General features: G+C 44.4%; 2 protein-coding genes, 1 long non-coding RNA gene and 1 pseudogene across 14 annotated transcripts; 2 read left to right on the top strand and 2 right to left on the bottom strand.

Annotated features, from left to right (window-relative positions):
- Positions 1-17,786: 17,786 nt before the first annotated feature.
- Positions 17,787-28,256, top strand: ADPRH (ADP-ribosylarginine hydrolase). 3 transcript variants are annotated; one of them, XM_077342298.1, is made up of 4 exons: positions 17,787-17,888; positions 22,449-22,786; positions 24,992-25,352; positions 25,925-28,256. In XM_077342298.1, exons 2-4 carry the CDS (start codon positions 22,474-22,476, stop codon positions 26,328-26,330), a joined length of 1,080 nt encoding a protein of 359 aa, XP_077198413.1. In that variant the 5' UTR covers positions 17,787-17,888; positions 22,449-22,473; the 3' UTR covers positions 26,331-28,256. The 3 variants fall into 3 exon arrangements, with proteins under 3 accessions (XP_077198413.1, XP_077198414.1, XP_077198415.1); XM_077342299.1 differs by lacking the exon at positions 17,787-17,888 and adding an exon at positions 17,908-18,252; XM_077342300.1 differs by lacking the exon at positions 17,787-17,888 and adding an exon at positions 18,266-18,413.
- A 2,534-nt stretch (positions 28,257-30,790) lies between these two features.
- IGSF3 (immunoglobulin superfamily member 3) lies at positions 30,791-164,370 on the bottom strand. 9 transcript variants are annotated; one of them, XM_077342292.1, is made up of 13 exons: positions 163,991-164,212; positions 163,152-163,333; positions 162,609-163,008; positions 128,276-128,653; positions 77,452-77,862; positions 76,577-76,597; positions 75,379-75,768; positions 68,717-69,118; positions 64,573-64,977; positions 44,640-45,050; positions 41,177-41,584; positions 34,866-35,294; positions 30,791-33,595 (listed from the first exon to the last, which is right to left on the bottom strand). In XM_077342292.1, exons 3-13 carry the CDS (start codon positions 162,649-162,651, stop codon positions 33,345-33,347), a joined length of 3,549 nt encoding a protein of 1,182 aa, XP_077198407.1. In that variant the 5' UTR covers positions 162,652-163,008; positions 163,152-163,333; positions 163,991-164,212; the 3' UTR covers positions 30,791-33,344. The 9 variants fall into 9 exon arrangements, with proteins under 9 accessions (XP_077198407.1, XP_077198408.1, XP_077198404.1 ...); XM_077342293.1 differs by lacking the exon at positions 163,991-164,212 and adding an exon at positions 163,625-163,834; XM_077342289.1 differs by lacking the exon at positions 163,991-164,212 and adding an exon at positions 164,220-164,370 and having other exon boundaries at positions 162,609-163,333.
- On the top strand, positions 113,143-114,863 carry LOC143840512 (small ribosomal subunit protein uS11 pseudogene; annotated as a pseudogene).
- A 4,556-nt stretch (positions 164,371-168,926) lies between the features above and the next one.
- On the bottom strand, positions 168,927-190,217 carry LOC143839798 (uncharacterized). 2 transcript variants are annotated; one of them, XR_013231868.1, is made up of 3 exons: positions 190,085-190,215; positions 170,579-170,808; positions 168,927-169,094 (listed from the first exon to the last, which is right to left on the bottom strand). It is a non-coding gene; the product is annotated as an uncharacterized LOC143839798 (long non-coding RNA). The 2 variants fall into 2 exon arrangements; XR_013231867.1 differs by lacking the exons at positions 168,927-169,094; positions 170,579-170,808 and adding exons at positions 185,813-186,083; positions 188,372-188,479 and having other exon boundaries at positions 190,085-190,217.
- Positions 190,218-230,412: the final 40,195 nt, after the last annotated feature.

Raw genomic sequence — 230,412 nt, 5'->3', positions numbered from 1 at the left:
GTTTCTTTAGTTGGGTAAGGCAGCACTACTTAATGTTGCTGCATCTTCTCATATAGGCAATTATCCTATCAGTGACATTCTAAGCAGAGTTACACTCTTCTAAGCCCCATTAGCTTTGGATATAGAAAGATATCACTCTGCTTAGGATGGCACTATATGTCTTCTAAGGAAGTTACCATTGATGTCTCCTGTGTAGAGCACATACATATATAGCTAAGTATTTATTGGTTTTGTTCCCTTTTCCCAGATCAAAGCAGTCTGGTAAGTTTTAGTCCATGTAACACTTGATAAAGTTCTTTTAAATGTAATCTCTTCCTTAATTATTTTACTTGTCTCAAAATCTCTGGCAGAGCAATTTATGCTTCATTTCTAACTACCTAATCCTTGACAATATATTATTGTATTGCATTTTTTTAAAGTACACAGCATTGCAAATTAATCAGATTTTTCTGATTTCCCGATGCGAAGGAAAAAAAGTGACATTAAGTAGGGAACAGGAATTTGGAGGTTGAAAAACTTAGAAAAGTCTTTTCCTAGAGACTTCTTTGACCTGACCTGAACCTCCCTGTCCAGGTGTGTGCAAACAGAGTTTTTCACTACTCAACAGCCTCTCCCTTCCCTTCCTTTCCCCCCACAACAGACACCATGTGCGGTAGGTGGGGCTGAGAGAGCTCTGACTGACCCAAGTCCCCCAACTGGATTCTTGTGGAGGAGTGGGGTATCAAACCTAGTTCTCCAGGTTAGCGCTTGCCACTCTTAAGCACTACACCACACTAACTCTCAGTGTCATTGGTGCTGACTCCACCTAGGAGGACAGAGCTCTTCTGCCTGAGGTTCTGCTGAAGGTGGCCATTGCCAAGTGGCTGGAATAAAGACTCCAAGCTAACAAGAACCTTTTAGAACCACTGAAACTGTTAAGGAGCTTGCCTTAGATTAGAACTATATCATCCATATGCAGAGGAATTGCATTTTTACATTTTTCTTTTGAATCTCTTGCTAAATATGGTGTTGTACCAAGAGTATGTGGGTAGCATTTATAAAAATAAATAAATAATTTATAACTTAGTATTGGCAGCTGTTCTCTGCACTATATGTTCCTCCACTGTTTTGGATAAACTATTTTAAAACAAACACCTGGGGAAAAGGAGGGGCAGTCAGTTCCACAGTGGTGAAGAAGGGCAGTAAGATGTACCAGTGTTAACCAGATGCTGAGTAGTGGGAGATACAGGCATGAAGTGAAACCTCAGTACAGCAACCCAGGGGAAGGGAAGATGGGAGCAGTCAGTTCCCACCAAGGCCAGGTGGTGGCAGTGGGTGATCTGAAAGAGGAAGACAAAAGCCTCTAGGAGGGCAAGATCAATGGGATTGTTCTGCCACACCCTAATAACTTGTGCAGTGTGCCAAGAGAGGAAGCTGTGAGATGAGGGCTCTCTCATTCAAACCTTGGTGTAGTGGTTAGGAGTGCGGACTTCTAATCTGGCATGCCGGGTTCGATTCTGCACTCCTCCACATGCTACCAGCTGGGTGACCTTGGGCTCGCCACGGCACTGATAAAACTGTTCTGACCGGGCAGTGATATCAGGGCTCTCTCAGCCTCACCCACCTCACAGGGTGTCTGTTGTGGGGAGAGGAATGGGAAGGCGACTGTAAGCCGCTTTGAGCCTCCTTCGGGTAGGGAAAAGCGGCATATAAGAACCAACTCTTCTTCTTCTTCTTCTTCTTCTTCTTTTTTTTGGGAGGGTGGGGGAGAACATAAGGCACAGCTCCAAACAAGGAAACAACAACAAAAAACAAAACAGAAGGAGCCCTCAGTGGGTAGCAGGAAACCCAGCCTGTTCATTTTGCCTTTTTGCTAAAAGTTTGGTTCAGGCTTTGTTCTGGCCTGCTCATGTAGGCCTATTCTATGATGTGCCTTTAAAAACCATTTCTCATAAATACTATGGTGCCTGTGTCCTTGGAAGGCACCTGCAGATGAGCTGGACATTGGCTGCCCCTGGAATAGATGTTTGACTTCTCTCAGCTTTTTCTAATTAACTCCAGCTTTTCTAGGCCTGAGAGTCTGACCTTATTACTACAGGTCAAGTGATGTCAGATTGAGAGTAACCTATTTGGTTATTAATTTCCAATTAGATTAATATAACATTTCAGTTGGGCCTTTGAGTGGACCCCATGTGGAGATTATCCATAAGCATTCTCTTATTTATTTGTTTGTTTGCTTATTTAAGATTTTTATAAGTCTTGGTCTTACCCCATGGTGTTACCTTGGCTTTATTTTGGAGTCTGATCATTCTGTACTAAATCTGCCCTTCCTTGATGCCAAAATCTTTGCTGGTCAGACTTCTTGTGCTTGGACTCTGTCAATGCTCTATGCTTTGCCAATGTTCCTCAAGTGATACCAGAACATCAGATGTTCTCCTATACCCCGAAGTGGGTTGTTGTCTGGGCTGGTTCCGGGTGGAGGAGTGGGGCTTGTTATTGCAACTATGCATTGTTTTTATGTATGGTTTTTTTTGGGGGGGGGATTGGGTTTTTATGAATGACGTTGTTACCTGCCACGAGCCGTGGGGGTGGTAAACTAGAAAAAAAGTAATAATAATATGGACTCTTGATTATTGATTCAAAATCTTCCTACTTGTAAGTATAGAGTATTATAGCCAGTTATATTACTTTTATTTTCTCACTGACCAGTGTAGTTTGTCTTGTGCACCTTAATATATAAAATAATGTTAAAGCTTTTGTCTTATTCTTGAACATATTACAAGACCACCCACACAAGTGACTTTCTTGGCTACAGCTACCCAAAAATTGGGTCTCTCTTCCCTGGATTGGGTTGAGACGGCCTGCTTTGTTCTCAAACAGACTTTGGGGTTGCCCCTGGACCCTCAGCTCTTGGGACAGACTCGGGGGGGGGCAGTCTACTAGAAGGATTACTGGGACAGCATAACTCCCTGCTTTGTAATCTGTGAACTGTTGATGGGTATTTTGGGGGACGGTGGAACAAGTTGAGGGGTGATCAGACCTGGGCCTAGCCCCTTGGGGATACTACAGAATTGTTGTTGTTGTTAGGTGCAAAGTCGTGTCCGACCAATCGCGACCCCATGGACAATGATCCTCCAGGCCTTCCTGTCCTCTACCATTCCCCGGAGTCCATTTAAGTTTGCACCGACTGCTTCAATGACTCCATCCAGCCACCTCATTCTCCATCGTCCCCTTCTTCTTTTGCCCTCGATCGCTCCCAGCATTAGGCTCTTCTCCAGGGAGTCCTTCCTTCTCATGAGGTGGCCAAAGTATTTGAGTTTCATCTTCACGATCTGGCCTTCAAAGGAGCAAGCAGGGCTGATCTCCTCTAGGACTGACCAGTTTGTTCGCCTTGCAGTCCAAGGGATTCGCAAGAGTCTTCTCCAACACCAGAGTTCAAAAGCCTCAATTCTTTGACGCTTGGCCTTCCTTATGGTCCAACTTTCGCAGCCATACATTGCAACGATCTTGGACCCCAGGAAAATAAAATCTGTCACTAGCTCCATTTCTTCCCCATCTATTTGCCAGGAATTGAGAGGGCTGGATGCCATGATCTTTGTTTTCTTGATGTTGAGTTTCAAGCCAACTTTTGCACTCTCCTCCTTCACCCGCATCAACAGGCTCTTTAGTTCCTCTTCACTTTCTGCCATTAGAGTGGTATCATCTGCATCTCTGAGGTTATTATTATTATTATTATTATTTCAATTTATTTCCCGCCACTCCCAGATGGCTCGCGGCGGGTTACAATGTCTTAAAAAACCCATTAAAACTCCCATTAAAAGACTTTAAAATGTCACAACATGGCAGCACAATAATAAGATCCCCTTCCTACCCCCATTCCTAAAAAAGGGGGGGGTGGAGGAGAAGGAGGTCAACGATGTTCAAGAAGCCCGGGGGAGAGCAGTCGATGTACCCCGGCAGCCCCAGCCTCAACCATAGACCTGGCGGAAGAGCTCCGTCTTGCAGGCCCTGCGGAACGTTAAAGGGTCCCGCAGGGCCCGCAGCTCACCCGGGAGCTCATTCCACCAGGTGGGGGCCAGGACCGAAAAGGCCCTGGCCCTGGTTGAGGCTAGGCGTGCTTCCCTAGGGCCGGGAACGACCAGAAGATTCTCACTCGCAGAGCGCAGACCCTGCGGGGGGCATAGGGCACTAGGCGGTCCCTCAGGTATGTGGGTCCCAGCCCGCGTAAAGCCTTAAAGGTTAGAACCAGAACCTTGAACCGGATCCGGAGAGCAATTGGTAACCAGTGCAGCTGCCTCAGCACAGGCTGGATGTGGGCCCTCCAAGGTGTGCCGGTGAGGACCCTAGCGGCTGCATTTTGTACCAGCTGGAGTTTCCGGATCAGAGACAGGGATAGGCCCGCGTAGAGCGAGTTACAGAAATCTAATCTGGAGGTGACCGTTGCATGGATCACAGTGGCCAGGTGTTCGGGGGACAGGTAGGGCGCTAGTAGCCGGGCTTGGCGAAGATGGAAAAATGCCTGGCCGGCTACTTTCCTGACCTGTGCCTCCATAGTCAGGGAGGCATCAATGGTCACACCCAAGTTTCTGGCCTGGGACGCAATGGTAAGATGCGCCCCTGCCAGGGTGGGTAAATGCGCTTCCTGTTCCCGCCCCCTACTTCCCAGCCACAGGACCTCCGTCTTGGAGGGGTTGAGTTTCAGGCGACTCTGCTCAACCCATTTTGTCACTGCTTCCAAACATCTGGCGAATGGTTCCGGGGGGGAGTCTGGGTGGCCGTCCATGAGGAGATAGAGCTGGGTGTCATCAGCGTACTGATGGCAGCCCAACCCAAAACTCCGTACCAGCTGGGCCAGAGGGCGCATGAAGATGTTAAATAGTGTGGGGGAGAGAACCGCGCCCTGTGGGACCCCACAAGGGAGTCCATAAGGGCGCGAGAGCTCATCCCCCACTGCAACCCTCTGGGTCCGGTTCTGGAGGAAGGAGCGTATCCAGCGCAAGGCTGTACCCCGTATCCCCGTACCGGCGAGGCGGTGGCCCAATATCTCATGGTCCACGGTGTCGAAAGCAGCCGACAAATCCAAAAGGACCAGCACGGCTGACCCGCCTCTATCCAGCTGGCGACGGAGATCATCCAGCAAAGCGACCAACACCGTCTCCACCCCGTGGCCAGGGCGGAAGCCAGACTGATATGGATCGAGTGCCGAAGTTTCATCCAAGAAAGCTAGGAGCTGGTCCGCCGCAGCCCTTTCCACTACCTTGCCCAGGAACGCTAGGTGCGACACCGGGCGGTAGTTGGCAGGGTCCTGCGGGTCCAGCGTTGATTTTTTCAGGAGAGGGCGAACCACTGCCTCCTTCAGCCGCTCGGGGAATTCCCTGGAACTCAGGGAAAGGTTGATAATATCCCTGAGTTGGCCTCCTATCCCCTCTCCGCTCCCCTTGAGAAGCCAAGAGGGACAGGGATCAAGGGGGCAGGTGGTCGCCCTGACCGACCCCAGCAACTTGTCCACTTCGGAAGAAGAGAGCCGTCTGAAGCCATCAAACCTCGCTGCCAAAGACGGCCAACAGGTCTCCAGTTCATTTACTGTATTAATTGTGACAGGAAGGTCATGGCGAAGCGACAAGACTTTATCCGCAAAAAAGCTCGCTAATGCCTCACAGCCAAGTGCCAATTGACTAATATTTTGGCGCCCCTGAAGGGCGGTAAGGGATCTAACTACCCTAAATAATTGGGCCGGGCGAGAGCTTGCGGACGCGATTTCCGTGGCGAAGAACTCTCGCTTCGCCACTTTCACCGCCATCTCATACGCCCTCATAAGCGTGCGATAAGATGTTCTTGCAGCTTCGTCGCGAGTCTTCCGCCACACTCGCTCTAGTCGTCTCACCTCCCTCTTCTTTTCCCGGAGCACCCCCGTGTACCAGGGGGCCCGTTTGAGTCGAGGGCAGAGAGGACGCTTAGGGGCAATCTCATCTATAGCGGCTGTCAGACGGGACTGCCAGTCCTCTACTAACGCCGCCAGTGAGTTGCCAGGAGGCATCGGGCCCCGCAGAGCATTCCGGAAACCAATTGGATCCATGAGTCTCCGCGGGCGGGCAAAAGTGCGCCCGCCGCCCAACTGGGGAGGGGGTGGCATCCCAAGCTGGGCCCGCAGGACATAGTGGTGTGACCATGGCACGGACAAAGCTGGCTCCAGAACCACCTCTATCCCGGCACCGAAAATCAAGTCAAGCGTGTGGCCGGCGTGATGAGTGGGACCGGCAACAAATTGCGAGAGCCCTAGTGTCGCCATGGATGACACCAGGTCCCCACCAAGTCCTGAAGTGGGCGAGTCCGCGTGGACATTGAAGTCACCCAGGATTAAGAGCCTAGGGAACTGCAACGCCAAGGCGGCCGCCGCCTCCAGCAGGCGGGGCAGGGCATCTGGTGGCGCGTTGGGCGGACGGTATACCAGCCAGATGGCCGCGCTCTCGACCGAGCCCCACCCAATACCGACACACTCCACTCCACTGATTTCCGGCACCGGGAGAGCCCTGCAGGCAAGAGTCTCCCGGGCCAGAATTGCCACCCCCCCTCCCCTCTTATGGGTCCGAGATTGGTGTAGGACCGAGAATCCTGGGGGGGCCAGTTCTTTCAAGGCCACCGACTCCCCCTCCCTCACCCAGGTCTCGGTCACGCAAGCAAGGTCCGCCCCCGACTCTGCAAAGAAGTGCTGCAGAGTGGAGGTCTTGTTCTTAATCGACCTTGCATTGCACAGGACCAAGATCGGACCCTCCCTAGCCTCCACCCTCACATCCCTGGGGATGGGACGGAGGTTAGAAGGGGATCGAGCACACCCAGGGCGCCGGCCGTGTCTCCACCGCCAGGTCCTATGCGGGACACCAGTGCTCCCACCCCTTCTCTTGTCCAACCTCCTCCCCCAGCCATAGCGCCCCTGGCCCATGATCGTTTGGATCCCGGCCCCAGCATCTGCCATCTCTCCCAGGCGACCCTCCCTCTCCATGTGCCCCCCTCGAGAGAGGACGTCAATCCTAACTCCTATGCTAAGTCCCACCTCCTCCCCAGCTGCACTAACCCTCCCTAACCCTCCCGACCCCACTAACTCTGTCACCACCCTCCCCCCCTCCCCCACCCTAATCTAACAGCTGGAGAGGTGGGCAGCACTGTAGGGGTGAGATCCCGCCTATCTCAGGGGTTCTCTCTGCCCCCCAGCTCGTCCCCACCTAATTCAGCTGAACCTAGCTCCCAATTATCATTCCTCTCTCAATGATGGTCACTAACACCTTCCTATCACCTCAGGAGAGGGCCTAGGCCACAACAGCAAGAAAAGAGCAAAAAAAAAGAATTTGAGATGAAATTCGGCCTTCTGCCACCAGATGGTGCAAGGGAGGCGAGCACTAAAACTCAGAATCCCTGCTCTGGCCAATATCTCAGTCGCCACTGGGTGGCGCCCAAGAGACACGATTCTCCACTCCTCCAGTTTCGGCTGAGTTCTTAAAGCAGCAGCACCCCAGTCCTCCTCGTCCTCGAGGTTACCATCCAACCGGGGAAGGAACCGCCCGGGACTCCAGCAGTCGAACCGCGCGCAGAGGGGCCGGCCCAAGTGGCCTCTCACTGTCCGCGGGATGAACCTCTGCCGCAACCACTGGACTCCAGCCCCAAGCGTTTGCCGCAGCCGTGATTTTTCAGCCCCACCAGCAAGCTTCAGCCTGGGGCCCGGGTAGGGGGATGATTCTGTTGCTGTGCTGCTATCTTCAACCTGGTAGGTGCTCGATCTTCTGCCCTTCCTCACCCTAAGCCAGGCGGGGGGGGGGACCCGCTGGGGAGCGCTGGGTCTGAAGCACGCTGAAAAATGCCGAGACACAGAGGAGGAGCAGGCAATCCAAAGGGGGGGCATAGGAACTCCCGCAGGGACCCTCGGCATTGCGGCCCCCGCCGCGGCCTGCGCAAATGCGCCCCCCGGCTCACGTTGGTCTCCTTCCCCTTGCAATGATGACTCTCGCCGGGGAGGCATCCAACGCAAGTCCGGTGCTGGAACTGGTGCGTGCGGCCGCCACAGCCCTTCTCGTTCAGGTCCCTTTTTCTTCCGTTCTGCTGCCGATAAGCATCAGGCTGCTCTCCCAAGAGAGGGGGGAAGGAAAAAACTAACCCCCAGCCCCCAAAAACAGCAAGGGGGAGAACGCTCCATAAGCCAGGAGCGCTCATAGTCCAATGACCAGGCGGAGCTCTAAGCCCCGGCGTCTGGTCGAGCCGCCATGTTTTACAAATGTTTGATGTTTACAAATGGTTGATGATATTTCTCCCGGCAATCTTGATTCCAATTTGTGACTCCTCTAATCCCGCCTTTCTCATGATGTGCTCCGCATACAAGTTAAATAGGCAAGGCGACAGTATACAGCCTTGCCAAATTCCTTTCTCAATTTTGAACCAATCAGTGATTCCATGTTCAGTTCTCACTGTTGCTTCTTGACCTGCATATAAATTTCTCACAAGACAAATAAGATGCTCTGGTATTCCCATCTCTTTAAGAACTTGCCATAATTTGTTGTGCTCCACACAATCAAAAGCTTTAGCATAGTAAATGAAGCAGAAGTAGATGTTCTTCTGGAACTCCCTAGCTTTCTCCATGATCCAGCGTATGTTGGCAACTTGATCTCTAGTTCCTCTGCCTCTTCAAAATCCTGCCTGTACTTCTGGAAGTTCTCGGTCCACATATTGCTGGAGCCTAGCTTGTAGGATTTTGAGCATAACTTTGCTAGCATGAGAAATGAGTGCAATGGTGTGGTAGTTTGAACATTCTTTGGCATTGCCCTTCTTTGGGATTGGAATGTAAACTGACCTTTTCCAATCCTGTGGCCATTGTTGAGTTTTCCAAATTTGCTGGCATATTGAGTGTAGCACTTTTACTGCATCGTCCTTTAAGATTTTGAATAGTTCAACTGGAATGCTGTCACCACCACTAGCTTTATTGTTGCTCAGACTTCCTAAGGCCCATTAGACTTCACATTCCAGGATGTCTGGCTCCAGGTCAGTAACTACCCCATTGTGGTCATCAGGGATGTTAAGCTCGCTCTTGTATAGTTCTTCTGTATAATTTTGCCACCTTTTTTAAATCTGCTTCTGTGAGGTCCTTACCATTTTGGTCTTTTATCATACCCAACTTTGCATGAAACGTTCTCTTCATATCTCCAATTTTCTTGAAAAGATCTCTGGTCCTCCCCACTCTATTGTTTTCTTCTATTTGTTTGCACTGTTCATTTAAGAAGGCATTCTTATCTCTTCTAGCTTTTCTCTGGAATTCTGCATTCAATTGAGTGTATCTTTCTCTTTCTCCCTTGCCTTTCACTTCCCTTCTCTCCTTAGCTATTTGTAAAGCTTCCTCAGACAGCCATTTTGATTTCTTGCATTTCTTTTTCTTTGGGATGGTTTTAGTTGCTACCTCTTGTACAATGTTGCGAACCTCCGTCCATAGTTCTTCAGGCACTCTGTCTATCAGATCTAATTCCTTAAATCTATTTGTCACCTCTACTGTATATTCGTCGGGGATATGATTTAGTTCATACCTGAGTGGCAGAGTGCTTTTCCCTACTTTCTTCAATTTAAGCCTAAATCTTGCAACAAGAAACTGATGATCTGAACCTCAATCAGCTCCTGGTCTTGTTTTTATTGGCTTTATAGAACTTCTCCATCTTTGGCTGCAGAGCACATAGTCAATCTAATTTCTGTATTGACCATCTGGTGATGTCCATGTGTAGAGTCGTCTCTTGGGTTGTTGGAAAAGAGTGTTTGCTATGACCATTGTATTCTCTTGACAAAATTCTACCAGCCTGTGCCCTGCTTCATTTTGTACTCCAAGGCCAAACTTGCCTGTTATCCCGGTTATCTTTTGGCTTCCTACTTTAGCATTCCAATCTCCCATGATGATAAGCACATCATTTTTTGGTGTTGCTTCTAGAAGGCGTTGTAAGGCTTCATAGAACTGATCAACTTTATCCTCTTCAGGAGCAGTGGTTGGGGCATAGACCTGGATTACTGTGATGTTGAATGGTTTACCTGGGATTCGAACTGAAATAATTCTGTCATTTTGGGGATTGTATCCCAAGACTGCTTTTTTTACTCTCTTATTGATTATGAAGGCTACTCCATTTCTTCTGAGAGATTCTTGCCCACAGTAGTATACCTGATGGTCATCTGAATTAAATTCACCCATTCCTGTCCACTTTAGTTCACTGATTCCTAAAATGTCGATGTTCAGTCTTGTCATTTCTTGTTTAACCACATCCAGCTTGCCTTGATTCATGGATCTGACGTTCCAGGTTCCTATGGAATAAAAATCTTTACAGCATTGGACTGTCTTTTCGCCATCAGTTACTTCCACAACTGAGCGTCCTTTCAGCTTTGGCCCAATCGCTTCATTCATTCTCACGCTACTCGTACTAGCCGTCTGCTCATCCCCAGTAGCATATTGGACACCTTCCGACCTGAGGGGCTCATCTTCCGGCGTCATATCGTTTTGCCTTTTGAACTTGTCCATTGGGTTTTCATGGCAAAGATACTGGAGTGGTTTGCCATTTCCTTCTCCCGTGGATCACCTTTTGTCAGAGCTCTCAGCTATGACTTGTCCGTCTTGGGTGGCCCTGCACGGCATAGCTCATAGCTTCACTGAGCTACGCAAGCCCCCTAGCCATGGCAAGGCAGCGATCCTTGAAGGGGGATACTACAGAATAGATCTGTTGAATTCATGTAGGTAATGAGTGGGGCAGGAGAGGTCAGTCCCAGTATCTCTACATATATTCAGTATACATACAATCCATGTCCAGAATATGGCTCTTTTCTCACCCACACAATTGCTGGCCCAGGTTCTCAGCATCAAGCCATGGAAGAATGAATAAAGGGAAGGGATAGACATATTGTTATACTGGCAAAATGTATAGGATTCCTGAAAGAATAACTGAGAATACACAAGATGTGCTTTGAACACTTCCTCTATACTATATTCTTATGCACATCCTGCCTTTCCTCTAAGAGTGGTGTATACTGGTGTTATATTATTTCATTTATCCCCGTGGTCATCGTAAGAATCTCATTTTATTTACTGTAGTATGTGACAGGGACAGCTTCTCTTGAATAAGAGAGATTTAGCAGCCACCATTTATGTTTTTGTAACCATTGGCTTGAGCAATGCCCTTATTTGAAGTTACAGCGGGTGCAGAGCTGGTAACTGAATACCTCTTGATAGGTGGAACTACATTTCTGCTGTTTTCTCTTGTTGCTATCTAGCTTTTTTCACAGCAGACTTTTACCCCACACATATGCATGAACCCATAGAGCTGCCTTATACTGAATCACACCATTGGCCCATCAAAATCAGTACTGTCTACTCAGACTGGTAGAGGCTCTCCAGGGTCTCAGGTAAAGGCTTGGTCCTTTTGATGGGAGATGCTGGGGACTGAACCTGGCAGGTGCTCTACTGCTGATCCAGCACTGTTTCTCTGTATCTATATCTATCCCTGCCCTAATTTCTCAGGAAGCTGAACTTGGCTATTTATTCCTTATTTGTTCTTATTTGTGAATTCAACCAAGATTATTGAAAAGAGCTCTCTGAACCCCCAAATAAGGCTTGGACCACCACATGTCATATACACACACATTCAAGGGACTCCTCCCCTTGAGATGACATGTGCTGTTTCCTGGGCTGAATCTTCAGAGGTTTTATTCCAATCCCAGGTCGATTCAGTCCCTGCCGTCTATACTGAATGCGATTTCCATTTTGATTTTCGGCTATTTAAATTTTTCATCCCCAACAAGCATGATTGATCCAGACATACCCTACCTTTCCCCCGCGATATCCTGGAGTGGACAGAACCCTCAATATTTGAAAAATTGGCATGAATAAAGGTGCAGCTATCTGCTTTCCCCGAAATAACTTGTTGCTGAGCCTCCAATGCTGTAGAAAAGCCCTGATCAGCCAGGGTGTCAGTTCCTGGTTCCCAGGTTACAAGGCTTCCCTTAAAGGGGAAGCCCTAACTTCTCTCAGCAGATATGTTCCTCTTGGATTTATTCGCCTTCCTCTGCTGTCTCCAATCCCCCCCCCTTCCCTAATCACATGCAGAACACTTTCTGTTTCAATGGGGAGGGGGAGGATAGAGGAAGACCCGAGTTCAAATCAATCTGAATTCAGCAGGATCCACACCGGAAAAAAACAAAGTTCAGAATCAGCCCTGGTTGAAAGCCTGGTTTTTGTGCCAGCTGCTCCAAAGTGGGGTGCCCTGTGAACCAATTTGAGTTGTTGTGTGGTCCCAGTAGTTTGGACTTGCTCAACCTTCTTACCATTGATAAACATTTTTCAGGCTTTGAGAAACCTCATGAGTGATGTCAGCAGGCCAAATCTCCCTGCGACAACTCCTGAAGTTGCATACACCAGAAGTGACATCACCCAGACACTTCCACCAGATGTGACATTGTTGCTATGCTCCCCCCCCCCAATGCTAGAAACATCTCCACTGGGCTGGGAGCAGGGCTGGGGCAGGCATCCAACGCCCCCCCCCCCATAGTTAAGTTAAAATGAAAGTACTTTTTATGGAACACCCACTCAATCAGTGAAACCTATCTGGGGCCATTGAGAAACACCAGGTTTTCAGGCAACCCCTGTTTAGAAATCCTGTCTTAGGCATACTAGGTAGTAGGTTGTCACAACTTGCAGCTACTTTCCCCACAGTTCAGAAACCAAGTTTTCTTGACTGATAACTGAATACCCCCATGAGTCATGCTCAGGTCATTTAAGGGATCTACTTGCATCACTTGCAGTCCAACTGTTCTTTGCATCCTTTAAATCAGTGGTCCCCAACCTTTTTATCACTGGGGACCAGTCAATGCTTGACAATTTTACTGAGGCCCGGGGGGGGGGTACTCTTTTGCCGAGGGACGTCACTGCCGCTGCCTGAGCCCCTGCTCCGCTTGCTTTCCCGCTGGCGCCCCTGACTTCCCGCCACCTGCTGGGGGGAACTGCCAGCAGCAGCTGCGCAGTGCCATGCCAAGGGGAAGCCCCAGCCATTGCGGCCGCTGAAGAGCACCAAACGTGAGCCGGCAGCAGAATGTCAGGGCAACCCTCGAGGCAGCAGCCAGGGAGGAGGAGGAGGAGGAGCCGCGGCCCAGTGCCGACTGATCCATGGCCCGGTACTGGCCCCCGGACCGGGGGTTGGGGACAGCTGCTTTAAATGATCAATTCAAGCTAGATTGTATTGCCTGCTTTCTGTGCCTGTGTGGTCAGGGCACCTGTTCAAGAAATGATGGCAAAAAATAAGCATGATTAGCTGTGTTCACGAGCAGTCGCCAGAAGCACACAGAGACACAAGTCAAAAGTCTGAATTCAAAAATTTCAAAATTTCAAGAATTCTTTTGTTTTAAAGTATGTGCCATTTACTGGGAGGAGGGACTGGAGCTGTGGGGAAAAGCCCTCTGATATTCTGGGAGCAGTATAATTATCCTAATTCATTTGGAGATGCCCAAGCAGTGCATCAAAGGTTCAGCTCCCTGCTCAAAACTAGTGAACAGGATCTGAGCCAAACTAGTGGGTGCTTGAGCAGACCTACTCCTTAGCGTCTCTCAAGCAATCTATCTCTGGATTTCCTCACCTCTTTGCATAACAGCTGCCTTCCTGCCTGTTCAGCCCTGGCAGCATCCACAGCATAAACATCATGTTCTTTATTCTGGTCTAGATGACTTAGAGGTTTCCTTACTTACTGCAATTCTAGAGCCCAAGGGTTCCACTTTTTAGAAACTTTAACTGACAGTTCTTAATGTATTTATAGCGATGTCAGTTAGTTTTCTTAAATGTCAGCTGCTTTTTTGTGATTAGTTGTATTTATCCTACTTCATTATATCCTCTAAGAATTCCCAAAACAATTCCCTCCTCAATACATCTGAAGAAGCAAGTTCTGACTCACTAAAGCGTGTGATGAAACAAACTGTTAGTCTTTATGGTACCAGTAGGCATCTATTTTATTTTATAGGAGGAAAAAAACTCAGATCACTGGACAGATATCCGGAAAAGGGTTTAAGGATGGTTGCTTATTGAAGGAAACTTTTTGGTAGAATTTTGTCAGATAAAATTTCTGTTAACTTTACTGAGCCTGTCTTTGTGTTACAACAAATACATTGAGAAATATTTCAACTGAAATATTTCAGCTGCCTCTTTCAACAGAAGCAACTCTGCAGAAAACTGCACATGACCCCACTGTTTTTGGTGTTGCAAGGCAACAACTGCGTGATGATGACCCATGTGCTCTCTTATCTTCTTGAGAACATTTGAGAGGTCTGTTCATCTCCTGGTCATCACAGCAGAGTCCCTAAAATGAAAACCCTTTGTCTATTTACTCAGAATTAAGCCCCCCTGAGCGGAGCGGGGCAGACTTCCTAGTGAGTTCTTAGCCCAAGCTCTTTTTCACCCAGGTTATCTGCTGTCTCAACAGTTCACATTGGTCTTGTGATGCAGCTTCAAAATTCCTTGTTCTTTCACAAAGTACTAAAAATGGCCTGTCTTTCCTCATGGCTGTTTTGGTATTTTTGCAGTGTGTTCCTAAATTGCGCTGAGTTACACATTTCTGTCCACTGAAGTCAATGGGCTGAGAATAGTGCAGGTGGGAGCTTGGCTAAAAGCTCAAGCAAACTGCTTGGTGAGATCTGGGCGTTTAGATCTGGATTAAGGCAAGCTCTGGCTAACCGTTAGGCTGTGCTAGTTCTGTAAGAGATGTGCAATTTGCTTAATAGCCATTTATGCCACAGAAATAATGTTGTAAGGGCTTCACCGGGAAATCTCTGGGTTGTTTTCCCTGCAAATGTGGGGTGACCCATTCTTGAGCTGTGCCACTATTCAAATCATGTGGCCAGTTCTGAAGACCTGCTTCTTAAACCTCAGTGTAGTGGAAAATGCTACAACTACTGAGCACCAAAAGAAGGGGCAAATCTGCACCGGTTAAATGTAGTGAAATGCTTACCTTAGGTAGTCATTAAAGACTGGCTGCTCCGCATGACGTTGCCAACATCCAGTGTCCAGGCAGCAAACTGCTCACATCCTCCATTTTAAAGCACTAGTTGGGGAATTGCATAAAGTGGGCTCCCCAATATAAAAAGAGCAAGCTACAGGAGAGCAACCAGCAGGCCACCAGCAAAAGAAATGTATGGAGGCGAAGAAGTGCTACCTCTGCCTCCAATGTCCCACCTTCACACCTGCATCCCTCTTCCTTCTTCCAGGAGATGGGAAGTACTTTTAAAAAATTGAGAATAGCCTGGAGCAATGACTAGGAAAAGCGTGCAGGCGATGCCAGAAATTATTTTCTCTCAAAGTTGTAACATAAAGCATGCCTCTCCTTTGTATACTCTAAGCAGATGCCTTTCCCAGGTAGAAAGCTCTGATATAGCAAAGCTGGAGAGCCTGTCTCAATGGCTTTACTTGGTCTGACAGATCCATGTTGTTGCCGTGGCTGTTTGGTATTAATTCATAGGGCCTGTGGTGTGGTTGGCCCCACATGCTGTAGTGAAGTCACATTGTCTCTTCTCTGAGCACATGCAGATGGCAGTGATGGGAACGTATGCTTCACACCTGAGGCCAGAGTCGCCTGTGCATTCTGGCTGTGCTTCAATGATCACTCAGGAATTCCCTGCCACTTAGGGTTATGCACGTGACCACAGTTCTCCACTTATGACTTTCTCCTCTTAGTTATGACCACATCCTCTCTAGCTAGTGTGGGAGAAAACTCTCTGTGCACCTGACTATCCCAGATGTTGACCTGTGTAGCCCAACCGCAGTCTCCCCAACTGTACCTGCCCAGACCTCCTGTCCTCCATCCTGCTCTATAATACAATTGGCCAGGCCAGGACACACCTTGCCAGGTTCAATGAGGACTCAAAGGTTTCTTTATTTAGGCCGAAGAAAGCATGCCAGCATGGATGGATGTAGGCAGTCTTAAATAAAAAACAACAGCACTCTTCTGGCTGCAAGGGCAGTGGCGGAAGGAAAAATGGGTTGACAGTTGCAGTTGCCTCAGCATTATGAAATCGAGGAGATTCTCCCTGGATGCTGCCATTTTCAAAGGGGGTGAGAATGTGGAAAACAAGTGAACTGACACACCTCCCGATCATATTAAAAAGCCATTCTCAAATGTACACAGTTCTGTGGGCAAAATGCTGGGTGGGGGGTTAAAAATGGCCTGTGGACATGAAGACTTCCTTACTCAATTCTCCCTTGAAATGCAGGCCTCTTGGGGGTAATCCAAAACAGAGCTCGTGGCACCAGAACCAGTGTTTGGACCAGGCACGTCCATAGGTCCACTTGCAGGGGACAGCTTCTGGAGTGTGGGGTGTGTTGTTTGGGGTGGTCCAAAGATTGATTTGGGGTGTGGCCTGGCTCCAGTGCCCAGCTGTGCAGTTGTCCTAGGGGCACCCCTCTTTGGAGCAGCTGACACAAGAACTGGGCTTTGGACCAGGAAACATTGCATGTTCTCTTGAAGGGCTATGAGGCTGTCTGACATGTGGTGGCTCAAACCTAATTAGGCATGGAGGCTTCCCAGTTCCTTATTCAAATTTCCCTTGCTATAAAGGCTTCTTGGGGATAAGGAGCTGGTGGCACCATGTTTGGACCGGGCACCACCCTATGTCTACCTGCAGGGGACAGTCTCTGGAGTGTGGGAATGTGTTGCTTGGGGTGGCCCAAAGATTGCTGGGGGGCAGCCTGGCCCCATTGTTCCAGAACAAGAAGACCCAGCAGCCATGAAAGCCAATCAAGGAGAAATGTATCAAGCTGATGATGGTAAATGTATTAATTAATAGTCCATAAAGGTGTCAAAACAAGCTCCTCGGTTTACACCTGTTTTCGTGTGCTTCTTCAGTGACACTGTGTCCATTTTTATACTTGTTCAACATCCAAATAGTTTTGACATAACAATCTTTTACAAATGAAAATGAAGTATATTCTCTAGTCTATATATTTCCCAAATATTCTCTCTCTACTAGGTCTACTAATATGCAGTTCACCTTAATGTCATCTATTTACCTATTTAAATGTGAAGCACACAGAAACCAAATGCCCAACATGAGTTTTGCCCTACATTGGGCTTCTTCAATGCTAGAAATCTGTATGAATAATAAAAAAGAGACTTTTAACATACCACTAATAAATCTTGAAGAACATGACCAGTTTTTCAAAGTTAAACAGGGAAAATGGCTTTTTTTGTGGGAAAAATCTCAGCATGGCCAAATTCCTCAGAAATGGTTGAAAAATACTCAAGATGTCCTACATGATTTAGTTTAGTTAAATTTTGGCTTCTGTTGGCTGTGCAGTTGTCCCGGGGGTATACCCCCCTTGGAGCAGCTGGTGCAAGAAGCGGGCTGGGGACCAGGAAAAAGCGCATGTCCTCTCAAAGGGGGGAGTCCCCTGAAGGCGAAGGTGTATGAGGCATGATGGTCCAAACCTTATTTGGGGGCTCAGAGAGCTCCTTTCAATGTTGGTTGAATTCACGGATAAGGAATAAGTAACCAACTTCAGCCTCCTTAGTTTCCCACAACTGAAGACGGTACGCTCTGCTCTCTTCTAACACTAGCTACGGAAAGCCAAATGCCCGCATGTAGGATTTCAACAAACCCAGTTCTTTTCCTTGCAGCGTCCAGAGCTGCAAAGGCTCAGGAAATGAAACTCTAGCGTAATTTCAAACGGCACACCCCTTCGCTAAGGTCCAATGGCATTTGACAGAAATCGACTCCCCCCCCCCGGTCCCCTCCTCCTCCTCCTCCTCCTCCTCCTCCTCCTCTACAGCTGTCACTCAAAGCAGCGCTTTGGGTCGCGTCCCCGGCTGCGCGGCGAGAGCCATTACAGACCCGCCCGCGCCTCTGGGAGCTACTTTGCCAGGAAGGCAGCGGTGCGTACTCCCCCCCCCCCCCCCGGCCCGCCTTGTATGGCGCGACCTTCCCACGGTCCCCCCGGTATTAGTTGCACAGGGATCACTCGTGTGAAGCCTCTACGTGTCGCCGCGCCACGAACCGAAGGCGAGACTCTTTGCCGGCTGCCTGGGAGCAGCTTGGGTCCCGCGGCGGGCAGGCAGGCGAAAGCGGTGCGGCGCGCCCAGTGCTCTCTGGCCGCCCAGGCTCTCTATGCCGCTCGGCCACTGGCGCCGCTGCCCTTTCCGCGCCCACCAGGAGCCCCGCAGTCAGTGGCTCGCGGCAGAGTGGCCGCCTTCCTAGTTCCACTCTTTCCGGGGGCTTCCCTGACGGAGGGCGCGAACGGCAAGTATTTCCTCCGCGAAACCGACGCCCTTCCCCTTTGGACGGCTCGTGCAGGGGCCAGCCCCGGGGGTTTGCCCCGACTGGCACGCCTCGGCTGAAGGGCCATTCTCCAGTCCGAAACACGGTCGCTCACTCAAAGAGGCCGGCCTTACTCCTAACAAGTAAAGGGGGGGGGGGGGGATGAACTCAAATTTAAATAGACGTAAAGAGGCAGATTTAACTTTCTCTCAACCTGTAATAAAGCGACAGTCAGAAAAATGCACTTTCGTACTAAATGTGACTTAAATAAATGTGCATCTTACTGCAGCTGAAAATGCCATTTCCTGTTTACAGCCTCATGAAGTTGACCTCCTGTTTAGCTGTCCTTTCTCTTAAGCTCTCACTCTACTAGCATTTGGAGGCTCTGAACACTTTGCTTCCTTGTCTGTTTTGACACCATATACTGTAAATATGTGTGTTGTTCTTCCTCTTTGGTAGCTTCAATTCCCATTCTATATGATTTTTTTTTAAATCTCATCAAAGTTTATTGGTGGATATTCAGTAATTTATATTGCATTTGTTCCTCTTTTTGTACAACTGTGCTGGTCAGCAATTTGGGCATGTATTATGATTGTCATTCTTCTTATTGAAGGAATAGTTTGCTCTCATTTTAAATCAGGAGGTGTCTGCTTTGGCCAGGAGGCTACTTCGGCATGGTTTAGTCACCCGGAGTTAGATACTGAGGGGAAGTGGGATATTTCTTCATTTATACAGACACGCTGTCCACACTGTAGGGGGAGGGAATTCATACACTGAATCTCACCATAATCTCGAGACTAGACACTTAATCATCATTGGTAGAAGGAAAGAAATTGAGGAGAATTCCCATAGTCGATGAAATCAAATCTCTACTTGTGAGCCAGTTGACATTTCTGGAGGTAGGTCTGATCCAAACATGCAGTAAGATGATGTGGTAAAATACTGAGGTGGTAAAACTGACTATAGCATCTCAGAATGAAAGTGAGGGATTACATTTTTAGAAACTCCTCTGAATTGATAATTTCTCCGAAACTAGCACAGCACACACAGGGCGGGCTAGAATGCCTCTCTCTGATGTGCTACTTTTTGTATTTGCAGAGAGCATTAATTAGAATTGAAATACCTCCTCCTCCAGTATTTTCAAGTGTCATATTTGACTAACTCAGAATTCTATTACCGTATTCTGCTGTATGCATAGACCAGGCTGTGTTTTATACTAAGCAAGGAAGAACTAGGACAGAGTTTACTCAGGACAGAAGAGGACTGGCAGAGAAACAAAAGGGCCCATATCCTCAGGCTGGGAGAGGCAGGGACAGAAGCTTTACTTCAAGCTTGCATCCCTCCAGTCTTTACCCCCCCCCCTCCCCAAATCTTTAAAATAAAACAAGAGTCTAGTGGAATTTTAGAGATTACAGAAATTACTCCAGCATAAGCTTTTAGTGTGCATCTGATGAAGGGAAGAGCATGAGCCAGTGTGGTGTAGTGGGTAAGAGCAGCAGTTTCTCATCTGGGAAAGCGGGCTACTCCCACATGGGTACAATGGCAATAAAGAATAAGGCAACCTTGTGTATTCTGATGACAGCAGAACATATAAACTAGACTATAAATAGATAAATAAAATAAATAAAATGTGCACAGAATGTCCCATTTGGTAGTGAGCCTCTTAGAAAAGGACCCACTGTCTTGAGGTCTGAGGGCTTTAATATGATACAAAACTATCAACAAATAAAGATCATAGAATCATAGAATCATAGAGTTGGAAGGGGCCATACAGGCCATCTAGTCCAACCCCCTGCTCAACGCAGGATTAGCCCTAAGCATCCTAAAGCATCAAAGAAAAGTGTGTATCCAACCTTTGCTTGAAGACTTCCAGTGAGGGGGAGCTCACCACCTCCTTAGGCAGCCTATTCCACTGCTGAACTACTCTGACTGTGAAAAACTTTTTCCTGATATCTAGCCTATATCGTTGTACTTGAAGTTTAAACCCATTACTGCGTGTCCTCTCCTCTGCAGCCAGCAGAAACAGCATCCTGCCCTCCTCCAAGTGACAACCTTTCAAATACTTAAAGAGGGCTATCATGTCCCCTCTCAACCTCCTTTTCTCCAGGCTGAACATTCCCAAGTCCCTCAACCTATCTTCATAGGGCTTGGTCCCTTGGCCCCAGATCATCTTCGTCGCTCTCCTCTGTACCCTTTCAATTTTATCTACATCCTTCTTGAAGTGAGGCCTCCAGAACTGCACACAGTACTCCAGGTGTGGTCTGACCAGTGCCGTATACAATGGGACTATGACATCTTGTGATTTTGATGTGATGCCTCTGTTGATACAGCCCAAAATGGCATTTGCCTTTTTTACCGCTGCATCACACTGCCTGCTCATGTTTAGTTTACAATCCACAAGTACCCCAAGGTCTCGTTCACACACAGTGCTACCTAGAAGCGTATCCCCCATCCAGTAGGCATGCTTTTCATTTTTCTGACCCAGATGCAGAACTTTACACTTATCTTTATTGAATTGCATCTTGTTCTCATTTGCCCATTTTTCCATTGTGTTCAGATCTCGTTGAACTCTGTCTCTATCTTCCGGAGTATTTGCCATTCCTCCCAATTTGGTGTCATCTGCAAACTTGATCTCTTGCTGTCTCTAATCCATGTTGTGATCCATACAATGGTCACCTTAAAACTAGATTACTGCAACTTGTTCTGTGCAGGGCTACCCTTGAAGCTATTTTGGAGATTCCAGCTGGTCCAGAATGCAGCTGCACGAGTTCTTCCCTGAGCTCTCCCAGCTGCACTGGCTCTTGTTTGGGGACAAATCAGATTCAAAGTTTTGATCACAACCTTTAAAGCTCCAGGCAGTCATACTTGTGATACTGCCTATCCCTGTACTTCTTCTGGGGAATTTTAAGATCTAGTGAGCAAAACTTAGTCAGGATCCCCAGCCCTAAGGTGATTAGATTTTTGGCCCTGGCAATGACATCAGAGCCCTGGAAGACCTTGAATGGTCCCACAAGACTAGTAAAACAGGACTGTTCTACCAAGACTGTGGTTAAAACCCAAATTAATACATGAATTATGCTGGCCTCCCCACCAAAGCCTTATTTTTATTTCTGCTGAGACTGGAAATATCCTCCCAACTTCTCTCTCCTTTCCTAATATAGGAACAATCCAATAGATGACTGAATTTGTTTGGATTTTAATATATTTAATCCAATAATTTATATTTTACTGCTATATTTAACCTTGACATGACATTATTATGATGGAATCTGCTCTGAGTTGCATGATCTAGGACCGAAAAAAAGCATCATCATCATCTGAGGTTTCTTGTATATATATTATCAGCCAGGCAGAGTCTTCAGGTATCCCTGAATGAAGTGAATCCCAAATTTAACTGTATTTGCTTATATGTATTCATCATTACTCTGCTGCCCCTCCACTCCCTTCTCCCTCTGATGATGGTATTGTAAGCTTTTCAGGGCAGGGGCCTTCTCTTTTTTGGCATGTGATGATGCCATATCAGTAATATATCATGTGATGTGATGGTGCCATATCAATAATAGCTGGGGTAAGGAGGAGAAGTGAATAGATGGAGAGGTGTCTGATACACAGGCCCAAGTGACCCGCCTCCCCGTTTTCAGTGTTGCAAGGTGCATAATTTGCCTGTGGATGTGCATGCTAGTATTCCACCGTACAGTATTTGCCCTTGAAAAATCTCCTTAAAATATGCAGTCTGATTCACAGTGCATTAGGAACAGTCAGCAAAGGAACTGTAAATTAGATGATGCAATGTAATTTTGCTTTTGACAGTTCCTAGAAGCTTTGCAGCCTCAGGAGAGTTCTTCCTCATGTTCTTCCAAATCTAGCCTATCATTTGATAAAGTTTTTTTACAAATAGATTACATACATAGGCTGATTGAGTTATAAAATGATTGTTTTTAATGTGTATCTGCTGCAGGCAGGCCACGGTGCTAGGTTACAGTGATATAAACCTCGTGAGATTCGTTTACCTTTTTTTGTAAGGTATAAAAGGTTTAACTAAAAACTTTAGATTCAGTTGAAACCAAGTATACAGTGATTGGCAGTTCAGACTGAAAGATGTATTTAATAAAATCACTGAACTTTGTGGGTCAAAGCTACAGTTTTAACCAATTTTAAAGGAAGACGTGTCTTTTCAGCTGTCATATTTGTAGGGGACTGATCATGTGTCCCAGCCTGCTTGAAAACTATGTGGCAGCCATGGTGTTGAGTGCCGCTGGAGATGCCCTGGGCTTCAGAAACAGACAGTGGGAATTCCTTACCTGTGGTGAAAAGATTCATGTGCAACTGGCAGAAATGGGAGGTGTGGACAAAATCAACATAGCAGGCTGGCGAGTCAGTGATGATACCGTCATGCACTTGGCTACAGCCGAAGCCCTGACAGCAGCTGGAACAGATCCAGATTTTACACGCCTGTATTCTCTCCTTGCAAGAAACTACAGGGACTGCATGGACGATATGAGTGGAAGAGCTCCAGGTAAGCTTTTCTAAAATTTTACATTTATAAGAAAACACATGGTTGTATTTTGCACTGTCACAGATCATCTGGGGTGTTTAGATTAGAACTTTTGGCCTTCACTACTCTTGAAAATGGTTCATTCCCAACAGTATCAAATTAGCAGAGCTCAGTTGCTTTCTCTAGTCCAGTTCTACAAGGAAGAATATCTGCCGGGGATTGAGAGCATCTATTTGCACCTTTTAGACATTTTATCTACTTCATGAAATGCTGCAACGCTCTTAACTACTAGAAATCTTAATGGTGAGTACACTAATGAGAAATATGAGAGATTTTAACTGACTGCTAAAAGAAGAGTACTATATCTTGTGACCTATTCTTTTGTCTTTCAAACTACCATGGTGCAGGTAGATGGTGACCACGACGTTGTGTCTCAGTTCCTTTGGTTAAAAAAATGTTTCCATGGCACAGAACCATACAACAGTAGGCTATCCCATCCAGCCCAACCTTGATAATAAAAAAAAATGTCATGGCCCTTCCTAAATTTGTCCTTCATGCTATTTGTTTAGATGTTTTTACAGTGTTTTATTTTATGCATTGTAGGTTTGATTCCCCCTGCCTTTATTCAGCATTTTCAACACTGGCAAAAGCTGTCTTCTAGGTCTATCACTGCAAACTATTTTGTTTCTAGTTGTTAAGGAGAGGGGCTGTTTGGTGATTTTTTTTTCTTTCAGTCCCCTGCGGTTGGGGAAATACTTTAAATTGAGGAAGGGATGTTTCCTCTTTTTCTATCTTCTTCCATCTTTTTCTATTTTCTGCTGTCCTTATATTGTTAGATTTTACACCCTGTGGAATTTCAGAAGGGCTGAAATAGGGAAATTTGGAGAAGGGTCACGAGGTCCAAATGTAACTTGTGATTTCTGGCTTAGGAAGCAACCTGAGAGTCAGATGTGGCAGCATTGAAAAGTAGCTCAAAATAAGATTTGCACTGGACACCTGTTCAAAAACGTTCTTTCAAAAATTGCTGTTGTATTTTCCTTGTAAAGTTGTCCCATGTACTTTACAGAAGACCATGAGTCAGAGTTCTCCTGTGACTGCATTTGCTGAAAGGAATGAGTCAGGACTGTGATGGCCATTCAGAATCCTGTCCACAGAAATCGGCAGGCAGGTGGCTTGCTCCTTTTGTCCTTGTCACCTTAACTACTCAAGGAGGTTATTTCACCAAGCAGTAGAATTGAGCACAAAAAGGACAGAAACTTAAAATCAAAGCAAGTGTAAAAGCGAAACTGCTGTAAATCACATGACTTAAGCAGATGCCACACTGGGGCTAGGCATGAACCACGGGAAATCCCCAGTCTCATCTCTACCAAAGATGCAATTTTAGCCACAAACACCATCTGTAATATGGGAACAAAGCCTCCCAGTCTTCATCAGTCCTGAGATTATTGGGATGACGTAGGGATAATGTTACTTATGCATGATAAAGCGAAGTGGTACAATTTGGGCAGTGCAGCTGCAACTCTTTTGGCAAAGCTCATATTTAGCACATCTAGCTGTTTGAACTCGCAATGGCCATTATTTTCTCTGTGCAGCAGACCAGGCCTTTGAGTTCCGGAGGCCACATCTTCCGCCCATAGAAAATAATAAGCCAATGCTTGGTGAATCAGTCAGGGGCTGGGGCACACACCCTCTCCCTCCTGCCTCTTGGCGAAGGAACTTCCAAAATTATCGTTTTAATTTCCTTTAGAAAAGGCATGATTACTGCATCCTCCGAGTTGGGAGCATTGTTCCTATATTTATTAAAACAGATTTTTTTTCCTGATGCAACTTTCTGGAATGATAATATTCTTGATTGTTAATTAAATTGATAATCTTGCTCTCCCACTTTTCTGATACAGAATTAAAGTAATTTTTGAATTGCATTCCCTTAGGGATGGCTGTTCTCCCCATTTGCACACACGTTTCTCTCTGGTAGTTTGGGATGCAGATTACAGGCTTATTCTGAGGCATGTTCATTTTAATCAGCCTTTGCTCTTTCCACTTATATACTGAATCAACAACTACAGATTGTGGGCAGAAAGGAAAATGTCCGCTCTTGTCTTAAAGTGTTAGGAAAAGCTCTGTAGATAAAGCTGAGTTCTCGTGTGGATGGAGAAACCTGTGCTGCGTGGCATTGACTGAAGCAGGAAATAAACATTCAGGTGGATTTCCTTCTGTCCTCTGCAGGTGGGACCTGCATGCACTATGCAACACTTCTGGAGCCAGATGAGCCAGAGGGGTGGAAAATCCCTTTCAGTAAAAGTGGCGGAGGCTGTGGAGCTGCCATGAGATCCATGTGTGTTGGACTACGGTTCTGCCACCCAGAACAACTCGAGAGCTTGATTCAAGTCAGCATAGAGAGTGGGCGAATGACTCACCACCACCCAACGGGCTACCTGGGATCCCTGGCTTCTGCTCTCTTCACTTCTTATGCTGTGAACCGCAAGCCGCCCCAGGAGTGGGGGAAAGGGCTGATGACGGTGCTGCCAAAGGCTAAAGCCTACATCCAGGAGTCAGCTTGCTTTGTGGAAGAAAACTTGCAGCACTGGTGAGTGAATGTATGATTGTGCCCCTGGCTGGGCGAAGGTCCCAGGGGGCTTTTGGTGAATGGGTATAGTGTGGATCTGGTTAGATATATATTGACTATGGCAGGGGTGGCCAAACTGCAGCTCTCGAGGTGTCCATGGACTACAATTACCATGAGCTTCTGCCAGTTGACCATGCTGGTGGGGGCACATGGGAATTGTAGCCCATGGACATCCAGAGAGCCAGTTTGGCGACCCCTGCTATATGGGAACAAAAATGGCATAACCCTGAACAGAGGGGAAGGAAGTGGAAGATACTAGTCGCTTACATTTTTAAAAATGTAATGCTGGCATATAACTATGCTGTCTACCAGGGGGCATTTTTAAAAACAGTTCTGAATAATATAGGATGTCTCTGCATTCATACAGGGTCCATCCTCTGTTCATACAGCATATATCTAATTCTAAATAAATAAATAAAACAAGCTCTTAAGAATTCCCCACATGCCTGCTACTACATATACTTTACTAAGGGTGCTTGAGAAAAACTCCCAATCTTCTTTTCTTTCTTTCTTCTTTTTTTTGCATTTCATAGGAACTACTTTGAAAGTAAGTGGGACCAGTACCTGAAAATCAGAGGCATTTCAGACGGGAAGTCTCCCCCTTCCTTTCCTGCAGAATATGGCGTGAAAGAGAGAGACGAATTCTATACGTCTCTCAGTTACTCCGGCTGGGGAGGCAGCAGTGGACACGATGCTCCCATGATAGCTTATGATGCCATTCTTGGTTCTGGGAACAACTGGACTGAGTTAGCTCATAGAGGTATCTTCCATGGTGGAGACAATGACTCTACAGGGGCCATTGCTGCGTGCTGGTGGGGAGCAATGTATGGCTTCCAGGGAGTCAGTAAAACGAACTATAGGGATATTGAGTACAGAGACCGACTGGAGAAAGTAGCTGGGGAACTTTATCACCTCAGCTTGGCAGCAAAGCGTGACTGAAGTAGGCATGCTGTGGTTCTGTCTCGAAGACTGGCCTCAAGCAATCATAGAATTAAAGAATTATAGAGTTGGAAGGGACCTCCTGCAGAATGCAGGAAATGGCCACAATAGCCAAGCACCTACACAATCCTTCTGTCTACCCACTTACAATCTGCCTAAGTTCACAGAATTAGCATTTTTGTCAGATGGCCATATAGCCTCTGCTTAAAAGCTTCCAAAGGAGAACTTACCACCTCCCAAGGAAGCCTGTTACACTGAAGAACCATTCTGTCAGAAACTTCTTCTGGGTGTTTAGCTGAAAATTCTTTTGAATTAATTTCATCCCATTGGCTCTTGTCCGACCCTCTGAGGCAACAGAAAACAACTCTTCTCTTTCACTGTGACAGTCCTCCAAGGACTTGAAGATGGCTATCATATCACCTCTTAGTCATCTTCTCTCTAGGCTAAACAGATCCCTCAACCTTTCTTCATACGTTTTGGTCTCCAAACCTCTCACCATTTTCGTTGCCCTCCTCGGGACATGTTCATTTGCCTACATCGTTCATCAACTGGGGTGCCCAAAACTGAACACAGTGTTCTAAGTGATGTCTAACCAGAGTAGAATAAAGCAGTACCATTGCCTCACGTGATCTAGACACGATACTCCTTTTGATACAGCTCAAAATCCCAATTGCCTTTTTAGCCAGAGTCACAGTGCTGACACATGTTCAATGTATGGTCTACTAAGACCCCCTAGATCCTTTTTGCACATACTACTGCCAAGACAGCTCTTCCCCATCCTATAATGATACATTTGATTTTTCCTACCTAAACGCAGAACTTTAGATTTTTCACTATTGAAATTCGTTTTAACTTAGTTTTCTAACCTGCCAAGATCATCCTGTATCCTGATTCTGTCTTCTGCCGTTTGCTACCTGTCCCAGTTTAATATCTGCAAATTTAATAAGCACCCCCTCTATTTCTTAATTCAAATCATTTATAAATATGTTGAACATATGTAAGTTAGTTGCTCATTGTGACCAGAACTCGGTTTTTATTAATTTTGATAAGACCAAAATTCTTATTTTCTCTAAATCATGGAAATCTCTTTCTTGGAAAATTGAGGGGAAAGAAATCAAACAGGTTAGAATCTTTAGATACCTGGGGATCTTTTTTCAGTATAACTTGAAATGATCCATAAACCATGACAGTGCTATAATGTTGGCTAAGAACATGTCCCAGGCCATAACTGCTTCCACCACCAGAAAGGGAATCAATATCTTCTGGTGGCTCTCTGAATTTTTCAAGCCACCATGATAGCCTTATTTTATGGGATCCCTTTGTGGATCCAGTCCTTCAACAGAGAGGCCGATTGTATGGCTACCTCCTCCTTACACTGGACTATGGGTATTCCCAACTCTGTAGTCTATTCTACTCTGTGCTGAGTTAGGTTACCATTCTATTGAATCTCATGCATGGATTTTCACTGTTAAATATTGGCTAGGTTTAGTTCACCACCAAATAGCCTTGTTACATTGATATTTGCTGACCTGCGTATTTTGAAATAGTCCCAATGAATAGTTTCTAAAATGAAATCTCTAGACATTGATCTGGACTCCTTGACCAATTCTGGTAATGATTACAGATTTCGGTCTATTCAAAGCATTTGGGACATTGAGGGCCAGTCAGTCTATGCTGGTGTGGGTGGGGCATCCTCCCCACACTCCCTGGCTCTTACTTATCCACAAAATGTTATGGCCCATTACTTTTCTAATTACTGAGCAGGTTGTGGAGTTTTTATCTACTGTTATGTTGCTTAGGTCTAAAAGAGAAAAGTTTCTAAGTTGTCTTCTTGTTACCTGCTGTAATTGTAAAATCTTCTGTCATGAAGGTTACTTGCTGTACGTTGCATTGTTCTTTTATTGCCATTAAAGGTATGTATATGTGTGACTGCCCTTTGGACGGGGTGGAGCAAGACAAAATTGCAGAAACCCAATGATAATATGAAGTCTACAAATACCACCGCATATTGGTGGAATTGGGCCCTACCTGTCTGAGGGACCACTTATCTGCTTGTGCCCCCCAGCATGGCCTTGTGCTCTGTGGGTACTAATCTGTTAGTGATCTCTGGCCCTAGACAGGTGTGCCTGGCCTCGACCCTCGCCAGGGCCTTTTCAGTCCTGGCTCTGACCTGGTGGAATGAGCTCCCATGAGAACTGAGGACCCTGACGAGTTCCACAAGGCCTGTAAAATGGAGCTCTTCCACCAGGTCTCTGGTTGAGGCCCAACTGTTTAAGAATGTCGCCCCCGCCCCCGGTTTTTGCTACACCATCCATCAAACCCTTTGTGGATGTTATGGATGGCCTCCTTTTCCTTATTTTTCTGCCATCTGGAAGTGGGTGGTTTTATGCATTGGGGATTTTATGGGCTTTTATGTAATCCACCTCAAGTCCCTTCAAGGAGGAAGGCGGACTATAAACTATAACTAATGAATAAATAAGTCAAGCCAAATTAAAGGTAAAGGTATCCCCTGTGCAAGCACCGAATCATGTCTGACCCTTGGGGTGACACCCTCTAGTGTTTTCTTGGCAGACTCAATACAGGGTGGTTTGCCATCCCCTTCCCAGTCATTACCGTTTTATAGAATCATAGAGTTGGAAGGGGCCATACAGGCCATCTAGTCCAACCCCCTGCTCAATGCAGGATCAGCCCAAAGCATCCTAAAGCATCCAAGAAAAGTGTATATCCAACCTTTGATTGAAGACTGCCAGTGAGGGGGAGCTTACCTCCTTAGGCAGCCTATTCCACTGCTGAACTACTCTGTGAAATTTTTTTCCTGATATCTAGCCTATATCATTGTACTTGTAGTTTAAACCCATTACTGCATGTCCTTTCCTCTGCAGCCAATTTTGATATGATGCCCCTGTTGATACAGCCCAAAATGGCATTTGCCTTTTTTACCACTGCATCACACTGCCTGCTCATGTTTAATTTACAATCCACAAGTACCCCAAGGTCTCGTTCACACACAGTGTTACCTAGAAGCATATCCCCCATCCAGTAGGCATGCTTTTCATTTTTCTGACCCAGATGCAGAACTTTACACTTATCTTTATTAAATTGCATCTTGTTCTCATTTGCCCATTTTCCAAGCTGGGAACTCTTTTTACCAACTTCGGAAGGATGGATGCTGAGTCAACCTTGAGCCTGCTGCTGGGATCAAACTCATGGTCAGAGCTTCAGACAGCATGTCAGCTGCCTTACCACCCTGCGCCACAAATTAAAGGCCATATTGTTTCAGGTGCACTGAAAGCCAAAAACCCACAAATTAAAATATTGAAATAAATTACTTGCTGCAGCCGTATAGAATAAATCTAAGCACTGGGCAGTGCAGACTACTTCTGTTTATCTGCATACATGGATCAATAGCTGACGCTGAATGTGGGAGACAACACAGAAAAACCATCATTTAAGACCCCGCCCCCCAAAATCAGACAAGCAAACTGGGTTTTACATTTAACTTACCAGTGTTTGGCTGCCTGCATAAGGCCTTCCACACAGAAAATCAGCATATAAGTAAAAAATAAGATTTAGCGTCAACTGCAACCATCCCACTGTCATGCTTAAGTGTGTGTGCCACCTTCCGCCTGGTGAGAATCTTACTACAACCTAATGCACTGCCCTTCCAACACAGAGTTAGCACACTGTGCAATGGACAGGCAGAGCTGGCTAGCTAAGGGCTCCTGCCCTCCTAGTGCTCTTGTTATTAAACTGAAGCAGGCTGCCCTCTAGCTGCAGATAGTTCTGAGACATCTGGCTTGGTCTGGGCTGCTGAGTTTCCAAGGCGGGACTATTCTCAGACGCTGCATTCCAAGACCAGTAGCCCTACAAGTTAAAGGGCTCCCTCACCAATGGCATTTTGCCTTGAATTTTCAACTGGCAACTTAGAGTGGTGCTGGGAGTTTCTCATAATACCAAACTGCTGACATCCTAACTTCCTCCTCATGAGGATCCACTGAGCTCATCGCTGTAGACTTTCCCTCTTCGCTAATAATTTGTTGTGCCTGGGGTAGAGGAGTCAGTATGGTGTCACATCTGAGCATTCACCAAAAGCTTCCAAATCTAGACTCAGGCAGGATGTTTGGCTGCAGTGTTTAGCACAGCCAGGAAAGAGGAGGTAAACAGCATCCATCCCTTCACAATTCTGGTGGCTTCTCCTGGCCCACTTGGCAGAGCCCAGGGCTAGGCAGGTGTCCAAGTGGCTCACTCCCAGTTGCTCAGTCACAGGCCCAGATGAGTCCTCCTCCTGCACAAGAGCTGTTCCAAGGGCATGGTGAGGGCAAGAACCTACAGCCAGACCTGCAACCTGACAGCACAGGCACTGGCAGGAACACCTTTTCAGCAGATGGTTTGTGTCAACAGGAGGACAAGGGAAATGTGAGTAGTGGAGTCCCCGAAGCCACCAAGCAGGAACATTAAACCACAATCTCAACACGTTTTACTACAGCTCTCTCATGTGTGTTGTATAAAACATTTAGTGCAACATGTTACAAAGTTATTTTTAAAAAAACCCACACAGTTTTCCCATATCATGCAAAGGTAGCCTGTTCTTTTTCCTCTGGGTTCATTACGGGAAGTTCAGACTTATCCAAATAGCTTTCTCAGAAGCATCTGACAGGCAAACGTCCATCTTAAAGAAAAAACTAAAATAAAAGAACCACAGCTCCAAACTGGGCAGGAGACTGACAGCACAATGAACAAGTCCTTTGCAGAAGTAACCTGTGCAATCATCGATGCTGAGTAAGGGACAGTCCTCCCGGTTCAGTCTGCACTTATATATTTTTCCAGAATGGCTGGTCAGCCACTGGAGGTCGCTGTGGGACAGCTTTCGATAGTTAGTAGGAACCAGGAGGGAAAGGGAAGGATTGCTGGTTATGCAGCCAGAAGCACTGAGATGCTACCGGGTCAGTACAACAGATTTCCAATGCAAAGATAAACAGCACTGTTCTCTAGGGCAGGAAAATATCGTGCTGACTCATTTCCTTTTAAAGAGCTGCATGGAATTCTTGTTCCTGCCCTGAAGCAGTATATGTACAGAACATTTTACATTTATAAAACAATAGACACAAGCTAGGGGGCTCCCCCCCCTTTGCTTCATTCCGATTGGCTTTTTGATTCCTCCCTTCTGAATACACTGCACAGGCAGGAGGATGAGGGGGCAAGTGCGTTTCAAGCACAGAGAAGTTTTTGTCTAGGAATAATAATTTGCAGAGGCTGGCGCACCTCAGGTCATGTTTGGGGTGCTTTTACTGGAATGCTACAGAAATGTTCGCTGTGGTGTGAGGGGATGGTTTTCAAAAACCTTAAAGGCTGGTAAATAACCTGAAGGTACACATCTCCCTTCCCCTGCCAGGGAGTATGGGTGGCACAAACCTCTGCACAGATCTTCCTTCACCACTGTCCCCTCGGGCTCACGTACCGTTCCCATGGAGGGTCCAGTGGGGCAATCTAAGACCACTCTTGCCAGGTTCTCATGCTTCAGAGAAGAGACTTGGCTCTAAGTCCAGATTCCACTCCCCGCCCCCAGCCCAGTTGGCAGAACCGTACCAAGAGGTGCCCTTCTCTAGGTGACTGCAAAGCATTACATCCTCACACATCGATTCAGTCATTCTATGAAAAAGCTAGTGGCCAGCTTTGCCAGGGAGTTGGGCAAAGGCCATGTGTGCCCTTGGGTCCCTGCTTCTGTTCTCAGGGTTACAACGAGGGGCATTAAGGGGAGCTGGGTCCATCCGTCATTGCAAGAATTCCCAGGATGCACAGAACGTAAGCCGCTGGCTTACTGTGGTGGAAAGCAGGCAATGAGCCCCCAGTTTTGCTAACACTTTGTCTTTCACAGAAAGAACAGCCGTTGTTTTCCTTTGCCCTTGCATGTCCTTACAGTCCACCTGTAGCTTTTGCAGGCTGTGTGGAATGGGGGTGGGGAGGGAGGGGTGTTGCACCTGGAGAAATAAGAGCTGAAGTAACGAAATGGCACACGCACATACAGGAGGAAGGGAGATTCCCTTCTTGCCTCTTGGCCTGTGTAAGTAGCACAATGGGCAATGAAACCTGGCCATCCTGTCCATGCTTTCTCGGTTGGGTGGTACAGAATCCCAAAGCTATTGCAAATCCATGCCCTGACCAATCTTCCCATTTCCTAAATCATTACTTTGGTCGATTTCAAGTGTCTTTATAGAGTTAGGAGTCCAGGTTTCTTGTCCCTGCAGTCTCCAAAGAAGTGGCAGTGTGGTTTAAACCCAAGGGTGCATTTCTAAGTAGACGGAATTAGTTATACAGGCAGCCGTACGGTGGGCAAAGAGGCCAGTCAGGGAATGTTGCAGCGCTGGCATTTTCAGGCTTTTGCTTGACTGCAACTGGCACAAGTGATTTCCTTAAGCCAATGAATGGCAAAGCCACCCTCTAGCTGTTTCCAGTCCTCCCAAAGGACGGCCTGGCACAGGCCCTGCTGGCTGCTGCTTGGCAGGGAGAAGTCTCAGCTCTGTTTTCTTAGAAGAAGCCAGTCCAGTTATCTGGGCCTCTTCAAATGAAGGCCCAAGGAAGGCAAACAAAGCCCAGATGATAAAACAAACAAACAAACTCTACGAGCCCCACTTGGGCACCAAAGATCCCCACCACAGTTAAGGACACACTGGGGATTCTCTTCTGCATAAATCAAGCATGTACCTTTGGGCAACAGAATTAAAGCCCAAAAGACAGGCTGCTGAAAACGGACTGGGGGTGGGGACACAAGAAGGAGATCCACTATATACAGTGAACACGTGGGCTTTCCACCCCCTTTAGCTGTTGCTTGGGTCGTGTCTCACATTCTGAGGGCTCGAGCTCCTCCAGTTCCAAAAAATGACAGGAACATCATTGTGGAGCCTTGTCAGGATCCAAAGTATAGATGCTGAAACAAAAAGACAACACAAACACGCTTCCTTTGGGTTCCAGGTGCGTCTTCACCTCTCTTTCCCTCTTTGCGGGCCTCTGCGTCTTTTAGTCTATAGTTCCCGGGTGGATGCTGAGCACGGGTGGCTCCAGGCAAGTGGGGGAGTAGTTGAGATGCGGCTCTTTGATCCACAGCAAGGGGACCCCGTTCTTGCCTTCGGAATTCTTGCTGGAGTTCCTGCTCTTGAACCGCACAAGGAGGATGGTGATGATGAGGATGCCGAAGATGGGGAAGGGGTAGAAAAAGACAAAGTAGAAGAGGGCATCGTTGGAGCAGGTGACAGACTGCAGCGAGGAGCCTGGGAGGGGGGCAAAGATAAAGGGGCAAAGATAAACAGAGGGCAACAAGATTCCATTCCCTTTGTGCCCCACTCTAGTAGCCACCAGGCAAGGCACCAACCCCCCCCCTTCCCCACACGGCTAGGGCTGGCCCCAGGAGCCAGGACCCCAGCTGATGTTGCCTGCCACTGAAAAATCCCCATCTGGAGGTCTGGGACTTCTACCACAGGGACTGAAACGTCATGGGCTGGTGGTGCATAAGGTTACCACATGTGGGAAAGGCTTTTCAGAGCTGTGACTTATCAACAGGGATCTCATCCATTAGCTCTCTCTTCTGCATATCCTGTTAAGCAACACAGATTCAAGTGGGTAGGTCACATGGGCCTGAAGCAACAGAACAATGTCTGAGTCCAATGGCACCCTTAAGACCAACAAAGTTGAATTCTGGGTACAAGTTTTTGCTGATAGGCTGGGCAGTTTATGACTGGACCTGAATGGGAACCCAGAGGCTTTGTATGTGGTGTCATGACTACAGGGATTTCCTGACGCCAGAGCCTGACTGCACTGCAAAACTGTGGAAAGAGACTTCAGGCCTCACTGTAAAGTATTAAGGGCTTCTGGCTGCCCTGACTTCTGATGCAATCAAAGTCAATTCTGGCTACCATCTGGATACCCGGGATTCCATCTTTGTGCCACTTCAAGTTTCTTCTAGCTAGTACAATGGAGGGAAGCCTCACTGGTGTTACTAGCAGTGGTCAAGTTGCCGCCCTCAAAAGATTGCTCCTATGTCACTCCCAGTAGTATCTTCGGCCGCATGCGTTCAGTATGGCTTGTATTGTTAGGCAACATGTTAGCAACACATATCCTACTCTGTACGTGCATTAAACACATGGAAGTAAGTTGCAGATAAGACCAGGGACGGTGCAGAAACAATCACAGGACAGAAACAACATTTTTTTTAAAGCCTTAACTCCAGGACTGACTCTGAAGTCCCAGAAAACTGCCTGCACAATTTTGCTTGCTAGAAAACCTCCTGGGATAAGAGTCCCAGCAAACCTCTGATGGGGGTCTGACCGAGTGGATGAATCTTCAGAGTGGCAAACCACTGTTCAGATAAGCCAATGAGGAAGGGGGAGTAAGTATGAATTATGAAAGGAGGAGTAAGTATGAACGGGAGTAGAAAATTGTATATAAGCTAGGCAATTCTACAATTAATCCCCCTGACTGCTATTCTTCAACACTAGCCAATTCTGCACCAATTGTCACCCCCCCCCCCCATGATTCTCTCACCTGTATCTTGTATGTAAACTGATATGGGGCCAGATTCCTCTTCATCCAGTTTGTACCACACCCCCCTAGGATCAGGCACCCACTCTTCCACACGACAGGAGTAATTGCCACCATCCGTAGCACCTGCCCGCAACACAGTCAAACGGTACAGCATGGCTGAGAGCCTCTGAAAGCGCATCCTGCCTTCCCAGGGACTGGCTTCTGGGCTGAAGATGGCATCCCAGCCTACTCGCAACAAGACCTCCTTCTCTTCTCCATCCTTGTTGCGGCTGGCACGTCCGCCTCTGCCTCTGGCCTTCAGGATGACCCACGACACAGCAAAGCGGGACTCTTGGCTGGAGACGGACAGGATGGGGCAATCCAAATGGAACTGCCCCTGCTCTGGCACCGTCAGGTTGGCTGGAGTTGTATCCACTTGCAAAGAGGCATCTGGAGAGCATGGAAACATGTGCAGAGAGCCATTAGCCTCCCTTCTTGCACAGGCACATATAGATGCAAACAGCCGGGTGTGGAATTTTTAACAGGACAACCAAGGCCAATATAGCAGAGGTTCTCAAACTCTGTTACAAGAAGCTGCCCTATGTTTTAAAAAACACCAACTATTTGAGTTAGAAAACAAAGGTTTGACAATGTTTCATTTTATCCCCAGCATGGAAAGTGGAGGAAGGCGGGAAATAGTTCATATGGATATTAAGCACATTTTCAGGTCACACAGAGAGAAGAACGCCAAGGATCAAAACATCAAAATAGCTTATAAGAAACAAGTTATCACCAGGTTAGTTGGTGCCGGCAGGAGAGATTTGGTTTCTGGGACCATGGGATAGGCTTTCTTGAGGAAGGCCTACTAGCACCTGATGGACTGCACTTATCGAAACTGGGGAAGAATGTGTTTGGCAGGAACCTGGGGAGATTCATCAGGAGAGCTTTAAACTAAAGCCACTAGGGGAAGGAGACGATCAACATAGGGAGTGTATGGAAGGAAAACTATCGGAGGCAGCCCAACCAGCAAGGCCAGCTCATAGGGAACCAAAAGTAAAAGGATTCAGATGTCTTTATACTAACACCCAAAGCATGGGCAATAAAAAGGAAGAGCTGGAACTTCTCATGCTGATGGAAAGGTATGATCTAGTAGGCATCACAGAAACTTGGTGGAATGATTCTCATGACTGGAATGTAATGGTGGATGGATATGAACTGTTCAGAAAAAACAGAATAGATCGAAGAGGTGGAGGAGTGGCACTGTATGTGAAGAAAGGGCTTACCTGTCAGGAAATTCTAGTGAAGGAGAGCATATCTACAGTGGAAAGCATCTGGGTGAAAATAAGCGAGGGGAAAACAAACAGTGTGGTGGTTGGTGTCTGCTACCGACCGCCTGACCAACGAGAGGATGTGGATGCTGCACTTTGTGAGCAGCTTGAGAAAATATCCAAATGGCAGGACCTTGTCATCATGGGTGACTTCAATTTCCCAGATATGTGCTGGGAAACAAACTCTGCGAAGCGTCCTCAGTCATGCAAGTTTCTGACCTGCCTGGCTGACAATTTCATTTATCAAATGGTAGATGAACCCACAAGAGGTTCAGCCATACTGGACTTAATACTGACCAACAGGCAAGAGTTGGTGGATGAGGTGAAGGAGGTGGGGACCTTAGGGGGAAGTGACCATGTCCTCATAGAATTCCTTTTGAGATGGGGAGCCAAGGAAGCTTGTAGCCAGACGCGGATGTTGGATTTTCGTAGGGCAAACTTTAATAAACTCAGAGACATGATGAGTGTCATACCATGGACGAGAATGCTGGAAGGGAAGGGAGCATGTGAAGGGTGGGCGCTACTCAAACAAGAGCTATTGCATGCTCAATCAATGACTATTCCAGAAATACGAAAACACTGCAGGAGCTCTAAGAAGCCTATTTGGATGAACAGAGAACTTCAAGAGGAACTAAGAAAGAAAAGGAAAATGTTCAGGAAATGGAGGAAAGGACAGAGCTCTAAAGAAGAGTACCTACAGGTTACTAGGCACTGTAGATCAATCCTCAGAAAGGCCAAAGCTGAGAGTGAGCTAAGATTGGCCAGGGAAGCCCATTGTAACAAAAAAAGATTTTTCAGTTACGTGAGGAGCAAACGTAAAGTAAAAGAGGCAATAGGCCCGCTGTTGGGTGCGGATGGACAAACTCTAACGAAAGATGCAGAGAAAGCAGAAAGGCTTAGTGCCTATTTTACATCTGTTTTTTCCCACAGGTCAAAGTGTTTAGGCACATCTAGAGATGGCTGTAGCCAAAGGATAGTGTCTGGGTGGCAGGTTAACATGGATAGAGAGGTTGTCGAGAGGCATTTAGCTGCACTGGATGAGTTCAAATCCCCTGGTCCGGATGAAATGCACCCGAGAGTACTCAAAGAACTTTCCAGAGAACTTGCACAGCCCTTGTCCATCATCTTCGGAACCTCTTTAAGGACTGGAGATGTCCCGGAGGACTGGAAAAGAGCAAACGTTATTCCGATCTTCAAAAAAGGGAGGAAGGATGACCCGGGAAACTACAGACCAGTGAGTCTGACCTCTGTTGTGGGGAAGATAATGGAGCAGATATTAAAGGGAGCGATTTGCAAACATCTGGAGGACAATTTGGTGATCCAAGGAAGTCAGCATGGATTTGTCTCCAACAGGTCCTGCCAGACCAACCTAGTTTCCTTTTTTGACCAAGTAACAGGTTTGCTGGACCGGGGAAATTTGGTTGATGTCATTTACTTGGATTTTAGTAAAGCTTTTGACAAGGTTCCCCATGATGTTCTGATGGATAAGTTGAAGGACTGCAATCTGGATTTTCAGATCGTTAGGTGGATAGGGAATTGGTTAGAGAACCGCACTCAAAGAGTTGTTCTCAATGGTGTTTCATCAGACTGGAGAGAGGTGAGTAGCGGGGTACCTCAGGGTTCGGTGCTCGGCCCGGTACTTTTTAACATATTTATTAATGATCTAGATGAGGGGGTGGAGGGACTACTCATCAAGTTTGCAGATGACACCAAATTGGGAGGACTGGCAAATACTCCGGAAGATAGAGACAGAGTTCAATGAGATCTGAACACAATGGAAAAATGGGCAAATGAGAACAAGATGCAATTTAATAAAGATAAGTGTAAAGTTCTGCATCTGGGTCAGAAAAATGAAAAGCATGCCTACTGGATGGGGGATACGCTTCTAGGTAGCACTGTGTGTGAACGAGACCTTGGGGTACTTGTGGATTGTAAACTAAACATGAGCAGGCAGTGTGATGCAGCGGTAAAAAAGGCAAATGCCATTTTGGGCTGTATCAACAGAGGCATCACATCAAAATCACAAGATGTCATAGTCCCATTGTATACGGCACTGGTCAGACCACACCTGGAGTACTGTGTGCAGTTCTGGAGGCCTCACTTCAAGAAGGACATCGATAAAATTGAAAGGGTACAGAGGAGAGCGACGAAGATGATCTGGGGCCAAGGGACCAAGCCCTATGAAGATAGGTTGAGGGACTTGGGAATGTTCAGCCTGGAGAAAAGGAGGTTGAGAGGGGACATGATAGCCCTCTTTAAGTATTTGAAAGGTTGTCACTTGGAGGAGGGCAGGATGCTGTTTCTGCTGGCTGCAGAGGAGAGGACACGCAGTAATGGGTTTAAACTTCCAGTACAACGATATAGGCTAGATATCAGGAAAAAGTTTTTCACAGTCAGAGTAGTTCAGCAGTGGAATAGGCTGCCTAAGGAGGTGGTGAGCGCCCCCTCACTGGAAGTCTTCAAGCAAAGGTTGGATACACACTTTTCTTGGATGCTTTAGGATGCTTAGGGCTAATCCTGCGTTGAGCAGGGGGTTGGACTAGATGGCCTGTATGGCCCCTTCCAACTCTATGATTCTATGATTCTATGATTCAGGTTGAGAATTCACAGGGCATTTGCCACAATACACTGCCTTCAGTCTCAAATCAGGACACAGAGGGAAAGGAAGGGGCTCTTGTCTCCCTGGCCAGCCCCATCTTGCAATCTGAGAATCACATATCTCTCCCCCCCCCCCCGCACAACCACACATACATCTAAGGGTCAGCTCTTGTATTACAGGAATGGGCTGCTGCTGCTGTCCCCTCACTTGCTACCCAAAGCTCTATGCTGGAACTCCATAAGCTGGTGGAAACCTTTCTAGAATGGGGGGCTTAGCTATAGGAAGGACTAAACCCAACTAAGACACACGTTCCATCCTGCAGCTCCAAAATCATCATGGCACTGCAGTCTTTGGAGAAGGAGCTAGTGGTTTCATCTGATCCTACTTGCTCACTGCCTGTCTCTTGAAGTCAAGGAAGTTATTGGCTCTGACAAAGGAAGGATGAGAATTAAAGCAGCAGGAAGGTTCCAATATCATTTATCCATCCACACGGCCTGTTAGGACATAAATGTAGTTGTTGCATAATTAAGAATCCAGCCAACTTTATAGTAAAGCCTTGAATTTTCTTCCCTCCATAGCATTTCCCTACAAAAGAAAATTTTAGTGGCCTGGAGATTGGTGAATTCGTTAAGGAGTCCCAAAGGATTGTGTGTGTGTGTGTGTGTGTGTGTGTGTGTGTGTGTGTGTGTGTGTGAGAGAAAAGCAGAAATAATTTGCAGAACAAACTGAATTGGTTGACGGATTGCCAAAGTACAAAGACATTCATTATATCTGAATTTTGTAACTGAATGAAAAAGCTTGTAGTATGTTTTTAAGCCTAAATTAATGATTTCTCACTCTGTCCTTCACAGCTCAGAAGCACTCTGTTTCTGTCTTATCTTGAGGCTGCTAACAGGCCGTTTGAGAACCTTCAGCCCAAAAGGAGAATTTGGAAGCTTTGCTCTAATGTGTGCAGCATTTATAATGATTATGGCCCGGAGGCCTCCCTTCCCCAGAGACATTGCCATCTTTTCTTCTTAGGCCTGAACACTTGGGGGCAGGGGGGGGGGGAGAGGAGTTTCTTTGGCAAATATGTCAGAGAGGAGATTTTCACATTTCCCCTGATGCTTGGCTTGTTCTTCAAGAGTGCAAATCCTGTCCGCAGGGATTACAGCTCTCCTAAACTTTATTCTGATATTGGCTAACTATATTATGGATACTTCATATAGATGAATTCTGCTGAAATGTATGGGATCTGTAGCGACCTCTGAAGGACCCAAGAGCAGATGAACCAGTTTTAATGGTTTTTCACATAGTAATCTCACCTCTTCATACCTTCAAAATCAGAAACTAAGACTTCAAAGGCAGTAACTTGCTAAATGTTTTAAAAAAAAATCTATAGTGTTCCTATAATGGAACATGGCTGTATCACTAGTTCATTGTCAAACTGCCATGGTTTGCAGCTTTCGATATAGACCTTTCACATGGACTTCATTGCCTTTAAGACGGGCATTTTCACCCTGGATTTCTTTTTTTAAACTTTCAGTTCAAGTACTTTGCTTAAGCGGTCAAGAAAGGACTGGAACCATAAGGATCTTCCATCAAATGCATAGACTAGACCAGGGGTAGTCAACCTGTGGTCCTTCAGATGTCCATGGATTACAATTCCCATGAACCCCTGCCAGCATTTGCTGGCAGGGGCTCATGGGAATTGTAGTCCATGAACATCTGGAGGACCATAGGCTGACTACCTCTGGACTAGACCACAGCACCTTTTAAAAAAACAGATAGACCAACGTCTTACACAGGAAGTTGTTTAACTGCCTCCAAGCCACTGAAATCTCTCAGGTAACAGGTCTTTATTTTCAAGACACATCCAAGCTTCCTTTACCTCTGCTGGCCTCTGAGGTCAGAGACAATTTTACAAGCCCTTCTATGGCACTGTGGAACGGGAGCAGAGAATTATGCCGGATGAACCCTGATGTCCACACATCCATTGCATTCTTGCTTCTTTCCATATTACAAACAGAGGCAGAAAAGGGACATAGAAGCACAGCTCAGCAACTGCTTGTGACCCTTAGCTGAGTAGCAAAGATGTGTGGACTTACAAAACTAAAAAGGGACCTCTGGTGACCATGTGAGTTTCCTGCTCTTTCCTGGTTCCTCCCCACTTCAAGTGAGGATCTGCTGGCTTAATGCTGCGAACCTGGGGGAGAGGACACATTTATTCACTTAACCTAACCGCTGCTTAATAAAAAGATAGCCAAGTAACTTGTTCCTTACTGAACAGCACATTCATTATCTCTCTCTCTCTCTCACTGCACACCACCCAAATGGAGTAAGGGGAGGGGAAAATATGTCCAATGCAGAGGGTGATCTCACAGCACCAGCTCAGCTTCCCTGCATCACAGCTCCCAGCATCTTACCTGGCTGCTTCACCACTAGGGTAGTCAGCCCGGAGAGGCTTTCTGCTCGTCTGTACCAGGTGTTAGTGGGATCCAGCAGCCACTCCTCCACACGGCAGCTGTAGATGCCGCTGTCCTGCACAGTCAGGTTCTGGATGGTCAGTAGGTACAGGCCTGGGGAGGGGCTTTCCAAGCGCAGCCTGCTCTTCAGGTCACTCACAGTTGCCAGCTCTCCATACAAAAAAGTGGCTTGGCGGCTCAGCTTGACAATTTCTTCTTTCTCTGGGCGGCCGGGCTTCCACACGTACCATTCCACAGACAAGTGGGAAGTGTGGCTGCTCCGGCTGGTGACCAGGCACTCCAAAGTCACCCACTCATTCTCCAGAATTGTGAGGTTCTTTGTGGTCTGGTTCACTTCCAGAAGGTTGTCTAGCAAAAGAAAGAAAGAAAGAAAGAATCTGACAAAACAACAACATGCAATTGCTAGCAACACAGCAGGCAGAATTGGCCACCTCTCTGTTTCACAGTTTCATCTCTGTAGAGTACTTGTTTTTCATTCTGTATCTAGAAGAGAAGTTTTTGTTTTAGAAGAACTGATCCTGTAGAAGAGCACTGGATTTCTGTTTCCCATATGCATTGTCTAGCATAGCTCTGAAATTTGAAAATCAGAAAGCAGGCTGAAAATGCTCAATTTACATCCCAATTCCAAAAAAAGAGATGTCAGAGACTGCAACACTATCAGACCTGTGCATTAATTTCTCATGCAAGTAAAGTGATGCTCAAAATTTTACAGTGAAGACTGTTACCATATATGGAACATGAAATGCCAGGTGTTCAGGCTTGCTTCAGAAAAAGGAAGAGGTACTAGAGAGCATATTGTACATTTACATTGGATACTGGAGCATATGAGAGCATTTCAGAAAAAAAAATCAGCTTGTGTTTCATAAGATTACAGTTTTTGACGCTCTGGATCACGAAAAGCTATGGTTGGCTTTTAAAAAAATGGATGTGCCACAGCATTTGATTGTTTGGCTTTAAAAGAAATGGATATGCCGTAGCATATGATTATTTTGATGTACAACCTATATGGCAGACAAGAGGCTATTGTAGGGACAGAATATGGATAAAACAGAATGGCTTTCAATTGGCGAAGGTGTCAGACAAGGATGCATTTTATCTCCCTGTTTCTTCCATTCGTATGCAGAACGTATCACAAGGAAAGTTGGATTAGACATAGATGAATGTGGAGTGAAAACTGGAAGAAGGAACATTAACAATTTGATAACATAGTAATAGCAGGAAACAATGAAAAAATTAAGTGACTACTGATGAAGGCTAGAAGTGCCAAAGCAGGATTACAGCTAAACATCAAGAAGACAGAAGCAATGACTGCTGGGGGATTACACAACTTTAAAACTGACAATGAAAAAATTGAAATTGTTCACGATTTCTTGGCTCCATCGCCAGCCAAAAGAGACTGGACCTAAGAAATCAGAAGGCAACTGAATCTGGGAAGGGAAGCCATAAAGCAGATAGAAAAAAGTTCTTAAGGGTAAAGATCCTGGTGAGCAAGTTAATTCGTGCCACATTACTATATATGGGTGTGAAAGTTAGCCAATGAAGAAAGCAGATTCCTTTGACATGTGCTGTTGGAGGACAGTTGTACAGAAATTGTGGACTGCCAAAAAGACAAATGAGTGGGTTCTAGATGAAATTTACTAGATGAAATTAACTACAGGACACCGTGGCACTTAACACACCCATGGGAAAGACACCATGGGAACTTACACAAGTCATTCAGCCACAACATTCACACAGAAGATTGGAAGGCTGCAAATGGAGCACGTTTTGGAGCAGCAGCCGGTCACCATGGGGAATGGGCAGTTCTCTTACATCACTAAAGCTTTTACTGGACACAGTATCCTACCCAAGTTACTGAAAGCATATGACTTTATTCTGCTCTGCAATGTTGTCAATGAGCTTGCTTGAATAGCCTGACTTAAGGCTCACATATATTATTGAGATCAACATTAAACAAAGACTGTGTCAATTAGTGGTAATGCTAGTCTACGACTTGAAGTTTCTGACTGCAGAATCTTCAGAGATTGGTACTGATGACTCCCCAATGACTCGGACCAATTACTTTACTTATAATTGTGCTGCCTACACAGAATCTCAGGCATTTTGCAGCCTAGCAGGTCAAGGGTCACCCAGGGCTTCATTTAGGAGACACTCTTTGTGCTACTGTAATCTTGAGGATAGTTGCTCATTCTCAAAAGGTCAGGAACAAAGCAGCCCTTGCTTTCTCCTCTTTCCCTTCTGTCTTAAGCCTAAATAATGCCATTCTTCCTTGCCAACCGTGCTAGTACTGATGGGAAAAGGCAGACTGTCCTTCAAGGACAAAACAGGTAGACATCACCGAGCTATCTGGAGTGATGCCTTGTTGGCGAAAACGGCTGACCCTCTTGAGCCTCTTCTAATAACACATTGCACACCTCTCCTGCCTGTTTCTATTTGCTGACTGGCAGTTCCTTGATTTATTCAATGCTTTCTTATTTCCTCTTTTTCCCACTCCTGCCAAGGAAAATTTGCCCCTTAGCAGCCAGCGTCTCTCCTCATTACATTTCCAAGGCACTGTGTATGAGCCCAGAAACATTGCTCCACACCCCCACTGGGACCGAGGCAATGTGTAAAAATAAAAAGCATAAAAAGGTGCAGGGGAACGAGAGGGATAAGGAGGAACTGTACATAGAGGTTGCCCAAGCAAACCAATTCCTTCTCATTAGGTCACCAGTCACAAGATGCTGTCTCCGAAATGAGGAACAGTTTGCCTAATCCTTCCTTCTGTCAGAGGCTCTCTGAGCTCCCCTGAAGAAAGGGCTTCCTCATTTAAGCAGCCTATAATAATCTGCAACTTAACGAAGGCACACAAAACAGTCTGCAAAAGAATGCTTTGGCATGAAAACCTAGGCATTCTGGAAGCCTTTCTGCATGGGCAATTTATGGGCTCTTGCATATGTCCATTTCATGAGCTACAGCTTGCCATGACTTGAAATTCTGCCCACCAGGAGTAAATTTCAAAGTGTGATTGCCCACCACAGCCTACAAACAGGAAAATGACGAGATACTAGGTGTAAGGAAAGTCAAAGTAACAGTATACTTCCATTTCCCCAAATATACTTTTCTGCATGTCTAGTTTTGTACCAAAAAAAGTGGTAAAAGAATATTGTCTGAAAGCAAAGAAGGTCTTGGGAGAACGTGTCATTAGAGTGTCCAGTAAGCCATGAGTATGACAGCAAACAGAAGCCAGGTGCATGGGTGTGGGGGGAGAAGTGAGGACAAGGCAAGGCATGCAGTAAGAGAGCTGTAGCTGTTGGTACTGGGAAAATGCAGAACATGACATAAAGACCTGGTTCCATAGAGGAACAAAGTGCCTTTAGATCACACTCTCGTATGGTTCTAATGCCTGCAATGGATACATTACCTGGCAACTTGACTGTGACTTCAGTCCGCCCGGAAACTTCCTCTGCCAGCTTATACCAGGCGTGGTTGGGGTTGAGAAGCCACTCTTCCACATGGCAGTAATAGCTGCCCGTATCGCTGACCTGTGCCCTCTGCACGGTGAGGCTGAAGAGCCCTCCAGATAAGGACCTCTCAAACTGCAGCCTTCCCTTCAGCCCTTCTCCTTCTGCATAGGTGCCGTACTCAAACACAGAGTTGTGGGTGGTCTTCAGGATGAGCCTGCCGTCTGTGTCAGCCGGCTTGTGGACGTACCACAGAACAGCAAAGTGAGAGTCTGGACTGGTCTGGGACTTCACGGAACAGTTTAGGGGAATGGCCCTGTTTTCCACAAGAGTGACGCTCCGCTTCGATTTGCTGACCTGCAACTTTGTCACTGGAGAAGGTGAGGGACAAAGAAAGAACGACCTGTTAACTAAGAAAATCAGGTTTCCTGAGCACAGATATATGGTATTTTAAATGCACTTATTTGTAACATTAAATGCTTCTGCACTTGAGTATTGTGCACCTGCATTAATAAAGAGAATCAACATAGGTCTAGGAATATTCTGACATATCTGTTCCAGCATTTTTATACAACACTTGTGTATCTCCATCTGTATCTAGGGCCTTGTTCGCCCCTATCACAAAACTGTGTGTGTCCCCCTCAGCCCCCGGCCGGTGTCCTGCCCAACTCTATCAGCACACAGGCCCATTCCAGCCCAGTCTTCTAAGTATTCATGTTGTCATTCTGACTTTGGATTCCAGAAAACGGAGACTCATCTAATCTTCTTCCCTCAGTTTGGTAGGGCTGTGTTGTTTTTACGAATATTCAGTACAATTTATCTATTGAAAACATTTTTATGCCTCCTCTTCAGAGCCAGGCTTGAGGTGACTCACAACATAAACAATAAAATTAGAAACCAGACAATAAAATCCCAAAGAATAAAACAAAAGTATAGGATCTGTAAGTGCTCGATCATTCACAGTTGACATGATTTAGCACACCAAGTCTTATGTCCACTGAAGAAAAGGTATCCCAATAACCCCGACCCCAAAGGCACTTAGCCTTGACCAGCGCTAGGGCCTTTTGGTCCTGCCTCCAGCCTGGTGGAATGAGCGGCTGGCAGAGACTTGGACCCTTACAGTACTCCCCAAGCTTGAAAGGGCCTGAAAAACAGCACTCTTCCACTAGGCATTTGGCTGAGCCAAGAATCACACTTACTGTCTGAACAGGTCCCCAGTCTGACCCCCACTCCCTGCCTTCCTGCGCCTGGTTGACACGGGTTTGTAACCTAGGTGTTCCTCAGGTGCAACGGGGGAAGATAGTCCAGAGAGTGTGATCTGATTGATGTGGTTTGTTTTCAAATTCTGGTTTGTGTAGTTTATTTTCAAATTTTATACATTTATTTTTTACATATTTTAGTAAAACTATTTATTGTATGGATGTTTAAATCCTCAAAATGTTGCAAAACACCCTGAGACTGTACGGAGGGGAGCAGCCTATAAGCCTCGAACCAACCAACCTAACAAACACATCAATATCTGCTGTATTCCTTATTCTACAACCAAGTCAAGTCTTAATATAATTCTACAACCAAGTTAAGTCTTAATAATGCCCTATTTTATCAGAGGTCTTCCCCACTTTCAACTTGCTCTTGCCTTTTATTAGCCCTTGCATATGCTCACAAACAAAATCTGATGTTAGGCAGGCACCATTATTCCAGAATAGCTGATCCTACAAGGAAGCCATCTTTTTTCCCCTTGTCAAGTCATAGCTGTCTTATGGTAGCCGGTGGAGTTTTCAAGGCAAGAGATGTTCAGGGGTGGTTTGCCATGGTCTACCTCTGCACTGTGGCCCTGGCATTCCTTGGTGGCCTCCGATCTAAATACTGACCCTGCTTACCTTTCAAGATCTGACAAGATCGGGCTACCCTGAGCTACCCAGGCTATTTTAGAAGATTTTACAACACACTGAGTCATGGAGGACAACTGAGAAAATTGGGAGGCATAACTTGAGCCCTAGTATATCCCATTAGATTTTTATAAGCTCTTCCCTATTGCTCATGGAAGTTATCCATTTTTGTAAGGATATATACAGTGGCAATGTGACACATAATATGCTGAAAGTACTGCTTAAGTTTTGATGTTTCTAAAAGCAAGAGACACTCTCTAAAGCAAGAGACGCTGCAAAAACAAAGACAAGTCACAATGTGGTTCTGACTGTTGTTCTGGTCCAAGTTTTATAACATCACAGTCTAAGTCAAAATTCTGACATCCTGCAGAAGACTCGGTATGCAGATCACACTGACTGGCTCCATAAACAATCAGGGGCACCCCCAGCATAGCCTCAAAAGCCACCCCTCCCTTAGTCAGGTAGGCTGCAGTGTCAGACGCACAGGAGGAAACGGAAAGGAGGTAATGTACAAATCATTCCTAAGGGGGGGAAGAGGCCGTTCTCATCACCATCGGGCTTTGCTATTCTGATACACGGCTTATGCATCCTGGCAACACATTAGAAAGTCCCCCTGGAGCATATATTGCTGTTGGCTTTAATCAGTATGCTAATAAAGATAAGATCGCTGTGCTATGCAATGACATGACATATAGAGGAAAGAAGCCCTCATCTCTGCTCTCTGGGGAGCTTGCTTAATAGGAAGGCATGGGCTCAGACTGCTGAGTAGATACTTTCCACCTTATTAATTTTAGGAGAATAACCTCAGCCACCAAGAGGTGGCAACATGACCTTCCTTGCTGGTTCCAAGAAGAAAAGGGTTATTTCCTCATCTCTGCCAGCGCTTGGGAGTCCTTGGAATTGAAAAAAAAAAACAATAAGGGAAGTGAGCTGATTCACAGAAATTCTACTCCTGCCCCCCTCCCCCTTGCCAACAGTTTATTTTTAATTGGTACTGGATTATTTTCTGGCACTGTTGCTACGGAAACCTCAGTTGCTATAGTAACTGTATATGTTAAATGGGCAGCCTATATCTGCTTACAAAGTACCACACACACTCAAGTGAGGGCACTGTGCATGTTCACTCTCACAGCCTAAATCCTGCCCCTCTTCCACCCAGGGATATGCGGCATCTGCACCTTGTGGCACCACAGATGGACTTTAGGGCTTTATTTTCTTTGAGCATGAAACTATAATGAGACAGGAAGATGGGGGCACCACTGACACCTGGCATTGCACTGTGGCAGATTCTTGTCCTGTACTTGCTGGGTTTTTGTTTCTTCAAACTGGATCAGCAGAAGCAAACTAAATTAATGGACTGTCATGCTGGTAAGAGACAGGAGCTACAATTCCCTAACTTGTGTGTGTCATGTGCCGTCAAATCACTTCTGACATATTGTGATCCTGTGAATTGATGACCTCCAAAACACCCTTGCTCAGGTCTTGCAAACTGAGGGCTGTGGGTTCCTTGACTGCATCAATTCATCTCATATTGGGCCTTCAAATTTCCCAGCATTACTGTCTTGTCCCTAACTTGTACCAAGCCACAATGGCTGTATAAAGTAAAAGCATTTCCTTCACAGCACCACACAGCCCAAGACGTCAAAGCTTTGACTTGCAGCTGCCAATGTTTGGTCAAAGAAGGAGAAAAACTAAAATGATTTTGCAAATGATTCCATTTGAAGACAAGGCTGGCTCCAGAAGGTGAAAAGTTCAGGAATGCTGCATTTTTCCCTGGTTAGTGGGCTTACAGAGGCTTCCCCCATTAGTTATGGAACTTATTTAGAGCAGTGGTCCCCAACCTTTTTATCACCGGGGACCACTCAACGCTTGACAATTTTACTGAGGCCCGGTGGGGGGGGGTGTAGTTTACTCCTCTACTCTCAACCACTGTCCTAACGCTCTCTGATCACTATGGTAATGTTTAAACATCCCTTCAAAATAAGATACAGACACGCCACAACAATGAACATAAGGAACATTTTATTTTCATGGAAATTTTAACTCATGACAATGACAAATCAATGGGAGCCCTGAGCTTGTTTCTCTGCAATGAGATAGTCCCATCTGGGAGTGATGGGAGACAATGACACCCGAAGTGTGTTGGGCCGGGGGGGATGAAGTAAAGGGCTGGGGGGGGGGGAGAAGGCGTCCTTCGCGGCCCACCTCCAATTAGTCGAAGGACCACATGTGGTCCGCAGCCCACTGGTTGGGGATCACTAATTTAGAGGGGCAGATTTCTGTCACCTACTCAGCGCACCAGTAACACTGATTCTTCCTTTCACTGACTCTCTCTTCCCTACCTTAATGTAGCTTTTCCAACGGTAGAGCAGAAGGAATCCAAATCATATGTTCAGTCAATGTTCTGCCACCTGTTAAATACAGTAGTCGCCCTGTGCTGGCTGCTTGCACAGCTCTGCTCTCTACATCTCTCTCCTAGCCTCACAAGGACACCAGTTTTAAGAGTGATCTACAGGCATCTGTCATATTCTTGCACCAGCACCGTGCAGCACAGTTGAATATGTTGAGAGAGCATGGCCTCCTCTGTGGGCAGGTGCAATTTCCCACTTGAGTGCTTGGCTGGGGGCAACTATTATTCACTCCAAGCATGCAGCATATTTGCGCAAAGCCATAAAGTGACACATACTGGCAGCAAGTTCAGCACTCCCTTCTTGCTCTGTCATTTTCAGTGAGAAATTTACCATGTACTTTTTGGTGTGCTGAATTTCCTGATTAGTTTGTTTCTCAAATTAGTTATATGCAACTTATAGTTGACATACAAAAATAATGTTGAAAAGTGTGCTCATTTTGATGGCAACATTCACACAAAGAACGAAAAGTGTGGCAAAAATCAAGACGCATGGATTGAATTCACACAAGGGCGAAGCCATTTCTTAGTCAAATCACCAGGGACGGGGACTGCACCCCCAATTTTGGCTCCATGATGGAATCATTATTTAACACTGGAGGTCCCCCATTCGTCAGAATACAGATGGTTTGATGGGAAAGTACTGGGGCAGGCACATGGGTCTGAACAGAAGGTGTCAGAACTCTTGCAACAGGAAGACAAAAGAACAGCAACTACACAGAGATTACAGAACCCAGCCTCAGCGCCCCCCCCCCCACGACCAGATACCCTCCTGATCCTAGTGTGCATGCGCATCCAGAATACACATGGGATAATGTGTAGACGAGTACCAAGTTCAAGACTCTGGTGGTAAAGTCAAACAAAACCCACACACTTTTGCCTGGGTACAAATTTCATGTAACGATTTTGGATTTTGAAGTGCATATTAGTAGCATTATACGATGCTTATGAACTTTAGTATGGAAGGATAGAAAAGTATCCCACATAGAGAAAGCAGGTTGGGTGGAAGTCCTATACATGCTAGCTGAACTAAACTCTAGTTTTTATGCCTTCCTATGCGCCCCACTTCATATGGATGAATTTAAATCCCTCTAAAATGGGTAGGTTTTCCCCTATCATTCTAGAGTTGTCAGGAAGTATTCCCTAAAACTTCCTCTCAAAGACTTAAGAAAGGCTGTTAATGATAGGACATTCTGGAAGTTGTTAATTTAAAGGGTTGTCATAAATTTGAAGCAACTTGATGGGTGTTTACAGGCAGCCACACACCAAACACCATGACTGCTTCCATATTCAAGACAACCCAGATTACTGCCATGTAAAAGAGCCAATCAGATGAAGTCCCTGCGGCATCAGAGTGAGAAGCAAGTGGAAGCAAAACATTATAAAGAGCGATTTCTCTTAAGATGTCCAATTAACACTGGGGGAACAGGCAAGCATCTGAAGGAAATCAACAGTGCCTTTTTATGTCTGCATCAAACATTAAAGGACCTTGAAAACAGTAAACAAGGACGAAGGTAACATCAAGTACGACTCAGTTAGTGAGACACTATGAGGCCACTGAATCCACTGGCTTTAATGAAATCTGGTTCACTCAGCAAGGTTCCTTCCCAGCTTGGTGTAGTGGTTAGGAGCATGGACTTCTAATCTGGCCAGCCAGGTTTGATTCCCTGCTCCTCCCCCACATGCAGCCAGCTGGGTGACCCTGGGCTTGCCACAGCACTGATAGAGCTGTTCTAACCGAGCAGTGGTATCAGGGCGCTCTGAGCCTCACTCACCTCACAGGGCGTCTGTTGTGGGAAGAGGAAAAGGAAGGTGAATGTAAGCCACTTTGAGACTCCTTCTGGCAACGAAGTGGCATATAAGAACCAACTCTTCTTCTTCTTCATGTAAAACTAAAGATGTGTTTGGGGGAGGGGCGGGATTGAATCCCCTGTGGACGAATTCCAGTGGGTGATTAATTTCTCCTTGCCAGCTCCCCTAGCAGACTCCCAAAAGGAATGGCCGTTCTTTAGTTCTTATCCCCAACTTGGTTGCCTGTTTTTCTTGTGTGCTGAGAGATAGCAATTGCATCCCACCCTTGAGCTAAAGGAACTAGGACTGGTAGAACACCAGTGCTGGAGGCGAACTCTGAACCTCAGATTTAACATGCTTTGGCTTGTTATGCCTTGTCAAGATTAAAAAACTATCATTACAAGTGCTTCACTTGGATCTCTTTGGAAACAGTTCCAAGTGGCAGAAATGAAAAGCCACGGCGGCGCAAAGGAGGCAGCGAGCTCCTGCTGGGCCTCATGGCCCTTGTCACGTGGAGGGGGCTGGGCGCAGGCCTTTACAAGGTCGAGCGCCAGGCTTCCCGGCCTCTCTGCGCCACAGCCTTCCGGAAAGCACCCTCCTTCCCGCCCTAGTTTTGGTTATTTCTATTGTTATATTTGTTATAATTTGTCGCAGCTGCGGTTTACGACCGGTAAGGGACCTGTTGGTAGGGAGTCCCTTCTGCGTACGGGACTTCCGACTAAAGGGGGTCTCCTTACTGAGGCCGGCCACTTGAAAGGCGTGGCCTACTCAGCTGGGAGGCTAGGCACCTGTGGCCAGGCAGCTGGGGAGGCCAATGGAGGCGGACACCCTTCTGTCCCCTAATAGCTACTTCCCTGTGGAAAACCCTGTGGCGCAGTGTGACCTGCTCTCCCGGCTGGGAGTGAAGCAGGGGCCCCGAGTGCCACAGAGGCACGAGAATTAAACAGCCGGACGGCTGGGGGCATTCAGGTTCCCTTACCCGGTCGTGGGGTGCAAATAATAAAAGGCTGCGGCCATTTTTACTGCCAGCAGTAGCGTCTTCCTTGATAGTCGCCGTCTGATAGTCAAAGCATAAGCTTTTGACTGGCTCCAACACCAGAGTTCACCAGAATAGACCATGACAGCATTCTGTGGGGTCTTTATAGGTGTTTCATGCTGGCAATAAAACTGATGGAACCACTGTATTACTTAAAATGTGTACTCTCTTCTACAAAACAAGCCAACAATTTCAAAGACAGGCACTGTTCCTATTTGTATGAAGATGGATCATTTCATGGCTTGCCTAGGGATGCTGATGTCTTAACTCTAGTACTGTGGACATCAGAGCAACCCAGAGTCTTTCACTGGTACAGCCACAGAACCCTACCTTGCTTCCCCAAATGGTATGTTTTACATGTTGGCTAATACCTTTCCTTTGTTCTTTTTTCCTCCTGCCTTGAAATGTCAGTCACCAAATCTTTACATAGGCAGACAATCTGATTTATAAAATTTTGAAAAATGCCTACATGCCTGTATGTGCATTAGAAATACCTGCACCTTTCATCCCAAGACAGTTTCTCCTGAGCAATGTACACTGCCCAGGCCAGCCACTGCATTCCCATCAGCCATGTGAACAAAAGGTCCCAGTGCATGAACAGCAGCAGTGACAGATGTGGTACCCAAGGGGCACCAATTCCTAAAACAACCAGTGCTACAGATACACTGCCAGGTCCCTTCCTTTCAAAAATGGGAACAAAGTCACTTTGCCTGGGTAAAGCATCTGGATGTGTGGGACAGAAATGCCATTTATGGAGCAGTTCATCAAAGATGTTCTTTTCTTAGGGTATCAAAACAATTTAATCTTTTATTGCATTGTAAAAAAAGGGGAAAGCACTGTACTGCGGAATAAATGGTAGATACAGGGTGTTTGTAGCTCTCCTGTAATTCATCAGATCAAGAAATTAACCAGGCTGAAGAAACCCCTGGGGCGAAATGCTCCATTTTGGTGTTTGTGTGTGTGTGTGGGAGGGGGGGAATAGAAGAAATTGGCTAAGAATGAGCATGTGTTGGGGGTGGGGTGCAGCATCCACACAGACCAGAGGCCAAGCCAGACACAGGGGATAGCACTCATCTGCGGAGGGAGAGAAGGGGAGTCAGAGGCAGCTGTGTCCCACTTTAAAGACTGCTAGCTTCTGCGGAAGAGCACCTGCAGAGACAGACTCCTCCTAGAGAGACCTTATGAAATATTACAAACTTTCCCTGCACTTGCCCTAGTTTTCAAAGCCTCCCAACAGAAAGTGGCCTCTTGATGTAACAGGAGCAAGGGCAACAGGATAAGCAACAGTGATCCCCGACAGGGTGCCCGTCAGCACATGTTGTTCGCAGTATGTTTTCTGGAATCCATTTGCTACTTACCTGATCCAAAGAGTCAGTCCTGGCTTTCATCTGATTCAGAGGAACAGGAGGAGCTTCTGAAGATCCCAGGGGGTACATGAGCCTTTGTGTCTGTCCATTTGGAAACACCTGCCTCTACCCCAGGAAGAGGCTCGTCCTAGCAACTCATACAATTTTGCTGAACCTTCTCATAGTTTGTGATTGGACCAAGCTTTCATGACAGCCATTCTGTGATTAGTCTCCCTTCCCATGGCAGATATTTTGCTGTAGAACCTACTATGTGTTCTCAGAATCCCCTCAAATTTTATGGCTCAGCAAGGTTGGGACTCTTGACAGAGGGGCTCTCAGTCACAGTCTTGCAAGTATGTGCATAATAACAGATGGAGGCTGCCAGTCCAATTAATCCCAGTACTGAGGCCAAGGGCTCTTTCATATTGCCTAAAACTGTAAGGCTGCACATTTCTGCCACATGTCTGTAACCTCTTGCAAGAAATTTGTGTGTATTAAAATAAACAGAACAATAAACAAAGCTGAGGTTTCCAAGCATCAACCATAAGCTTACTTACAAGCAAACATCTTTTATGTGTACAGAAAAGATTTGCCAGCCTGACATTTTGCTGTAAGGTTGCCACGGACAGTCTTGGGGCCTACAATACCTTGAGGATGCCCACTGAAGCAGAGGACAGATCTAATGTCTATGAGTCCTGAAGTTTAAACAGGGCCTCCATATTCAGATGTGATGCACCTTTGGTAGGGCTACCACCCAGAGAGGAGAAGATATTGCCTTATTCCCAAAAGCACCTGTTGGTCACTGTAGGATCATGGATCACTTAGGTTTTTGGTTTAATCCTGCAGTACTCTTATGCGCTCATGAAATTTCCTACTAGACAGAGAAAAGGAACCCTCTATGCTAGAAAAAAATATTATAGATTTCTGATTACACCCAAAAAGAGTGATAAGAATAAATACAATTATATAGAGTCGAGCCTTGATGGAGTGGAAGCCTTTCTAGCATCGTCCCAAGCAATGCAGAGGACAGGACTCCTAATAATGGGTTTAAATTATGGGCAGAAGGTACCAGGTTGATATTAAGGATTTTTTTTTTACAGTAAGAGCAGTTCAACAGTGGAATTGGCTGCCTAGGGTGGTCATGAGCTCCTCCTCATTGGCAGTCTTCAAGCAGTGGCTGGATGAATGAATGTTGGGGATGTTTTAGGTTGATCCTTCGTTAAGCAAAGGGTTGAACTAGATGTACTGTATGGCCCCTTTCAACTCTGATTCTATGGGAGGAAATCCTTACAATGTCACCCATTTTCCTGATGCCAGTTATCTACTTGTGAACTGGCAGAAGAATGGGGAAACAAAGCAGATTTAGTTGAAAGGGTCCTTCAAAACCATTACAAAAAAAGCACACAGCTGTCATAGAGAGGGCAGTCCTCAGACATCAGAATCATTCACAATGAGATTATTTGCACTCCTGGGAAATCAAGAGAAAATAAAATATTATAATAACTACAAATGAAGGACAGGAACAAAAATACAGTGTCTTCCTCCCTGAGGAATGTGGCAGTCCAGCTACTACATGTACTGCTACCTTGTTTAGCAGAACAGAATTCCTACTCAAACTGGATTAGCAATACCCGAATTGCATTAGGCAACATGGGCGGCTGGATGAGGCAATGGGAGCATGAGCAGTGGAAACAACATTAGAATCTGCTACTATTATTACTGCCGTTATTTCACTTGTCACTTTGCTGTAGCATTCCAGTAACAATGAATTATTGCCTGAAAGCAGGCTACCTTGATTGAATTACTAGGGAGGATATGGGAGAAAAGAGCCTTGGAAAAATATGACAAACTTTAACCCTTTCCTGAGAATTTTGCAACTGCTGCCTGCTCCCCCAAAGCCGTTTTAAGCAACAAACTGCAATCTACAACCAGAGCAGTTTTCCAATCAATTCAGTATCCCGAAGGCTTGTCACCTGAGGTTACTACAGGCCTACTACACAAAGCAAAATATTTCTCCATCTCAGTACAGTGGCTAGTTAGATTCTGGGATCCAATTTACCTGAAAATCCCCTCCCCCTGCCACATACGTACGTACATACATACATACATACATACATACATACTTATTCGATTTATATACTGCCACTTGCTGTAGCCTTGCGGCGGTTTACACATAAAATTCTAAAACAATAAAACCCCAATAAAATACCCATTAAAATAACAATGAGGATGGTGACCATACTCTCTTGTAATCCCTCCTTGTGCAGGGTGGGGCACTCGATAAAATCTAATGTAATGAGAGCCGGGGCCGAGATGAATTTGGGAACCAGTTGGAAAATCCCTCCCCCGGGACTCTGCCCGTGTGCCTGGCGGAAGAGCTCTGTCTTGCAGGCCCTGCGGAAAGCTGGTAACTCTGGCAGGGCCCTTAGCTCTTCCGGGAGCTCATTCTACCAGGTTGGGGCCAGGACCGAAAAGGCTCTGGCCCTGGTCGAGGCCAGGCGTACGTCCCGGGGGCCCGGGACAACCAGTAAATTCATACCCGCAGAGCGAAGAGCCCTGCAGGGGGCATAAGCAAGCAAGCGGTCCCACAGGTAGGCAGGACCCAGGCTGCGTATGGCCTTAAAGGTTAATACCAATACCTTGAACCTTACCCGGAAACAGACAGGTAACCAGTGCAGTTGACGAAGCACTGGCTGGATATGGGCCCTCCAAGATGTCCCAGTGAGGACCCTTGCAGCCACATTTTGTACCAGCTGTAACTTCTGGATCAAAGACAAGGAAACAGACAGGTAACCAGTGCAGTTGACGAAGCACTGGCTGGATATGGGCCCTCCAAGATGTCCCAGTGAGGACCCTTGCAGCCACATTTTGTACCAGCTGTAACTTCTGGATCAAAGACAAGGGTAGGCCGGTGTAGAGCGAGTTACAGTAGTCTAATCTGGAAGTGACCGTTGCATGGATTGCAGTGGCCAGGTGTTCTGAGGACAGGTACGGTGCTAGTAGCCAGGCTTGGCGAAGGTGGAAAAAAGCCGTCCTGGCTACTTTTGTGACCTGAGCCTCCACTGGAAGGGAGGCATCAAAAGTCACCCCCAAATTCCTGGCAACCAGTGCAGGTGTTAATTGCACCCCATCCAGGCATGGAAGGCTTGCTTCCTGGTCCTGCCCTCTTCTCCCTAGCCACAGGACCTCTGTCTTGGAGAGGTTGAATTTCAGACAACTCTGCCTGAGCCATCCAGCCACCGCTTCCAAACAACTGGCAAATGTATCTGGGGGGGGGGGGCGTCCGTCCGTCCATTAGGGGGTAAAGCTGGGTGTCACCTGCATATTGGTGACATCCCAGCCCGTAGCCCCGGACCAGCTGGGTTAGAGGGCGCATATATTATACTGGATGTGGCTAAGAGTTATTTCATTAGTTCTGCTAGCTGCCCAAAACCATTGAAAAGATGGGGTAGACTTTTTTTTCCATCTAGAAACAAGTATCTATTTGGGTTCAATTCAGAGTGGTACAGAACGGGTGTACCTCATAAACTGGAAAAGTGGACTGTTATATTTCCCAATCCAGTTGATGAAAAAATATGTTTCTGAACACTGTGGGTTAGCTCTCAATTTTTTAATTAAACTTCACAGGTCTTCTGTGAGTCAACTTGGTGTAGTGGTTAAGAGCTGTCGCCTCTAATCTGCAGGACTGGGTTTCATTCCCCATTTCTCCACATGCAGCCATCTGGGTGACCTTAGATCACGGCGTCTGTTGTGGGAAGAGGAAAGGTAGGTAATTGTAAGCCACCTTGAGACATCTTTGTGTGGTAAAAACTGGGGTACAAAAACCCAGCTTTCTTCTTCTTCTGCAAAAGATTTTTTAGTAAGTTCTTTTATTTCCTGTGATTTTGTCACAACTTCACACCAACACACCTTGCACATGTTCAAGTATTGATGTCAGAAACACCCTTCTCCTTGTAGTGTAAGAGAGAATACAATGTGTGGGCTGGAATGAGACCTCAGATTCACGGTTTCCCTAGCAAGAAGGGGAAAAGACCGTAGGAACCTACAAGTCATAATGATGTGGCTTAATGTCCTGAGTTCAAATTTTATATTTTAAAGTTATCATGGCAATTGATATAAACACAAATTTATCCACATACAATGGATGCCATTTTTCCTTTGGAGAAGGCAGCTATAAAATGTGAGCTCAAAAACACCCACGACATTTCCTTTTAAAAAACAGGTTAAAAATGGAAGCCTTCACAACCTGTCAAAATCTGAAACACACATAAATAAAAATGCTATGAGAGAAGAATTCCAGTGCAAAATTGATTTGCTATCAGAAAACATGAACGCTTCACTGATCTCTGGCGAATTAGAATATGTTGATGGTAAAGATGGAGAAATAGAACCTGTACCAAATAGCAGATTCAAAGAACAAAATTACAAATTGAGCTGTTTCATCAATGGCTCATCAAAAAGCCTTCAAACCTAAATGGCGCCACACAAACAGAAAACATTTAATTAAACTCCATTCAAAGCAGTCCTCCTCTACAGAAATACACTTATTTACTCTGCAGGTTGTTTGCGAAGAGCTAAGATTTGTACAGAGACTTTAAACATCTATGCACTCCTCAACTTTTCAAAATTATCTGTATACAAGTTCAAAATTGAAGAAAGTAGTTTTCACTTTTGTTTTGTAGGTCCCTCAAATATTTGTTTCTAATTGAAAAGTGCTCCCCAGACCCCCCCAAAAAACCTTAGGAACTTCCAATGTGCTAGCATATGAATCAGTCAATAAGACCACTTTCAGTAATACAATAGGAGAAATATCTTTGTGCTAAGGAATACCAGAAATCATGAACAAGAAGTGCTATTTTTTGTCTCCTCAATGGAAGATCCCAAAACTGCTCAATCAGTGTTTCACTTCAAAGTCCATAATGAACTTAGAAGCCCATTGAACTTAGACCTCTACCTCTTGATTCTCCCAAAAAAATTGGGACATAATGCTAGATCCAGGAGACCCTTGGCCTAAGGCAACCTGGGCTCTTCCCATTTTATACTGCTTTGTTCTCAGCTGCCAATTTTCCTTTCTTGGAATGGAGCCTTGGAAATTACTTCCCCCCAACAACCCTTTCTAGACCACAGAAACCAAGAAAATGATTTTTAAAGTTATTTTTAAGTATACTTATACGTATACTTATACTAACACACAACATGCCACAGAATGATTGCTGCAGGATACTGACTTATGCACCAGCAAGTGTAGGCAAGAATGCAACCCACAAGGCCTTGCAAATTAACAGGCCTAAGTGTAGAGCTAGCTGGGAAAATAAAACTGCTCTCTAAACCAGAAGTTCTAGGCTAAGACCACAGTGGAGCTGTTGATCTCCCCTGAATATCTAATAGTTTTGCTCTGTACTGCACTTTCAATCAATTTGCCTGTTTGCTGGCCCATAGTTTGCAAAGTCACCTTTATAGACTGAACAATCTTCACACTACCTACAATCTGCAACTGTGACACACAGAGGCTGATTTTACTGTGAGGTTAAGTACCACTATTAACTATTCTTCCATTATATTTGGTTTCCTTCACAGATAAGCCAGTTTTCTTCTTCACTAAACTTTTCATATACGCCAGCAGGCTTCGGTTCAATTAGAGGAGCTGCATCTGTATGAATCAACAGGGCTTCGTGGCATTTTTGTTACAATAATATAAAAAGCACTTAAGCTTTACAGTTAACAGCAATGTAAGGAAGCACACAATGCTAAAGGGATGGACAAGATGACAAAGCCCATAGTCTTTTCCTAATTCTGTACTTTAAAAACAACATCTTATGTAGGGTACTCCTGAGCCAAAAGAAGGATAAACTATTAGCTGCTTCTAAAGATAACACAATAAAATGTGTGGCATTCTGACAGAAAGGTGTTTTGGGAAGTAGTAGCACAATGGCAGTAATGATTAGAGGCCATCAGAGCATGTTGCCTCTACAAAGATGGTTGAACTTCAGTAACTTCCGAAAATTGGACATGGAAGATGTGCAGACCCCTGCTAATGAGCGTCTTAATGAAATCTCCGTCTTGTGTTGCTTGGCAGCACTCAGATCAACTTAAGCATCTGGGCCACATTTCCAAGAAGTAAAGTACTTGAGTCAGGGATTTCTGGAGGCAGCTTCCCCCTCACCTTTATTAATTCCTGTTAACATGTAAGCATGAACAAAGTGTATATAAGCAACCTCGGATATGCCTGCTTCCAGATTAGTTAGCATTAGCTCTGTGCTTACATGTATGGTATGCAGGAGACACAAAGATTCAAAGGAAGAAGAGATCAGTGGAATCTCAAGCTCTGTATAATTAACAGGTAACTGCACCCCCTCCCCCAGTTTCCCGTTCAAATACACAAGGGATTTTACTGACGGAGAAAACATGTCATAGCAGCCATGCAGTGTGTGCAGACAACAGTGATGTTCCAAGACCATGTTTCCAGTCCTTGTGGAGCGACTGCACTGAGAATCCTATGTCCCCTATGGTCCATATTGCTCATGATGTTACAAGGCAGGGGGAGAGTGGATTGGCATTTGGTTGCAGCTCTCTCACAAACTCCTCTTCCCATCAGCTGTATCCATTGGCCAATAAATTATTTAATGAGGCTAACCTGACGCATCTGCGCAGGAGGACTGAAGGCACTCAAGCCATAACTGGGCAGAGAGAAGCCAACGTCAAACATTACTTATCTTGCATTCTGGAAAGGCATGAAATCACTCCATGGGACAAAATACACAGATTTCATTCTTTGTCCTACGCAGAATACTTACAAGACATTCATAAGTCTGAAGCAATGTTACACATCCCCAAGGCTGGATTAGCCCTTTTCAGTTGAGGCAAGGTGACCGCCAGTTATGCTTCCCTATACATTTTTCTCAACCATCCATGTACAAAACAAGGCCAGCAAAAGTTACTGCCTATTCTAAGCAGGGCATTTCCTAGCTTGCATGTATGATAACATACTTCTACCCTTGGTACTTTCCTTGTACTAATGCATTTCATGTCTGAAAACCTAAGTGCACCAATGAAGATGATGTATGCAGTAATGTGATACAGGCACAAATCATCCGAGTCAATTCATTGCCAGAGGTCATATATAAGCACTCTTATAAAGTATTCTGCTGCTCGGCCATCTGCCATGTACTCATTTCCTGAAGTCTGGCTGCTGTCCTTGTCTGAGCTCCTCAGACTTTTCTTTTTAATATATGAACTGATCATGTCTGCGACTGTCTTGTAGAAGGGTGAGATCATCAACAAAAACAAGGAATGGAAGAGCACTTCCTTCTACTTGAACCTCTGAGTTTTAAGCTCATCCCTTGAATGGATAGAAATGTTTTTATTAACCTAACAACCCTGCCCCCAAATCTACATAAAGGTAAAGGTAAAGGTATCCCCTGTGCAAGCACCAGGTCATGTCTGACCCTTGGGGTGACGCCCTCTAGCGTTTTCATGGCAGACTCAATGCGGGGTGGTTTGCCAGTGCCTTCCCCAGTCATTACCGTTTACCCCCCAGCAAGCAAGCTGGGTACTCATTTTACCGACCTCGGAAGGATGGAAGGCTGAGTCAACCTTGAGCCGGCTGCTGGGATTGAACTCCCAGCCGCATGGGCAGACAGCTTCAGACAGCATTTCTGCTGCCTTACCAGCTTGCGCCACAAGAGGCTCTTACCAAATCTACATAGCTAACCTTATATCCACCCTTATTTCTGGATACAGGAGACACCATGGTCAATGAAGAAGGACCAGGTGTGGTTTTCCGCCCCCTGCCTACTTCATAACCATCACCTGAAATAAAGAAGAGTTGTTTTTTTCTGTACCAGGAGTCTCAAAGCAGCTTACGATAACCCCTTTCCTCTTCCCTCAACAGACACCCTATGAGGTAGGTAGGGCTGAGATAACTGCTTTGGCTATTATTTGTACAGAGATTTCAGTTGTCCAGAACTTCGTGGGAAATAATAGGAGCCAAACTGTACCAATTCATGTGGAAGCAAGCCTCTTAAAAACATGAGGACTAGTAGTATCACTATTGCTATTGCCACTACCAACTGATAAAGTTTAATACAGAATTAGAAACAGGCATTCTAGATAACCTGGTTGTGGGGCTTACACTACATTTCACACTAGCACCTTGTCTTCACTATTAGCAAAACAGAAGTAGGGTTGGGCGCTTAGGCACCCGAAGTGTCCGGTCACTCCTGACACAGCCAGCGCTGCAGCCGCAGGGGGGGAGGCGCGGGCGTCTGCCGGCGCTCTGATGCCCACACCTCCCCCCCCCCATGGCACAGCGCTGGGAGCGACTGGCTGCTTCAGGCACCAAAGCACCCAACCCTAAATGGAAGCCTAAGAATTGTTATCAACCTTTTAAGAAGAAGAGTTGGTTTTTATACCCCACTTTTCTCTAACCGAAGGAGTCTCAAAGCAGCTTATGATCACCTTCCCTTCCTCTCCCCACAACAGGCACCCTGTGCGATAGGTGGGGCTGAGCTAATTGCTTTGGCTATTATTTGTATAGAAATTTCTTCATTCAACATTAGGTGGGCATCCCTGAAGCATACTGAAAGTAATGCCTAACTGAGGGCAGGAAGTGTCAACCGCAAATATACTTTTAAGAAGGGCAAAAGAAAAGCATTCTGATAAATGAAAACTCCAAGAGTGTAGTTCAAGGGCAAATGAAACATGTCCCAGACACACGTACTAGTCTGATTGGTATAAAAGCCACAGAGTATAAAAATAGTATCTGTCTGAAATTAGAGGGAATGATTTAGATAAACAGAATTACTGATTGATGTTGGAACTTAGCCATCATATTGCGTCTGATGTCCTCTCTCCTCTCAGCATCATTCCTTGAATCTTTAATGAACAAAATCAATTAAAATTCTGCCTTATGATCCTGTCTGATCACTGGAGCACAGACCCCTCCTAAACTTCGACTGGAGCTCTGGTATCAGGTTGGAATGTTCAGCGGGCAAACTCCTTGTTCAGCAGGGCTCTTTGCTCCCCCCAAGAGCCACTCTACAGACTAAACTAGGGGCCCATGATCCGATTATGCAATTCTTTTGAACCTCAGAAAGCAGTTGAGGGATTTGGATTGGGACGTCCATATCGGGTCCTCCATGCCATTTATTTGAGCAAAATAATCTCTACTGAACAGCAATTATCCCAGTTGTTAGTTGTAAAGTCGTGTCTGACCTATCATGACCCCATGGACAATGATCCTCCAGGCCTTCCTGTCCTCTATCATTCCTCGAAGTCCATTTAAGTTTGCACCGACTGCTTCAGTGACTCCATCCAGCCACCTCATTCTCTGTCGTCCCCTTCTTCTTTTGCCCTCAATCGCTCCCAGCATTAGGCTCTTCTCCAGGGAGTCCTTCTTACTCATGAGGTGGCCAAAGTATTTGAGTTTCATCTTCAGGATCTGGCCTTCTAAGGAGCAGGCAGGGCTGATCTCCTCTAGGACTGACCGGTTTGTTCACCTTGCAGTCCAAGGGACTTGCAAGAGTCTTCTCCAGCCCAGTTATGGAAAGAAAACTAGTATGAGATGCACCTGTCTTTTTTCCTTACTGAAATGAGTAAGAGCTCAGGGAAGCAGAGAAAGGATCCTGTCTGAGAATGGCGTGGGAAAAAAGGATTAAATTTTCTCTTCCCTCAGCACCAAAGCCCTGATAGAAGTCAGGTACACCCCCTCCTCTTGTAGAGCCTCTTGTGGCGCAGAGTGGTAAGGCAGCAGACATGCAGTCTGAAGTTCTGCCCACGAGGCTGGGAGTTCAATGACTGGGGAAGGCACTGGCAAACCACCCCGTATTGAGTCTGTCATGAAGATGCTGGAGGACGTCAGCCCAAGGGCCAGATATGACCCGGTGCTTGCACAGGGGATACCTTTACCTTACACCCCCTCCTCCATGGCAACTCTTTAAAGCATGGGCCCCCAACATCTGTGATCTGTGGCTGCTATGGCCCTTCCTCTCCTGGGGCCCAAGTGTTTTTAGAAAGTAGGTTGGGCCACCCTTGGCTATGCAGATTAAAACAACGTTGTTTCAGCAGGAGCTGCCACTGCAGGCTCAGTTTTATTCCCTCTCTCCTCTTTCCCGGTGTATTTCACCCCCCTTGTCCCGTGCACAGGGCCTTCCTCGGTGTGTGTCACTATGCCTCCCAGGGCAGCCGTTTTCGGGTCATGCCCATCCCATCCTCCTGTGTCAGAATTTCAAACACATCCACAGGTACAGAAAGTTTGGGGATCCCTGCTGCACAGTTCCAGGCCAGGAGAACCAACATACCCATGCAGTTTAAATTTAAGGTCTTCCCTTCACATTTAGAATAAGAATGGCATTCTCACATCTTGAGAAAGTCACTTCAATGAATACACCGAAAACGAGGTGCCCGGGAGAGTTCATTGTGAGCCTTGCCCTCTCTCCAAACCGATAGTTTTCTATGAGCAGGGAGCATTTGGTTTACGAGGAGACCATTCAAACATGAGACTCCCCAACTACTCCTTAAACACATGTTAAATCACTACCATATACCAGGTGCTTTCTCTAAACATGTAGATTAGATACTAATCCTCTTGAGCTTTGCCAGTTAAGTCCAGGTATAAATTGGGGTGGCAGCAAAGTCTATTTCATAATGGTTATAGATTGTGTTTTGAAAGCCTCCTGCAATAATAAAAAAACATGACATAATCCAAACTGGATTCAAAGATAAGGCCTGCAGCCAGCAGAAAGTGTAACACTGAACCACTATCCAGAAATCAGGAACAAGATAGGTTCAAGATACCAATATCACATTGTGTTATGAAGCTGGTTATAAGACAGAATCTAGTAGCTGGATCTCAAAGCAGTACTTCAATAGGGTTTAATGCATCACCCCCCCCCCCCAAAAAAAAAAAAAAATCAGGCACAAATTTCTACTGATAATTCTGAGAGTGTGTATAGTTGTGTGTCTTCTTCACTCACAGACTTTTATACACCCCTGCATGATCATTCCTCAAGGCAATGATCACTGGACACTGCACTACCTTTGTATATTGATTTCCTCAAGGTAGCTCAGATAGGTATGTCTCTCTCATCACTGTAGGGCGGGACAACTCATGTCCTTGTCAAAAAACCATGTTCTTGCTTTTTTTTATACTTCCCAAAACAGTCTAACATGCAAACACTGAAAAGCAGGGGTAGTCAAACTGCGGCCCTCCAGATGTCCATGGACTACAATTCCCAGGAGCCCCTGCCAGCATTTGCTGACAGGGGCTCCTGGGAATTGTAGTCCATGGACATCTGGAGGGCCGCAGTTTGATTATCCCTGCTGTAAAGACATGAATAATTTCAGCCTCAACAAGCAGCAGGTACCCCTTATTGAAAAGCCCCTGTACTAAGCAATTCCTAGGTAGCGTGCCAACAGAATACTTACCAGGCCGCAAAACCCTGATTTCCAGGAGATTTGAGGTTCTGTCTGCCAGTCGTGTCCAGCTGCTGTTATAGTTCTTCCGCCAGAGCTCTGCCACACACTGGTATTTGCCTGCCTCTGTGTCACTGGCCCTGCTGATGCTGAGGCGTACGTTGTTACTGGACTCTGCTTTCTCAATGGCCGTTCGAGTTCGGAACCCGCTATACTTATCTCCCCACTGAACGCCTCCGTCCCGAGTAAAGGTGACCAGATCGTGAAATTCTGTGCTGCCTGCTGGCTGAAAACGCCACGTCACGGACACTGGGACCCAAGATGGGTAATGTGGTTTGATGATGCACTGCAAATCAAATGACTCGTTATAGGTCACTCCAGGGGTGCGGGAGATGGCTGTAACTGCAAAGCCGGCATCTACCAAAAAGCAAATGGACAGACAGACAAAAAACTAAGATTTTAATAATTGGAGTACATGAGCATGCAGAAAACTCTCAACTCTTGGTCTCATTGACTAAATGTAGACGTTTAAAGTAATCCTGAGTAGTTCCATCCTTCAAATGACTTGAGAAGGGTGTAACTTTGTTTAGGATTTTTTAGCATAGGGGTAAGCAACCCCCCCCCCCCCACAGAAACACACCCCTGTAGAATAGGTTTACACACATCTCATTTTGGGATTCAAGCATTCTGGGGGTGCAGCAGGGGCTCATCAAAATTCTTCTGACCAACCCTGAGATCCTCAGGTGAGTTCAAGTTTTGGCAGATTATAGGTCTACCTAAATTAAAACTTCCTTCGAGCTATCCGATTTTACCTCCAACTTTCCAGCAGACATGCATTCTACAGCATAGAGCAGCGGTGATGGGATGGTGAGGGGGAGGGGAATACTTTCATCTGCCCTGCCCTACAGTCTGCTTGGCCCCACTCTCAATACCCTCCACACTACAGGAACAGTTTCAGGAAAGGAGATGGAACACCTCTTATTTTATAAAGACAGAGTGATGAAGACATTTGCATGGAGAAAACAAGCATCTTAAAAGGCAATAACCTTCTCAGGAATCAGACCAAGATCGCAGAAACCATTTATCCCAATTCTCTTAGATAAACAAACTATGGAATATGACATATTTTGCTCCAGAGACCTTTTGCTTTATGAAAAAAAAGGAAAATTGCAAAAATTATTAAAATGCCATCTGACACCAAACATACTTTCAATGTAAACATTCACCAAACGGTACTACTTGTTAGTTTTCATCCACAAGACTGCCTGACATACAACACATGCAGATACTGCAAAACCATTAATGAGGCTTTCGGGACTGTGTGATAAAGCTTACACATATCATAAAAAACCCATTAATACAATCTCCTAGAATAAAAACATGAAAGTAGCTCAGAATAATTTCCTGGAGCAAACCTTCCATGCAATAGCAAGCCAGAGGACAATTCTTTTTGTTTGACCATGCAAGACAGCATTAAGTTGGTAGCCCTAGGCTGTGTAGCTCACGAAGACAGTACCTCCTGACCTGAAAGGCTATAAGATATTAATTAACAATGCCAGGCAACCAGGACATTAATTGTAGTGAGCAGATTAATTTTTGCCTGCCAGCCTTGCCTCAGAACTGCAACTGAGATCTCTGCACTTTTCCAGCAAGGGGCTCAGGGATTCTAATCATCAAAGGACGTCACCATGGCAGAGCTCTGGCCCATGTAATTACAGCAAAAAACAGGTCAATCTTTGGGATTAAAGCATTTTGGAAATGTGTTTAATGATTATATGGGAGAAGGGGAGGAAACTAGTAGAGGGAGAGGGAAGAACATTCTCCCTCTTTCACTACACTATTAGTAGAAACGATAAACAACGCAATCTTTTTTTCCCCACTCCCCCCCCCCCCCCCCCGACCTTCCAGAGGAACCACTGGGCACGGTCCAGGGCACATTTCAGACCCAGCACCTGAAGACGGAGATTGTAGAAGAGATCTTCATTTTTTCTGTTACAGAATTCAAATGCATGTGTCTTCTCAGGCAGCCCTGACCTTTGACAACTCTCACCTACATTAATTTCCAAAGAACTTTCTGCACTCAAAAATCAGGAATTCACAAGGGCAGCAAATGAATGAAACTGAGGGGTCAAGAGCATTCCTGGCAGGTCTCCATATAGAAAAGATTGCTGCCAAATGATGGCTAAAGGGGCAACCCCCTCTTAGAAATGGAGCTGTCACTCTCCACCCCTTGAAGGATTGCAAAAGTTCTAGAGCTCCCCAGAGTGGAAACTTTCCAACATCTCATTCCACACTTCTTACATCAGCTGACACAGTAAAAATGCTTCTCTCGGGGAATACCTAACAGAACTGAGTAAGAATAATTTAAGAAGGTGCTTGTTTTATTAATGATACTTAACATATTGTTCTCTTTCTCCAACATGCTCAGTGGGGCTTATGTAAAGGTTTGCAGGCACTGTAAAGTTTACAGGCCACAAGAACTTAAATTAAGCAGCATTTCCCAAAAAGTAGAGAGGGGAACCAGGGGCTCTGCTATTTTAGACTTGATTCTCATCAATAGGGAAGAACTGCTAGATGAAGTGGAAGTAGTGGGCACACTTGGTAGCAGTGACTATGTGCTTTTGGAATTTTCAATCGTGGGAAAGAGAAAACTTTTACATAGTCATACATATAGACTGGACTTCAGGAAAGCTGATTTTCACAGACTTAAAGGTATGTTGCGTAGAGTCCCGTGGTCAGAAAGACTTAAAGAGATGGGAGACCAAGACGTATGAAGAAAAGTTGGGAGAGCTTGGTCTGTTTAGCCTAGAGATGAGACAACTGAGAGGGGATCTGATAACCATCTTCAAGTATTTAAAAGGGTGTCATATAGAGGATGGAGCAGAATTGTTCTCTCTTGCTCGAGAGGGACAGACCAGAAAGAATGGGATGAAATTAGTTCAAAAGAAATTCCATCTAAACATCTGGAAGAAGTTCCTGACAGAGCGGTTTCTCAGTGGAACAGGCTTCCTCGGGAGGTGGTGGGTTCTCCATCTTTGGAATTTTTTAAACAGGGGCTAGATTGCCATCTGATGGAGAGGCTGATTCTGTGAAGGCAAAGGGGTGGCAGGTTACAGTAGATGAGCGATTGGGATGTGAGTGTCCTGCATAGTGGAGGGGGTTGGACTAGATGACCTATGAGGTCCCTTCCAACTCTATTATTTTATGATTCTATGTGTCTTTTCCCACACCCTTCTCTGGATGTGTTTTCTGGACTCTGCCTCTATTTCTGTTTCTTACATGTTAGTATAATGGTTCTATTAATTTATTGTCGTCCTTTGACTTCTACATGCCTGTAATGGTTTTACTAATTCTATTGACCCTGCCTCTAGCAGCCATCTGAGCTGGAACTTCAAAAGTTAGGGTAAACACAACCGCTCACTTGCTTCTTGTGCAAACGGTGGTGCTTTACCCCTTAGGAAAACAAGACAATAATTTTTTAATCATGCTTTTATTGCTTGTAGAAGAAGAAGACTTGATTCTTATATGCTGCTTTTCTCTACCTGAAGGAGGCTCAAAGCAGCTTAGTTGCCTTCCCTTTCCTCTCCCCACAACAGACACCCTGTGAGGTAGGTGAGGCTGAGAGAGCCCTGATATTACTGCTTGGTCAGAACAGCTTTATCAGTGCTGTGGCAAGCCCAAGCTCACCCAGCTGGCTGCATGTGGGGGAGAAGCAGGGAATCAAGCCCGGCTTGCCAGATTGCAAGTCAGCACTCCTAACCACTACACCAAGCTGGCTCTCTTGTCCAACATAACAGTTTCCCAACATCCTGGGGAATGGACAAGACCTTTTCTTGGATGTTAGACTGAGTGACTTTACAGTCATGAGATAACAAATGCCAGGCACACCATCATGGCATGCAAAAAGACAAGAAAGACCTTGAGCAGCAGCAGCAGCAGTTCTGTGTTGCCCCTAAGCATCCAAGACAATAAGAGAGGGCATGAGAAGAAAAGTGTGCACAAGAGACACACGTTATTTCCATAGTCACCAAAGTAGTTTTAATTCTTTCTCCAAGACAATAGTTATGTCTAAATGCGTGGAATTAAAGCATTCACAGAAGTTAAAGTATGTGAATATGCTACACATACCAGTGTTCTACATAAGTTTTTAACTCACCCAATGCATTGATGGATACTGCAGAGCCGTTGTGTCGCTCCCCAATCATCTGCCACTCCCCATCCAGCCGCCGTGTCCACTCTGTGACGCGACACTCATAATGGCCTTCATCTGCTTTGAGGCTGCTGAAGATTTCCAGTGTGAAGGATCCAGGCCGTATCTGCTCCATCTGGATCTCACCGTAGCTACTGCGCTCAATGTAAGAGGGGCCTGGATGAAGGGTACCATCCCGATCAAGCTGCACAATGTCACTGCGACGATTTTGTTTGTCAACCAATTGCCAAGTGACAGAAAGACGGTTTTGGGGTCTAAACCCTGTGCGCACATTACAACCAAATCGCAGGCTCTCTCCTTCTAGAACACTGGGAGCATTATTGGTCACCTCCACTGAAATATTGGTCTCTGCAATAGAGAAGAGACAGAGTGTGTGGTTATAGTTAAGGCTGTGCAAAGCAGTTCTCACATGTCTTCATTGGCCATTTCCCCTCACATAATGGTTCCAAAATTTGATCATGCTCTATGGAGAAGGAAAGGCACCTGGTCTGGAAGCAGATGGATATGCCCAGTAAGCAGTTTCCAATTATGGTAGCATCAAGAAGTGCCACAATAGTGGCAGGAGTAACTCACTGGCAATCCAACCCTATAGCATGTTACAATGATCAAAGCCCGCTGAGTCAACAGGCTTAGACTGGAGTAATTCTGCATCAGGCAGCACTGTAGGTGCACCTGTATATGTTGGATCTCAACTCATCCATAATCACTTACTAGAAATATTTAGGAGGAAATGTGTGGAAAACCTTGAACGATGAAATAGATGTGATTCTAGAGAACATCTGCTTCCACTTGCAATACAAGCGGGTTTCCAGAAATTATAGATATGTATTTCAAAGGATACAGAACTTCTGTGACTTATATAGTTGTACCCTTTTCCATTGCTCCAGTCATATATCTATCCCATACAGCCCTCCCGTTTCTGTTGCAGATCTTATCATTCCCGCAACTTAGCAGTTGACTTTTTCACTTTTACGAAAGTGATGTATCAACTTTATTAAATTTGTCATATTGTTTTTCAGAAGAAAATGAAATATATTCCTAACACAGCTACAACTCAAATAAAATTTTTACCACAGTGCTATGCACAGTAATCTAACTTTGGCTTAGCAACTGTTTTCTGACTTGATTTCAGATATAAATCTAGAATATACCAGAATTCAGGCAAGTTATCCTGTCAGTTTCTGGTCAATGGTAGCCCATGCTAATACACCATTTTTATCTTTCCTCCCATCCTGAAACACAAAGGTGGAGGGACTAGGAGTAAGGGCCTTCCTCTGACACGGGTCTTGCGAAATGCCGGGCCCATCAAGAATAAAAATGCTACTCTCTGACTAAAACGCGGTCCTGGCATGCGTGATTGAGGCTTGGATGTGAGAGGACAAAACTGTCACCCTGAAAGAACTGTTTCCGCTTGGTTTCTGAGTCCTGCACCAATCCCAGACAAAGGGCTGGGAGGAGGGAGATTTGTGGAACTGATCCAAGAATCTTTCTCCTTCAGTGCACTCCCCATCCCAATAATCATGAGTATGGAATTTGTGGGTCTAGTGTGGGATGCAGTGGAGAGTTTGACCATGTTTGGTGTATCAACCACCTAACGCACCAACATGCCCAACTTCCTGGAGCTGGTGGCTGAGAGGACCTTGCAGAGTCCTTGCAGAAAAGATTGGCTCCAAGCAGAACTCGAACCTGGCATCTGCCATGACAATACTAGGACTCTCCCGATTTGTTACTTGTCCCACACATCAAGCAGGCCACACCCAGAACTTGATCTTTGGGAAGAGGATATATATTAGCTAATGCAATCCACAAGAGTGCCATGATGAGATCATTTTGCCATAATGGTTCAAACTGATATCTTTCTCGCTCCCTGTATAGGTGGAGAGCAGATTTATGCTCACCCAAGAAGATTGATGGATCCAACAGATTTTCTAGAACGTTCTGTGGGATCCAATCCACTGCGCTCCCCCCCTCCCCTAGCAACTTGGTGGATGTGCTGGTGGAAGACAAAGCTTCAAGAACATCTCATAAGATGTTTTTGAATGCTTATGAGATGACAATGTCACCAAAAGGATTACTTTGCGGCCTCTATTGCCTCCCCTAGCTCATGCCCAACACAATTATTCAAAACAATTCAGTCTTTGACACCCTTAGTTACAGGACCAGCTGAAATTATACAACTAGACATCAGTTATGAGGATTTTGCAAGCTTTTTAGCAGAGAAAATCTTGTTGCTCTGCCATGACTTATTTGCTGATCTTGATACAGTTCCCTAACTGGAGGTCTCTTGGCCATCTCAGGGTCCTATTTTGGACTGTTTCCATCTGTTATCCTTGGCCAATGAGGCAGGACTCTGGCAGCTATTTAGTCTACCACGTGCCCCCATGACCTGTATCTCTTATGGCTGGTGAAGGCTGGAAGTGTTGGCAGGTAATCTGATTGAGGTCCCACTCTGGGAGATTTTTAACCTGTCCATAGTTTTGGGGACTTTCCTAAAGAGACTAAGGAGGCCATGGTTAGTCCACTTTTGAAGAAATTGGCCATGGATCCATCTGACCTAGCCAACTACTGCTCAGTGTTGCCATTTCTGGATAAAGTGGTTGAACATGTGGTTGCAGAACAGCTACAGTTTCCTGGATAAAACATCATCTCTGGATCCATTCCAGTCTGGCTTCCAACTCGGGCCTCAGGTGGAGACGGCTCTGGGTCAGCCTCAGAGATTATTTCCAGAGAGATGGATCTAGGTGCCTGGCGCTGTTGTTATTACTAGACACAACAGTGATGTTCAACACTGTTGAACATATTGATAGTGGGTTACTTGCAAAACATCCAGCCAATGTGGGATTCAAGGCGCTGTTTTCTAATGGCTGCAATTTTTTATCCAAGATTGAGGATAGAGGGTGACAGTAGGGGAGAGAACCTTGCAGTAGGTTGCCCTAATATGCAGGGTTAGAAAAGAAACTATTCTCTCTGTGATGTTTAATATTTATATGCACCCCCTTGCCCAGTTGGTTTCGAGTTTGGGGTGACACCCAAGTTTTATCTGTTGATGGAAGGCTATCTGTCCACACTTCCAGGATCTTTAGCCAGTTGTCTGGAAATCATGCTGGATTGTCTCAAACGGAGTCTGCTGAACTTAAATCTGGCTAAAATGGATATCCTCTGGGTGAGCTGGCATGCGCTATGTGAGTCAGTGCAACTACTGGCTCTTGATAGAGAGCTTCAACTACTGACAGCTTCAACTACTATCAGCCTGAGTGTGATCCTGGAAACCTTATTATCCATGGAGGCCCAGGTCATAAATGTTGTCCGCCAGCCTTTTTACTATTTTTGCCGAACGTGACAACTAACACCGTACCTGCTGACATCTGACCACAGTGATCCATGCAACAATCACTTCAACTGCTCCAGAATACGGCTGTACACGTCCTTATTGGGACGCAATGAAGAGCACACATTTGACCTATGCTCTCCGAACTGCACCAGCTTCAGTTTGATAACCGAATCCAGTTTGAGGTTTTGATTCACACAATCAAAACCCTAAATGGTCTGGAACATTTTTATCTGCAGGACTGCCTCTTCTACTATGCCTAGTGAGAAAAGCTTGCTCAAGATCCACAGCCCCAAAGAGATTAAATTGGCCTCAAGAAGGGGCACTGCCTTTTCAGCCCTGGCCCCAGCCTGGTGGAATGCTTTGCCTAGGGAGGTCAGGGCCTACAGGACAATCCTGTCCTTCCAGGCCTATAGTCGAGGCTCTGAAAATTAACATCTAACACCTACTGGCCTCTCTGCCTCAAAATCCACCTAATTTGATCTCTGTGAATGCATACCATATGATCCTCCCCTCTTCATTCAGGGAGAAGGAGATGGCTTTTGTGTGACTAAATTTTATATTTTAGAATTTTAAAATGTTTTGACTTTTATCAACCCTGGGGGAAGGGCAGAATACAAATATAAAAAATAAGTAAAAGACAGAGGATTTATTTACTTTTTAATATGATTTTATTCTACCGGTTTTGAAGTATACCACATCTTTTTCAGCTACTGAGTAACAGGAGGTAAATTTGCATGGTATCTTCAACTTCTGTAGAACTAGGGATATTTTAGGCTTCCTTTGACACTTATGATTTGTTATATAACAAGACAAAAGTATTAATGAATCAGGGACCCGATTCAAATAATCTGTATTAATTACTTCCTTCTGCTGTGTATATGCACTCAGACATGGGCACTGCCATTAAGTCAACAGACTTCAAGCAGAGTAACTTTGCATAGGATTACACTGTAAAACAAGAGATTAAGGAAAGTCATGTAGACAGCTGGGTTTCTGAGGCAATGAACTCAAGCTGACCTGGGTGAGACTTTTGTCTCTTCAAGGGCCAGTAAGACATTTAGTTGTCTTCTTCTATTTCTTTTTATTTAGCACACACATCCAAAGGAGCTCCTGACTTGGGAATTTGTTTAATTATATAGAACACTGTTTATACTACTGATGTTTTATGACTTTTTGTTGCCACTGTATTTAACTATCTGGTATTAGAGCCTCTTGTGGCGCAGAACTGATAAGGCAGCAGACATGCAGTCTGAAGCTCTGTCCATGAGGCTGGGAGTTCAATCCCAGCAGCCGGCTCAAGGTCGACTCAGCCTTCCATCCTTCCGAGGTCGGTAAAATGAGTGCCCAGCTTGCTGGGGGGTAAACGGTAATGACTGGGGAAGGCACTGGCAAACCACCCCATACTGAGTCTGCCATGAAAACGCTAGAGGGTGTCACCCCATGGGTCAGACATGACCCGGTGCTTGCACAGGGAATACCTTTACCTTTACCTATCTGGTATTACTGTATTGTTTAGTTGTGTTTTATTGAATGTTTATTATGGAATGTTTTATTGTACAGTGCTAGGACTGTACAGGAGAGGATGAGGTAAAAAAAAAACTATAAATAATAAATCAGATGAGAGGCATGGTAGAACAAGGGCTCATGGTATCGCAAAGCATTATCAAAGCCCATAAGGCCATACACATATTTAAGAGTTTCAAAGCCTATATTAATCATCCCTAAAGGCAACCTTTCTCAACTTTTTTACCACTGAGAAACCCCTGAAACATTCTCTAGGCTTTGAGAAACCCCAGAAGTGGTGTGACTGTGCAGAATATGGTTGGAAAGCATAGCTGTGTACATGCCCACCTGAGGCCTCTCCCCAGGCCCATCATTGGCCATTTAGGAGGGTCAACATGACCATATATGATCATATCACCCATTAATGTTTAACAATTAAAAATAAATATATATATTAAAAATTAATGCCAGGAAACCCATCCAGGGCCGTCAAGAAACCCCAGGGTTTCATGAAGCCTTGGTTGGGAAAGCCTGCCTTAAGGACTGCTTCCTCCCTTACAACCTCTTCAGTCTCTTAAGACCAGACCAGGAACACTTCTGATGAACAATCCCAACCCTACTATCTGAGTTCTAAGAGAGAAGATAAAAAGTTATTTTGGTTGTGATCAGTGAAATTTGGTCTCTGATTTAGTCTCTTTTAAGGGTAGATCTACAAGTTTGTTTGTTTATATTCATAACAACATCTATATGCTGCCGCTCATGAACCTGCAGCTAACATAAAAAAACACAAAGTAAACACAATAAAACAGATCCTCCAACCCACTCCACCCTACCTCCTCCTCCCCCGTATCCTTCCACCAATCTGCCAAATCCCTGGGATGATGTTATCAGCGGGAAACTTCAGAGCGGGGGCTAATGAAGTTCTTCCTTCATTATGAGTTTTTAAAGCCCAGCTACCACTTATTAACTGTAAAGCAGGGACAAGAGCATGAAATAATTAGCAGAGAGACCTCAGAGTGGAGAATAAATGCTTAACCATTCTCTCAGCCATCACTTTCTCTCACCAGTCACCACACCAATCACTTTCTCCCTCCAATCACCCTCAGTAGGGTTCCAGGCCATTGTGTCAACACCAACACAGGTCCAAAACCTTGGCTGAGGGAGACAGGTGAAGTAAAGCATCCTCTTCCCCTACTGGGAACTGCACCCTCCTACTGTTGCTATACAATAGAGGAGCGCTGACTGGGCTCTGAAGACAAGTGGTGAAAGCAGAATGTGAAGTTTCATCTAAACCTTACCAACACAATCCTAATTCAGAAAAAGTATGCTTACTATTGCGGTTCAAGTCTTCCGATTCTTCACTAATGGAACACACTTTACCAACTGCTTCAAATGAATGTACATGATATTAAAATATACTATTTAAATTTATATTATTTAATCTAAATCCTATTTAAATTTAAAACTTTCTTTAAATTCTAATTAAATTAAATTAAAATTCCTCATACTGTTGATTTGCATGAAAAGATTGGCATTCTTTATTTTGATCGTTAGCAGTATGTATTGGCAGGTAATCTGATTTAAGACACTTGAGTCTTTTAAATAAAAGCGGCATAGAAATCTAATCAAATGTATCTGTTTTCTCTGAAAATTATATTCAGTAATGGTCATGGAGAAGTAAACCCCATGAACTGATGATGTCGTGCATATCTGTGCCCTGCCCCCCCTCCCACAACCCACATGCTCAGGAGGAGTACCCAAGACCTCTGCTTACTAAGAGGCAGTACTGTGATGGGTGTGTTCTTTGGTCGTTTGCTCTCTCCATCAATAAATTCACCAGTTGATGTCTTCAAGCGTTCCGTCACTCGACAGTTGTACTTTCCACTGTCTTCTAGGCGGAGTTGGTAGATTTTCAGGATATAGACACTGTCACTCTCTTTGGACACTTTCAGTTGGCCCAAAGCTTCACGCTGGGCAAACTCGTTGTTAAGCACTGGCACAGCATTAGCCCCAAAACTAGCAATCAGGGAGCTGTTGAAGGCCCACGAGATGGAGAAGTATCTTTTGGCAACATTCTGTACCTCCAAAATACACCGGAACTCCACTGGTTCACCCACTGTGTATGTCCGCTTCTCTGTCTCTAGCCGGACGTTGATATCCATATCTAAAGAGACAGAAGACACACACACACATGCACGCACACACCCAAATGAAAAAGCATCACAGGAATGAACACACTGAAAACCCTAACTTGATCACTTGAACAGGCAGGGAGACACCTCTTTGTTCCTTTTCAAGATGCATGTGGTGATTTACATCCCCCATGACTGTAACCACTTCAGCAAATGAAAAGTCATTTGTATGCCCAAGTCTACGCAAAGGCAGAGATACTAATAAGAAGAATTGGTTCACATATGCCGCTTTTCTCTACCCGAAGGAGTCTCAAAGCGGTTTACAGTCGCCTTCCCTTTCCTCTCCCCACAACAGGCACCCTGTGAGGTGGGTGAGGCTGAGAGAGCCCTGGTATCACTGCTCGGTCAGAACAGCTTTATCAGTGCTGTGGCGAGCCCAAGGTCACCCAGCTGGTTGCATGTCGGGGAGCGCAGAATTAAACCCGGCTTGCCAGATTAGAAGTCGGAGCTCCTAACCACTGCACCAAGCACAATTAAGGCACAACTGCTTATCAGATGCATGTCAGTTTTCCACCAAAGAAGAACGAGGCAGAGCTAGATACCATTTCTACATACTAGTTTCATGCTGCCATAATGAGAGATAATTCCTTCCTGGCATGCATATATTGATTCAAAGTCTGAGATGTACACCAGTTTAGCAATTTTTACGAATCACTCTAACCATGTGCTTGGATTAGCACTCTGGCAAAATACCAGATTTATTTTCACTCAATGGAAACATCAAGAGACAGGAAAGGAAGATTTAAAAATAAGAAAACTGAACAAAACTGCAAATCCTACCAAAATTAATGTGAGCACTGACTGATAGGCAAAGCAAGAGGATACCACCATTTAAAGAGAGAGAGAAAGAGAGAAATAAGAGGACATGTAAGGACAACATCGACACAGGGCAAAACACTGTTCAGTATAACTAAAAGGAAGCATAAAGCCTTGATTTTATATTTGAGAAAAATCAGATTGTTGAATGTTTAACAGATATTATTAATTGGACAGAAAGGCATTAAATAAATGCTTTGCACTGCAATGAACCTATGAAGCCTTCTGGAAAAGAAACAAACCACCTTCCCAAGGTTCACAATGAATTCCCCACTAAATATATGGGCTAAAAGCTTAAAATGCCACAAAAAAGACCCTAAGTTGTATAGATTTTAACGTTCTAAATCAAAAAGTTACAAATGTCAAATTTTAGTTCTGCCTTTGAATAAAAGATCATTCCACCCACTCAAATACAGATCCAAGTCAGACACTTCACTTTGGGATTTCCATATCATTTGTTTAAAGTGGGCTGCTCCCAAACAGCTACATTTGCTTGTAAATGCTTCTTTTAATGGCATTTCAGACACTGTTATAATTATTATTTAATTTATATACCACCCTCCTTAATGACTCAGGTCAGTGTACCCAGTGAGTTAGGTTAGGTGGAGTGTGTGTTACTGGCCCACAGACATCCAGCAAACTGCCATCGCAGAGTTGAGGCTCAAACCTGGGTCTCCCGGATCCTAGTCCAGTACCCCAGCCACTATGCCCACACCAGATCACCTATGATCAGAACACACTTTCCTCTCCCTCAGAATTCTCACACCCCAGTTTCCTTCTCAAGAAGAGAATATTAACTGCTATGCAGATTGGGAGAGGGGGGGACTTGACATACTAACCAGTTCCTTCCACGTAGACCATGGTGCCCTCTGAGCGTTTGCGGGTCATTGCATACCAAGTGCCATCGGGGTCCTGAATCCACTCCGCAGCCTCACAGTAAAACTCGCCCTCATCAGAGGACTGCAGGTTGTAGATGGTAAGCTTGGACAGAGTCTCGCCTACTTTATCCAGTCGGATATCGCCACTGGCATGCCGCTGGCTGTACTCACTTCCGGCATGCAGCACAAAATCTCGACTGAGAGAGATCACCTCAACAGCAGGTTCGTCTGCTTTTTTCTGGTACCAGGCAATGGAAACGTGGCTGTGCTGCATGGTAGCTTTGGATACTGCACATTTTATCTCCAGAGAATCGTGCTGCACTTTATTTAGGGTCTGGGCTTCTGAGGTCACCCGTAGAGAATCAGGAATAACTGCAATAGAGAAGGATAACTATTAGACCTGTATACTATTACAAGGCAATCTCTGAGCAAAGCAAACAAAACAAAGTTATAATGGATTTTTATAACAGAGAAAACAACAGATAGTCCAGGGGTAGAGCCCACATTAGTCACAGGTAAAGATCCTGGAAGAGAATAGGCTGCCTAAAGAGGTGATGAGCATCCCTTCACTGGTGGTCTTTAAGCAGCAGCTGGACGGATACTTATTCTGGATGCTTTAGGTGGATCCTGCATTGAGCAGGGGGGTGGACTAGATGGCTTGCATGGCCACTTCTACCTCTATATAATATGATTATGGTTGAATCTCCCTGATCATTGCTGCTAATGGAAGGGATGGGGCATTTTTAGCCATTGTTGATCCCCACCTTCTGTTGCAGATCTTAGATTTCCCTTTTATACTGTTCTCAGAGGGCCCTATTTAGCATTGCCTTTCTCTGTGCAGCAACTGAAGTCTTCCTTGGTGGTTTCATATCCAAGTACTAACCCATGGCTAACCTGCTTAGCTCCTGAGCTCTGCTAAGCCAGGGCTAGTCAGGCTGTTATCAGCAGGATACTGTTATGATTCAAGGCTACAAGATGCTGTGAAGCACATCAGGCAGTTCCTGGATCCTTGACAGCTGTTTATTTTTTTCCAGGGAAGAGAGTCATAAAATGTACAAAGAGGTTAGCGAGCAGAAGATATTTTTCACCGAGAGATAACCATTTGCCTACCTGACAGGGAAGGCAAGACAGAGAGCTGCTGTAAAACAAGATCTGGTATTTGTGGGATAGGAGTCCTAGGGGGATTGGTTGATTGGAGTTCACTTTCCCAAAGGGGAGCAAGGCAGGAACCATTAAAAAAAACTCATATGGTACAAATACTTTGTCCAAATGTTGGGAGCCAAATTCCTCTGCAGGCAGCAGCTAGGTGTCTGAATGTGCATATTTTCCATAGACATCCAGTTGAGGATGTCAGAGATAAGTGTTATGTTCTTTTCATTAGACTTGTAACCAGTGGGCACAAATACCTATTTTCCCCATCTGTGCTCTAGCTTTACCTGCAGCATTTTTTTCCTATTTAAGAAATCACCACCTTAGATCACTCGCTCACACGGGATGAGCTAAAGTAACTGAGAAACTCTGCCCCTTGTACTTCCCCAGATGCCCTCTTTACCAATGTTTCCTAAGTCACTGATAGTGCGGGAGTCTGTGTTCCATAGCTGGGGTGGTGGCACGAAGAAGAAGAACATGCTTTACATGGACATTCAACACACATAGATCCAGGGTGGCTTAATTACGAGATACAACCCAGGATTTAGAGCCACTGGAATCTGTGGCCTCTGCCACAGATCCTAGAGACTGGCATGGATGGACAGCTTACATGACTCAAGCTGCTTCTTATATCAAGCAATATTTCTTTGGACAGTTTGTTAGAAGTTCGAAGCCTATTGTCTTTGCCCTTCTTGGCTACTTCAATCCATTTGGAGGCAGCTGGCTGACCTAGTCTGAAAGGTTATTAATGCCTCTTTGACAGAAGGTGTGCAGCCAGGATACTGACTGGTGTGAGTTGTACAGTCCTTATCACTGACGTCTTAGCCCAGGGGTAGTCAAACTGCGGCCCTCCAGATGTCTATGGACTACAATTCCCAGGAGCCCCTGCCAGCAAATGCTGGCAGGGGCTCCTGGGAATTGTAGTCCATGGACATCTGGAGGGCCGCAGTTTGACTACCCCTGTCTTAGCCAATCTCACTTCCAATCCGTTCCATGCACAATTCAAGGTGCTGGTGTTGACCTTTAACGCTCACATGTTTGTTAGCTACTTTGGTGGTCCTTAAAAGGGCAGGAATATAAGTTTTGTAAAATAAAAAAATAATATCCAAATAACCCTTCCCCAAATCATTAGCCAATGCACCCAGTTACACATAGTAAATCTGGTAACACATTGTTTAACTTGCAGCTTGGCATATTACAAGCCTATATATGTACTGTTTGCTTATTGTTTCCCGATTGTTACAGCTGCACCATTTAATAGGTCCCACTTATTCTAAAGGATTTACATTATATTGCTTGGTTTCCTCTTTTTAAATTTAAATAATAAAAACTCTTATTCTGTTCCACCTCAACAGACTCAGGCAAATCACAACATAGTTAAAATCCCATAAATAAAATTCTAGAATGTAAGACAAAAGTCTAATTCAGATTAAAATTACAACATAAAATTAAGCTCCAACATTGCCTGTAAAATTTCCTACCATGGGATTTCAGTCCTCGTCTCATCTGTTCAAGTCATTATTGAAAATTCCTCCACTGGCCCTTTGGCATTTATATTTCCCTGGATAGTTTTTTTCTAATTTTCTAAATCTTTCTCCATAACAGGCAGGGATCTTTCTCTATAAAAACCATGGAACAGAATTTCTCTTAGTTGCTTAGATCCTTTCCTAATTTAACAATGCCTCTAAGCAAAACGAAGGTGGCAGTGCGTTCACAGGAAGACACCTTATTGCCAGGGCAGCAAACTACAGAATCAAAGGTGTATTTCTTGCATCTTTAGCTACCAGCTATGAAACACAGACATAAACAGCTTTCCAAAAGCTTTGGTTTATATCTGGAATCTGCACACAACCATTGCTCATTTCTTGCACACAATCCAGATGATGTCACCTTAACAAGACTTCCTATTACTGGGACATCCCACTTTTTCAGCATCCAAGCTACTAATGAGTTGCTGGGCATTATTCTCCTAGTATAAAGTGCAACAATTAGCTTTATTAATAATACATTTAGTAGTTGTGCAGCACTTCAAAGCTTCCAGAATGTCTGACATGCATCATTTCAGTAATCCTTAGAACACCCATATCTGTTTGCAGAGTGTGTGTGTGTTTTAGTCCCACCTCCCCTTTTGCTAATGTACACTGAGGTAGTGATTTCCGCAATAAATGCCCAGCTGCAGTGAGATCTGGAGGCTCTCAGCTCACTCTTAGCCACATTACCCCAGCAGCACTTTAATCATCCTTATCTGCTGGGTGGTGACCATAACATTACTGCAAGAAGGGTTACAAGGAATCATGAAGCTCTTTCCTGCTCACCCAGGCCACTTTCAATGTCTTCTCCTTTTGAGAAAATATATTGTTTTTCTCTCTTTTTTTTTCCAGCTTCCTCTTAAGCTCGGCAACACCTACCTTTGACAGTAACGATAACATCAAACACCTTCCATTATGCAAGGGTGGGAATAATTTTGAACCTAGCCAACATGAGTAACCCTTAAGAGCATCCTGTCGTTCCAAAATATCCCCAAATTAAATCAGAAGAATCAGAAGAAGAGTTGGTGTTTATATTTTCTCTACCAGAAGGAGACTCAAAGTGGCTTACAGTCGCCTTCCCTTTTCTCTCCGCACAAAAGATACCCTGTGAGGTAAGTGAGGCTGAGAGTGCTCTGACAAAACTGCTTAGTCAGAACAGCTCTATCAGAGCCCAAGGTCACCTAGCTGGCTGCATGTGGAGGAGTGGGAATTCAAACATGGCTCACCAGATTAGAAGCCGCCGCTCCTAACCACTACATCAAGCTAATTAAAAATAATTAACCATATTTATTTTTAAAATAATTTTATTTTTAATATTTTAAAAATAATTATTTTAAAAATATAATTAAAAATAATTAACCTAATTAACCTAAACAGCTTTTCCTACTAATGTGTCACCCCAAAGAAAAAACAAAGGAATCCCCAATAAAACAGAAAGTAGATACTGCTTTACACAAGCAAATGACATTCAAACAATATGATTCTTCCGTCCTTATATACAACGTTACATATAGTGCAGCACCCAGGGTGCTTTATCTGGGTGTCAACTGAATCCCTGAAGGAGACACATAGACTAGGTAGAATATCATGTTTAGTGAATTGCTCAATTATATTAACTGAAACATATTCAGGTGACAGATTTTTAAGTGTTTTCAACTTATTTTTGGCATACAAATGCTTGAGGCAAGTCCTATATTACAAAAGGCAAAGAGCAAAAGGGAATACCCTCTCCTATGATGATGTCTCCTGAAATGTTCACGAAATGGCAGGATGCTTTTCTCTTTAGCACATGTAGATTTAATTAGTAAGCCAATAAATAAATACATTTTGGACAGTTAATTGATTAATATTTCTTTAAAGAAGGATCAGCTCCAATATTAATAGTACTTTCAAAACTTATGGAGAGTATGTGTGCGTCTCCTTCAAAGCAAAACATAATTTTTCACCACTGACTAAAGCTTAAAGCCAATTCTCTAGAGAAACGCTGATGAAATTGTGGCTGATTCAACTTGACGGCATTCCCACATCATCAGTTCTATTGTCAGAGTATTCACATGATCAACGACTATGCTTTTAAAGAATGTAACTGATCATGTTTTCCTTATTCTGCTATACAAAATAAATGCAAACAAATCCCTTTCTACCTTTGCATGTCCCCGAGTGGCAGTTTTTCTTTCAGAGGAGAGAGCATGGGAAAGAACTTAACTGTACACCAACATGGGAACTTCGTGTCTACTTTGTGAATTAGCAAGAGATACGGTGACATTAAAAGGGATCAGAAAGAGTTCTCTCCGAATTAGGATTGTGCAAATGGGGACTTCTGAGACTTGCTAGGAGCGGGGAAGCCTATAATTTTCTTGTGCTTGTCTGCCCCAGACCCTCTTCCTCCCGTTTTTGCTCCCCACTGATTCCCCCACCCACCCACGGTCCTTTCCTTCCTCTTTATTTTGGTTTTCCTGCCCACCACTGCCTCCCATCCATGGACTCACCTGGAGGTGGCACCGTCTCACCCTCCCTCTCACCTCCTTCCTTCTCTACTGCTCTCTTGGTTGCTGTCATACCCATACACCTATTTGCATGTTTGCCTGCTCATCTGTAGCTCCACTGCCTCTCCTACACTCCTTGCCACTCCCCCCCCCCCCAGACATGTCTGCTGTCTGGCAGCAGTGCCTTCCATATGCTTCAGCAAGTTGTGACTGCTTACAGGATTGCTAAATAACCCACAAAACACCTAGTTTCAAGTAAGCAAACATTTTTAAAGTTTGGAACATTTAATTTTTTTTGTAGTTCTGTGCAATCCTGTGGGAGGGCAACCCACATTTATACGGGCTTATCCTGTATCTGACCCCAGTGTGGTTTTGACCCACACCCCAAGGTCTAGCTTCAGCATCTGATACAGGATAGCTACTGACTGTGTAATGATAACTACAGGTTATCAGATGTGGATTAGTGAAACAGGAGCTGACATTACATTAATTAACCACACAGCAAAATACTTGAAAAGTTCAGCACTATGTTGTCCCCAGGCTAGTATGGGTGACAGCCTCCCCCAAATTATGCATATGAACTTTCAAACAGAATATAAAGATCTTGATATTCTCTTCTTTCTGCTCCTCGGAGGAGATTGCTAACTCAGAAAGATAGAAATGTGCACAAATGGCAATCAATGCAAAAAGCAACAGCTTCCTATTTTTCCCAAGATGCTCACATAATATTTAAAATTCTTATTTAAAACCCACTATGAATAATTTCAGAAGCAGATGAGCTCTGTTCTGCCCTGCAGCCATAGTACTCTTGCAACTTAAAAAAAAAGAATCAGTTAAGACTGATGTAAAACCTGTGAAAGAGCATATGGTATTTCTTCACTGATCTCTCAACAGATATCATACAAGAGTAGGAAACGACTTTGTTAAACCAAACGAAAAGATATGAGAGTTCGTGCAACTGCTCTTCAACTATCCATTTCAAGTATTAAGGCACCTTATCGCTACAGGAGCATTTTGCAGTATACTTATAACATTCTAGTGGAACCCATCCCAGCCTGTGAATAGCGGCACTAACTGGCGTTCTAAATCTAATGGAAACAGTAAGAAACATCACAAGATAGAGCCAAACTTGACTGTTACTTATTTTTAAATGAGCGATTCTCTTCAATTATAAACAGCATGGCTTTGTAATGATTAATTGTGGGGAAATTTTACATTTAGTCATCTGTTGGAGGAAGGAGGAATTAACAAACTGAAAAATGTAAACAATGACTAGGGATAACCTGATCTTGTGTAGGCATGTGTGGGCTGTGTGATAGCAAAATTCCTCTGATAAACCAGCTCTGTTAAGCCACAGAAAGCAAAACTGTGGCAAAAGTGAACCTCTTATTATAATTTGACTTATCTTTCTGTTTTACAATATTTGGGCCCCATCTTTCCCCCCTCATATTGCCTGCTAAGGAGGCTAGCAAATTAAAATAGAAGTTTTCACACGCTGGTGGAAGATAGCAAAAGGGTACAAAAGAAGAGTTACAATGTCATAACTGAGAAGGCCACTCTCTCTCAGACTGCCACCCAACTAATCTCAGAGAGAAGGAGCACTCAAACCAGGGTCTTGGAAGATAACAAGAGTGGTTCATAGCATCATAAAGTTGGGAGGGGCCATACAAGCCATTTAGACTCACTGCTCAATGCAGGTTGGATAGCTTCATAACGGAGAAGGCAGTCCTTCAGGCATGTTGGTCCCAAACAATATAGGACTTGGAAGGTCTACACCAGAACCATATTAGGAACAACTATAGATAATGATATGATTCCTACAAGCCATCCCAGTCAACATCCTGGCCACAGCATTCTGCAGCAACAAACATATCCAATCAAATTTCAGCCCCACATTGTAATGTGGTGATGAAAATGAATAAGATAATGAACAAGAAGAAGACTCTAAGTGTAACCAGGGTTTGCACCAGGGCACCAAAAACATTTCTACCCAGGGAAGAGCACAACTGGGTAACCTGTCAAAGCTGGTAAAAGGCACTTGTGGCCACAACTGCCACCTGCTTATCCAATGGGAGGCCTGGGTCCAAGAGCACCCCCAGATTATGCATCTGATGATGAATGGGGAGTGCAACCCCATCTAGAACAGGTGACATCTTGAATTCCAGGCCAAACCTTCTACTCTCTAGTAGCAAGTGACTTTCATTGTGCTGGGATGAAGCTTCAGCTTACGAGCTTGTATCATCTCCAAAACTGTCTCCAGGCACTGATTCAGAGTTTCTACAGTCTCCCTGGGATTGGCTGGAAAAGTGAGACAGGGCTGAGTGTTACCTGCATATTGGTGACAACCCAGGCCAGATTTCTGGATGACCTCACCCACTGTCTTAATGTACGTTTTAAAGAGGATAGAGGATAGGATGGAGCCTTGAGGGTCCATGCACACCAAAGGACAGTGGGCTGAGCAGATGTCCCCCAGTATCACTTTCCTAAATATATCCTTCAAGTAGGAATGTAACCATCACAGAATAGTATCTCCCAATCCTAGCCCAGAAGAGCCGTCCCAGAAGGATACCATACTGAATAGTATAAAAAGAAGATGAAAGGTTCTGGAGAATCAACATAGCTGCACTCCCTCCATCTATCTCCTAACACAGGTCATCTGCCAGGGTGAGCAACACTGTTTCAATTCCACATATAGGCTAAATACCAGATTGGAAACACTCCACTTCATTAGGAAATCCTGACGTCCAGCCACCAACTGTTCTGTCTTTGTTTTAGAATGGAGTATTTGAGACTGGTTGATAATCACTGAAATCACCTGAGTCCATAGTAGGTTTATTTAAGTGGATGCACCACAGGCCTATTTTGGAGCTGTAGTGACAACATCCTCTCACAAGGAAACATCTATCCTGGCCACAGCCAGCCAGCTAGCCTGAATCCCCCACTCCCGATTTAAATAACCAAGAAGGGCAAAGAACTTACAAGCAGGTTGTAGGTATCAAACTTCCAAAGACTCTGCCCACATCTTCATGAATAAATTGTAAAGTATCTCAAAACAATGGGACAAGATGGCACTATCTGACCCTGCAACTACTAATGTAGTTTCCAAGGAAGAATGGGTGAGAGATGTTTCATCTGCAAAGGGCTGTGCAAAATGGTCACAGCAGGCTGCAAAGCAGTTTACTTCCTTCTTTAGTGCAGGATCCTAACAGTGCAGGATCCTCTGAAGATTTCAAACAGTTTCACTGGTCTACACTTTGGAGACACAATAGTGGTGGGTAAAGTATTTCTTTTCTGCCAGCTCCAATACTTTAAAATGGATTTTTATATTATTGAATTTGTCTCAAATTTTCTTTGGTGAGAAACTTGAGACCCAGCTTGGGGTTAAGAATGGTGGCTTCTAATTTGGCAAGCTGGGTTTGATTCCTTGCTCCTCCACATACTGCCAGCTGGGTGACCTTGGGCTCTACACAGTCCTCATAGAACTGTTCTCACTGAGAAGTAATGTCAAGGCTCGTGCAGGCCCACTTACTTCACAGGGTGTCTGCTGTGGGAAGACTCCCTCTGGTAGTGAAAAGCAGAGTATAAAAACTAACTCTTTTTCTTCTTCCTGTACCTCTGCCCTATCTTTTGATTGCCTACAGCCATTCAGTAACCTGAGAGGCTACCTGAACTCTAACACTTGAAAGAGGGTGCCTGGAAGCAATTTCGTTTACTACCACCTCCCCCACCCCACCCCACCCCACCCCACCCCACCCATTGCCCCACTAGCGCCCACTGCATTTACAGCTGCAGCAGGGTTTGGGCTAATATATATATATATAACTCCCATCCATTCAGCAAACCCCTCCAGGTTAGTCAGTAAACTCCAGGATTTCACAAAACTCTAGTTGAGAAACTCTGCCATAGTTAGCCTGTATAACCAGGATATCTGGGGGGCTGTCTTCTCCTGTGTTAACCTGTCCATTTGATTTAAGATCTTTGTTGGAGGGCTTGACAGAAGATGCAAGCAATGAGCAGTAGCCTTACCCTTGATGCTTTCTTGTTTATCAGATCTTCCCTCCATGTATGTTAATTTGTGGCTATGTTAATAGTTTTTAGGTACCACATAAAACATGGTTATTCACAGAGGCATTTAATGCTTTACAAATTATACTGCTGTCCAATTTAACTGGATTTCTTGTTTGTGTTTTGCTATGGTATTGTTCACTAATGAGGGATGGAAAATTGTCCACTACTATATTTATCTGTGGAAAATTTTCCATTCCTAAACATCCGTTCTTTCATAAAATTAATTAGTAACATAATGAACGAATACAATACAAGTCAAATTGTGCAATTTCAGAACCGTAATTAATTTTAGGCAACTTTTCATAGGGAGTGTATAAATTAAATCATTACTGTCTCACACGGGCATATATTTAAAAACCTACACACTGTGCTTTAATTTTTTTTCTTTTCTCATAATCAGATATTCCAGTTCAACTACTTTTAGCAATGGGAGGAGGAGAGTCTGCACTATATTTACAGCATATAAAATTAATGTTTGATGTTTTAGTTTGATTTGCTAAATATAAATAAAACTTGTTAAATGGGCTCACTCACCAATCTGCAGTAAAAAATTTCTAGTTCCAAAATCTCTGGCAGATCCACATTACTAGAAATGTTTTTAATTATTTTGTAGCTTCCTTGAGAACATTAGATGGAAAGATTAGGTTAAAATTATTTCAAATAAATGGAATACGTATACTTCTGTAGTAACTTGTTAAAAAGTATTCATTCTTTTAGGCCCATATTCAGGAAATTATTTTGGAACTAGGGGCAAAGCCTGTCACAGCCAGGAATACAACGGGCGCTAGCACATACGCCTACACTGTGACCTTCCTGGGTTCTGGCCCTCCTCCCCCTATTCCCCGCTCCATCTTGAGATCCAGTGTGGTGAAGTGGTTAAAGAGTAGCAGACTCTAATCTCAAGAGCTGGGCTTGATTCCTGACTCCACCTCTATATGCAGCAAGCTGGCTTGCCAAATTCCAGGTAGCGGACTGGAAACCTTCAGGAAGATGAAAGAAAGATAGGATGAAAGAGCAAGAAAGAGACAGAGAAAACGAGAGAAAGAGAAAGACACAAAGAAAGAGGAGGGAGGGAAGGGAGGAGAGAAGAAAGGCATCAGTTCTCCTGAAGAAAGCCAGCTGCTTTGGAGGGGCCATACAACAGTGTCTATACATGTCACCACTTTCCCCACCTTCCCATCCAACCCCATCCAACCCCGGGACAGAAAGGATGAGGACGAGGGCTGCCACCTCTCCCCCACATTTCTCAAAGGCTGAGCCAGGCAAGAAAGACTGCAGGGGGGCTGCCTTCTTCTTGCCCCTTACTCCACATCTCCCAAAGGACAAGAAAGGACAAGGGGGGGCTGCCTCTTTCCCACCCAACCCCACGTGTCCAAAAGGCCAAGCTGACTAGGAAGACCATAGAGAATGGGCTGTCTTCTTCCCACCCATCCCCATATTTCAAAGGGCAGGCCAGGCAGGGAAGGCTGTGTGTGTGTGGGGGGGGGAGGGGAGCTGTCTTCCAAAGGCTGGGCCAATTCGGGTATGAAAACTGTGTGTGTGAGGTGGGCTGGCTTCTTCCTGAACCCCCCCCCCCATATTCACCAAAGGCTGGGTAGGGAAGGCTGCTTTCTTTCCACCCCCATCTCCCAAAGGACAGGCTGGACAGGTGAGGTTGTGGGGGAACTGCCTCCTTCCCATTCCCCCACATCTCCCAAGGACCAGGCTGGGTGGGTAAGGCTACTGGATCCCACCAGTCCCTCTGAGGAGAGAGGGGGGGAGCAAAGACTGCTCTAATGGCCAGCTGCAGGGCTGTGGGGAAGTGTTGTCAGCCCAAGATCTGTTAGCCGGTACTCCTCAGAGGAAAAGCCTTGCTAGGAGCTCCCAGCTTCACCAGAGCTTCTGCTGGATGAGAACTTAGGCCACCAGACGTTCAACAGGCAGAAACCTCTGACCAGCAGGAGGGAATGGAGCTGTGGACCAACCAGGACTTAAGAGTCCAAAGTTGTTGCAGGAGGTCTTTATTTCTCTGCTCATCCTCTCTGCCATGTCAGCTCACCTGGCTCACCAGAGCCAATCACACAATGCAGCTCCCTGCCACGTCAGACCACCTGGCTCACTAGAGCCAATTACACAATGCCAGTTATATGCTGGAAGAGAGCTCCAGTCTAAAAGGCACCATACCATGTTAGCAAGACAATTGCTGACTGCAGAAGACTGGGAGTCGTCAGAAAGTGAGGACTGAGAGGCTACTGACAATGTATATTAACTTGAGGCTGGAAGGACTGGGTTGTGTAACCTGCTCCTTCTGCTAACGCCCTTGGACTGCCTGAAGGAATTCACTGAGATTCATTGCATTGTCTGTCCCTTGGCATTCTGTTTTTGAAATACTGATTATCTCTGCCTCCCTTGCAGCTTGTCTGTGCTTTCTTCCAGCAGAGAGCTGAAACCTGAGACCAACACAGGAGGCAAAGGAAGCAACTGGCTTTCCTCCCTTGCCTGGGGAAGATGGAGGGTGGGAAGAGGCTGTGAATGGAGCAACTTATGAACAGCAGGGTCCTTCACAGAGACCAGCAACTCTTCCACCTAGCAAGCAGCAGGAAGAGGAAGAACAGGACAGATAAGTCCCACAATTTACCTCATTGGAAGAGGTCTCTCTCCCTATTGGCTGCACACTCTCAGAGAGGGCCAATCAGGTAGGGATTGAGTTTTCTGCATGCAATTTGAACGGATTGGGCCTCACAGGCAGAGTGGTATCTCCCTATTGGCAACACCCCCCCAGGACCAATCAGGTATAGAGTTGGCTGCATGCAAGTCCAACTTTATAATGTTCAGTGATGAGGCTATCTATCAGAGACTATCCCAAGAGAAAGCACCAGTACTATGAATTTCTTGTATTTTTATAATGAATTATGCAAATTAAAAACATACAACAGAACAATACAGAGAGTTCTGTTGGATCATTCCATTTCATCCAGAATCCTTCTTCCAACAGTGGCTCTCTATTTGCTTCTATAAGGATGGCAGTGAAATAGCCAACCTTATTCAATTTAATTAGAGGTTGTCCTGAAAATGAAAGTTACTTATACCTACTGTACTGCGAGTGATACGTCTATCAACTCTTCAGGAATTCGTACATTTCCTAATAAAGCTATCTGAGATAGTTACCCTCAGTACATCGTGTGGAAGGAAACTCTATATGTTAATTTGAAGAAATTGTGTCTGCATATCTGACCATCAGTTAATTCTGTGACCCGTTTTCTTGTATTCATGAGACTAATAATAAATATTAAATATGAGACTTTATTTCTATATCCTGCCCTTCCTTTGCAGCTCAATTTCCCCTAATTAAAATTTGCAGTCAAATGAGGGAGTTTCAGAGTTTTCAGAGCAATCTTCCTCAGTTCCCCTCAGTAGGGCCAGCGCTTCTTGTTGATCTTTCTGGGCCTTGCCCAAATGCCTGGTGGGACAGCCATATCTTACAGGCCCTATGGACTGGTGTAGGTCCCGCAGGGCCCTGATGCCTTACAATAGAGTGTTCCTCCAGGCTGGAGCCAAGTCAAAGAAGATTCTGATCTTAACACTCCGCTGGCCTTAAAAAGGGTTTCTTCTCTACCATGCTATCCATATGATTCTTACTTTTATAGAAGTTCTGTCATATTTGCCTTGATTTGTTTTGTTTTGTAGTTCATAAAGTATAAAGGCTAAGCCATGATTTGGGAGCCAGTAGGTCCCCAGTTCCATCTTTCTTCTGTTACAGTCTCTCTGTGTGCTCTTAAGTGAACTATTCTGTTCCTCACCTTTGCCCCCCTCATCTGCTGTATGGGGATAATTATGTCCTACCTGTTTTAAGGATTGCAATAAGGATGTGTTTGTGAAGTACTCTAGAAAGGCAAATTACTATGATGTTGATTATTTTAAACTAAAAAGCTCCAAGCGCTTTCCCTTATGCTGCTGTTACTGGAATAAAGTAATGGGAATGTTATATTTCTAATGGGGATATTATATTTTTATGTGGGTTCCCCCCCCCTGAAACCTGCCGTGAGATGGCTTGCCAGGAGTAGTGGGAAATAAATTGAATAAAATGAATGAATGAATGAAAAAAAGTGTTTTTCTCATCACCTTTTACAGGCCTACACAATCCTTTTTCACAGGAGTTGGTCAGAATTTTGATGCAAATAGTATTTCAAAATTGTCTGCATCATATGTATTAACTGTTTCATAATAAATTCCCTTTATAATAAGCTCTAATATAGACTTTTTTAAAAAGTTGTATATATGAGCAATGTGACCTTTCCCATGGTTGGTAGGAAAGATGGAAGAAGGTATTTAATGATAACACTGTGTATCTGAGGAAGAAAAGTTAATGAACTAGCCTATAATTGCCTGGCTCCTGTTGAATCTCTTTCTAAACAAGGTTTTGTATTCTTTTTTGCTCCACTGAAAAACAAATTTAAATAAGATAAAACTTTGTTACCTTAAATATCTGTCACATTGACCTATTATGCATGGCGGCTGCTATGCTGGGCGGCCGCCACACCATTGCATTCCCCGCATACACACGGGGGTGGGGCTCCCCAGCATACATCGATGCCCCAGCATAGAGCGCACACACGCGCTGCACGCCAGGGCTGGGAAGCCCAGGAGGCTGCCCAGCCATGGGTGAGTGGGGAGGGGCCGGGCCCGCACCACACACTATGGCGGGGGCAAGTGGATGCCCCTGCCAGCTCCACAGAGCTTGCAGGGGCATGCGGTGTCCCTGCTGGCGCCCACAGTATCCCAGGGACCGTGGAAGTTCCCGCGTTCTGGTAACATGGGGCTTCGTGGCCCTGGGCTGGGCCATGCCCGTGCTGGCAGTGGGGGCATGCATAATCGGGGACTTTCCCCAATGCCCTGCTGCTGCCAGCGCGGGCATTCTGGCCCATGCATAATGGATCTTTGGTGTAACTTACAGATCTATTTTCTGTAAACTTGAAAAGGTTTAAAATGTGTTTATTGTATTGCTGGTTATCTTAAAATGATCTAGCTTATTCTGCCATGTTCATCTGATGGCATGCAAGCTATATGAATACTAAAAATGGTAACAAGTACACTAATATAATTAAGTTGTATAGTGGAACACAGCAGATTAGAAAAACAGTTTTTAATGTGACATAAGAATCCCCAAAGCTGGACAAATCTCAAGCACCCAGCTTACCTTGATGCCTAGAAATCTCACTGCATTGTTTAATAGAAAAAAATAAACCCTTAAGATAATGCTGGCTTCTAAATATTTGGGGCTGGGTGCTAGAGCTATAGAAAATTGTCAAGGCCTGCCATTGTCTACTTTAAGTCAATTCAACTAGATGTTAATGGAGAACTGTACATTTGTGTTCCCTTTCGAGAAGAAATAAAAGGAAGTACAAACATTTTTGCTTGGATCTCTTCTCACTGCTAATTCATTCATAAATCTCTTCCATTTTTAAAATGATGATGTTGGTAAAATGGGGACATAAGAAATACTGTCAGATTTATGATTAATTAAAGAACCTGTATGATCATCTCATTAAAGAAAACAGAAAATGCCAAAGTTCCATGGCTAAAAGGTATCTCTATCAAATAGTTTAGGGAGATTAATTACTCAAACCACAGGAAGTACCTGGCATTCCAACTGTCTTACCGTCTTACTGTCCAAGCACACAAAAACTAATCAATATGAAGACTCCTAATTCAGCTTCTGGATAAAATGTTCAGTTACTAATCCCCCTTCACACTGGGAGAGGGAGCCCACCTCTCCCATGAGGCCCTTGACAGTCATATAGCAATTCTGAGTGTTCAGAGAACAGGTATCATGAGGGGAGCAAGGTGTACATGTCCCAGCAAAACATATAGTAAGTTGATGATAAAATGGTAAAACAGAATATGCACTGTTTTTTCACTGTAGAAGGTCCTCCAAAAGCAGTTCAAGTGAAATATTTGATTAGAAAGAAATTAATGTGGTTTAAATGGTTTGGGGGCATGTGTGTGATACACACTTAGATAGACTCACTGAATTATACAGGCTTCTTAGAGGCTGTCACTTGAAAAAAGCTAATTATAACTTTGAAAGTGCTTAATTTGGCGGGTACCCATTCAATATGTATAATTAATTTTCTGAAACTCTTGAGATATTTGCATGGTGAACAAAATTATTATGGCATTTTTAGCTTGGTTAACTAAATACAATATACATTGTAAATTAGATTCAAATCTATTTGCAGTCCCAGAAAGGTTTCCAGAAAAGTCTGTGATTCAAAGTTGTCTGGGAAACCTGCATCATTCATTATATAATAAAGTAATACATTTCTAGGAAGAAAATCCTCTTTGGGCTTTGTTATCTCTTTCAGTCATGATTTTCTCTAAGCAGTTGTCCCTAAAGAAGAATAATTGAGTAGGTGAGAGTATGGCCCTTATTAAGCATGCTTATGTCTGACACAACTTACTCTGAGTTTACTCCCCAGGACTGCATAGTCATTTTAGGTCGTGAGGAGAGGATGCAATAGAGCGGATTGCAAAACAGGAAAGTGGTTGAGGTTGTGTTACCTGGGAGCCAGAGCAACAAAAGTAAGTTACAAGTAAGCATTGGATAATCAAGAACAATAGCAACGGTAGTCATAAGTATAAACCTTAAATACAAGTCGGGTACCATCTTGGTAAACATTGAAATCTGAAAGCCTCTCTGGCTCATTTATCCTAACAATAAAAGTTGGAAGCAATTATATGGCTCATTACTGTATCCAAAACCTTCTTGAGAACCTTTAAAAAAATCTTAATCTGTGTCTGGTGCACTCTTGCCTCTGTCTTTTCCCCTTGCCTCTACTCAGGCCTAACATCCAGTCCTGCTGAGCTGGGGGGGGGGGGCTCTGAGATGATGTTAGGTCAAGAGGAACAAACCAAGGAGATCCTGAGGCAATTCAAGATAAACTGAATTACTCTCCAGGATGTGGAAATATAGGGATTTACATGGGAAAGAACAGAAAAATCTCACAATTGCAGGAGAAGAACGTGAAGCTCAAGTCCCCAAGAATGGTCTTTCAGGAATTAAATTTCCCCTTAACAGGCTGTCTGGGTTAATTCTGTCTGTCTAGAACAGGGGTAGTCAAACTGCGACCCTCCAGATGTCCATGGACTACAATTCCCAGCAAATGCTGGCAGGGGCTCATGGGAATTGTAGTCCATGGATATCTGGAGGGCCGCAGTTTGACTACCCCTGGTCTAGAAGAATAGTTCTTTGTTGGGGGGAGGGGTGGTTTAACAGGTCTAGATTATTATTTTTTCTTCCTTCCTGGTCCAGCAGAATTCCCACCCAATCCAAAAGTAACCAGTGGAAGGTTCCTCCTATAGGTAGTGACTTGGGGGCCCTTGTTTGGTACGACCATTGTCTGTCCTCTGTTGTCGTCCATCTCTTGACCAGATGAGGCTGAGCTGTGCTACCATCCATTCTGAATTTTATTGGGCAAAGGGTAAGGAGTGAGCCTCTAATAAACAGGCAAATACATGCTCATGAAGGATCAAGACTATAAAATGTCCAGGATCTCTTGACTCCTCATTTTTGGCAGACTATATGTTGTCTCATTTTCCAATGTTTTAAGTTTAACTGTCTTGTAGTAACTTCTAGGTCCTCTTCCTATCTTTGTTTTTAAAAAACAAAAAACCAACAAACCCACAACAAACCGTTTCTGATTTCTATGTCACTGGTCCAGATATCTAACTGATTCCCACCCATTAAACATGTCATGAGTCATTCGATGTATATTAAAAAGTTCTTTGCTTATTTACACTGTGACATCAATGTGTGGAACACCTGATTAGGTATAAGGAGACAGTCTCAATTTCCCACTGTTTTTAAGTTCTCCCTTAGTTCTCTCTTCTAAGTTCTTCAGATGGGATGATGGTGAAGGAATGACGGTCATGGCCAGGAATATGTCAGGATATAACAGTGGATACTAAGGCCATGGAGAGTTCTAAAAGTGAGGGAAAGTTTGTGCTAGCTCTGGGAATAGACAAAAGCCATTGCAAGAACAGGAAGAATTCATAAGGTCAGAGCAATGGGAAAAGGGGAAGAGTTTTGGCAGAAGAGTTCAAGTCCAGGATGCAGCAATGGAAGATAAAGTTAAAGCCAGGGATAGCAAGAGCATGAACTAAAGTTGAAGCCAAACGTGCAATGATAAATTGTTGTATTTTTATACCATTGTATAGGACGGTGGCCTGACTGAATATAGGAACAGAGAGATTTGTTATTCTTCTTTTACAGATGGGTGATGATATTGTTCATTTGTAGGCATACGGAATTTAAGATTGTGATGAAATATCCAAGTAGGAAAATATGGGTTTTAATTTATGCTGTGATATGATCCTGAAGGAGGCAATTAATTGGAAAGATATGGGAATACACTCAAAGTAGTGAGCCTCCTGTGCAGGCACAAGCCATCTTTTCTTGTATAACATTATAAGACAATTAGATTCAAATTAATTATTAAAAGAAATTGGTAACCTTTATTGCATTGCTCTATATTGAGAATGAAGTTGAGAAACAGGGATTAAAGCAGCACGTTCAAGGAATTTGGAGGCTAAGGATAGAAGAAAATGGAACAGTAGTTAAAGCTCGTTCTTAGGGGATGGGTAAGGGATATCTTTTTGAGAATGTGGGATAAATGGAAGCACGCTTGAATGCAGCGGGGAAAGAGCCAAAGTTGAACCATTAGACTGATTACACAGAGATCCCCTCCTGGCTAATAGTTGAGGTCTGGGAAACCCAGTCTGGAATCTCCGTTCTGCCATGGTAGCTCACTGGGTGACCTTTGACCAGTCACTTCCTCTCAGCATACTCCACTCCACAGGATTGTTGTGAGAATAGTGTGGAGAAAAGGGGGGATCTGCCTAAATGAATAAATATATTCCATTATTTCATGCTCCAACTCAACCCTGCCTCTTCCAATGAAGTCCTTTGCTTAATCTCTTATCCTTGATTGAAATGAAATGCAGCCAAAGTATGAACAAATGCATTTGCTCCGATCTGCATTTTTGTCTTTCACAGGCCTCTTTCTCCCCTCTCATTCCTTTAAATACACACACGCACACGAACACACAAACACACACACACACACACAGAGGGGTGGGCGATGCAATCATTACAGAAAGTGGGTTTATAAGCATCTGAAATTGGCAATGAGCATGAAAAATACTCTCAAAATACTTAATTTGTGAGTCAGAAAATTGTAATTGGAAAAGCATATGTCTGCATGATTATTTCTCGTAGTGAAATTTTCAAAGTTGAAACAAAAATATCAGCAGAACGAAAATATTATTCCAAGTTTATATGAATTTTTTGTACCCACTGTACAGCTCCCCTCCACCACCACCAAATCCTCTTTCCCATTTTATGACTGGTTCTAACCTTCATTGCAGCCATTTTGTGATGCTGCCCATGATACAAGTTTTCTAAAAAACATTAACTGTTCCCATGTGTACCAATTTATTTTTTTTAAGTTATTGAACTGTTTATACTGTGCCTTCCCAGTCATCAACAGCAGCTTGACTTTTGAGGTCTTCACCAAAGCCCCTGTTCTAAGTGACTCATCTTCTGAGATTAAATAGGTTGATACCAGGAAGAGACATTTTTCTTACTGTTACCACCCAATCCCTACTAGTACCTATTTATTAAGTGGTTTTTATTAAGTGCAGTGAAAATGTTACTGCTGCTTGCTTTTAGTTTTATTGCTTAATGGTTTTCTATAATGTCATAATAAAATATATATATTAGTAATAGTGTAAGGTTTTAGGTCAAAGAGCAAGGTAAACAGTTCAAACAAAACAAATGGTTCTGTGTTCTGGACCTCGATGAAAACAAACACGCATAATTTTTGGATGTGACAAAATCAAAGCTACATGGGAAATCAGCCCATATTTCATTATTAATGTATATTGCATATTTATCTCATTTAAATATTAACTGATGAATTTTAAGGACTTTCTCCTGATGCATCTTTTTATTGTATTAGGAAAGCTAGGTTTTGAGCTGTTTGTCTTTAAAACTATGTTTGTCTTTAAAACTATGTTGCTGGAAACTTTGGCCTCTTGGAAGGCCATGATCCATTAGTGTCACCCATCTTACATGCCAAAGGAATTAAGGCTTTCCCAACATGTGATCCAGCCTGGACAGATGCCTGATGAAGAAGAAGAAGAAGAGTTGGCTCTTATATGACGCTTCTCTCTACCCGAAGGAGGCTCAAAGCGGCTTACAGTCGCCTTCCCTTTCCTCTCCCCACAACAGACACCCTGTGGGGTGGGTGAGGCTGAGAGAGCCCTGATATCACTGCTCGGTCAGAACAGTTTTATCAGTGCCGTGGTGAGCCCAAGGTCACCCAGCTGGTTGCATGTGGGGGAGCGCAGAATCGAATCCAGCATGCCAGATTAGAAGTCCGCACTCCTAACCACTACACCAAACTGGCTCTTCCTGAATGTCCTAGAGACTATTTTACTGTCTGGTCTACTTAGACCATAAATATGCGCTGTTTGATATACACATATATTACATTTAAAATTTATTTGCCTGTTGCCAAGACCCCGAAAATAGCCTGGCAAATGCTGTGATCAGTCTTTTTAAACAATTTGAAAAGAACCTTTAGTCTTGCAAGGGGTGTTAAAATTTACTGCTGGCAATGTTAATGCAAACCTTTGCTGCATTGTAGCCTTGACCTCCCTGCTGGGTAGCCACCCTACAGCCTCTACGTAAAGCATTCTACATCCAATGTGAGAGGAGTCACCCTGCTATCCTCAGATCCATCTACAGCCCCGCAGTGTTCACCCTGTCTTAGAATGCATGCTTGTCCACTGTCCCCCTTATTGTCTATATGTTGCAATTAACGAGCATTTTGTACAATTTAGAACTGCACTGAGCATCTGCTGTCTTCCAGTGCTGTCATAGTTTTATCTAGACGAGATTATAGTAATGCAGCCTTGTAAATTCTACTGCTTAGTTTAATTGTCTTAAGGGAGTATGTGGCTCAGGTACAGTGCATGACTAATAGGTTGTAACATCATGGGGGGGGGGTCAGGCTTTGAGTTAGAAAGCTGACCTAATTTCCTATTTGGAAATAAATGTTCAGTAAATTGCCTCCTGCCCCATCCCCCAGTGCGTCAGCTGTTTGACCACAGTTGCTTTGACAGATCCATCTCTTTCATCTTTCAATATAATCGCTTGACGTATCATTAAAGCACAAACAAGGGTGCCATTGTAATCTGGGGGCTTATCAGCAGGAAGCTGTGCAGCATCAGTCGACCAAGTCTCATTTTTAGCCCCTGCTGGGCACTTAGCAAACAAAGGATTACAGTTTGAACATATATCAGGTCAGTAGATTGCAATAGCACTGTAAACTGTAAATTTGTTGGCAAAATGCTGATGCGTTGTTACCCGTGGTCCAGAAATAGAATTTGGCCTTGGTAGCAGAGTAATTTTTAATGAGCCAATTTAGAGTCTAGTCGCACCATGATGTCACTTGGAATGTTAAAATAATTCCTAGATGAATCAAACCTTATACTACGTTAATAGATGAGGAAAGCACTTCAAAAATCATGTGCAGCACAAATCTCTAATTTCCATGAATATGTCTAAACACCTTATAAAAGTAATTAAATTAGTGGCCATCGCTACACCCAGTGACAGTGAGTTCCACAGTTAATCCTTGTTTGCACAAGTTTCCCTCTTCTGTGTATTTCTTTTGGCTTCATAAAGTTGGACAGAGCCTCATGAAGCTGGACCTCAGCCTCAGACTCTGCTGGAGAGGACAGAACAAAACTTGACCCATCAATGAGCATCTGCACTGAGGAGGCAGCCAGAGAAGGAACTGGCAGAGGGAGGAGCTTCAGGGGAGAGAGGGGGGAGTTAGACCTCTCCAAGTTTCTTTTAAGCCTTCTTAAGCTGCCCACAGGGTAAAGGATCACCAGGTACCAGCCCGTTCCCTTCAAGGCATACACCATGGCCAGACTCCTCTTTCTCATTTATGCCTGCTGTATACAGTGAGGTAAAAATCATCAGTAGACAAAAGAAAAGGAAATTTCAGCCAGAGGAATAAGGATGGAAGGGGCTCATAACTCAAGTCTCCATGAGTCTGAGCCTGCTGGGTGGCAGATTGTTACAGAGTTACTCCCAGCCTGAAGGCAGGGGCATTGCTTTTAAAAAGTACATGAAACCCAAAAGTCTCTTTGGCTGTTTGAAAGCATCATGGTAAGTCTGTGTGAAGAATGATCAGTCTCTTCAGTGGTCAGAGCCAGTTTGGTGTAGTGGTTAGGAGTGCGGACCTCTAATCTGGCATGCCGGGTTCGATTCTGCGCCCCCCCCCCCACATACAGCCAGCTGAGTGACTCCTCCTCCTCCTCCTCCTTGACTGGTTTTCAAGGCAAGAGATGTTCAGAGGTGATTTGCCATTTCCTGCTTCCACTTCACAATCCTGATATTCTCTAGTGGTTTCCTTCTGGGGCTGGCCCTGTTCAGCTTGCAAAATTGGGCAAGCCTAGGTTATCCAGGTCAGGATAGCCACTTTAGGAATAATAACCTTTGGAAAAAGTTTGGAAAAAGAGATAAGTTTGGAAAAAGAGATTGTGTGTGTGTGCATGTATGTATTGTGGCTATGTTATTTTGTGCAACGTTCCATGTAAACCGCCCAGAGCCACAGGGAAGGGCGGCATAAAAATCCAATTAAATAAATAAATAAATAAATGTGGCATTATGGTCAAATTGTTAAATAATAAATGTTCAATGTTAATTGATGTTACTGCTGCTGTTGAGTGATGCAATTACTAAATTCCAGTTGTATATATCTTGTTGGCCACAAGGAGGGGCAGTATAAAAATGTAATAAATAAATAAATAGCTCCACTTCCTTATAATCTTTTATAGGTAGGTATTATCTTTTATAGGTTGGACCACTTTTTAATTCAACATACCATGCATATGATAGATACACTGTTCATACATTTTATTTCACTTTTGCCTACCTAAGTTCAACATAAAGGATCCATAGGGCACCATCATGTGACTGATATCTCCAAGATATATAGTTTGCAGAGTTCCTGGAGAGAAGCCTCTGTGGTAAACATGCTTGTGTAGAAGTTAAATCCCCAGTCGGAAGCTTTATCAACAAAGGATGTACAACAACATTAGCCAATTACCAGTGTTTTATTCTTCAATGATTTTGTTCCAATAATGGCACGTTAGAGCAATTTGTGCAAGTTATTTTCTATCCCACCCCACTCGTGTATCCATAACTCTCACTGGCTTTTTAGGGCGTATTTAACAGCCAGCAGAATAAGCACATTAGTCATCAGCTTGTTGAAGGGTTTGTAGGTGTATTCTGTAGCAATTGAACCACAAAATGAACTTCCATATTTATAATTCACTACAGCACCAAAGATGTAAGGTTAATGAGAACGTTTGTTAATTACATTTAACAAGTTGTTCTTTCCTAAATGTAGCAGCTCTTTAGAAAATTCCCCCAATCACTCTGTCTGCAGACGCATTAGTGCTTCAGCAGTTCAGTTTCCTGTGTTTGTGTAAAACACATCTGCATGCACACACATACATACACAGAAATATATGCCAGGTGTCATTTCCAGATTTTCTTCCTTGAAACCTACAAACAACAACTAATTTGATTCCATCTCCCCAGTAGGAAGCTGATCTTTTACTTAGCTCAAGAGGTAACTCTGTTAAGGCTACTGTAGCCAAATTAACAAAAATAATCTTGCATCACTTCAAAGGCTAAAAACTAAACTTAGTCATGCGTATAACACAGATAATGTATTTAATGCACCTGAACATTCTGATCTTCTAGCCCCTCCTAGTTTGGAAGAGCTTAGTGTCTGCAAGGTTCATGAAAACCCCTGCCAAAATAAATGTGTATGTCTTTAAAGCAAGGGTCCTGAACATGTTGGTCGTGATACCCGCAAGCTGTTTTTAGAAAACGGGTATAGCAAAGTTGGCTTCGTGGCTCCTGATTGGTCCCCTCAGAGTTTTTATCCCGGACTGGTCCCGCCCTAACTCCTACCCAGGAGCCCTTAGCCTTTTATTTAATCCGCTCCGCAGGAGCGGTTAAAGATAATATGTAATGGATCAAAACATATGCCCAAGGTCAAAGACAATGGTTAACAAAAACAGCACTTCAATTTTGATTACTAAAGAAATGCTATCATCTGTACACTGAATGAAGGGAGTCTTGTGTTTGTACTGTGCATGTGACAAGGACAGGAAGAAATGCCTAAGGCATTCAGAGATTTTCTGTGGCTGCAAGGCTTATTATGCAGGCAATACCTGCTTTTCCAGCTGGCATGCAACAGATATGCTTTCCCTTGTGCAACCTGCTGCCAACGTAGATTTCTCTCTAGGGTGCCTTAGTTCAAACTGAGCCCTGGAAGGCTCAAGTCAGCTGTGCTTCTCAGTGGGAGACAGCCTTCCTTTGGCAAATTAGAAACACAGTCAAGTGAGAAAGGTAAGAGACAAAGGACAAAACCCTAAGAACAATTTTCTGGGAGGAAGGCCAGGAATAAATGGGAAACTGAATAAACAGACACTTTCTTTAGGAGCAGACACGTTTAGGATTGTTTTCAAAGTCAGTCAGACTGAGAAACCCTCAGATACTATGTCACCTGAGATGATTTTCTAAGAATCTGAAACATTTTTTAGCCTTTGAGATGACAGTTGTTTAAACTGCTCCCCCCAAAACCATTTTAGTATTATTTATTTCTAACAATGAAGCTGTGGTTTGTTATCCATGAAAGCCAAAAAAACAGATAGCCTATATACTGACAGTATCATTTTGGACATTTCCTGGAAACAACCACCATATGGGACCACAACAATTCTGCTTCACCTTGAGAGAGATCTATGATGGCAATGAACAGGCTGCACAAAGGAAAGTATATCGGTTGAATGCCAGCTGGTAAAACCAGGGTTGTCTGTGTTATAGGACTTAATAGAGGGATTTGAAAGTTGTACTGTACCCATTCCAGCACCACCCATTCTCCAACATATATTTACTTGTTTTACTGCTGGCTTACTGCTCCCCCATCCCATGCACTCAAGCTAAAATAAAATTGCCTGTAAAAAGACAATGGGAAGGAGGAGTACATAGCTTACGCTGCCACTTCTTGATGTACAACATCTACTGCTGCGGTCCCCCCAATGGAAGTCTGTGGACATGACGTCCCTAGTCCCACCCCCAGGGATTGCACCAGTAGATGGGCAGCAGTGCCAGAGCACTGAAGTGTGTTCAGTGCTCTGGTGTTACCACTGCCAGTCTTCCAAGGCTGCCCCCGCCCTCCGGAAAGCAGGGGCACCTCGGGTGACTGGTGGGGGTGGGTCCAACCTAGCAACACAGCGCTGTGTCTCACTGGGCTGACCCCACCCCCGCTATGCCTCCGAGGCTGCTCCCGCCCTCCATAGAGCAGGGCCAGCCTCAGGAGACTGGGGGGGGGGCAGCCCAGTGAGACACAGTGCTGTGTCGCATTGGGCTGGCCCCACCCCCACTATGCCTCCCAGGCTGGTCCCACCCTCCAGAGAGCAGGGTGAGCCTCGGGAGACAGGCAGGAGTGGGGCCAGTTCAGTGCAACCCACCACCAGGTAAGGAGAGGGAGGGTGGGGGAGAGGGAGGGAGCAGGGAACAAGGATTCTTCCTGGTACATTTATTGTCGGTAGATTTATTTATTTCATGCCTGTGGTCAACATATGAAATAAAAATGCATTCTAATCATAAGTGAAGAGACACCGTCTGGGCCAACAGGACACAGAAATGGATGCCAGTCAGGGACAAGCCTCCAGAAAAAAGACTGGATATACAGGTTAGAATGTATAGGAAAGAACAGCTGACTTACTAGCGAACTTCTCCCCACCCCAGGGAGACACATTATTTATAAATTTGTTATTAATCTCATCAAATTCCAACCTCATCCCCCTTTGCATATTTATCCTAATTAGGCAATATGCAGTCTTTCTCAAATATGATAACGTTCCCAACTGGTACTCAAATGGGTTGACAAGCACCATCAGCACCAGTTGTTCACTTCAGGAAACCTCATCACATATCTCCCAAAGTCATTGTTCACCTCCGGACAGCCCATCAAGTTATTGTTTTGGAAGAAAATATGCCAACTTCGCTTTTAATAGCATTTTGCTCTATAAAATACTACACCCTGCACCATATTAGAGTGTGTGTGTAGTCTTGGACTATGCGCACACCAACACTTGCATGTGGGCATGTCTCCTCTCCCCATGAAATGCTGGTAATTTTTGATGCTATCTCTGAGGACCTTTTTCTTCAAGACTGATAACTATAACCTTCCCAAAATTGCTTTCCTCATTCCTCTCTGATTTCCTTTTAGCTAGCCTTCTATCCTATAGTAAAATGTGCAGGGTACTTCTCATGATATGCTGGCCCTCTGGGTGACCCTTGGGGGGGAGGGTTCTCCCCCCCGAGGGCCACTCAGAGAAGCTGGCATGCCTCTGATTGCCTCTTACTGGGAGGGAGTCCTCCCACAAGTCCTGGTTGCCTTTGCTGAAGCTGCCCCCAATTCTGATTGGCCTCCTCTCCAACAGGAAGCCCCAGGTGCACAGCCGACCTCCGCTATGGCTATGCGTCCTTCTGACCAGCCTTCCTGCCTCCATGTCCCTCGAGGGATGCCGCCCCCATTATTACCCGCATAGCCCCCTCCCCTTGGTAAAAGCTGTCGGCTCCCAGCCTCCTGCTCTGAGAGCTCGCTTTGGTGTGGACACTGCCACTGGCTCCCAAGCTTCCATGGGAACAGTGGGGCTATCTGTTGACTCCGTGCCACCCAGGCCGAGAGCTGGCACCAAGACCTACCACCAGTTGCAGCCTACAAGCTGACAGTGCCCCCCCCTGGGTACATCAGGGAGCCCAGGGTGGAAAGTGCGCCGCTGAGGCTCACTTTATCAGCCACCTAGCATTGAACAACACTGCCTGGAGGGCCATCTCTCCCTGCGCTCCCATGGTGAGCACTGCAAGAGTGGTGTGTGGCTCCGCTGCCTGCTTCACAACCCCCCTAGGATGCAGTCTCTCCCCCCACCAGCTAGCATCCCTGCCAAATCTTCCACTCCAGTGGTCCCCAACCTGCGGGCCCCGGCCCAGTGCTGGGCCGCAAAGGCCATGGCGCTGGGCCGCGGCTCCCTCTCCCCGTCCCCCCCTGCAGTAAAAAACTTCCCAGGCTGCAAGCTTGCGGCCCGGAAAGCTTCTTACTGAGGGAGGGCAGGGAGAGGGAATCAGTGCCGGGTCGCGCATTCGCGGCCCGCGCAGGTGCGGCACGATATGCGGGCGCGGCGCGGGCGTGGCCAGTGCGGGCGCGGCCTGTGGGCGGCCCAATGCGCGGGCGCGGCCCGATGCCCTGCTGGTCCCCAGCCTCAGAAAGGTTGGGGACCACTGTTCCACTCCACTCCCCCCCATAAACACTGGCAGAACCCCAAGGGGAGCGGGGGGAAAGCAGGGCAAAGGGTGGTGTGGCGAGCCCCCTTTTAGAGGTACCCTACAAGCTGCAATCTTCCCCCCTAGACACCGCTTGCCGTGGAGACAGCCAGGTGAGAGCCACTGTGAGCGCACTGGCAACTCCTGGGGCACTTCCCTCATCCCTCACCATACCTCCCGGTGCCCCACTCTCCCACTGCAACTACTCGCAGGGGGTGCTCCTAGCCCATTTCTAAAGTGGGCTTTACCCCCTAGTTAAGAGGATAAAATGGAGAACTGGGAAATGAGGGGACTGGAGAATGGGGAGAAAGGCAGGGTACAAAGTAAAGAAATAAGCACTGTCCTGTTCTGGCAAAAAAAAAGATAACTTTTAGATGGTTATCTGGAAATACTAAACAGTAATATCTCATTATCATTAAGAAGGGCCTGGCAAGGTAGCACACAGTATAAAGAACTAACCAAAATAATTCAGCTTCCATTAATTAAGAGACAGTACAGTACAGAAACAGTACAGAAACATATGGAATACTGGAGGACATACAGTCAGCATTATGGCAACACCTTGTAAAGGAGAAAGGAACAAACTAGGTCTCCATGTTCTATCAACTCACACCATTTCTCAAGGTTGCAGCAATGATAAAATGGAAAGGGAGGTGGACAGAAACCCTGCATCCCACCCAGAATTCCTGGGAGGAGAGGGCAGAATAAAAATGTAACCAATAAATGTTTTTGCCATCTACTTGCCAGCACACAGCCATACTAGCCATTTGCAGCACACCTACTCTAATTTACAAAAGCTGCCTTTTCTGAAGGAGATTCTTACCGTTAACAAGGCAAGTGGACCAAGCTGTTTCACAGACAGTCTTACCTGTCTCTCTCAGTTACTTCAGTTTTAAGATTACAGTCCAGAAAGCACAAACATTTACTGGTGAAAATGCATTTTATTCTACAAACGCCATACATTTCAACTATGGTCTTGCAGCAGACTGACTAATCCAAAGGTCATTTACAAACAATTAGAATAAAGTACTCCAGCAGAAAACCATGGCTTTCTCAAGCTGTTTGAAGGAGAATTTAGTCCAAAGAACATTTAGCTTCCTGGTAACCCTGGTTTCCAGGCAACAACAAAACATACCACAGATGGTATGTACCACTGAAGCATTTTTCCACCTCTAAATCTGCATTTGAGATTTTAACTTTTTCACTGGGTTTACAGCACAGCAATTCCTACAATGTGCAATGCCTCTATGGCTACCCATCTGTTACAGTTAGAATTGCTCAGTCTTTCTGGACATACATTCCCCTCAGCTGCCAACAACACTCCTTCACAGCTAACTGGTCTCAAAGCTACTTCTAGGAGTCCTACATCTCTTAGGTTACAGTTTCAGCAAGACAGACAAGGCTTAACAAAGTTTATTCCAGCATAAGCTTCCATGAGTCAGGACTCACTTGTTCAGACACATCTGCCGTGGAATATCTTTTAACCAATATGTTTATAATGGGGTGTGTGTGTGTGGGGGGGGGGGGGGGGAGTTAAAGCAGAGAAAGTCTTGTTAAAAAATCATGTTGTAAATTATTCAGGTGCAACTCTGCAGGGGTATACCAACATGTCAGCACCTAGGTGAATAACCAACAAAATTCCTATGTATTAGGAATTAAAAAGAAGACTTTGCACATTAAATCTGAGCTGCTCCCTCCCTTTGCTCTAGAAATTAAGCACAGAAGGCCATAATGACAGAAGTCCAGCTGCTTTCCATGTCAGGATCTTGTAGCAAATACAGACAGGCTAGCTTCTTGCTAGGAGACACATACAAGCCAACCTGAGATCTGTACAGTAGGATGCAATCTAGCTTTTTCCTGCTCACGCTACAGAACGAGCTTGTCACTAAATGCCTGATCTAATTTTCTGCTCTACATTCTTACAAAAGCATGTTGTTATTGTTACCAGAGCTCAGATTATCTTTCTCTATAAGGATTAAAACTGGCAGAATATTATTTACCATCAAATCTCAACATTCTCTAATAAACAGTTTTTAAACACAAAAGGTATTCAGTACAAAAAATAAGCAAAATTGCCTAATTGGCTAAACAGAGGGAAAAGGTCAAAGCATATTCAAGAACAATGACAAACCAGCTCACTTTAAAATTGGTACTTGGTGGGGGAGATCAGGTTTTTGTTTATAAAAACAGTAGGATTTGTAAAGTACAGCATATATTAGGCAGCCAGAAAAAAACCCAGGAAAAAGTATACTCCGAGTACTGTAATCACAGAGCAGGCAGCTCATGGTCTAAATTAGTGATCCCCAACCTGTGGGCTGCGGACCACATGTGGTCCTTTGACTAATTGGAGGTGGACCCCGAAGGATGCCTCCCCTCCCACCCCGGTCCTTTACTTCATCCCCCCCAGCACTTTACAACACACTTCATTGTTGTGGCGTGTCTGTATCCTATTTTGAAGGGATGTTTAAACATTACCATAGTGATCAGAGAGCGCTAGGGCAGTGGTTGAGAGTAGAGGAGTAAACTACCCCCCCCCCCCACCGGGCCTCAGTAAAAGGCGTTGAGTGGTCCCCGGTGAGTGGTCCCCGGCATTGAGTGGTCCCCGGTGATAAAAAGGTTGGGGACCACTGGTCTAAATGTTAATGGTTTAGCAAGGTTATTCCTTCATGTGGTTCTTGGGCTTTGTCTCTGTGGCATCCAAAGCGACCTGTACCATGGCAGGTTATGCTCCATTCATATGCAGCCCATCCATGCTCACTCAGAAGCAAATCTCACTGAATCCAAAAGACTTGTTCCCAAATAAGAGTACATAGGATTATAACCTTAACTGCAGACAAGAAGGTTTTCCTGGAAATACCTACAGGACCTCCTTTTATTGGATTTTAAGCCTCACATTTGTGACACTGATCCAGCCAATCTTTGGGCATAGCACATCTTGTCTCTCCTTAAGACTCTGAGATCAATTAAAAGAAAGGTGCTGATTTTTTTTGTTTACAGACTTCAATGACAAAAAGTATTACCAGTCAGAGGAAACTGTTCTTAAATCTTTTCTTACAAAGGTTCCTCTTCTTAATTACACTGCATTGTAGGTTTGCAAATAGCTTGTAGGTTTACAAACAGAGATTAAATGTTAAAAATGTTGCAGTCAATCATGACAGTTCAACTACTAGTACAAAAGATAAACTCAGAACACAGGAGAGCAGCAGACCCCAACAGAAGCACTCAGCTCAAGAAGAAAATATTGCCTGAACCCATACTGCCAAATCATAAACATGACAATGTATTTATTTTAAAAATACTGTTTTACCAAGGAAATACTTTCATAACAACTGAATACAATAGCTAAATTATATTTTAATCACCCAGCCAGACTTCAGAGGGATGTTTAAGACCCTAATTCCAAAAGCTTCTGACCAAGGTATTATTAATCAAGACTCAATTCTTTAAAAGGGTATTAGAGAATGCCAAGTATGACCTTCTCTTTAAAGATCAACTTTTTTAGAGAGTTCTATTTTTGCAACTTTTGAATTCTACAAGCGTATTTACATACTCAAAATTCAGAGAGAGTAAAGACTTCTATGGTAACTATTACCCAAGTCAAATGTGAAAACATTTACATCTATAATAGTGGCCTCTCATCAGCGTAAGCAAACTATGCCATACATCCTTCAAGCTCCCCAAAAAGGATCATCTCCAGCAAACATAAAAAAGGAATCATGTCAAATGATAACTGCTAAAAGAAGTAGTTAGCAAAAGCCATTGTTCTCGTGGTTTAGAGATGTTAACTTCCTTCTCAGCTGAGTCATACCCATTTACTAAGGAAGCCATTACACTACATTCCCCATTAACAGTTTACTGATAACCAGTGGAAAAAAATTAAACACATTTTAGCCCACTTAAAAATAAATACTCACCAAACGACATTTTATCAGCTGGTGGCTGCATGTTGATTTACAGTAATTCCCCATGGCCCTGATAAATCCTCTTAAACCCATATCAGATAAAGACTGTAAAACTGTTATAGCTCTAAGCCTACTGGATGGCCACAGCAAGATAAAAAGCATCTTCCATTCTCTTAAGATTGAAAAGTAGCTCACTCCTAATAATTCAAGTTATGTCCCCTGAGATCGCTTTGTCCACAGGTAAACTACAGAGGTTAGCTTCAACATTCAATTTGGCAGGGCCTGTAGATTGTCGGTGTAAGTAATGTTGAGCTACTTATCCCAGAAGCATTGTTTCCAAAGTATACCTACATTCTGCTTGTGGCATGGTGGCGTGGTGGCCACAAGATTACAAGGGCTGATTGGAGGGTAAATGTCTGTCACTTGATAGAGGAGTCTGTTTGAGGCAGAGGGCTGGGCAAAACAGCTAGTTTTTCAGATTTTTTCAACTCTGCAGTTCTAATAAAGCAGGTTTTTCATAGGAAGGGAAAAGGAATGTAGAGTAATGTTTAATTTGGAGAATGAGTAAGACTCAACTGAATTTGAGGGAAACATCTATAGGGAATGGCTTGTATTAACTTCCTCCCCTTGGCAGTTGTTACATGAGCACAGATCTTCACATCTGAGCATTGTGCCCCCAAAGAGTTTTTGTTCTTATTATTACCTGGCTTATAGCAAAACATTAGCATTCGAGGAAGAAAAAAGGTTTTGATACAAGGCTCTAACATTGCAGCACTGCACAGAGAAGGCCTAGCCTGCAGCACCTTGTTCTGCTATTATATTTTCAACCCATTTCACAATAGCCTCTGTACTCATAATTGCTTGCATTTATTTTGATGTGACTGGCTTTCTCAGGGCTAGAATTAGAACTCTGCAGGAGTCCTTAATGAGTACTGAATGAGTACAAGTTTTATCATACCTCCAAATGATTAGGCTTTGTTCTACGAAAAGTAAATCCTCTGTGGAGCAGAAAACTCTGAACCAGCCACAGGAAAGGTGAACTGACCCCTGTGAGCTTTATCCATGTTAAAGGAAAGCCAAGCACTCTTGTAAATATCCGGTATCTCCAGGGAAAAAGAGGAACAATAGTCCACCCCCCCCTCTTCAGACCATCAACAATGGGTCACAATGAGGTGTCCCTTATATATTTCTCCAAAGCACAGTGGGAGCACTTTATCCCCAAGGCAGCTAAGATTTAACATAGTTACGATCTACATGGTTGGGTTGATTAGTGAATTTCCCCAATCCCTCCTCTTGGTGAGGTGCCTGTTACACTGGAAACGCCATTCTGCCTACATTGTTGGGAACTGGATGGTCATCCCAGTTGGGCCACAGCGACTCATGTATTAGCAGGTCCTAGTGCCTGGAATACGAGCAATGGGCAGCTGGTTAACCATTTTATGAAAGGGGATAACGTTTACAGCCTTATTTGAAAAACTGAAATAAAGGTTTATTCACATGACCATGTGGGCATCTACAGGAAAAACCTTTCCATGGTGGCTTCCATTTTGTAATAAAGCATTCACAGGACTGGATTTTGGCATGTCACTGCAAACTTTGCTTTTTGTGGGTATTCCAAAAAATAAACAGTACTGCTATGCACAAAAGGCAGCTTACTATGAACTATATAAACCATAGGCTTACCCTAGAGTTCCTTCCTCACCCCATTACTATGTGGCCAGCAGAAACATGAAAGGCAGTAGCAATACAAAACCAAAACATAAAAGCCTACCATAATTATGTCATAACAAAATGCACATGGTATAGTCAAAACGACCATTGAATGCATACTGAGAAGGGTCCTTCTCTCCTGGGGTATAAGAGGACATCTTGCTGGGTGAGATTCCACTGTTGGATCAAGGGAGGCAGGAACTCCAAAGTTCTTCTTTCGGTCCCTAGGTGGCGCTCACCTGGGCTCTTCAGTTTGGCCACTGCCAAAGCAATGTTCTTACTAGGTGCAAATATAACACCAACAATAAACTGCACTTAAAACCTAGGAACCATAGAGTATAAAAAGAACCGGAAAAAACATGATTAGTAAAGAGAAACATAAAAATATGAGGGGTAGAATCTGCTCTGAGCTGACATACCTCACTATTTAGTAATCAATTTCTTCTGTCTTGAATGTTGTGATGATGGAAGGGAGGGATCAAGATGTCCTCTTATACCCCAGGAGAGAAGGACCGTTCTCAGTATGTATTAAATGGTCATTCTCCTCCTGGGGTGAGGACATCTTGCTGGGACCTCCCATCGCAGTAGACCTCTAGGGTGGGCATCGTCATCTGTGTTAATCATTTGCTGCAATACCCTTTGGCCGAAGGCCACTTCTGTGGAGCTGTATGCATCTATCTTGTAATGGCATATGAAAGTCGAGGCACTTGACCACCTTGTTGTTCTGCAAATGTTGTGAATTGACACTCTACCAACCAAGGCTGCTGATATAGCCGCACTCCCAAACCGAATGGGCTGTAATACCAGGAGGTGGTGTCATCTTCTGTGCAAGGTATGCTTCGGCAATGGCTGCTCGAAGATATCTGCCTATGGCTACACTGGACCATTTTTAAACCCTTGGTTGGGGCCGCTATGGACACAAAAAGCGACTCTGTCTTACTGATGTGCTATGTTCTAATGAGGTACGCTTTTAGAGAATGTCAAGACATCCAAGATATGCCATGTTATCTCTTTTGGATAAACTGGTTTGGGCAAAAGGATGGCAATATTAAGTGCTGGTTGTGGTGAAAAGTGGACAGCACCTTTGGTCAGAATGCTGGGTCTATTCTCAGCACCTTGTCTCTGTGGAATACGCAAAGTTCCTTCCTGACCGAGAGGGCAGCCAGCTCCGAGATCCGCCTAGTTGAAGTCACGGCTTTGAGGAAAATATAGGATATCAAAGAAGATAATAGAAGAAAAAAGTAGAAACATCTGTGCTGATTTCTAAGTTCCCTGCTCTCCCTCTGAGGCAGAAACTGAACTGAAGAGGCCGGGTGAGCACCACCTAGGGACCGGAAGAAGAACTTTGAAGTTCCTGCGTCCCTTGATTCGACGGCAGAATCTCACCCAGCAAAATGTCCTCACCCCAGGAGGAGAAGAGAAATCCAGAGAATTTCTACCAATAGGGTAAAACATTAACCAGTAGTGAGAAAGCCAACACTGAAACAGAAGACAGCTATACAGGAGTTGTCATTTACTTTCTATGAGCTACCACTGTTCAGGGCTCTGTCATGAGCTTTGTATGCAGTAAATCAAATATAAAAACCCTAGGACCCCCTCCCCCCCCCCCAATTACAAATACATCTTGCAGAGCTGGACAAAACAGCTTGGACCTTGGAAACCAGCTACCATCTGGGATACCCAGTACTGACTTACATGGAACTGAGAACTAATTTAATGATTCAAGTGAATAGCACCTTTCAGACCAACATAGTTTTATTTAAGGTATGAGCTTTCATGTGCATGCACACTTCCTCAGATACAATCTAAACTGGACTCTAGATTTGTTCTGATTTAATATTTGTTCTAATTTAATATGCTTATAGGATACAATTTTAGTCTTCACTGCAATCCTTTCGGGAGCAGAGATAAATGCTGCTATTACATCATGCTTGCCAAGGAAATACCACGAGAAGAGCTGCCTCCCTGCCCTTCAATACAGCAGGCAAAGTATGGCAAAGTTGTCATGACAGTGGAGGCAGAGAAAGTGAACCAGTCCCAGAGGAAAATGAATCTGGAAGGGTGTGGAGTGGGAGGGAATGGAAATGAGACGAGTCAAGTATACTAACGCCTCCTAAGAGAGACAGTAGGGGAATAGCAAATATGTGATACACAAGATTTTCAGAGGCAGTGGAATAATTGCCTATTTCCATTATAAGGTTTCTCAAGAGTTGCATCTGGCTGAAACTACAGGGACCACATTCTGCTTTCAGAGTTCACTGAGCAATTGCTAAGGCAGGGGATGGGTGCCATATGTTGCCAGAAGCACTTACAGTTATTACTTTCCCCACTTAATGCCGAGAAACTGTACTGAGGCACAGAGTCAAAGAAACCTGCACAGTCTCAGCCTTTCTTGCCCAGACAACCCGTTATACTCCTACCCAACTGCCAGGAACTGCAACAGGATCTGCTAGCAAGCATAAACACGTCCCAGGACAGCTTTGTCTTCCAAAGGGTTGCTAAACCATTATGACCCAGCTCTGCGAAAAGGAGAAAATAGAAGCAAAGGAAGAAGAGCTGGGTTTTTTACCCCACTTTTTACTATCCGAAGGAGTCCCAAAGGGAATTACAATCGCCTACCCTTCCTATCCCCACAACAGCCAGCCTGTGAGATAGGCGAGGCTAAGAGAGATCTGAGAGAACTGTGACTGGTCTAAGGTCATCTAGATGGTTGCATATGGAGGAGTGGGGAATCAAACCCAGCACTCCAAATTAGAGGTCACCACTACACCAGGCTGGCTCTCAGTCCACAGGCAGCTGAAATGTGTACGGAGGAGGTTCAGCAGGTGCTGCAAAACAGGTGAGGGGCAAGTGCCCTGTCCGCTTTGTCTTGGGCACTGTCTGTACTGCACTGAAAAACTAAAAGGATTTTGCACCAAAGTAAGCTGAACCCTGTGCCCTGTGCAAGTTCTTCTTATATATACATTGGTCATGACTATTATTATTTCTTTATCCTGCTTCCACTGGCCACTTGGAAGGACATGTAGCTGAGTAGGCAGCTGAAGTTTCCTGTCCCAAGTGCTGGAGATTCCACACACATACAGAATTCTAAACAATGTAAGTCTTATTGATTCTGGGGCTTTGAGGGAAAAACTGTAGTAAGGGACCCCAGAATCACTGCCACTCCACCACCATCCCCACCCCCAAGCCAGGCAGGCAAGGGGTGGCCCTTCAACCTATACAAGGTGAGCTGGAGCCACCACTGCTGCCTTTTGTGCCAGACAGGGCAAGTATAAGCCACAGCAGCAGCCTAATCTTTTTCTTCCTCCCTCATTGAGGGCCAGTGATGTGGGCAGTCACAGCCCCCCAGCACAGGGCCTGGGGCTGTCCGATTGCTCATTAGTTAAGATCACTCCTGCTTGTAAAGTGTAGTTCTATAGAGTGTATGTAGGAACCATCACTTCTGGGCTCTTTGCTCCAAATGTGAAGAAACTGATTTTTTTCTTTGGAGGTTTGAGGTGAGCTAAACCTTCACTCTGAGTTTTAAAACTCCCCCCCTCCCCACACACACGCACACTCTCTGGGAAGAGAACAGACTGGGAGAGGGAAAGTCAGTTCAATTGCTTTCCAGACTTCCCTCAGCCCACCTTTATGCAGATACTAATAGGTCTAGATAATGAATGATTAAGCTTCTCCCACCCACCACCCTTCAAGCAGGGAACAGATATTTGGTGTTATACACTACAGAGTATTCATTAAGGAATTCCTGGAAATCTCCAGGAAAAACCTCTTTGATCTGGCCTGAACTGGTTATTGGGTGGGGAAAAAAGAAGTTATAAAATTCAGGGGAGGAATGTCTCTTTGGTGCTGTGGGACAGGGGAACTGCTTTTTCCCATTACTTTTGAATACCATGCTCCATCTGATGCTGTGCTAAAAGTGAACATTTCCTTTTAAAATAAATACTTTAAATCTTTTGTTGCTGTTAGTTGTTCTTCATACCTCATAGACCTCCACCATCTTGGACATCCTATTGTAAATGGTGTGGCAGGGGAAGGCCAGTAGGCCACTGGCTATTCCTCCAGAAGCACACATATAAACTATCCCTGTGGAGACCATGCAGTAGAAGACAAAGAGGCAACGCCTCAGATCTGGGAAGGGAAGCTAGGATTCCTGTCCCTCCCAATGGGCAATTCCTCACAAAAGTCATGTGGTGGTGGTAGGTTACCTGAGAGAGAAAGAAAAGCCTCTTCAGGTGTTGGGAAAACCTTGGAGGGCAGGATGGTACCAGGCCTGCAGGCCAGAGCAGGCCCATTCTGCCACAAGCTCCACTCACAATTAAGCATTTAGGAATTGTGTTTCGAAATCCTGCTCAAAAGACACATAGGCTGCAATCCTAAAAATACTTTCCTGTGAGTAAATTCACTGAATACAGTGAGATTTATTTCTGAGTAGATCTGCTTAGGATGGTTTCCACAGCGATTCAAATGCTGATAGAAGCCCTATGAAATATCCTCTCTTTAAGAATGAGAAAACTGCTTTTAATTTTAAAAACAAGGAGATACAGAGGCGACCTCTGGCCCCAAGACGCGGGCCTCTTGCTTTCCAGTGCAGGTCGCTGCCTGGAGGGACACTCCAAAATGGCACCTTGGAAGGGTAAGGAAAAGAAGGAAGAACAAGTAATCACTGGTTGCTGAAGGGGAGAATGTGTTTGGAGTCTGCCACATTTTTGCTTCCTTCAATGACAGCTTTGTCCATGTGACTGACCTGTCTGGGAAGGGAACCATCTGTCAAGTAACCCATGGCATGAAAGTCAAGGCCGACAGGGATGAGTCTTCTCCTTATGCTGCTATGTTGGCTGCACAGAATGTGGCTCAGAGATTAAAAGAGCTAGGCATCACTGCTCTTCACATCAAGCTGCTGTCTATGGGTGGAAATAGAACAAAGACTCCTAGACCAGGAGCACAGTTTGCCCTCAGGGCTCTGGCTCAATCTGGCACGAAAACTGGGCACACTGAAGATGTGACCCCCATCCCATCAGACAGCACCGGCAGAAAGTACAGTTGCTGTGGTGGTGGTCGTCTGTAAACAATAGCAGATCTTTCCCCACGAAAGCTTTCAGATATTAAAAAACAAAGGAGATATGACTTTTCTTAAGGTTACATGCTACCCACTACAGTTTTAGATTAAAATTATTGCTCTGAGTAGCTTAACATAAGAATCAGAACAGTGACCCATCTAGCCTAGCAACCTGTTTTACACAGTGGCCAGCCAGATGCTTTGGGGGGGGGGGGCAAAGCAAACAGGCACAGAAGCCAAGGCCTTTCCTTGATGTCTCCTTTTTATTATTATTATTATTATTAATTGGATTTATATCCCGCCACTCCCCGTAGGCTCGTGGCGGTTACCAGAAGTCCTATCCCCATTAAAATACCCATTAAAAGACTTTAAAACAATCCCAACATGGCGGAACTTATTATTCCCACCCCTGCTATCAGAGCGGCAGGGAGGGTGGGGAGGAGATGCTAGGTCTGGGGGGGGGGGAATGTTGGCACTCATTCGCTGACCCCGGCCTCAACCAAAAACCTGGCGGAAGAGCTCCATCTTGCAGGCCCTGCGGAAAGCTGGTAAATCCTGCAGGGCCCGCAGTTCACCCGGGAGCTCGTTCCACCAGGTAGGGGCCAGGACCGAAAAGGCCCTGGCCCTGGTTTGAGGCCAGGCGCGCTTCTCTAGGGCCAGGAATGATCAGGAGATTCTCCCCCGCTGAGCGTAAAGCCCTGCGGGGGATATAGGGTGGTAGGCGGTCCCTCAGGTATGTGGGTCCCAACCCGCGTATAGCCTTAAAGGTCAAAACCAGAACCTTGAACCTGATCCGGGCAGTAATTGGCAACCAATGCAGCTGCCTCAGCACAGGCTGGATATGGGCCCTCCAAGGTATACCAGTGAGGACCCGAGCAGCTGCGTTTTGCACTAGCTGGAGTTTCCGGATCAGAGACAAGGGTAGGCCGGCGTAGAGCGAGTTACAGAAATCTATTCTGGAGGTGACTGTCGCATGGATCACTGTAGCCAAGTGGTCAGGGGACAGGTAGGGCGCTAGTAGTCGGGCCTGGCGAAGATAGAAAAACGCCTGACCCGCTACTCTCTTGACCTGAGCCTCCATAGTCAGGGAGGTATCAATGGTCACCCCCAAATTCCTGGCCTGGGGCGCGATAGTAAGTTGCGTTCCTGCCAGGGTGGGTAAGCGCGCTGCCTGGTCCTGCCCTCTGCCTCCCAGCCACAGGACCTCCGTCTTGGAGGGGTTGAGTTTCAGGCGACTCTGCTCGAACCATTCAGTCACTGCTTCCAAACATCTGGCGAATGGTTCCGGGGGGGGGGGGGAGTCTGGGCGGCCGTCCATGAGGAGATAGAGCTGGGTGTCATCAGCGTACTGGTGGCAACCCAGCCCAAAGCTCCGTACCAGTTGGGCCAGAGGGCGCAGAAAGATCTTGAATAACATGGGGGAGAGGACTGCGCCCTGCGGTACCCCCACAGGGGAGTCCATAGGGACGCGAGAACTCTTCCCCCACCGCAACCCTCTGGGTCTGGTTCTGGAGAAAGGAGCATATCCAGCGCAAGGCTGTGCTCCGTATCCCCGTGCCGGCGAGGCGATGGATCAGAAGGTCGTGATCCACGATGTCAAAGGCCGCCGATAGATCCAAAAGGCCGACCCGCCTCTGTCCAGCTGGCGACGGAGATCATCCAAAAGGGCGAACAACACCGTCTCCACCCTGTGGCCAGGACGGAAGCCCGACTGATATGGATTGAGTGCCGAAGTTTCCTCCAAGAATGCCGAGAGCTGGTCAGCCGCAGCCCTCTCCACCACCTTGCCGAGGAACGCCAGATGCGATACTGGGCGGTAGTTGGCAGGGTCCTGCGGGTCCAGCGTTGATTTTTTAAGGAGAGGGCCCCCTTTAGCCGCTCAGGAAACTCCCCCGAACTTAGGGAGGAGTTGATGATGTCTCTGAGCTGGCCTCCTATCCCGTGGCTGCCTCCCTTGAGGAGCCAGGAAGGGCAGGGATCAAGGGGGCAAGTGGTCGCCCTGACCGAGCTCAGCAACTTGTCCACTTCGGGAAGAGAGAGCCGCCTCTCTCATTATGTACTATGGCCAGTAAACATTGATGGACCTATACTCCATGAATCCACATATGGCTCAGGGCCACGCCTCGACCACTGCCAATGGATTCCACAATTTCATTACTTGTTGCATAAAAGCATACCAAAACTAGGAGGGGGGGTAGGGAGACAAATATTTTTTGTCAGTACCTGCCACAGTAAGTGTTTGGAAGTTGAGGTATGAAGAAGAATAAACAATTTCTTCTACAGTGGAGCTTCCATTACCTGAAGATGCTCTGCCTCCAACACATTTTAATGAATGAGACTTTGCTGTTTCCTTCTAGGCTGCATATTTTAACTCCATCACTGAAGCTTGCTTAGAGGACGAATGCCAAATTATAAAACAAAATTCAAGCATATAACTGCAAATCTGATTTTAAAAATACCAGATGGTATGCTTTATCAAAAGGTGAATAACTGAGTCTGTTTTATTTTGCGTAGCTGAGCAACAAGCAACAAAATAAGGTATGCAAACTAATGAGCAGAACAAAGAAAGCAAGGAGCCCTGGGTCACTCATTTTCTTCATACAGCAGCAACAAAAAACAAACACCCTCCATAAATTGAACAGTAGATCATTTAAGCAGAACACAGCAACTCTCCTTCTCCCAATCTTCTCATACATAATTTACCATTAGCCTGAAAATTTATTGTTACAAGGCAAATCAAGAGAATAGCAGAATTCAGAAATGAACAGACATAAAAGTCTAGCAGGATCTCAAAATATGCAGGTTCTGAGACCTAACATAATCTCCAACTGATGAGAATTAAAAAGACACTTCCTCTATTGCAAAGCAATTTCATGCACTTCTGCTTGGAGCATCTAGTATCATCTAATGTCAGCTAAAATGCTAAACTAGATGGATCATTGTTTGAAGCTGCTATGGCAATTTCTGCACTCCCAACTGCATTCCCAGTGTATTTTTAAGTGCTGCACACTGTCTCAAGACCACAAGAAACAAAGCACAACAGATGAAGCAGGTTTCCATTTAGCAACAGCTTCACAATTCTCTTGTCTCTTTCACTGTTGCTACAAAATGCTTAAGGGTTGCCCATAAAAGATGATGCCCTCTTACTAATGACTAGAAGTGATATGCTTAAGTGGGTGCCAAGAGCAAGCCATAGCCCCATGCCTCAAAATGGCATCTGACAACAGAGGCTCACAATGCAGCATTCCTTCTAATCAACAAGCTGATTCCCATGACAGCAGTAAGCTGGCGGGATTTAACACACACCTTTCTTACTTATTCCAAATACTGCATGAAAGGAGGAATGAAATAACAGCCTCTGAGACCCACCAGGTGTATGTTTAATTTTGCTGAGACATAAATAGGAAAGTATTGGCAGAAAAACAAAAACAGCTTGGTAGATTACCTCATAACTAAAATAAAGAGTCTTTACTCTTTCCTGACTGGACACTCCCCATACTCTTATTTCCTTTGTAACCGAGGAAACAGTCATGTAAGTGTGGCATGGGGACAGCATGCCTGGACACTGCGGGGTACTACTTTGCTCTAGATGTGTTATCTTCAAAGTGAATGAGATGCCTCTCTTTGTCTAAAGCTGACCGTTTATGCACTGGAAACTTCACTGCCCCAGCTCCCATGCAGGAGCACAAATCTGGAGCGGATGTGGGGCACCGGGCCAAATGCTCCCCTGTGTGGGTGCAGGAAGAGGTGGGGAAACCTGCCACAACTAAATCTCTAGCCTGCAGTCCGGCATGAAACCTCCAGTGCGGTTGCTGGGAGCTTCTGACTTCTTTCCTTACTTATTATTATTGAGAGACTGGACTACATAAGCTCCAAGCTGAAAGCTTCAGATATTTCTGTCCCTAATAGACTAATCCCACAGGAATCTACCACTAGACTGACATAATTCTCAAACTCCAAATGCTGGAGTCAAGTGACCAACACAGAACTGAAGATCCAGCACTCCCTATGTCTAGTGGTCTTCTGAAGAAGGGCACCTCAGTACTTCCCAGAATTCTATATGACATGCATTTTCCATCTGTACTTGCCCCACAAGAGAGCTCATCCATCACCCTGCATCTTTCATTGTAAAGGAGATATGCAATTCATAGACACCTTCCCTGAATGGCTATTCTTACACACCACTGGGAAACCTCCCAATTATGTACAACGACTGGCCTCCCTCTGATCGATCTGTCATTGGAAACTGATGATTCCCAGCACTCTATCACAAATGTTCTACCATATAACGGCTGTGTTTTAAAGACACTAATAATCTGCTTGACAAAATTGTTAAAATGGATTGACTATCCTTGGAGACCTCCCTTAGGGACTTCTATGCTATTTCCTAGAACATCGCAGGTTGGAAAAATAAATCTTTGGATTCAGAATTCATGAGTTATTTAAAAGCATTTGACTGTATTTTATTACAAGAAACTTGGTCAGAGGACACTGTGAACATCAAGGGTTACAAATCCTTCAATATACCGGCATCTAGAAATTCTCCTAATGGCAGATATAGGCTGGATTGGTAATATTAGTTAAGACCTGCACACATTGTAAGATTGCTTTACTCAACTCCTAGCCACCTTTAGCCCTTGAAGTCTTAATTAGTTTGTCTAGTTTGACTTTAATTCTGGTCAATATTTATTTGCCTCCCCCAAATAATGATAACTGGACAGACTATCTGAGTTTACTCTTTCTATATCTAGAAAACATCAACATGCTCAAGTTTTAATTTTAGGTGATTTCAATGACTGAATAGGCACTGACAACCAACAAATAATCTTCTAGTTGGGCTATGAAGATGTGGAACTGATTCCCCCAGTACTCTCTTTGCCTCATCTCTCTACATATCATATACTTAATAGGGAAGGTGTCATGTTAACTGTATATTGTATAGCACAATATCATAATCTTAAATGGTTTGACACACTTCTCAACTGCAAATGAATTTTCTTTCCACACCATGCATGGCAGCAGCGTAAATGATTACTGCTTATGCTCCACAAACCTACTTTCCATCATCCGTCATTTTAGATCATAAATAGGTGAAATTCATTTATTTATGTCTGCGTTTCACTAAAATGATAGGGATCCTGGAATCCTTTTATTTAGATAAAGACTTCCCAGAATATATTTGGCAAGAGAATTCCAGATAGTTGAATTTTGTTAAAAAAAAGAAAAAATGAAGGTTGTCTCAGATGTGCAGCCTAGTCCTGGTGCCATCCTCAGTGAGTGCCCTCTTGGCCATGGCACCTAATATAAGGAACTGAGCCAACTGGAAAGCTATAAAAATAAAGTATTGTTTTTATTAAGATCCAGGCTAAGGTCAGACCCAAGAAAATCAGTCCAGAATACAGGCTGCAAGGTCAGTGATTAATGGACACATTGCTTCCATGCAGCCAGTCTCTTGTTGGCTGCTTTTAAACATCATGTTCAACACCTGCCAGTCTCCTCAGCCCTGATCCTGAAAACACTCTTCTTCATTGTTGAAGTGCAGCCAGTGCTGTGCTGCCAACCTGGCGCTGCACCACCTGACTTGTAGTTCCTTCCTTATCTTCCTCCTATGCTGTTTCTGAGGCTCTGGTGACTGGGGAGGTGAACTGGTTTTCAGATGACTCTCTGTTGCCAACTCGGAGCTGGGGGCCATTGTGCTGGTATCTGGCTGTGGGTCCATGTCTGACTCCTCACAAATGCTTTCTCCTGCAATGTCTTTCACTAGCTCTGACTCCAGGTCAGGTCTGCTGACACCCTCTTCCTCAGAGAAGTTTTCTGTATCACTTGGCTCAGCTGAAGCTGGCTGGTCTATGGCACCCACATCTGTTCCCAACTAAGGTAGAAGGGCTCGTCTTATGGTTGCAATTTATTATTCATTATCCAACTTTAATAAACTTCTAGTTTCTGTGCTAATATCACTTGGTCAAAGTTCTTATGAACTCGTATTATACTCATACGTATGGAATCACGGAATTAAACCCTATCTTCCCAGGTATTCTGTTATTTGTATCACTGCAAAATATACTAAAATGTACTAACAACAAAAAAAGCTATTTTGTTAAAGCACAGCACAGTTATTAAAGTTCCAGATCTGTCATAGTAATTCTCACAGCTAACCCAGGATTCTTTTCTCTTCAGGACAACAATAACTACTATGATTGTATTTCCAATTTTCCAGGGTCCAATCTTAATACAAAGGACAGACTCTTTTCCGATGGGAATGGAATCCTACGGGAGCATTAAAATAATGCTGCTATGCAAAACCATATGTAGAGATCTCTCTAAATCAAAGCATAATCTTCACACTAGCTTTCCAATGAGTGAAGCCACCTGTACCCCAGCTGACAAGCCAACTAAAATAAGAGCTATTCCTGGCCACAGGGCCCATTAAAACATAGCTCAAGTCCAGAAGGCAGCATGATGTTAATGAGAAACCAAGAACTATAAAGCCAAGGAGTACAAAGGAGCATGATTTATCCCTTCTGTTCTTACTGACTGCCAGGCAGAATCAGCCTATGGCAAGCCTTTAAACATGAGAAGGAGAAAGATGTAGGGAATCCAACGAGCAGTCATGACATTTCCTTCCTTTCACTGTAGAATGCAAATCCCCCCACTCCTTTTAATCCTCCCATCTCATCAAGATAAGGAAATTCTGAAGTTCCTTTTAACTTAGGACTGAAAGGAAATCTTGTATTAGGTATATGTAAAATAAAAGTACTGCAGCTACCAAGAAACTTGAACCCAGACAATGAAGAGGTGTTCTTCTGTTGTGGGGTAGGGGTGTCCATTTGGATCTACCCAAGCTGAAAATATATGCAAAAAATACCGTATCAGTATTTTTCGGGTATATTTCAGTTTTCCAAATGGGTATTTTCAGGGAAACCCTCCAAAAAACTCCCCTCCCCAATCCCGAAAACAGATCTGAAAACAACAGCAAGGCAACAGCAGACGGTTCCTACCTCTCAGCTGTTTGTTTAAAGGGACTGCAGAAAACAGCCCGAGGATCAGCTTTGCCAGCAGGAAGCAGACTGTTCCCACTGGCTCAGCTTGGGGCTGGCTTCTTATGCAGTGGAGAAGTTCCCAGCCAAGATTTGCACATCCTGGGGAGTGATCTGATTCCCATGGCACAGCAGGTCCCGGAGTTGGCTTCTCCTCAGTTCATTTTAAATAGAGCTGCAGGAAAGTTGCCCAGCAATTATCCGCATGCTGCAGGGAATGATCTCCTCCCCACAGCATGCAGATCTTGGGGTTGGCTTCTTCTGAAGCATGGTTTTAAAAGTCCCCAGGCTTTTTAGGGTGTTTTTACTGGTATTTTTCTTTCTTACTGGTATTGGGATCTGGCATTTTTCAGAAATCAACCACTGAATACTCACCGTGAATGGTCCTTCTTCTGCAAGTTCAGAAGAAAGCTTCAGTGGGGTGTTTCCCACCACAGATTCTTGGAGGCAGTACTGAAAAGAGACTGACTGCCTTATGTGTTGTGTCCTTAGAGACCACCTTACATCAATCTAGTGCCACAAAACCTCCTGTGGGTGCTTAGGTTTGGGGCAGAAATTAGGGAGGACTATCTATATAACAGCCTCTTGTGGCGCAGACTGGTAAGGCAGCAGATATGCAGTCTGAAAGCTCTGCCCATGAGGCTGGGAGTTCAATCCCAGCAGCCGGCTCAAGGCTGACTCAGCCTTCCATCCTTCCGAGGTCAGTAAAATGAGTACCCAGCTTGCTGGGGGGTAAACGGTAATGACTGGGGAAGGCACTCGCAAACCACCCCGTATTGAGTCTGCCATGAAAACGCTGGAGGGCGTCACCCCAAGGGTCAGACATGACTCGGTGCTTGCACAGGGGAGACCTTCACCTTTACCTTATCTCCTGCTCCCTATGAAATGATATGTCTACCTTTGGTCTGAATGTGGGATTCGTCCTGAATACTACCCTGTCTGCATGGAACTGGAAGAGTTCTTTCTTTATGAATAAGCCCCCTAACTCTGGTATTCTTCTAGCTGATGTCACTGCCACTAGGTAGAGCATCTTCATCCTCAAGGTTTGTCAATTGGTTCGAATAGCGTCTCAGTCAGGGCAGTTAGTACTGTTCTTTTTTGTTTTTACACTTTATTGATAACTTTATTGATAATACATTTCCAAGTAAAGAAATCTTGTAGTCTTTTAATATAACAAATTTAAACTTCCAGTAACACTTTATACAACATACTGTATAATTTTTGCACACTGAGATAAATAAAGGTAAAGGTAAAGGTATCCCCTGTGCCACAAGAGGCTCTACTGAGACAAATGCAACTACACAAATTCTGAACCTCCTGTTTAAATTTCAACTGAGGATTCCCAATCCAAATTAATATGTTTTCCCAATATAATTTCAAAATGATCTCCATTGATTTTTATAATTTTCTAAGTCCCTGTCCTTAAACAATGCTGTGAGTCTTGCCCTTTTTGAAAAATCCAATAGTTTCCTTATCCAGTCCTCCAGCGATGGGGTCTCCCTTGTTTTCCAAACTTTTGCTACCACCATTCTGGCTGCTGTTAAGGCATGCAATAACAATACATTGAATTCTTTAGGTATTTAATCACTCATAATGCCTAGTAGGAATAGTTCTGGTTTCTTTTTGAAGTTAACTTACAACATTTTCTCAAGTTCTACATATACAGTCCTGTATTGAGCTTCCATGAGGGAAACCTGTGGGAGACTGGTGGGTCCTTGTGAGCAGCTCCCTTCAGAAAGCACACAAAATGTGGGTGTCTAAAGAGTGGATCATTCTTGACTGCTAGTAAGACAGAGGCCAATGCCACGACTTGTCTTCTGAGGGTGGCCAAACACAGGCCCTGGTCTCTACCTACCTGTAGAAAGTCCAATATGCTGGTAATAGACCCTTCATGTAATTAATCTTTCCCCCCTTTTTTCTAAAATAACACTAACCCTAATTTATTTAACTTCAACAATAACTAACAATATAACTACTACTATATATGACTTTAAAAGACAATAATCAGCCCTGCTACTCCCATGCGAGGCAAGAAGACTGAAGGGTTCCTCCCACCACAGAGGAAATAGGAAGTCAGAATTAGTCCTGCCTCTCAGAATCTGTAGCAAGAAACAACGCCACTGTGGTGTCCTCCTGTCTCGCAGAGAGAAACCAACATTTTTCCAGGTCCAACAACCCAAATTGAAAAATACTGGTTACAAATAAATTGCACATTTCCACTACTGAATCAGTCTTTTGTTTTCTCCTCCCCACCCATTACTGGGTCACTCTTCTGTTGTCCCACCCCCATCCCATTTTTGGGGCTTATAACAACAGGCTTATAACAAACTTCAACCCACATTTCCATAACAAGCTTGAATTAAATCAGCTGTGATGACTTTTTAAATTTATTTATTGGTTATTTTTATATATATTTATAGATGTAGTTCTTTAGTCAACACACTTTAGGACAGATCAGTCTGATAGTAATGCATCAGTTGTAACTGAAACTAAATACCTGTCACATTCAGCAACAAAGAATGTTAAGCCTCTTGACAGCAAGATGGATTTCACATTCTTCTGGGATGGAACAGCCTATCTTTTAGTTTATTGCTCAAAATGTGGAGCTCTTTGCAGTAAGAAAGAATCCACTGCTTGACATCTGCTGGACTGTGCTCGCTCCATACTAAGCTTATTATAAAAGCCATATCATTTGATAATCATGTGAACTGGCCATGTAAAACCATCTTTGGTAATCCCTTGTTCCAAAGCGTAACAAACAGCTCAAAGCAGGGAAATAAGATTTTATATGGCTAGAAATCCTTCAGAGGAAGAACTATGTGGAAAATTACCAAGACATGTTGAAGTGACTCCAAATACTTCCAGATATCAAAGTTCAAGTGAAGGTATTCCTAAGGTAGATTCGGATAGTACTTCTGCCTACTTATCTCTTTAGGGTGTGAATGAGACAAAGAATTAATTGTTTGACTGAACAGGATAAAAATGACTTGCATCTAATTACACACACAGACACACACACACAACTGACAAAACTGATCACAGTTTGTCCTCCAGTTGCTTGTCAGACTCAGTTATCCATTCTGTCATCAAAGACTTGTGCCTTTAGTCATTACTTCCCCATTTTTCTGTCAGTCTTATGGCTGGTCTATTATCACAGTTCCCACTGGAGATGACATGATGAAGCCTACTGTATGCTACATCCCCAACATGCAGTGGACCCCACCTTATTGATCAGCTCCACATTACAGTGAATTTCAGTAGGGATGCCTGGAAGTGACACGCACTTTTAAGCAGCTTTTGCATCGCATCTGGGGCAGCCTTTACGTTTCTCTTCTTGCTGCTTAAACACAGTGAAGGGTAAAGCCCTTAGTAGTCTATCTTTAAATAACAGCCAGCAAAGATACAATGATCAATTAACATTTACCATAACCTAATAGAGCACTAAGTGGCCAATGAAACCAGCAGACGGAATTTAAAAATCCTCTTTACACTCCCCTCCCCCACACATCTGACAGTGCTTGAAAGAACTAAAAATCCCATCTCCTTAAAGCCCCTTGGGCCATTCTGAAGCCAAATAAGAGCTGCTAAACCTAATGAGGGAATTAAAAATTCATAATTTAATGAAAGGAGAAAGTTTGGTTCCATGGCTGAGAAAATGAAAAACAGTAACTCACTTATAGCTCCATACTTCTTGAGTGAGCATTTCTAGTTGTTCCCATATGTGGTAGGAAGTGCATAGCCAAGTCCAACCACAAGTTTAGCAGAAGTCATCTCTAACCCAACAAACAGCATCACTCTCCAGTCATATGAACAATCCGTTAGCTAGCAGGAATATTTTCAAAATAAATTTCTCACTTTTCATGCCATAACCAGAAAGAGGCATAGACAAACATTTCCTGCATTCCTGATTAACTCTGCATTGAATTTTAGCAGACGGTTGCCATAAAGATCAACTTTTCTTCCCCATCCTGTTACCGATCTCTGCACTTAATCAAGAACTGCTTCCTAGTAGCATCATCCAGGACAAATGTTTCAGCCATGAGAGAAAACAGGAAACTACCCTGAGTCATGGCTCCTCAAACACTAACTAGTTTTTATTCTACCCATGTAGTAGGTTCACTTATATGGCATGCATCTCTTAAAAACCACAGTAGCCCACAAAAGCATGTTGTACAATAAACACTTGCTAGTCTTTGCATCTCAAGATTCCTGTTCAATGTTTGCCGTAAGTATACAAATGGGGTTAAGTTTCTGAAGATTTCCCAAAGGTTGCCTTCGGTCAAGAAGCTTAAAGGCTAATTCAGATGCTGTGATGGGAGTGGATATTGTATAAGGGGTTTTCTTTGTTTGCTAAAGTCACTTCCATCTTTACGCTCTTTGCATAAAAGATAATATCTGAACATTAAAATTCATTTCAGAAAATAGATCTCATCAGTCTTGATAATTTTAAATTGCTGGTATAATATTCATATATCAGAAGTTTTGATATTACATTATCAGCTGATATTCAAAATTGCAAGTGACTTCTAAACTGGACCTCCTTGATGTCTCAGAACATCTTTTCAAAGTGAAGCAAAAAGAACCCCCCCCCCCACACACACACACATACACTCAAGTGTGTGGACATTCCAACTGATGGCCAGAAAATAAGTATGGCATTTTTTCATTTATTTTCAGGGCCATACTTGAACTTTTGCCGGGGAAGGGGGGGTTAGGGTATTAATGTTTTTAATGTTTCTATCCCATCTGAGTTTTGAGGCTAATATAACTTAAAAACCCAGACTAAAATAAGAGTCATCCTATACAGCAGTGGTCCCCAACCTGCGGGCCGCGGCCCGGCGCCAGGCCACAAAGGCCATGGCGCCGGGCCGCGGCTCCCTCTCCCCGCCCCCCCCGCAGTAAAAAACTTCCCAGGCCGCAAGCTTGCGGTCCGGGAAGCTTCTTACTGCGGGAGGGCGGGGAGAGGGAATCAGGGCTGGGCTGCGCCCATGCAGGCCGCGCCGGCGCGGCCCGTGGGTGCGGCCCGATCCGCGGGCGTGGCTCGCGGCCCGATCTGCGGGCGTGGCCTGATCTGCGGGCGTGGCTCGCGGGCGCGGCTTGCGGGCGCGGCCGGGCGTGGCTCGATGTGCGGGCGCGGCCTGAAGCGTGGGCGTGGCCCGCGCGGGCGTGGTCCCCGCGGGCGTGGCCCGATGCCCTGCCGGTCCCCAGCCTAATAAAGGTTGGGGACCACTGCTATACAGAATCATAAAATCACAGAGATGGAAAAGACCTCCAGGATCTCCAGCAAAATGCAAGAATTTCACAACTATTTGTCCACTCACAATGACCCTAATTCCATGCCTAGATGATGCCCACCACCCCAAAAAACAGAATCTTTGGTCAATCTGGTCTGGAGGAAATTCACCTTCTGACCCCAAAGTGGCGATCAGCATTTCCTGGCCATGCAAGAAAGGGCCATAAGAGCCAAACTCATACACAATCCCCTCTGCCCACCCAGTCACAATCTGCCTAAGTTCACAGAATCAACATTTATGTTGGCTATCTAGCCTCTGCTTAAAACTGCTAAAAACTTCCAACTTATATTTTGTCTCCAAATTCAAGTCACCATATTTCAAATATTCCAAGACTTGCGGCCATTTTTAAGAAACTAATAAGCGAGTTCAAAGGAGTTAGAACTTCCAAGAATGGGTTGTATTGCTTTTGCTATTCTACTAATTTATTGATAACTGCTAGGATTTTGTCTTCTTTTACTTTTACAAAGTATTTGTCAATCACTTCTTCAATCATTTCATAGCCTAGAAAACTCTGAATATTATTATTTGCCATTAAGTTATAGTGACCCTGTAGGATTTTCGAGGCAAGAGATGTTCAGAGGTGATTTGTCATTGTCTGCCTCTACACAGCAAACTTAGACTGTCTTGTGCACTCTCATCCAAACACTAACTAAAGGCAAAAATTTACAAAATTCTAACAAGTTCTGAACTATCATCAATGTTAAAAGTGATCACAATCAAACAGAGAATGAGGTTCAGGACTGAGTTATAGTTTGAAGAGCAGTGTTCATAGAAGGTACCTATTTGGGGAACACTGCTTTTCCACATTTATCAGGCAATTTTGAATAGGACAAATTTACTGTCACATTGCAAACAGGATGACCAGCCTGCTGATCCAGCCCTGGACATTTCTTTCCTCACTATTTTGACACCTTTGGTATAGAATTTGCTTTTGGCAGCTCTCGTCAACCACCATCTTCTTCATAGCTTCAATTTACTCTCTCAGCCACCTTAATACCTTAGTGAATTAGGGAGCTATAAGAAATTTGAAAAGGACTCAAGATAAAGGCCCCATCCATGGTAACAAAGACCTGTAAAACAAAGATCTTACCTATTAGCTTCATCTTGGCACTGTAACTTCCAAAGTATCTTTCATCAGTGGTGGGTGTGTGGCATTCATACACACCAGTGTCCCTGTCTTGGAGCTCTGTGATGTGCAGCAGAGCGGAATCCCCTTGGATCTTCTCCACGTATATTTCTCCACTCCTGACACGCTGGGTGTAAATAGCATAAGGGAAAGATGGGTCCATAGTGCTGACAATTTGTACCTCCCTTTCTGGGAGAGATGGGAGATATATGGACCACTGAAAATTCTGTTCTGATGGTCCTTGGTAATCACTGACATTGCACCAAATGGTGATGTGGGAGTTTTCTGTGCGGTATAGTGGGCCTTCTTGAACTGCGACTTGACGCTGCGCAAATATTGATCCTGGAAAAAAAAACATAAAAGGGAGAATAAGTTGAGCGAATTTGTTAATAAAACAAGTTCATAAACTAAGCTGGCAAGTTAGTATCTAAGCTACAAGTTTCAAGCAGCATCTCTGGCTACACATTTCTCCAACTGTTCCAAAAGCAATACCTTAAAGCAAGTAAAATGCCCCTGCAGAAATGAGGACAGATTGAAGTATATTTTCTTTCCTATAAAAACAGTTACTACAAACGGGATAATCTATGCCGATTTTACAAAAGAAACAATCCATAAGCAAGGGACCAGATCCTTGCCCATGCCTATTCAGATTTCCTACCTGCAAAACCAACTGTGTACTTAGAAGTCAAGACATTTTGCTTTTAATGCCAATAAAAGCAAGGATATCCCAGGTGATGCAAACATCTATGAAAGTAAATTAAATTTCTTGCCTGTGATTTACCCACCCCTCATCCCTTCTCTCAGCCTCCAACCTCAGGAGCATACCCAACCACTCTTTTTTGTCTTGTTGACAAGCTGGTAAAATGTGGTATGGATCCTAATTCTGTCAGATGGATCGATAACTGGTTGACAACTCTTATCCAGAGGGTACTTGTTAATGGTTCAGCAGCCTCTTGGAAAAGTATGACAACTGGAGTACCTCAGGGATCTGTCCTGGGACCTGTGTTGCTCAACATTCTTGTAAATGATTTGGATGAGGGATTAGAGGGGATACTTATTAAATTTGCAGATGACACTAAAATGGGAGGGGTAGCAAACACAACAGAAGACAGAATCAGAATCAGAATACAGGATGATCTTAATAGGCTTGAGATCTGGTCTAAACTGAATAAAATGAAATTCAATAGGGACAAATGTAAAGTTCAGCATTTAGTAAGAAAAACCATATACACCAATATAGAATAGGGAAGACTTGTCTTGGTAGTGCGAAAAGAATCTAGGAGTCTCAGTAGACCATACATTGAACATGAGTCAGAAGTGTGACTCAGTGGCTAAAAAAGCAAAAGGTATTTTGGGCTGTATCAAGCAGAGTATCATGTCCAGATCACGGGAGGTGATTGTACTGCTTTACTCTGCTCTGGTTTGGCTTCACTTGGAGTACTGTGTTCAGTTTTGGGCACCACAGTTGAAGGGGGATGTAGACAAACTAGAGTGTGTCCAGAGGAGGGCAACAAAGATGGTGAGGGGTTTGGAGACCAAGAAGTATGAGGAAAGGTTGGGGGAGCTTGGTCTGTTTAGACTGGAGAGATGACTGAGGGGGGGGGGATCCAATAGTTATCTCCAAGTATTTAAAAGGGTGCTGTATGGAGGATGGAGCCAAATTGTTCTCTCTTGTCCCGGAGGAACGGACCAGAACCAATGGGATGAAATTAATTCAAAAGAAATTCCGTTTAAACATACGGAAGAAGTTCCTGACAGTCAGAGCGGTTTATCAGTGGAACAGGCTTCCCGGGGGGTGGGGGTCTCTGTCTTTGGGAATTTTTAAACAGAGGCTGGACAGCCATCTGACAGAGAGGCTGATTCTGTGAAGGCTTAAAGGGATGGCAGGTTACAGTGGATGAGTGATAGGGTTGTGAGTGTCCTGCATAGTGCAAGAGAGTGGACTAGATGACCCAGGAGGTTCCTTCCAACTCTATGATTCTTTGATTTATTTCCTTCACTGTCATCCCCCCCCAGAATTAAACCCAAACAAATAGTGATCATATAAACTAAACTTGTTATTCCAGTTTGTCCTTCCATGTGTTAAAACACCTTTATTATGCCTTAAGCTAATTTACTGTTCATCCTCCAACTATATTTAGGGCCTGGTAACTTCAATTTTGATATGTGCATGTACACGAAAGCTTATCACTTTTTTGGTCTTAAAGATGCTATTGGACTCGAACTTTGTTCTGCTGCTTCAGACCAGCAAGAAAGGGGACATGGCAGAAGAGCATTGACTGCTTTCACTACTAGTACAGGCCTCAAGGAAAAGCACAAATACACATACAAACTACATGTATTTTCCCCCAGGGATGTTTAAGATTCCTTTATGGTAACAATTAGAAAAACTGTGAACAGAAGCTTCTTAATTGCAGCACCTGAGCTCAAAATTCTTAGTAATTACTCCCTTTTCCATTCAAATCCTTCATTTCTACAAACTCTCAGATGAGTATGTTTCTGTCAAAAGATGTAACAGCTGACTCTGAAGCCTTCCTACAGGAAAAAATAACAAGTGCATTGTGTAAAGCAGAGAAAGTACTAAAAGCTATTAGAACATCACAACTGTGATGGGGAAAAGGAAGAATTGCTCAATAGAATCTTCTTCTGTAATCCCTGTACTATAAAGCCTTGTTCAATTAACAATACAGTTCCCAGGAACTAGATGCTTAATCCAGATTTCTTATAATTGCCTCCAAGAGGCAGCAATCCATATGAAACTGCTCAAATTATTTGGAATAGAAATTGTTAGTACTATCAGTCAATTAATTCATTTTAGCACTTAGCCTTTTAACTGATTAAATTCAATACACAGGCATATTATCAAAAGTTCACTATATGCATCCTTTCAAATTACTAAAGAACATAGAAGCTAGTTTAATGCAATACACAAAATTTCCATTTATCTTTAATACCTTCTTACATATTCTTTTTAAAGGAAACTTACCAGAACCATATACACTTTTAACTAGCATCTACAGCAATGAAAATTTACTTTCACAGATTAATCAAACAGTGCTAAAATCTTATGCACACTTACTTTGAAGTAGACTAACATAAAATTGCATTAACTGATTGAGATTAAAAGACTAAAATCTAATGGCCATAGTTAATAGTTAACTTCCAGACTTCAAGGAGCAGAGCTACAGTCTGAATTCAAATGTCGCTTAATGAGGCTAAAGTTCTCTAATTGCCTTTTAGCGTACATATGTCTGTGCATGCATGTCACTCACAAGCCCTTTTGTTACATTTTACCATTCATATGAGGAAGTCATGCTATGTATGATCCTGTTTTCCACTGTGTGCAGTAAAACATTGGCATATTATCAAAAAGTTAATTTAAACTGTCAATTTGAATTTTCTAAAACATTAAAAATGCATTTGATAACTGTTCTTCGGGTTAATTTTTACCGCTGTGTGTACTGAAAAACCAAGATTGATTAAAATACTGATTATACATACTTAATCAAAAGATAAATCCTGATACAATATCAAGGTGTTCACTAATGAATAATCACACTGTTATGATGAAGTCCCAAAAGTCTTGGTATCTTCTATCAATTTGTTTTGTCTGAAGAAGACTGAGGAGCTAACACTTCCTAAACTGAAGAAGCAGGGTGTGGAATTCTTAATATAAGACCATACCAGTCAAAATTAAATATGGAAAATCATTTTCATCTCTCTGCAGTTCATATATTTAGTAAAATATGCAGTATATGTACACATACAATCTACCAGACAGATGAAAATTTTTGTGATAGCCTTTAAGATCTTGTGTTTGGGACAAAAACATCAACCCACCTGAAAATAAAACTTTTCACATTTTTCAAGGGCATTGTGAGAATATATGTGGTACTTACAGATGATGGTTACACTTGAAGGGACAAAGCCCCATAAATCATCAACAAAGGCTACATCTGATCCACATAGTAAAGATTCTTTGAAGAGATATATCTGACGACTATCTCATTAACTTTTTAATACTGAAAAATTGCTATATACGTTTTCTTGTGAGTAATCCCTGCTGAACTCAGTGATGCCAGCTCTGTCCCTGCATCATTTAGACCCATTATGCACAGGGGATTTAGCGCACATTCGGGGTGGAATGGTGGCGACTAAAATCACCGATAACACACGGTGCCGGCTGCAACCGGCCGCAGCTTTGGTGCATGCCGCCGAAAAAGCTGCGTTAGCGAAACGCGGAAGAAAGCGCAGCTTCCAGGTGACCGGGGCGCAACCAGAAGTGGCGCCCGGATCGCCGCGTGCATAATCGGTTACTCTGGGTTTTGCCGCTGTCGTGCCCCGCCCTGTGCATAATCGGTGTGCGTCGCGTCTTCCCCCTCCGCGTTTTCCATGTGACCCGAAATCGCCGTTTCGGCGGCCGTGCATAATGGGCCCTAGGCTGGCCAACTTCTAGATTAAATTAACCTCTACCAGAGATATGCAGCTAGTAGTTTGTTGTGAAATATTTTTTCACTAACTTCCTACACTATAAAGGTGGCATTTTATGTGAGAATCACATTCAGCGGTTGTAGAAGAAGTGGTTGTGCCTCGATCCAGAGGACACTACAAGAATAGAACATCAAAGTCACTGCTAACAATTCTGTTAGGCAGCAATTAAACTCAGAAGGATGATTTTAAAATCATGCTAAAGCAAAGAGTTGTAATGAAGATTACACATGAAAGTTCGGCTAAATCAAGCAGATGAACATCCAGTTTCATTTTGTTTTTAATCCCAGCAGCTACTCTCAGTTTACAAGCTATTACAGGCACTCCAGTTTCTTGGCAGAGTTTCCATCTTGTCCACATTGTTATTTTTTAACACGCAAGACTTGCACAAGCATCCCTGTGCCTCAAAAATAAAACATGAAGAGCAACATTTACCTAATATCAGTATATTAGGAAATAGGTAAGCATGGAGAACATGCATTCCTATGTCAAAAAGTTAGAAAATGCAGCTTGACCTGTAAAGTGTGTCTGTTGAACAGCATCACAACAACTTTCTTGTCAAAACTACCACTCATTTTAATATATATTTGCTTCCTACTCAGTCTAGTGCCTTCATTGGTTCAACATATTTAAGGCAACATAATCTGGGTGACAGAGAATGAGGTGGCTGGATGGAGTCACTGAAGCAGTCGGTGCAAACTTAAGTGTACTTCAAAGAATGGTAGAGGACAGGAAGGACTGGAGGATCATTGTCCATGGGGTCACGATGGGTCGGACACAACTTCGCACCTAACAACAGGAAGTCTGGATGAAATCACACAGTTCTAATCACAAATAATCTTCTACAAGAAATGGGAATGTCTGACCTGACAGAGTTATAGTTCTTTCTTACGTTGTACTACCCCCCAAAACTGAACCACTTGGCCAGGCTTGCCAGAAGGTGCAAATCTTAATCCAAAAATTACGGAAAAGAATGTCCAATTAACAAAAAGCAAGTCTGTTTCATCACCCTTTACTTCTGGGATCTAGAGGGAGTACTACCTTTGGAAGAGGGGGATTAACAAGATAGCTGTTACCTGCTTCACTGAGTAGCAACTGTGTATTGCCTGTAGTTCTTGGCACAGTGGCAAAGAAGCCAACAATTCACAGGTATCTCACTGAAATTTGGAAACTACAGAGATCTTTTCTCAGCTACTGAATTACCAGCAGTATATGATCATATAATGAAGCCAATCAACTCAGCTCTCACAACAGTTGCACTATAAGCCATTGCCAAAGGTTTTTTTTTTAAAATAACACTGCAATAAAGTATTTAATCTTCTGTTTGAGAGAGAGAAATAGTTGGTATCCAGGGATTGTTGCCTCAGTTCGCTTTTCCCATTGGACAATAGACTCCAGAAATGAAGTTTTCCCACCAGAAGCTTTGGAACAGGTCCAAGAGAGAGTGTTCTTACCAGCTCTAAAATAAATTGTGAAAAATGGCTCAGCAGATCCAGCAGACCATGTAGCTGAACAGATGGAGTGCAATTCAAACTATTAGATAGGGCAAAACACACTGCTGCTCTAAATTATATATTCCCTCATTATGAAAGTACATGGTTTAAAAGGAAGACAAGGAAAAAAATAATTTTAACCTAATGGATACTGAAAAGGGAGACTAAAAGGCTATTTTGCTGCCAATTATGCTAGATTGAATAATACGCCAAAAGCACATTTATAAGAAATTAAGCCAATTTAATGCACATGGAATTAGGTTTTTTGCACTGGAGATCAATAGTGCCTTATAACAAATATAACAAATCACTGAAGGTAAGTTTGATATGAAACTGCAGCATACAGGGAAAACAGAAAACAGTGTGTTTCACAAGCAGAAAATGCACCCTACTGAACAAAAGATATAATTAGGGAATGAGTTTCAAGATATATACTCAAAATAAAAATCAATTCCAAGCCATTGTTATGGGGTTATTATTTGTGCATGTCTTCCTTTAAATAAGGCCCCATTTTAGCAGATGCTTTTAATCTCCACGGAAAAATGGAGAGCACTCAGAGGGAGAGTAATTTCTAAAAGGCTGGGATACAATTAAGGGTGGCATCTGGCTAATATATCAGTGACACAGCTGGCATCCAACTGCAAACCCTTGAACAATATACAACAATACAAGAACTGCAGTAGAAATGGAGACTGTCAAAACAGTATTGTAATGAATAGATGGGAGGAGAAAACAGAAAGAAGAAAAACACAGGTTTGCCTATGCAGGGACCTCTCTCTCCCTCTCTTTAGTTTATGAGATTTGCTTTAGAAGAAATGAAAAACACATGAGGGCCAGAATGGCACAACAGCTGAACATCAGCCTAGAATCTCAGAAACCCAGGCTCAAATACTTGCTCAAACATGGCACTCACCTTGGGTGACCTTGGGAACGCTTAGCGTAACCTACTTCAAACGAGTAATGAAAATTATTATTATTCCATGTGCCTCTTTTGTAGAGCCAGTTGGTGTAGTGGTTAGGAGTACGGACTTCTAATCTGGCATGCCGGGTTCGATTCTGTGCTCCCCCGCATGCAACCAGCTGGGTGACCTTGGGCTCGCCATGGCACTGATAAAACTGTTCTTACCGAGCAGTGATATCAGGGCTCTCTCAGCCTCACCCATCCCACAGGGTGTTTGTTGTGGGGAGAGGAATGGGAAGGCGACTGTAAGCCGCTTTGAGCTTCCTTCGGGTAGGGAAAAGCGGCATATAAGAACCAACTCTTCTTCTTCTTCTTCTGTAGTTAGATTTAAATCTGGGCAAGGTATGCTGGGATCTAAAGGAGGAATGCTCCCTTTTGACATGCTTTGGCATAGCTTTTTTCTTGTCCCTTGTTTCAATCACTATATTTTCCAGATGTTCCCCAAACAATTTGTCTCCCATGAATGGGTAGGCTATGACTACAGTTTTAGTTTGGTAAACAGCTGGCCAGCCAAAGAAGATGGTGTGTGACTGCATTTGAGGTAAGAGCCCTAGTGGCAAATACCAGTGCATCAAGTGTTGCATCTGCTGAAACGGAAAGTGATTCAGAACCCTGGTGATACCTTCTACTACTCATTTGTCCTTTCAGGTACAAGTTCCAATAGTTTCCTACATCAGGCTATACCAGCTCTATTCATAATGGAACCTACTGAAGACACTTTAATTGCCATAGCTACCGTTGCATGGGTGCAGCGTATAGCAGTTTCAGCCTTCTCATCCTTGGCGTCTCGCAGGTATCCCTCTCCATCATCCAATACAAGACCGCTAGATTGTACGGCAACCACAGGAGCATCCATCAATGGAATCTTTAGGGGAGACTCCCCATAATGTGGTAAGGCATACAATTTTTTTGATGAAAGAGGGTACCTGTTTGTTTATCAAAGGTCCCTTCCATTCCACTCTAATCTTGCTTTCAAATACCTCGAGTAAAGGGAATACTTCCTGAGGAGGACCAGTCTTTGGGAAGTACTCCCCTTTTCTCTTAGGACCTCTGGGCTTCTTTTTAGCATCAGTCTGTTCATCCTCTAGGACAGACTCATTCAGTGTGAAAGCCCCCAAGGCCTTGGTTAATCTAAAGGTTAATCTAAAGGTAGGTCTTCCCCTTTAAAGAAGCGCTTAGACTGAGACGTTTATGGGTTCAAACTACTCTTCATCCGTTAAAAAGGCCCCAAGGACTCCAGGTCTTCTTCATCTGAGCAATGAGATCTATCAGGATTGACTCTTAGTCGCTTTTGGGCAGATTTAGTGGGCCAGGAAGGAACCCCTTCTACATGGGAGGTAGAAGGGGTCCTCTAGTTTTTCCTTGTCATATTACTCTATTTCCTCAACCATGACTGCCCTTAAAAGGTTGAAAAACCCAGGGGGCAAATTCAGACCATTGTAAAGCTCTGTCCCGGATTGAGGTTTGGATTTAGCCAGATGGGACTCAGCACTTATCTGGTGCACCAAAGTAGACATGCACTCTTCAAAATGGCTGCTGCTGTCCACAGAGCCCATTGGGCTGTGCTAGAGGCCCGATTTGCGCCATGAGGCCTCTTGGCGGGCAGCGCATCCACATGCTCATCTCCACTCCTGCCCAGAACAGATTGCTGATGACCGTGCCCACAGATGAAGGTGGCATGATGGGGGCTAGAGAGTTGTCATCAGAAGAGAAGTCCTCCGAGTGCTCCTCACGAGTCAACATGCAACCAAAACGTCCGGCTTCTCTACGGCAGTGGTCCCCAACCCCCGGTCCGGGGACTGGTACCGGTCCATGGATCAGTCGGTACCGGTCCATGGCTCCTCATCCTCCTCCCCGGCTGCTGCTTCGGGGGCTGCCCTGCTTCTCTGCCGCTGGCTCACCTTTGGTGTTCTCCAGCGGCTGCCGTGGCTGCAGCTACCCCTTGGCGTGGCACTGCGCAGCTGCTGCTGTCAGTGCTCACCAGTGGGTGGTGGGAAGTCAGGGGTGCCAGCAGGAAAGCAAGTGGAGCAGGGGCTCAGGCGGTGGCGACGCCCCTGGGCAAAAGACTAGCCCCCTCCCGGGCCTCAATAAAATTGTCAGGTATTGACCGGTCCCCGGTGATAAAAAGGTTGGGGACCACTGCTCTATGGTAGCGATCCCCAATCTGTGGGCCGCGGACCACATGTGGTCCTTCGGCTAATTGGAGGTGGGCCTCGAAAAACGCCTCCCCCCCCCCGGCCCTTTACTTCATCCACCCGGCCCTTTACAACACACTTTGGGTGTCATTGTCTCCCATCACTCCCAGATGGGACTATCTCATTGCAGAGAAACAAGCTCAGGGTTCCCATTGATTTGTCATTGTCATGAGTTAAAATTTCCATGAAAATAAAATGTTCCTTATGTTCATTGTTGTGGCGTGTCTGTATCATATTTTGAAGGGATGTTTAAACATTGCCATAGCGATCAGAGAGCGTTAGGGCAGTGGTTGAGAGTAGAGGAGTAAACTACCCTCACCTCCACCGGGCCTCAGTAAAAGGCGTTGAGTGGTCCCCAGTGAGTGGTCCCCGGTGATAAAAAGGTTGGGAACCACTGCTCTACGGGACTTTACTAATTTGCTCACTTAATATGGCAGGCACCACTAAAAACTACGTCCTAAAAAGACTTCTCAGTTATAACAATCAAATCTTAACAGGGCTAAAACTAACAAACAAAATTATTAAAGGTTTTTTTTTTAAATAAATTATTCAACTGTATAACTATTCATAATTCAACTAACAAACAACGAGATAACAATTCTAACCATTTAAATCAGTAACCATTAAATAACTACTCAGCTAGCTGGAGAGGTTCGTCAGCCTTGTCACTCCCTGAGAGGCAGGAAGAAGACTGAAGCAGGGCATCTCCCATAGCGCAGGACAGGAAGTTAAAATTAAGTCCTGCCTCCCTGCTAAAGTGGCGGGAAAACACCCACTAAGACATCCTCGTGGATCTCAAGGGAGAACCCTTTACTAGCATCTTTGCATTCCAGCTCTTTTTCCAGCATAAATCACAGCAGGCTTGCATGAGCAAAGGTTTTGTCCTTGTTACTCTCATACTCTACAAACTAGTCAACATTATATATGGAGTTGAGACCATCTTTGCCTCCTGATTTATTAATTCCCTCCTGATTTATTTATTCAAAGTCTGCCTTTCACACTGTGAGTCAGGACGGATCATGGCTTATAATTTGTTTTGTTGTAAATCTGCTACATGTAAATTTTGGGATTTTAAACTCAAGGATTTCTCTTTGTATTTTACCTTAAAGCCTGCATTTTACTGAATTTTGCATTTATGTAACTTTGTATTGTCTAAGCCTATGAATTGTATAAATACACCTATTAATAGATGGCAATGAAAACTGAAAGGTTACATTTATATATTTAATAGTTATATTATTCTATTTACGGATCATGTGCCTCTTTTGGGTGATGGTAACAGAGACTGTAGCTCTCGAGAAGCTATTGAATACCACTAATTTACAGCAATACAATATCCAGAAACTTGTAGAAGGCATAGAACTAGCTTAGAAACTAGCCTGGAGCAGTTGATTTTCTCTGAAAGCTGAAGCATCTGGAGGCTCTGGAGAGAGAAAATGGTACAGGTCCTGGAGGAGACTAAGGTATACCTCACTCTGATCAGAAAAGGGACGGAACTCTATTCAGCAAGTGTATAAAACCACAGGTATCTCCTGAAGTATCTCCTGAAATACTTGCAATGAACAACTAGGAGCAATCAGACACTGACATTAACAGGGAAGACAGGAAGCTGTCCTTCGGGTCCTAAAATGACAGTGCCAAATTCTGGCACACAGGGCTGGGGAAGAGGAAAACTGGAAATGTGCCACGTTAAATATCTGCTTCATAGGCAATATCCACTTCAGCAAAAGGGACATCCGTCTGCAGAACTGGCAACATTCCCTTCTGTATGTTAGATCTGAGTATTGCTTCCTGAAATATATTTTTAATAATATTACAGTTTGTTCCATTTTTGATCCTGTGTGTTAGAATACATCCCTAATAGCAGGTCTGTGAATAAAACCCTTCCCCAGAAAGTAAGGGACTAGCTCCCACGCCTGGCAAAGATAGTACAAAGCCAGGCAGGCAGCATTCGTGACCTGAGCCCCCATCGATAGCAAGGAGCCCAAGATCACGCCAAGGCTCCCAGTTCTATCCATGCTCTTATTACAGTCAAACCAACAGGCATCACTTGGTGTTTTACACTGTGCCTCCCATAATTTTGCAACATGGAAACTTTTAAAATGAGAGGATGAGATGCAAACCAATCAAATACATTTTAAAAAACAGGTCCATGTGATACATTGCTATATCCCTTACTGCCGAGGCATCTAAACACCGCCTGCGGCGCCGCGGGCGCTGCAGACTAAATAAAACGCTAAGGGGCTCTGGGGCGGGATGTGTCCGTGATGAGGAAGGGTCCGGATTGGACCCTTCCTCTGGACAGACAATTGGAGGGACCAATTGGCAGGCGCTTTGCGCCTGCCGATTGGTCCCTCTGATTCCCAGCCCCAGCAACTGCGAGCCGCGCACAGCGCAGCTCGCAGTTGCTCCCGGCCTGACGCGGCGAGAGGCGCTTCGCGTCAGGCTGCTCCCGAGGGAGCCCCCGGCAGCCGCGCAGAGCATGGCTGCCAGGGGCTCCCTGCCCGGTGGCCCGACGCCACAGAGAGCCACCGCCGGGGGACGCGCCAAACTGTAAGTTTCTAGCGCCCGCTGTGTTCGTCATACAGCGGGCTTTATTACTAGTTCATTCATATTACTTGTTCTTCTAGTACTTAATCACTTTCACTTTGAATATGATACAGTTTATTTTACCCTTAAGTTTTTAGGATGCTGCTTGTCAATAAGAGCAATTTAAGAGTGATAATCATTTTAAAAATATTAAGCTATCCGTTTAACTAGAAGTGTAGAGGTTGGAGGCTCACAGAACTGGGAGGAAGAAGGTAAATAACTGGTAATCTCCCCCCAAAGAATCCACCTTGCATAATACTACACACTCTCAGAGGATAAAATATCCCCACTGGCCTTTGTTTACTCTTCTTTCCCTTAAATGCCCTGAACATTCCTTGTCTCCTAGAATAGCAGTCTTCAGTTTTTCCAAGACCTGGGATGGACTGCTAACTCTCCAGGCAACAGCACCAGGACTTGTTGAGCTGCAGCCACATGACATCACATCAACCTGTGCAGAAAGTGAGGAATTAGTGATATGAGCTTGCTGCTGAAAAGACGAGGACTGTGAGAAGCAGCCCAAGAAAGTTGAAAAAGAACACTAGGAAGTAAATCATAGTGTGGAACAAACCAGCACAGATACATTGATAGTCCCCTCTCTATAAACACTCTTGCTTGTACACACAAACACACACACCATGGCTCAGCCATTCCCACCACTGCTGTCTGACCAAAGTTGTTTCCCTAGGCATGCAGCACAAAGCCCTTTGCATACAAAGAACAGCTGTGTGGAACAAGAGGTCCCACATTGGAGGCCTGACTAACTGGGGTGGCTGAGACAGACAGCTGCCCAACAGAAGGTTCTTCCAAAATGTAGCAGCAAAACCCAAGCAGAATGGCAGCCCTGTAGACATTAATGCTTTATCAGATGATCCACAATTCAACCTCCATAGTTGTCTGCATATCCGGATCCTTTCACTGACCTCCAGATAGTGTTCAACCAGCCAGTTACTCCATCTCTATTGTTTTTTAACTCATTCCAAACTACTGTAAATATTCCATGCTTTCTAGAACATACTTCATCCTCATCAGGCCAGGTTTTTTCCCCCCTTCATTTTAATTTCTGAAAGCAGGTCCCCAATTAGTGGGGTAGTCCACCACAGGCACAGTTTAAGGAAGGCTTTTGAAGGGTACCCTCAAAGCCAGGGTCATCCTGCAGCCTCAAGCCAAACGGCTTCCCTTTTATTAAAAAAAAACAAAAACCCAGCTCTGGCTGCAGCCACTAGGGGTGCAGGGAAATCTGGAGCAGCAGAATCAGCTAAGCTTCCCTTTCAAGCAAACCTCATTAACAGATTATGCTCATAGACAGTCACTGCAGTAATTGCCAGCCTGCAGGTCGTTTTCTCCAGTAGCCTAGCATCTCTCTCTCCCTTTCCTTGCACCCAGCTCAGACAAATCTTGGTAAGCAATAGTAGGTTGTTGCAGCAAGATAAACAACCTTTCCCTCCCTTAAATTTCTCATTCATTTCTGTCTCCCTTCACCTAGTTTTTAAGTATCATCTCCCCATTTATTTTCATTTCTTGGTCTCAAGACCTTCTCATCTGTATTCTGCTTGGTGATATGATATTTAAATGTAATACAGTAGCAAACTGAGAGCCAGTTTGGTGTAGTGGTTAGGAGTGCGGACTTCTAATCTGGCATGCCGGGTTCAATTCTGCACTCCCCCACATGCAACCAGCTGGGTGACCTTGGGCTCGCAACAGCACTGATAAAGCTGTTCTGACCAAGCAGTGATATCAGGGCTTTCTCAGCCTCACCCACCCCACAGGTTGTCTATTGTGGGGAGAGGAATGGGAAGGCAACTGTAAGCCGCTTTGAGCCTCCTTCGGATAGGGAAAAGTGGCATACAAGAACCAACTCTTCTTCTTCAAACCTTTGTTAATATTATACTGGGTACTCTGTATATTGCCCTGGTTTGGCTTGGCACGCAAAACTGTTCCCCCACTCTCAGTTATTATTGTAGAGATTCTCTGGTTTGACTTTAGTCCTTTGAAAACAATGTAGGGTAGCAGCACCTTCTATGGAGCATGTGGAGGGAGGTAGTTATGCTTCTTTCTTTCTTTAGATTTCTATACCACCCTTCCATACGGCTCTTAACAGCCAGTCTGGTGAAGTTTACAACCACTATTTGTGATGCACTGGCTAGTGTTAGTAAAAGTACAAGTAGCTCTCAAAAATGTCTTGTAAATGTTTGGAATGGTCTGGTTTGGGATGGTTTGCACCAGGGTCATTTAGTCCAACCCCCGGCATAATGCAGGAGATTCAGAACTACCTGCCCACCCACTATGACCCCAGTTTCAGATGATGCCCTCTCAAAACCAGAAACCCTGGCCAGCCTGGCCTAGAAGAAATTTGCCTCCCGATCCCAAAGTGGAGAATGGCATTTCCCTGGATATGCAAAAAAGATCCACAAGAGCCAAACACCGACACAATCCCTACTGCCTTCTCACAATCTGACTAAGTTCCCAGAGTTAGCATTCGTCAGATGGCTATCTATCCTCTGCTTAAAATTTTCCAAAGGAGAGCCCACTACCTCCCAAGGAAGCTTGTTCCACTGAGGAACTGCTCTAACCATCAGAACGTCTTCCAGATGCTTAACTGAAAATTCTTTTGAATTACTTTTGACCCCCTGGCTCTGGCCCAATCTAGAATACAATTCTTCTTCATCCTCTGCATGACAGCCCTTCAAGTATTTGAAGATGGCTATCATATCACCTCAGACTTCTTATATGTCTTAGAATCATATTGTTGGAAGGGAAATACAGGGTCATTTAGTCCAATCCCTGGACAATGCAGGCACTCACAACTACATGCCCACCCACAGTGACCCCAATTTCATGCCCAAGTGATCCCACCCTCAAAAACTTCCAGAATCCAGCCTGCCCTGGAGGAAATTCACCTACCATCCCAGTCTTCTCTCCAGGCTAAACAAAACCACACTCCCTCAACCTTTCCTCACATTTCTTGATCTCCAAACCACTCACATTTTCATTGCCCTCCTCTGGATGCACTCCAGTCTGTCTACATTCTTCTTCAATTGTGGTACCCAAAACTGAACACGGTACTCTAAGTGAATACTATGAATTTATATTACTAGAAATGAGTTGTCCAATGCACTCTATAAAGGAATAATCTGCCAAATACAGTCTCAGTCTACATTCAGTATAGCTCAGATTATAAACTTTAGAACTGCCACTGGTGTAACAAAGCAAATTTTATTAACTTCATTAGAGGCTGGATCTGATTCCTGGCAATACTTTAGATGTATAGCTGAAGGCTAGGTTTGCTGCAGTTATTTTATTTTTTTTAATACTGATTGAATATACACTTGACAGCAAGGTTATTAGATTTTAATTGAGGAGGAAAGGAACACACACAAAGTTAAAACTACCCAAAACAACAGGATGACAGTTGCAGTCTAAATCCCCTAGTCAAATCAAGAACACAGAAGTTTTGATCTTCATCTCTACGTTTAGCATAGCTAGTCCCTTGTGATTTGAAACTGGAAGCATGGCTTACATAGCTAATAAAGGAGAAAGGCTTTTTATTTATCTGATTTCAATACAATCGAGATATCAAACACCAGAGAGATCCATGAATGAATAAAAATGCTTGCTTCATTCCATACAGGAAGGCTCTTCCTGGTAATATTCATACCCCAAAGACTTTACACTGATTACATCCCGTAATGCCAGCTTACTCATGTAAGTTAAAGTAATACAGCAGGTAGACAATCCATTTTATTCAGGCATGCACAGAATTGGAGTTATCCCCATTTCAATTTGACTTCCAGCTCGTTTCAGCACTGAAACTGTTTTGATCACTCTGATGGACTACCATTACAGGAAGAAAGACTGGGAAAGCTCAATCATATTGATTCTCTTGATTTCTCAGTAGTTTTCCATGCTGTCAATTGTCATGTCCTTCTGGATCACCGGTCTGAGCTGGAAATTGGGAACACCACGACCCAATGGCTGCTGTCCTATCTGGTAGGTCAATTCCAAAAGGCAGGGCTAAAGGACTTGCACTCTGTCTTGCTATCCTTGTTCTATGGAATGTGACAGGGTTCCAAATCACCTGCCATACCATATACACATAACCAATGTAGAATGTCATCCAGAGATTCTGAGTGACACAACCAGTAGACAGATGATACACAAGCAGATATTTATCCTTTCTATCTTTTCCACATGAGGCAGTGCATTGGATATTATGTACAGGTACCTGAATTCCGTAATAAGATGAATAAGGATTAATAATCTATTCATTTGGGTCCAGTCTTCAGCGGGGCCCAAAGCAGTTTATTTGATCATTCCATAATTCAATCTTCACAACAATCCTGTGAGATGGGTTAGGGTGAGAAAGTATGACTGAGTCAGGTTCACCCAGTCGGCTTCCACAGCACAGAGAGGATTCAGACCTGAGTCTCCTAGATCCTGGGTCAACACTTTTAACCACTATACCAAGCAACAGTATTTGAATCACTACATCTTAAAAAAATCTATCCACAAGGATTCTTGCCCCATTTGTGGAACGCATTCACATAAAAGGCAAGAAACCTCGTCCCCTGATCTCCCCCCCCCTTAACTATCACTTCCCCCCTGACAAACTAATACCCAGGCTGCCTCCCTTTTCTGTCCCCCTCCCTTTTTCCTCCTTACCTTTAGCAGCAGGAGGGCCACCATGATCCTCTGTTGCCTCATCTGGGTGACCTGTGGCTCTCTGCTGTGGGGCACTTTTGGGGCTCCACGAGTGCTGCCCCAACCCCCACAGCAACACCTCCATGACTAAGCTGGCTTGTGCCACCATGGATGCCCTGCCCTCCACAGGCACCACCTGAATGACTGGGCCCGGCTGCACCATCATGTCTGACCCGCCTTCCACGGCGCTGCCTGTGTGACTGGGCTGACCTGAGCCTCCGCAGCTGCCTCACCCTCCACGGGCACCACCTCTGTGACTGGAGCAACCTGCACCACCATGACTCCACTGCCCTTCACAGTCATAAGTGGCTATTGGAAATATGATAGATTGAACTAGTCTACAGTTGTTCATCACCCTTATGTCCTTGCTTTTCCACGTTTGGATCAAGCTTCTCATTGCTGAGTGACATAGAACAAATTGAAGTTTAATTTCTATACTGCAACCATCACTCTGGTCCATTTGCAATGCAAGAAAAATGAATTTTTTAACGCATATGAACTTTTTAATGCATTTTTTTTTTGCAGTGGTAATTATTTTTGTGTTTTTAATGTTTAAGAGAAGTCCAAACGTTTTGCTTTCTTTGTAATCAGCTGTTCTAGGCCTCCCTTCATTTCTGATAGAAGGGTAGTGTCACCAGCATATTGAAAATTATTTATATTCCTTTCTTCAATCCTAATTCCAGTGTTTGTTTCTTTGAGTTCAATCTCTCTCATCATGATCTCAGCATACAAATTAAACAGGAAGGGGGAAAGAATACAACCTTGGCACCTCTCTTTATTTTGAACAAAGTGTCACCAAATGTACTATGGCGTCTTGGTTTGCATGGAGTTACTGCATCAGTTTGATCAAATGCACTGGTACCCCCAAATTTTGTAGGACTTTTCACAATTGTTGTGATCCACACAATCAAAAGCTTTTTTACAATCAATAAAACAGATGTAGACATTCTTCTGATATTCCTGTGATTTTTCCAAAATCAAGCACAGGTATGCTATGTGTTCATAAATGACCATCCCTTTTGACAGCTGGCTTGAACATCTGCTAATTCCCTTTCAATGGTTGGTGCTATACATTGTTGTATGATTTTAAGCACGATGTTACTAATATGAGAAATCAGGGCTACTGTAAAAATAAATAAAATTCATTAATTCCTACCTACAGTTTTCCAGACACAAGTTAAAAACTGTTTTTCAAGTCTTAAGCTTACAATTTAAATAGACAGAATTCACACAACACTGATTAAGAGGCAAAATTAAGAAAAATCTGTCTGCTCTATTGACTCATGGTGTTCAGATTGGCAACTACATTGCAAAGGAAATTACCCACTAGAGTACAATCACAAGTTGAATCATGAGAATAAAATAAGGCAACAAGGCCAGGCATGTCAGTGGGAGAGATAAAAGCAATGTTCAGAAGCTTTCTTTTAAAAGGGCACATAAATACATCGCAACAATAGGGAGAATAAAGAGCTAATAAAGGAGCATTAAGCAACCCACTGCAAACCAAGTGATTTCACCAGATCTCAAGAACTAAAGTATAAACCAAATAGTCAACATTGCTCCCACCAGATTTAAAATTAAAGTTAAGTGTTGCAGAACAGAAAGGTTAAGAAATACTTTCTCTCTCATTAGAGGGAATTAAAAACTTTTAAACTAAAGATTGACTGAACCTGAGACCTTCTGCATGCAGAGTATCCATCAATGTTTATTATGGTCATCAACCAGTAATACAGATATAAATATGTAGATAAGATATGCTTCTGGTGTAATATTTAGGCCTTAATATATTTAAAATGTATAAAAGAAATTCAAAGTTTATAGTATTTATAGCTAGATTTTCAATTAATATTTAAAATTTAATCAGCCTCTGCTACCAACTGCGATTTTTGGAATCTATGAACCATCATACAAAGCTAGCTACTCGATGCTAAATCAGATTATTCAAACCTGGCTTTATTGGCATGACTTGGGAACCTGTCCAACATGAGACTAATAATTTTCAGGCAAGACTTCCTATAAAAGGGACTCAAGCTCCCCCAGAGGAGAAGGTTTCCTAAACCTTCTGTAAATATTTTATTTATATACCACCCCATCCCTGTTGGCTCGGGGTGGTTAAGAAAATTTACAAACAGTACAAATAATAATAAAAAACATATAACCATAAAATGGCAATAATTTTCATAACCACTTCCTGTTATTCATCCCTTGTGGGGATTAATTTGTCTCCCTGAGGGAAGGGTTGGAGAGGTTTCTGTCAGTAGATGTTTTCATTAGATATTTCCACTGGGGAGGTCAGTACTAACGCAGCAGAGGTTAACACCAATCACCTAACTAGGGTGAGTTGTTAGATTCAAGGAAATAGAGGTAAGCTGCCAGCACAGTAATATATCTGGGGCGAAAATCCAGGGGCGAAAATCCAGTGATCTTGAGATGTCTAAATGCCTTTCTGTGTTGGCTGCTTTCTGTTTAAGCATAAGTTTTGCTTGATCAATCCCATAGATCAGTGGTCCCCAACCACCGGGCTGTGGCCCGGTGCCAGGCCGCGAAGGCCCTGGCACTGGGCCGTGGCTCCCTGCCTCCGCAGGGCCGTGCAGGGCCGTGCATGCACGTTTGCACCATGCGCGGCTGCAAACGTGCATGTGTGGCACTCCCGCGCATGCATGCATGTTTGTGGCCGCTCATGCGCATTTGCGGTCGCGCATGGCGCAAACGCGCATGTGTGATCCAGCCGCACATGCGTGGCCGGGCGATCGCCCTCCCTGCTGCCGCTGGTCCGCAGCCTTGAAAAGGTTGCGGACCACTGCCATAGATCAGCCTGCAGCTCAACCAGGAGCTCATTCCACCCAGTCGGGGCCAGGACCAAAAAGAGAAGCCAGGCGTGCTTCTCTAGGGCCACAAATAACCAAGAAGTCAGTACCCACAGAGCGTAAAGCCCTGCGGGGGGCATAGGGCAGCAGGCAGTCCCTCAGATATGTGGGGCCCAGACCGCGAAGCCTTGAAGGTCAAAATCTTGAACCTGATCTGGACAGCAACTGGCAGCCAATTGCTTCTACTAAAGATGTGAAGGTCTGAGCTTTTTTCTGAAGACTTTTTCAGTTTTTCCAACAGAAATGTTATTAGTTTACGGGGCAGTAGAAAAGCTGTTATGAAATATTTTCTTTTGGAATGAATGACTTGTGCTTTAAGGAAAAAATTATATACTCACACTGTGTAATATGAAATTTTTAATGTAAAACAGTTAACTGAAACATATATGTAATTCTTGAGGATGGCCCCACTGCACAGATCAAAAAGTCTACAGGAGGGCATCCAGCACTAACTATCTATTTGTGCAAACCTAGGGCTTGAAGAAAAATGTGAAAATTGCAGAAGACGTTAAGATTTTCCCCAAAGTTAAAAAAAATGGTGCATATTCATAGAATTTGTGGGGGGGGGGGAGAGAAGATGATTGGGTAGCATTCTAGGTTTCCTACAGCAATTCATAATGGCACCCATTATCGCATAATCCTCACTAGCAAGTGTGGACGTGATTGGAAACTGCATTGGTACGGGGGGAGGGAGTAGGCAGCAGTAAAGACTGCAATGAAGAACATATGTGGAATGAAATGCATAGCAGAGAAAAGAAACAGGGGCCAGTACAATGGAATACAGAGTGGGAAAAGCCGAGACTTTGAGGAGAGAAACGAGATATCTCATGCCTTGTTAAACCTTGTGCATTTCCTGCTTGCTAGATGATAACTTTTGTGAATAATTAAAACATGTACTATTTATTTTTTGGAAATATTTACTGTTTAAATGTGACTAGGAAACACCATAATTAATACTGTGCCTATGAGATTCTACACTACTGAAGAGAGTACTGTTTTAAAAAATTTCAGCATGATATGCAAATATACACCTAGTCCTATTATTACTGTAAGGTACTCTTTTCTCAAGTTATTCAGTAGCTTTCCTTATTGCGAGATTTGTGTTCTCTATTTTCAGCTTTCTTTTTCTAAAATAGCACAAGATAAGGTATATGTGCTAAGATGTAAATTGCAATCTGCAAACCTAAAATAACCTACAGGGCTTGCAGTGTTGAGCATATTCACAATATTGCTTGCAAAAAAAAAACTTAAGTTGTTTTATACTTTTAAATTTCATAAATATACCAAACTACAATTCTGTATGTTAACATTTATAAATGATACATTTTATGCTATAAAAGCAATCAAGCAATTTTAGGCTTATAAGAAAGTAAGAAGTAAAAGTCAGCTTGTTGTAGTAGTTAGGAAAGTTGATTGTAAGCCACTCTGAAACTCCTTCTGGTAGAGAAAAGTGGCATATAAAAACGAACTCTTCTTTTTCATTTTACTTTCTGCCCAATTTCCCATTTTTAAAAACATTCAGAATATGCACATTTCCCCCACATCCACACAGATTTAAAATTTCCTGAATGTTTGCATCTCTAGTATGCTTTCCTATTGTCAACCCCTGCCAAAGGTATCTGTAGGAGCCCAGTCCCTACATAAGGGTATGATGATCCCAGGTGAGCTGCTGAAAGCAGTGGGGGGGGGGGGGGAGCCTTAGATGGCTCACCTGGATGAGATACTAACAGCAAGGGGGAAGAACAGCTCAGGGGAGCCTGAAAGCCACAAGATATGGGATTTACCCCTACCCAGGATTTTCATTGGCCCCCACTTGTTTACATACAATTAGCAATATGTGGCCTCCATCTGTAGATACCTAAATCCATGGATCAGGGCAACAAAGAAGCTAAACAAATGTTTCTGCAGACTTGAGGGACTCCCTAGGTTTGCAGAAAAAATGATTTAAAAAGAAACTGTGTGAGGGAAGGGGGTAAATTCCTCCCCCTTCCCCCAATAAAAACGTGTTCTCTACACTTGTGCCACCTACCTGAGGTGACATAGCAGACTGGGAGCTGTGCTGAACTCAGCAGCATTGGCATGGTAGGAGCCATGCTGGGCCCCAGCATCAGTACAGCAGCCCAGGGACTGAAGTAGCCCCAGCAAGAAAGTGTGTGTGTAATTCCTATCACCCAATTGGTGGAAAGCAGCTGGAAAGAGTAGCAAGAGTGGGGGTGAGTGAATGTCGATGGTGTGAGGATCAGTGGAGTATCTGTAGATGGGAAGAGCTGTAAAGATGGTTGGGAAGTAGGTGGGGAGAACAGCAAGGGCTGGGTGGCCTTTGGAGAAGGGTAAAAGAGATAGGAGGGTATGTTGACAGGTAAGGAGAAAGAAGTGAAATAATGAAGGTATGGGGAAGGATCAATTGATGGTGAAGGAGTGGGAAGCAAAAGAGATGAAGGGATGAAGATAAAGGGGATGAAGAGAAAGAGAGGGAAGAGGGAAGGAAACAAAGAGAGGGAAGGCATGCAACTTCTCTGCAAGTTTCTTGCATATCCCCATTTCTCTGATGTAATGTAAATCTGCCAATGTTTTCAGGAAGGAGATTCCCCCCTCCCTTCCCAAATTTGGGATCTCTAAGATTTGCAGAAAAAACTTAAATATATATGAGGTTTAAATTCCCCCCTCAAAAGTGACAGTTTCTGTTCATACACCTGAGAAGCCTCCTGGATCTTCACCATGGTGACTCCCAAGCACCTCATCACCAATGTGGCGGCTCTCAGATCAAGGGCAGCCATAGCTGCCCATGAGGTCAAGATAAGGATGGGGATAGAATGGGGGAGAAAGTCTGCAAGAGAAGGAGAGAGCGTAGAAAGAGCGAGACTGATAGACACAGGGAAAGGGGATTGTCAGAGATAGGGAAGATTGTTAAAGTAGGGAGGAAAGGGAAGGAAGCAAAAGGCATCTTCCCACAAGTTTTGTGTGGGTATCCATTTGTGTGTGTGTGTGCATTTTTATACACACACAAATATACATTTTAAAAAATCCAGAGTCTGGAGCTGTGAAGATCTTTCTAGAAACCTAAAAATGCTTCAAGGTGCATAGAAATACCTGAAATCTTTAAAACAAAACATGTTTAAAAAAAACAAGAGAAAAAAGGAACCTCTCTTGCTTTAAGAAACAGATGTCCTCATGAATGTTGCTAGGCAACCAGAACAGTTTTGCCAGAGTTCCAGATTTGGTTTTCCTAAGTAGAAGTCAGGCCTTTTTGGAAGAACTCATCTGGGTCAGGACTGATAGCAACCAATAGATTACGTGCTACTACCTGACCGCATGACTCACCCAGGCGTGGCTGCTTGTTACTCTTCAACAAAAGCCAGTTTGGTCAGTTAGAGCTTCAGAATAGGGCCTGGGAGACCCAGCTCCAAATCAGCAATCTGCCATGGATACTCACTAGGCTACCCTGGACAAGGTATATACTTTCACCCCAATCTATCTAACAAGGTTGCTGTGAGAAGAGAGAGGACAACAATGTAAGCTGCTTTGGCCCCTAGTGTGAAGAAAGGCACAGTATAAATGACATAAATAATATGGCCGAATGTGGGAAGCAAACTAAAGGTACATTGATGAGTGGCTGAGAAGGCAAGAATGAGGCAGGGAAAGGGAGGAAGATATGTGGCTTGCCAGGAGAAGGGGAAGAGTAAGTACAAGACGAGAGATGCACAACAGAGCGAGGTGTCCCTACAAGTTCTGCTGGATTTCCCACCATGCAAGTGGGGGCTGGCCCAGCAGCACACAACTTGGTCATAGTTTCCCCACATACAGGCTGTTGATGGGGGAAAGAAAGTTGAAGGCAGGGAGCAGATAGAGTTAACTGGACTATCAGGTGGGGAAAAAAGACAAGCAGGAAAAGGGGACAGGCTGTGGAGACTTTTAGGGAAGGAAAATTTAGTGACCAATGCAAGCCCTTCCAAATGCCCTGTTTTTGTGTGTATCCTTATAACACCCTGTTGCTTGCATAAACACAAATGCAAAATAAATGCTTGTTAACTCAGCCCAACAGTGTTAACAACATTACACAAGATAAGGCAACTTGTCCACCTGCAAGCAGTATGGCAACAGCCACATAACGGGAACCATTATCAGCTCTGAGATGGATATAAAGCAAAGCCTCCGTTAATATTATAGCTATGTTTCTAAAAAGAAAAACTACGTAAGTGAATAGCTCTGTAAGAAGCATTCGTAACACCGATGCTAAAGGAAATGTGGTCACAGGATTTCCATTACTTACATACGAGGCATCAACTGGGAAATGGTACCAGTCACCAGCTGACTGGCTGTGATAGGCTGCAGCATCATTCAGAAGCCTTTCTGGCTTGCCTTGAAAACTGAGCCTTCTATATGGAAGAGCTGCAGCTGCTTCTTCAGCTCAGACACATGGCCCTCAGCCATGCAGGTCTTTAGCTGGCAGGTAGACAACCTTTCCCCAGCAGTGATGTACTTTTTTGGCCTAATCAACCGAAGACAGTGTACTGTAGTAGTTAAGAGTGGCAGACTCTAATCTGGAGAACCAGGTTTGATTCTCCACTCCTCCACATGCAGCCATTGGGCTAGTTACAATTCTTAGAACTATTCTCACAAAGCAGTTCTCTTTGAGCTCTCTCAGCCCCACCTACCTCAGAGGGTGCCTGTTGTGGGGAGAGATGCTTTGGGATTCCTTTAGGTAGTGAAAAGCAGGATATGTTTAAAAAGTTATTCTTCTAGTCATATTTATTTCTGGCTGGCCTGGTCACACCGAAGAGTCACTGCCCAGCCTCCCGTTTTATTTTTTAAATAAAAACCATTCCAATCAACCAGGCTATAATGGAACAGTTTTATAGGAATTATTAATGTTAAGGCACTGTTCTTCGGCATATTCTGTCTTAACAGATGTCTACCATCCACTTTGTTCAAGGTTCTCAAGAGCTGAAAGCTGCTGCACCTGCCACCAACAAACCAAACAGTCTCAACTGACTTGCAGCCCTTTCACTGGTAGCAGCTGAATATTCACACACATTCCAACTTGTTATGCTGGGCACTGGCTATCCCACTGTCCTTCTCATCCACATTCCCTGTCTCTTCTATGAGAGAAGGCCCCAGGCTCCATCCTCAACTTTCGCTCAGCTGCAACTGCTTGCTGGGTGATGAAGAGGATTTCTTTTCACCAGCTACCACATTCAACCAAGCAGCTGTTTTCCTGATAAGAAAAATAAGTCTCAGAGAGAAATAGATTATAAATGAAGTTAAACAAGTGAAGTTCTTTAAACCTGGTCTCTCTCAGAATCTCACACACACAAACAAAGTACAACCACCTTACCAGATAATTTCAGAGGGTAGCTGTGTTGGTCTATTGTAAGCTAGATTCCAGGAGTACTTTAGAGCAGTGGTCCCCAACCTTTTTATCACCGGGGACTGATCAACGCTTGACAATTTTACTGAGGCCCGGGGGGGGGGGGAGTCTTTTGCCGAGGGATGTCACCGCTGCCTGAGCCTCTGCTCCTCTTGCTTTCTCACCGGTGCCCCTGACTTTCCACCGCCCGCTGGGGGGCGCTGCCAGCTGCAGAGTGGCAGGACAGCCCCCGAGGCAGCAGCCAGGGATGAGGAGGAGCCGCGCCCCGGTATCGACTGATCAACGAACCGGGACCGGTCCCCGGACCGGGGGTTGGGGACCACTGCTTTAGAGAGCAACAAGATTTCCAGAGTATAAGCTTTCATCAGTCAAGGCTCCCTTCATCAAATACAAGCTGGAATGGCGATCTGAGTCCTTACATACCAAACAGAATGTGGGAGGAGTATTGCAAAGAAGGAACGCAGGACGCATGGGTTCAATGCACACTGCAATTAACTTGATTAGAGCCCCCAAACAACTCCCATTTGCCCTAATCAAGTTGATTACAATGCACATAGCACTTCTGCATCCTGAGCTCTTTCTCTGCAATACCCCACCCACTTTGTGACAGGATACAAGAACTCATGTCTCCATTCCAACTCATGTATGATGAAAGAGCTTTGATTCTCAAAAACTTACACCTTGAAAAACATGTTGGTCTCTAACATGCTACTGGACTCAAATCTAGCCAGCCTTACCTAATAAACACTTGCCTAATAAATCTTGATTGAGTGATGCCCAAACCACTGCTATACAACTAAAGTTTTCAAGCAAGGGCTAGGGGGTCCCATCCTGCCACTTTCCATCAGGTAACTTCATGCAAAGCACACCATAATCCAGTTGAATCTGAAGGTGACAAATAAGCAGGTCTTTCATGCAGTGGATTCCATTTCCCTACCATCCATCTTCCTCTGCCTGTGTAATTAAAAAACTGAATGTGGTATATATTGTTCATGGACAATGGCAGCAAAATGGTGAGATGTATTTGATTTAAATCCCATCTTTCTCTCCAATGGGGATCAAATGCAGTTTGCATCTTTCTCCTCTCTGCCATTTTATTCTCACAGTAGGTTAGGCTGAGATGGTGTATCTCGCTAAAGGCCACCCAGAAAGTTACCACAACAGAGAAGGGATTCAAAACTGGCTCTCCCAAATCCTAGTCCAGGCTTTCTCAATGAGGATTTCATGATACCCTGGGGTTTCTTGATGATCCCTGAAAGGGTTCCCCAAATGGATGGGAGTTAATTTTGTATATATATATATATTAATTTGTTAAAAATATATTGCATGATATGACCCATATATGGTCGTGTTGACCTGCTCCCCCCCCCCAATGGCCAATGAGAAGGGCTCCTGGTGAGAGGAGAAGGGCTCCTGGTGAGCACATACACAGCTACGCTTCCCAACCCTATTCTGTACTATCGCATCACGTCTGGGGTTTCTCAAAGCCTGAAGAATGTTTCAGGGGTTTCTCAACAGTAAAAAAGTTGAGAAAGGCTGTCCTAGTCCAACACATGACAGCACACTAGGTCATAGATCCATCACTACCATGTCTAGATTTTTATTTTATTTTAAAGGGAAGCTGAGTAATCTTCTGTTTGCCTGGGGCAGCTCAGCTGACTTGCTTATATCCCGTCTCCCATGAAGACCAGACAAAGCAAAAACTAAGACTGCAGGCTTACAATGAAATGAAAAACAAGATCCAAGACTATCCCAGGAGATGACCTCATTCTGGCTCATTATTTGCGCAGTATGTCCTCATATACATATTAAAGGGCAAGAAGAGACCATTTCTCCTTTAAAAGGCCTATTGCGCTAATTATAAATTCCTGAATAACAGACCGTGTAACCTTGAGTGTTTACTACATGGGCAACGATCTCTTTCATGAAATCATGACAAGCTTCCCAATCCATTTATCTGAAATACATTCATATTTGCATTTCTGAAAATGGAACACTTGCCAAAGCTAAGCCAGATACATTACGTTATGCCAGAAAGATAAGAAAGCAACAGTAAACTAAACCCCCATCCCCCTCTTCAGCTTAATTTTAAGAAGGAGAAACATTCAACCGAGATTGGCTACATTTGATAACCAGCAGCTGATAAAGCCTCTCCAAAACACGGTGCCAACAAATACCCAGGAACGCTGTATTGGAGACACAAAGGGGATAAATGCCAATACAAACACAGAGTCAAAACACACACAAGAGGTTATGTTAACGGCAGCGTCTGCAGCGATTAAAAAAGGCAAAAGCATGCACAAGACTGCAATTCATGAGAGACAATGACTCAAGATCCTGTATGACCTTGATGCAAACTGACAGGTCAATCATGACAAAGCAGTGCTGTCTGGGAAGGTTCCCTCCTCCTAGACAACACATACTTATCTGGCACAAGAAGTAGGAGGAAGAGGCAGCCTAGAAACCAGCGGGTAACATCAGAATTTTCACTGCAACACAGAAGGCATGTCAAAGTGAGTTATGCTTCATTAGTTTACCGTTGGGCTGAGTAGCCTTCTATTTTACTCTTCCTAGGCAACTGTTTGTATAGATAGTACAGTAGGTTTTGCAGAAGCAGGCAATCCCTAGCCCTAACCATTCAACAGCTTTTCAGACACAAAATAGAATTTCTGTTTGTTTCAGCACTTAACATCTACTTAGTTATTAGCAGAACTAGCTTCAAAGCCAGTTCCTAAGAATGGGCCTGGAAAGGGTCCCCTCCCCTCGCCAGGCAGCTGAAGGTGGCTTTGGGCTGTAGCTCGCAGCCAGATCAAGTGGGACAAGTAGAGGCTGGCCAGCTCGTTAGCAGGCCCTGCTTAGAAGGCTGGGAGGCCCTCATTAGAAAGCCCAGCCTAGCAGGGCAAGAGTCCCTTGTTAGCAGGCCCTGCTTATCAGGTTGGGAGACCCTCATTAGCAGGCCCAGCCTAGCAGGGCAAGAGTCCCTTGTTAGCAGGCCCTGCTTATCAGGTTGGGAGAGCCTCATTAGCAGGCCCAGCCTAGCAGGGCAAGAGTCCCTTGTTAGCAGGCCCTGCTTAGCAGGCCCTCCACCAAGACCCTTTGCCCCAGTCAATTCTCATTCTTTCCATTCCACTGGAAGTTATCGAGCTATTCCTTGATTATTCCAGTTTGGAAAAGTTTGTTGTGATACTGGAAATGGTATGCCAAGAAGGAAGGTTACTGCTCAGTCCTAGAGGTGTATTTATTGTAGGCCATGATATTAGATCAGTAGGGAGTATCCTTATCCATGGTTCCCTTATATATTTGTGAAACAGCCTGGGGGGTGGAATGTGTCTGGCTGTCCAAGTTGGAATAGAGCCAACCAGGGTGATTGGTCCTGCCCCTGCAGCTCCCGCACTCTGTCCCTGGACTCTAGCCTCTTTGCTCTCAGATACACCTTAGTGCCTGGAGCCAACAGCAGGTAATACACCACTAGGACTGCACAGTAACCTTCCTTCTTGGTATACCATTTCCAGTATAACAACAAACGTTTCCAAACTGGAATAATCAAGGAATAGCTCAATAACTTCCAGGGGAATGAAAAGAATGAGAATTCACTGGGGCCTAACTCCAGAGGCTGGCTTCAATGTTCCATCTCTGTTCTGGAAAATACAAGGAACCGGGCAGCTTTAAAGCACTGCGAGCTGACAGAACCAGGACTACAGGTTTGAAAGCAAAGGGTGTAACTTCCAGTTACAGTTAAGCTGTAGCACCTCTAGTGTTTATAAATTGAATTCAGGCAAAAAAATTCCAACCACCATGAACAATCATGAACTGTTCTGAAGCATAGATAGGTCACTATTTCTAAACTATTGCTTTTTAGAAGAGAAAAGGGTTCTTATATGATGCTGTTTCTCTATCTGAAGGAGTCTCAAAGCAGCTTACATTCACCTTCCCTTTCCTCTCCCCGCAACAGACACCCTGTGAGGTAGATGACCCATAGAGAGCCCTGATATTACTTCTCAGTCAGAATAGCTTTATCAGTGCAGTGGCAAGCCCAAGGTCACCCAGCTGGCTGCATGTGGGGGAGATTAGAAATCTGTGATCCTAACCACCACACCAAGCTGGTTATGCAAAGGTGAGACAGCCAACTGTTTGCCTTCACTAGTAACCACACTGTTTTCCACTAGCTTGCTTCTTACCAAGGCATCTATTGTGATGGGATACGTTCCAAAGCACAGAAAAAGTAGCACAAACACACGGAGGATCATCCACAGGTGGAACTGAATGGTATAACAAAGCTCCTGAAACTTGAAATCAACAGCTCTCCCAGAAACTCCTCATTTCGGGAGAAGTGGCAACACCAAAGACCTTGATGCATATTTCTACATAGAACAATCTCTTGAGTTGCAGGACTATTCTGATCAATCTATCTAGGACACTTTTAAAATACAGCAAACATCTCATTCAACCTCATAAGGAATAAGCTACTAACATTCCTTTCAAGGGAAACCAAGTGGCAGAGTACGAGCTTCGTATACATAAACTGCTAGGCTACCAACTTTATATCATTAAAAATTTTCATGAAGCACCATTCCATTTTTTTTAGGGGGGGAGGGATAAATAAGTATCTTAAATAACACACTTCTGCATGCACAATGGCTTATCCCCAAAATTAAACTTTGTTGGTCTTAAAGGTACCACTGGACTCATGTTTTGTTCTATTACTAACATGGCTACCCAACCTGAAAAATACACCCAGTCACCTCCGATTCCAGAGAGCTGTTACCAATCAGAGCAGACCATTAGCCTGATTAATTATAAGTTAGCCTCTTTATTTTCTTTTGGACAGTAATGATTTGTCTACGGCCCTATGGCTGGACGAGCATTTGAATTCAAAACAGCAGACTTTCAAATTCAGTAGCATCAGTAGCATCAATCGGACAGTGCAAGTTGTCAATGGACAGTGCAACAGCTTCTACAAACACCCTCTCCATACATATCTTTTATATCCATCTAAAAGTTGCAAAAACAAGCCAACAATTACTTTGTAAGAGTAAGAAGAGAATAGGCTTACACAGAAATTCACAAGCTTTTTGTGCATATATTTACAATACAATTTGCAGTCCTTTGGTATTCAGTCACTGGTTGGAGTCTAGTAATTTAAAAGAAACAGGAAAACTGTTCATAAAACAGTCAAGGAAAATGAGATCTATAACTCTCTACAAGTCTATTATATTCTGTTTCCAACATATTATGAAACAGATATTAGCATCAGACTTTGCACCTTTGGAGGAAGAAGGTAAATCTTAGAAACACAAACCTTACCAGCACCTTGCAGAGCATTAGCAGTCTCATTACAGCATGATGGTTATTTACAATTTCTTCCCATTATATACTTGGTGTGATACAGCATCACTTGCTTAAAGCTCTGAAAACAAAGTACTGCCGCATGAGGAAAAGAAACTCCATAATATCCTCTGAATGATATGCATGAGCCACATGAGACTTTACAATCTTTGTGCTGCAGAGTTTTCCCCCTTGACTTTTCCAACAATTATTTCATTTATTAATTAATTAATTTATATACCGCCACTTCAGCCATGCTGGCTTGCGGCGGTTTACATTAAAACATAAAAACATTACAAATCCCCTACAAAATGCTTAAAAACAACTTACAATACAATCACAGTAACTTAATGGCAGCAAATAGTTACTCCACTTCACCCAACCCCAGTGCCTCAACTCCTCCATTCCCAGTTTTAATGCCCAATCGCAGATCTCCGTCGATAATCGCCCAGGGGGGGAACCGATGAAAAGAGATCTTATTATCCTGGTCTCAGCCCAGCCTCAACCAAATACCTGGTGGGAGAGCTCCATCTTAAAGGGCCTGTGTAATCCAGAGAGCTCTGACAGGATCCTCAGCTCTTCCAGGAACTCATTCCACCAGGTGGGGGACAGGACCAAAAAGGCCCTTGCCCTGGCCAAGCATACCTCCTGGGGCCCCAGGATGACCAGCAGATTCATACCTGCAGATTATACTCTAAGTTCTGTTGTATGATCCTCTCACTTTTTAAATTTCCAGTGTTATTCCAGTAATTCAAATATATTTACAATATTTAATTTGTATTTATTGAGTTATTTATTTAGAACTAGGGGCAAAGCCCGTTGTATCCAAGAATACAACGGGCGCTAGAGCTTGGCAGTGGGAAGAGGAAAGGGAGGAGTTGTCCAGTCTGTAAGGGCATGGGGTTGAATGTGCATGTTGTGTGGGAGGTTGTGGTGGCATGGTGACAAATGAGGGTATGGGTGTGGAGATATGGGTGTCAAGAACCTGTGGTGTGGAATGTTCGTTGAGTGTGGGAGAGGACTGACCTTTGGGAATTTTGGCATAGTGGTTACAGATGAGCTTTCCAGAGCCATGTCCTCAGATATGTGAAGGGAAAACCAGACTGGAGACTCTTCTTAGGAGAAGATTACATGGCAACCAATTCCTCCCAGTTCTGCGTCATTTCCCTTCTTGTGTGAATTAGGCCACATTCACCGAAATGCCCCTCTGCCCTAATACACATGGGGTAGTCACAGTACACAGGTGTCCACCTTGTTCCTTCTGTCTCCCATGTTTTCACTGTTGGTAAAATGTTATGTGCCCATATGCTTCTTTCATGGTTGCTCCTTAGAAGAACGGATTTTTGTACCCTATTGCTTATTACCCAAAGGAGTCTCAAAGTGGTTTACAAACACCTTTTCCATTCGTCTCTCCACAATAGTCAACCTGTGAGGTATGTGGGGTTGTGAGAGATCTGAGAGAACTGGGATAGGGCCGCAGTGACCCAGCAGGCGCTACACACATTAACTTTTGATACCGAGCTCAGAAATGTAGAGCATTTTTATCCATGGTATCATATTCCATACTGTTGATGAGGGGCTGAGAAAAAGTCTGTCTATTGGCAAAGGCAACATTTGAACTGAAGACCTCTCAGATCTCATCTAATTTACAGTTGTAATCATTCACGACTCACAGATGAAACCTTTGACCCCCACATTACTCATTTTTAACAATTTAAATCTAGTTTTCTACAGCTATGCTACCCTGAACAACTTCTGAGTAGCATAGGGGCTTTTAAGCACATAAAAATGTTTAAGGCATTATAATTTGAATTATCAGCCTAGCACACCGGGCAAAAATGTTGAGGAAGCAGGATCAGCCCTGTGAAAGAGGAGGTATATCCTCATTCTATATCATGCATATCACCAGCAGTATTCATTTTGGGGGTAGGGGTGAAGCTGACATTTCTGCAGAAGAGTCGATGTACTTTACACAACAGGTTGATTAAACATTTTTCAAAAATAGGTGTTTGCTTTTACTGAAGCAATTAGAGAATGGCATTGATAAAGCTGGCATCTAGCCAGGACACTGGGGCCAAAGTTGAAGTGTTTTGAAAAACTGTTGGGAGGTCCCCAGCCGTATTTCACCGTGAAAGACAGAACCTCTGGCAACAGAGAGCCCTCTACTGTTATGCTGCCATAGTGACTTTAAAAGGAGAACTAGGAAAGCATCCATACCATATTAGGGATATGCTTCTTGCAATAAAATGGTCTTAAGCCAAGATGATTTAGTTTCCAGCATGTAATGTTTACTCAATCAGCATTTCTCATTCATCCATGTCAACTCTCAGAATGCAGTAGCTCCTGTTGGTGGGTTATGCTTCAAGAGCCAATCCTATATGCATTAACATGGGGGTAATTCAAATTAGATAGTTGTGTTTCTTTGTTACAGCAGAAAAAAGGGAGGGGGAACAGGATGGTGGCATAAGTCTACTTTGGGAGACAACTTCTGTGGGAATAAAAGCTTGTAAATTATTTTCAGCTCTGCTAACATTTCTTACTTCTTGTCTTGGCAAAAACTGGAGCACAGGGGCAACTACGTTAGCCACTTCCTTACTTGTACTCTGCACCAGTTCATATGAGATTACTTTTACCCTTGTTTCTTAATCTCCAAAGAGCCGCACACAGGTGTTGACTTGACTTTATGAGAAATCAGCTTCCAAGTAAGTATGCACTGTGCCAGAATGTTACACCTTTTGAAATCTATTTTGTTTGTCTTTTAAAGTCACAGTAGTTGTAGATCAGGGGTAGTCAAACTGCGGCCCTCCAGATGTCCGTGGACTACAATTCCCAGGAGCCCAGGAGGGCTCATGGGAATTGTAGTCCATGGACATCTGGAGGGCCGCAGTTTGACTACCCCTGTTGTAGATAAAGGAAGGTGGTTTTCTGAGATGCCTTGTTCCAAATAACACTAATTTTCTATACAGCCTTGCAAATATATATGGGCAGTACCTCCTCACAAAATAGCTTACCATGCTTCATCCCCCTGTCATCAGTGGTGGGCCTAGGAAGCTATTCAGCCCTAAGGAACAGCCGGTTGCAAGGGGGTCTTAAACCAAAGATAACAAAAGACATATTCTCTGCTTTGTATGTTATTCTCTATTTATTTGGATGTTTGGTGGGTTTATTTTAAATCATTATTTTCCATTAAAGCAGAGGAACTAACTGCTCATCACAGTATAACCCTTTTGTCTACTTTAAGCCAGGTAACCCCCCCCCACCTCAACACATACACACTGCTCGTTTTACTCAACAGGTCAGGCTAGTCACATAAATCTTAACTGAGACACATAGGATGTTGCCATTGCCTTGTACATGTTTAAGAGGGACCAAATGAAATTGCTGCAAGCATCTTCCATCCAAAAGATTCTCAGCGTGCTTCAAAAAATTCAGAATGTACCTTACAGAACTACACACATACATTCATCTTGTCTACTAAAAGTCACTTCTGGGAAGTTAACAACAGCTGTTTAAAATACATGCAAGCAACACTACAAATCTGGCTGGCTGGCAGAGAAGAATATGGTATCTAGAGAGTTAGTGTCTAGTTCCTAAAACTGGAAATTTGCCAAAGCCCCACCTCTGCACTTGCAAACATATTCCAGAGATTCCTATGATAACTGATTAATACAGAAAGAAGCACTAAGTCTTACGGCACATTAAAATTGTTCAACCACACACATCTATGGATTAGACTGTTGTTGTTCAATCTAGTTTGTGCAATAAATAGAACAGCCTTTATGGTGCCATAACTACTACCTTTATTGCAAATGAGTGCCACTCATCTGCCATAACCATGCGGGAGCCGAAAACCCATTTTTCTCCCAACTCTTCAGTTACCCCCTGGCTCTATGCTTACCTTCAACACTCAGTATCATCCCAAAAGCCTAACTAAACTCAATTCTGGTCAAGATGTGTCTATTCTAGATTCACATTCAGATGCAATTCTGTTTAAGACACAGCAGTCAAAGGACCAGGGGACATGCTAATGGGATCATAACCTGCTGCAAAAGGCATCAGCTGTGCCATAATTAAGCTACTTAAGGCTAGGCAGGTAACTGTTTCCTCTTCTTCTTTGCTCCATTTTCATCATTGGCAAAGGCCAGTGCATCTGTTTTGGAGAAGGACCACAATTTCACCTACCAATTAAAAGTATTCGGGAGAACTTTACAATACAAGCAAGTCTTGCTAAAAGAAAGCAGTAAAGGAAAGAGAAAACCCAGCGGTGAGTTTAACTTCCCAGAGCTTGCTGACAGAGACAGTCAGCCTCTTACCCAGTAGCAGAAGAGATGTCAGCTCCAGCAGAAGGCACCTCATCTTTGTCAAAGGGGGAGGACAGAAGGACAGCACTCTCTTTTTCACTTCCTCGCTTACTTATTCTTTTATCTTCCTGCTGTCAAATGCTGTGGCTTTGTATTTCCAGAAAATATTTTGGTAGGAGTTAGAAACACAAGCGGAGAGGGGGAGTTGGGAACTGAACACAAAAAAGTGGGGGGAGGGGGGGCTTTAGTGGGAGGTGCAAAAGTGTCCTCAGATGCTGGAGGATGATTCCAAACAGCCACCGTTACATCTCCGAAGCCCGGCACATCGCATTTTTGAAGCGCCTCCTTTGATTTCTCCCACTCCAGCGTCCACAGAGCTGCAGAAACGCACTGATCCCTTTCTTGCTCAGCCCTTGGGTAAATGTAGGAAAACCCTTTCATTCACAAGAACCTGAAGCAGAGACTGGTCCAGACCTTAACAACGTGGGGCACTTGGCACAACTCTCCCCTTGAAAAGGGTCACCTGTGCCCAAAGGATCAAAGGCTGACACATACCAGTCAGCTCTGTGAGAATCTTCAGCCACTGAACGGCAAAGCAGGAGATCCCTCTCCGCTGGCCGGCTTAACTCTTAAGGACGGGTCATTTAAGCCACCCGGGCTGAGATGCCCCCTCAGCACTTCCTTCAGTTCAGCCTCCTTGCCCTGTCCAGGTGCCTATGTCTCACGCCTGCTTCTCCCTGGGGAAGAAAAAAAGAGAAAGAGAAACTTAGGAAGCCCAGCCAGAGAATAGCCACGCTATTGTTTCACTGACCTCGCGAAATCCAGCCTGAAATGCAGGGGGATGCAGAAGAGCCGGGGCGGGGCGGGCCGGGCTGCAGAAATTCGGCTAAGCCGAAAGAGCCACGGCCAGCCTCCTCCCCCCAAGACCCCATCTGCGCGCGCGAGAGAGAGAGACCAGCCCGCTATTGTTTCAGCGAGCCAGCCGCCCCTCCGTCTCTCCAACTGGAGGGAAGGGCTTCGCAGGGCACCTTCTGCAAGAAAGGAGCAGCCGAGCAGGGGCTGCTGAGCGAAGACTCCCAATTGGCGGGCGACTGGCAACGCTTCCCCCTTCTCCCGGTCCTCCGCGGGCAGCTCGCGAGGGAAAGACGCACCTCTGCAGGAGACCCCCCCCCCCCCGCGCGGAAAAGAGAACTCTGACTCCTCTCCCCCCCCCTCCCACAGGGGTCCTCGGGAGGCTAAAGAGCCCCGCGCTGTCCGCCTAGACTCGAAGGCAGGACTTCTGCCCCCCCTTCCCCCGCTCCACGTGGCCCGACCCCGGCCTGCCTCCTGCCCTGGCGCTCTCCTGCTGCCCGACCCACGAGGCGAGCGAGGCTTCCAGCGCTACCTCCACCCACCTGGGTCGTCTCTCCAGCGGCTGCCTCTTCCTCCGCTCGGGCTCCATGCTCCGCTCAGAAGCCGCTGCGGGGGGGCGGCGAGCGTCTCCTCCCGCCCGGGAGGCTCCTCCTTCTCCCCCTCGGTGCGCCTCGTCCTGCTCTTTCTCCCCTCGCGCTCTCCTTCCCGGCGCCGAGCCAGCCGCCCTCAGCCCGCCTTGCTTTTGCTCCGCGTCCCTCCCCGTTTCCTTACCCTCGCCTCTGGAGGCAGGCGCTGGCCGGCGAGAGGCGCCGCCTCGAGGAGGAGGAGGAGGCAGGGGGCTTCTCGGCGTGACGGGCGGGAGACGCGCGGGGATTTGGGACTCCGGTCCCTGTCGCCTTTGAACCTGGACGAGGATCGTATTTCAGCCCGGGCTACTGTGAGCCTCCGGCTCCAGCTGGCGGCGGGGAGAAGCAAAGCCGGACGGCGGGGAAGGATAAGCCTCCTGCGCGGGCTTCCTTTCGGTTATTAACCAGGGCTGTCTCTTCAGAGCAATCACTGCCGCTCTATAGCAGGCCAGGACAAGGCCCACTTGGCTTCTTCATGTGGACTAGGAACAGAAAAAGCGCAATTACCGGAGGGGGGGGGGGGAGGAGAGACTAGCAACACCCTGAAATGGGATGAAAGCCTTGCGACCTTTGACGCGCTTCAAAGTGTGGCGCTGAACATTCATGCGCAGCGGCCGCAAGTCTAGCTGTGGACCCGATAATGAGGACAGCGATAGAAACACTTGTGCCCCGTTCCAGCCCTCCTAGTTCCATTTTCACAGGTCATACGTCTGCAAGTCTGGCAATAAATGTAAAATGTAATATCTGCAGTTACTAAATCTGCTTTATTCTGGAGTCGCCCCAATGGGAGTTCCTCCAGGCTAAGTGGTTTGAAGATTATGGCCACAGAACTGCCAGAACATCCGCCCACTCAATAACATTAAAAACTTTAAAAGACTACAATTTGAAACTTGGATGTAAAACTCTAAAACCCAACCTTTTAAATAGAAAGCCTGGTGGGTTTGTTTTGTTTTTTAAGGAAAGCGACCGGTTGCAATATGGCATGTTGCTCTGTTGATCACCGTTTCCACAGTGTCTCCGGAATGCCTGCCTGCTGCAAGAGCAGTGATGACTGGAGGCAGCAGGATCTAGCCTGCAGAATGGCATAATGCAAAACCACCAACCTGTTTCTGCCTGTGAGACTGGCTGTGCTAGAAGGTCAGATCAATGCTACCCTTGTTGCCCGAGTTGAAGGGCTGTTATAAATCCATGTGTTCTCCTAGCACCATTGAAAACAAAGATCTGTCTGTTGTACCATCATGATATACTGATTTCACCGAAGGAAGCTACAGGGGTCAGAAGCAATCCATTAAAACGGCTATGGGATCATGCACATTATCATGCAAAAGAGGGGCCTCTGTGTGGATTGATGGGTTCTGTGAACTAGATAACTGAAGAATACGGTTGTGCAACATGGATCTGGTGCAGAAAGGATGGGCTACCCCTGTGTGCCAGTGTGGTGGCCTCCACGTGGGGGCAGGATCTGGTCATTTCCCCACTGCTGGTAATGCTACAGATATAGCAACAGGAGGGCCTCCACATGGTTGGTTTCTTTGCCTGAATCCCCTGAAAGTGACCCCCCCTTCCTGGGTTGTCATAGGCTTTTGCAATTAAAAAAAATAGCACAAGAATATTATTATATTTCTATATCATTGTAATTATAGGTATAGAAAGATGTCTGAGCTCCCAATTTCCATTTGTAAAAAAGCTGTAGCCCCTTTTCATATCTCCAAAAAGGAAGGGGGCTGAACCTTTCCTTCTAAAATGAAAGCTGGTAATTCAGAAAGCCTGCTTCTCTTGTTGGTACAGTGGTATATATCAGTATAGTGATAGTCCAGTGCTGATTTTTTTAAAAAATAATAAAATTCTCCTGATACCAAGGTGAGGAAATGACTGACTTGGGAACAGAGTCAAACAAAATGGCTGCCATGCAAGCTAGAAAATCTGATTTTTCTCACCATCCAGGTTTTAATGCATTTTTCCCAAAAGCCAGGCAGATTTGAGAAAGATCTGAGAAAGCCTGGGGGAAACTCTGAAGATCCACAGATGCACCCCAATGCTGTGGGAAAGCACAAAACAAACCTATTTCCCAAAAGCATTGAACTCAAGGTGGATAACACATGTAGAAGACCCTAGAGACTAAGTTAAAGTATCACAGCCCAGATCTGAGGACTCGGCATGCTTATTTGAAAACCAGATTTGTGTAGTGGTTAAGAGTGGTGGTTTCTGACCTGGGCAGCCATGTTTGATTCCCTGCTCCTCCACATGAGGCCAGCTAGGTGACCTTGGGCTAGTCACAGTCTTGTTAGAGCTGTTCTCACAGAACACTTCTGTCAGAGCTCTCCCAGCCCCACCATCCTCACAGGGTGTCTGTTGTGAGGAAAGGAAGGGAAGGCAATTATAAGCTGATGTGAGATTGCTTTGGGTCATAAAAAACAGGGTATAAAAACTAACTTCTTGTGCAGTTTAGAATGCCCCAATAGCAATTAATGCTAAAGGCCCAATTCAGGATCACACCTCTCTCCTGTATAGGAGGGGGGTGCATTTATGTCCAGCAGCAGAGACTTATGGATCTGGATGGATTCCTGCTGCTTTGCGGGGGCCAAAACTTCCTACCAGCTCATTAGATGATTTGATTGATGACTGGAATAACTGGATGCTGACTGCCATTAATGAAATCTCTCCAGGATGTCCTCCTCACCCCAGCCTCAAACCAGCCCCCTGGTACACGGGAGAGCTGCGTGAGAGAAAGTGGGAGCTTAGATGATTAGAGCGAGTTTGGAGGAAGACTTGTGATGAAGCAATGAGAACATCTCACAGGACACTTATGGAAGCATATGAGATGGCCATGAAGGTAGCCAAGAGGGAATCCTTTGCCACCTCAAATTGTGTCTGCAAGCTCACACCCAGCGCAATTGTTTAGAGCAGAGGTAGTCAACCTGTGGTCCTCCAGATGTTCATTGACTACAATGCCATTTTCTGGCAGGGGCTCATGGGAATTGTAGTCAATGAACATCTGGAGGACCACAGGTTGACTACCCCTGGTTTAGAGCAATCTGATCACTTAGTGCCCTCGAAGAAGGGCACGCAAAGATAAGAGAATTGGGCCCTGGCTGTGAGGCTTTTGTGAGCCATCTTGCAGATCAAATCTTGTCCCTCCCCTACTACCTACCCCCAACGGTTAGTACAGAAACTGAACTGAAGACCCCTTGGCTGCCTTTGGAGGTGACTTTTGAAAGCTTCAGGATTCTGTCCCAGGACGAAGTGGATAGGTTGCTAGTTGCAGTAAGGCCAACCACACAGTCATTAGACCCCTGTGCCTTATAGCTCTTAAAACCAGCCAATGAGCGGAGAGGAGGTCCTCTTCAACAGATCATTAACCTTTCTTTCACTTTGGGGCAATTCCCTGAGGGGATAAGGGGGGCTGTGGTTCAGCCTGTCCTGAAGAAGCCATTGTTAGATCCTCGGGACCCAACCAGCTACTGCCCCATCTAGTGTTTTGGGGTAAGGTGGTTGAACAAGCTGCTGCGGACCAACTTCTACCTGGAGGCCAAAACACAAATAAAAATATTAAAGAATCAAATGAACTTCCAGTGACCTGAATACAATTTCTGAGCAGATTCATATTGTATGTGCCTTATCTGCATTGCCTCCATACTTTTTAAATAGAGAACTAGATATTTTTAGCAGAGAGTAACCATAGAAATATATATTGCAGGATATTGAAAAGGAGCAGAAAATTAGTAAGCATAGCTTAATGCTGTGGGGTGCTCACTGAGCTTTCACTTTCTCCTCTTGCCGTCTTTCAGCATATTGCATTAATGCACAGTAACAATAATATACATAACGAGGCCATGGAAATGACTTTATAGTATTATATTAATCCAATTTCAGTTAAATTAGATTATTATAATAAACGCAGTGTGCCAAAGACTTAATAGGCACCTGTGTGCTCTGGATCCCCTTAATCTTTATGTCTGCTGTCTTCTCTGACCTCAGTAATCACATAAAAATAGCTATCATTACTCCTCCTTTTACCTTCACATCTCTTTTATAGCATTTATTAATTTTCAAAAGATTTTTTGTGGCAATCCTGTATTTATCACCCTTACAATTGAGTTATGGGTAACTAATTTTCACAAAGTTATTCCTGGATGGAACTGTTTTATAATTGAGGAATCCCCTTTTTCCTGCTTGGTGCTCTGCTTTATCTCTTCCTGTGTTTCAGAAAACATTCATTATTCTATTCCTCTGTCCATTAATTTTGCAATGTACCACATGCCTGTGAACCTAAATCTACTGCAACAAGCCTCTGTACCTTCTAGTTGGAAATGATATGACCTTGTAGGGAATTTGAAGAAGATCAGTTCTTTCATCAACTATAGTGTCAAACGAACCCGAGTAAATATGGCTTTGCGCGTGAACATGCAAATCATAATACCACTGCTTGCTAAGGTGTGAACTAGTGATCATATGTTGATAGATTCAGATGGGTAGCCAGGTTGGTATGAAGCAACAAAATTTGAGTCCAATGGCACCCTTAAAACCAACAAAGTTTAATGTGCTCAGAAGTATTTTGGGTTAAAACAATGTTATGGGATATCTCAACTTGTAGGATTTGCATTTGACCAATTATAAGGATGCCAGTCCCCTGAAAATACAGGTCATCTCCAGACTAAAGTGATCAGTTCCCCTGGAGAAAATGGCTGCTTTGGAGGGTGGACTCTATAGCATTATCCAACACTGAGGTCCTTCCCTGCCACAAATCCCACCCACTCTCTGGTTCAAAACCTCCAGGTATTTCCCAACCCAGAGCTGGTAACCCTAGCCGTGGTATTATTTACCACTGGAAGATTCTACCTTTGGTCCAGAACTTCCCAGAAGAATCTGTGCAGATGGCTGGATGCTGCTGCAGATGGCAGAATGATTCATAGCAGATTAACTTACAATGAAAGACAGGCTGGGATATCTTTTTATCAGAAGCAACCTTCTTTTGCATTTGCTGCATGGAATTATGACGCAACCATTACTGACATGATGTCTGGAAAAAGAAACCAATTCAAATGAATAATCCTATAAAGAATAATTACATTGTGTAAAATCAAAAGTGGAGTAAAGTCAGATTAGAAACACATGTAATTGTTATAGGACAAAGTGGAGACAGACATACTATTAATTGCAGGAAGGCCAGTGCTGGTACAGCTTTGATAAAGGCCCTGTTTGTGAGGGGCTTTAATTCAGGAGCTCAGCACTTTTCCTATACAGCTGCTGTCAACTGACCTCCATATGGAATTGTCAAATACCTATGAAATTAAGGAAGTTTCTGCTTCAAATGCCTCTCTAGACCTTGTGAAAGAGGATTATGTGAGACAAAACCATTGGTGCTTATGTGAGTTAGGTAGCAGTGGCCCTTTGCATAAACCCTCACAAACATAGTCTGTATGTACATGAAGACTTTTTTTGCAGCAGTAGCAGAACAAATTTAGAGTCCAGTGGCACTTTTAAGGCCAACAAAGATAGTCTTTGTTAGTCTTAAAGGTGCCACTGGACTATACAGATGCCAGCCTTACACTATCTTGTACCCGTAATGGATACATACTACTCAGACGGGGGACTGTATATGTGGGTGTACTCTAGTCTCCCTCCCAAAAGAAGTTATGAGTCACTGGAGTTTTTTGCCACTAAAAACAGGACATTGTCGTGATTTTCCTGATTATCCAACAATTACCAAGTTATAGGCCATTGTAGTAGGCTAAATACTTTTAACTTGAAATCATAGATTGATTCTTTTCTAGCAACTAGTCTTCAAGTTCTCAGAAATGAAGAGCACCTTAAGATTGCAACCAGGAACACAACAATTTACTATAGCTCTGCAGTGGAACTCTCACTGTGACGCCTGAAAAATGGGCATTTATAATTAGTCGGGTTGTGTGAGTTATTTATGCCTAAAGTGCCCTGATGGGTCAGAAAGCTAATTTTTAGCAGACATAAAATTACTCCCCTGTTGTAGTTGATGCCAGGGGAGTTTTGTCCACGTACCACCAAATCATATAGAGAGGAAGAACTATTTTAAGATAAATCAACATGTTTTCAGATTTACAGGGCATCTGTCAGTAGACAGTGTAGCCTGGCTAATCCCGCTTGCAGATTTTCTTTTAACCCTTGCTTGACAGGGAAGTCTATTAGTATATGTGTGTACCCCGCATTATGCCAACAGCAATTCCCTTATGAGCTAAAACCTGTAATCTGATTGGAAGAAATTGTGTCATCTCACTGGTATAACTCTAGAAACCAAGATATGCCAAGTTAGGGACAGTATAAAAATTGAACAAACAAGTTGGGGGCAGTTAGGGGCAGTATAAAAATCGAACAAATAAATACATAAATACTATTTTGTAGGGGCAATATTGGAGTTTGTGCTTCCTTTGAGGTGTACTCTAGAGGAGATATGGGCATCTCGTTCAATTCCGAAAGTCACACTGGAAATGTGCCATGGTGCTGGGGCCCTGTGAGTAATTTACTTACTGATTTTCATTAAGTTGGGACATTCCAAACTCGAGTGACATTGAAATAGTTTTGAAGTTATTTTTTGAAATGGGCAAATGTAGATAAAGTTTGAGACTTGGACCAGGGAGACATCAGAGAACATGCTTTGTATGCCAAAGAATCCAGGTTCTGTTCCCAGCATCTCCAGAATTTTGGGTCACAAGTGCTGGGAACTGTCCTTTACTTCTTGAAACCTTGAGGTCCTTTGCCTGTAAGAATAGACAGTACTGAGCTAGATGACTCTGGATGGACACAACTAAGTATATTTTTATTCAACAAATAGTTAAATTGTGGATTCCACAAGCATAGATAAAGGGGGTGTTAGACAGTTTCCTGGCTGTCAATGCTTACTAGTCATGATGACTAAAGGGAACTGCCATCCTCAGTTACATACCGGTGCTAAAAGATAACATCAGGAGAAGACCTTGGATTCTATGCTGTGTTCTTTGACCCCAAGGGCAATTGGCTGAACTCAATGAATCACTAGTCTTATCCAGTAGAGCGGTTGTTGTGACTAAGTCCTGCATATCACTGACATTCAGCACAAATGTAGCATTACTGTCCTTGGATCACAATTTTCTTGCCCCTTCCCTTTGCAGCCCAAAATGCCCCCTGAAATACTGTTCCTGAGGAACAGCTCATGAAAGAGGACTGATGCAAGAGGAGAGAATTGACCAAAATCACTGTCCTCCATGGGAGCAATGGATCTCTTTGATGGGATCCAGTCCTAAAGTATCTTACATCTTAAGTTTCTTCTGGACAGGCTTAAGTTTACAAGTGATTTTACTAGCATTTATGTAAATCACTGAAAGCTGGACCTGTTGTTTTTCCAGACATGGTAAAACAGCTGTATTCAGCAAGTCTGGACTGGTGCTCCCTCCAGTACAGCTGTTTTGTATCACTGGAGAGGAGAATATGGGAGGGAGGGTTTCAACATGGTATCATGTACCATCCTTTGGGTGGTCATGACCCATTAGAACCACAAAGGCCAGCACAAACTTCCTGGATTTTTGGGCTGGTTGAACATTAATTTGCCTCTCAATCAAAGGGACTAATTCTTCTAGTACCAAGGAGAGATGGTGTATACAATACATGTATTGTAGTTAGTGGTCTCAGTGTGTGTTCAATTTTTCTCAAACAAGTGGCCATGCTTCTTTGGGTTTACAGCAGCATACCTAACCATCATGCATTCAAAACAAGTAGAAAGGAATCTTATTCAGTTCACTTAACCAAAGGAACAAGGGTCTTTGTTGTTTTTAAACTGCAGCAAGTGGCAGAATCTGTAGCCGGTAACAAAAATCATAGAGTCATGTGCAGAGGGAACATATTTCCTTTGATCAACAATATGTTCTTCCTCTCAAACAGCTTGCTCTTCATGAGGTCAGAAAGTGTTTGGCTAGAGATTTTCCCTCTCTCTGTTTCATCTTCCCCTTCTGTCTTTCTGTAAAAAGCTGAAGAGAGTCAAGCAAAATTGAAACAGGCACTTCCTTGACACTGAACGCTTTCGTTTTCCTCCCCTGATATTGATGATCAGCGTGCAGCAAGGGCATCCAAACATCTGTTCGTGACCCAGACTGGCACAAGCTTTTCTTACTTGCAGTACAGTATGTCTCACATGAAAGTGAAAAGACCAAAAATGCAGAAAGTTACTTCTCTACCAGTTACAAGGGAGCACAATTAGAGCTAGATGTTGCAAGCGACATGGGGCTGTTGCAGCTCCACATCCTTTGTAAATTACATCTACTTTAACAAAAAGCTACACATGTTACACACAGGCCATTATCAAAGTGCTGTGGCCTGACTCCAGCTCACATTGCTGGCTGTCTACAGCATAGGCTGAGCAATGCATAAAGCAGTGGCATAAGGCAACGTGTTAAAGTACACACTAGGGCTGAATCTGCATGGAGCATTTATTCCAATCCCATGTTGATTCAGTCTCTGCCATCTCCACTGAATGCGATTTCCATTTTGATTTTGTCCAATGTGGGGCTCTTCCCGGCCCCTCCGCGAGGTTCACCCTTCTCAGCCGTGGCGTCCCCTCTTCTTCCGACCAAGAACCACAAAGTCTGCTGGATTTTCCAAACACCGTCTTTTATTCTCTCTTCCCCGTACACTTGCAACGTCCTTTTCTCTCATCCACACCAACCACCACCCCGGTGTATTCCCCACCTTATATTTCCCGCCTTGGACCCTGCCCCCCTACATAACCCGTCTTGCCGCCGCCGCCCTTCCGTCCTAGTCGCTCGTCGGCGTTCGGAAGTTACTTTCGACTTTCAGGTAAGCGTTTCTTTCTAGATTCCAGCGCCGGCGACTTCTCGGGCGGGCCCTTCCTCGGGGTGAGCGAGTGGGGAGGTGCCACTGACCACAACTCCCTTTTCCCCCGCCCCCTTCCCGGGCTGGCCGGGCACTCAACGCGAGGACCGGTTTGGCTGCTATAAGTCCCTTGCGTTTAGCATCCTCATTCCAGGTTTGAAGTCCGGGCGCCTCTCTACAGCCTCCCTCCCCGCATTCGTATCCGTTGGTCCCTAACTCTCCATCCTCGCCCGGACATCCAATTTAAATTTTCCCTCTGCAACAAGCATGATTGATCTGGAGTGACCCTACTCCCCCCCCCCCCCGTGATATCCTAGAGTGGATATAACCCTCAATATTTGAAAAAATCCACATGAGAAAGCAAGCAGGCCTCTGCCTGTTCTGAACTTGCTGCTGAGCTCTGTGGTAGAAAGGCCCTGATTGACCAAGGCTTCAGTTCCTTATTCCCCTTGCCTTAAAGGGGAAGCTCTAATTTCTCTTGGCAGAAGCTCCAGTAGCCCTAACTTCTCTCGGCAGGGATTTGCCGCTTGTTTTTTTCCCCTCCCTCCTCTGTTGTCTCCAATCATCTCTCCCCCCCCCCTCAAGAAAAGAATGAAAGAGGCTCCAGCTGCTCTTGGTTCCCCCCTTCCCTTCTGAGCTTCCCCAACCATGTGCAGAACACTTTACTTTTTCAATGGGGGTGGGGATAGAGGAAGAAGGGGAGTTCAAATCAATCTGGATTCAGCAGGATTCACAAGGGAATAAACAAAGCAAGTGCAGATTCAGCCTAGGACAGGGCTAGATTATGACCAACTGATGCCCTAAACCAGAGGTTTCTGTAGATTTCTCCAATGATGGCTGGACCGAACCCAAAGGAGATCTGAAGGCTGTACATGATTAGGTCCTAAATCACAAAAGCACAAATTATAAGCTTATTTCTCACAATTCTTAATCATTTAGGGATAAAAGGTATTGAATTACCCGTCCTAGGTATTGAATTACCCGTTTTCCTGAGCCTTCTTCAGTGATTGCTCCACTGTAATACAAGTATAATTCTAATCACAACAATGCATTCTTTCTGAAGAGTCACCATTTGATCACCCCTGCCCTAAGCACAGCCCAACAATGACACCCCTTGGCCCTTCCATTGCTTAACTGATAAAACATTATGACTCAGTGTTGAAGGTGAAATAAGAGAGCCCACAACTATATTAAACATATAAATTGTTCAAAATTTTGTATTTATTTAACACTAAATAACAGTAAACAATATAAGCCCCCCCCCCCGCCAAAAAATCCACAAACCTCTGTGGAGGGCCCTTTCCCTTGGAACCCTAAACATCTGCTTGCTTGCTTGCTTGCTTATTTATTTGATTTGTTTATTTGATTTATTTATTTGATTTATAGACCACCATTCTTGGCCCGGCTGGCTCAGGACAGTTTACAATAAGGTATAAAATTAACATTAAAACCCAAAAACAATTTGTACAATTAAAATAATACACTTGAAACAATAACAGTTGATGGCAGTGGCAGTCAACAAACTCCCCTGCGGACCTTTGACTTTTCTGCTCACAGTCGTTGTGTCCCGCTGGATGATCCTGGCAATGTTACCCAGGAGGGTACAGATCACAAAAGGAAGGAAGGAAGATACCTGATCTTACTCCCCAGTCTCTCCATCATGGCCTCAACCGAATGCCTGGGGAAAGAGCTCCATCTTGCAGGCCCTGTGGAACCCAGAGAACTCCATTAGGGCCCTTAGCTCATATGGGAGCTCATTCCACCAGGTTGGGGCCAGGACCAAAAAGCCCTGGCCTTGGTCGAGGCCAGGAGCACTTCCAGAGAGCCCGGGACAACCAGCAGATTCATACCCACAGATTGGAGAAAGGTAGGACCCAGGCCATATATAGCTTAAAGGTCAAAACCAAAACCTTGAACTTGATTCGGAAGCTAACCAGCAACCAATGCAGCTACTGTAGCATCGGCTAAATATGGGCCCTCCATGATGACCTGGTGAGGACCCTTGTAGTCGCATTCTGTACCAGCAGCAATTTCTGGGTCAGGGACAAGGGTAGGCCCACATAGAGTGAGTTACAGAAGTCTAGTCTGGTTGCATGGATCACTGTGGCCAGGTGTTCTGAAGACAGGTAGGGCACTAGTAGCCATGCTTTGCACAGATGGAAAAACACCGTTTGGGCTACTTTTGTGATCTGAGTCTCCATAGATAGGAAGGCGTCAAAGATCACCCCCAAATTCCTAGCTGCTGGTAGAGGTGTAAGTTGTACTGCATCCAGGCAGGGGAGCTGAACTTCCAAATCCTGTTCCTGTTCCCTTCTACCCAGCCACAGGACCTCCATCTTGAAGGGGTTGGTTTCAGACGACTCTGCCCAATTGGTTAATGGTTAATCCAGGCCTGCATTAGGAATTTAGAACAGTGGCAGGGCCCAGTTTCTTGTAACGTTTAGTTCTACTGTAAGTAGTTTTCCATACTTCACCCTCCTTACAAAGATCTTCCTTGTCCCTATAATCTTTGCTTATTGTGCTCAGGACAATGTGTACTCCACATGAGAAAACTGCTGCTCAGTGTTAACTGGAATTCAGGAACAAGAAAAGAGGGTACAGCATAAACCTCCTTAGGGGATACATAGCCTATTTCTGAGATATGGCACACCTAAATGAACTGATTAGAACTGTACATATGAGGGACCTGCAAGGACTTGCAGAGGGATCTCATTTCCCTCTCACCCACAGCCCTTGAAAGAGCTTTGTCCCCCTCCCTTGACCTTTTGCCAACAGAAACTAAGGCTTGAAGGCTGGCAATATGGTTGTGACTGTCTAGCAATGGCATTCATTTCTTAACGAGGGCATTATTTTCTTAAAGCTAAAGATTTAATATTTTTCTTCATACCTCCCCCCCCCCCCCAGGTTTGTAGAAAAAAATATCTTGTTTGTTACCGGCTGCAGTATCTAGATTTCAGTAGCTACAGATTAGACCATATAGAAAATTAGATAGCTTTTCTGAATAAGCAATACATTATTAAAATGTGTTATATTATATAGTGGACAACTGTATGCAATTGAACTATGCAAATGTCCACTGTGCCACCTGTTTTGTATAATTCTGTTCCTGTCTGTCATGGGGAACACGCTGGGACCTCTGGCCACAGGCAATCTTAGCCACTCCACTGGCCTCTAGGTATTTTCCACATGTTTCTGATCAGTCCACTTCAACCATATCTCTCCAAACATAAGAGTTAAAACTTTTTAAAATTAGATATTCTTAGGAATTCAAATTCTGTAGATAATGCCATTCTGTGGCCTTCTGTGCTCTTGTGGAATCACACACTGATATTTCTAGGTCCTGGCTATCTTTGTGCCTCCTTCCTCCCTTTTACTGCCAGGTCTGCTTCACTTCTTTCTCGTGGAACTTTTTGCCTTTGGGTTCCAGAAATCCTTTAGTAAGCAGCTGCAATAAGATTGCTATTTGTATTAGAGTCTACTGTGGGTCTGACAATATTGGGAAGAAATCATTTATTTACATTCCAAATGGTTTGTTTTTGTGTGTACATCTCTGTCCCTAGGGCACTCTAGTGTTTTAGAAATCTGTGAATAAATAAAATTAAATTTTGAGTAAAATTACTTTAAAAAGAGCTATAGTCCCATTTATTAAATTGCATGCATGAAGGAGTTTCATTTTCTGTCAGTGTAATGTTTCTGCCACAGGAGGATTTCCTCAGAAAGGCTCAGGTGAAGGAGATCTCTTAATTTTAGAGTTTGGAGGCAGGGCAATTGTCTTGCATGCAGAGGGTGCTAGGTTCTATTCCTGGCCCTCCAAGTTGAAAGATCTCAATCAGAAGCACCGGAACATACAGTTGTACCCAAAACATTACAGCGCTGGTTGGCAGAGCAGACAGCAAGGAGCAAGATAAGCATAATTGTGTAAGATGCTTTTGCATATCATGTCTGCGTGAAGGCTGCGTGAAGGCTGCTATGTGTATCTGGAATGGATTTTGACAGCTGTGATTCTCCAATATGATACCTAACCAATTCTGGCTATAGGACGCAGCCAGTTTTGTGTAGTGGTTAGGAGTGCGGACTTCTAACCTGGCATGCCGGGTTCGATTCTGCACTCTCAAACATGCAGCCAGTTGGGTGACCTTGGGCTTGCCACAGCATTGATAAAACTGTTCTGACCAGGCAATGATATCAGGGCTCTCTCAGCCTCACCCACCTCACAGGATGTCTGTTGTGGGGAGAGGAAAGGGAAGGCCACTTTGTCATCAGTATGCTGATGACACCCAGCTATTTCTGTTGATGGATGGCCATCTGTCAATGCCCCCAAACATCTTGGCCAGGTGTCCGGAGGCTGTGGTGGATTGGTTCAAGTGCAGTCAGCTGAAACTAAAACCAGCTAAGATGGAGAGTAATATAGTGCAGTTCCCAGCTCTTGACAGGGTCCATTTGACACCTGCAACCACTGTCAAGAGGCTAGGTGTGATTCTGGATGCCTCCAATCTATGGGGGCCCAGATGACAGGTGTTGCATGCTGGACATTTTCCCATCTACACCAGGCATGGCAGCTTGCACCATACCTGACAACATCTGACCTCGCCATGGTGATCTATGCAATGGTCACCTTTAGATTAGGACTAGCCTTGAGATTGCTCAGGAAACTCCAACTGGTCCAGAATGCACCTGTTTGGCTCCTGTCAAGAGCCCCATGGAGAGAGCCAGCTTGCTGTAGCGGTTAAGAGTGGCGGCTTCTAATCTGGAGAGGCAGGTTTGATTCCCCACTCCTCCACATGCAGCAGGTTTGGTAACCTTGAGCTAGCCACAGTCCTGTTAGGCCTACTCTCAGAGCAGTCTGTCAAAGTTATCTTAGCCCCACTTACCTTACAGAGTGTCTGTCAGGGAGAGAGGAAGGAAAGGCTGCTTCAAGACTCCTTCGGGCAGTGAAAGGTGGTGTATAAAAACCAACTCTTTTTCTTCTTCTTCTTCACATATTACACCAGTGGTCTCCCAGCTGCACTGGCTCTAGATTGGAGACCAGATCAGGTGCAAGGTTTTGACTCTGACATTAAAGGCCCCAAATGGTCTGGGGCCCCTGTATCTTTAGGACCACCTCCTCCCTTACACCCTAAAAGAACATTAAGATGAGGCAGTCTAAATGTGCCTAAGGTCCCCAGCTTCAGGTAGATAAAACTGGCCTTTGCCAGGGCCTTTTCAGCCTTGGCCCAGGCCCGGTGGAACACTCTGCCTGAGGAGCTCATGGCCCTCCAGGACCTGACACAGTTCTGGAGGGGGTGCAAAACTGAGCTGTATCACCAGGGCTGTGGTTGAGGGAATAACCTCCAGAAATACTGGCCTCCCCACTTGAAACATCCAGCAACAGATATCCCTCTAAACTTTGAAAAGCCCAATGGGGAATTAATATTAGGAGGCAGTTTTTAAATTAAGATTGTTGTTTATTGTTATTACATTTTATTATGTGCAGTTTTTAGAATGTTGTTAACCACCCCAAGCTAGCAGGATCGGGTGGTATAGAAATAACATGTTTGTTTGTTTACTTATTTACATGCTTACTTATTTAAAGCTTTAGCTGCAATATATTTGCTGCAGGAGAGCAGAATCCCATATTTGCTGCAATCCTAAAAACACTTTTCCAGGAGTCACTGGAATAATATGGGGTTACTTCTTAATAGACCTGCCAAGGATTGTGCCTTAAGGTGTCATAATGATTTGTGAAGGTTTTATTGCATCAGCCTAACATGGTTGCACTTTTGAGAGTAGATCAGAGTGCCATGTCACTAACATTTGTCAAGTCCTCCATCAGAAGGCTTGGAATGGGGTATTTAGCAAATAGATTCAGGATGGACAAAAGGAAACATGAGTGAGTAAATCTCTGGAATTAATTGCCAGAAGATGTATGCAGTGCCCACAGACACAGAGGACTTTAAAAGGAAATTAGGCAGGTACATGGAGGATCAGTGACTACCAGCCATGTTTAGTAAAGTGAATCTCCACATTCAAAGGCAGTAAAGCTCTGAATATCAGTGCTACAAGGCAACATTGGGCCTTGTCCTCTCTACTCTGTTGCTTGACCTCCAGAAGAACTGGCTGGCCACTGTGAGAGACAGGATGGTCAATGAGATGGACCACTGGTCTGATCTTGCCAGGCTCTTCCTGTGTTCAATGGTACATCATAGTTTTTCCTTTAACAAATTAGTATTTTAATTCTTGGTATAACAGGCTTCAGTCAGGCATCATATAAAGCCAAAGTAAAGTCAAAATAAACTTGGTTTGTCACCAGGCTGAGAGTGCACATGTTGTGTCCCTTCTCCCTTGAAAATCTGGCTATTCTTAAAGCACAAATGCAGGTGTGGGCATGACCAAGAGGCCTCAAATCCACAAAATAATGCTAGTCTTTTTCTCCCTTTTTTGTTGTACCAAATTCTCACTGGAATTATTTTAAAAATTCACATTGCATATTATATATTTCATGGTTTTAAAAGCATTTCCATAATGGCCTGGATGCCTGATCTGCAATCCTTAAAGAACACTGCTAAGAATACAGTTCAAAGCTGTCTTCTTTGTGGTATTAAACCAACTAATTTTAAGATCAGAAAAAAATTATTACTGATTCCACTAGGAGAGGAGAGCATTTTTTTGGACAGAAACTCCATCAAAGATTCTGTTTAATCCTTTATATTTATGTGCGAGATGAAATTTTACCTATATGAATACATCTCTTAAGACATCTTCAGATACCAAGGTTATGTATTTCATAGATTTCCTGATCATCGGGACATAGATTTCTAGCTAAGAAATGGTGCTTGATTGGCTTGTCTCTTGACATACTCGTCGATTTCCTTCACCCCAGGGAAAAAGAACATGATGTATCATTTTCAGTGAGCTGAAAAGAAAGCAGACTTCTTCCTGTTCACAAGTTTCAGTGCCATGCTCTTGCCTCATTTTCTATTGCTGCTTCACAGCAGGACTACTCTCAGGTTCCATCCTTTCATTCTTCCTCTCGGTAAAAAGACACAACTTTTATCTGCCCAGCAACCAAAGGTAGGTATAACTTCTGATGAAGCCATTATAAACAAATCCAGTCAATTCAGCTCTAGAAATGTTAGCCCATAAAATTGCCATTTGATGACCCAAGAATAGTAAGAAAGTTTGTTCTTTAGCTACAGTGGGTACAAAGGATACTATATCCCACAGTAGTAATACTAAAGGAAGCACCTGAGAGCTGGCTTGGTGTAGTGGTTAAGAGTGAGAGCCCCTATTCTGGAAAATCAAGTTTGATTCCACACTCCTCTGCATGCAGCCAACTGGGGGACCCTGAGCCAGTCTCAGAGCTCTCTCAGCCCCACTTACTTCACATGGTACCTGTTGTAGGGAGAAGAAGGGAAGGTGATTGTAAGCCTATTTGAGATTCCTTCGGGTGTGAAAAGTGGGCTACAAAAACAGCTCTTCTTCTAAAAGTAAGCTATCTTGTCTCTCTGATGGTGAGGCACTCAAATGGAGGGGAATTATCCTGAATTCTACTGATGTAAGTGCTGATCTTGCGCAATACCAATCATAAGTTTGGTGTAGTAGTTAGGAGTGCGGACTTCTAATCTGGCACGCCGGGTTAGATTCTGCACTTTCCCACATGCAACCAGCTGGGTGACCTTGGGCTCACCATGGCACTGATAAAGCTGTTCTGACCGAGCAGTGATATCAGGGCTCTCACAGCGTCATCCACCTCTGTTGTGGGGAGAGGAAAGGGAAGGCAACTGTAAGCCACTTGGTTGCCTGACCTTCATTGAGTATATCAATACCTGATTTCATCCAGTTTGGATGGAATTCTCAGAATTCACCACATCGTGGGCCATCACAATTCTTGCATGCAGAGCAATTCAGGGAGCAATTCAGAAGGAGGACTGCACACTTATAATGTAAAACTAACAAGTGGAAACCCATGAAGAACCACAAGAATTGAGAATCCCATGTCCAACTCACAACCCCTCCTTACTCTTGCTTCTACCACCTCCACCTTCCCATTCCGGCCTGCTCTGGCATTCCCCCTCCAGCTATCCAACACTTTGGGCTTTCTCATAGTTGTCCATCCCCTCACAATCGTCCCTCCACCGACCCAACATTTCATCCAAGAACAGCATTTGCCTCTGTTCTTATCCTCCTCTTTCAGTCTGCTGCACTCCCTGCAGTACAGGATAGACATGTAAAATATTTGTTTCTGTGCTCAGAGTGTGCAGCACCAGAGTAGAGAATAGCATATAAAGTCTTATTGCACTTTACAACCTACCAAGCAAACAACAGAATTGCTATAAATACTTGGGAAAGAAAGACCTTTCTTTCAGTACACTCCCGTCAGCTATACTTCCTCATTCTGTTTCCCTTCCCCACAACCAGGTGCTCAAATATCTGAAGGTTTTGAATGCTACCATTTTGGATTAGTGGCGTCAACTATATTAGTTTTCCCAGTTTGGATTAGTGGCGTCAACTATATTAACGGAATAGAAATCGTTTTCCTGTTCATTAATAACAGGATGGGTATTCTAATTCCCAGCCACCTTCGCTGATTGTCTGCCCCTGCTGAGCTTGCTGCCCCCATCATCTAAGTGACAGGAATGTGTTTCAGTAGCCCCTCAGTTGTTTTTCGGGAGTGCTTTGAACTGCTGTCAAAGTAGCACTGAGCAACGCTTTTGCAGTGCTGTGTGGAAGGCTATATTCAGGGCCCATCTCCTCTCAGCTGTTCCTGCACAGTGCCCTGAAGCTCACCCAGAGAACTGAGGAGCAGGTGCAAGGCAGTTGGTGGGGGGGGGGGATAGAAAATGAAGCAGGATTCTTCAGCACTCTGGAGATAGGAGAGGAAGGTTGGAAAAGGCTGCTCCTCCCTGCCAAATGCCACCCTGACTGTTGTATAAGGACAAAGTGTTACAAATACAGTTGCGTTCCCTTGTGTCAGCCTCCCTCAGCTGCCAGAAATCACTTAATCAGCCTGACCTGGAACTCCCTACAAGACGCTTCATTCCACTATTTGGAGCGAAAGAAATGGAGACAAGTCTTGGGAATTTCCCACATGTTTTTTTTATTGGTTCTGTCTGCAAACTACTTAGGTCTATCCCCTGATTTCCACCCATATTTTTGTGCCTCTAGTATTCATTTTCCTTTATATCTCGCAAATGGAGACTTACTCCAGAGAACCTGCTATGCCTATTGTTCCAATACTCTAGCAATATATTGATACTAGGGGCAAAGCCCGTTGTATCCAAGAATACAACGGGCATTAGAGGTTGGCAGTGGGAAGAGGAAGGGGAGGAGTTGACCAATCTGTAAGGGCATGGGGTTGAATGTGTGTGTTGTGCGGGAGGTTGTGGTGGTGGGGTGGCAAATGAGGGCATGGGTGTGGAGATATGGGTGTCAAGAACCTGTGGTTTGTTGAGTGTGGGACCTTTGGGAATTGTGGCATCGTGGTTACAGATGAACTTTCCAGAGCCATGTCTTCAGATATGTGAAGGGAAAATCAGACTGGAGACTCTTCTTAGGTAAGATGACCAGATTGTCCCACTTTTGGAGGGACATCTGGGGGCACCTGGCAAATTGTACTTATGTTGAAATTAAAAATATATACATTACAATAGTATTTTTGCATTCTATGCGTTCTATGCATTTTTTTGTTGCTCCATATAGACCAAATTTAAATCAAGACCCCCCCCCCCCCCAGGTCAAGCGTGTCCTGCTTTACCAATGTTAAAATCTGGTTACCTTATTCTTAGGGGAAGATTACAAGGCAACCAATTCCTCCCAGTTCTGCGTCATTTTCCTTCTTGTGTGAATTAGGCCACAGACACCGAAATGCCCCTCTGCCCTAATACACATGGGGTAGTCACAGTATACAGGTCTCCACCCTGTTCATTCTTCTCCATTTTTTCACTGTTGATAAAATGTTATGTGCCCACATGCTTTTTTCATGATTGCTCCTTAGAAGAAGAACGGATTTTTATACCCTGATGTTTACTAACCAAAGGAGTCTCAAAGCAGTTTACAAACATCTTTTCCCTTAGTCTCCCCACAATACTCAACCTGTGAGGGATGTGGGGCTGTGAGAGGTCTGAGAGAACTGGGAATGGGCTGCAGTGACCCAGCAGGCCTCAGGTGTCTCAAAGCATTTTCCAATCGTCTTCCCTTCCTCTCCCCGTAGCAGACTCCCCATGAGGGAGGTGGGGTAGAGAGCCTCATATGGAAGCTGGCAACTCTAAGAGGAAGACTGTCTGTGCACAGCAGTCTTGACCTTAGTAAGGTTTTTTATACAGTTTTTTAATTTGCCAGGCCAAGGTTGTAAAAGGTTATTTTGTTTCCCGTGTCTCTCCAGCCATTTACTTGTTCACTATTTACAGTTTCAGGCTGTAAATATTTATTTAGATCTTCCTGCACAGACTCACAGGACTGATGCTGGTCTGCCTGTCTGTGCCCCAGAATACAAACAGTTGCTGGTAAGGGCTGGCCATAGCCCATAGCCCAGGAGGGACACACCTGCACCACTCCCTCCCAACTGCAGTCAAAAATGGCTCCTTTGAAGGCTGGACTCTGAGGCATTGTACGATTTTGAAGTCCCACCTCCAAACCTCCAGGAATATTTTCAACCCAGGGGTAGGCAACCTCCAGGTGGGGCCTGGAGAGCTCCTGGAATTACAGCTCACCGGCAGAGTATAAAGATCAGCTCCCCAGGCAGAAAGGGCTACTTTGGACAGGGTTGTGGTAGAGAAGAAACAATTAGGGCCTCCCACACAGGTTGTTGTTGAATTTAAAGACTTGAGGCCTACTGCACAGGGTTGTTGTGCAGATGAAACGGGAGACAAAAGAAACTCTGCAACAGCATCCAGTTTCATCAGCAGAATAATGCTGTGCAGTAGGCCTCAAATCTGCAGAGAGTTGCAAAGAAGAAAGACACATGGCTTGGCTGTGTCTAACCCCCGGCCAAAGCAGTATTTTAAGTGAGAAGGGGCTTTTCTGGGGCCTCCCTGTCAGGCAACTGTTTGGCAGAAGGGGAAAGTCCCCCCCCTCAAAAGGAAGCCCCCTAAGGCTGCCCTGCATTGCTCTTGGAAAGGCTTCCCTCCCCTCAGTCAGGGCCTGTCAGAGGCTCCTTCGCAGCAGGCCTGAAAGGGGGGGGGGGGAGCGGGAGCACTCTGCAGCCTCCTGCCAGCTCTGCCAGGGCTCTGAGGCAATTTACAGTTGGACATGACAGTTAGGACAGCCTTGGGGTGAAAAGGGCTGGCGTAGCCTGTCCAAGCCTCTGTTCTCATCCCCCTTGGCAGCCCTGCTGACCTCCTCTCCCTGCGGTGGTCAGGAGCAGACTGGCAGCAATGTCTCCTGATTGCCCTGGAACTCTGGTCTGTCCTGGTGAGGACCCAATTGAAAGGTGTTTCGCGCCTTCCGATTGGCCCCTCTTCTTGTCAGTCCGGGGCCAAGGGGCCAATTGTTTCCCCCCCATCCTGGACTGACCAGTCCAATCCTTCTTACTGTTTTATTAAGAAGGACAGATGTTAGTGCCTTCTTTAAAGGGTGTGCGTATGTGTACTGTGAAACCATCATTGACGACAGCACCCTTCCTTGAAAATCCTCAGACCATTTCTGCATGAGGAATCTGTTCCTGGACAGCCTTTGAATGCTGGCGGGTTTTAGAGTCCCTTCCACATGACGTTGCCTGCATCCTGAGGCTGTCCAGTAGCTGGATTGAGTTTTGGTCATTTTTAACTCAAAGCTACATTGTCAAATATAAGATTAATTTTTCTTTAAAGTGTCCATGGTCTTTTTGGGAACAGGTAGGCAAAACACAGCTCATTTTCTGTTTTCTGGAGGTCGGGAATGAGTTGAGAAAGGAGGGGGAGCAGTGGGTGATCAGGCAACCTTCTCCAGATCATACAGGAGTCTGAGCACATCGCTTTTAAGCCAACTGTTAACACAAAATGTCTTTTTGGGCTTAAGGTACCGTGTTCAGCCTTCTCACAACTCAGGCAGGTAAAAACAACTCTGTTTCTGCTTTCTAGAGGTGGGAAATGAGCTGGGAAAGAGGGGGACGGGTGATCGAGCAGCCTTCTCCCAATCATACAGGGGTCTGAGCACCTTGTTTTTAAGCCAACCATTAACACAGAATGTCTTTTTGAGCTCCAGGGACCATATTCAGTGTCTCAGACATCCACCCAGACAGATATAAAGTAAAAAAAAATACGAATTCCAAAAAAGGGAGGGGGGAATGTTGTATTGTTCAATGTTGCATTGAATTTTTCATAGTCAGAGTAGTTCAGCAGTGGAATAGGCTACCTAAGGAGGTGGTGAGCTCCCCCTCACTGGCAGTCTTTAAGCAAAGGTTGGATACATACTTCTCTTGGATGCTTTAGGATGCTATGGGCTGATTTTGTGTTAAGCAGGGGGTCGGACTAGATGGCCTGTATGGCCCCTTCCAACTCTATGATTCTGTGATTGTTCTGGTATTTTTCCATAGCAACACAGCAGTGTTAATTTTTATTAAAAATGCATCTGTGTTATGGCATTACTGCATAGCAACACGGAAGTGCCTTTTTAAAAATACTGCTGTGCTGTGATTGGTGGCTTGCTGTGATTGACAAGCTAAGGAGCTAAGGGAGAAGTTCAGCTTGTTTTCTCTTGTTGTCTTGTCAGGAGGCAAAAAGACATGATGGGGCAGAGGGAAAACACGGGAGGGCTCTCCCTATGAGGAGGGCTGCAAATGAGAGATTTATCATCCGGCGTTTGCAAACAGGAAGCCACTTGCATTTTTCCCCTCTGTGCGGAAATGGTATAATTATTTAAGGCAGGTGCAGAAGAAAACAAACTAATTCCACAACTGTGAAAATGCAGATGAAGGACAGATGTGCAGAAGAACTGAGTTCAAACTTATTCTAGTGCTTGTGGATAGACCGCCATCATAGCCATACGCCAAGTGTGTGTGTGTGTGTGTGGGAAGCTCTTTGTGTGGTGCAATACATCTGCTTTCCATCCAGCTTTTTAAATTTTGTAAAATCCAGCCTGATCAGAGTCCTGGTAAGCTTAAAAGCTTGCACTGTTACACAGACTTTGTTTTTTTATATGGAATTGCCTCTATCACAGAGGCGTTTGAATATCTCTCCATAATCTTGGCTTTGCTTCTTTTGTCCCGTATTAGCCCCTGCAAAACACAGAATAAACATAGCATGTTGCATTCACTTTACTCACTGAACCCTCCTCTTCTTTGGAGTTTTGGAGAACACCATAGAACCTCATACAAGTTCAATATGTAAGGCTTTTTCTACAGGACTCACTCCCAAGGGTTGGGAGGCTACAATTGTCCACACTGAGCCTCATAGAATCCGACTCCGTGGGCTGTATAGCTTTGCATTATACTAAAAAGGCATGTGCTTCCTTATTCTCCTGTTTCTATTCTCTTGACCTGTCCATCTCTCCACCATGCAGAGCCACCCTCGGTTACAAAGCATTTTCGCCTCTACGGCTTTTGCTATTTTGGAACAGGCGTTTCTCTGTGAGTGTTTCCTCCTGGTGATCACTCTCTTGTTCAGAACAAATACCAAACAGTATCCTATGAGAGGGGGAAATATTATTTTCCTTTCTGCACAATACAGTAGGAAAGAAAAATGTCTGAAAATACCTTGGCTTGCACTTTGACCTCTTACCCTGTTTTGTTCTCCCTTTTCTTCTTCAAAACATTGTGTAGATTTGATCAAAAAGTTGAACAATTGCTAGAGGACCTGTTCTTGTCCTGTTCTTTGTAACACACATTGAACAGCACCCTCCAAAGAAGAATGCTGTTTTTTCATGCTCTGAAGTATTTACAGAATAAATAGAAACCACCTTGTAGTATTATACAGACAGAAGAAAACTTCTGTGTACTTATTCCAAGCTGAATGGGCAGCTGTGTGGTAACTGATACAAGGTTTCCATGGGTCCACATGGAGAGCTTTTGTATGATGCAGTGGTTAGAGTGTCAGACTATTTCTGCATTTATAGATATACCTTGTTTTAGCCTCACTTTGGATTTCCTTTAGATGCTGCAAATTGACTCTAGCATGTCTGCATTTGGGCTTTCTTCCCCTCATTTCCCAGGCTGAAATTCACAACATGCTTTCTACAATGAGTCTGATGGAGGCAGCCTCCCATCATGCTTTGGTCCCCCTTCCCAAAAAATGTGTTTAGTTTTGTTTGCAAACTGGTGCCTGCTTGCACCTTTGTTTTAATTGTGCCCCTTAATCCCCCCAATCTGTGCTGCTGATCACCTCCCCCTTCCCCCCAAAGTTTCCTGAATGTAATTTTGTTTAAACTGAGTTATGTTGTAAAATGATAACACTGCTTTTTTAAAACTTAGAAACAACTGTGTGAAGGGGTGATCACATTACAATGCTGTTTCTAAGTTTAAAAAAAAGCAGTCTTGTAGTCTTACACAACAGTGTTACAATGTTATAACATAACTCAGGATTTGTTTTTTTTTAATACATTGAGGACACTTTTGGGGGAAGGGGGAGGTGATTTTAAAAAGGTAGATTTTTTAGAATGGAGGGAGGGTGAGGGAGGAAATGGGCATTCCCAAACAACTCAAAATGGTGGGTATAGGGAATAACCCAATGGCAGCCCCAAATTAGACCCCATTAGTCCCATTATAAAAACTGAATAACGGTTTTCTGGGGATTCATTTTCTGTGGAACAGTTGAGAGGGCAATTCAGGTCGGCGCCTGAAGAGGCAAATTTCAGTGTGGAAATGGACAAAAAACTCGACCCTTAAAAAAATGCACAGCTCAGCGATATCCTGACTGCAAAAACATTTCTTACTGGGATTGGAGAAGCCAAGATTCAAATCTCCATACTGTCATGGACTCTTGTTGGATGAACTCCAACCAGTCACTCTTTCTCTGAACTTAACCTACGTCACCTCATGGGGTTGCTTTTGAGGATAAAATGGAGGAGGGAAGAATGTTGCTTTGGGTCCCCTTTGGACCGAAAAGGAGGACTGTCAATGAATGGTCCTGCCAGGCCTCTGCATCCCTAGGCAGGGTGTGCAAATAAAGCAGCCTTGCATTAAGAGCTTTTAATCATACTGAAAAAAGAATAAAATGCAATTTTATTCAGGACATCACAAACTCATAAGGTATGCAACAGAAAAAATAACAAAGCTAAGCTTACAGCCTGGTAACTACCTACTCTTGAGCCAGGCAGCACAATCCGCAGTCTCCCAATAACAAACAAGCCTCTATTCTATCATCGCCTCTAGTGTAATTCTTAGTGCTGAGAACGTGAATTCCAACCTGGCATGTAACTACCACCAACCTGAAATTTGTAACTCTTTGGGCTTATACAATCAGGCAGTCCTTCAGAGCCAATCAGGTGCCCCTTCTGATGGAAATTTCTGGAGTATGACTTCACCTTTTGACTCATTCTTCCCTCCTAATCCAAATTCACAGATCTTACCCATCCGCAATCTTCTGGGACAGCAAATTGACTTTGGAGAGATAGCAGTCACTCTCAAACCAGTGTTAATTGCGGGCAGCTGGGCACTTCACATGACAGGCAATAACTCTTAAAGAAAAAGGAGTCTTTCAAGATGCCTTGTCTGACAAGGATATAAATATCAAAATATTTAAATAGGTCAGTGTTCTGTGGATCAGCTCTTTGGAGGCGAAATGGGGGCCTAGATCCAGTTATACACCATTGTGTATTAGCAAGGGTGACAAAATGGGGCCTGTAGGTGTTACCATTTTATCAAGGGGATATGGCATTTACACAGCAGGCCTAGGTCTCAAGGCAAGAGACTGTAATGAGGAGTTTACTTCTCCAGCTGTGTTCTACCAGCCCTGAGAGAAATAAGCGCTTCTTGCCTCTGCCACCAGCGAAAACAATATTAAGATCTACATTTTTTAATTCTTCTGCTAACCAAAACCTCTCAAGTACATTAATTCATTTAATGATCCTGGCCAGTTCCCTAACCACCTACTTCAATTTACCCAGAACTTAGGGACAAATTTTAGGAGTTCAGCCTTTTGCAGTAATTCAAATTAAGGAAGGAGTTTGCTCTATTTTCTCTTTGTTCTGTGCTAACAGCGGGCAGTATAGGCCTTTTGTGGGGGGAATAACTACAATATAGCACCAAGTGCATAAAAGGAAGGCTTACTTCTTTAAAAAGCCAGTAATTAGCAAAGGCTAAATATTCAGTAACCCAAATTGTCTAACAACTGCTAAGATATAATGAGAAGAAGTGATGAATGTCATCCTCTTTCTCTAGAAGGTATAAAGCTTATCTACCTAGAAGACAATGAATGTTCGTGTTTGACTGTTTCAGTGTCAAGGTGCTCAAGGTTTCATATTTGGGTCATCCTCCCCCATTTTAGCCTCACAACTATTCTGTATTGGGTCCAACTCGCCCATCAGGCATCATGGCAGAATGGGGATTCTTCTAGATTGTTCTTACGAGACAGACTAGATTTAAGGTCACAAATTTCAGTTTTCTGTGCTGATTCTACCCAAGTAGTCTTTCTACAGGTCTCCTCCCTGCCCCCGCTATGCCTTATGGCCTCTGTCTCTTCTTGCCAGGAAAATGCCAAGAGTAGCAGCTATACTTTCCTACTAATAGTTGCTCTCCTGGGATTCTTGATATCTCCAGCAAGATGTTTAACAAAAGTGTCTCTTCTTGTTCTATGCATATCAGATCCTCCCCTCTCCTTTCCACCAGGAGATTCCAAGGAATTTATTGTGTACCTGAGGGTCCTGACACGATAAGGAAAAACCTCCTTTGTTCCATTTGCTACTTACCATTGACATACTGAATGCTATCTTCCTACCCAGGCAGGATAAACGGTGACCGAAGGACTCTGTTCTGTAGATTTTGTGCATCTGGGAAGTCTCTGTTAAACTAGGCTCTGTATTAGCAGAGACTAATTCCGCTTTAAAATAATAGGTTTTACATAGGTTACTAGTGGGGTGAGATGTTATTTCACTGCACAAGAGACATATTGCTTAAGATTCCTCTCAAAATATAAGGCATAATGTAGATTCAAAGATCTGACTGGAAATTGTGGGGGAGGTATCTAATTCTCCCTTTCCACACTTTTTCTTCCCTGAAAGCCCCAATATCATGTCCCTTTCTTCCTGCTTCCCTGTCTTCTTATCACATCCCAGTCAACTTACCCTTATCTTTGCTGTCCGTGATATTCAGCTTTCCCTCCATCTCTGAACAGCCTCTCCTTGGGAATACTCTAGCTGCTGGGTTGAGTTTGGCTCAGGTATGTGCTGCTGGCTGCCAGGCTGGGCCCAGCTGCACAGTGAGAAACCTGTAATGGGAGGGGGAGTAGCTCTCCCTTCTATTTCCCCTCTCCTCATTATTTCCTCTTTCCCTTCTGTCTTAACAGGCAGATCCCTCCTCACACTGAGTGGTTGTCTACAGGCAGCCATTCAGAAACACCCTTATTTAACAACACATGAAATATTAATTTGCAGTACACTGTCTGGCTGAAATTGACATTCAAACAGATGTCAGATGCATCTCAAATGCAAACGTTCACTGTCTACTCCCAAGTGGAAACAGAAACATGGGCACCAGCCAGATGCCAATCCCCAGGGCCCGGATACTCAGATTCTATGAGAACACAGAGGCTGTTTTACTATTGTTTTCCTTATGCATACCTTTGAGACAAAAGGCTCTCTGAGAACTGGTAACTTACCTTGTCATTGTCTTAATCTCTCCTTCCTTTCATACATACAGACCTCAATTAGCAGTTCCTAACAGGTTGCCCCACCTTGATTGCATCCTGTCCAATCCTCAAGAAAACATTAATACCCTTAATTTTACTCAAGTAGAGCAATCACTGTTTGAGATCTGGGTAAAACAAAACCCTAAATGGAAATAGAGAAAAGTCAACAGTAGCCTGGAATAGGGGCAATAGCAGCAAGTATCTAACAGGCTGAAGATGATACTAGCAGCATTCCTTTGTCTAGTCAGAAGCCGCTGTTTACTAGCTCCTATAGGTCCTATTTCTAAGAATCAGTAAATGAACTCCTGTTGTATATAAAAGGATATGGCTATGCTGCAAACACAATTGAAATGTAGAGTTTGGCATGCTCGAGTCCATTGATTTCAATTTTCAAGTGCATTTAAGTCAGAGTTGAATTGTGGCTTGTATGATTACTGAACTCTTAGATGGAAGACAGAAAATAGAGCTCACAGCTTTGTCAAGAGCCTGCCTTATTGCTTCTGCACCAGCTGTTTTCTCTGGAATGGATATCATTCATTCATTCATTCATTCCCAGGATCTACATGATGTCACTACTAAACCACTGCATTCCAGTGTTTTCCCTATTGCTGCTTTGACTTTGAGTAGAATTGCATTGCCAGCCTATCCTGACCAAACATTATTTAGGTATCTGATGGGGAAAGATCTGTGAGTCAGTTGAGGAAATCAAAGACAGACAGATTTTCTAGATTCAAAGCTGAACAGGCTCCTTCCATTTTTTTTAATGTTCATAAACGTGCATACCAAGTGCCCTCAAACAATACATTCTGCACACATTGTTGGGAGCTGTTGGCAGCACCTGCTGCTGCAGTAAAACTTCCACCCAAATCATAGAATCATAGAGTTGGAAGGGGCCATACAGGCCATCTAGTCCAACCCCCTGCTCAACGCAGGATCAGCCCAAAGCATCCTAAAGCATCCAAGAAAAGTGTGTATCCAACCTTTGCTTGAAGACTGCCAGTGAGGGGGAGCTCACCACTTCCTTAGGCAGCCTATTCCACTACTGAACTAGCCTTGCTGATGTGATTTTAAATCCTTGCCTTGCTGATGTGATTTTAGAAGCAACAGTGGGAGGGGAAGGGAAGTTTTCTTCCCACCACTGAATCTGAACTCCACCCATCAAGTTCCAACAGGAATAAGGGCCCCAGCTGTAGTCAAGAAAAGGGAAGAGCTACAGCTGATGGAGTAAAATCACTGGGAGGGGCTGTAGCTCAGAGGAACAGCCTTTGCTTTGCATTCAGAAAGTCCCAAGTTCAATCCCTGGCACTGCCAGTTAAAGTGACCAGGCCATAGTTGATGTGAAAGGCTTCCACCTGAGACCTTGGAGATCAACTGCTGGTCTGAGTAGCCGATCCTGACCTTGATGGACGGATTCAGTATAAGCAGCTCCATGTGTGTAACATCCTAATTGCAATAATAAAAAATTAAGGCCCCATTAAAAGTAATTAAAGAGCCTGCCTCTATAATGCCACTTGCTGGGAGAAGGAACAAACCTAAACACACCTTCCAGGCAGGAAGCCCCATTTTCACGAATAGGGTTTACTTCACAAAAATCATTTATTTCCTCATTCTGACTGCAGTCCTAGGTCAGTAATGGTGGGAATTGGTGAAAGTAACTATCAAGGGACTAGGATGGAGAACAAGATCATGGGGGGATGGCCATTTGCCAACAGTATAGAAACGTTTTTTTCAGAATTTGACCCTAGAGAAGAATAGGTAGATTTGAACTGAATACTGAGAGAATTGTTCCAGAGCTGCTTTATTGTTCTAAGAACATGACATGTGTCTTAAATTCAATGGGACCTACTTCTAGTTATGCATACTTTGGTTTCTGCTGCCAGTGTCTAGACATTTGGAGCAGCTGTTTTGGACAATGTGTTCTACAGAGTTCCCATTACTGTCATTTTACTGAACAGTTCAGCTATGCTTAACCAGTTAAAAGAAGATACATACATCTGAAGATATATCTCCATTTCTGGAAGAAACTCTTCTGAACAGACAGGACTGAAGCTGAAAAAAAAAGGTCCACTTTTTGGAGAATATTTTTGTTACCTGTGAAATGTGCCTCTCAGGCAATTTTCTGGTGCTGCAAAAATGGATGGGAATATTTCCCATTCAGAGTGAGGGCAGGAAGCACTGCTTCATGACACACTCCTGTGACAACTTTATTCAGTTATGGATCAGTTTGTGATAGCATTGTCATCCCTAATTCCTAGGAATAATATTTTTTAAAAATAAAGTTTTAAAATAGGTGGTGCTTCAGCAGCTGCCAATGATATGCTGATCAGTCCCCAAACAGGCAGTGAAAAGTGTAAGAAAGGGGCCATTCAGACAGCAGTCTCCTCTTACTCTGAAAATGCCCTCAAGCAAATATTCAGTACTGCCCCTAAAAGCAACTGTCTTATTTTGCTGATTCCATACAATCATAGTTAACATAATAGCTAATTTGGGTGCTTATATGAGCAGGAAATGCCAAATCCTTTCAGACTACTAGGTCATGACTTACTGTATACTATTAGAAAGGAAAATTCTGCTTGCTTTGGAATAATGGCTCATAATTGAGGCTGTTATAGTAATGTTATAAGTTATTCATGAGTTCCATTCATGTAATATATTGACCATGGAGGCAAATATATGGTGTGTATATATTGCTTATGAGTTTATTAATTTGCAGTGATAATGGAAAGTTGTGTCTTAACTTGGTTAACTTTTCAGAACACTCACTAACAATGGCACCTAAGAATGCTCCTCTGGATCTAATACAGGGCCTCCCTCACAAAAAAACCACATGAATTTTCAACCGACTGTTTTTCTTATGTATCACTTGATTCATAGGATAGATTCAAAGTTAGTAAGGTGGTACTGGACTCTGATTTTATTGATTCATAGGAATCACAGTGGAGGCCAAATGCAACATGTTCCCCATCACATTCAGGTCTTCTGCTAATGAGAACAGGATTTGGTTCCTTGGCACACAGTGATGGAAGACCATGGGCTCCATTAACCTGAGAACAGTCCTTCAGGCAACCATGTCCCTACTAGCATGAAGGGCTTATTCAAGCAACTGCTTATGCCCATAGCAACTGTGACTTTTAAGCCTATGCTAGCTTTCAGCCATGTCCAGATGGTGGAAGGTGGTACATGTAGCCAACAGGCCCTGAACTAAGCCTGGATCAGCTATTTTCAGTCTGCTGGAAGCACTAAAATACAACACTTGTGTTAATGGGCCTAAAGCCAGTCAGCAGTAACATCAAAATCAGCTGGAAAGATTGGCTGAATTAGCCCTGTTTTTCAGCAGCTTATGAGAGCAAGTTGCAACACTCTAATTACTGGAACACTGAGAAAAGATAAGACAAAGAACACAACAAAAGATAGTCACAAATATTTTTACCAGCATTGTAGCAAAGAAGTGAAAGAGAGGATCAAAGATAACTATCTGAAAAAAGCCACCATCTAGCTTTGTAAAAGCCGGTCCTGGATGATTTGTTCCACTCTCAACCATTCCATTGCATTTTAATTTGGCAAGGAAATAAAATCTAAGATGGAATTGTGCAGCAGGGAGCAGACAAACCCCAGTAGCCAACATCCAGGTGGTATCTAGGGATCCCCTGGTTTTACAGCTTAGCTCCAGGTGAGATAGATCAGTTCACCTAGAGAAAATGGCTGCTTTGGAAGGTAGACTCTATAGCATTACACTCCATTGATGTCTTTCCCCTTCCCAAACTTACCCTCCTCAGGCTCCACTCCAAAAAACTTCATGTATTCCCCATATGGAGCTGGCAACCCTATCAATGGCTCAAGGGCATGGGGAAAGATAAGCTTCTTACTCAAAGCTGTCTTTCATTTTCTAATAAAATTAAAACTCCCAAGGCATGAAGCTGTAATTCATAACAGGGTCCTGACAGTATCAGCAGTTATCTTCAAGATCTAGAAGGAATGCTGGTAAAACATTCTTCAAGCAACCAAACAAGATCTTCAGCATCCAGGAAGAACATGAAAAAGACTGTATAATGCTTCTCTCTCAAGTCTTAGAAGGGCAGCATGAAAACCACCCTAAGGCTGCTTCCAGATGGTAGATTGTGCTGCTCGATTGTATCAGACACTCTGAATCAGTCCCTTAACAACCACAAGCCACATGGGACCTGTCACAATTCCCATTCATACTCTGCTGGTCCAAATGGCAGACCAGGCAGGAATTAGCAGGGTTAGTAACAGCAGTAGAGTTGAAACGAGCCACCACCACCGCATGAAATCCCCGTTCAGATAAATCCTTCCGCCTTGGTACTTCCTTTCCCACTTGATTTAACATGATTGCACTAAACCAACCACAAGTAAAACTTGTTATCTGCTATAAATGTAGTTCTGCAAAAGACAGATATTTTATGGACTTGTTATGATCGGCTGAAGGAAACTGGCACAACACACACAAGATTACACACACATACATGTATTTTGCGCAGATTTACTCCACCAGAGTTCCCTGCATATTATCACTAAACTGGATTTAAATCCTATGTCACGTGACATTGAGCAGAGGGACAGTAAGCAGATCCTTAACCCTTTTCCAAGGCACTGCTTCTTTACTTAAAACATTTCCCTCTATCATTGGATGTAGTTATATACCTTTTCCTGGTATAACAGCCTATTAAGACCCCATTGGTCCCAATCTGGACCCTATTGGCATAAATAACCTTTGCTACTATCATTTCTCAAAATATTCACCCCCTTTTTCCTTTTCCCTGTTGCATGTTGGTTCAAACCACTATGGGAGGATAGGAGCTTTCTTCTGATCAGTACTCGCTTGAAAAAAATAATACGCCAGAACACATGAATTTCTTACACAATATAAAGCCAAATGAGGGCAAATGGTTTGGTGTCTGATTATATTAGATGGATATTATTCCTGATGGGTAAAATCATCCTTAATATATAACCAGCCTTTTCTATATTCTGTATAGAATTCATTGTCTTCATTGGGAAGGATTCTTGAACACATCTGTGAAAGCTTTCTCATGTTCGGAGCACAGTGAACTATGCAAAGATCCTTCAATCTAAATACTGTAAAAGTCTGGGACAAGTATTTAAGTAAGTTTCTTAGCAATCATGTCAAACTTAAAACATTTGTTCTACTGACTTCATTGAAGAGTTAAGCATAATTCTGGATTTGTCCTGCCTATGGTACTTCATTTTGAACAGACTGTGTGTCCTACATAATTATTTTGTGCTACTGCCAGTCATAAAAGATTCTCACATGAAGTTAGAGAAATCTAGCATATTCTGACTAATGAATGGGTATGTGAAAGGCATCCTCATACCAATTAACACCAAATGTACAGATCAAGAAGCTGCAACCCTTTGAAAGAGTGAAATCAACATCATTCTGAAAAGGATTAATAATAAAGTGTTGAACCAACCAGCAGTACAGATGCTGGTCAGGCCAACAGTAGGGGTAGGGGGAATATGTCACCCACAAATATGTCATGACCCACATACAAATTCCTAGCTTTCATTTTTTGAGGTGCCTTCATGTAGTAAAAAGCAGGGTACAAAATTAAACTAAGCCTGTGGGGGCAGTGATGGCCACAAGATGAGCAGTGGTCTGATTCAGTAGGATGTTTTATTGTTGTTGTTGTTCTTATGGCAGAACAGAGTCAGGTTTCCCAACATAATTTGCATTCTGCCCAAAGTATTTGCAACATCTCTTGAGAGAAGAATGTAGGTACACTGATTAGATCAACAAAGGATTCCTAGCGAAGAAGTACGTCTGCCCAACATGGATGGTGTGTGGCTATCAGTGGCTCATTCCACCGGAAACCTGAGCATGGTCCTGGATGCTTCCCTTTCCATGGAGGCCCAGGTTACAAAAGTAGCATGGCTGGCCTTCTACCATCTTTGCCAAGCCTAACTACTAGCACCCTACTTGGCCCCAGAACACCTAGCCACAGTGATCCATGCAACAATCACCTCCTGGCTAGACTTCTGCAACTTGCTCTATGCAGGCCTACCCTTAACTTTGACCGGGAAACTACAACAGGTCCAGAATGCCAGTGGCCAGGGTCCTTACAACAACACCATGGAGGTCCCGCATCTGGTCCATCCTCAAACAACTGCACTGGTTACCAGTTGAATTCCGGATCAAGATTAAGGTCTTGTTAATTACCTTCAAGGCCATATACAGTCTGAGCCCAGTGTACTTGAAGGACTGCCTCTCTGCTTATGCCCCTCAAAGAACTCTGCGTTCTGCAACCTCCAACTGCCTGGTGATCCCTGTCCCCAAGGAAGTCCACTTGATCCCAACCAGGGCCAGGGCCTTCTCTGTCCTGGCCCCCACCTGGTGGAACAAGCTCCTAGAGGAGATCAGGACCCTAACAAACTATAACAGTTTTGTAGGGCCGGCAAAAGGGTGCTCCTCCACTAGGCATTTGGTTGAGTTCGACCAAAATGAAATAACATCTACTGGGCCCTGAACCTCCCTCCTTTGAACCCATGCAACAGATCAGACCAACCATGGGCCTGTTAGATTGCACACTATGTTGAATGTTATTTCTCTGTTTATTGTTGATATTACTGTTACCTTTCATTCATTATAATCAGTGAGTTTGATGTATTGTTCTGTTACGGTTCTGTGTGAACCGCCCTGAGCTTTAGGGGAGGGCAGCATACAAATATAATAAACAAACAAATATATTTTCCCTGGTTTGCCAATTGAATGTCATACTGCAGACATATGACTTCTTCCATATACATGCCTGCTTGTGATAATTACAGCAAGTGCAGACCAGAGACAGGAGGCAATAACTGGCATAAAAGCTCAGCTGCATTTTGCATTTAGCACTGTTAATTTTCATGTTTCTTTTTCATTGCGAGGGTGGGGGGAGGACTGGTAAATAGCCCATCTCTTCAAAGCCACATGATTGTTACTGCACACCATGTGGTATGTACATAATGGCATATGGAACTGTGTGTTAGAATTTGTCTTTTAGCAAGTCAGCCACTGACTGTCAGTTAAAGGGTTAAACTGTTTGTTTACAGTTGTTGCTAGTGGGAAGGTGAGTCATATGATTTGTTAATTGAAATGTAAATTGCTGACTTCATTGTGAACCTGCCTGTTCTCATGTCTGCAAACTTAAAAGGAAGAGAAGAATCAGTCCTCCCTTTAAAATCAGAGTCCAGTAGCACCTTTAAGAGCAACAAAGATTTATGCAAGGCATGAGGAGTGCTTGCACTCGAAAGCTCACACCTTGAATAAATCTTTGTTGCTCTTAAAGGTGCTACTGGACTCTGATTTTATTGTGCTACTTTAGACCAACAGGGCTACTCATTTGAATCTTCCTCCCTTTGTTCGAGAAGAGATCTGCTTTAGGCAGGGAGGTTCCCCTACCCTTTTAGCTAGTAACATTGTCTTTTTATACACTTTAATACTGTCTGGTCTGGTCTCATCATTTATATATTAACTCTGCTACTTTTAAACAAAATATACCCTCCTTTTACCCAACAGTGTGACTACAGCTATTCCATGTGAAAAGCCACATCCCATGACATCATTGGATTATCTGACACACATAGGGATGCCAGCCTCCAGGGGGAACTGGGGGATCCCCTGGAATTACGGCTCATCTCCAGGCTACAGAGATCAATTCCCTCAGGGAAAATGGATGCTTTGGAGGGTGAACTATATAGCATTATCTTCTACTGAGGTCCTTGTCCTCCTTGGGCTCCATTCCCAAATCTCCAGGAGTCTTCTCATCTGGATCTGGCAACCCTACCTCCCCATTCCCCACCAGTGGGCGGTGGTGGCGGGGGAACCGGCAACCCTAAATATACATGACATCATCAGGCCCTCTGCAGTATTGATCCCCCCCCCCCCCGTGTATTGATGTTCCCTCGTCATATTTGGCTACAATCTCTAAGAAGAACATCCAGATTTCACTGCAAATGGAAGAAACTATGGTTCACGCAGACAGAAAGGAATATAGTGCCACTTAATTGCTCTTAATGTTTGTTATGGCTCTTATGGCCATTCTTGTGCAGTCCTTCTACTTGGGAGTGGTTGGAAAATGTAGCAAATGAGCAAAACATCACGTAACTGAGTCAGACTCAGCCAGATTTCTCAGGGGCAATACATGGTGAAGAAATAAGCAAAGGACTATTAAAAAAATGCAGCACTTCCTCACTTTTTCCAATCTAGGTTTTTATCACTGCTCCCTTTATGGCCATTCTGGATTGAAAAAAAGTAGCATAAAGATTGCCATTATAGCTCTGATTATTTCATTACTATCATTTTCTAATTAAAATGAGCAAGAGCCAACAAGCAGACCAAGAGTTCTTTGTTCCCAGGGTTGCCACTAGCTCTTCAGCCATAGATTCAGAACTTTACAAGATTCAACATGTAAAGTGTGGGACCACGACCATCCCTTGGAGATTGTTTCTAATGTTAAAGCACACACATACATTTCCTTCCTTCATTTGTAGCATTTTCTTCACTACGAAGGCCAACCCATGTAGGAATGCAACAAGAGTTGTTTTGTCAAAACCTGGGTTATTGCCAAATCTCTCTTATGTGGAGATTTCAAGCACATAGACATGGGCAAGAATATGACACCAAGCTCTTGCTCCCGACATCTTCGCCCTGCCACTTTTTCTCTTAAGGGGACTTTGTGACTGGAAGCTGTCACAGAGAAGCAGTTGGGGGTGAACAGCACAAGTAAAGTCTGCCTTCAGTTCCCCTTCCCATCTTCACCCCACTCCCTTTGCAGTGGTAAAGCATAATCCGACCACACACATCCTCACATTGACTTTGCAGCTTCTTTAAGGGTCTGGGCAATAGCAGAGATGCTACGGGCATTTTAATTTTTTTCTTTTGTGGTGGTAAAGTATAGACATCCAAAAAACTGTAAAGGGCATGATGTATAAACATTGTATTTATGTACCTTCAAGATTTTTGTTTCAAGCAAAGCAATGAATTGTTAGGGGTTTGAAAGAGCTTATAACCCATTCTCGTTCAATTTATGCAGCTGCACTCATGGAAACCACTCTAGGAGCAAAGCATGTCAGAAACAGTCCTAAACACTTACAATCATTGCCTTGTGTTTTTAGGTTAAGTCTCTGCTATTGTTCAGCTCCACTTTTTTATATATTTCATCACTTTGGCACCAACTGAGATGCAATGAAGATAAATAATGGGAAATCTTAGATATGGTACCAGGGATCAAAGAAGTACATAACTCTTTTATCATCATGTGGCATTCCATTCTACCCTCCATCCCTTCCACTCATAAAAATGTAACTCATCTTCATATTTTATGCTGGTGCGAGACCAATTTAATCATTTCAGTAAGGTTGTCATGAGTTGGCAGTTCCACACATTTACTTTCCAAAACGGAAAAGACTGAGGCAAAAGCAAAGTTTGATAACTCTTTTTGCAGGAACAAGTCAAAACAATGTGAAATTATAATAAATTGCAATGAGCACACTTGAGTAGCATAGTAGTTAAGCGATAACAGAACAATGTGGCCTACACAGACACAATGGGCAGGTGGGCCCTGGCCACTGGTGGGAGATTGGGCAGGTATGGTTTCCAGATCCAGGTTAGGAACGTTCAAGAGATTATGGATGGAGCCTGGGAGGGGTAGGAACCTCAGTGGAGTATTATTATCATAGAGTCCCTTCTCCAGAGCAGCCCTTTTCTCCATTGGAACAGATCTCTTTAGTTGGGATATGATCTATAATTCCCACCTGGAGGCTGGTATCCCTACCTGGGACCCTAGTTGAAGTCCCTCCAGACTAAAAAGCCTTCCCTCAACTTAAGCCCCTCTTCTGTTAAACGTTCTATGGAGGAAGGCTTCAAATATTGCATAGTGGAGTGATAGGATTTCAGGCTAATAACTGAGAAAACAGGATGAAGAAAATCACAGGCCCATTCCGCACAAGGACCAATGTTGCCAATTGGTTCCTGAAAGCGGAAACGCTATTTTTAATAGTGCAATTTCGGCGTTACACATACCTGCCTTTGTAGTAGAATCCAGTAGCGTTTCAATCGTTTCCCACAGGTTTCCGGTCTCGTAAAAATCGCTATCCAGGAAGCTATTTTTTCTGTGGTTTGTCCCACCCCTGGCCGTCAATCAAACGAACAGCCAATGGGCGGCTGTTATCATGCTCCCAAAAAGCCCCTTTCCCTTTAAGAACAGGTTTTTTTTTTAAAAAAAAAAAAAGAAAAACACACGTTGCAACGAATATGCCTTGATTCCTCCTAACATAGAGACCCATCTAGCTGGCAGCTGGCGTGTGAGCTGGTGAGTCATTGTTACCACACTCCCCCGAGTGAAAAGAAAAATCCCCCCCCCCGCATGGGCACGATTTTTGGCCGAAAATAAAGGGAACTTGCAAACGGGGCTGTGTTGTGCTTGGGGACTTAGGGGAGCTTTAAAGCACTTCTGTGTAGGGACTGTAGCCGGAGAAGCCTTGCTGGGTGAATGAAGGCTCGCCGGTTTATTGGGGATGGGAGAATATAGTGCTATAGAGCAGTAGTCCTCAACCTTTTTATCACCGGGGACCACTCAACTCTTGACAATTTTACTGAGGCCCAGTGGGGGGGGGGTAGTTTACTCCTCTACTCTCAACTACTGCCCTAACGCTGTCTGATCGCTATGGTAATGTTTAAACATCCCTTCAAAATAAGATACAGACACGTCACAACAATGAACATAAGGAACATTTTATTTTCATGGAAATTTTAACTCATGTAAATGACAAATCAATGGGAACCCTGAGCTTGTTTCTCTGCAACGAGATAGTCCCATCTGGGAGTGATGGGAGACAATGATACCCGAAGTGTGTTGTAAAGGGCTGGGGGGGATGAAGTAAAGGGCCGGGGGGGGGGGAGAAGGCGTCCTTCGGGGCCCACCTCCAATTAGTCGAAGGACCACATGTGGTCCGCAGCCCACAGGTTGGGGATCGTTACTATAGAGTTTACCCTCCCAAGGAGTAATTTCCCCAGGGGAATTGCTCTGTACTCTGGAGTTAATTGTCCATGCATGTGTGTCTAGAAGGTTCTACATGATTACAGCTTGTCACAACTGTGCTTTTTGTTTAATTAATCAATCACATTTGTATCTGCTTTTCCATTCATATGATCACACTGGTTAACGAAAACACAAACTGCAGCAATACAAAGCTGAAGCCTGAGGGCAGGCACTTCTCTTAGCAATTTCAGTAAGCCACTGTCCCTCTGCAGCGTCTCTGCCTGAGAAGACTCTGCTGATACCAGTTGGGAACTTCATTCTAATCTCAGTGGGACAAGGACCGTGGCAGGTTTAATGGCTCAGTAAAGATAGTCCCTCTCAGTAAAGATTCCATCTCCTGCATTTAGTCTTCGGTTGAATGACAGATTTGGTGTTTTAGTAGCATATAGTTTTTACCGTAGGCCCTGAAGTTGGAATTAAAATTGATTTGCCAGGTAGTTTGAGTTAATCCTATAAAGGGAAAACCTTAGAATGGTTTCTGCTTGTGGGGCAAGAGCTAATTCCAAAAGCAAGAAAAGTAGATATAGCATCCTGTGAAGTGTGTGCTAGACTGTTTTTTTAAATATATATATATATATACACATACACATATATATACACATATATATACACATATATATATAAAGGAGGCAGTTTCCAGGTGTCAGCGTGTGCAGAATGAGTTTCAGATGTTGGAAGCAGTTTCAAAGGGTTTGGGCATGATTTTTTTCTGTTCATTTTTCTATTATTACTATAATAGTGGTATACTATATTCCGGAGCACCATATAATTAAGAGATTGTATCAGTTCAATGTAGTCGTGTCTGTGGATAATTGTCTCCCACTGCTACAGACAGGGCATGTATTAATGGTTATTTGCAAAACAGAAAAGACTCTGATCTTGAGACATATTCAGAGCTGACAAATTGGTCTGGCACAATCACTGTAATTAATAAAGCTGCTGCAACTTTTATCAGATGGATACGCATGTGGGAGGGAGTGACAGTGGCTCAAAGCATTACTCTGCATTGCCACTGGCTGAAAACTAAATCTGTGATGACTATCTTTCAAGCGGTTTGGAGGGAAGAATGAAATGCACGCATGCTCTTTTGTTAACCTGATCTGGTTGCAACTCATCCACATTCACCATTTTGAATGCAGAAGGTTCAGTCCATGCAGTGTGCCAGTGTTAATATGGAACTGTCCAATGCTGCAGGTCCATTTCTAGTGCCAAATCTTCTACATGATGTGCTTCAGCAAATCATAAGTCAGGTACTCTCTACATGCCAGAGTATTTGTGAAGATATAGTATATTATTGAATACATCACTGTCCCATATTTCTTTTGGCAAGACAATGAGCATCAAGTGCAACTTCAGGATTAGTTAGCTAGGCCAACACTGCAGCAATTACTCAGTTGTGGCAGTCAGATCATGCCGGTGCTGGAGACTAGGGAAAGTGAGTTTGCCCCTCAACCTGTTCTTTCGAGCCATCCTCTCTGCCACTCTCAGAGGGCAACTGGCTCTGCTGGAGCATATTCATTTTCTGAATTAGCTTCACTAGTTTATAGGTGGTCTGTTTTAATGCCCTGTCTTCTACTTTCCTTCCTTCATGCCTTACATATTTTAGCCAACTTACTGTAGCTTATATGAATGCCTCATATCCTTTAACGTATTTGTCTTTACAACAGCAGTGTAGGAAAGAAAACCTATTATCCCCATGAAAGAGAAACCTATTATCCCTCTATTTTCCTCCACAATGAACTGAGGCATCAAGAGAATTAATGATTTGCCCAAGGTCAGCCTAGAAAGCTGTGGTAGAACAAAGAATTAAATTCAAGATTACTCCAGACAAATCGTCTGGCTCTGTCAAAAATAAAGCAAAAGGCCTTGCCAGATACCTTGAGACCACCAGTATGGCCTGTGGCACCCTGCTGCATCCACTGTCCTCAATGCAGGGAGACTGGGAAGGCAAAACAGGCCAGAGAGAGGGCTTCTCTGCCACACCACAATCATCTTGCATGGAGGGAGAAATGGCTGATGGAGGCAACTGCCCAGTTCCAGGTAGGAATGCCAGTCCTCTGGTGAGACCTGGGGATCCCCCAGCTTTACAGTTCATCTCCATACTAAAGAGATCCATTCCCCTGGAGAAAATGGCTGCCTTGGAAGATGGACTCCATTGCTGACCATGTTTCTTCGATACAAAAAGGGGGCATTGGAATGACATAAATAGGAGGGTGTGTGTTAAATATTCTGGGCATTTCTGCACATTAGTAAAAATAGCGTTATGCCAGCTGAATGGCAAAGCACTAATTTTATTGTGCTTCTTAGCCCCTCCTCACCTTTTTGCTGTCTCGCCTTTGTCTGCTGCCTTTTCATGCATAGAATCATAGAATCATAGAATCATAGAGTTGGAAGGGGCCATATAGGCCATCTAGTCCAACCCCCTGCTCAATGCAGGATTAGCCCTAAGCATCCTAAAGCATCCAAGAAAAGTGTGTATCCAACCTTTGCTTGAAGACTTCCAGTGAGGGGGAGCTCACCACCTCCTTAGGCAGCCTATTCCACTGCTGAACTACTCTGACTGTGAAAAACTTTTCCCTGATATCTAGCCTATATCTTTGTACTTGAAGTTTAAACCCATTACTGCGTGTCCTCTCCTCTGCAGCCAGCAGAAACAGCATCCTGCCCTCCTCCAAGTGACAACCTTTCAAATACTTAAAGAGGGCTATCATGTTCCCTCTCAACCTCCTTTTCTCCAGGCTGAACATTCCCAAGTCCCTCAACCTATCTTCATAGGGCTTGGTCCCTTGGCCCCAGATCATCTTCGTCGCTCTCCTCTTTACCCTTTCAATTTTATCGACGTCCTTCTTGAAGTGAGGCCTCCAGAACTGCACACAGTACTCCAGGTGTGGTCTGACCAGTGCCGTATACAATGGGACTATGACATCTTGTGATTTTGATGTGATGCCTCTGTTGATACAGCCCAAAATGGCATTTGCCTTTTTTACCGCTGCATCACACTGCCTGCTCATGTTTAGTTTACAATCCACAAGTACCCCAAGGTCTCGTTCACACACAGTGTTACCTAGAAGCGTATCCCCCATCCAGTAGGCATGTTTTTCATTTTTCAGACCCAGATGCAGAACTTTACACTTATCTTTATTAAATTGCATCTTGTTCTCATTTGCCCATTTTTCCATTGTGTTCAGATCTTGTTGAACTCTGTCTCTATCTTCCGGAGTATTTGCCAGTCCTCCCAATTTGGTGTCATCTGCAAACTTGATGAGTAGTCCCTCCACCCCCTCATCTAGATCATTAATAAATATGTTAAAAAGTACCGGGCCGAGCACCGAACCCTGAGGTACCCCGCTACTCACCCTCCACATTTGCTGCTGGAAATGGTGGAAGACAGCAACACAACTTATACTCGTTGCACTTCCACGTCAATCAATTCAGGCAACCCCTTCCTCCATTGACTACAATGGGAATTTCAGCTTTTCTGCCTTTCCTGGAGTCTGGGGGGGGGGGGTGAGTGTTTGAGGTACAGTCTCCAAACTTTCAGGGTACCTCCGTGAGCATCTTCCCTGACTCCCTCCAAATTTCAGAATGACTGGTCCAAGGGATCCATGTCTAGGGGCTCCCAAAGAGGGTGACCCATCCCTCCATTATATCTTATGGGATGGATTCTCCATTGAATATAAATTCTAAGATAGGATTTCTTTCCTGTTATTGGGCCCATTACATACCTGCAAATAAATTAACAATTTAAATCTGACCTTTTGTCTCTGCAGACCAGAAGAACAAAGGGGACAGGGCTCCTGAAGCTGCAAGTTTACCAAATGCCCACACTCCATAGCCTCTTGTACCCTAGTCCTAAATTCTGTTTAATAGAAATCAAAGATAAATGAAAATTACATGTTCATAAATGAAAATGACATTAGCATACAGACAAAACAAAAACGAACGCTACAGCAGGTATATACTTTTATTAAAAAGGGGACAACATTGACATTTTATTAAAATGAGGGGATGGCTAGGAAATGTAAAAAAAGGGTAGTCCCCTTTGAAGAGTGAAGCAACAAAGCGTGAGAAGACAGAGGGCTCACCTGTGCCCAACCTACGCCCAAGATGGCCCCAAACTATTTTCCCCTGCTGCAGAGTTCCCACTGTGTTTTCCGCTCTAAATAGATTGTTGGAACCCCATGGTGGTGATGGTGGGGGAGAGTGATTTCTTCTTCTTTCTGCCACCTTCACCCCTTTCTCAAAATTGCCCTCACCAAAGTACTACCATGTTTTGCATGAGAAAATTGCTGCCCTTAGTAGAGTAAAAGGGCTGATTCAGAATACACTGCATGCTATACCATCAAAAAGTGTAAAGAACATTAGACTGGAAGACAGAGCAGGAGAAGCCAAGGGGGAGAAGGTACAGACTGCTCTGTGGACTGAGTATGGTGGAAGGTGGATAAGATTGCCAGGTCTCCTCAGTGAAGCTGAGGAGAGACTTGCTGGAAATCCCATAGACACCCCTTGAGTTTCATGATAGAAGAAAGACAAAATATATGTATAATTAAATTATCTGCCCAAAGCACCCGCATGTTCTGTGCTTGTTAATGCCTTTGCTAGCCAGGCAAAACAGAGCAATTGTCTAATCAGAGTCTTCTATCTTACTTCTCCATGGCCTCTCCATGAAAGTTACTATTATCACAGCAGGCTGTACAAGGAGAAAACACAGTTTTGGGTTTTTCTGCTTCCTAGGAGTTGGTGACACTAACACTTTCCTCTGTGTCAGTCCACCTAGATCTACAGCATACACAAGGCCAGTTTAAAAGCTCCTGCCAAACTGGTGTCTACAGGGAACTTGCAAAATTATAGCAAGTGTGCTTGGTAAAGTGACAAGGAAGCATAGGGTAAACAGCTTCATGCTGATGAGATGTCTGGAATTACTTATCAGCGAGTTCACTTGCAACAGTTTTCCCTTTTTCCATTTCAAATCTGGGAGGCAGCCAGATAACTGAATGTGGATCTCTTCCCTTTGCAAAATAATAAATAGGGTGCTGGAGAAGAAGTTTACATATTTATGGGTCTCGGAAGAATTTCAAGAGAGTTAGACCCTCCTTAGCTTGTTAACTTCAATAGACTCAGAAAGGTATAATTCTGCTAAGGGATGCCACAGTGGATTCTGTTGCATTGTATCCCTCAGGCTCCACCCCCCAAATTCCCAGGTGAGGACAAGGACCTCAGTGGGGTACAATGTGTAGTGGGATCTGGCAAAAATACCCCAACCATCCCCTGCCAATGGAGTCACTCAGGCTTTGTCCAATTAATGTCATCGTTTATGAGGAAAAAGGCAGAAAGAGATTAAGGCAGGGACAGAAAGTGCAATTTGAGCTTAATGTTGTGCACACATTTCACAGTCTGCACAAATTCTTCAAAAAATTGCTACTAAACTATAAAATGATACCCCTAAGTGAAAAATGTTTATCATGTCAAATATTTTCTCTCTCCTATCCTAATAAAAATCTAGTCTTGGGATTTCAGAATCATCCTTACCTTCCCATCTTTTAAAATCTAGGTCATTCAGCAACATTTATAGAGTCTGGATGAATGCACAGATCTCAGCACACGGTTGGCACAATCATTAAGCAATGAACATGAAACCTTCTCTTCACAATTCCCAAGCTGTTCTACGGGAGAATGTATAGATTATGACCACAGAAAATGCTCCACCAGGATCAAAGTACTGAGAGGCAAAATGTTTTAAAAGTTAAGTGCTGCAGAAGGGCTTGGTGAAGACCTCAGCTGAACTGGTTGAGACCATTTCTGCATGGAGGTGTAAAACGTGCATCACCTCCTGCTTGCAAATGCGTGAGACCCATAAATATGGAAACCATGCATTTGCATGCTTCCTGACAGGAGACCCCCCCCTCCCCATGTTATCCCTCTGCCTCGTAGCGGTGTTTCCCTTCCTGATGAGGTGGTGGAGAAGCCACAGGTGTGGGCGACCCACATGTTTCTCCATGCTTCTTGGGTTGTCAATCAACGTAAGCCACCAATCCCTTCATGGTAGTTATTTGGGGGACTCAGACTTCTGTCCCCCCAAGTCCTGAAAATAATTTTTTAAAATACACTTCTGTGTTGCCACACGGACATGGTAACTGGACCCCGATGATTGTGTGTTCACAATACATATTTACAACACAGAGCATGGATGCCAAGCTAATAGGGAGAGGACTGCTTCATCAAACACACCCACACACACACTCTTTCCCCGTTCATACCCCACAGAAAACGCAAACAGGAATGTGTTTTAGATTGGGTTGCTGTCTGATCCCAATATTCGTGCACACACTGAAGAGAACGTGTTATTTGTACTGAGGGCATGTTGCTTTGCAGTCTTGTAGTAAAGCGGACCACACCATTTTTTAAAAATGTAGATCTGGAAATGGAGAGGGGAAAGGAGGTGCGAGGATGGGTAAAACCTGTGAGCAATGAGAAGCTGCACAGGGGCAAATTCCTCGTGCAGAATCGGTCTGTAAAGCTTGCAAATAAGACAGCAGATCCTGGTACAGAACTATTTTATTGCCTTTAATCTGGGTCTTTTTGTGTCAGAGACAGAGAAGTAAGGATGACAGTGCTGTTTTGAGTTTCCACTGTATTTACAAAAATGGTTGAGGTATGAGTCTGTTTCTCCTCTTGGCTACCTGCTATAACAGGGCAGGGAGGAAATCTCCACATGAAGGAGGTAGCAGTAGCCCTAAGCAGTTTTTAAAAAGACTATCAATATCAATTTACATGGCTTTCAGGAACCAGATTACCTGATCTTCATATGGCACTTTTTCCTCCCCAACAGTCACCTGTCCATCCAGGCCCGGTTTAAGGATTCACAGGGCCTGTAACACCAGAGCCAGTTTAAGGATTTGCAGGGCCTTAGCCTCCCTCCCAGCGATAATTGGAACTTGGAATCAGCTGACAGCTTCATTTTGATGAAAATATTTCTCAAACCATGGTGTGACATGCAAATGCAATGCCCCAATATCTTTTGTATAACAATAGACAAGTACTTTTGTGCCTACCTTCTAACTTCTGGAATGATGTATAGAAGAAGGGTTGTCAGGTACCAACTAGCAGAAGTCAAAATTTCTGTTTCCTAGGCTCCACCTACCCACAGCGTGTTCTACTCGCTCTGCATATGGAACAGTCTGCTGTTGCCCTCACCATCCCTGCCTTCCATCTGCTGGTTACCGAGATATTACCAGAATGATGAGTTTATAGAAAGAGTTTAAGTAGATTACAAAGAAGGGAGGGGCATTAAATACAGGGGGACTCCTTTACTGATCCTTGTGAAAGGAATAGAGATATGATCAAAGAAACAACTTTGTGTTGCAAAAACGATCCAGTGACTGGGTGCTTGTCCTTCTAACGGAATCATATGTGTACTTCTGCATGCATAAATATTACAGAAACAGGCTATAATAAGACTATAAATAATATAGAAAGTTTTAAGTATTCACATCAGTACTGATTCTGAGCTAGGATGGCTAGCTTGGCTTGGTTTGCACTTTCTGCCTGCATTAAGATGTGTCAGCGCATTCTTTTTTGCTTTGTTTTTGTTTAAAGGACAAGAAATGTATTAGCACAAGAGAGTGGGGCTAGCCCTAGGCTGACCCATTTATTTCAGGTGACAATGATGGGTGGGTGCAGGTTATAGAGCAATTATTTAAGACTGTGAGGCTGCCTGTAGCCAGGAAAGGTTCTACCCCCAGGACTTGTAAAAGACAACTGGCATTAGGGTTGTTTTATTGTGATTTTAATTGCTGTTTTTATGTACTGCTTTATTTAACAAAAAAAATGTTGTAAGCCGCCCCAAGCTGGCTTGTAAATATGTACTAAATATGTAAATATGGACTAACAAGAGAATCTATAAACTGATTCAGTGTTAGAATATGTTAGATCTGTAAGCGTGCATGATTCAACAGTACATAGGAAGAATATCCCACGGGGACTTTGGAGGAAATGTGCAGTTAGCATATTTAGATCAGGAATGTCCTGGAATTTCCCCAATAATCTCCTTTAGTGTTCTGATTGGAGGCTTCCTGCTCCTTTGAGCATACGTCCTCCCTGTTTGCCTTCCAATGAAAAAGAACAGTCAGACTATTAGGAGTATCTCCTCTCTCTCTCTCTTTCTCTCTCTCTCTTTCTCTCTCAGTTCTCAATAAAGGTATTCATTCATAAGCAGCTGGTGCTGAAATCCTTTGCATATTTAAACTCTGCCATCAGCAGCTCTCTCACCTCTATCAAAGTTGCAGCCATTTGTAATACAATTTATTCTTACAGTCCCCGTCCCCCCCAAGAACTACAACTCTGAAGCAGGTTGAAATCAGCGCTACAACAGCTCTCATGCAGGTAGGAAGTCACTGTCCTTAGTGCCTTATATGCACCATCTCGGATGAAAAGCTAATAATAATATGAGCGTAAATTGGACACTGGAGGAGCTAGAATAAAATATCACATACATGAACGCTCTTGCTGTTATAGGCCTGCCTTAGTAGAGAGTTACTAATTTGGGGCTTTAGAGCTGTAACGGGAAATATTAGTAGGCCATTCTCATGAACAAGCAGGTATCAAGCACAGGATCCATCGCAACAGTCTTGCTGATAGAAAGTGGTGCCTGTACTATTATTTTTTTATTATTATTATTATTATTATTATTATTTAATTTCTAGACCGCCCTTCTCCCAATAGGTCTCAGGGCGGTTTACAACATAAATAGTTAAAACACAATAAAATCCCCATAAAAACCCCAATTAAAAGTTACATATAACATATCACATAACATATAGCGGCGGTGGTCACAATTCTGATCTTAGTTCAGCCTGGTGGAGAGAATAATGTTCAGAAGAGGGTGGCACCAATACAATAGATCTGACCATGATCTCGGTGTTAGAGATCTCAATATTGGAGGGGATCCTCTGATGGGATAGTGGGAGAGCTGCCCTGGCCTCAACCATATGCCTGGCGGAAGAGCTCCGTCTTACAGGCCCTGCGGAAAGCTGGTAGATCCTGCAGGGCCCTTAGCTCTTCTGGGAGCTCGTTCCACCAGGTTGGGGCCAGGACTGAAAAGGCCCTGGCCCGGGTCGAGGCCAGGCGCACATCCCGTGGGCCCGGGACAACCAGTAAATTCATACCCGCAGAGCGGAGTGCCCTGCGGGGGGCATAAGCAACCAAGCGGTCCCGCAGGTAGATGGGACCCAGACCGCGTATAGCCTTAAAGGTCAATACCAATACCTTGAATCTGATTGGGAAACAGACTGGCAACCAGTGCAGATGACGAAGCACCGGCTGAATGTGGGCCCTCAAAGGTGTTCTAGTGAGGACCCTGGCAGCCGCATTTTGGACCAGCTGTAACTTCCGAGTCAAAGACAAGGGAAGGCCCGCGTAGAGCGAGTTACAGAAGTCTAATCTGGAAGTGACCGTTGCATGGATCACTGTGGCCAGGTGTTCCGAGGACAGGTAGGGCGCTAGTAGCCGGGCTTGGCGAAGATGGAAAAATGCTGTCCGAGCTACTTTGGTGACCTGAGCCTCCATAGAGAGGGAGGCATCAAATGTCACTCCCAAATTCCTGGCAACTGGTGCAGGTGTTAATTGCACCCCGTTCAGGCATGGGAGGCGCGCTTCCTGGTCCTGCCCTCTTCTGCCCAGCCACAGGACCTCCGTCTTGGAGGGGTTGAGTTTCAGGCGACTCTGCCTGAGCCATCCAGCTACCGCTTCCAAACAGCTGGCAAATGTATCCGGGGTGGAGTCCGGCCGGCCGTCCATTAGGAAGTAGAGCTGGGTGTCATCCGCATATTGGTGGCAACCCAGCCCATAGCCCCGGACCAGCTGGGCTAGAGGGCGCATATAGATGTTAAAAAGTGTGGGAGAGAGTATCGCCCCCTGCGGAACCCCACAAGGGAGCTCACAAGGGCTCGACAAACTCTCCCCCATCGCAACCCTCTGCGTCCGGTTCTGGAGGAAGGAGACCAGCCATTGAAGCGCAGTCCCCCTTATTCCAGCTCCGGCGAGGCGGTGTACCAATAACTCGTGGTCGACCACATCAAATGCGGCTGACAGGTCTAGAAGCACGAGAATGGCGGAGCCGCCCCGATCCAGCTGGCGCCGGATATCATCCATGAGGGCGACCAGCACGGTCTCCACCCCGTGGCCAGGGCGGAAGCCAGACTGGTATGGGTCGAGGGCCGGTTCAGGGATGGTTCTGGGATGGAACCAATTAGGATAGGGTAAAGGAAGCTGATTTAAGAAGCCTCTTTCGTTCTCCCATAATTCTAGAAATTTTTGGCAAATAGGTTCAGGAGAGACAAAAGGAAGGGCGAATGGGACTTACCCCGGGCGCGTTTGCCGTCGCGGGGAAGCCCTCACCGAAGAATAAGGCAGGGCTGGGACTGCAAGTTCCAACGAGCCCTGGGAAGGCATTCGGCAGCGCGGCGGAGGACGGCTGGGGCAGGAGGGGGCCATTTCGGCTCTTCCCAGCCTCCTCTGCCCGCCCCTTATTTGGAAGCGGCTGAGAGGCTTCTGCCTCTTTCCCGCTTCCCTGCCGCTGCGATTGCCCACCCTCCCTCCCTAATTTAGTTGGGTCAAGTTGAAGAAAAGGGAGTTTTTTTCAGGTATGTACCAGCGGTTTAATGTTAAAAAATAACATAAAAGAAAATGTTAAAAAAATATGTGTAGATACACATATGTTTTTGTAATATTGTTAAATTTTTATTGTCACAACTGGCGGGTTTTGGGCATGGGGGAGGAACCATTGGCAAGCAATCCCAGCCTGCGTGCTGGCATGCTTTTGTGGGGGGCCTCCGTAAGAGGCTGTGGGTAAGCGGTGCTGGGAGGCCATCACTCATGGAGGATGAGCTGGGACGGTAGATCCGCATTTCCGGATGGCCCGGAACCCAGCAGAGGTTCACGCCTCAATGGGTTCCCAAGAGGTGGTCACCTCCCCATTCCATCCATCAGGGCACTGGGGGCACGGGGAGCCCGGTGGGGTGTCGAAGGGCCTCATGCATACCTGATGAAGTAGCGTGTGGCTGCCTTGTGGCCAGGGGACTACAAGAGGGTTGGTTCCGTTCTCCCCCATGCTGGTCAACGCTCTATCGTTCAATAAAAGTTGTGGCCTGTTTAATGCCATTAAGTGTTTGTTGGTTTCTTTGGCGTAAAAGTATTCCCCTGCACGGCAAATACTTCTTGACTCAATGAATAGAGAAACTGGAATTCAGAGCCAGGATAATAGTGATGCCACAAGCACTGATAGTTTTAAAAGGGGGTTAAACTGATTGATGGTGAAGAGGTCCATCAGTGGCCACCAACCATGGTGATTGAAGGAGCCTCCATCTACAGAGGTGGTAGACATCTGAATATCAATGCTGGGATGGTGGAGGGCCTTGGCTTCTATACCCTGTTCATGTGACCCTCCAGGGAAACTGGCTGACTGCTAAGTGACACAGTATGCTGGACTAGAAGGTCCAGACTCTGCTGTTACTGTCATTGCTAAGATGGAGGAACAGAAAGTATGCCCTCACTTTTTCCATGGGGCAGTGAGAATAATAGTGCAGCACTGTGACAGCTGACAGAACCATTACATGACAATAATTAGGAAAGATATTTATGTGTGAGACTCAGTTCAAGACCTTTTAAGCATTCTGTTAATTCCCTCTCCTTAGAAGTCCAGTTCCAGGTTTGTGGAGGTAAGCCCCAAAAGGGAGGGGCTTGATGGAACAGGTGAACTGAATGAAGAACCCCATCTCAACCCCTGACTCCCTCATCTTAGAGAATTCAAAGGATGAACCACTTCTCCTAAAAGGGGAGTTGCCCTTAGATAAGAAGCAGACAGTAATAGCAAGGCAGAACATCATGGAAATGGTGCTTTGTGCATTCTGCATATTCAGTACTCCTCCCCCCGCCCCGTTCTCCACAGCATGTTCTATATCTCAGAGAAGAACTGTCCTCATTAGAGAGCAGGAGACACAGCCAGAAAGACAGGAAATGTGTTTTGCAATTTTGAATGAGCCCTATATTTAGCAGCAAATTACAAAGAGAGACAGAGCAAGGTATTCACTATGAATGGACCCATTTAACTAAATGCAAAGTTTCTATAAGCTGGTGGCTGCATTACCTACATTTGGAGGAGACTATTATTGGCTATTATTGATTCCTCCTATCCCCCCCCCCCCCATTCCATTCACACACATACACAGAATTGCTTGAATAACTCACCACCTCTGTGATAAAACCAGGCAGCGTGAATTGCAGTTTAGCAGATGGTTGCCATGGGTTACCTTAGAATTCCATAGATATTCCTTCAGAAATAGTAACATGAATTTAAATCGGGGCCCCTATGACTGCTGAGTTTGCTTCTAAGGGATCATACTCACTGTCAGTTCAGTTCAGACTAGAGCAACCCTAACCCTGGTGCACTTATGCAAACGGTGTTCCATCCCATCCCTGGCAGGATTATGGATTTTATGTACATCCTCAGCCTTATACGGGAGAAAGGTGAGATCTGATTTTTAAACTGTGGGATTCAACTTATTCCTGTGGTAGCTCATTTAAGTTGCTGGTAGTGATGAATCACCATAGCAGGCAAGAAGTACAAAGGACAGCAGTGTCATAGGCTGTACAGGGAAAACAAAGAAAACGGAAGAAAAACAAGAAGTTGGAGAAAACACTGTGGAATTGCCAGATCCATGAAACTGCCAGTGTAGTTCTCAATGGAGTTACGTCATTCTATGCCCATTGATTTCCATGGACTTAGAAGAATATAATTGTGCTTCTCTACATATTTGCCAGGGGAAGGCCAGTGTAGAGCAAGTTACAATAGTCAAGTCAAGTCTGGAGGTGACCATCCCATGGATCATTGTGGCTAGATCCCCTGAGGCCAGAAAGTGTGCTGGTAGTTTAGCTTGGCTGCGCTATTCTCATAACTTATGCCTCCATAATTAAGTTTATGACCACCTGTGCAGTTGATATCTGCACTCCATCAAGCCTGGGTAAGCACACTTCCTGATCTGGTCCTTTCTTACCCAGCCACAGGAAGAGTCTTTGAAGAGTTCTACTTCAGACGACTTGCTCTGAGCCATTCCACCACTGCACCCAAACATTCTGACAGGGACTTCAAAGAGGCATCGGGCATCTCAGTTTTTCACGCACAAATGTGATGTAATGGATACAGTGCCAAACTAGGATCTGAGATCCCCATTCTTCCGTGGAGCCTTGTGGACTGACCTTGGATCAGTTAGTCATTTGCAATCTTGTTTACCTCACAGGGTTGTTGGGAGGAGAGGAGAACAATGTATGCTGCTTTGTGTCAATGTTGGGAAGAAAGGCAGGGAATAAATTAAGTAAATAAATGAACCAGATCAACCCACATGCCCATATATTGGGAATAAGCAGAGTTCTGTTTGGATTCTGTACAGTAAGAAAGGAGGAAGTGTGGAGGAGCATGCGTGCAAGCATGACAAGAAATCGGATTAGTGCACATCTGCTTAAAGTTTATCTGGATGCGGCTGAGTGGCATAAAGTAGGAGGATGACACTGAAATATTCTGTGGGATTGTAAAATAGCCAGGGCTATCGGTGTTCAGAGTCAAAACCCTGTCATCAAAGGAAGCCAGAATATGTCAGTGAAATGCCTACATTGGATGGATGAATATGCACAAAACCTACTCATGAAGTTTTTTTCATAGTTTTCTAGCCAGACTTTCCTTCACACACTGGACCCAGTGCAAAATTTCTTTCCTGCTCTGTTAGCACTTTCATCACTGCCGATTCCAAAATGCCCTACCCACCCCCCACCCCACCCCCGGCCAGATGATAGGCTCTGGATTTAGGCTTGCAAGAATCATTTTGAATATTGCCAGTGCTGTTATTGTCAAAAGAAAAAGGAACCCCATCACAACAGAGATACCTGGCAGATCCAAACCCAGGCCATACAATTGTCAAGGTTTTCTTTGAGTTAAAACGGTATAGGTACACACACCCAGAGTCTGGCTTCTGGTGGGCAATAAGCACAACTGTGCTTCCTTCCTGTCAAAACAGCTCAAAGAATCAATCAGGTATCATTTCCAAATTCAGTGTGGGATCGATCAGTAGATATTGAAAGGGGTGGGGTGGGGAGACAGGACAAACAAGATGCTTTGCTGAGGGTAAAAGCCAAAAATCCTGTGACTAGCAATCAGGGCAACTCTATTCTTATACAATAACCTTCTCCTACAAATTGAGGATCTCTCTTTCCTCAGCACAATATCTTCGCTTCCAAACTCTTTCTTCATCAATTTCTCTACACAAGGAGATGCACAGGTATAGTCCCCCCCCCCCCCCGGTAATATCCCAATTAGCTGTTTTCTTGGCTTCAGGCTGTCAGTCTCTAGCTTCCTTTTATTTATCACATTTGTATTCAATGTCTTCTTTCAAGATGGACACAGCAACACACATGGAATTATTCCATCTTATTCCACCACAAACTTGAATGGTAGGTTATGTTGCTCCCCCTCCCCCCTCCTGCTTCAGAGTGCAGAATACCTTCTTCCTCCACGTATCACATTATGGGCAGTGAATAGGTTTCTTGTCAGAGACTGGAGATATGATGGACAGTGTCTAACCTCAGCACACTCACCGGGGAAGAACACCAGGCCATCTTTGTGTCAGAGCCACATTCTCAAAGCATGCAGCTCTCCCTTTGGTCTTGCTCTTTGGGTGATGGAATGGAGACCCTTTGAATTGTCTGTCAAAGCTTCTTCAAAGATTAGACAAAGCTGCTTTCAAACATACCTCTAACCCTGCCCCTTTCTTCTTTCCGGATTATTTCCAAAAAGTTTGAATCATAAGCGTTTGTCCCTTCTGGTTAGCTCCATCTTCTATTACCAGAATTTTTTCTTTTTTTCCCCTTTTTTTTGGGGGGGGGGGAGAGACTTTCCTGCTTAGCCTATAATTTGGGACAGAATTTTTCTTCAATATGAATATTCACTTTGCATTCTTTTTTTGCCCGTCCCAAAGGTTATCCTTGTCTTGTGAGCTCCTTGCTTTGGCCGCCACAACCACACTTGGATGTTGAGTCCTGAGTGTGTCAGGAAAAAGGAGGAGTATATAAATAATCTGTCTGTGCATCTCATAGGAAAATCAAGCTAGGAGTCTGAAAAATAGCCAGCAGTGTCAAGAGAACCAGGCATCTCTTTAATTCCTTCCTTCTTCCCCCCCACTCCCCCTCCCCCTCCCCCTCCCTCTGTCTCACTCACTCACTCACTCACTCACTCACTCACTCACTCACTCACTCACTCACTCACTCACTCACTCACTCACTCTTTCATCCTGTCTTTCTCTTTCATCTTCCTGAAGGTTTCCAGGCCCCCACCTGGAGTTTGGCAACCCAGCTGGCTGCATATGGAGGTGGAGTCAGGACTCAAATTTTGTTGTACTACTTCAGATCAACATAGCTATCTACTTGAATCCCTCTTTTACATTGTAGCATGCTTTACTGCCTAAGATTTGTCCTTATGCTCATAACAGCCAGGGTAGGTAAAGAGAGGTGGTCTCCAATGTGGAGAATCGGGTTTGAGCTCTCTCACCCTCACGTGCCTCACAGGGTGTCTGTTATGGGGAGTGGAAGGGAAGGTGTTTGTAAGCCGCATGGGGATTCCTTCACGTAGTGAAATCTGAGGTATAAAAAACAGGTCTCCTCCTCCTTCTTCAGCATGGATTTGGGCTTAAATTAGAAAGTGGTCGATTTTCACACTGACACATGTGCACAGGTCTTTAGATAACTCATGGTAACAGGCTGACAGCTGGTGAACCTGCCCTAAGCTTCATAGTTGAGTAAGAATGAATCCAGATCTCTTGCAGTCCAAACCCAAAGGTCTATCCAGGGTTAGTAGTCCCCATGGAAAGGCTGAGTTGAAATAGAAGCAACACACATTTGACCTGTGGCACTTGGATAGAAAATATCTGTGCTATGGACTTGTGTTACGCACAGCTCACACCACATTAATTCACACTGAAGGAAATTCTCCATTCCAGGTTTCTGTGTCACAAAAAATGTTCTCAACAGTCAGCCTAGGCTTTTTCACCATTGTGTTTTGTACTCCCCATGGCTCAAAGGGCATTTATCCTGAGGAGATCATTTTGTGCCAGTTCACACAGTTGTTGTCGCTTGCCTTTTACACAGTGGTGTAAATTTGCAAGAGGAGTTTGCAGTGATAATGAACTGGCAATATGTTAAGAACAAGCCATTGCACATTGCCCCAAGAGAATACAACAGACGGAGAGGAAAGTCAGAGAAAAGCAAAGCCTGTTTCCGCATCCCCAGGGGTGTCCCTTGGCTGTCTTGTTATCCTGGGGCAGAAGCGAGTTCCAAAGCCAACTGAACGGGAGGCAGCATGAGCACGCACCACATCAGAACCCTGAAGAGGCCTACATAGGCGGCCAATGCTTCGGCCCTTCCTTCGTGTTATGCATTTCCAGCTCAGGCCTGGAACTAGCTTTTCATTTGATTAAGGATTTTTTCATAACAATATAGAATCAAATAATCAAAATACATTAAAATCACTTAAAACACAACCCCTCCCATCCTCCCTCCCTCCCTCACACCCTAGCAGGAAACTAGACATCAAAGGCCTGGGTGAAGAGGAGTATTTTCACCAGGTGCCTGCCAGTTCTCCAGAGGGAAGCTGTTCCAAAGTCTGGGGGCCACAACAGAAAAGGACCTCCTGCATGTCAACATGTGCCTCTGAGAGAGGCAGAACAAGAAGGAGGCACTCTCCTTGATATCTTATCTCTCAGAAAAGCCTGTATAGGTGAAGGTGCTCCTTCAGAAACTTTTAAAGAAGCTTGTGGTCATTTTCCCAGGATGATTGTTCCCCAGTTTGCAGTTGCAAGACAGAGTTCACACAACACAGGATTGTCCACTTTTGACCATTGTAAGAAAGACGCTTGCTCCTGGGGAGGAAAGCTATGGCAAATCTAGACAGCATCCTAAAAAGCAGAGACATCACCCTGCTAACAAAAGTGCGTCTAGTCAAAGCTATGGTATTCCCAGTTGCAATGTATGGCTGTGAAAGTTGGACCATAAGGAAGGCCGAGCGTCAAAGAATTGAGGCCTTTGAACTCTGGTGCTGGAGAAGACTCTTGCAAGTCCCTTGGACTGCAAGGCGAGCAAACTGGTCAGTCCTAGAGGAGATCAGCCCTGACTGCTCTTTAGAAGGCCAGATCCTGAAGATGAAACTCAAATACTTTGGCCACCTCATGAGAAGGAAGAACTCCCTGGAGAAGAGCTTAATGCTGGGAGCGATCGAGGGCAAAAGAAGAAAGGGACGACAGAGAATGAGGTGGATGGATGGAGTCACTGAAGCAGTAGGTGCAAACTTAAATGGACTCCGGGGAATGGTAGAGGACCGGAAGGCCTGGAGGATCATTGTCCATGGGGTCTCGATGAGTTGGACACGACTTTGCACCTAACAACAACAACAACAACAAGCCTTAGGTTTCCTTTTTCAAAGGATGTGGATTGTATAAGTGATCCTTTCCTCCAGTTGCCATGCCTCCATCATGATTCTCTTTTTTTTGGTGGGGGGATGCCCATTGGCCCTTGAGAATAATGCAGTATTGTAACATTAAAAACATGCATCTACACAGTACTGGTCCAGTCATCTACATTGAAAAGACTAATTGGCCCCCCACTGCTTGGGGGAAAGGGAGAGTGCATCCCAGGAACAAGCCAACTGAGAGCACAGAAGGTGTGTGTGTGTGTGTGGGGGGGGGGGGAACCTCTTACCACTTGCCTTGTTGTAATGTAGTAACTGAATTGTGAGGTTGCCCTAACCTACCTCCCAAGGACACCAAGGCAGTTCACTGTGAAAACACAGAGAAAAGCAGAGACGGCATTTTTTAAATTCAATGTTCTGTTCCAGACAGATGAGAACGATCATCCCACCAACACCAGACCAAGAACAATCCCCCCCCCCACTTTTTAATCATGAAAAAAACCCGAGCTGTTTACAGTTTGAACAAGCATGGAGGATGACATCATGTTGAAGCAAAATATAAAGGCACACAACTAGTGTTGGTAAAATGGCTTTGTGTATGATTAATACCATTCTACTTTATTGAAGGACAACAAGAAATCAACTCTGTATTCATGGAAGGCACAGGCAGGCTTCAGGCTAAAGTAATGTACAGCCCAAATCTATTAAATTTACTGAGAAATAATTTTTGCTGAGAATAATGAGATTTAGCTGTGCCAGTAAGCGTGCACAGAACTGCAGCCTTAGAGCTAGGTTTGCCAGCACTGGGTTAGGAAACACCTGAAGATTTGGGGGCTGCCATCTGAGGAGAGCAGGGTTTGGGGAGGGGAGATACTTCGGTGGGGTACTCTGCCACTGAGTCCACTTCCAAAGTGGCCATTTTCTCCAGGTAAACTGACCTCTGTCGCCTGGAGACCAGTGGTCATCCCAGGAGGTGTCTAGCTGCCACCCGTGTTAGAGCCCATTTGTCAACTGGAGTCTGTCACATTTTCTGCATGCTTATACTGCATTGTAGTATGTGAGCCAGAAACTCACAGAATTTATAGGGCCTTCTAGAATTTATTCTGTACTTCTAAAAAAAAAACTCATTTATTTCAAAATGTTACACTGTCAACAAAAGTAGGTTGGACAGAGAAAAAAGAAGGGAAATCAAAGTGGCTTTTGACAGCCAGCATGGTGTAATGGTTAACACTGGCAGACTCTAATCTGGAGAATGAGCCTTAATTCTCCAGTCCTCCACATGTTGCCAGATGGGTGACCTTCAGCTAGTCACAAGTCCCCGGCCCTAGGGAAGCACGCCTGGCCTCAACCAGGGCCAGGGCCTTCTCGGTCCTGGCCCCTGCCTGGTGGAATGAGCTCCCGGGAGAGCTGCGGGCCCTGCGGGCCCTTCCATCGTTCCGCAGGGCCTGCAAGACGGAGCTCTTCCGCCAGGTTTACGGTTGAGACCAGGCTTAACATCTACGCCCCCCCGGGACCTGAGGATTGGGATTAGACACGAGTACCATCAGTATCCCCTCTCCACTTGCTAGGGGGGGAATGGGTAGTTGATTAGCCGCTCTTGCCAGGTAGTCATTAACTATTGACATGTTAATTGGTTTTAATGTATTTTATGGGGTTTTATACTGTTGTAACCCGCCACGAGCTGCAAGGGAGTGGCGGGAAATAAATTCAATAATAATAATAATAATAATAATAATAATAATAATAATAATAATAATAATAATAATAGCTGTTATCACAGACAGTCCTGTTAGAGCTCTCTCAGCCCCACCTACCTCACAGGGTATCTGTTGTGGGCAGAAGAAGGTAAAGGAGTCCTTTGGGTAATGAAAATCAGGGTATAAAAAACCCAACTCTTCTCCTCCTCTCTTCTCTCTATATCCCAGGTGCTGTTCCCATCTCCTCTACAGCTTCAGCCACCACAGCTCTGTCCTAGGAACCCCCCTGCATTAGCTAAGATAACTGTATAAAGCTTCCAAATATAGATATACCCCTGAATGCCAGATGCTGGGGACCAACAAGGAGGCATCACTGTTTTCAAGCCTCACAAGTAAGATTCCCACATGCATTAGGATCACACAGTTGGTAGGGGAGGGGAGAGTGTTGCACTAGATGGAGACAATGGACTTGCCTTAAGCAGAGAACAGGAAAAGGGGAAAGAGCACCAAACACCAGCTGCTCATTCAGTTCCCCCCTCCATCAATGGCTAACTGGCCAGCAAGTGAACACAAAGTGGAATTTGCTGCCAGAGGATGGGATGATGGTCATAGGAATAGAGGCCTTTAAATGGAGATTATGCAGATTCATGGATGATAAGTTTACCAGGGGCGACTAGCCATGGTGACTAAAGGGAATCTCCATATCCAAAGGCAATAAACTTCAACATCTCAGTGCCAGGAGGCAATGTCAGGAGAAGGCTTTGGCCTCTATGCCCAGTTGTTGGCTCTCCAGAGGACTATGTGGACAGAGTGGTGGATTATATGGATCACTGGTGTGATTCAGCAGGGTTTTTCTTATGTCCTTAACTCTGAGCTTCCAGGATCTTTCTCCTGCCCTCCATATCATAGACATCCTACATTGGCAGAGATGAAAGCAAAAATTCAGGCAGCCCTGCAAAGTGGCCCTTGCACAAATCTCTTCAAGTAATTTGTGGTATTCTCTGTGGCTGCAAGGGAAGAGGATGGCCAAGATGAACTTGAGAGATAGACAAGAAGACGGATCCCTGGCATCAGTCCTTATGTCTCTTTATAAGGCTGCTTTCGAGGGGTGGGGAGGGGTGGCTGCAGCACAAGAGACTTGTGTGTGTGTCACTCCCTCCCTTTTAGGGGCCATTTTAAATGGGAAAAGGTGTTGGAAGGAGAGACTGCATTCTTGATTCAAACCAGTCCTTGTCTCAGCTGGTGGCTGCTGTAACTGGAAATGTAAAAACAAAGGAGTTCTAGTGAAGGATCTCTGCTCTCTTGAGCAGTTGGGTTCTTGTTTGGCTTTAAAAGGTTTCTTAGGTTGGTTGGCTTAATAGAACAAAACAGATTCTCTTTGTGCCTTTCCTTCCATTTTAAAGAGAATGCATACATGGACAGCTTTAACAAGGGGGGAAAAGATCAGTCTTGGGGCTACTGCAGCACTCACTAAGGAATCCTTTTTATTCAGATGGGCAGGTAGGCTATTTTTAGGGTGGGCATTTGCTCAGTCTGGTGCCGCCTGTGGCAAAGGTTTACACAGTCCTTGATGGTGCTTCCAGTAGGCTGCAAAGTCCCATCTGATAGTCGTCTTCTTTCCAAACGGGAACAAGATCCTCGTGAAGCACACCTGCACAAGTGCCAGTGTAGGCAGTACCAAAGCAGCAGCATCATTGCCAGATGTTGTCTGAGTGGCTGGCGAAGGGTCAGATTGGATCCTGGATACTGATACTGCATCACTAACCCAAAGCTTATTCATAGGGGCAGACTGTCAATATATAGTGAACATGAACTAGCCCTGCCATCCAGAACAGGAACACTGGGTTGCTGGGATGATTGAACAGACAACATGATCAATAGAGCAAGGAAGGATACCTTTAAATGCATCTCAAACATTGCTGAGGCAGCCTTAGTGATTCTGGGGTCCTGGACAAAAGTCTAGGATGGGCACCCAGAATCACTGCCACGCCTCAACCAGCCCTCCTATCAGGGCCAAGAAAGGGTGGCCCCCGCCCTGTGTAAGGAGACCAGGTGCCATCACTGCTGCAGGAAGCCAGCTGCTCAAATCCCAGCCTGGGCAGGCACAAGTGGTGGGAGAAGCCTGCACTTTCCATCTTCCCTCACTGGGGAGGATAGCAGGGCTGTCAGCATTGGGCAGCTGTGCCCACCACCCCTGCCAAAAGTCTCCATCCTGGGCAGTGTAATGTAAATCTTCAGAGTGCCACAGGCCAAAAAGGTCAGGTGAAACCACCACAGATTTCCTGCCTATGGTAAACCACCAATCCAGTATGCTAAATGCACATGGTAAGTCCTAGTCCGATTCCGCATGGAGGCATAACATATGCACTGCCTCCTGTTTGCAAATGTGGGATAGGAAACTGCATTATTCTTGACAGGAGACCCCTCCTGCGTTATCCCACTGCCTCGTCACAGCTATTCCCTTCTCGAAGAGGTGGCAGAAGAGCCTAAAGTGTGGACTTCCATGTTGCTATGGGGAAATGGCACAACAGTAAAACATTAAAAAAAAACATTTATACCCAACCACCAGAAAACATAAACAGGAATGTGTTTTAGCTGCACAATCTCAATATTACCACACACACTGAAAAGAACATTTTATTTGTACCAAGACCACATCACTTTGTGGTCCCGTAGCTACGTGGGCCTTGCCATTTTTTTAAAAAAAGAATTCAATCTGGAAACAGGGAGGTAAGGTGGGTGTGAGGGTGGGCACAATGCTACCAAGAGTGCCGTATGTTTCTCCCTTCAGATGGGCTTTCCCCTGTTTGCACCCCGATTTGCAGTGCAACAAAAAAAGGGGAAATGGGATTTCCCTCATCATGGACCACACTTGATAAAAACCTGCACCACCCACTGAGAGCTATGGGTTGCTGCTGAGGTCATGAGGAAGCAGCACTAAAACCCATAAACAATGAGAGTCTGTTCAGGGGCAAATTCCTTGTGCGGAATCAGTCTTATAAATGACCCAATATGTCACATGCAAACAAAAATGTCTCCATAATTACTAAGTGGGTCTGCCTGGCAGATGGTTAATGTTTTAAGGGACACTGTTATATCTGGTGGCTGCAGAAACAGAATGTGGCATTAGTGGCACTTGGATTAAGCAGGCCCAGTTTACAGCTGCCAGCAAGCAAATAAAGAAATAAATAAAAGCATGAGCTCCTTTGCTTAGTTTTGTCTTCTGGCTGGCTGTGCAAGAGAGCGAGCCTTATTAACATGGATTCATCAGAGATGCTTTTAAATAATTCAGGAAGCATTTGTCTCCGGGGATAATCCTCAGCAAAAATTTACTTTGCCTTTGTACTTCAAATATAGCTCTGACTTGATATATGAGTTTCCCCTGATAGTGACTTGGATATTACAAACACCCAAACTAGTGTCTGTTTGACTCTACCCTCGAACAACACCTTTAAAGCACATTGTATTTTGAATATTTAAATCATTTACATTGTGACAATTTTTTAATTAGCACTTTGCTTCCAGCTTTGAGCTTAGGCCTTTTCTTTTAAATGTGAAGGACAGAAGTTGACAAAAGAATCACATGACACTGTAAAAGCTAACAGATTTCTTGAAGTATAGATTTCAGGAGTTGCAGCATGCTTTGTCACCTGTATGAAATATTATATTTAGCTGGCAGATATAGATATGGATATATATTCAAAGCTACAAACAGAAGGAGGGAGAAAGTTGAGAGCTACCACAAAGAGAGATTAGAGGACCCAGAATCAGAATCACACAGAGCTGAAAGGGACCACAAAGAGCCAATCAATGCAGAATAGAGTGGTATTATAACTTCCCTTGCTCTAGAACAGCCTTTCTCAACTTTGTTACCATTGAGAAACCCCTGAAACATTCTTCAGGCTTCAAGAATGCCCAGAAGTGGTACAATGGAGCAGAATATGGTTGGGAAGCATAGTTGTGTACATGCCCACCCGGGCCCTTCCCCTTCCCACCCGCTCCAAGCCCATCATCAGTCATTTTGGCAAGGGGGGGGGGGCAGGTAACGTGACCGTGTATGGTCATATCACCTGATAAATGTTTACAATTTTTTAAAACATGTAACAATGAATTAACTCCCTCCCATTCAGGTAACCCTTCCAGGGCTGTCGAGAAACCCTAGAGTTTCACAAAACCCTGGTTGAGAAAGCCTGCTCTAAAATATATTCTGTGCTCCTAGCAATGCAGCCTAATATCACATTAGCCTTCATAGCTGCCAGTTTCCCTGGACTCAAGTTTGTTGAATAACGTTGCCAAGCACAAATGAAAAACAGAACCAGTCAAGAAAGGAGCAAATGATCCACTCAAACAGGATGCAAACAACTCCCAACTCTTGATGAATTGGCAAAGAATGGCGAATCTCAGTAGGGTAGATAACCCTGATAGACATGAGTTTCCCCTTTCTCCTAAGAGCATGAAAGCTGACAGCATCTCTCGTCTCTGCTGCACCCACCCCACCATCGCTGGTCCAGAAACGGGCTGGGCCACTCCTAGCACCATCACCAGCCCATGGAAAGTGGCACCTGGGGAAGTCTAAAAGCAGTAACATGCAGAAAGCCCAGCTTCTGGTCTACTCTGGAGGCGTATAAAAGGGGTATTGATTCATTACTCTAACTGTGAGCTTCACTTAGCCTAAAGTGCGTGCAACTCGAAGGAATACTTGCCAATTACTATACTAAACAGTCACATAAAATGCTGGTCTGGATGGTCAGAGCAGTGGCAGGGACTTCAGACCATCTGTGGTCACTTCTTGAGCATGAGATGTTTCTCCCATTCTGTGCATTGCAAGCAGTAGCGGCAGCATTTGGGCAAGGGGCCACTCTGTTGCCTTCTACTGCTTTTGTTTCCGTTTGCTGTTATACAGAATTGTCAACGCAGAATCCTTTAAACAGGAAGCACAGGCTCCATATGTGTGGCTTTAGGAATCGTTTGCCAGAAGATGGAGATTAATGGAGAGTCTGGGTTTGTAATCTGTTATAATTAATCCTGAGACCTCTACCTCTTGAAATCTATCCCCTTGGCTTCAGTTCATAATGCCTTCTCACTGCAGTTGCAGCAGCTTATTTGTAAATATCTTCCATCCTAGGGAACAAACTAGTCTCTCCTGGATTTCTGAAGGAATGAGAAGCTTTAGTGTTCTTTGGAACACAAGCAAGGTCAGAGCCTTGGAGGAAATACTTTGCAACAGGACAGTTACAGAGTAATCCACCCCCAGTTACTCAGCTTTAAGATGCAGGTCCTGTCTGTTCATGGATCTCAATGGCAATTTATTTAGCTGTTCTTTATCCTGCTTTTCTTCCCAAGAGGGGCTTAAAGTGACTTGCAATATCATGCTCCACTCCTTCATTTTATCTTCACAACCACTCAGTGAGGGGTGGATTGATAGAGAGTGACTAGCCGAGAGTGACTCAGTCCGAGAACTTCTCTGTCAGAATGAGAATTTGAGCCTTGGCCTCCCAGATCTTTTCCTCGTTTGACACTCTAACCACTGTAGATGCTGATTCTTTCCATCTCTGCTGTAAGGTTCATTGCTGAGGTCTCGCTCCAGGCAGATCTATGCAAATTTGTGTAGACTCTCTTGGCTCAGAGTGAGCCAGACCCTCCAGGTTTGATAGCCCTGCCACTCCAGCAGGACACTTGAGCCTGGTTCCGCTTATTGATATGGAAGGCAGAGAAGCTTTGAAGAAAGGCCCCATTGCCAGTCTTCCATAAGAAAAAAAGACTGTGAAGGCAAGCCTCTTCTGCCTGAGGTTCCAGGCATCAGAGACTGGCCAGCCACAGATACATGCCCAGTGGCACAAGGCACCATCAGTACTGGCAGACCTGAAGCTTCACAGCCAGCCCCCCAACTGTGTGGGATATCTACCAGGCCTAGGCCTAGACATGCTTTCTTGGAGACACTGACTTTGTTGGTATGAAAAATGGAAACGCTTTGAGGAAGAGTCCAATTTCCAGTCTTAGAAACAAAGAGGAGGCCATTGGGACAAGCTTTTCCTGCTTGAAGCTTCAAGCATTAGGCCTCTGTCAGTGCCATCAGACCTTAGGCTTTGGATCATTCTGCAGCTGGTCCCCAACTGTGCCGGAACATCTCAGCAGGGCTCTTCCAAGGGCCCAGCAACCATGAAGAGATTGTAGCAGTTGGCTCGCACTATACAGACTCAGAGGCTCTTGGGCCTACAGGGAACAAGAGGATTGGAACTGAAGATGGGACCCACCCCCACAAGATGCACTGGGGCAGTGGGATAAGAGTGGGACTGATAGAAGGACGGGAGTGCAGCAGAGCGGTCCCCCTCCCTTCAGCCTCTCTGAGGTACTTCCCAGTGGATTTGGCAGTCTGAACAATTCCAATAGAGCAGCCACTCCTGTTTTCCCACATTTCTTCAGCCCTCCTTCTGCAGATTGGAGGATGCAGGCCTTTAGCCCTCCCCAGCCCCATGTGTATGCAGCTGAAAATCATGTTGGGCTTTCCAAGCAATGGCTGTGGCTGATCTTGCCCATAAGGACACGGCACTTCAAGGATGTTCTAGCTGGCATCAGGAGCACATGAGAGCTAGTCAAAAGCTTTTTTCTTACCACCTGTCAGGCTTGGGCTCAAGGGCAGAGAAACTCCCTTCAACCATAGGATCTATGGCAATAAGCTCTGATAAAGTGGAAGGGAAATTCAGGAAGTTCTCCTAGGCCTTTTCTAGAAAAAGTTTTATAGGCATTTCTAGCCAGAGCTGTTCCAGAGATTTAAAAAGGTGTTTTCCCCACTCTTAATTACCAATTGGATGCAACAGTAAAACCTACATCATCAGCTTTAGTAAATTTGGATACTAAAGGGTTTAAGAGATCATCCAAAGGCTCCTTGATTTGTCCATGCCCTGAATTCCTTGACTATGAGCTAAAGGCAGAAGGGGGAGTTCCAGAACACAGCTCTTTATTACAGGCATTTTAAAAAGGCAATATGGAAAACCTCAGACTCCTCTGCTGGATGCTCCAGTAGTCCTCTTATATTCAGGAGTGGATTTGTCTAAGTTGACACTACTACTACCACTATCACTACCACCACCACTACTACTATTACTACCAATATTAATAATAATGTGATAACCCTAAGGAACCCCACGAAGCAGTCTCTTTGATAAGCAAAGCCCCAAATTTCTTTAGGGACATCATGGTTTAGGTTGGTAACCTCCTTCAGGAGCCAGACACTGTCCACTTGACACTTACAAGATCCATCCTAAAATTTAAAAGGGCTGCCAGTTTTGCAGTAGATGCATCCCAAGAGGTCATACAATTCTGTGCCAGAACACAGGCCACCAATACAGTGGTTAATAGGAACCTATGCTAAAGTATTAGAAAGAGGACCCTCTGCCTAATTCAGTTTTATCCCCTTTTCCAAAAAGGAGCAAAAGGATTTTAGGAGCTCCTGCACTTTCAGCTCTAGGTCCAGATTCCAGCAGAGACAGGTCCCTCATAACAAACAGGACAGGAACCAACAAAACAAAAGCAACCACCTGACTATGGTTAAATGTCAGTTCCAGCAATTTCCCCATGTTTGGATGGAGTCTGACTGACAAGAGGGTTCTTTCCATTATCCAGAAGAGACATGGGATAACCCCCTCCCTTCACATTGCTTCTGTGTTTTCCCACTCCCCAAGATGGAACAAACATGCCTTTCTTCTGTCATGACCAATCAACATTTAGTGCACATAGGAGCAGTGGAACCAGTGCCCTTAGAACAGCATTTCCATGGGAATTATTCCATTCTGTTTGTAGTTCAAAAAGATCAGGGGTCTGGCGAGCAATTCAAAATAAAAAGGAGTTGAACCTATGGTAAAAAAGCACACAGATGGGATCACTTTTCTGCAGTCAGTATTCAGTGAGACAACTGTGTGATGTCCTTAGACCTTTGAGATGCACACTTGCACATTCCAGTTCACCCAAGGGGCTAGGGAGCCCACTCCAAGGATCAGATTGTCCAAGGTAGATGAACTGTATGAACTGGCTGGCATCTCAGGCAATCAGATTAGCACTATCAAAGAACAAGTATGGGCTAACGCACACAGTCAGTACTACAACCAAGGCACATATTTTCCCTGCCCAGTCAAATGGGATTTTTGGTTTTCATCAAGGGGGTACCAGATTGATGGTGTTCTTCTGAGAAACCAAAAATCCCATTTGACTGGGCAGGGAAAATTTTGGTTGGAGATAATACTATTTAGGGTGGCATTGAAAGAGTTAATTAACCAGAAAGAGAGAATTGAATAATTCTTCGGATTACAGTGCCATTCCAAGGATTAGAGCACATTAGAAAATATACATAACAAAGAAAAAACATTGGTATTACAAAATTAGCAGAATGAAAACTTACTCTCTAAAACCTTTGAGATAATTTCCTTCTATTAAAGTCAAATTTAAGCCAATTTCTCCCCTGGAGGTGGAACTATTTAAAATATTGAATAGCTTCCTCTCTTTCTTTCCTGTAAGGCTGAAATAGAATGAGGTAAATATTATATTTAATCTTTTAATAAAATGAATAAACAATATACTCCACAAAGCAGATACCCCTCCCAGTTTTCAGAAAACTAAGGGCCAAGCAACATGCATGACAGATCAAGGCTGTGGCACTGTGGAAATGGAAAGAAATATTCCCCTCTCCCAAATTGATCTTAGAAAGAATAGGAGGGGGAGACAGCACAATCCAGATGTCTGTTTTAAAATGTAGCTGTTTGGATATGACTATTCTATTTTGCTGTACGGATCACAATGGAACTGTATGTTCTCCCTTCTGATTTTTGTGTGTGTTGGTTTAATCCCAATGGAGTCCCTGTCGGTTAGAGCCAGTGTGGAATAGTGGTGAAGAGCAGGGGCCTCTGATCTGGAGAACTGGGTTTGATTCCCCATTCCTCCTCCACATGCAGCCAGCTGGGTGACCTTGGGCCATTCACTGTTCTCAGAGCTCTCTCAGCCTCACCTACCTCACTGAGCGTCTGTTGTGGGGAGAGGAAGGGAAGGCGATTGTAAATTGCGTGGGTAGTGAAAAGTGAAGTATAAAAACCAACTCTTCTTCTTAGTTCTGCTTGTTACATCAAACCGCAGACTACACCAGCAGTCTAGTCTTGAACTCAGAGGCGCTCATCCCTGTCTTTCAAACAGTCACATCTCAGAATCCTGAATGAATTGTAAGCAAAATGGAACATTGACTGGGAGGAGGGGCTTTAACTTATTTAAATTATGACTGGCCTATCCTGCATTTTCTGTTTTGGACCCAGGTGCTGTGCATGGTGGTGGATCTGTTCCTTTGGTTTCTGGAACAAGCTGTTGTATTGGCAGGAGTAGGGGATATTTGCCTCTTCACCTCTGGCCTTGCTTCTTGGAGGGAAGGGTCCCTTAACTGGGATGAGCCCTCTGAGAAGGTGCTTAGCCACTCGCCTGGCTCTTTTATGAGACGGAACTTGCTCTTAACACTTTCTGCAAACACCGG

This window comes from Paroedura picta, chromosome 6 (assembly GCF_049243985.1).
Source record: "Paroedura picta isolate Pp20150507F chromosome 6, Ppicta_v3.0, whole genome shotgun sequence".
NCBI lineage: Eukaryota > Metazoa > Chordata > Lepidosauria > Squamata > Gekkonidae > Paroedura > Paroedura picta.
The sequence above is the reverse complement of the archived record's forward strand: the minus strand, read 5'-3'. Positions and strand labels throughout refer to the sequence as shown.

Coding starts and splice junctions, on each gene's coding strand:
- ADPRH (XM_077342298.1), top strand. CDS start 22,474: ATGTGTCCCAGCCTGCTTGAAAACTATGTGGCAGCCATGGTGTTGAGT. Junction 22,787..24,991: donor TATGAGTGGAAGAGCTCCAG/GTAAGCTTTTCT, acceptor TGTCCTCTGCAG/GTGGGACCTGCATGCACTAT. Junction 25,353..25,924: donor GAAGAAAACTTGCAGCACTG/GTGAGTGAATGT, acceptor TGCATTTCATAG/GAACTACTTTGAAAGTAAGT.
- IGSF3 (XM_077342289.1), bottom strand. CDS start 162,651: ATGAGGTGCCTTCTGCTGGAGCTGACATCTCTTCTGCTACTGG. Junction 76,598..77,451: donor GGTCTACGTGGAAGGAACTG/GTTAGTATGTCA, acceptor TTTGCCTATCAG/TCAGTGCTCACATTAATTTT. Junction 75,769..76,576: donor CAGTGCTCACATTAATTTTG/GTAGGATTTGCA, acceptor CTGTCTCTTTAG/ATATGGATATCAACGTCCGG.